Source organism: Carcharhinus amblyrhynchos, chromosome 33 (genome assembly GCF_965287045.1).
Source record: "Carcharhinus amblyrhynchos chromosome 33, sCarAmb.v2.hapA, whole genome shotgun sequence".
NCBI classification, from domain to species: Eukaryota; Metazoa; Chordata; class Chondrichthyes; order Carcharhiniformes; family Carcharhinidae; genus Carcharhinus; species Carcharhinus amblyrhynchos.
The window spans coordinates 7,170,283-7,427,948 of NC_137356.1; the positions used below are offsets into that span (position 1 = coordinate 7,170,283).

Below are 257,666 nucleotides of genomic sequence, written 5' to 3' on the forward strand. Positions count from 1 at the left end.
CTGGTCCTATCCCCATAGCCCCATGTATTTACCCTAGCTAGTCCTCCTGACACTAAGGGACAATTTATTATGGCCAGTCCACCTAACCTGCACAGCTTAGGACACTATGGGGCAATTTACCATGACCAATCCCCTTAACCCAACATCTTAGGATACTAAGGGGCAATTTAGAATGGCCAATCCCTCTAATCTAACATTTTAGGACATGAAGGGGTAATTTAGTACAGCCAATCCACATAACCTGTACATCTACGGAGACTAAAGGTCAATTTAGCATGGCCAATCCATCTATCCTGCACAAAGGCCTGTTTCCCGTGCTGTGTTGTTCTTTGTTCTAAGTACAAAAGTTATGGGCCAGGATTTTACCAGCCCGCCACTGGAATCGAGGTGGGCGACAGGCGGAACATGGAACAGTCCATTGACATTGGGCAGGATTTTACAATTTCAGAATGAGCGAGGCCGTAAAATCCTGCCTATGTTCTAGGCTGACTCCATAAAACATCTTGAAATTCCTGACCTGGATTATAACATGCTGACAAGATTCCCGTTTTTTTGGATCTCACGGGATTTTGGGCCCTCATTGCCATTTAAACTGATAGCTAATGCGGCCATTTCACCCCTTACCTTAGTTTGCTAATGGTGTGGTGATGCTGGCGTTGGACTGGGGTGGGCACAGTAAGGAGTCTCACAACACCAGGTTAAAGTCTAACAGGTTTATTTGGAATCACGAGCTTTCAGAGCACTGTTCTTTCATCAGGTGAGTTCGAGGTAGGTTCACAAAAATAGCATATAGAGACAAGGACTCAATTGCAAGATAATGGTTGGAATGTGAATCTTTTCAGGTACAGACAGTGCGCGTGGCGAGAGGGATAATCACAGGTTAAAGAGGAGTGAATTGTCTCAAGCCAGGATAGTTAGTAGAGTTTTGCAAGCCCAAGCCAAATGATGGGGGTTACATGTAGTGTGACACGAACCCAAGATCTGGTTGGAATGCATTCCAACTATTATCTTGCAATTGTGTCTCTGTCTATATATGCCGTGTTTGTGAACTTACCTCTCCACTCACCTGATGAAGGAGCAGCGCTCCAAAAGCTCGTGATTCCAAATAAATCCATTGGGGTTAAACCTTCTTAGTTTGCTAAGATCAAACCTTAAATTATAGGCAAAAAGCCAACAAATGTCGGGAAATGCCTGCTGTTCCTGGATTTTCGCCAGACTACTGGATTTAAATTAACTCTTAATTAAATAAATGAATATTTGCTCATCTTGAAGGGCAAACAGCAGTGCAAATTTCCCAACTGTTAAATATTTATAGGTCGGATTGAACTGATGAAATGATTTTGCAGGATTTGTTGCAGTGAAGCATCTTTCTATTACTTGCTCTGTTGGGCTTCATTCCTGTAGCTGTCCAATGTAATCCACTGTAAGTATGAGGGAATGTTTCTGTGCTCCATTTAAATGCACACTGTTTTCGATACCATCGAATGTTTTACCTCAGACGGATTTCGTTCCTAGGGCTGGGACAGGTCCAGTGGGCCACACGGCCTACTTCATTGCAGCTTTAATGTAAGCCTACTTGTGACGCTTTCTCAGAAAAGATTTACTAGGATGCTACCGGGACAGATTGATGCACCGGAGTGTGGCAACTAGGGGATTTTCACAGTTAATGCACATTCTCCCTGTGTCCCACAATCCAAAGATGTGCAAGTTTGGTGGCTTGGCCATGATAAATTGTCCTTTAGTGTCAGAGTAATTAGCAGTAGTATAGGGATAGGGCCTTGGTGGGATTGCTGTCGGTGCAGGCTCGATGGGCCGATTGGCCTCCTTTTGCACTATAGGGATTCTATTTAGAGATGCAAGGACTGATTAGGAACAGTCAGCATGGCTTTGTGGGCGGAAAATCATGTCTCACAAATTTGATTGAGTTTTTTGAAGGAATAACCAAGAATGTCGATGAGTAGTGTAGTTGATGTTGTCTACATGGACTTTAGCAAGGCCTTTGACAAGGTACCACATGGCAGGTTGTTGCATAAGGTTAAATCTCACGGGATCCAGGGTGAGGTAGCTAAATGGATACAAAATTGGTAGATTGAACCAGGGCAGGACTTACTCAGTTAATGGTAGGGCGTTGTGGACAGTTATAGAACAGAGATTTCAGATAAATCAGAGTACAGGTTCATATCTCCTTGAAAGTGGAGTCACAGGTGGACAGAGTGGTGAAGAAGGCATTCGGCATGCTTGGTTTCATTGGTCAGAACACTGAATACAGAAATTGGAACAGCTGGTTGAAGTTTTACAAGACATTGGTAAGGCCACACTTGAAATACTGTGTACAGTGCTGATCACCCTATTATAGAAGGGATATTATTAAATAGAAAGAGTGCAGGAAAGATTTATTAGGATGCTGCCGGGACTTGATGGTTTATGTTATAAGGAGAGGTTTGCGAGATTGGCACTTTTTTCCTTGGAGCATAGGAGGTTTAGGGGTGATCTTAGAGGTCTATAAAATAATCATAGAATCACAGAATCCTACAGTGCAGAAGGAGGCCATTTCGTCCATCAAATCTGCACCAACCACAATTCCACCCAGGCCCTATTCCCCAGTCCTGCATATTTACCCTGCTAATCCAGCATCACCAATATCAATTTAGCCTGGCCAACCAACCTAACCAGCACGTCTTTGCACTGCGGGAGGAAACCGGAGCACCCGGAGAAACCCATGCAGACATGGGGAGAATGTGCAAACTCCACACAGACTGTGGTCCAAGGCTGCAATTGAATGTGGGTTCCTGGTATTGTGAGGCAGCAGTGCTAACCACTGTGTCATCATGCCGCCCCTATAAAGGGCATAGATCAATTAGATAGTCAACATCTTTTACCAGAGCTAGAGGCTTCTAAAACTAGAGGGCATAGGTAAGGTGAGGGAGATACAGAAGGGTCCAGAGGGACAATTTTTTCATACAGAGGGTGGTGTGTGTCTGGAACGAGCTGCCAGAGGCAGTAGTAGAGGCGGGTACAATTTTGTCTTTTAAAAAGCATTTAGACAGTTACATGGGTATAGAGGAATATGGGCCAAACGCGGGCAGTTGGGATTAGCTTCGGGGTTAAAAAAAACGCGGCATGGCCAAGTTGGGCCTGTTTCCGTGCTGTAAACCTCTACAGCTCTAAGTAGGAATGGGGCAACAAATGCTGGCCCCGCCAGTGAAGCCCACATCCCATGAATGAATAAAACACTTTGGGATCGCCTGATGTTATGAAAAGTTCAACAGAAACTGAACTTTTTTTGATTTTCTTTTATATAAACGCACATTAAAAACTGAAATTTAGCCTTTGAGACATATTTGGATGTGCATCTTAACTTATTCGAGCAGAAAAATTTGCTGTTGGAGTATTCAATTTTATTGAAGGTTTTTTAATTTTTATTAACTATTTTTGTTAACTCCTGATAGTTAAATGCTCTTTGGGATGAACTTTGACACCCCCCCCTCCCCCAGCTCCCCCTCCCCCCGGATCAAATCATTGATCATTTCGCACCTCGCCTAATCATGAATAGAAACGTAGAAAACTAGAAGCAGGAATAGGCCATTCGGCCCTTTGAGTGAAAAATGGTGGTGCGGGCTTGTTGGGCCGAAGGGCCTGTTTCCTGTACTGTGTTGTTCTTTGTTCTTCGCGTCTGCTCTGTCATTTATTTTGATCTTGGGTGATCATCGAATTCAATATCCTAATCTCTCCACCACCCCCCCCCACTGCCCCGGCCACCCCATATCCCTCAATCCCTTTATCCCCAAAAGTTATATCTAATTTCTTCTTGAAATCAGACATTTTGGTCTGAATTACATTCTGTGGGCATGAATGCCACTCATTCGCCACCCTCTGGGTGAAGAAATTTCTCCTCACCTCAGCTCTAAAAGCGTAGCCTCAAACTACAACCTCTAGTTCTGGACTCCCCCAACCATCGGGAACATTCTTTCTGAATCTACCCTGTTAGAATTTTATAAGCTTCTATGAAATCCTCTCTTCCTCTGCTAAACTCCAGTAATATAACCCTAACCGACTTAGTCTCTCCTCATATGACAGGCCTGCCATCCCAGGAATCAGCCTGGTAAACCTTCACCGTACTTCCTTGATAGCAAGGACACCCTTCCTTAGATATGGAGACCAAAACTGCACACAATACTCCAGGTGTCACCTCACCAACGCCCTGTACAATTGCAGTAAAATTCTAGTCAGGCAGCATGGTGGCAAAGTTTAAAGTTTATTTAATAGTGTCACAAGTAGGCTTACATTAACACTACAATGAAGCTACTGTGAAAATCCCCTAGTCGCCACACCCCGGTGCCTGTTCGGATACACTGAGGGAGGATTTAGCATGGCCAATGCACTCTAACCAGCACGTCTTTCAGACTTGTGGGAGGAAACCAGAGCATCCAGAGGAAAGCCACGCAGACACTGGGAGAGCATGCAGATTTCACACAGTGACCCAAGCAGAGAATTGAACCTGGATCCCTAGTGCTGTGAGGCAGCAGTGCTAACCACTGTGCCATGAATTTAGTGCTGCTGCCTCACAGCTCCAGGGGTCCGAGTTCGATTCCCAGCTTGGGGCACTGTCTGTGTGGAGTTTGTATGTTCTCCCCATCTCTGCGTGGGTTTTCTCCGGGTGCTCTGGTTTCCTCCCACAGTCCAAAGATGGTTAGGTGGATTGGCCATGCTAAATTGACCCTTAATATCAGAGGGATTAGATAGGGTAAATATGAGGGATTATGGGAATAGGGCCTGGGTGGCATTGTGCTAGCTGCAGACTCGATGGGCAGACTGGTCTCCTTCTGTACTGTAGGATTCTATGATAGTTACATCACTGACAGCAAAAATATGGGAGAAAAATGCAACACAGATGGCTTGCTATAATTGAAACAAATGACCTTCTGTATGAGCTTCAGTCAAGAAGGGATCTTTTATTTCATTTTCAGTCTCTGTCTGTATCATAATGCTGGTTTGTTTGTCTAGATCCCCATGGAAAAGTGCTATACTCCTTCCTGTTTCTTTGTAAGGTTGAAGAGGAGTGACCAGAACAAACTCAGGGCAATTTTTAAAATTGGTTTTAATTTTTTTTTCCACACAATCAGTGAAAGACAGAAGCAGTGAGAAAATAAAGTTAAGGCAATAAGATGAAATGTATAAATATTACACACAGCTGCCCTGCAAAATCCACTGTTAAACAGTGCGTAGGTACCTGGCCTCCAGGCCTTGACGAGTTCAATTTACTTTAAACGTTACTCTGTGAAGACGACTCAGTATATATACAGATCAGTTCTAACACACACTGGACATTTATAAAATAGCTGTTCCATTATTCAGCATCACTGCAGACACGCAACTGTGCGCCTGTATAACTCAGTAGTATTTTGGAGATATATTTCACTCTGTCCACTAATCATAGTGATGGAATAGTAGTATAAAGTGATGTCTATTTTTTAAAAAAAAGAATAATTTTGCTAAACAATCAAAGACATCTCAAGGTTTTCTGTCATCCAAAGTGGCACTTCCAACACCCTATGTGTCACTGCGTTGCTAATATGTACAAGAATTGTAGAGGATGTTCCCTTGTTGGGTGGAAGTCTAGATTCTATTGGTAATTTTCCTCAGATACTTCCTTTCCTCTCGATCTGGAGGATTTGTCAAAAGATCCTAAAGCTGTATCAATTTCTTATTCACTGATAAACCGTTTATTGACTAACTGTTGACTTTGCAGGAATCAGTGGCCTCCAGAATAACCCGCCTACGTCAATCAAATTTCAATAGGGTGAAAGGAGCACAGCGTCCTTTGGATTGTTGCTTATTTACATCTTGGTGGAAAGCTTGGGCACGTTTTCATTGCATATGGTATCTGCCTCAGTGCAAATACTTAAAGTGTCCTTGTTCAATACACCCTTGGCACGGTTTCATTGATGTCTTGGAGTCACTTGGGCCTGAAGCAGTGACTGTCAGCGTAAAAGTTGACTACGGGAGGGGTCAAAGCCATCCTGTCCTCTCTCAACAGTCACACGGGCAGGGAATGATTGGATAGTAATCACGACTGAGCGCACTGGACAATGTGTGCCACCTCTAGTCATCAGACCATAAGACATAGAAGCAGAATTAGGCCACTCGGCCCATCAAATCTGATCCGCCATTCAATCATGGCTGATATTTTTCTCATCCCCATTCTCCTGCCTTTTCCCCATAACCTCTGTTCCCCTTATTAATCAAGGACCTATCCTATCTCTGTCTTAAAAGACACTCAATGAGCTGACCTCCACAACCTTCTGCGACAAAGAGTTCCACAGATCCAAAGAGGCGCATGGTCCGATTGTATTATCCTCCAGGCTACCTTCACCACAGAGATCAAGCAGCACGATGGCACAGGGGTTAGCACTGCTGCCTCACAGTGCCAGGGGACTCAGGTTTGAATCCTGGCTTGGGTCACTGTCTATGCGGAGTCTGCACGCTCTCCCCGTGTCTGCGTGGGTTTCCTCCAGGTGATCTGGTTTCCTTCCACATTCTGAAAGCTGTGCTGGTGAGGGTGCAATTGACCTAAACAGGTGCCGGAATGTGGCGACTAGGGGAATTTCACAGTAACTTCATTGTAGTGTTAATGTAAGCCTTACTTGTGGTTAATAAATAAACTTTAAAGTAACAGTATAAACTGCTGTTTGAATTGGAGACAATTTCCTTTGCATGACTGTGCACTATGCTAATATTTTAAAACATTTAGTTTTAAGTTTAAGATAAAAATGTTTAGCGCTAACAGAAAGGATCAATACTGTCACTTGGATATCCACATAAAACATGAACTGAAGTGTCAATGTTCAATTTTGCACCATTCTCCAACCAGAAACAGTGACAATGGAAGGGAATCACATTCACTCTTTGCAATAACAGAATAATAGCCAATTGTAACAGTGAAAGATCTTCATTTAGTAAAAAGAATGATACACATGTAACATAGGATACTTTACAAGCATTCATTATACAGAATCGTACAGTGCAGAAAAGGCCATTCAGCCCATCGAGTCTGCACTGACAATAACGACCAGTAAAGTTGCCCTTGTCCCATGTCCTTGAATCCTATGACCACCAGGTTAAAGTCCAACAGGTTTATTTGGAGTCACGAGCTTTCAGAGCGCTTCATCAGGTGAGTCCAGACTTAACGCTCACCTGATGAAGGAGCAGTGCTCCGAAAGCTCGTGATTCCAAATAAATCCGTTGGATTTTAACGTTGCGTTGTGAGACTTCTTACTGTGCCCACCCCAAACCAACGCTGGCATCTCCACACCTCGAATCTTATGATATTTCAAATTATGATACAGCCAAATACTTTTTAAAGGTTGTAAGGTCACCAGCCTCCACTACCTTCCCAGGCAGAGCATTCCAGATTTTCACCACCGTCTGAGCAAACTTTTTATTTTCTCAAATCCTCTTTTAATCTCCTTCCCCTCTCCCTTAATCGATGCCCCCTTCTGATTGACCCCCTCAACCAAGAGGAGTAGATGCTCTCTGCTCACCCGTTCTTACACACCTCAATTATGTCTCCTCTCGGTCTTCTCTGCTCTTAAGAAAACAATCCAAGCCTAACCAGGTTCTCCCTGTAGCTCAAATACTTAACCCCAGGAAACATCCTGGTGAATCTCCTCTATGGCCCCTCTGGAATCCCTGCACAGAATTCCTGCAGTGCAGAAGGAAGCCATTCAGCCCACCGACCATGATCCAACATATTCCTGTAAACCCACACATTTACACTGCTAATCCCCCGACACGAGCGTCAATTTAGCACAGCCAGCTACACAGACACGGGGAGAACGTGCAGACTTTACACAGGCAGTGACCTGAGCTGGGAATCGAATCTACGTCCCTGGTGCTGTGAGGCAGCAGTGCTAACCACTGTGTGCCGCTGTGCTGCCCCTCGATCTTCCAGAGAGCACAAACTGAGAAAGACGATCAGTCAAGCTACTCACAAATCTGCTGACTACACGGGAGGTGTCGATTAATCTCAGCATCATTTCACAGCTATATTGGAAGGACATTCTACAGAGGAATATTAAGTTTAGGAAGCAACGTGATGTAATGTAATAGATGATTCAACTTTGCCATTTTGGAAAGCTTATGTTGAATTTTAGATTGGTTTACAGCGATTATTTAAACTTGCAAACCACTTAAATTTCAGGGTCCAGTGGCATTTCAATCCTCTTAATCATCAGGACATGATGGGCTACAGGACCAAGCTGGGTAGATGGGGTTAAGTTATAGAACAGCTAGTATATAATAGAATGGGGAGGAACAGACTCGAAGGGCTGAATGGTTTACTCCTGATTCTCTGTCTCTAAGGGATTAAAAAGGGAAAGTAAATGTCAAAAATCTAAAATAGGATGAAAATATACAGCAAGCCAAACACCGTCTGCAGATAAGGTGGTAATGGAATGGTATTTGATACAGTGCAATTTTATCCGATCAGAAAAAAGCCGCAATCCATCACTGTATCCAAATTACTTGAAAAATTTAATCTCCGTCACTTTACCTCATTTGCTGTGTGTTTTTTTTATTCATTCATGGGACACAGGCATCGCTGGCTAGGTTAGTATTTATTGCCCATCCCTAGTTGCCCTTGAGAAGGTGCTGGTTAGCCACCATCTTGAATTGCTGCGGTTTACAACTGAGTGTCTCACTTAGCCAGTTCAGAGGGCATTTGAGAGTCAACCACATTGCTGTGGCTCTGGAATCACATGTAGGCCAGACCGGGTAAGGGTGGCAGATTTCTTCCCTAAAAGACGTTAATGAACCAGATGGGGGTTTTCCGACAGTGGTTTCATGATCAGCGGTAGATTCTTACTTCCTGATATTTTTTATTAAATTCAAATTCCACCACCTGCCGTGGCAGGATTCGAACCCGGGTCCCCAGGACATTAGCTGAGTTTCAGGACTAATTGTCTTGCAATAATACCACTTGGCCATCACCTTTCCTATGTGTAGGAGTGTGAAGAGGTAGTTCATGAAAAGGGGAAAAGGTGGGAGAATGAAGTTGAGAAACATTAGCCATGATTGAATGGCGGAGCAGACTCGATGGGCTGAACAGCCCAATTCTGCTGCCATATCTTATGACCTTAATCAGCCACAAGCCTGACATTTGATAGTTAAAACCTCCTAATTTAACTTTATGATGGCATCATTAATGAGTAACAAGGTGGGCACTGGACTTAACTGTTCACAGAGATCTACATGGTACCTGAGAGGCTGGTAAGAAGCAACAAGGGCACCGGGAGCCTCTATCATTTGGCCACATGATTTCATTTGTAACATAGCTCCCCGTCATGTCAATGGTGCACCTTTGAAATCCATCTCTGTCTACACTTCCCACTATCTCGGCAAAGCAGCCAGCATAATCAAGGATCCCACGCACCCCGGACATTCTCTCTTCCACCTTTTTCCATCGGGAAAAGGATACAAAAGTCTGAGGTCACGTACCCACCGACTCAAGAACAGCTTCTTCCCTGCTGCTGTCAGACTTTTGAATGGACCTACCTTGCACTAAGTTGATCTTTCTCTACACCCTCGCTATGACTGTAACACTACATTCTACACTCTCCTTTCCTTCTCAATGAACGGTATGTTTTGACTGTATACGCGCAAGAAACAATACTTTTCACTGTATGTTAATACATGGAACAATAATAAATCAAATCATCTTTGGAGAGAAAATGCTGGAAAATCTCAGCAGGTCTGGCAGCATCTGTAAGGAGAGAAAAGAGCTGATGTTTTGAGTCAAAGCTTTGTCTCAAAGCATGTTTCAAAGCTTTGACAAAGGATCATCTGGACTCGAAAAAGCTTTGTCAAAGGGTCGTATGGACTCAAAACGTCTCTTTTCTCTCCTTCCAGATGCTGCCAGAACTGCTGAGATTTTCCAACATTTCCTCTTTTGGTTTCAATTCTGCAGTAATTTGCTTTTATATTTTAAATCGTCTTTGGAAATGGGTCCTTTCAAGAAAGGGTCACAGCGAGAAATAAAGCAGTGATTCTACCCTCTCCCTTGTGGCTAATTGAACACACTCCAGTAACAGAGACAGAGACTCTTTGTAAGTTGTCGGGTCATGGAATCTTCTCCTGGCAAACTCAAGCTCCCTCTAGTGCAGGAAGTAAGAAATATTTAATTATTCTAACAGACTATCATTGTGTAAGGCCAGCTCAGCTGCATATGGTTGCATGCAGTGCCCCTGGTCACCGCAACCCCTAGAGCTCCAGAATTAATTTATAGTAGACCCTCAGTTATTTGAGTTCAACACTGCAGACCCCATTAGGCATAGCAGCAGAATTGGGCCATCGAGCCTGCTCTGCATTCAATCATGGCTGATATTTTTCTCATCCCCATTCTCTCGCCTTTTCCCCATGTTTCGAGCAAGGTTACCACAGGAAGAAAGAGAGTTTTGTCTGTGTGGAGTCTGCACATTCTCCCCGTGTCTGTGTGGGCTCCCTCTGGGTGCTCCGGTTTCCTCCCACAGTCCATTTGGATTGGCCATGCTAAATTGCTCCTTAGTGTCCAAAGATGTGTGGGTTCGATGGACTGGCCCCTTAGTGGGTGGCATGGGTACACTGAGGGAGAATTTAGCATGGCCAACCAGCACGTCTTTTAGACTGTAGGAGGAAATCAGAGCGCCCAGAGGAAACCCACACAGACATGGGGAGAACGTGCAGACTCCGCACAGACAGTGACCCAAACCAGGAATCGAACCCGGGTCCCTGGTGCTGTGAGGGAGCAGTGCTAACTGCTGTGCACCATGCTGCCCATATGTCAGACTATGGAATAAAATAGGAGAATCATTAAATATCTACAGTGCAGAAGGAGGCTATTTGGCCCATCAAGCCTGCACTGACATTCAACCCACCCAGTCCCTATCCCCGCAAGCCTGTATATTTACCCCACTAATCTCCCTGACACTAAGGGGCAATTTAGCATGGCCAATCAACCTGACCTACACATCTTTTGGAATGCTGGAGGAAACTGGATCACCCAGAGGAAACCCATGCAGACACGGGGAGAATGTGCAGACTCCGCACAGACAGTGACCCAAACCGGGAATCGAACCCGGGTCCCGAGTGCTGTGACGCAGCAGTGCTAACCACTGTGCCCACCCATAAAGCACCGTGCCGACGATAATGCAGATTTCCAAACTCTCAACTCATGCAATAAAAGATTCCTCAGTGAGATTTGATGGATTGTGAACTCTCATTCGCGATACCAACACGTCTGCTTTAATGTGAATGTTACGATCCAGTGGTTGTCCATTCCTGTCCACTTAAACAAGTCTTGATCAAAATGCATTGGTTCCCACTTCTGCCCCTCACCCCCCTCCCGACGTGACCCGCTCACTCAGTCTCCTCTCTAGATTATGCTGCCGTTGCTATACCTATCACAATTGAGTCGAATTGCTTTCTACTTCACAGACTAAGGGACAATTTAGCATGGCCAATCCACCAAACTTACACATCTTTGGACACTAAGGGGCAATTTAGCATGGCCAATCCACCAAACCTACACATCTTTGGACACTAAGGGGCAATTCAGCATGGTCAATCCACCTAACCTAACATCTTTGGACAGTAACAGGCAATTTGGCATGGCCAATCCTCCTAATCTGCATATCTTGGAACACTAACGGGCAATTTAGCACAGTCAATCCACTTAACCTGCACATCTTTGGACATTAAGGGGCAAATTAGCATGGCCAAACCACTTAACCTACACATCTTTGGACTGTGGGAGGAAACCGGAGCAGCTGGAGGAAACCCACGCAAACACAGGGAGAACATGCAAACTCCACACAAACAAAGCCTGAGGTCGGGAATCAAACCCGGGTGGGTCCCTGGCTCTGCGAGGCAGCAGCACTAACCACTGTGCCAACCCCCTCTGTGTGAAGAATGATTAAGAACCAAAAGATAATCCGGACTGTCTCAGCTTTGATATACTGCGCGATGTACTGAATGGGGACTGCACTGAAATCAAAGGCAGCATGAAGTGGATGGCATTGCTAATTCACAGGAGGAGAATGTTTAGTGGTGTATTTCATTTTTTAAAATAACGACCAAACCTGACTATTTAATATTCAGCACAGAATGAGGGGACAGGTAGGACTAACTCAATGGTGAATGATTATTGTCAAAAATATTTTGCCATTTTGAGTTAATAATAACTTCCCTCTCATCCATTCTTCAGAATGCAGAGACCCTGGACACAACACTTAAGTATATATTAAACAATAATTTACTATTTCCATTTCTTTACATAAAAAAAAGTGCCTCTGACAAACCTACAGGATCACAGTTAAACAGTGCAGATACGTTGCACTAACACATCCAAAAATGTCGTTACAGAGAAGACATTTAGTTTTTAATCCATCTTTTAAGACAACACACAAGTGGGAGGTGGGGGGGGGGAGGGGAGGGAACAGGGGAGGGGTAGGAGAAAAATAATGTCACACCAGGAGCTTCACATAAGAATGTCCAGCTTTGCATAGAATACAAAATATAGGTGAGCCTTTTAGGCAAAGTGGAGGCTGGACTGAAAGCACAGAAAGCGACGGCTCAGTGTTGCTGTGTATGACGGTACTGGGTCACGTGGCTTGAAGAGGGGGAGATTCCCAGTGACAGATTGGGTGAACCTATTTAATGGCAACTGTTAATGCCTTTTTCATACTTAACTTACAAATCTTTGCCCCCACCCCCACCTCTCAATTTTTAGTAACATGTCAAGAAACTGGTAAAGTCAGGGTGTGGTACAAGAGCAAGGTTACTTATTTATTTATTAGTCGCAAGTAAGGCTTACATTAACACTGCAATGAAGTTACTGTGAAATTCCCCTAGTTGCCATACTCCGGCACCTGTTCAGGTACATTGAGGCAGAATTTAGCACAGCCAATGCATCTAAAGTTAATTTATTATTGTCGCAAATAGATTTACATTAACACTGCAATGAAGTTACTGTGAAAATCCCCTAGTTGCCACACTCCGGCGCCTGTTCGGGTACACTGAGGGAGAATTTAGCATTGCCAATGCATTTAAAGTTTATTTATTATTGTCACAAATAGATATACATTAACACTGCGATGAAGATACTGTGATATTCCCCTAGTTATCACAGAATGGCGTCTGTTTGGGTCAACACACCCTAATCAGCACGTCTTTCAGAATGTGGGAGGAAACCGGAGCATCCGGAGGAAACCCACGCAGACATGGGGAGAACGTGCAAACACCACACAGACAGTGACCCAAACCGGGAATTGAACCCGGGTCCCTGGCACTGTGAGGCAGCAGTGCTAATTACTGTGCCGCCCGCCCGCTTGTTGTTTCCGGTTCAAGTTAAGTCATTCACGAGACACTGGGAGTGTTCCGTGCAAATGCAAATTGGTGGCCAACCGGATTACGAATGAATGCAACATGTGTCCTTCCCCACCTGTGGGTAAAGTGGTCCGGCAGGTGGGAAGGCAGCACGCGGTTAAACTCCATGCCCACCCACCTCCATTCCAGGCCCTGGAGGGGGCTGAGAATCAATCCCTTCATCTCTTGTGTTCCACCAAGCGAGTGACAGGAGGCAAGGCACTTCCGCAAAGAGGGAGTTGGCGAATCAGATCGTGGGGCGGGGGAAGGGGGCAGAATTTTACCGACCTGTCCCCCACGGGAATTGTGGTGAGCAAGGGGCAGACCATGGAAATGTCCAATGACCTACGGGTGGGATCTTACAGTTTCAGGATGAGTTAGGCTGTAAAATGGGGTGTCAAACTCAGGCACTGTCTCATCCAAGCTAGTAACCAATTCTCATAGAATCAAAGAATCCTTACAGTGCAGAAGGAGGCCACTCAGCCCATCAAATCTGCACCGACCACAATCCTACCCAAGCCCTATCCCCGCAACTCTATGCATTTACCCTAGCTAGTGACCCTTAACACTAAGGGACGATATAGCATGGCCAATCCACCTAATTTTATAATGGATCAGCAAAGTGGGCCTCGTGCGCAGCATAACAGTGATCTGGAGTTGCATGCAACGTGGAGAGAAAGAGAGAGGGCCAGGAGAGAGGGATGGGAAAGATATTTTAAGAGAGGAAATATTCCCCTCAAAATAAAAATGGAAGCACATGGCACAGGTCAACACTCTGGGAGAAAAAGGTAAACGTTTCCCCAAGATTTACTGCGATATGTATACATCTTGTAATATTTTCCAGCACCAAAGCTGATTGAGAATTCTGTACATTGCTTCTCAGCAGAGCGTGTGTCCAGTGCCGATTGTGTGAATCGGACCGGGTGAAATCGTGGGCTACATGGGGCCAGTCTTTTGAAGTCACACAACGCAGGAGGGCTGGGACTTTCACCCCCTAATTACCAGGGTTCGCAACATCTCATTGAGCCTCTTCCAGTTTGTCAGTTGTAGACAATCAGAAGCCTACTCACCCTCAGCTTTGCGTCGTTCTCCTGATAGATTTCTGGGATGTACCGATACCCAGGCCTGCAACTGATGGAATCCTATCATTCCATCTGATTTATCTTACAAACGGCACCGTCATGTTGGACCTCGGCCGGTCACTAAACTAACTAGAACCTTACAGTGCAGAAGGTGGCCATTCGGCCCATTGTGTTGGCTCTCTGAAAGAAGTCCAATTAGTCCCAGTCCTCTCCTCCTCCACAGGTTTCTCCCCTTCTGTTGTGTTAAGTTATAAAAAAAATTGTAACAGTTAGTCGCACTCATCGAAAGGCACAGTAGAATTCGCCTGCAACAATTCAACTTCTTGCATTGTCAGTGCAACACAGGTCCAAATTAACATCTCAATTAGGTCCTCGGCCACTCTGTCATTACCGCTCCTCGCTGGAGTTTATATACACGGTTAAAGTAAGGTTGTGGGAATACATTGTAAAGAGCAATTCGTCTGGGATGCAACTAAGAAGGCGCTGCGAAAGACTACAGGTTGGTACTCTGCCCCGGGTTTTCTGTGCCCCCCCAAACCCCCCCAGTCCACCAGCTTCAAGTAGTCTGTTTGAATGGATTACTGACACACTTCAAAGTGACTTTATCAAAGGTAAATCTCACCGCAGACAACGAGGGTCCACACGTTAACGAATGGCGCCACCCAAAAGAAAGCCCAGTGCACCAACCAACCAACCAAACAGAGTGGTGACAATTAAATGCCTGAAGAGCCCAACTGCAGCTGACCCCCCTCCAGCTTTCCTCCGCTGTCAAGAGCAGATTCTGGGCAAATAATGAGAAGTTTCATTCTGAAAGCCAATCTGAGAAATCCACTCTGAGAAGCTGCGGGGGGAGGTGGTGGGGAGGTCGGCCTGAGGAATTTCCTTCTTACGGTGCAGCAACCTCGTGGGGGATCGGAAGATCTGGGGGTGGCTACGAACATCCGTGCGTGATTTCACAAGGAAGCACTGTACAAACGGTTTTCTCAAAGAGACACCTGTTTGCGACACGCTTGTCGATGTCTGAAGCCAATGACCGTCTGGACAAATGCCTCCACCTTAAACAGTCAACAAGTCAGGCAACGGGAACAGCCTCAGAACCAGGCTGAGGGAATGCCCTAACACAGCGATAGTGTGTCAACACAAATGTCCCAGGTTGGGAATGGCGGGCAAGAACGGCACATTAACTTTCCTACGCTACAGCCAGTAACAGATGCATGGGTCCCCGTACGAACATGTGCGGTGCTGACTCTGAATTAATTCAGAATACCTTCTAAAGATTGCGAGGTGTTGAGAAGGGCTAATGCTAATCTGCAGCCAACTTACATAACTTCAATAATTTACTAACCTTTTCGTTTTACAAAGAGCACTTCAGAATATTTAACTATCCGACATGACCACATGTAGAAGCGGTTTAAGCGTGTAATGCACTTAGCCATTATATTCTATACACAAACATGCACTCACATGATGCCAAAACACTATCTTTCACATTCTTTTGAAATATTTAAACCTCTGTAATTTTTTTTTGTCGTTTGCAACGTATCAAGCACCTTGGCAATCAGATTCTGAGATTTTTTTTAAAGTTTATTTTTCTCAGTTGCATGTTTTGTCACCAACAGTCTGATTTTTTGTTTTTGAAATGGTTCCTCACTGCTTCGCTGTTTAATCGACAGGTCTCTTTGCACCTAGCCCTCTCGCTAAAGCGTCTGACGGTTTATCTCTTTCTTTTCCAGTAGAGCCACACTGGCTATGTCTTGTGAAGTTGGTTTACTGACCGGTGCCAGCGGGGTTGTGGACTTGCCTTGTTGCTCAGCCTTTGCGTTGTCGCCCGCCTTCCGTCTCTCCACCGTCGCGGGCCCCACGGGGATGGACATTTTCACCGGTCCCAGAACGCTCTTTGCCACGGTGGCTAGGTGGTTGACAAAACCCGGCTTGTCTGTGCACGGCTGCGCTGCTGACGGAGATCCATGCCCAGACCCGCACGGTGCAGCAGGGGGCGCTTTCTTTACTTTGACCTCCAGCATCCCTTTGCCCTCTGGAGACGTCTCGCAAGCTCCTTTGTAACAGTTAACCGGGGCACTTTTGTCCACCACGTCGGGTAGTTTGGCTGGATGCAGGGGGCAATCCTGGGGCAAAGCCTCGTGAATGCTGCCGTCCTCCGTCTCACCCTTGCGTGACTCTTCTCTAGTCTCGCACACCATGCTCTTCCTGTTGTCTTTCCCATCGCTGCTTCCTGCGAGCTTTGGTGGCTCCAACTTGGCAGGAATTTCTGCCGATTTCCCCTTCTCCTTAGGACCAGGCTGGGAGTCAGCTCCGGGAGATGCAAACTTTGGCTCTGACCTCTGACCTCTGACAGTGCCTTTGTCTGGCGTTAGAATGCAGGCGCCATCTTGGCTCTGGGAGCTAGATCCCAGTGGTTCAGTTTGCACCCCTTGGTGTCTCCTGCTCACAGGGTCAATGACGGACCGTGTCTTTTTAGGATCCACACGTTTCTCCGGTGGTTCTGAAACGCAGTTTATTTGGACTGACTGAGTGACGTGGACATTAAGGCTAGTGGCTACGGGTCCTGGGGACATTTTGAAAGCAGAAGGCGTTGGCAAAGTATCGGGTCTTGAGATTTGTGATAATCCAGAAGACTTGTCCGTGTGTGTTGTCGAGACGGAGGAAGAAGGTACGCCAGTCTGTCCTTTTGTGGTATTTGCATCCTTATCCAAGCTTTGATCCAAAGGCTTCGATTTTTTGGCTACTAATGTTTCAGAGGATGGCTCAGAAATCTGAGACTTTGATGCAACAATCTTCCCATTCGACTCCTTCAATGTTGAAGAAAGAGGAACACTTTTCCCTTGGTCTTCCACCATCTTTTTGGTAACATCATTAGTCCCACCAGGGCTATGGTGAGAGGTAACCGTGGAACCGGTTCTTGCTGTTTCTTCTTGATCTGCGTCGATCCCTTCCATGGGCTTTTCCTCATGGTCGCTGATTTTGACCTCCAGTTCCTGGACTGGGTCAAGGATTTCTCCCCTTTCTTGCCGGATTGTGGAGAATATATCTCTATCGATTAGCGGAGATTCCTGCCTGCCCAGCTTCCTCACAGCTATCTGACGGAAAGTCCCCAACTCGCTGCCATCAGCCTTTGACCCCAGGACCTCCCCCTCCGACTCCAACAGGCTCTGAAGGCTGGTGTCGCTGTGAAGACCCTCTTTCCGGAAGTCGGAATGCGACGCCTCCAGGCTGTGCTTGCGGATCGCCAGCTTCTTCTCGGAAGAGAGCGGGATGGACAATTTCTCAGCCGACTGCACCCTCTTGAGTAAAGGAGACCTGGGCGGCTCCGCGCTCTTGGGCCGTGGTCTCACCACGGGGGGCGACGAGTGCAGCTTGATGTGGAAGGTCTGGGTGGTGTTGGAGCTGCCCACGGTGTGGGCGGGCAGAGGGAAGGAGGGATGCTGGGGGGAAGGGTGAGTTGGCGACGGAGTGTGAGCCAGAGGGGAGAGCGGGATGTTCCCTGCTGACTTGCACCGCGCTGATCTGTACTGGCGCTGGAGCTTCGGGGACAGGCCGTGAAGGCTGCTGGGTCGGATGTGGTGTGGGGTGGCCGGGGAATTTGGTACACTTGAGCCTGGAGAGCTACTTTGAGACGAATTACCCCCTCCTCCTGTGGGGAAAAAGAAAAATATACTTAAAATACGGACATATATATTCCAAATCAATTTGTTCTCACCACAGTTCATGGGTTTATAAGCTTTCTCCTTACATAAGCGAATGAGGGAGAAAGCAATCGAAGGAAATGTTGGTAGGATGAGATAAGACCAGAAGATATAGAAGCAGAATTAGGCCATTCGGCCCTTCAAGTCTGCTCTGCCATTCGATCATGGCTGATAGGTTTCTCAACCACATTCTCCTGCTTTTCCCCCATAACCCTTGATCCCTTCACCAATGATAGAATCCTTACAGTGCAGAAGGAGGCTATTCGGCCCATTGAGTCTGCACCAACAACAATCCCACCCCAGGTTCTATCCCCGTCACCCCACATATTTCCCCGCCAATCCTCTAAGCTATGTGTCCCAGGACAATCAGGGGCTATTTAGCATCGCCAATGCACATCTTTCCGACTGTGGGAGGAAACTGGAGTACCCGGAGGAAGCCTAGACAGACATGGGGAGAATGTGCAAACTCTGCACAGATGGGAACCCAAGCTGGGATTCGAACCCAGGTTCTTGGAGCTGTGAGGCAGCAGTGCTACCCTCTGTGTCACCCCAATCAAGAACTATCTATCGCTATCTTAAATCATAGAATCCCTACAGTACAGAAAGAGGCCATTTGGCCCATCGAGTATGCACCGACAACAATTCTCTCTGGCCCTATCCCGTAACCCCATGTATTTAACCTCCTAATCCCTCTGACACTAAGGAGCAATTTAGCACGGCCAATAAACCTAACCAGCACGTCTTTCGGACTGTGGGAGGAAACCGGAGCACCCGGAGGAAACCCACGCAGGCACGGGGTCAATGTGCAAACTCCACACAGACAGTGACCCAAACTGGGAATCAAACCGGGGAATGGACTGGAAAGGCAGCAGATCTGTGGCCTCTACAGCCCTGCTCCAGACATCATGAGGAAATCAGTTAGTGCCCTCTTTGGCAGGTAGACAAAGCAGCAATGGAGTTTGAAATCATTTTTATAGAATCATACAATCCCTACAGTGCAGAAGGAGGCCATTTGGCCCATTGGGTGTGCACCGAACACAATCCCACCCAGGCCCATCCCTGCTTAGTTACCCTGCTAATCCCCCTAAACCTATCACACCCCAGGACACTAAGGGGCAATTTAGCATGGCCAATCCATCTAACCTGCACATCCTTGGACTGTGGGAGGAAACCGAAGGTAACCCATGCAGACACGGGAGAACATGCGGACTCCGCAGGGACAGTGACCCAAGGCCAGAATTGAACCCGGGTCTGGCGCTGTGAGACAGCAGTCCTACCCACTGTGCCACCGGCCCACCTCTTATTGATTTCTTTTCATCTTAAATAAAAAATGTTAAATGATGCATCACCCCGTGGTATAGAATCAGCCACATTGAGTAGAGATACCTAGATAGCCCGAGTCTGGTGTTGGTCTGTAGCTCTGAGTGGGAGAGCGAGCGGAGAGACTGTGTGTCGGTGAGCCAGGCAAACTGTCGCTGGATGAGAGTGAGCGATTTAAGGATGAGAGACTGCGGCTCGTGTGCAGCAGGTTTGACTGTTTGGTTATCTTTCGGAACAAGGAGCTTCGTTTCTTACCACTGAAGGATTGGGGGGAATTGGGGGGGGTGGAGAGAACACAAAAGGAAAGAGCTTGAATCATCCAGAGTTAGTCAGTGAAGCATAAACCCACAAATACTCTTCCCATCACAGTTCAGAGCACTCAACAGCAGCAAGAGCAAAGGAGGATTTCACAGAATCCCTACAGTGTAGAAGGAGGCCATTTGGCCCATCGAGCCTGCACTGACCGCAATCCCAGCCAGGCCCCATTCCCATAACACCTCATATTTACCCTGCTAATCCCCCTGACACTAAGGGGCAATTTAGCATGGCCAATCCACTAACCCTCACATCTTTGGGATTTGGGAGGAAACTGGAGCACCCGGAGGAAACCCACGCAGACACGGGGAGAACGTGCAAACTCCACACAGACAGTGACCTGAGGCCGGGAATCGAACCCGGGTCCCTGGTGCTGTGAGCCAGCAGTGCTAACCAAGTAAAGCAAAGCAAAGTAAAGTTTATTTATTAGCTTACAATGAAGTTAAAAGACTCACCATTTAAATTTATTTATTAGTGGCACAAGTAGGCTTACATTAACACTGCATTGAGGTTAGTGAAAATCCCCTAGTCACCACACTCCGGCGCCTGTTCGGGTAACACTGAGGGAGAATTCAGCACGGCCAATGCACCCTAACCAGCACATTTTTTGGACTTGGGAGGAAACCCACGTAGACATGGGGAGAATGTGCAGTCTCCACACAGACAGTGACCCAAGCTGAGAATTGAACCCCTGTCCCCGTTGCTATGAGGTAGCAGTGTTAACCACTGTGCCACCGTGCCACCCATATGTAATAAAAATCACTCTGTATCAGGTTAATTCATGATTTGAGATATTTCTGATGTGATGTAGTGCTAATGGAAGCTTTAGCATTGATCGAATTTCAGCTTTTGATCTAGGCAGCAGTAATGTGATAACACTCCGGTAACACCACAGGGAATCAGCACGCGTCCTCTCGGAAGAGCGAAACAATGGATTTTAAAAGCTCCCAAAATAAAAACTGTTTTGTCAGTTCCTTTCCAGCCTGACAAAATCGGAATTGTTTAATTTATTTACTGTGTTAGGATATTTAAGAATACCCCAATGTGTGTGTGTGATGGACAGGAATAGTACATTCCAGTGCCCATCCTCCCCCTCACCTCTCCTGTCCTTCCTTCCCCGTGCTTTTCTTATTCCTCCGTGCCATTTTGGCCTTGTAACTGGATCTCCTGGCTGGCCCGATCTTGATGGAAGTGTTCTCGAATGGTGTCGTGGTTACAGTCACTTTGTTTCCGCTCTGTAGGGAAGAACAGGACAAGTTCAGGGCAAAGACCGAGTTCGGTACTAAATCTCTCTGTCAACTCTTCAAAAGTGCTGACGGCAGCTGTGAGGAGCGAACAGAGCCAACGTTTCGATGACCTATCATCAGAGCTCTGACGAAGGGTCATCCAGACTTGAAACGTTGACTCCATTCTCTCTCCACAGATGGTGTCAGACCTGCTGAGAAGTTCCAGCATTTTCTGTTCTTGCTTCACATTCCAGCATGCGCACTATTTTGCTTTTATCTTCAAACGTACTGTTAGATTAAGACAAAACCTTAAGAAGCTGAAATCCTACCCCCGCCTATTTCTGAAGTTGCTCCGTAGCCGTGAATCAATCCTGCTCCCTGACCCATGCCGGAATAACCGGCCTGTGTCAGGCTCTCTGTGTATAATTTTCACGTGGCAGTGATTGGGAATATCACCATGCAGGAATTGGACCGTGAGAGCCTTCACCCTATCAGTTTGTGGCATGCCTCTGAAGCCATGTTTACCACTGAAAGAGACTGGAATTGACTCAGGGCCACAGGCAGGTTGGTGTAGCAGTACTTGGCTGAACCAGTGGCACAGTGAGTTAGCACTGCTGTCTCATTGCACCGGGTTCAATTCCTGCTTGGGCCACATTCTGTGCGGAGTTTGCACATTTTCCTGGTGTAGGTTTCCTCCGGGTGCTCCAGTTTCCTCCCACAGTCCAAAGATGTGCAGGTTAGGGTGCATTGGCCGTGCTAAATTCTCCCTCGGTGTACCCAAACAGGTGCCAGTGTGTGGCAATAGGGGATTTTCACAGTAACTTCATTGCAGTATCAATGTAAGCCTACTTGTGACTAATAAATTAACTTTAACGTTTTAAAGTTCATCTTCTTTCCGTCTTGAAGGAATACAGTTCAGATGCTTGGAGAGCAGAATAATTACTCATTTCAACCTTGCCAGTGGTTATGTCAAATAGAGTCAATGGACTTTTGTTTACTTAATTTCCATGGGGATTTCAGAGTACAGTGACTGACAGGGTCACGTGATGTTGTGGTTTATGTGCAATCCTGGATTTGTGGCAAAGACAGAAACACGCTTTTGCAGAAAGGAGTTGGAGATTGGCTGTACTGGTTGAAGTTAGAAGAGTCTTGCAGGCTTCTATAAGCTTTCCAAGACTGTCTATACTCATTGCAGCAAGTATATTTCTTATTGCTAACTATATTTAAAATGGGTTTTAAATCTTTAAGAAGAATGTTGCTTATTTGGAACTGAAATGGTGATGTTAGAAATTACAAGGGTTTCTGTAAAGATTGTTCAACTGTTAAACTGCTTCATTTTCTTTGAGTTATACCTTAATTTGGGCAGCACAGTAGCACAGTGGTTAGCACTGCTGCTTCACAGCTCCAAGGACCTGGGCTCAATTCCCAGCTCAGGTCACTGTCTATCTGGAGTTTGCACAGTCTCCTCATGTCCGCATGGGTTTCCTCCGGGTACTCCGGTTTCCTCCCACAATCCAAAGATGTGCAGGTTAGGGTGATTGGCCATGGCTGAGCGAGGCTGGAAAATCCCCTCCATTGTCTCAGAATAAGAGGTAAACTGTTTTGGAACAAAATGAGGGGGATTGCTTCACTCAGGGGGTGCTGGATCTTTGAACTTGTTAACCCCTGGGGGCCGTGAAGGCTCCATCACTGACGGCATTCTGACAGAGATAGGAATGTTTCTGATTACTAAAGATATCAAGGGATATGGGAATATTGCTTGGAACTGGTACTGAGGTAGAAGATCAGCTTATGAGCTCTGGATGAATGATCTATCAGAAGGATGTAGAGGCTTTGGAGGGAGTACAGAAAGGATGTTGCCTGGTACGGAGGGTATTAGTTATGAGGAGAGATTGAATAAACTAGGATTGTTTTCCCTGGAAAGATGGAGGCTGAGGGTCAACCTGATAGAAGTTTATAAAATTATGAGGAGTATGGATAGAGTGAACAGTTGGAAGTTTTTTTTGGGTCAGAAATGACAATTACAAGGAGGCACAAGTTCAAGATAAGAGGGGGGAAGGTTCAGTAGAGATGTATGAGGCAAGTTTTTTATGATGTGGAGATGCTGGAGTTGACTGGGGTAAACACAGTAAGAAGTCTTACAACACCAGGTTAAAGTTTAGGTTTAAGTGGCTTTTGCAACCAAATAAACCTATTGGACTTCAACTTGGTGTTATAAGAGTTCTTACTGCAAGTTTTTTCACACGGAGGGTGGTGGGGGCCTGGAATGCACTGCCAAAGGAGTTGATTGAGGCAGACAGGTTAGCGACATTTAAGACTTGTCTGGATAGACACATGAACAGACGGGGAAGAGAGAGATACAGGCGGTTGGTCTAGATAGGACAATGTGAGGCTTAGAGGGCCAAAGGGCCTGTTCCTGTGCTGTTCTTTGAACAGCTAAGCCGGCTTGAGGCGCCGAATGGCCTCCTCCTGCTCCTATTTCTCATGGGCCTATTTCAAAAGTTTAACAGATTACAATCACAAACAAATTGTAGGACTGAGGAAATAATGTCTTGTCCTGGAGCTGCCTATACAGCACGGTTAGCTTTGACATTAGCTTACCAAGATATTAAGCATTGTGCATTCAAAAGGAAAGCTACCTTCAGTATGAGCTCCACAACTTCTGTATGGACCAGTCCATGGACAGGCTCCCCATTAACATGAGTTATAAGGTCACCAGCACAAAGACCAGCCTCGTGGGAAGGTCCTCCGTCTTCTACATGCTGCAATGTGGAAAAGAGATAGTTAAAATTTTATGCCAGTCCCTGACAGTCCACAGCTTCAAGTGTTTTGTTTTTGGAGTTTTGTATTTTGAAGGTACTTAGCGAACGTTCACACAGACATAAAAACAGAAAATGTTGGAAAATCTCAGCATGTTTGACAGCATCTGTGAGGAGAGAATAGAGCCAAAGTTTCGAGTCTGGATGACCTTTCATCAGCGCTGAGAGCAAAGAGAATCAGATTTATACTATGAGGGTAGGGAGGGTGGAATGGGACTGAGGGAATGTCAATGAGGATACAGAAGGCCTAGAAAGTGCGAAAAGCATCCATTAAGTGACCAGGATGCGTGAATGGCAGAACAGAGGTGCAGATTGTTAAAGGACTGCCTGAGGAATGTGGCAGTGGCCCTGAAAGTGTTGTGGGGGGTGGGGGGAGGGAAGGGAGGAGACAAGATGGAGAGCGGGAACGGAGAAGTGGAAAAATAGAGATGAGAAAGAAGGAGGATAAAACGGATTAATGAGATGAAACAGAATGAAATAAAATTCATGTTATGGGGTGAAGGTGGAAGGGAGAGTTCACACTCTGAAGTTGTTGAACTCGATGTTCAGTCCGGAAGGCTGTGAAGTGCCCAATTGGAAGATGAGTGAGGTGCCGTTCCTCCAGTTTGCGTTAGGGTTCATTAGAACATTGCAGAAGTCCAAGGACGGACATGTGGACGGGAGAGCCGGGTGGTGTGTGGAATTGGGAAGCGACAGAAAGGTTTGGGTCCTGCTTGCTGACGGACCAAAGGTGGTTCAGTGAAGCAATAGCCCAATCTGCACCTCCATTCTGAAATTCAGATGATTTAATGGATACTTTTAGCACCATCTCAGCCTTCTGTATCTTCATTTACATTTCCTTTGTCCCATTCTGCCCAAGTATAAATCTCCTCTGATTCTCTTTGCTCCCAGCTCTGATGAAGAGTCACTGAGACTCGAAGCGTTGGCTCTATTCTCTCTTCACAGATGCTGTCAGACCCGCCGAGACGTTCCAGCATTTTCTGTTTTTGTTTCAGTTTCCAGCATCGCAGGATTTTGCTCTTATCTTTGGGCTCACATAGTGGGATTTACAGGAATATATTTAGTTCGTAGAGAACAGAAGGAGGTCACCATGTTTTTGCTGGCTTCTCAGTAAATCTATCCAATTAGTCCCATCATACTGCTCTTCTCCATAGTCCTGCCGTTCCAAAGTCAGAAAGGGAGACAGTATTCTAACTCAGCCCAGGTGTGTAAGTCTGTCATCAACTATTTAATTGCCTCCTGTATTAAGATAGATTGGTGGAGTCTTGTTGACTGTCTGTTAATGTTGTCCATCTGAGTTTGCATGGACTTTGACAAATTAATGTGTCGCACTCATGTGGCACACTTTCATCTCACGGGCTAATTAGAAACCAGAACAACCACATCAGTTGTGCATATTAAAGGGCATCTCTAAATCTTGCTGTAGCAGGGGTGTTCCAGCGCACCAACGGCAAAGCGAGTGGACATTGAGGCAAAATCCACTGTGCAATTTCCACTCTCATCTCTCTCGCTATCCATGGATGCCTCTCATCTGATCCTGGTGTCTCATAACTTAAAATACAGATAGCCTACCCTAAGGGGGAGTTCTTATCTATTAAACCTCTCAATTCTCTGAATTTCACAATGACCTGTGCAGCATCTTGTTCCTTGGTGACAGAGAGAATCCAATTTGTACCTCAATCATGTCCCATTTTTGCACATAAATCTCTTTTGGGTCTTCGATTGGCCTGATTCCTCCTTTTACTGCCCTTTATTATTTATATGCTTAAAAAAGATTTGAATTAATTTTTATGTTAGCTGTCAGCCTCTTTTTCCCTCTCTCTTTCCTTCTCTTATTTGCTTCTTCATTTTCCCTTTGAAACATCTATATTCAGTCTAGTTCAGGGTGGCACGGTAGCACAGTGGGTTAGCACTGCTGCCTCACAGCACCAGGGACCCGGGTTCAATTCTTGGCTTGGGTCACTGTCTGTGCGGAGTTTGCACATTCTCTCCGTGTCTGCGTGGGTTTCCTCCGGGTGCTCCAGTTTCCTCCCACAGTCTGAAAGGTGTGTGTGTTAGGTGCATTGGCCCAAACAGGCTTGGGGCAACTTGGGGAATTTCACAGGAACTTCATTGCAGTGTTAATGTAAGCCTTACTTGTGATGAATAAATACGTTTTTACTTTACTTTTACATTTAGTTCTCAGTTGTATTATCCAGGTAATATTTGTCAAAATCACACTTACTCCTCTCAATCTCTAACTCTTTTTGTAATCCAGGGGGCATTTTTATTTTATTTATTTGTGGGACATGGGCATCACTGGCTGGGCCAGCATTTATTGCCCATCCCTAGTTGCCCCTTGAGAAGGTGGTGGTGAGCTGCCTTCTTGAATCGCTGCAGTCCCCGTGCTGTGGGTTGACCCACAATATCATTAGGGAGGGCATTCCAGGATTTTGACCCAGCGACTGTGAAGGAATAGCCGATATATCTCCAAGTCACACAAGAAACAATATTTTGCATATGTGACCATAATAACTCAAATCAAATCAAAATACATGTTGCCGCAGCAACGCTGACTCCCTGAGTGAGTATTTCAAGCAGAGGCGAAGGTTGGTTCCCCTTATCCGCTGGTCCGCACTTACCCAGACCATGTGGTGGACGCTGTATACATCACTGTCTCCCATGTAGACCCTGATGGCGCGGAGTGTGAAGCCGTACTTCTTCCCCGAGCGGTGGATGGTGATGGGGGATCTCAGGCTCGTGACTGCAGGAGAGAAGTCCCGGCTGGGCGAGGAATCCCGCGAGGACGGATTGGAGGACAACGACCGCGGCGACATGGGGCTGGCGAGAGGTGAACTGCTGTGTTGATCTACTGGATATAGAAAGGAGATTCACACTGGGATTGGCTGAGAGGCCTGGGCTAATACTGACCGGATCACTGAAGTTAAAGTTAAGCTGTGGACCGTACGGCAGGCTGGGTTGCAACAATAACAACGGGTGGGATTTTCCACCCGCGCTCTCGCCCCAGAACCGGAAAATCCCGTCTGTGATCAATGCACCTTGGCATGGTCCCTCCCTCCACTACGATTCCTGTGGCAGGTGGGACAGGAAAACTCACCCCAACAACTTGCATTTAAATGGTACCTTTAACTCATTTTGGGAGATGAGGTGACATGGTGGCACCGTGGTTAGCACTGCTGCCTCACAGTGCCAGGGACTTGGTTCGATTCCCAGCTTGGGTCACTGTCTGTGTAGAGTTTGCACATTCTCCCCATGTCTGTGTGGGTTTCCTCCGGGTGCTCCGGTTTCCTCCCATAGTCTGAAAGACATGCTGGTTAGGGTGCATTGGCCACGCTAAATTCTCCCTCAGTGTACCCAAACAGGCGCTGGAGTGTGGCAACTAGGGGATTTTCACAGTAACTTCATTGCACAGTTAATGGAAGCCTACTTGTGACTGATAAACTTTATTGACTGACTTAATTGAACTTATTTAGATCGAACCAGGGCAGAACTTACTTAATTAATGGTAGGGTGTTGGGGAGAGTTACAGAATAAAGAGATCTAGGGGTACAGGTTCAGAGCTCCTTGAAAGTGGAGTCACAGGTGGACAGAGTGGTGAAGAAGGCATTCGGCCTGCTTGGTTTCATTGGTCAGAACATTGAGTTGGGACATCTTGTTGAAGTTGTACAAGACATTGGTAAGGCCACACCTGGAATACTGTTTACAATTCTGGTCACCCGATTATAGAAAGGATATTATTAAACTAGCAAGTGTGCAGAAAAAATTTACTTGAATGCTACCGGGACTTGATGGTTTGAGTGATAAGGAGAAGTTGGACAGACTGGGACTCTTTTCCTTGGACCAGAGGAGATTTAGGGGTGATCTTATAGAGGTCTATAAAATAATGAGAGGCATAGATCAGATGGATAGTCAACATCTTTTCCCAAAGGTAGGGGCGTCTAAAACTAGAAGACGTAAGTTTAAGGTGAGAGGGGAGAGATTCAGAAGGGTCCAGAGGGGCAATTTTTTCACATGGAGGGTGGTGAGTGTCTGGAACAAGCTACCAGAGGCAGTAGTAGAGACGGATACAATTTTGTCCTTTAAAAATCATTTAGACAGTTACATGGATAGGATTAGTATAGAGGGATATGGGCCAAATGCGGGCAGTTGGGACTAACTTAGTGGTTAAAAAGAAAGGGCGGCATGGACAAGTTGGGCCGAAGGGCCTGTTTCCATGCTGTAAACCTCTACAACTCAGTGAAACGTCACAGGGTAAATGTGAAAGATGAAAGCTAGGAAATGGTCTGAGAGCCAGTCCACTGGCTGCCTGACTTTGGCCATCATCGAGATTTCTGTCAGGTTGGATGGTGCATGTTGAGACTGCGTTAGAACGTAACTGGTGACAGCTCTGTATTGGATGTAATGTGACCAATGGTAACAAGCTGTAAGGGTCAGCTGACTCAGTAAACCATGGAACCAATTACATGAATGATGTGATGGTCAGCTGACTCACTATAAATAAGAACCTGTTGGGAATTGTGGGAGCTTGGATTGGGGTGAGGCCCCAAGTCTGGAGTAACGAAGTTTCTTTATTAAACCCTTTCTTTGATTTATCAGTTGGAGTTAAGTTTTTTGTTATATGTTTACTGTCTGCATTTGATGGGTTCCTTCTGAGGAAACAAACTGTGGGTATAATCAAAATTAAACTAATCCGACCTCCGCTCATATGGGAGATGGAGCAGTCATTCGATAGCAAGCTGGAGGATCAACCCAGACAGACATTCACTAACCCAGAGGCAGGAATATTAATCTCTGCAGTGCCTAGATTAACTGAATCATAGTGAACAATTTAACTCCACACGGTTATCAGGACACACAGGGACTGAATTTTACATCATGTTGCAGCTATATCAAACCTTGGTTAGGCCACATTTGGCGCACTGTGTGCAGTTATGGTCACCACACTAACAGAAGGACATGGAAGCTTTGGAGAGAGTGCAAAGAAGGTTCACCAGGATGTTGGCTGGTCTCGAGGATGTTGGCTATGAGGAAAGGTTGAATAAACTAGGATTGTTTTCACTGAAAGGAGGGAGGCTGAGGGGAGACCTGAGAGAGGTCTACAAAATTATGAGGGGCACAGACAGGGTGGATAGTCAGAGGCTTTTCCCCAGGGTTTGGAAGTGTCAATTACAAGGGGGGCACAGGTTCAAGGTGAGAGGGGGAAAGTTTAAGGGAGATGTGTGGGGGAAGTTTTTCACGCAGAGAGTGGTGGGTGCCTGGAACGCGCTGCCAGAGGAGGTGATGGAAGCAGACATATTAGCAACATTTGAGAGGCATCTGGATGGGTCCATGAATAGGGAGGGATAGAGGGGTACAGACTGAGTAAGGGCAGAAGGTTTTTTCTAGTTTAATTAATACATTATGATCAGCGCAGGTTTGGCAGTCTGAAGGGCCTGTTCCAGCTGTATTTTTCTTTGCTGTTTGATATTATTCTATTAGTTCCTTGAGAAGAATCACAGAAGGAAATTTTAAATGAAGAATTAGGCACTTATTGGTTCCATTGACAGTCTGCAGTCCAACCATTTAAAGAGCATCAAATCTGAAACAGGTAAACATCCTGAGTGCTTTCTGGAGATCATACCATTTGGAGAGACACTTAACCTTTTTCTTCATGGTCCACGGGCATCAGATTTGCTGCCCATCCCTAAATGCTACAATGATGTGGAGATGCCGGCGCTGGATCGGGGTGGGCACAGTAAGAAGTCTCACAACACCAGGTTAAAGCCCAACAGGTTTATTTGGAATCACGAGCTTTTGGAGCGCTGCTTCTTCACCAGGTGAATGGAGTGGTAGGTTCACAAACGCAGCATATCTAGACAAATTGTGATTCTCCCTCTCTCCAAACACACTCTCTGTACTGTAAAGATTTGATTGCCTGAAAAGACCATTATCTTGCAATTGTGTCTCTGTCTATATATGCCTTGTTTGTGAACCCAACTCTCCACTCACCTGATGAAGGAGCAGCATTCCGAAAGCTCGTGATTCTAAATAAACCTGGTGGGCTTTAACCTGGTGTTGTAAATGCTACGACTTAGTGGCTTGCTTGGCCATTTCTGAGGGCTCTTAAGAGTCAATCACCTCAATATGGGCACACTAAGAAGTCTCACAACACCAGGTTAAAGTCCAACAGGTTTATTAACCTGTTAACCTGGTGTTGTGAGACTTCTAACTGTGCCCACCCCAGAACAACGCAGGTATCTCCACTTCACTGCAATGTAGGCCAGACCAGGTAAGGAAGGCAGATTTCCCTCTCGGTGAAAAGCAGATGAATGAACCAGGTGCAGTTTTACAACAATCGCCGACACTTTCATGGTCACCATTCCAGAATTAAATTCAAATTCCACCCGCTGCCGTGGTGGGGATTCGAATGCGTGTCCCCCGTGAAGCAGCCTGGGCCTCTGGATGACATTACCCCGACACTGCTGTCCACCCCCCCCCCCCCACTCCGTACCTGCGGGGATCATGACTGACAGGGCGGTGGCTGACGCTGATTTAATGACCTTGTTGACAGGCCGGGAGGCGCGCTTCTCGGCCGAGTCCCCGGATAGCTGCTGGTGCCGCGCACGGCGAACCGCCAGGTCACTTGTCGCCTTGGTCGAAGAAGAGTCCGTTTCCTTGGAAACCGGGCATAGGGACTCGCTTAACTTCACTGGCCTACCCACTGAAAGAAAATTGAAACCATTTAGCAGGAAGGCACGCGAAGGATCTTTTTAAGATTCTAACGTTTCCCTTCCTCTCTGGAGGCTTTATATAACTTCACTGATACGGAGCAGCACCCACTGATAACACTGGGCAGCACGATGGCACAGTGGTTAGCACTGGGTGGATGGTGGCACAGTGATAACGTCACAGAACTGCTAACTCTGCGGGTTATTCTTTGGGATATGGGTTCAAATCCTATTTACAAGTTGGACCGAAAGGCCTGTTTCTATGCTGCAAACCTCTACGATACAGCAGCCTCACTCCCACAGGGACCCGGGTTCGATTCCCAGCTTGGGTCACTGTCTGCATGGAGTCTACATGTTCTCCTCATGTCTGTGCGGGTTTCCTCCAGATGCTCCGGTTTCCTCCCACAAGCAAAAGACATGCTGGTTAGGTGCACTGGCCACGTTAAATTCTCCCCGTGTCTGCGTGGGTTTCCTCCGGGTGCTCCGATCTCCACCCACAGTCTGAAAGGCCTGCTGGTCAGGTTCACTGGCTGTGCTAAATTCTCCCTCAGTGTACACGAACATACGCTGGAGTGTGGTAACTAGGGGATTTTCACAGCAACTTCATTGCGCTGTTAATGTGAGCCTATTTGTAACACTAATAAATAAACTTTAAATTTTTTATTAGAATATGGGAATGTTTAAGGGCAGCATGGTGGCATAGTTGTTAGCACTACTGCCTCACAGGGCCAGGGACCCAGATTCGATTCCCAGCTCAGGTCATTGTCTGTGTGGAGTTTGCACGTTCTCCCTGTCTCTGCTTGTGTTTCCTCTAGATGCTCTGGTTTTCTTCTACAGTCCACAAGACGTGCTGGTCAGGTGCTTTGGCCCATGCTAAATTGTCCCTTAGTGTGGCAACTAAGGAATTTTCATTGTAACTTCATTGCAGTGTTAATGTAAGCCTACTTGTGACTAATAAATAAGCTTTCAACTTTTTACTAGTAGACAGGAATGTTAAGGGCATCATGGGGGCACAGTGGTTAGCACTGGTGCCTCACAGTGCCAGGCACCTGGTTCAATTCCGGCCTCAAGTGGCTGTGTGGAGTTTACATGTTCTCCCTGTGTCTGTGTGGGTTTCCTCTGGGTGCTCCAGTTTTCTCCCACACTCCAAAAATGGGTGGGTTAGGTTGGTTGGCTATGCTAAATTGTCCCATAGTGTCAGGGGGATTAGCAGGTTAAATGCAGGGGGTTACAGGAATGGGGCCTGATTGGGATTGTGGTTGGTGCAGGCTCGATGGGCCGAATGGCCTCCTCTTGCAAACAGTATGTTTTGTGCAAGAGGGCATCCAACTGACCCTAATCTCCTTGCAAAACACTGAATAAGTTAAAAAGTATAATTTTGTATTGCTAAGCAACAAGGATGCCATTTTTATTTAGGAATTTATTTTGTTGAACGGACAAATGGTAAATCATTATTTAAGGTGTCAGATCATAATTTGATTTGAGAATTAATCATGAATAGATCAACAAGGTAAACATTCTATGATTAAAAGCAACTTTTCCTTAAGGACTACTCCAAATTATTCAAGGATCTGAGCTTATCCAGTAAAAAGGACAAATTATAGGGTTATTTTCTCTGGGAAAGTGAAGGTGGATCTGAAATAGGCTTTTAAAATTATCAAAGGGATTTAATAAGATTGATGTAGAGAATTGAGAGGGAGTTAAAAACCAGAGGTATTAAAATTAAGACAGTCACCAATAAATCCAATCAGGAATTCAGGGATAAATGTATTTACCCAGAGAGTTGTGGGAATGTGGGATTTGCTGAGGTGAATAGTATGTATACAAAGGTCTGAGGTCACGTACCAACCAACTCAAGAACAGCTTCTTCCCTGCTGCCATCAGACTTTTGAATGGACCTACCTCACACTAAGCTGATCTTTCTTTACACCCTAGCTATGACTGCAACACTACATTCTGCACCCTCTCCTTTCCTTCTCTATGAACAGTATGTTTTGTCTGTATAGCACGCAAGAAACAATACTTTACACTGTATCCTGAAGGGAATTAATCATAATATCCAACATAGGGAACTTAGCAGCTAAAATTTTAATATAAAGTTTTGAAAATAAGTACAAAAACTAATAAAGCCATTAGAAGACATTAATATTCATCGCTAAATTTGCCAGTGAAGCCCAAGGCTTTCTTGTATCAGAGAACTGTCTGAAAAACATGAAAACTCAGTCACAGTGCAACTTGAACATGGTATGGTACGAAACCATCCATTGTTTAAAAGGGCAGATTATACACATTTCTATCCAAGAACAAGAAGTTTAGCCTGGGATTTTTGCCAGGTGTATAGGCCCGCATCCAACTGGCCCTAATCTCCTTGCAAAACACTGAATAAGTTAAAAAGTATAATTTTGTATTGCTAAGCAACAAGGATGCCATTTTTATTTAGGAATTTATTTTGTTGAACGGACAAATGGTAAATTATTATTTAAGGTGTCAGATCATAATTTGATTTGAGAATTAATCATGAATAGATCAACAAGGTAAACATTAAATAAGATCATGTTCAGTTAATTGCTGGGCTGTAGCGATGATAACCAAATTCTGATAGAATCCTGGCAATGCAGAAAGGGGCCATTCGAGTTTGCACTGACCACAATCCCACCCATGCCCTATCCTGTAACCCCACATATTTACCCTGTGAATCCTGCTGACATTAGGGGCAATTTAGGATGGCCAATCACCCTAACCCACACATTTTTTGGACAGTGGGAGGAAACCTACGCAGACACGGGGAGAACGTGCAAACTCCACACAGATAAGCTGGCAATCGAACCCGGGTTCCTGGCGCTGTGAGGTAGAAGCGCTAACCACTGTGCCACCCTAATTGTATAATTATCCACGTTCCTGACACAAAGGTGGAGATCTATGGAGGAAACTCAAGGTGCTGTCACATCACCAGATTCCCCCTTCAGCCGAAGTATTGTACTTGTCTAATTGATGTCTTATTTTCTTTGTATTGTTTGCATGTTTTATAACAAAACTAGTTTCGGAAATAAATATTATTACGCTTTAAATCTGCGTTTCATTTACCTTTGCGAGAAATATTTAACAGATTTATTTTTTAGTATTTAAAATGATCGGGCCACCGAGAACAGAATTCCCCACTACAATCCCAATACACGTGACAATGATAAATCAAACCAAATAAAAAAAGATACATTTAAGAGGAAGCTGCATGGGGCAGCAATGTAGCACAGTGGTTAGTATTGCTGCCTCACAGTACCAGAGACCCAGGTTCGATTCCCAGCTTGGGTCACAGTGCGGAGTCTGAACGTTCTCCCTGTGTCTGCGTGTGTTTCCTCCGGGTGCTCCGGTTTCATCCCACAGTCGGAAAGAGTGCTGGTTAGGTGCTAAGTTCTCCCTCAGTGTACCCAAAAAGGCGCCAGAGTGTGGCGATTAGGGGATTTTTCACAGTAACTTCATTGCAGTGTTAATGTAAGTCTTACTTGCGACTCATAAATAAAGTTTAAACTTTAAAAAGCTATATGAACACAAATGGGAGAAAGGAGTAGAAGGATATGCTTAGAGATAGAGGAGTGGGAGGGGGCTTATGTAGAGCATTAACTCCAACATGGACAGGTTGTACTGAATGATTTCTGCTGGCCATTCTATGTAATTCTACCGTTTTTTTAAAATCAAACAGAAAATATTACTAGACTAGCACAGACTATTACACTGACCATCAATAGCATCCCATACCTGGGAATGTTGGACTGTTGCCGGCATTTACCGCGCTGACGGCACTCTGCCCTTCCGTATCTTTCTGCCGTGAATCCGACTGGCTGGCCTGATCCTGGACCGGCGTCACCGTCTGCACTTCCTGGTGCTTGTGCGTGACCTCCGTGTCGTCCTCCAGGGGCGTGGCAAACTTGTGGGTGTCCATCAGCGCAGAGAACCGGCGGCGGACGGTGAGAGGTGGGCTCGAGTCACTCTCGCCATAAGAGGACTCGGACGCAGAGAGGCGCTTCCTGGAAAGAGCGAAGATCGGAGAAGGATTTGAGTATCGGGATAGGGGTGTTTTGCTGCAATTTTATAGGGCGTTGGTGAGGCCACGCCTGGAGTGTTGTGTGCAGTTTTGGTGTCCTTATCTGAGGAAGGATGTCCTTGCTTATAGAGGGAGTACAATGAAGGTTTACCAGGCTGATTCCTGGGATGGCAGGTCTGTCACATGAGGAGAGACTAAGCAGGTTGGGATTATATTCAGAGAGTGAGAGGGGATCTGATAGAAACTTATACAATTCTAACAGGGTTAGACAGGGTAGATTCAGAAAGAATGTTCCCGATGGTGGGTGAGTCCAGAACTAGGGATCATAGTTTGAGGATAAGGGGTAAACCTTTTAGGACTGAGGTGAGGAGAAATTTCTTCACCCAGAGGGTGGTGCACGTGTGGAATTCACTCCCACAGAAAGTAGTTGAGGCCAAAATGTTGTCTGATTTTAAGAAGGAATTAGATATAGCCCTTGGGGCTAAAGGGATTGAGGGATATGGGGGGGGGGGGGGTGGAGAGGGGGATCGGGAAATTGAATTCGATGATCAGCCATGATCAAAATGAATGGCGGAGCAGGTTCGAAGGGCTGAATGGCCTCCTCCTGCTTCTAGTTTCTATGTAAGAGGGAGGAGGCATCAGAGCAACCTCAAACCTCATCACCTCCAAAGCTGTGTGACAGTCACTCTCCCCTCCTCTCACACGGTTATCCCAAACAATATCCTAACTGATCCACATTGAAACAAAACCACATGCTGTGGTGCCGCCTCATAGTGCCAGGGACCTGGGTTCGATTCCCGGCTTGGGTCACTGTCTGAATGTCTGGCAGCCTCTCAGGGCATCAAAGACTGAGACATTGGGACAGTTTGGTCAAGTTCTTGATTATAGGAATGGCGTTTAAAAGCAGCATTTTAAAGGAGGGGAAGGAGGAGGGGGTGAATAGAGAGGAAATCCCAGCAGTTAGGGAACAGGCCGCTGAAGACACAGCAGCCAGGGGTGTGCTTTGGAATTGGGTAATGCAGAAAAGAGTTGGAGAGGCTTTGAAATTTCGAGGGGCTGCAGGACAGGAGGACGCTACAGAGGGCAAAAGAGAAAACGCCGGAAAATCTCAGCAGGTCTGGCGGCATCTGTAAGGGGAGAAAAGAGCTGACATTTTGAGTCCAGATGACCCTTTGTCAAAGCGAAAAGGCTGAGAAAGTGGGACCTTTTCTTCAAATTTTATTTAGTTTTAAACTGTCCCCTACCTTTTATTTCTTTATTGTCTTTCATTATTTTTCTTCTCCCCTACTCTTTCCCTCTATTTTATCCCCCCTTTTCTTACCTTTTCTCCCCCTTTGCTTCCTCTTTCCACCCTTTTTACAATTTTACCTCTCTCCCCCCCACATCTTCCTCTGTCACAGTTTACCCTCTGATTCCAGCCTCTCTGCTGTTTGGCCATTCACACTCTTTATTCTCTCTCTGGGCTGCCATTAGCAGCATTTCCTCTTGTTTATGTGGCTGTGATTCATCTTTCATTCCCTCACCCTGCAGTATAAATATCTCCCATTTTTAGCTTTGACAAAGGGTCGCCTGGACTTGAAATGTCAGCTCTTTTCTCTGCTTCCAGATGCTGCCAGACCTGCTGAGATTTTCCAGCGTTTTCTCTTCTGGTTTCAGAGTCCAGCATCTGCAGTAATTTGCTTTTATCCAGAGATGGTGAGGGATTGTGATGTGGAGATGCCGGCGTTGGACTGGGGTGGGCACAGTAAGAAGTCTCACAACACCAGGTTAAAGTCCGACAGGTTTATTTGGATTCACGACCTGATGAAGGGGCAGTGCTCCAAAAGCTCGTGTTGCTAAATAAACCTGTTGGACTTTAACCTGGTGTTGTGAGACTTCTTATAGTGAGGAATTAGACTATAAAGAGAGTAATTTTTAAGAAGGATTAGAGAAGGAGCATGTGTGTGTTGACTAGACTGGCATACTTGAAGCTTAGATATAAGAGGAGAGGAAACTACATCGCAGCAGTATAGCTGCCCTACATACATCTCTGGAGAGCTCGTTCTCCAACTCTTGTCTCGGGTTCCAGTAGCACTCAGGCCCTCCACCTTGTCATTCTTCTCCTCCTTATGTTTGTTTAGATTCCGACGGGTGACCACTGGAGCTTTCTGTTCCTCGTGCTGAGTGAGACGCTCCATACTGCTGTAAACCTGCACACATTGCAACCCAGCGTTAGTATAACCACCACTCACTTAACCCTGGCCACACGTGCAGCTTGGTGAGATACGGGAGGCCTATTCAACCGCATCAGAGAATCCCTACAGTGCAGGAGGAGGCCATTCGGCCCATCGAGTCTGCACTCACCCAGGCCCTATCCCCATGCTAGTCCCCCTGACAAGGGGCAATTTAGCATGGCCAATCCACCTAACCCACACACCTTTGGAGTGTGGGAGGAAACCCACCCAGACGCGGGGAGAACGTGCAGACTCCACACACTTCTGTTCATATAAAGTATTCAAAAAATAAAATAATCAGCTTTCTTTTTAAAAAAAGTACTATACGAAAAGTGAGGTCTTATCTGTGGAGAAGCAGCTGCTTAACTTGTGCCTCTGATAAAGTTACAATCAGTGGGGTCACAGACAGTGACCCAAATCGGGAATCGAACCCGGATCCCTGGCGCTGTATGATGCTGTGCCGCTGTGTCACCCCTTACTGTACTGTGCCCCAGCACCTTCAGGCGAGGAAATTAGAGGGGAGAAAGGAATGTCTAAACCCAATGGAATCGACAGTTAGAAGTTTCCAGGCTCCTCACGCCAGCGGGATCTTCCAGTCCCACCGATATGAACAGTGATTTCAATGGCTCACTGGCCCACCAGTGGGGGAACAGGAAGAGGGGCTGGAAAATTCCAGCCAACATCTCTGGGCACAGTGGTTAGCACTGCTGCCTCATAGCACCAGGGACCTGGGTTCAATTCCCAGCCTTGGGTCACTGTCTGTGTGCAGTCTGCACATTCTCCCCATGTCTGCATGGGTTTCCTCCCAGGGTCCAAGCATGTGTGGGTTAGGTGGATTGGCCATGCTAAATTGCCCCTTAGTGTCAGGGGGATTAGCTAGGATAAATGTGTGGGGTTATGGGGATAGGGCCTAGGTGGGGTTGTTGTTGATGCAGGCACAATGGGCTGAATGGCCTCCTTCTGCACTGTAGGGATTCTCTGATTCCCATAAGAGTTTATTTTGGAAATGTATTCCGGAGTCTCGGCACCTGAAAGCATGAAGATTCAAGCTGGAGATTTGCAAGATGCCAGATTGGAGAAGTGCAGTTACATCGGAGGGTTGTGGGGCTGGTGGAGGTTACAGAGAGAGGGGACGGATGAGGCTACGGAGGGATTTAGAAGCAAGGATGCGAATTTGAAATTCGAGGCACTGGTGGGCCTGGACCCAATGTTGGTCTGTGAGCTCGGGAGTACTGGGCGAACAGGACTTGGTAAATATGATGTTGTTTCAGAGGAACTCAAAGATAATGAATGGCTGCCAGTGCACAATCATAGAATGATAGAGATTCACAGCATGGAAACAGGCCCTTCAGCCCAACCTATCCATGCTGCTCTTTTTTTAAACCACGAAGCTAGTCCTAATTGCCTGCGTTTCGCCCATATCCCTCTATACCCAACTTACCCATGTAACTGTCTAAATGCTTTTTAAAAAACAAAATTGCACCTGCATGTGGCACCTTGTTCCAGACACTCACCACCCTCTGTGTGAAAAAAATTGCCCCTCTGGACACTTTTGTATCTCTCCCCTCTCACCTTACACCTATGCCCTTTAGTTTTAGACTCCCCTACCTTTGGGAAAAGATATTGACTATCTAGCTGATCTGTGCCCCTCATTATTTTATAGACCTCTATAAGGTCACCCCTCAGCCTCCTACACTCCAGAGAAAAATGTCCCAACCTCCTTATAACTCAAACCATTAAGTCCCAGTAGCATCCAAATGAATCTTTTCTGCACTCTTCCTAGTTTAATAATATCCTTTCTATAATAGGGTGACCGGATTTTACCTACATGCTAGCATGGAGGTGCTGGGAGCGTGGAGTGGAATATTGTTCCTGTATTCTTGCGTGTTACGGGCATGAGGATCAGATGGCTGGGGGGGCGGAGGGGCTTCCTCCTTTATTCTGTGCTGTAGTAATACTGGAAACCTGTGGGTGTCACTACACACCCTTGAAACCCCCATAGAGAGAAACAGTGGAAGAAAGAACGGAATCAGTACAGAAAATGCTGGAAAATCTCAGCGAGTCTGACAGCATCCGTGAAGAGAGGATCACCTCTGACAACGGGTCATCCAGAACCTCTATTCTCCCTCCACAGCCGCTGCCAAAACTGTTGAGATTTCCCACCATTTTCCTGTTTGTGTTTCAGATTCCAGCATCCACGGTTTTCCGCCTTTATTACATGAGGGAGAATGGATGGTAGGTGACGTACAGGGGATGGAACGATGGCTAATGCACTCAGCCTGTTGAGACTTCTCTTTCTGACGTAGCAGGTACAACATGCCATCGATCTACCTGAGCTTTGTTAAAAGGAAAGTTGAGGTGGGAACCTCTTGTTCAAAATATTCTTCAAATCTATACGTTTGGATTAAAGCATTGAAAAGACACATCTTACAGCACTAACAATGGCCAGAATTTTACCGAACCACCATGGGAACCGGAGCAGGCGAGGGGTGGACAATGGGATGGTCTGTTGACCTCAGACAGGATATTACAGTTTTAGAGTGAGTGAAGTCATAAAATCCCACCCATTACCTCACATTTTTAGCCATTTTGTGTCTCTGGAGGAGTCCCAGGCACCTCTTGGACAGGAGAAGCGCTCTACACATTGTCCTGTCTGAGGTTTGATTCTGTCTGTGTCGCGCACAAGAAACAATACTTCTTATTGTATACCCTTAAATTATGTCAAATCAAATCAAAGGTTGATTTCAAGAAGGCATATGGCATGCTTACCTTCATCAGTCAGGGCATTGAGTATAAAAATTGGCAGGCCACGCTGCAGCTGTACAGAGCCTTAGTTAGGCCTCATTTAGAATATGGTCGCCACACTACCAGGAGGATGTGGGTGCTTTGGAGAGGGTACAGCAGACGTTTACCGGGATGTTGCCTGATATGGAGGATATTAGCTGTGAGGAGAGGTTGGATAAACTCGGTTTGTTCTCACTGGAACGGCGGAGGTTGAGGGGTGACCTGATAGAAGTTTACAAGATTATGAGGGGCACGGACAGAGTGGATAGTCAGAAGCTCATTCCTAGTCAAGTACTAGACGATATAGGTTTGAGGTGCATGAGGGAAAGTTTAGAGGAGATGTGCAAGGTAAGTTTTTTTACACAGAGAGTGGTGACTGTAACACACTGCCCGGGGAGGGGGTGGGTGCAGGTACGATAGCGGCATTTAAGAGGCAACTAGACAAATACATGAATAGGATGGGAATGGAAGGATATGGACTCCGTAAGTGCATACGGTTTTAGTTTAGGCAAGCATCATAATCAGCGCAAGCTTGGAGGGCTGAAGGGCCTGCGCTGGGCTGTTCTTTGTTTGTTCTTTGTTGAACTTTCATTAGAATCAATAAGTGGGCAGTTTTGGGAGCCAATTTAAACCTGCCGACCAGACCCATTGCTGCAGGCCTGTGTAATTGCTGTGGGCCTGTGTAATTGCTGCAGGCCTGTGTAATTGCTGCAGGCCTGTGTAATTGCTGCAGGCCTGTGTAATTGCCGCAGGCCTGTGTAATTGCTGCAGGCCTGTGTAATTGCCGCAGGCCTGTGTAATTGCCGCGGGCCTGTGTAATTGCTGTGGGCCTGTGTAATTGCCACGGGCCTGTGTAATTGCCGCGGGCCTGTGTAATTGCCGCGGGCCTGTGTAATTGCCACGGGCTTGTGTAATTGCCGCGGGCCTGTGTAATTGCCGCGGGCCTGTGTAATTGCTCTGCTGGCCATTCTTCACTAAGCATGCAGACAACGTCACGCACCCACTGGCCACAACAACAGTGGGGCCTAAGGGAAGGGCAGGCGCACTCACACCCATAGAAGTACCTTAATAAATCGAGGTGAGCAGGAGGAAAACTGTCGAATTTCCACCGGCTCATCTTCATTCGTGTCATCCTCGTCGTAGGAATTGACGTGGTGATAGCGATCAGAGCGGGCTGCGGAGAGAGAGAGGGAGAGAGGGAACGGCATTATTTCAGATCCACAGTGAGGGAGTGAAATCCCTCTTGTCACTCAAACCCTTGCCCAACACTCTTCCTGACTGGATTTTTCCTGGACTATTATCGACCCACCCATACCCAAATTGCACCTCCCCTGTTGAGCACCCGCATCCCCCGCCTCCTCTTCCCATTGCTGCTACCCAGACAGATGCAAGGGAGCTGGTTCAGAATTGGTACAGACCGTCCCCCCAAACCCCTTCTTCCCCACTTCTCCTGTGCTCTCCAGCTCCCCAAGCCGGGAGGCGATGGCCTAGTGATGACCTAGTGCTATTATCACTAGACTATAGATCCAGAAACTCAGCTAATGCTGTAGAGACCCCGCCATGGCAGATGGTGGAATTTGAATTCCATAAAAAAAATCTGGAGTTAAGAAAATCTACGGATGGGTGGCACGGTGGCACAACGGTTAGCACTGCTGCCTCACAGCGCCAGGGACCCGGGTTCGATTTCCAGCTTGGGTCACTGTGCGGAGCCTGCACGTTCTCCCTGGGTCTGCATGGGTTTCCTCTGGGTGCTCCGGTTTCCTCCCACAGTCCAAAGATGTGTGGGTTAGGTGGATTGGCCAGTCTATATTGGCCGTTAGTGTCAGGGGGACTAGCATGGGTAAACGCATGGGGTTATGGTCTTAAGGCTTAACTGAAATTGTGTGATTGCAGACCCGATGGTTGTGGGATTGCAGACTTGATGGGCCGAATGGCCTTCTTCTGTACTGTAGGATTCTGCTGATAACTACGAAGCCATTGTCAGGAAAACCCACTTGGTTCACTAATGTCTTTTAGGGAAAGAAATCTGCCGTCCTTTACTGGTCTGGCTTATGTATGACTCCAGAGCCACAGCAGTGTTGATGTTGATTCTCAACTGCCCTCTGAAATGATCTACCAAGCCATTCAGTTTCAAGGGCAACAAGGGACGGGCAATAAATGCTGGCCAGTCAGCGACATCCATTTCGAACGAATTAATAAATAAAAAGGTCAAGGTCAGATGCTTGATGGAATTGTCAATCATTGGACACATACTTTTCTGTTCTGCTGGCCACTATTGAGTCTCAGAACTTTAAACCTCGAACAATTAAGTTTTTAATAAAGGAATCATAAATCCCACCCCTTCCCCAACCCCACTCCCCCAGCTGAAGACCTTGCTCAGCAGAAAAAACACTTGCTATCAAAATAACTGGTGTCTTCTTCCGACTCCAGGTGGGGAATGAATTCCGCCTTCTGACGCAGCAAACTGGTCCAGTCCAGGTCTTTGAAGAAACCGTGTTGCTTAACTTCATAGGTGCCTCCTACCGAGAGAGAAGAATGAGCATTAGCATAACACGGGATTTGAAATGTTCCGGGGGGTTTAGATATGAGCGAACAATCAAGAGTTCTGGAGGAGTTCCGTTGAGTTTCCCCACTGGGCTTTCACAGGTATGTTAGCAGCGCTGGAGTGGGCCAAATATAATGGGTGTGAGGGGTCAGAAAAATCAGCGAGAATAGGAAGTTAATCAAGCATGACAATGGCTACCATTCTAGAATCACGAATGGTGCCTTGAATGTGAGACATCCACAGAGCCAAGATGTTTTGAAGGAGCAGCAGCAGAAAGCAGTCCTACAGAACCTGGCCACCCCTTTCAACTCTAGATAAATCCAAACATAGAATCATAGGATCCCTACAGTGCAGAAGGAGACCATTCAGCCCATCGAGTCAGCACTGACTCTCTGACAGAGTGTCTTGCCCAGGCCTTCTCCCCTACCCTAACCATGTTACACCACAAATTTAGCATGACCAATCCACCTAACTTACACACCTTGGGACACTAAGGGACAATTCAGCATGGCCAATCCACCTAACCTACACATCTTGGGACACCAAGGGACAATCTAGCATAGCCAATCCATTTAATCTACACATCTTGGGACACTAAGGGACAATTTAGCATGGCCAATTCATCAAACCTACACTTCATTGGACACTAAAGAGCAACTTAGCATGGCCAATCAACCTAACCTACACAATCTGGGACACTAAGGGGCAACTTAGCATGGCCAATTCATCTAATCTACACAAGCTGGGACACTAAGAGACAATTTAGGACGGCCAATCTATCTAACCTGAAGATTTTGGGACACTAAGGAGCAACTTAGCATGGCCAATCTATCTAACCTGCAGATTTTGAGATGCTCAGGGACAATTTAGCATAGCCAATTCATCTAATCTGCATATCTTTGGACGCTAAGGGACAATTTAACATGGCCAATCTACCTAACCTAGCATGGCTGGTCGGAAGAAACTGGAGCACCCAGAGGAAACCCACGCAGACATGGGGAGAACATGCAGACTTCACACAGACAGTGACCTGAGGCTGGGATTGACCCTGGATCTCTGTCGCTGTGAGGCAGCAGCACTAGCCACTGTGCCACCCCCTATATAACAGAGAATATGCAGGGTCAACCAGAATAAATACTGAATGCATCCTGAATAGGCTGAAGCAAAGATTCAGCTGACCTGCACACATGAAGTGAGGATATTAGGGCCACTTTTATGAAATGGCACTCTCTGCTCAGTCAGATAATGAGCTCCATAACTTATAGTACTTTCTATATATCATAGAATTCCTACTGTGTAGGAGGTGGCCATTTGGCCCATTGAGTCTACTCTGACCACAATCCCAACCAGACCCTATCCCCATAACTCCATGTATTTACCCTAACTAGTCCCCCTGACACCAAAGAGTAATTTGGCATGGCCAATCGACCTAAAACGTATATCTTTGGACTCTAAGGGACAATTTAGCATGGTCAATCCACCTAACCTACACATCTTGGGACACAAAGGGGCAATTTACCATGGCCAATCCACCGAACCTACACATCTTTAGACTGTGGGAGGAAACTGGAGCACCCGGAGGAAACCCACGCAGCCATGGGCGGGGGGAGAACATGCAAACTCCGCACAGACAGTCACCTGAGGCTGGAATTGAACCCAGGTCCCTGGTGCTGTCTAAAGATGTGTAGGTTAGGTGGATTGGCCATGCTAAATTGCCCCTTAGTGTCTAAAGGTCTGCTGGTTAGGTGGATTGACCATGCTAAATTGCCCCTTAGTGTCCAAAGATATACGTCTGGATTGTGTGTGTGTGTGTGGAAGCAATCTCGTATCCAGCCTCCAGCTTCAAACCCGAGATGGAACTTTCACCGGCTTATTGAGGTCACAAACATAAATGGTTTTTCAATTCTGTCTGTCGATGGGAGGTCAGTAACAACTTCTAAAGCAGAGCGCTAACCTCCTCCCCTGGAGTGTCGCATTTCTAACAGCGTTAACCATGAGGCAGCTTTTAGCTCATTGAGATAATAGCCAGTGCTGGATAAATATGGCATTGAAACGCTGGAGTCAGGTCTCTGCTTCTATCTCAATTTCCATTAACATAAAAATTGCCAATCTGAACTTCTCTGTGCCTGAGTCTCTTTAATAACATCTCAGCAATTCAGACTGAACTGTGCACACTTAGCCCAATCTATATGGCCACAAAAGTGATTAGATTTCAAATTGTGCTGAGTTTGTCCGTGAAACTTGGCAGTGGATGTTGCTGAGTTAAAGTGCTGAACACTACACAGAGGGCAATTATCAGGGTGCACAATGCTTGCACCGGAAATGACAGTGAATGGATACTGCCTGAAACAGGACTGGGCAGAAGGGTTTGACTCATTGGGTGGGATTTTTTACGGCCTCGTTCGTCCTGAAATCGGAAAATCCCGCTTGAGAGTCAACGGACCTCCCCATGGTCCGCCCCTTGCCCACTCTGATCCCCATGGCGGGTGAGACGGTAAGATTCCAGCCATTAGTACACAACCATGGTGAATGAGAAAGGTTCTGGACAATGTGATTGTGTGGAGTGAGAGTGAAATGGGACACACGGCAGAATTTTACAGCCCCGTCATTGGGGGGAGTAGGCCTAGAAAAGATCCTTTCAAATGTCCATTGACTCTGGGCTGCACAGTGCTGTCTCGCAGTGCCAGGGACCCAGGTTCGATTCCAGCCTCAGGTTACCTTCTGGGTGCAGTTTGCACATTCTGCGCGGGTTTCCACTCACACTCCGAAGATGCGTGGGTTAGGTGGATTGGCCATGCTAAATTGCTCCTCAGTGTGAGGGGGATTAGTTAGGGTAAATGCATGGAGTTAGGGTGGTACAATCCCACCCAACGTGTTTGGCACAGAAAACCAATCCAAGCAGATCGGGTGGCAAGGCATGGTGGCACAGTAGTAGCAGTAGCAGACATGGATTTGATTCCCGGCTGGGGTCACTCTCTGTGTGGAGTCTGCACATTCTCCCAGTGTCAGCATGGGTTTCCTCTGGGTGCTCCAGTTTCCTGTCACACTTCAAAGATGTGTGGGTTAGGTTGTTTGGCCGTGCTAAATTGCCCCTTAGTGTCCTGGGATGTGTAGGTTAGAGGGATTAGCGGGGTAAATGTGTAGCATTGTGGGGATAGGGCCTGGGGGGGATTATGTTTGATGCAGAGTTGATGGGCCAAATAGCCTCCTTCTGCACTGTAGGGATTCTATGATTCTATGATCCACAGGACCAGGAATCAGACAAAAGCCAGCAAGCAGTCTCATTGATCTTAGGAAGTGAGGGAGCTTTATTTTTGCTTCTATTTTTGTAGGGCCTGAACTGGAAATGTTTGAGTCCCTGGAACAGGAATGTATTTCATTCCCTGGTAAAAACAACCTCTTCCTTGTTGAACACATCAAAAAAAAATGTTTTTTAAAAAGTTAAATAAAGAACATTGTAGGACAGATGTTTTGCTAACATATCAACAGTCAATTGAAGGGTAATTTGACAGACCTTCACATTTATGTCTTGACAACAGGCCCAGCTATAGGTTAAAAGGGTTTTCACATTACGTTTAAAAATATGCCTCAAATTGTCAGTTTTGTCAGTGTGAGGTCAGGGTACCTGTGTACGAGAGGTGAATCAACAGTGTATCACATCATTTCTTTAAGAAATGTTAACTGTACAAATATTTCAACATTGGTGAGGCCACAGCTTTGCATAGAACTTTGGTCAGGGCACAGCTGGAGTACTGTGTGCTGTGTACTGTGTGCTGTTCTGGTCACCATACTATAGGAAGGATGTTACTGCCGCTGGAGGGGGTGCGGAGGAGATTCACCAGGATGCTGCCTGGGATGGAACATTTAAATTATGAAGAGAGGTTGGATAGGCTTGGGTTGTTTTCTCTAGAGCAGAGAAGAATGGGGGGGGGCGACCTGATTGAGGTGTACAAGATTATGAGGGACATGGACAGAGTGGATAAGGAGCAGCTGTTCCCCTTAGTTGAAGGGGCAGTCACGAAGGGAGATAGGTTTAATGTGAGGGGCAGGAGGTTTAGGGAGGTTTTGAGGAAAGTACTTTTTTACCCAGAGGGCGGTGAGGGTCTTGAATGCACTGCCTGGGAGGGTGGTGGAGGCCTCACATCCTTTAAAAAATACCTGGATGAGTACTTGGCACATCAGAACTTTCAGGGCTATGGCCAAGTGCTGACAGATGGGATTAAGTGGGAGTTCAGGTTGTTCTAATGTGTTCATAGAGTCCCTGCAGTACAGATGGAGGCCATTCAGCCCACTGAGTCTGTACCGACCACAATCCCATCCAGCCCCTATTCCCATAACCCTCATTTACCCTGCTAATCCTCCTGACACTAGGGTCAATTTAGCAGGGCCAATCAACCTAACACACTTTGAATTGTGGGAGGAAACTGGAGCACCTGGAGGGAAACCCACACTGACACGGGGAGAATGTGCAGACTCCACATAGACAGTGACCCGAGGTCGGAATAGAACCTGGGTCCCCGGCGCTGTGAGGCAGCAGTGCTAACCACTGTGCTGCCTTGTGTGGATTCTTTGGGCCGAAGGGCCTCTTCTGCACAGTATGATTCTACGAAACATCAGGGTAAAACATTAAACATTAGCTGCACTCCAAAAGTGGTTTGAAAGGTCCTGAGGTTACAAAGGGCGTTGTATAAATACAAGTACTTTTCTGATAAGGTAACACGGAAAGCAATTTGGAATGGCCACATTAAGCAAGTGTGAGAGAATAGCTAATCATTTCCAAATTGGATTCCAGGTGAAGGCTAGGACAGACCCGATGAATAATAAGAGTAAGGTAAGGATGAGCCCAGTCTGGGTGTGATCGCTTACCTGTACCCAGCCTGTCCAATGGGTTTGGCTGCAGCAGGCTGGAAATGAGGTGTTGAGCATCTGCTGGGAGAGCCTCATCACCCTCTGGCCACATGATATCATCTGGAAGCAAAAAGACAATCAGAGACTGGAAGCACATGGGGTTTGCCACCACTGGCCCTTCATACTTTATGTTAAAACTATTGCGCCAAATCCCAGTTACAGCCTCTCATTTGAATAAAATGTTGGCATTCTATTGCCCACTCAGCATTTGTCCTTTCCCGCAACTTTAGTTAATAACACAGCTGTAGGGCAGCACGGTAGCACAGTGGTTAGCACTGCTGCCTCACAGTGCCAGGGACCCGGGTTCGATTCCCGGTTTCGGTCGCCGTCTATGTGGAATTTACACATTCTCCCTGTGTCTGCGTGGGTTTCCTCCGGTTTCCTCCCACCGTCCAAAGGCTTGCTGGTTAGGGTGCATTGGCCGTGCTAAATTCTCCCTCAGTGTACCCGAACCAGCAACGTAGTGTAGCGACTAGGGTATTTTCACAGTAACTTAATCGCAGTGTGAATGTAAGCCTACTTGTGACACTGATAAATAAACTTTAACCATAGAGGTATCCTGCCTTTCACTGTATCATGAACTTTTCCTTTTCAAAAGGGAAAACAAAGAGAAGCACAATACAGGAACAGGCCCTTCGGCCCTCCAAGACACGATGCCCCAACTAAACCAAAACAAAACTTTCTGCCCTTACTTGGTCTGTATCCCTCTATTCCCTCCCTATTCATGTGTCCATCCAGATGCCTTTTAAATGTTGCTAATGTGCCTGCTTCCACCACCTCCTCTGGCAGCGCGTTCCAGGCACCCACCACTCTGTGTGTAAAAAACTTGCCCTGCACATCCCCCTTAAACTTTCCCCCTCTCACCCTGAACTTATGCCTCCTTGTAACTGGGGAAAGCTTCTGACTATCCACCCTGTCTGTGCCTCTCACCATTTTGTAGACCTCTATCAGGTCTCCCCTCAACCTCCGCTTTTCCAGTGAAAACAATCCTAGTTTATTCAACCCCTCCTCATAGCCAACACCCTCAAGACCAGGCAACATCCTGGTGAACCTTCTTTGCACTCTCCCCAAAGCTTCCACGTCCTCCTGGAAGTGTGGTGACCAGAACCACACGCAATACTCCAAATGCAGCCTAACCATGGTTTTATACAGCTGCAACATGATTTGCCACCTCCTGTACTCAATGCCCTAGCTGATGAAGGCAAGCATCCCATATGCTTTCTGAATTACATTGGCCTTTCATTCTTACCTCCCTTCCTGCACCCTTTCACTGCATCCTGTATCCTGTTAGATCTGGAAATTTTTCCAGTTCTGGCAGAAGGTCACAGATCTGAAACATTAACTCTGTTCCTCTCTCCACAGACACTGCCAGACCTGCCAAATATTCCCAGCAGTTTCACTTTAATTTCAGATTTTAAGCAGTTACTTTCTTTCAGAATAAGAGATGTCCTCTTTTCCAGCATGGTGTTCAGTGTGTCCGGTAACAAGTTTTCAGTCCTACTAATCAGATGTAAGGATCAGGATTCAAATGATCTTCACAAGCTTTGATTTGAGAGTTAACCGCTGAAAAGTCCGAATTGTTTTTTGAAATCTGGAGCATTACCCTTTCGAATAAAGTTTAAATTTTATCTATCCGTGTCACAAGTAGACTTACATTCACACTGCAGTCAAGTTACTGTGAAAATCCCCTAGTCAGCGCACCCTGGCTCCCTGTTCGGATACACTGGCACGGCCAATGTACCCTAACCAGGCTGTGGGAGGAAACTGGAGCACTCAGAGGAAACCCATGCAGACATGGGGAGAATGTGCAGGTGGAGTGACCCAAGCCGGGAATCGAACCCAAGTCCCGCGCCGTGATGGAGCAGTGCTAACCACCGTGCCACCCACAAATGGACAATATCATGAGAGGGAAGCGTGATGGCCGAGTGGTATTATTGCTAGACTGTTAACCTAGAAACTCAGCTAATGTTCTGGGCACTTGGGTTCGAATCCCACCAGCGCCAGGGACCCTAGTTGAATCAAACCCGGGTCCCTGGCAGTGTGAGGCAGCAGTGCTAACCACTGTGCCACCGTGTCATCCTAGGTTTCATGACCACAGTTTGAACATCCCTATCCCTACAGTATACAATCACTGAGTGGGGTCACCCCACCCGACTGGATTCCAAACCTACCGCTGATGACTTGGCCAAACAATTCCTCAGGGGTGTCGCCAAAGAAGGGAACGCAGCCCACCAAGAATTCGTAGAGTATGATGCCCATTGCCCACCAGTCGACTGGCTTCCCGTATCCCTGTCGCACGATTACCTCGGGCGCGATGTACTCAGGAGTTCCACAAACCTGCAACAAATAGTCAGCGTCAGGGCATCTTGAAGCCAGCTGTTCATTCATCATCACCCACCTCATCCCAGGTACCACTGGCAGCTGTGCATTCAGCCACAAATCCTAGAATCCCTACAGTACAGAAAGAGGCCATTCAGCCTGCATTGACTGCAATCCCACCCAAGCCCTATCACAGTGGCACAGTGGTTAGCACTGCTGCCTCACAGCGCCAGGGACCCAGGTTCAATTCCCAGCTTGGGTTACTGTGTGTGGAGGTTGCATGTTCTCCCTGTGTCAGCTTGGGTTTCCTCCGGGTGCTCCAGTTTCCTCCCACAGTCCAAAGATGTGTGGGTTAGGTTGATTGGCCATGCTAAATTGACCCTAGTGTCAGTGGGATTAGCAGGGTAAATGTGTGAGGTTACAGGAATAGGGTCTGGGTGGGATTATAATCAGTATAGACTTGATGGGCCGAATGTACTGTAGGGATTCTATGATTCTATCCTGTAACCCATGTCCACCCCTGCTAATCCTGCTGACTGTAAGGGGTAAATTTAGCATAGCCAATCCACCTAATCTGCACATCTTTGGACTGTGGGAGGAAACCGGAGCACCCGGAGGAAACCCACGCAGACACGGGTAGAACGTATGGCAAGTAGGCAGCACGGTGACACAATGGTTAGCACTGCTGCCTCACAGTGCCAGAGATCCAGGTTCAACTCCAGCCTCGGTCACTGGTTGATTGGCCATGCTAAATTGACTGTTGTGTCGGAGGATGGGGGGTAAATGCACGGGGTTGTGGGAATAGGGGCTGGGTGAGATTGTGGTCGGTACAGACTCAATGGGTCAAATGGCCTCCTTCTGTACTGAAGGGATTCTATGATCTACAGGCTGATTCTGGGGAATGGCGGGAGAGATTGACAAGGTTAGGGTTGTTTTCGCTGGAGTTCAGACAAATGAAGGGGATCTCATGGATGCAGGGAGAATGTTCCCGATGGTGGAGGAGTCCAGAACCAAAGGTCACAGTCTGACGATTTAGGATGGAGGTGAGGAGACATTTCTTCACCCAAACAGTGGTGAGCCTGTGGAATTCATTACCACAGGAAGTAGTTGATGCTAAAATATTGAATATATTCAAGAGGCGTCTGGATACAGCACTTGGGGATCAAAGGTTATGGGGAGAAAGCAGGATGAGATTATTGAGTTGGATGATCAGCCATGATCGTGATGAATGGTGGAGCAGGCTCGAAGGGCCAAATGGCCTCCTCCTGCCCCTATCTTCTATGTTTCTCATGTGCAAACTCTACACAGACAGTCATCCAAGGCCAGAATTGAACCTGGGTCCACAGCGCTGTGAGGCAGCAGAGCTAACCACTGTGCCACCAAGATTCCATTCTCTGAAACACCTCTAAAACCTAGCTGCCTTTCCACACCATTCTCTTTCATTAAAATCCTTCTTACTCAGTTGGCCAAGCTTTCGGTTGTGCTTGCCTTCTTTGGCATGTTTCTCATGTGCTTGTGAAGCTCCCCCTGCGTCGCAGGTCTGCGTCAAAAACAACTCGTAATTCCTTTCAAAACACGAACAACACATCTGAAGGTTTTAGCGGGATGTCAACTCAAAAGGTTTATTTAATTCCTGGATTTGCCCAAGATGCATTAATTCCCAGTACTTCCCAGCTTAATTATCTGGGAGCAGATGGAGTTCAGTATGAGGTCATCCACTATGGAGTTAACACAGAAAGATCAGAGTATTTTCTAAACGGTGACACGCGGAGGAGTAGAGAGATTTACAGGCCCATGTTCCATGGACAGAAATAGCAAGAAAAAGAATGCATTTATATTGTATTTCGCATGACCACTGAATGTCTCAAGCCTTTTACAGACAATTAAATACTTTTGTAAAGTTAAGAAAGCAGTGTCAGTCAATTTGCACACCGTAAACTGCCACAAGCAGCAATGTAATAATTTTGTTGTGATGTTGATCAGAGAAATAAATATTGTCCAGGACAATATCTTCCCTGCTCCTCTCTGAGATAGTGCTGTGGGATTACAGGTAGCAGGTATCTGAAAGGGAATGTGGTGATTGTCCACCCCAGCTAACTGTAGATGGAATTTGTTTGTTCTTGTTTCCCTCAAGAAAAAACAGGGAAATGATTGAACACATCTCAAATCTTTCCTCTTTTCTAACCACAGTGTTTATGAACAGGCTTGTTCTGAATGACAGTTCCAGGCTATTTCATAGCAGGCAGCAGCTTTCACTTGCAGTATTCCTCAGAGACCGTTCCCCTCCGCTCCTCCACTATACCCAATACCTCACCTATCACTCATGGCACCTTCCCATGCAATCGCAGATGGTGTAACACCTGTCCCTTTGCCTCTTCTATGCTCACCATCCAAGATCCAAAACACTCATTCCAGGTTAAGCAGCGTTTCACTTGTGCCTCTTTCAATTTGATCTATTGCATTCGCGGCTTCCAGTGTGGTCTCCTCTATATCAGAGAGACCAAGCGTAGACTGGGCGATCGCTTTGCTGAGCACCTTCGGTCTGTGCGCAGTCAGGACCCTGACCTTCCGGCTGCTTGCCATTTTAACACATGATCCTGCTCCCGTGCCCACATGTCTGTCCTTGTCCTGCTGCAATGTTCCAGTGAAGCTCAACGCAAACTGGAGGAACAGCATCTCATCTTCCGGCACATTACAGCCTTCCAGTCTCAACATCGAATTCAACAACTTCAGGTGATTTGCTCGACCCCACCTCCACTGCTTTGATTTCAATTTATTTTATTTTATTTTTTACTGTTCTCTACCTTTTATTTCTTTATTGTATTTCTTCATTTCTCTTCCCACTCTTTTCCCCTACTTTTTGCCCCTTCCTCCACCTTTTCTCTCCCTTTGCTTCTCCTTTTCTAAATCTTACCTCTGTCTCCTTTTCTAAATCTTACCTCTGAGTATAAATATCTCCCACTTTCCACCTTTCCACTTTGACAAAGGGTCATCTGGACTTGAAACGTCAGCTCTTTTTATCCCCTTACAGACGCCGCCAGACCTGCCGAGATTTTCCAGCATTTTCTCTTTTGGTAGCACCTTTCGCTTCCTCTTTTCTAACCTCAGTGTTTACTAACAGGTTTATTCTTTGATCTGAAGACTTTGGCTGGCTATTTCTTCTTCAACGAGTGGTAGCTTTCAGCCTTGATAGAGACTGGCACCATCACCCCTGGCAGAGACACCCTGGCAATGCCAGGTTGTCACTGTCAGGGTGTCAGGGGGCGGTGCAAGTATGGCACTGCCAAGTGGCGTGGGGGGTGGGATCTGAAGGGAGAGTTGAAAGGGGAGTCTGAGGAGGATATGGCCTGAGGAGCCTCTCAAAGAACAAAGAACAAAGAAAATAACAGCACAGGAAGCCCTCCAAGCCTTCACTGACCATGCTGCCCGACTGAACTAAAACCCCCTACCCTTCCGGGGACCATATCCCTCTATTTCCATTCTATTTATATACTTGTCAAGACACCCCTTAAAACTCACTACTGTATCCACTTCCACTACCTTCCCCGGCAACGAGTTCCAGTCACCCACTGCATTCTGTGTAAAAAATCTGCCTCAGACATCTTCTTTAAACCTTGCCCCTCACAAGTTAAACCTGTGCCCCTTAGTAATTGACTGTTCTACCCTGGGAAAAAGCTTCTGACTATCCACTCTGTCCATGCCTCTCATAATCTTGTAGACTTCTATCAGATCGCCCCTCAACCTCTGTCGTTCCAGTGAGAACAAACCCAGTTTCCCCAATCTCTCCTCATAGCTAATGCCCTCCGTACCAGGCAACATCCTGGTAAATCTTTTCTGTACCCTCTCCAAAGCCTCCACATCCTTCTGGTAGTGTGGTGACCAGAATTGAACACTATATTCCAAGTGCGGCCTCACTAAGGTTCTATAAAGCTGCAACATGACTTGCCAATTTTTAAACTCAATACCCCGGCCGATGAAGGCAAGCATGCCGTAAGCCTTCTTGACTACCTTCTCCACCTGCAGTGCCACTTTCAGTGACTCTCCTTTGGCGGAGGAAGGGGGTGAGGCCTCTGACTGGAGTGGGGGGAGGGGGTGAGATCAGGTCACCTCATTCTTGTGGATGGTGGCCTTTTTTTTAAGTATTGGAGAGAGGATGCCCCTCTTGAGTGGTTGAGTATGCTACTGTTGTCAGCAGAGGGGTGTCATGTCTGTTGTTGGGGAGGGGATGGCTGTCGGTGAGTGCTTGATGGGGGCAGGTTCTACTTTTAATTTCTTTGCACTGGGATGATCATCTGAAACCTAATTTTCTGGCAGGCAAGCATTAGGTCATGGGACATGCCCATTCTTTTTCAGCTATCTGCTATCTGTCTACATTAATGGGGATGAAGTAGAAATGGTCGAGACCTTCAGGTTTTTAGATGTTCAGATCACCAACAACTTGTCCTGGTTCCCACCACTACCACCTCCCACCACTATCCCCCCCGCCGCCACCCCACCCCATGCCGACACTATAGTTAAGAAAGCCCACCAATGCCTCTACTTTCTCAGAAGACTAAGGAAATTTGGCATGTCAACTCCGACTCTCACCATCTTTTATAGATGTACCATTCTGGTTGTATCACAGCTTGGTATGGACTCCTGCTCTGCCCAAGACCGCAAGGAACTACAAAAGGTCGTGAATGTAGCCCAATCCATCACACAAACCAGCCTCCCATCCACTGACTCTGTCTACGCTTCCCACTGCCTCGGAAAAGCAGCCAGCATCATTAAGAACCTCACACACTCCAGATATTCTCTCTTCCACCTTCTCCCATAGGGAAAAAGATACAAAAGTCTGAAGTTACGTACCAACTGACTCAAGAACAGCTCCTGCCCTGCTGCCATCAAACTTTTGAATGGACCTACCTCGCACTAAGTTGATCTTTCCCTATACCCTAGCTATGACTGTAACACTATACTCTGCATTCTCTTCTTTCCTTCTGTATGAACGGTATGCTTTGTCTATATAGCACGCAAGAAACAATACTTTTCACTGTATACTAATACATGTGACGATAATAAATCAAATCAAATCCTTTTCCTTCTCCCCGACCTACTCTCTGAATGGTATGTTTTGTCTGTATAGCGCGCAGGAAACAATACTTTTCACTGTATATTAATACATATGACAACAATAAATCGAATCAAATCAAATCAGTAAAAACTGGTGGACAAGTACAAAAAGTAAATTAAAAAGTGAATGGGGCAAACAGCTTGCTGTTTGTGAACTTAATGCCTAGTGATCAGTCTGTTCTTCACTGAGAAGGAATATGTGAAAGATCTGTACAAAATGTAGATCATCTTTTGGCAAAACTGTAGCCTAATTAATTATCTAATTGTAGCATGATGCTGTTTTCCATTGCCTCATGTTCCAATTTTAGCATTGAGTTAATAAATAAACCAGTCATCATTGTGCAGAGATTGTTTTGCAATACAGCCAGCAGAATCAGAAAATTAGAAGCATCATTGGGAAATTTCAGTCAGGGCCGAAAGCCCCATAGTATTTAGTTTGCATTTTATAAGTGTCAAAAGCTGGCTTACATTGACACTGCAGTGAAGTTACTGTGAAAATCCCCTAGTCGCCATAATCCGGCACCTGTTTGGTTACACTGAGGGAGAATTTAGCATGGCCGATGGGGAAGCGTAGTGGTATTATCTAGTGGCCTAGTGGTATTATCGCTGGACTATTAATCCAGAAACTCAGCTAATGTTCTGGGGACCCGAGTTCGAATCCCACCATGGCAGATGGTGGAATTTGAATTCAATAAAGAAAATCTGGAATTAAGAATCTACTGATGACTATGAAACCATTGTCGGAAAAACCCATCTGGTTCACTAATGTCCTTTAGGGAAGGAAATCTGCCATCCTTACCCGGTCTGGCCTACATGTGACTCCAGAGCCACAGCGATGTGGTTGACTCTTAAAATGCCGTTAGGGATGGGCAATAAATAATGGCCCAGCCAATGATGCCCACATCCCATTAATGAACTGAAGAAAATAAGAACCAGCACGTCTTTTGGATTGTGGGAGGAAACCCACGGAGAGAATGTGCAAACTCCATACAGACCCAAGCTGGAATCAAACCTGGATCCCTGGTGCTATAGGGCAGCAGTGCTAACCACTGCGCCACCGTGCTGCCCTGCATGGAAGACAATACCAAGATCGAAAGAAGAGAACTAGGACACGAGATGTGTTCTAATGTGGGAAATGTAGCACACTGTTTGTTCACAGCAGGTCAACACAACAGCAGTGAGACAAACATTCATCTGTTTCCGGCATTGTTTGAGGAATTAATGTTGGCCAGGACATCGCAGAGAATTCCAGTTAAAAATAGAGAACCTCTACGTCTGCCAGAGGGGCCAACAGCACCTCATGCAAAGACGGCACTTCCAACGGTGTGGCACTTCCAACAGTGCGGCACTCTCTCAGTCCTACACTGGGGCACTATCCTAGATTCTGTGCCAAAGTCTTTGGGCCATGAACCAACAACCCTCGGATTTGGAGGTGTTAGTGCTACCCGCTGAGCCACAGCTGTCACTGAAGTAGAACAGAATTACAGCAACTCACAGTGTAGCAAGGTATGATTTCAACATAGTGAGGATGCAGCTGACTAATTATACAATACAAACAAGTCTAAATCTTGCACACAATGTGTAAGTTGGAGAAATACGCCAATGACTAGAGGATGCTGGGATCCGTAAGATGAACAGAAAATGCTGGAAATGCTCAGAAGGGTCATCCAGACTCAAAACGTTGGCTCCGTTCTCTCTCCACAGATGCTGCCAGATCAGCTGAGATATTTTCAGCACTTTTGTTTTTGTTGTAATGTACGTTGGAGGAAAAGAACAACACTGAGCTGCCAAGCCAAAGTTTGGGGTGGCACGGTGGCACAGTGGTTAGCACCGCCGCCTCACAACACCAGAGACCCGGGTTCAATTCCAACCTTGGGTTTGCACGTTCTTCCCATGTCTGCGTGGATTTCCTCCGGATGCTCATTTTCCTCCCACACTCCAAAGATGTGTGAGTTAGATGAATTGACCATGCTAAATTGCCCCTTAGTGTCAGGAGGATCAGGAGGGTAAATATGTGGGGTTACAGGGATAGGATGTTGTTGGGATTGTGATCAGTGCAGACTCAATGGGCCAAATGGCCTTTTTCTGCACTGTAGATTCTATTAAAAAAGTGTTATTGAATTCATCTTCCAGGAATGCGTCCGAATTATTTTCACTGAACGTAGAAATCTGTCCCAATCAATGCTTTCAAAGTGTCAGTGGAGATAGTAATCCTAATAATTGCTTTCAAGAGTAGCTCACACAGAGTCACCTCCCAATTTTTGGAGGACATGAATTGGTCAGTAGTTAAAATATAATTAAGATTTGAAAAGAGGGAGGTGAAAAAGTGAAAGTCTTGATCATGAATTTATCACTCCTCAAGCACAGGCAACACTGCAGCACAGTGGTTAGTGCTGCTGCCTCACAACACCAGGGACCTGGGTTCAATTCCCGGCTTGGGTCACTGTCTGTGTGGAGTCTGTACATTCTCCCCATGCCTGTGCGGGTTTCCTCCAGGTGCTCCGGTTTCCTCCCACAGCTTGAAAGACGTGCTGGTTAGGGTGCATTGGCCGTGCTAAATTCTCCCTCAGTGTTACCTGAACAGGCACCGGAGTGTAGGGAGTAGGGGATTTTCACAGTAACTTCATTGCAGTGTTAATGTAAGCCTTCTTGTGACTAATAAATAAATAAACTTTACTGGCCAAAATGGACAGCTGGATCTCTTCAAGTCTGAAGGACAGATCTTGTGAGAAAATTAAAGTAAGGCTTACATTAACACTGCAATGAAGTTACTGTGAAATTCTCCCAGTCACCACAGTCCAGTGCCTGTTCAGGCGAAAACCGGAGCACCCAGGGGAAACCCATGTAGACATAGGGAGAACGTGCAAACTCCAGATAGACAGTGACCCAAGCTGGGAATTGAACCCATGCCGCCTTTAGACAGGGATGGGAGGGAACACTGAGCGGTATAAAGTAATGTTTACTTATTAGCCACAAGTAGGCTTACATTACACTGCAATGAAGTTATTGTGAAAATCCCCCGGTCCCTACACTCCAGCGCCTGTTCGGGTACACTGAGGGAGAATTTAGCATGGTCAATGCACCTAACCAGCACGTCTTTCGGACAGCAGGAGGAAGCTGGAGCACCTAGAGAAAACCCATGCAGACACGGGGAGAATGTGCAAACTCCACACAGACAGAGACCCAAGCCAATCCATTACAGCAGAGCTTTAATGAAAGAAAGAACTTTCATTTATATAGCACCCCTCTCAGCTTCAGCACCTTACAGCCAATGAAGAACTTCTTAAAGTGTAGTGACTGTTGTATTGTAGAAAACAGCAGCCAATTTCCTCTCAGTAACTTTGAACAAACAGCAATGTGATAATGACCTCAGATAATCTGGTTTTATGATGTTGGCCAAGGAATATTATGGGCCAAAAAATCATGCCAATACGTTCACCCATGACAGCAGAGGGACCTTGGGTTTAAAGGCTTATTTGAAGATAACAGCTGTTGTGGACTCTCAGTCCCTCACTGCAAATGTCAGCCCAGACTTTGCACTCCATTCATTGGAGTGCACCACTATCTTTTCACCTCTAGGATTTGGCTTGAATCTGATCCGGGTTCACTGATGGCTTCGGGATTCTTCTGCACATGGTTTTGCACAGTCACATCCCTATTTCCACCATGGAGCCTACCAAAGTTTGTGACAAATTCACACCAGGCTGTAGAATCCCACAGTGCAGAAGGAGGCCATTCGGCCCATTGAGTCTGCACTGACCACATTCCCAACCAGGCCCGATCCCCACAATCCCATGCATTTACCATAGCTAGTCACCCTGACATTAAAGGGTCAATCTAGCACAGCCAATCTACCTAACCCACACATCTTTGGCGTGTGGGAGGAAACCAGAGCACCCGGAGGAAACCCACGCAGACACAGGGAGAACGTGCAGTCCCCACACAAACAGTGACCCAAGCCGGGAATCAAAGCCAGGGGCACTGTGAGGCAGCAGTGCTAACCACTGTGCCACCATATCACCTATATGATGCTGCCCTATGACTCCTAGAGAGTTCATAGGGATAAGATGTTGGAAGATTTTGTACAGATGCTCCCTTCTCAAGTTCCAATCTGAAATAGTTAGTAATCACACAAATTTTTTTAAAAAATCACAAACTACAAGCTGGTCCTCAGTCACATGGGGAAAGCTATAGGTTTTGATTCAAGTAAGTCCAGATAAGAGTCAAGCACCATCTAACTGAACATCTGCAGTTCATGTCTGCCATTAGAACAAGGAACAATGGAAAGGGAGGTTGGGATACCATTGGTCAGAAATATAGCTATAATTTCTTGACGGTAGAACATGCACAAGCTTTTGTTGGACATTATACCCCTATGTATGCATGATGTAACCTTGACTATGATTGGATGGAGATAACTCCTATACGCCTATTGATATATGCTAAGTACTTGTAATCGAAGATGAGATTTTAATTGCCTATGTATTTCCAGAATTTTTTCACTCTGAATGTCTGAATGATTTCATTTGGAGTCCTATAGCTATTGTAAGTCATCTTGAACCACTCTGTTATTTTGTCTGGCCACTTGAAGGGAATGACAATTTTAAATACAGAAAAAACCATTGTAACAGCCCCAGAACACAATCAGTGAAAGAGCTTGTTGGTGCTGACTAGTCAGCAATGTTGTGCCTGAGCTGAGATTAAGATCATGAGAGCAGAAGTAGTCCATTCAGCCCATCAGGTCTACTCTGCCATCCAATGAAAGCGTGGCTGATCTGACATTATAATCCTCGGTAAGAAGTCTCACAACACCAAATTAAAGTCCAACAGGTTTATTTGGAATCACGAGCTTTCGGAGCACTGCTCCTTCATCAGGTGAGCGGAGAGATAGATTTCACAAACGCGGCATATATAGACAGAGACCGTTACAAGGTAATGGCGAGTCTTTTCAGATAATCAAGGTAATCCATACTCAAGAGGATGGCTTCAACTGGTATCTTGGGTTCATGTCACACGACATGTAACCCTCAACATTTCGCCTGGGTTTGAAAAATCTGACTCACTGTCCTGGTTTGAGACAATTCACACCGCTTTAACCTGTGATTATCCCTCTCTCCACTCGCATTGTCTATATCTGTAAAGACTTGATTACCTGTAAAGACTCGCATTCCAACCATTATTGTGCATTGTGTCTCTGTCTATGTATGCCTTGTTTGTGAACTAACCTCCACTCACTTGAAAAAGGAGCAGTACTCCGAAAGCTCGTAATTCCAAATAAACCTGTTAGGATTTTAACCTGTTGTTGTGAAACTTCTTACCCCCACTCCAATGCCGGCATCTCCACATTATTATCATCCTCGACTCCACTTTTCCATATGTACTCTTAGCAGGAAATATATTTCATTCTGTAACACTGCAATCTCTCACCTTCACTCAGGCAAAGCAATAAAAACTAGCATTGAATATACTGACCTGCTTGTCCAGGAACTCCCGGGCGTCCTTCTCAATGTGACCCTCATACAGGTTTGTGGTGAGACTCATAAGACCAATCTTAGAGAGGCCAAAGTCAGTTAGCTTAATGTGACCCATCGATGTTATCAAGAGACTACAAAGGAAGAACAGACAAAGTTAGTGAGGGAGAGCCCTCGCTAGCCAGCAGGCAGATGGCTCAGTGTCTCATGTGCTGAGTATCTTGGGAACTCATAGGGGAGATGATGGCCTAGTGGTATTATTGCTAGATTATTAATCTAGAAACTGAGCTAATGTTCTGGGAACCTGGGTTCAAATCCCGCCATGGCAGATGGTGGAATTTGATTTATTATTGTCACATGTGTTAACATACAGTGAAAAGTATTGTTTCTTGCACGCTATACAGATAAAACATACCACTCATAGAGAAGGAAAGGACAGAATGTAGTATTACAGTCATAGCTAAGGTGTAGAGAAAGATCAACTTAATGCAAGGTAGGTCCATTCAAAAGTCTGATGGCAGCAGGGAAGAAGCTGTTCTTGAGTCAGTTGGTGCGTGACCTCAGACTTTTGTATCTTTTTTCCGAAGGAAGAAGGTGGAAGAGAGAATGTCCAGGGTGCATGGGGTCCTTAATTATGCTGGCTGCTTTGCCGAGGCAGCGGGAAGTGTAGACAGAGTCAATGGATGGGAGGCTGGTTTGTGTGATGGACTGGGCTACATTCACGACTTTTTGTAGTTCCTTGTAATCAATTTAAAAAAATCTGGAATTAAGAATCGACTGATGACCATGAAACCATTATCAATTGTCAGAAAAACCCATCTGGTTCACTGATGTCCTTTAGGGAAGGAAATCTGCCATCCTTACCCGGTTTGGCCTACATGTGACTCCAGAGCCACAGGAATGTGGTTGACTCTCAACTACCCTTGGGCAACTCGGGATGGGCAATAAATGCTGACCAGCCAGTGATGCCCATGTCCCACAAAAGAGTAAAAAAAATCTAGATTTTTAGGGAAAATGAACAGGCCCTGAGGCCAACAAGCCTAGTAATTTTGCCTCTTTCCATACCGGCCAACGAAAATGGTCATTTAATACTGAGAGCAAAACCTGAGGTTTTCCAGTCCAGCCACTGCCACAGTCTTCCAGTCCCAATGAATGTCAATGGAGTTCTTGCTAGCCTGCCACATCTCCCTTTGATGGGTCCTACTAGTTTGATGACAATGTTGCGGTTAGTCTTGAGAGCACGGATGGTGTTGCGTTGTGCTTGGGTGATGTTCAGGGCTGTTGTGTGAGTGCAGTTGATGAATCTGATGTTGACGCAGCTCCTGACGCCTTGGGCAAACATGAAGGAGTCCATTCAACTCTTTCCTCTTCGGTTGCTGCTCTGCGGATCTCTCTGTCGGCTGTTCCAGTTCATCAGCTGTCTCATTGTGTTCGCTGTTGGCCTCTTGGGGTTTGTGGAAGAACTCCCGCAGCCTCATTCGCCTGATGAATTCCTCTGTATCTGCTGCGAGACTGATGGGATCTCATTTGGTGGTGGGGCAGAAATTGAGCCCTCGGCTGAGAACTTCAATTTCATCTAGTTGAAATGTGTAGTCCGACAAGTTGACAATGGTCTTCCCTGCAGTGGTACTGTTTTCTACTCTGGTGTCGGGGTAGGCTAGGTTGCTGCTGGTGGTGATGCCAAGTTTCTCAAGTTTCCTGTTGTTGGTGTGCGTGTAGATGGCGTAGTTCCTTTGTCCCACCTGCTTGGCAGATTTTCACAGCTGGTCTGCGTCCTGAGCGCAAGTTGACAATATGGACTCTATCTTGGTTTCCAGGATGCAGCGGTTATTGTAGAGCTGGTGTATGAGGTGGTTGAGGAGCGTGAGGGAGGTGCAAGGTGTTATAGGTTGACCTGACTGGGTTTGGTATTTTGTCCACTTTCTTGCATCTTTGTAGAAATTTGATCTGTTTCAATATGCGCAATCTTCTTGGAGATCCTCTTCATTTGGAACCGGCAGTTTGCGGTGTCAATGGTAGTCATGATGTGGACATCGGGTCCTACTACAGCAGGGCTGGAAAATCCCAAACCTAGTGTCAGTAGATTACTCAGTTTACTGGGCGGCATGGTGGCACAGTGGTTAGCACTGCTGCCTCACAGCACCAGGGACCCAGGTTCGATTCCCGGCTTGGGTCACTGTCTGTGTGGACTTTGCACATTCTGCCCCCTCCCTGTGTCTGTGTGGGTTTCTCCGGGTGCTCTGGTTTCCTCCCACAGTCATAAGATGTGCTGGTCAGGGTGCATTGGCCATGCTAAATTCTCCCTCGGTGAACTTGAACAGGCGACAGAGTGTGGCAACGAGGGGATTTTCACAGTAACTTCATTGCAGTGTTAATGTAAGCCTACTTGTGACACTAATAAACAAAGGACACATGGTTAGGGTAGCCAACCCTTGCTGTAGGCCCAGAGGTTCTATTACATGTCTTATCCAACATCGAGTTACGCTGCCTCCCCCACAATCTCTACAACCTTTATAACTGAGGAATAAGAGACAGAAACACTTGAGAGAAACACATTTTTTTTGAATGCCGTGTTGATTTTCCCCCTGTTGCTCACTGTAGTATCCTGAAGATTACTCATTGATCCCAGAGAGTGAAGATTCTTCATACACATGGAATATTTCCTGCTACATACTGTTCCATCTATCTAAACACTGGCTGGATGACACTCCAAAAGATGTGAGTTAGACAGGGTGGATGCAGGGAGGATGTTCCCGATGGTGGGGAGTCCAGAACCAGGGGTCACAGTCTGAGGATTCGGGGTAGACCATTTAGGGCGGAGCTGAGGAGACATTTCTCCACCCAAAGAGTGGTGAGCCTGTGGAATTCATTACCACAGGAAGTAATTGATGCCAAAACATTGAATGTGTTCACGATGTATAGCACTTGGGGCGAATGGGATCAAAGGTTATGGGGAGAAAGCAGGATGAGGCTATTGAGTTGGACAATGAGCTATGATCGGATGAATGGTGGGGCAGGCTCGAAGGGCCAAATGGCCTCCTCCTGCTCCTATCTTCTATGTTTCTTTAGCTCATGGCGGGGGGGTGGGGAGGGGGTCACTTAAGAGGAAGCTCATTGTTGGGTGAATAACGTTTTAGAAGTTTTTTAAAAAAGTTTAAGTGTCACAATTAGGCTTACATTAAACACTGCAATAAAGTTACTGTGAAAATCCCCTAGTTGCCACACTCTGGTACCTGTTCGGGTACACTGAGGGAGAATTTAGCACGGCCAATGCATCTCATCTGCACATCTTTCAGACTGTGGGAGGAAACCAGAGCATCAGGAGGATACCCACGCAGACTTGGGGAAAATGTGCAAATTCCACACAGATGGTGACCCAATCCGGGAATCAAACCCGGGTCCCTGGCAGTGTGAGGCAGCCGTGCTAACCACTGTGTCACTGTGACTGTTAATGTTTGCACGTTGTCCCCGAGCCTGCGTGGGATTCCTCTGGGTGCTCCAGTTTCTCTGCCACAGTCCAAAGATACGCGGGTTAGGTTGATTGACCATGCTAAATTGCTCCTGAATGTCTTGGGGGTAAATATGTGAGGTTACGAGGATAGGGGCTGGGTGGGATTGTTGGAGGTGCAGGTTCAATGGGCCAAATGGCCTCCTTCTGCACTGGAGGGATTCATTAATTCTATGATTCTGTGATTCGCCTCACTGTAAAATTCACCGTGCAAGGAAGGGTGACTCAAACTTACTTGTCTGGCTTCAGATCCCGATGGACAATGCCGTAATTATGTAGATATTCCAAAGCCAAAACAGTTTCAGCAAAATACATCTGGGCCAAATCCACTGGCAACGCCCCAATGTTCTTCAGTAATGTTGCACAGTCACCTCCTACGAAGAGAGAAACGGTAAGAGGATCAAATTATTGCAAGGACAGGTTACCGAGGGATGATCTGCCCAAGTTCCTTTAAGATGATTAAGGAGCATATACTTAGGAGAGGCAAGCTAGAACACCTGGTAATGACTGGTTAAATTGAGGACGGCAGAGCAAAAGGGAAACAGGAGAAAATATGTCAAAGCACTTAAGAAGCATCAGATTTGATAACAACAATAAGATGTTGGTCATTATCAATGATCATGGAAACTGGATCACCAACACTGCAAAACATGAAGAACGTAAAGTTGATTTATTAATGTTACAAGTAGGCTTACATTAACACTGCAATGAAGTTACTGTGAAAATCCCTTAGTCGCCACACTCCGGCACCTGTTTGGGTACACGGAGGGAGAATTTAGCTTGGCCAATGCACCCTAACCAGACTGTGGGAGGAAACCGGTGCATCCGGAGGAAACCCACGCAGGCAAGGGAGAACGTGCAGATTCCGCACAGACAGTGACCCGAGTCGGGTTCAAACCCAGGAACCTGGCACTGCGAGGCAGCAGTGCTAACCACTGTGCCATCGTGCTGCCCCGAAAGGAAATTGATCCAAAGGTCCTGTTCCTGTGCTGTAATTTTCTTTGTTCTCTTTGTTCAGACAGAAAAATGAAGCTCGGACCATAACCAGATCAGCCATGATCTTACTGAGTGGTGGAGCAGGCTTGAAGCCCCAGATAGCCTATTCTTCCTCCTATGTTCCTGTCTCATGGTATTCTTTTGCAGAAGAGTTATCCCCAGTGTCCTAGCCAATATGTATCCTTCAATCAACATCACTGAAAAATTAATTACCTGGTCATTATTTCCTCTGGTGGAAGGGGGAGGGGTGGGGGAGCCCAGAACAAGAAGACAGAACCTTTAAATTTGAGCAAAGCAGTTCAGGATGCACTTCACACAAAGGCTGATGGAAAATGCTAAGGGATGGCACAATGACATAGTGGTTAGCACTGCTGCCTCACAACTCCAGGGACCTGGGTTCGATTCCTGGCTTGGCTCACTGTCGGTATGGAGTCTGCACGTTCTCCCCCGTGTCTGTGTGGGTTTCCTCCAGGTGCCCTGGTTTCCTCCCACAGTCCAAAGATGTGCAGGTTACGTGCACTGGCCATACTAAATTGCCCGTTAATGTTGCAGGATCTGTAGGTTAGAGGGGTTAGCAAGGTAAATACATGGGGTTACGGGGATAAGGCTCAGGTGGGATTGCTGTTGGTGCAGACTCGATGGGCCAAATGGCCTCCTTCTGCACTGTAAGGATTCTATGATTTCTATGAAAACGTGTTGAGGCTTGCTGGGGGTTGCGGGGGCGGTGGGGGGAGGGGTTCTTTCAAAACTAAGACTGATGGATTCTTGTTACATAAGCAACCTGGAACCAAGGTGGTTAGGTGAGATTCAGATCAGCAGTAATCTAACTGAACAAGTTGGAGGGGCTCTGAAATGCAAACAGGAAATGCTGGAAAATCTCAGCAGGTCTGACAGCATCTGTGGGGAGAGATTCGAGCCAATATTTCGGATCTGGATGATTGTTCATCAGAGTTTCAGAGCTCATCCGGACTGGAAACGTTGGCTCTATTCTCTCTCCGCGGATGCTGTCAGACCTGCTGAGATTTTCCAACATTTCCTGCCTTTGTTTCAGGTTCCAAAATCCACCTGCACTTAAATTGGAGGAGCTGAATGGCCTGTTCTTATATGACACAAAAATTACTTCAGCTTCATCCTGACAGACTGGACGCGAAAGTTTGTGACAGAACTTTGCATTGGAAAAACCCCAGAGGCAGGATACTGAGTGACATCAGTGTTTAATAACTTTGCAGTTTACACTGCCAGTACCTCACACTAATTACATAAACTGCTAGATTACATAAACGAGTTCACAGTTGAATTCTTACTACTTACATAACCCAAAAGATTTATTTCACAAAGTGCCTGGGAGGTGGTGGCGGGGGTGGATGCTGTTTAGTTCATTTCCAGTTTAAGCTGTAGAGCAGAGTGGAGTGTATGAATAAGGTCTGTCACCCTGCTCTCACACTGTATCATGTGGCCATTAGCACCAACATGGAGCAGCATCATTACACCAGGAACAGGAAACATGGGCAGCAAGGTGGCACAGTGGTTAGCACTGCTGCCTCACAGTACCAGGGACCCGGGTTCGATTCCCGGCTTGGGTCACTGTCGCTGTGTACAGTTTGCATGTTCTCCCCGTGTCTGCATGGGTTTCCTCCGGGTGCTCTGATTTCCACCCACAGTCTGAAAGGCGTGCTGGTTAAGGTGCATTGACCGAAAAGGCGCTGGAGTGTGGCGACTACAGAATTTCACAGTAACTTCATTCCAGTGTAAATGTAAGCCTGACTTGTGAGTAATAAATAAACTTTAACTTTAAACAGGAGCCAAGAGTCTTTCGGGAAAACATCCCCAAGATGTTTGGCTGCAGATCTGACCGGACTCCTGTTAGATGGCACCTCCAGGCAGTGCCCACCATCTTCACCCAACTCCATCCCCACAGTTATGTCAAAAGACTGGAGTTGACTGGACACACATTAGACCTCCTTCAGCTTTCATTGGGAAGCCTCTTAAGGAACCGAACCCCTCCCCCCATCCCCGACCCCTTTCCTCATGGAGGGATTGGCAGCCATACCTGTCCCTGAACCCACCTTCCCTAATCCAGCCAACACCAAGAATGTGCAAGTTAGGTGGACTGGCCGTACTAAGTTGTCTCTTAGTGTCCCAGGATGTGTGTGTTAGGAGTATTAGCAGGTTTCAGGGATAGGGCCTGGCTGGGATTGTTGGCAGTGCTGACTCAATGGGCCGAATGGCCTCCTTCTGCACTGTAAGGATTCTACATTGTCCAGAGACCTGCAGGCTGCCAGCTCTGGAGTTTTCAGGACTCTATCAGCCTCCATTTCTGGTCTTGGAATGGCCTGAAAACACCACTCTTAGTGACAGCAAGTCATAAAATCATAGAGATTTACAGCACGGAAACAGGCCCTCTGACCCAACGTGTCCATGTGCCCTTTTTTCAAACTCCTAAGCTAGCTCCAATTGCCCGCATTTGGCCCACATCCCTTATACCAATCTTACCCATGTAGCTGCCTAAATGCTTTTTAAAAGACAAAATTGTACCCACCTCCACTACTACCTCTGGCAGCTTGTTCCAGACACTCACCACCCTCTGTGTGAAAAAATTGCCCCTCTGGACCCTTTTGTATCTCTCCCCTCTCACCTTAAACCTATGCCCTCTAGTTTTAGACTCCCCTACCTTTGGGAAAAAGATGTTGACTATCTAATTGATCTGTGCCCCCCCCCACCATTATTTTACAGACCTCGATCAGATCATCTGTCAGCCTTCTACATTCCAGAGAAAAGTCCCAGTCCATCCAGCTTCCCCTTATAACTCAAACCATCAAGTCCCGGTAGAATCCTAGTAAATCTCTTCTGCATTCTTTCTAGTTTAATAATATCCTTTCTATAATAGGGTGACCAGAACTGTACACAGTATTCCAAGTGTGGCCTTACCAATGTCTTGTACAACTTCAACAAGACGTCCCAACTCCTCTATTCAATGTCCTGACCAATGAAACCAATCATGCTTCACTACTCTGTCCATTTGTGACTCCACTTTCAAGGAGCTATGAACATGTACCCCTAGATCTCTTTGTTCTGTAACTCTCCCCAACACCCCACCATTAACTGAGTAAGTCCCGCCCTGGTTCAATCTACCAAAATGCATCACATTGCATTTATCTAAACTAAATAATATAACTCTCCCCAACACCCTACCTAAGTGATGGACATTAATCATGAAACCAACCAATAAGTATTTATTTGGATTGTGGCAGATATCAGTAGGTAAGGTTGGGATTTTCCAGCCTTGCTGTGGTGGGCTGCCAGCGGAGGATGTCTGTTGACTTTGGCAGAACCAGAAGATCCTCCCAAGGGACAGTCTGGAAAATTAACTCCAATTAATCCTGAAACAGTGGTTACACAATTTATTTCCATTCAGGAATGCAACTGGATCGATGATAAAAGAGAAGACATTTATATGGCCCTGTTCAAAACAAGAAGCTATAAAGAGTCGTGAATGTAGCCCAATACATCACACAAACCAGCCTTCCATCTACTGATTCTGTCTATACTTCCTGTTGCCTTGGCAAAGCAGCCAGCATAATTAAGGACCCCACGCACCCCAGACATTCTCTCTTCCACCTTCTTCCATCAGGAAAAAGATACAAAAGTCTGAGGTCACGTTCCAACCAACTCAAGAATAGCTTCTTCCCTGCTGCCATCAGACTTCTGAAAGGACCTACCTCGCATTAAGTTGATCTTTCTCTACACCCTAGCTATGACTGTAACACTACATTCCGCATTCTCTCCTTTCCTTCTCTATGAACGGTATGCTTTATCTGTATAGTGCACAAGAAACAATACTTTTCACTGTCCATTAATACATGTGACAATAATAAATCAGATCATACAAAAAAAATGAATGTCCCAGGATGCTTTGAAACCAATGATGTGACATCGGAAATTCAACTGTTAATTTGCACACAGCAAGATCCCCGAAAGGGCAATGTGATAATATTTAGATGGTGCGTGTGTTTTTTTTGGTGATGTGGTTTGAAGGATACATTTTGACCAGGGTCATAGGGAAGCCTCCCTTGCTCTTTGAAATATGTCCAATGTGAGATTGTGCTAATGTTTGGATGGAAGTACAAAATGGACATCGCTGTGTGCTTTCACCATCTTCACACTGGGTGGCACAGTGGTTAGCACTGCTGCCTCACAGCACCAGGGATCAGGGTTCAATTCCTGGCTTGGGTCACTGTCCGTGTGGCGTCTGCACATTCTCCCTGTGTCTGCGTGGGTTTCCACCAGGTGCTCCGGTTTTCTCCCACAGTCCAAAGGTGTGCGGGTTAGGTTGATTGGCCATGATAAATTGCCCCTTAATGTCAGGGGGATGAGCGGGGTACTTGTGACACTAATAAATAATCTTTAGGGTAACATGTGTACACTCTGTGGTTGGAATTTTGCCTAGATAAGCCTGGGATTCGATTCTAATTTAACATACAATGTAATTTGTGGTTAGGGCTTGGAAGGCAATCCATATGTGGACACATTGGTTAGAAGATTGAGAGGTGAAAGAGGACATTGAACTCATTCATACGCCCAAAATAAATCTATAGTCTCTTCCACCCCAACAACAGCAACCAAGTGCTTTGCACATTTCTTTTTGTGTAATGTTCTCACTTCCACCCATTCTGGTAAGAAGTATTTAGCCATTTATTACAATCGCAATTGTTTCAAAAGTATTTCAGTCTTTGACCTGTCCGCCTCCCCCTCATGCACCTCGGGGACCCCACACTGAGTTGGAACTCTAATCACTTACCTTCCACATATTCCATTACCATGCAGAGATGTCGCCTGGTCTCAAAGGAGCAAAACATACTGACGACAAATGGGTTCTCAGCAAAGGTGAGGATGTCCCGCTCCACAAAGGCCTGCTGAATCTGGTTTCGGAGAATCAGGTTCTGTTTGTTTATCTTCTTCATGGCAAATCGCTGCCTCGTCTCTCTGTGCCTCACCAAGTAAACAGCCCTGGAACAAGGCAAGGACCCGTTCACGTCAAATAATACTCTCTGCTGGAAGTCAAATTCTTCGAGTTTGCATTGTCATAGATTCCCTACGGTGTGGCCATTCAGCCCATCGACAACAATTTCACCCAGGCCCCCTCCCCATACCCCAAATGATTACCCTGAAATAAAGGGGCAATTTAGCATGGCCAATCCACCTAACCCACACATTTTGAGATGCCAAGGGGCAATTTAGCATGGCCAATCCACCTAACCCACACATCTTGGGATGCTAAGGGGCAATTTAGCATGGCCAATCCACCTAACCTGCACATCTTGGGACGCTAAGGGGCAATTTAGCATGGCCAATCCATCTAACTCACATATCGTTGGACCGTGGGAGGAAACTGGAGCACCCAGAGGAAACCCACGCAGACACAAGGAGAATGTGCAAACTCCACACAGACAGTGACCCAAGCCGGGAATCAAATCTGGGTCTCTGGTGCTGTGAGGCAGCTTTGCTAACCACTGTGCCATCGTGCTGCCCGTTGATGCCAAAACCTTGAATGTATCCAAGAAGTGGCTAGATACAGCACTTGGGGTGAACAGAATCAAAGGCTGTGGGGAGAAAGGAGGATTAGGCTATTGAATTGGACGATCAGGTGATGAACGGTGGAACAGGCTCAAAGGGCCAAATGGCCTACTCCTCAGTAGATTCTTAATTCCAGGTCTTTTTAATTGAATGGCAGGACCAGCCTGGATGGGCTGAATGGCCTCCTCTTGTCCCCTGGTGTCTGCAGTGGCTCTCAGTGCTGCTGATTGTTCATCAGTTCTTATTGGTGTCTATCTGCAGCTTAATCGCTAGACTTGGCACAGAATAATTGGATCCTTGCATCGAGTATTCCCATTCCATTCCAGGATAGATTGGAAGCCATGCTCTCATATTACAAATTCTAACCCTCAACTCATCAAAGGAAAGATTTATTCGCCATCTGTTCCAACTGCACACAATCCAAGTCCCATATGTAAAGGAACAGCACTCGGCTCCACTTCATCCTTCCATCTGTCTGAAAGGAATTCCGACTCCAATACGGCATCGCCAGCCCTCCAGGAGCCTCCAGGATTGCAAATTAACCTGGAATTTGAAAATCTGGGAGATTAAACTATTGTGTACCATCTTCATTCAATCGTTTCATTCATTTAGTTGTCAAAATAGTTGAGAGGGGACGGTGGTTTGGCAGGACAGGTTCGGGCGATGAAATCTCCAGGAACATGGCCAACCAAGGTTGGCAACCATACCCCCATCACCCAATTTCCACAGCCATGTATTGCTTACCCGATTAGAGGATCTATCTCAGGAAGTTAGCTACAATAAAGCATCCGCACCTTACAAATTTATGCGCATTCCCACTTACCCGTATGCCCCGTTGCTTATTAGTTTAATGGTGTCAAAGTCTTCTTCAGATGGTGCCTTTGTGGGTTTACCAGAAGTTCCACGGCCCTGGGACAAGCCAAACATGTCAGTTAGAGTGGAATTTCCAATAACGTTCTGTACTTATATGTGCTTTAGGAATCATAGAATTAGACAGCGCAGGAGAGACCCTTCGGCCCATTGAGTCTGCACTGACACATCAGAAACACCTGAACTCCCACCTAATCCCATCTGCCAGCACTTGGCCCCCAGCCCTGAATGTTACGACGTGCCAAGTGCTCATCCAGGTACTTTTTAAAGGATGTGAGGCATCCCACCTCCATCACCCTCCCAGGCAGCGCATTCCAGACCCTCACCACCCTCTGGGTAAAAAGATTTTCCCTCAAATCCTCCTTTAAACTTCCTATTCCTCACCTTGAACCTGTGTTCCCTCGTGACTGACCCTACAACTAAGGGGAACAGCTGGTCCTTATCCAATGTGTCCGTGTCCCTCATAATCTTGTCCACCTCGATCAGGTCGCCCCCTCAGTCTTCTCTGCTCCAGAGAAAACAACCCAAGCCTATCCAACCTCTCTTCATAATTTAAATGTTCCATCCCAGGCAGCATCCTGGTGAATCTCCTCTGCACCCCCTCCAGTGCAATCACATCCTTCCTACAGCGTGGCGACCAGAACTGCACACAGGGCTCCAGCTGTGGCCTCACCAAAGTTCGATACAACTCTAACATGACTTCCCTGCTTTTGTAATCGATGCCATAATCAAAATATTTGACATCAGGCCAGAGGAGGGTGTTTGAAGGGGAGAGGACTTGCTGAAGCAGATGGTTTAAAGTTTTATTTATTAGTGTCACATTAGGCTTACATTAACACTGTAATAAAGTTACGGTGAAAAATCCCCTAGTCTCCACACTCCTGTTCAGGTACACTGAGGGAGAATTTAGCACGGCCAATGCACCCTAACCAGCATCTTTAGGACTGTGGAAGGAAACCGGAGCACCCGGAGGGAACCCACGCAAACACAGGGAGAACATGCAGACTCCGCACAGACAGTGATCCAAGTCAGGAATCAAACCTAGGTCCCCGGCGCTTTGAGGCAGCAGTGCTAACCACTGTGCCACCAGAAGTGGAGAGGTATCTCTCAACCCCGTTCTCCTGCCTTCTCCGTAATCATAGAATCCAACAGTGCAGAAGGAGGCCATTTGGCCCATCGAGTTTGCACCAACCACAATCCCACCCGGAACCTATCCCCATAACCCCATGTACTTAGCCTAGCTAGTCCCCCTGACACTAAGGGCCAATTTAGCATGATCAATCCACATCTTTGGACAGTGGGAGAAAACCGGAGCATTTGGAGGAAACCCACACAGACGCGGGGAGAATGTGCAGACTCCACACAGACAGTGACCCAAGCCAGGAATGGAACCTGAGTCCCTGGCACTGTGAGGCAGCAGTGCTAACCACTGTGCCACCATGTCACCCAAATCCTTGATCCTCTAATTGATCAAGAACCCTATCTATCTCTGTCTTAAAGACACTTAATGACCTGGCCCCCACAACTCTCGGAGTTCCACAGATGCACCACCCTCTGGCTGAAGAAATTCCTCCTCACTTCAGTTTTAAAGAAGCGACTCTGAGGTTGTGCCCTTGAATTCTCCCCCACTAGTGGAAACATCCTCTCCATGTCCACTCTATCCAGGCCTCTCAGTATTCTGTAAGTTTCAATTAAATGCTCCCCTCATCCTTCTAAATGCCATTGAGTGTAGGCCCAGACTCCTCAGCTGCTCCTGATATGACAAACCCTTCATTCCTGGGATCATTCTTGTGAACCTCCTCTGGACCCTTTCCAAGGCCAGCACATCCTTCCTTAGGTATGGGGCCCAAAACTGCTCACAATATTCCAAGTGGGGTCTGACCAGAGCTTTATACAACATCAGCAGTACATCCCTGCTCTTGTATTCTATGGTGTCCTTGTGTACTACAATGGTAGAGAAAGAGAGAGGCAGGGAAAAGAACACAAAGATAGCAAGGAAGACAGAAGGAACACAATACAGAGAGAGAGAAAGACAAAGCACCTCGCATACCATCAGTTACAACAACATTGCAATCACAAAGGACAATACAGCACAGGAACAGGCCCTTCGGCCCTCCAAGCCTGTGCCCATCACATTTACCTATCCAAACCAACTGTTCATATCTCTCTATTCCCCGTCTGTTCATATGTCTATCAAAATAAGTTTTACATGTGGCTAACGCGTCTGCCTCAACCACTTCACTTGGCAATGCATTCCACCATTCTCTGTGTAAAAAAAACCTCCCTCTGCACATCTCCACTGAACATTTCACCCCTTAGCTTCAACTGTTGCCCCTTTTGTAATAGTCATTTCTGCCCTGGGAAAAAGCTTCCAACTGTTCACCCTATTTATATCCCTCATAATTTTATAATCTTCCATCAGGTTGCCCCCTCAGTTTCTGTCTTTCCAGGAAGAACAAACCCAGTTTATTCAATCTCTCCTCATACCCTCCATACCAGGCAACATCCTGGTAAAACTTTTTTGCAACAAGCGTTCCACAGCCATGTAATTGGAGGGACAAGATCTTCTGAGACTCAAGTTCGCCAAGGGCGCTTGTAAAGTTTTGTTAAGGTTAGCAGGAGGTCAGATGGACCAGACGTACAAAGGCACTGGAGTCTGAGATTTTTTTAGGTAATTAGCCATAGTTCTCAAGGGTCCATAGCCATCTCTCTCCGTTAGGGAGAGAGAGAGAGAGAGAGACAACTGGCTATAAATAATTTGGGAGGCACCACTCTCAAGCGCAGGGGCGAGGCCGCAATGAACTATTGGAATGTAACCCAAACACAAAAGCAGAAATCTTGCAGGCTCCGAAAATCTGAAATAAGAACAGAAAATGATCGAATTACTCAGCAGATCTGGCAGCATCTGTGGAGTTAACGTCTCAGGTTGATGACTTCAGAATTGATGAAAGTCCATCGACCTGTACCGTTAACCCTGCTTCTCTATCCAGCCAGAGCTGCTGAACGTTAACCATCGGCCACATCACACATAGACAATACAGATCTCCGCATCGGAAAGAGAAAACAGGGAGAAAAAAGATCAAAGGCAAACGGAACAAAAGGAAACATGGTTAAAGATTCCAACTTAAGTGACTCACATCTATCAAGTCGACCAGTTCTTGGGTGTTGAGGCTTGGACTGTCGTAGGTGTCCAGATGGGCCATTTCTGCTTGCAAGAATACAGGAATAAGTAATATAGCATTAACAGGCCTTTCCCAGGACAGATTTGAAAGTTTTATTTCCTAACACAGTGTTAGTGCATCTGCAGTGTGCAAAGACTGGCGGCCACATTTGTCTTTACTCGTTGATGAGATGTGGGCATCGCAAGGCCAGTATTTATTGCCCACCCCTGAGGGCAATTAAGAGTCCATCACATTGCTGAGGATCTGGAGTCATGTGTAGGTCAGACCCAGGTAAAGAGATGACAAGAAACTACAAAAGGTCATGAATGTGGCCCAATCCATCATGCAAACCAGCCTCCCATCCATTGACTCTGTCTACACTTCCCGCTGCCTCAGCAAAGCAGCCAGCATAATTAAGGACCCCGCGCACCCCATACATTCTCCCTTCCACCTTCCTCCATCGGGAAAAAGATACAAAAGTCTGAGATCACGGACCAACCGACTGGAGAACAGCTTCTTCCCTGCTGCTGTCAGACTTTTGAATGGACCTACCTCATGTTAAGTTGATCTTTCTCCACACCTTAGCTATGACTGTAACACTACATTCTGCACACTCTCCTTTCCTTCTCTGTGAACAGTAGGCTTTGTCCATACAGCGTGCAAGAAACAATACTTTTCACTGTATACCAATACATATGACAATAAGAAATCAAATCAAATTAAGAGATTTCCTTCCCTACAGGACACTAATTATTAGAATGTAACCAATTATAACATTGGATCTGCTATAGTGTAACCAATGGTGACACGCTGTGAGGGTCAGCTGATCTGGTAGACATTGTAACCAATGACAAGATGATATGGTGATCAGCTGACCCAGTATAAATAAGAAGTAATTGGGAATTGTGGGTAGCTTGTATGGCCCAGAGAGTGGCCTTAAGTGTTGGAGTAATGAAATTTCTTTATTAAGCCTTTTTCTTTGATTTACTTTCTGAAGCAACTTATTTTTATTGCTTGCAACTGAAGAATTCCTCCTGCTGGATGAACATAGTGAACCAGATGGGTTCTTAACCATGATTGATTCATGGTCATCTTTAGACTATTAATTCCAAATTTTTATTGAATTCAAATTCCACCATCTGCCATGGTGGGATTCAAACCCAGGTCAACAGACCATTCTCCCAGGTCTCTGGATTACTAGTCCAGTGATAAGACCACTACGCCACCACTTCCTATATACTGGAATAGAATCTATTAATGAGCAACTGTCTTAATAAACAGTGTATTAATCAGACTGAATACTCACTTCCAATCTCCTCATTGTGTCATTAAACTACGCTATTCTAAGGCACTGTCCCTTTAAGATAATGCTTGGCTCTCTAAAAATTGAGTTGATTTGAGGGGGGGCGGGAAGGGTGGGGCGGCACGGTGCAACAGTGGTTAGCATTGCTGCCTCACAGCGCCAGGGATTCGATTACCACCTCGGGTCAATGCCTATGTGGAGTTTGCACATTCTCCCCCAGTCTGTGTGGGTTTCCTCTGGGTGCTCTGGTCTCCTCCCACCGTCCAAAGATGTGCAGGTCAGGTGAATTAGCCAAGCTCAATTGCCCCTTGTCAGAGGAGCTAGCTCAGGTAAATTGTATGGGGTTACGGAGATAGGGCTTGGATGGGATTGTAGTTGGTGCAGGCTGAATGGCCTCTTTTTGCACTGAAGGATTCAATGATTCTAATCTAAATCCACTGCTGCCTCATAACGCCAGGGACCTGGGTTCAATTCCTGGCTTGGGTCACTGTCTGTACGGAGTCTGTACATTCTCCCTGTGTCTGTGTGGGTTTCTTCCGAGTGCTCCAGTTTCCTCCCACAATCTGCAAGATGTGCTGGTTAGGGTGCATTGGGTAAAACAGAAAAGAAAGTGTCCTTACCTTCCAGTGGGTCGCGGGTGAGTCCCAGTTGGCTGATGATGTATCGCGGGATGTCGATTTTAACCCCATGGCCCTCCTTCGCATGGTCTTCAGCTGCTTCCAGGAGATGGTAAAATTCCTCTGGATTGAATTCCTGTATCAAGTAGGTCGGAAATGAGAAATGTTTTTGAATAGGTTTAATGCAGCTCCTGTGCAGTTGGCGAGTACTTCAAAAATCAATCAGAAAGAACACAAATTTCCTTGGAGCTAGAATTGTACAGTACAGAAGGAGGCCATCCAGTCCATCGAGTCTGCACCACCCACAATCCCACCCAACTCCATCCCCATAACCCTATGCATTTACCCTAGCTAGTCCCCCTGACACTAGCGTCAATTTAGCATGGCCTAACATCTTTGGACTGTGGGAGGAAACCAGAGCACCCAGACGAAACCCACGCAGATACGGGGAGAACGTGCAAACTCCACACAGACATTGACCCAAGCCAGGAATCAAACCTGGGACCCTCGCACTCTCAGTTAGCAGTGCTAACCACTGTGCCACCGCGCCGCCATTGTGCAGCTTATACACAGAAGTGGCCTTTATTGCTGAATCATAAGATTCGGAATTCCAGTCTCACTCCAGGGCTAGAGCACAAAACATGCCCAGTGCCGTTGTGAAGCAGTGCTACACTGTCACTTTGATTGAACTGAGAACCCATCTGTCAGCTCGGGTGGATGTAAAAGATCCCACGGCACTATCTCAAAGGCAAGTAAGAGCATTATCATGGAATCAAATCCCTATAGTGTGGGAGGAAACCATTTGGCCCACTGAGTCTGCACCGACCACAATCCCACCCAATCCCTATCCCCGTAGCCCCATGTATTTACCCTGCTACTTGTGCTGACACTAAGGGGTAATTTAGCATGGCCAATTGACCTAACCCACACATCTTTGGGGATGTGGGAGGAAACCAGAGCACCCGGAGGAAACCCACGCAGACACAGGGAGAATGTGCAGAGTCCGCACAGACAGTGCCCCAGGCCGGGAATTGAACCTAGGTCCCTGGTGCTGTGAGGCAGCAGTGCTAACCACTGTGCCACTGTGCTGCCCTACTCCACTCCCCCTCCACCCGCAGCAAAACCATTGCAGGCCACATGTGCAGGCTGGATCATTTGGAAGGAGATGATTAAGTAATTGCACCTTGGCGGTGGATGGCAGTGAAACTTTGCACACACTGTACCCCAACTGCTGATACTCAGTTGCAACTCGCAGCCCTGGGCATTGATCTAAAGGCCCTCAGAGACAATGGGATTGAGTTGCACGGTTTGTATTTGAGAGTGTGTCCAACACAAATGGCAGAATTCTCCAGCCACGCTGGTCCAAAAGCCGAAAATTCCCACCCGACCATCAAGGAACTACAAAAGGTCGTGAATGTAGCCCAGTCCATCACACAAACCAGCCTCCCATCCACTGACTCTGTCTACACTTCCCGCTGCCTCAGCAAAGCAGCCAGCATAATTAAGGATCCCACACACCCCGGACATTCTCTCTTCCACCTTCCATCAGGAAAAAGATATAAAAGTCTGAGATCACATACCAACCGACTCAAGAACAGCTTCTTCCCTGCTGCCATCAGACTTTTGAATGGACCTACCTTGCATTAAGTTGATCTTTCTCTACACCCTAGCTATATTCACTACATTCTGTACTGTCTCCTTTCCTTCTCTATGAATGGTATGCTTTGTCTGTATAGCACGCAAGAAACAATACTTTTCACTGTATACTAATACATGTGACAATAATAAATCAAATAAAAAAAAACCAAATCAAATGGGGTTTCACATTCTCTGCTACCCAGCAGCTAAAATTCCAGTGGGATGGGAGAATTCCAGTCATAGCCTTGCACAACTCTGTACCAGCACCAACTGCGTGGGATCTCCTCTGGTGGCCAGTGCTTATTAGAATGGGAGAGTGATATAGCACAAAAAGAGGCCATTCAGCCCATTGAGCTAGTGCTGGTTCTTTGAAAGCAAGTTAGTCTGACAACCCCCCCTGCTCTGCCCTTACCCGACAGCTCAGCAAAATTAATTCAGTTTATTTATTAGTGTCACAGGTGGCTTACATTAACACTGCAGTGAAGTTACTGTGAAAATCCCCCTCTGGCTACACTCCGGCGCCTGTTTGGGGACACTGGAGAAGAATTTATCACGGCCAATACAACTAACCAGCACGTCTCTCAGACAAAACCAGAGCACCCTGAGAAAACCCACGATGACACGGGTAGAATGTGTAGACGCCACACAGACAGTGACCCAAGCTGGGGATTGAACGCAGGTCCCTGGCACGGTGAGGCAGCGGTGCTAACCACTGTGCTACCGTGCTGCCCCATCAGGCTGCTAGGGCGGGATTCGAACCTGTGTCCTCTGGATAATTAAGCACCATGTTATTTAAAAGCAGTTCACAGGTTTAATTTAATAAGAAAAGCAGAGAGCTTTCCCGGGCTGAAAGAATCCATCTGTTTCCATGATCTGTGGGTGACCTGGAACTAATTTGTTGAGTTAGAATCTGATATTTTGATTTGATTTATTATTGTCACATGTATTGGGATACAGTGTATTGTTTTCTTGCAGGCTACACAGACAAAGCATACCGTTCATAGAATACATAGGGGAGAAGGAAAGGAGGCTGCAGAATGTAAAGTTACAGTCTTTGATTGTATTAGTATACAATGAAAAGTATTGTTTCTTGTGTGCTATACAGACAAAGTATACCGTTCATAGAGAAGAAAAGGAGGGAGTTCAGAATAATGTTACAGTCATAGGTAAGGTGCAGAGAGAGTTCAGAAGAGTTAAAGTAGAGTTTTAAGAGCATTGAACAAGAGTAAAAGATGGAACTAGAGGGTATGCTGGGCACAGATTGCAAGAAGTCGCTGCGCTCCAGCACCATCTTGTTTCCCATGGACAAGTGACTTTTAAGCTCCCCATCGCCTTTTCCCCTTCCCCTTTATCAATATTGAGTCTCTAAATGTAGCTTGGATCACAGCAATGTTTTTCTTATTCATTCTTGGGACATGGGTGTCACTGCCTGGCCAGCATTTATTCCCTAGTTGCCCGAGGGCAGTTACGAGTCAACCACATTGCTGTGGCTCTGGAGTCACATGTAGGCCAGACTGGGCAAGGACAGCAGATTTCCTTCCCTAAAGGGACATTAGTGAACCAGATGGGTTTTTCTGACAATGGTTTCATGGTCATCAGTAGATTCTTAATCCCAGATTTTTTTAAAAATTGAATTCAAATTCCACCATCTGTGGGATTCGAACCAGGTTCCCAGAACATTTGCTGAGTTTCTGGATTAAACAATAACTCCAACCTGACCGAGTCATTGCATTCATAATTTGCTCAGCCACACATAATCTCACAGCTGGGGCACGAGTGTGGTTACGAGCTCATTGCTGCCAATCCAAGCCTGGGGAATAGTCTCAAACTGAATGAACGAATGGATCGCCCTGCAGAAAAGGACTCATCTGTCTTTTAGATTATTGGCTTTAAGGCACGGTTGACCTAACAGCCTCCTGTCCCTTCCGGCTTCCCCAGCACAGAAAGTTACCTTGATTTCGAGATGGATGCCTAAGTGTGTCGGGGGCTGTTAAAAAGCTTTTATGAGGATGTGATCGGTTAATTCACACTGGTGCGTTGAATATCCAGCACTGTGGCACAGTGGTCAGCACTGCTGCCTCTCAGTGCCAGGGACCTGGGTTCAATTCCTAGTTGGGTCACTGTCTGTGTGGAGTCTGCACGTTCTCCCTGTGTCTGTGTGGGTTTCCTCCGGGTGCTCCGATTTTTCTCCCACAGTCTGAAAGATGTGCTGGTTAGGGTGCATTGGCCGTGTTAAATTCTCCCTCAGTGTACCCGAACAGGCGACGGAGTGTGGAGACTAGAGGATTTTCACAGCAGCTTCATTGCAGTCTTAATGTAAGCTTACTTGTGACACTAATAAATTTTTAAGAAGCATAAAATTCATCTGTTGAGCTAAAGCTAGCCCTAATTCACATTTGTCTTGTTGGTTTCACTCACTGATTGCAGTGGAAATGTTGTTTGGGGAAAACTGTGAAATATTCCACAAAATCATAAAATTCCTACAGTGCAGAAGGAAGCTATTCAACTCATTAAACTGTGCCAACCACAATCCCACCCATAACCCCGCACATTTACCCTATCTGGTCCCCCTGACATTAAGGGTCAATTTAGCATGGCCAATCCACCTAACCTGCACATCTTTGGAGTGTGGGAGGAAACCGGAGCACCCGGAGGAAACCCATGCAGACACGGGGAGAATGTGCAAACTCCCCACAGACAGTGACCCAAGCCGGGAATCAAACCCAGGTCCCCGGTGCTGTGAGGCAGCAGTGCTAACCACTGTGCCACTGCAAAGAATCCTTCTCCGGACGCAGTCAGGAAATTTCTTTCAGATTTGAGGCTTTATCCTGAATTATTCCTGCATCTAAAGTTAAAGTTTATTTATTAGTGTCACAAGTAAGGCTTACATTAACACTGCAATGAAGTTACTGTGAAATTCCCGTGGTTGTCACACTCCAGCACCTGTTTGGGTCAATGCACTTAACCAGCATGTCTTTCAGAATGTGGGAGGATACTGGAGCATCCAGAGAAAACCCACGCAGACACGAGGAGAACGTGCAGACTCCACACAGACTGTGGCCTCAAGCGGGGAATCGAACCCGGGTCCCTGGTGCTGTGAGACAGCAGTGCTAACCACTGTACCCTTGAATCTGAGGGATCTAATCTGAGGGATACTGGCAGTTTACAGTGGAAAATCTTCCAGTCATCATCATATAGGAAATTTTGGGCCTGTATTCACTGCAAGCACAGATGGCAATGTGGGCACAATTTTTTTTACTATCCGTTCACGGGACATGGGCATCGATGGCTGGGCCAGCATTTATTGTCCGTCCCTAATTGCCCTTGAACTGAGTGGCTTGCTAGGCCATTTCATAGGGCATTTAAGAGTCAGCTGGACACAATAACTCATGTAGAAAGGTCTAAACTTGGCCCCTTAGGCATCTGACTTTGGAAGGAGGAATGGAAGCATGGACTATTTTCTAAATTGGAAAATGCTTAGGAAATCAGAAACACAAAGGGACTTGGGAGTCATTGTTCAAGATTCTCTTGAGGTTAACGTGCAGGATCTGTCGGCAGTTAAGAAGGCAAATGCAATGTGTTAGCATTCATATGGAGAGGGCTAGAATACAAGAGCAGGGATGTATTTCTGAGTCTGTATAAAGCTTTGGTCAGACCCCATTTGGAGTATTGTGAGCTGTTTTGAGCCCCATATCTAAGGAAGGATGTGCTGGCCTTGGAAAGGGTGCACAGGAGGTTCACAAGAATGATCCCTAGAATGAAGAGCTTGTCGTATGAGGAACGGTTGAGGACTCTGGGTCTGTATACATTGGAGTTTAGAAGGATCAGGGGGATCTTATTGAAACTTACAAGATACTGCGATGCCTGGATAGAGTGGATGTGGAGAGGATGTTTCCACTAATAGGAAAAGCTAGAACCAAAGGGCACAACTTCAGGCTAAAGGGACAATCCTTTAAAACAGAGATGAGGAGGAATTTCTTCAGCCAGAGAGTGGTGATCCCGTGGAACTCATTGCCATAAGAGGCTGTGGAGTCCAGGTCATTGAGTGTCTTTAAGACAGAGATAGATAGGTTCTTGATTGATAAAGGGATCAGGGGTTATGGGGAAAAGGCAGGAGAATGGGGATGAGAAAAACATCAGCCATAATTGAATGGTGGAGCAGACTCGATGGGCCGAGTGGCCTCTTTCTGCTTCTATATCTTAGGATCTTATCTCCAATTTCCAAGCTTCACTATTCGTGACTGCACCTTCAGATTAGGGAAAAGCTCTCAATAGGCCTCCACAGACCCCTCTGCCACTTTCTCATCTTCAATCACCCTCACTGGTTTGCTGTCAATCCCTACTCAAGTTTGAGACATTGTCTTATATTGAGGGCACTTTATAATTGCAATTGTTAACATAGGTGTTGAATTGAATTAACTGCACAAGGCATTGGGAAAAATTAAGAAAATAGGTCAACACTCACTGTTTAATCACACTGACATAAATTTATGATTGTCAAGTGATCTACATCTTAAGAGCGGCACAGTGGCTCAGTGGTGAGCACTGCTGTCTCACAGCGCCAGGGACCCGGGTTTGATTCCCGGCTTGGATCACTGTCTGCCTGGAGTTTGCACATTCTCCCCATGTCTGCGTGGTTACCTCCGAGTACTCAGGTTTCCTCCCACAGTCCAAAGTTGTGTGGGTTAGTTCTATTGGCCCTGATAAATTGTCTGTTGGTGTCAGGGGGTCTAGCAGGGTAAATATGTGGGGTTACGGGGATAGGGCCTGTGTGGGATCATTGTCGGTGTAAGATGGATGGGCCGAATGGCCTCCTTCTGCACTGTAGGGATCCCACAAGCTTACGTGACTTAGGTATGCTGTGGTTCACGTGATTGTGGGCAAACATCTGTAGAGCTACTCCAGAGTAAAGCTCTACAGTTTCGTTGTTGTCTCTGAAGATTATGGGCAGGATTTTACAGCCTCACTCATCCTGAAACCGTAAAATCCCGTCCGAGGTCAACGGACCTTCCCATTGCCTGCCCCTCGCCTGCTCCGATTCCCGTGGCAGGCGGAGCGGTAAAATTCCATCCCATATCTGAATCACTGGGTGTAATATCATTGGGAATTGGAACATTGGATCTTTTAAGAAGTTCTGTGGACAAAGGGACCTTGGCATGTTTGTCCACAGATTGCTGAAAGCCGAAGGGCATGTTAGTAGGACAGTGAGAAAGGCGTATGGGACACTTGCCTTTATCAATCGAGGCACAGATTACAAAAGCAGGGAAGTCACGTTGGGGTTGTGTCGAACTTTGGTGAGGCCACAACTAAAGTATTGGTCGCCACATTATAGGAAGGATGTGATTGCACTGGAGGGGGTGCAAAGGAGATTCACCAGGATGCTGCCTGGGATGGAGCATTTAAGATATGAAGAGAGGTTGGAGAGGCTTGGGTTGTTTTCATTGGAGTAGAGAAGACTGAGGTGCGACCTGATCGAGGTGTACAAGATTATAAGGGACACAGACAGAGTGGATAGGGAGTGGATAGGGAGCAGCTGTTCCCCTCAATTGAAGGGGCAGTCACGAGGGGACATGGGTTTAAGATGAGGGGGCAGGAGTTTTGGGGGGGATGTGAGGCAGATATTTTTTCACCCAGAGGGCAGTGAGGGTCTGGAATGCGCTGCCTGGGAGGGTGGTGGAGGCCTCACATCCTTTAAAAAGTACCTGGATGAGCACTCGGCACATTGTAACATTCAGAGCTATGGGCCAAGTGCTGGCAGATGAGATTAGGTGGGAGTTCAGGTGTTTCTAATGCATTGGTGCAGACCCGATGGGCCGAAGGGCCTCTTCTGCGCTGTCGATGATTGGTACAAAAAAAAATGGCTTACCAGGCACTCGAGTAAGCGTGCAGGCCTCGCGATGATGATCAGAAGTTTCTTCACCAGCTGTGTCACAAACGCAACCTCTGAACTCTCGGAACGCTCGTGAGCCTAGAAGGAGTAAGAGATACCGCTTGTCATAAAACTGACCAATAACAAAACACTCTGATCTCTGCGACGGTGCAAGTGATCGAACGCAAACAACAAAAGGGCCCCAGTTAGCAACGATTGATGTTATTGGCTGCATGGTGGCACCATGGCCTGGAGGACCACCCCAATCAGTTCACCCAATCACATTCTCACCACTGACCGATGGACAAAAAATATTCCAGGGAGATGAAATAGTAGAATCAATTTAAAGGTCATTCCTTTCTTTATCATTTTCTTTGAGGTTTGTGGGAAGAGATAATAGGAGCCGGATTTTCCAGCTGTGCCTGCCCCAAGACCAGAAAATCTCATCCGAGTGAAGGAGGAAGCCATTCGGTCCATCGAGTCAGTACCGACTACAGTCCCACCCAGGCCCTATCCCCATGACTGCATGTATATACCCTGCTAATCCCCCCGACACTAAGGGATAATTTGGAATCACAGAAAGCGTACACTGCAGAAGGAGGGCATTCGGCCCAACAAGTCTGTACCGACCACAGTCCCACCCAGGCCCTATCCCCATAACCCCATGTATTTACCCTGCTAATCCCCCAAACTAAGGGACAATTTGGAATCACAGAATCCCTACAGTGCAGAAGGAGGGCATTCAGCCCATCAGGTCTGCATTGATCGCAATCCCACCCAGACCCTATTCCCGTAACCCCATGCATTTACCCCATTGATCCCTCTAGCCTACACATCCCAGCACACTATGGGCAACTTAGCATGGCCAACCAACCTAACCCGCACATCTTTGGACCGTGGGAGGAAACTGGAGCACCCGAAGGAAACCCGTGCAGACATGGGGAGAATGTGCAGATTCCACACTGACAGTGACCCAAGCCAGGAATCAAACCTGGATCTCTGGCACTGTGAGGCAGCAGTGCTAACCACTGTGTCACTGTACCACTACAATTCCCATGGCGGCCAGGATGGGAAATCTGAGTATTGGTTTTTGGAAAGGACATTTTAGCGTTGAGGAGTGAAACTCATTGGATGAAGAGGCAGCACAGACATGATGGGATGAATGGCCTTCTTCTACAGAGTACGATTCCATGAACAGGATGAGGCATGAATTAAATGGCAGGCAGCTTGAGGGATGTGTGCTGCAAATATTAACCAGGGATTTGCACAAAGGTTTCTTTTAAGTTTCCGTGACCCCTCCCAATTCTGTTTGCCTGATGTTTCCCTAGGCTCAATGACAGGAATGATCTGTGTTGGAATGTAACCAGTCTCAAATTTGTATTGGATGTAATGTGGCCAATGGGAACAAGATATAAGAGTCAGCTGACCCAGTAAAACATGGAACCAATCACAGAGTGATGTAATAGTCAGCTGACCAATTCATTCACTATAAATAAGGAACTATGTAGCATTGTGGAGAGCTTGGAGTGGCCCAGGGTGAGGCCTCAAGTTTGGAGTAATGAAACTTTTTTATTAAACCCTTTCTTTGATTTATAAGTTGGAGTACGTTTTTTGTTGTTGTTTCATTAGCTGCATTTCGAAGAGTTCCTTCTGAAGAAACAATCTGTAGGGGGCTAGTGACAGGTTGTCCCTCACTATGCAGACAACTGCCTGCTAATGCTTCATTCCAGAATAAGACTGATACATAACTAGCTTAGTGAAAGGAGGAACGGATGTATCCTCCCACAACACTGGTGCTGCATCATCCAGAGTACAGAAAGTTATTAAATACTTTTAACTTAGCCAAACATCAATAAGGAGAATAATCACTACTTAAATCATCAAACCCCTTCCACTTGTGAAGCATGATCCATCCTGCCGAGGACTTTATCATTTACTTTCATGATGGAGAGTTCTGTAGATATATTCCCTGATGCCCAAAGCTTATTAAACAAATGCAAAAATAGTTATCAGTGCCACATTGGAACAGAACTAGGCCATTCAGCCCCTTGGGTTTGCTCATCCATTCAATTAAATAATGGCTAAACTATTCCGTTTATCTCTATTTGATCTCACTCATTTGGGGCGGCACGGTGGCACAGTGATTAGCACTGCTGCCTCACAGCTCCAGGGACCCGAGTTCGATTCCCAACTTGGGTCACTGTCTGTGTGGAGTTTGCACGAATTCTGTGTGTTGGGTGCTCCGGTTTCCTCCCAAAATTGAAAGATGTGCAGGTTATGTGGGTTGGCCATGCTAAATTGGACCCTTAATGTCAGGGGATTAGCAAGGTGGGGCTATGGGGATGGGACCATGGGGGGATTATGGTTGCTGCAGACTCAATGGGCTGAATGGCCTCTTTCTGCATTTCTGACCCCCCCCATTCCACTAGCACAAGTAAAGTAGCTTACTCATTAGTCACAAGTAAGGCTTACATTAACACTGCAATGAAGTTAGTGTGAAATTCCTCTAGTCGCCTATTTGGGTCGATCCACCTAACAAGCACGTCTTTCAGAACGTGGGAGAAAACCGGAGCACCCGGAGGAAACCCACCTGACACGGGGAAGAAGGTGCAGATTCCACACAGACAGTGATCCAAGCCGGGAATCGAACCCGGGTCCCTGGCACCGTGAGGCAGCAGTGCTAACCGCTGTGCCACCGTGCCGCCCAGAACCATTGTGTCACTTTGGCTCAGTTGGTGGCATCCTCAATTCCAATTCCGATTCCGATTCCGCTCCAGAATGGAAGCTGCGAACTAGGATGGCACATGAGTTTGGAAAGTGCGGGATTTTACAGCCTCACTCCTCCCGAAACCGTAAAATCAGTTTCTTTGTCCTTAAGGAGACCAAATCTGTACACAGAGCCTTGGACGTGGTCTCCGCATCGCAAAGCTCACCTACTTTCATAATCCGTATGCCTTGCAACAAAAGCCACATTGCATTCACCTTCCTGATTACTTGCTAACGTGTTGTGATTCACGTCCAAGGACACCCAGATCCAGGTGTTAAAGATCTTGTGGCATTATTCAGGCCATTCGTCTCACTGTTGTTTCTGGACTGTTGCTGTGCGCTAAATAGTTATTGTGTTTCCCACATGACAACAATGACTTCACTTCAAAGTAATTCATTATCCTTTGGGACGTTCCCGAAAGATGTGATGAGGTGATAAATAAACAAACCGTTCTTTGCTCTGTGTGGAATGTGCGATCATCTTAGTCAACACTTTTTACTGATATTTACTGATATTCATATCTTTATCAGCAAATTTTTCAAAGAGTAAATGACCTCAGCTGGATAGATATATCCATAAATTATTTTAAACCTGAAAAATCTCAGCCGGTTTTGGTGGCATCTATAAGGAGAGAAAAGAGCTGACGTTCGGAGTCCATATGACACTTTGTCAAAGCTTTGTGAGCTCTGACAAAGGTTCATCTGGACTCGAAACATCAGCTCTTTTCTCTCCTTACAGACACCACCAGACCTGCTGAGATTTTCCAGCATTTTCTCTCTTGGTTCCAGATTCCAGTAGCCACAGTAATTTGCTTTCATATTTTAAACTTGCGTCCACCCAGTCACAGGTCAGGGCGGCGCGGTGGCACAGTGGTTAGCATTGCTGCCTCACAGCACCAGGGACGTGGGTTCGATTCCCAGCTTGGGTCGCTGTCTGTGTGGAGTTTGCACATTCTCTCCCGTGTCTGCGTGGGTTTCCTCCGGGTGCTCCAGTTTCCTCTCACAATCTGAAGATGTGCGGGTTAGGTGGATTGGCCATGCTAAATTGCCCCTTAGTGTCAGGGGGACGAGGTAGGGTAAATGCATGGGGTTACGGGGATAGGACCTGAGTGGGATTGTGGTTGGTGCAGACACGATGGGCTGAATGGTCTCCTTCTACACTGTAGGATTCTATGAAGACACAGCATGAGGAAAACTGATTTATGTGTGATCCTCTTCCAAGTTTAGGCCTCAATGCCTTTTCAGGTCCTCCCATGAGATTTTCAAGTATTTTCACCTAAATAGATTTATCTATAAATTATTTTAAACATGTGTCCACCCAGTCAAATTTCCTGTTTATATTTGCTTCAGCAATGTCCCCCAATTCAATAAGCTAAATCATATCTTCCCTCAAAAAAATCATTATGCTACAGAGGGAGGCCACTCAGCCCATTGACTCCACGCTGGCTCTCTGCAGAGGAATCCAGTCAATCCCGACCCAAAGGACATTAATGAACCAGGTGGTTTATCCGACAACGAAAGAGAAAGTGCTGGAAAATCTCAGCAGGTTTGGCAGCATCTGTAAGGAGAGAAAAGAGCTGACATTTCGAGTCCAGATGTCCCTTTGTCAAAGTGTCATCTGGACAAAAACATGAGCTCCTTTCTGACGCTGCCAGACCTGCTGAGATTTTCCAACATTTTCTCTTTTGGTTTCAGATTCCAGCATCTGCAGTAATTTGCTTTTATTGTGGGTTTTCCCAACAATGGTTTCATAGTCATCAGTAGATTCTTAATTCCAAATATTTTTTATTGAATTCAAATTCCACCATCTGCCGCGGTGGGATTCGAACCCAGGTCCCCTGAACGTTAGCCGAATCTCGAGATCAACATTCTAGTGATAATACCATTAGGCCAATGCCAGGTGCTCTCAAGATAAAGGAATCCCATATAATTTTGAAGAATTTTTTCTAAACCCTATGTCTATAGCCCTTGCAAGTTTATTTCCCTCAAGTGGCCAGCCACTTCCCTTTCTAAATCATTCATTGTCTCCACTTCTACCTCTCTCGTGGGCAGTGAGGTCCAGGTCCTTGCAACTCACTGTGTATAAAGTAAGTCCTTGTACCACTGGGTGACGGGAGTACCTTTCCTTTCTCTACATCACACAAACCTGTCACCATCTAGTACCCAGTCTCATCCCAGTATCTTTTGCTCCAACCAGAACTACTTGTTCAATCTATTCTTGAAGTGAAAACCCCCTGCCCTTGGAAGCATTCTGGTAAATTTCCTCTGCGTCCCCTCAAAGACCCTCACATCCCTCCTAATATTTGGTGAACAGAACTGCTTCAGGTTTCACTGTAGAAAATAAGAGGCATGATAGTGAAAAGGTAGCCTTTTTTCATTCATTCCTGGGACATGGGCATCGCTGGCTGATGATGTGGGTATGCCGGCGTTGGACTGGCGTAAACACAGTAAAAAGTCTGACAACACCAGGTTTTAGTCCAACCTATTTATTTGATAATATTCTCACAAGCTCTCGAGGGGTTACCCTCTTCGTCAGGTGAATGGAGAGTTCTGGCCTCAGACAGAGCATATAAAGCACAGACAGTTTAGAGATTACTGACTGTTCCCTTCCTGTTGGCGAACACTTCAGTGGTCACGGGCATTCAGCCTCTGACCTTCGGGTAAGCATTCTCCAAGGCGGCCTTCACGACACACGACAGCGCAGAGTCGCTGAGCAGAGACTGATAGCCAAGTTCCGCACACATGAGGACGGTCTCAACAGGGATCTTGGGTTCATGTCGCACTATCTGTAACCCCCGTGACTTGCCTGGGTTTGCAAAACCTCACTTACTGTACTGTCTGGAGACAATACACATCTCTTTAAACTGTGATCAGTGCTCCTACCACTCACATTGTCAGCCACTTCAGGTCTTGAACATCAGGTTAGGTGTAAGGATTCGCATTTTAATCAGTAATCTCTAAACTGTCTGTGCTTTATATGCTCTGTCTGAGGCCAGAACTCTCCATTCACCTGACGAAGAGGGTAACCCCTCGAAAGCTTGTGAGAATATTATCAAATAAATAGGTTGGACTAAAACCTGGTGTTGTCAGACTTTTTCGCTGGCTGGGCCAGCATTTATTGCCCATCCCTCATTGCCTGAGGGCAGTTGAGGGTCAACCACATTGCTGTGGCTCTGGAGTCACATGTAGGCCAGACCGGGTAAGGACGGCAGATTTCCTTTCCTAAAAGATCAGTGAACCAGATGGGTTTTTCTGACAATCGACTATGGTTTTATGGTCAACAGTAGGCTCTTAATTTCAGATTTTTTTTTATTGAATTCATTTTCCACCAGCTGCCATGGTAGGATTTGAATCTGGGTCCACAGCTGAGTTTCTGGATTAACAATCTAGCGATAATGCCACTAGGCCATCACCAGATATTTTCAAGATGAAGGAACAGAGGTACAGTGATCAGCACTGCTGCCTCACAGCGCCAGGACCCGGGTTCAATTACAACCTTGGGTGATTGTCTGGAGTTTGCACATTCTCCCTGTGTCTGCGTGAGTTTCCTCCAGGTACTCCAGTTTCCTCCCACAGTCTAAAGATGTGCTGGTTAGGTGGATTGGTCACGCTAAATTGTCCCTTAGTGGCCAAAGATATGCAGATTATGTGGATTGGCCATGCTAAATTACACCTTACAGTCTAAAGATGTGTAGATTAGCTGGATTGGCTACGCTAAATGCCCCTTAGTGTCCAAAGATCTGTAGGTTGGGTAGATTGGCTATGCTAAATGCCCCTTAGTGTTCATAGACCTGAAGGTTAGGTAGATTGGCCATGCTAAATTGCCCTTTAGTGTCCAAAGATGTGTAGACTAAGTGGATTGGCCATAGTAAATTACCCCTTAGCATCCAAAGATGTGTAGATTAGGTAGATTGGCCAAGGTAAATTGCCCCTTAATGTCCAAAGATGTGCAGTTTGGGTGGACTGGCCATGCTAAATTGCCCCTTAGTGTCCAAAAATGCATAGATTAGGCAGGTTGACAATACTAAATTACCTGTTAGTGTCCAAAGTTGTCTGGGTTAGGTTGATTGGCCATGCTAAATTGTCCCTTCGTATCAGGGGAATTACCAGGGTAAAATACATGGTGTTATGAGTATAGTGCCTGGATGGGGTTTTTATGTGTGCAGGATGGATGGGCTGAATGGCCTCCTTCTGCAATGTGGGGATTCTATGATTCTGTTCTGTGAATCCCAGATCATTTTTAAGAATTTTTCCAAAACTAATTACACAATTAAAGTTGGCAACATAAGCGACAAAAACTGTCCTTTCATGCAGCTGGCAATCTGCATGTTGGAGGGAGACATTTGATCAATAAGATTGCCATGTGATTTGCTGACTCACATCCTGCAGCAACTTCTCCAGATTCTCCTGCAGTTCGTAGAAATACCGTGAAGTGATGAGCCCCTCGTGTGACTTATCCAGGCAGTCCCGGGACATCTCGATGATCTGGTGGTGGATGAAGCTGAGGACCCCGTCCGCCAAGGGGAGTACGTTCTCCGGCGCATTGACTGTGAAGAACTCCTGTAGCCTCTCCTCCATCTGCGCAGTGGCCTGAAGAGGGAATTAAACACAAGAGTTAGTCTCAGTTTAAAGAGGAACCTCATTCTCTCTCAAGTTAAAGGTTTATTGCAGGGTTCACAGCATTCAAATGTGCAAAGAACAAACAAAATTGCAGCACAGGAACAGGCCCTTTGGCCCTCCAAGCCTGCACTGATCATGCTGCCCAACTGAACTAAAATCCACTACCCTTCTAGGGACCATATCCTCCTATTCATGTATTTGTCCCAACGCCCCTTAAAACTCACTATCGTATCTGCTTCCAGTACCTCCCCTGGCAGCGAGTTCCAGGCACCCACCACCCTCCATGTAAAAAACTTGCCCTGTAAATCTCCTTTAAACCTTGCTCCTCGCACCTTAAACCTACTCCCCCTAGTAACTGACTCTTCCATCCTGGGAAAAAGCTTCTGACTATCCATTCTGTCCATGCCCCTCATAATCTTATAGAATATAGGTGTTAGATGTTCAAGCAAGGGGATCAAATTCCCACTGCTTCTGTCTCCCTGGTTAGCTTGTGCACAGTGCCAGGAAATTGGGTTCGATTCCCTGCTCGGGTCACTGTCTGTATGAAATCTGCACATTCTCCCCGTGTCTGCGTGGGTTTCTTCCGGGTGCTCCGGTTTCCTCCCACACTCTAAAGATGTGCTGGTTTGGTGCATTGGCCATGCTGACCCTAGTGTCGGGGGGGCTAGCAGGGTAAATATGTGGGGTTACGGGAATAGCAAGTGGGTGGGATTGTGTTCAGTGCAGAATTGATGGGCTGAATGGCCTCCTTCTGCACTGTAGGGTTTCTATAAGCTTGAGATCTTTAATAACAAGTGACATAAGTTTTTTTTGTCAAATGATTGAAGTTTCTGATCTGAAGATTGTATCAAGTTCTATGGGTCACGTGTACAAGTAAAGGTTTGCAGTCTTTTGCAGAAGGAATTAGAGAATTCACACCTATCATTTCAGATTTGAATACATCAATCAACATGAGCAACCTCGCAGTTTGCCAAGAAAATGGGCATGAGTACATTAGCAAATTCACCTTCTCACAGATACTGCACGGATTCACATGAATAACTACCATCCAAAACTGCAAGGTGAAACTCAAGCGCTTTGCAACTAGAATTGAGTCCAACAATCTGATTACACTGAGTTTCATTAATCATAGAATCTCTGCAGTGCAGAAGGAGACCATTCGGCCCACTGAGTCTGCACCGAACACAATCTACCCAGGCCCTATCCCCATAACCCCTCATAGTTACCCTAGCTAGTCCTCCTGACACTAAGGAGCAATTTAGCATGGCCAATCACCTAAGCCGCACGTCTTTGGACTTGGGAGGAAACCGGAGCACCCGGAGGAAACCCACGCAGATATAGAATCATAGAATCACAGAATCCCTACAGTACAGAAGGAGGCCATTTGGCCCATCGACCCTGCACCGACAACAGTCCCACCCAGGCCCAATCCCAGTAACACCACACATTTACCCTGCTAACCCCCCTGACATTAAGGGTCAATTTAACATGGCCAATCCATCTAACCCGCACATCTTTGGACTGTGGGATGAAAGCAGAGCATCTGGAAGAAACCCACGCAGACATGGGGAGAACATGCAAACTCTGCATAGACAATGACCCAAGCCAGAAATCAAATCTGGGACAGCAGTGCTAACCACTGTGCCACATCGTACTGGGCGCTACTTCAGTGTAAGTGAATTTTCCTTAAATAGCATTTGATGTGAATTCTGCATTCATCTGGCTGAGCATTGGAGGGTTTAATAGTTCAGTGTTGGGGACCTGTTCTGGGCATGAAGCCCGCCAAGATTTGGCATGGCATGGTTTGATTCAGAGTAAAAATTGCTGCCACCCCTCCAATCATGTATCTGAGGTCACATACCAACTGACTCAAGAACAGCTTCTTCCCTGCTGCCATCAGACTTTTGAATGGACCTACCTTGCATTATAGTTGATCTTTCTCTACGCTGTAGCTATGACTGTAACACTACATTCTGCACTCTCTCCTTTCCTTCTCTATGAACAGTATGCTCAGTCTATATAGCATGCAAGAGCAATATCACTGTATCCCAATACATGAGACAATAATAAATCAAATCAAATCAAATCAAATCATTCTCTTATGAGACAACATCTGAGCCTAAGAAAAGTTTTCACACTGAGTCTGGGGTGATTTTATTTAATTTTGAGTTTATTTAAAGATGGTGGGGAATTTTATTCATTATTCATTCATGGCACATGGGCGTTGCTGGCTGGGCCAGCACTTATTGTCCATCCTTATTTGCCTTTGGAGGCAGTTGAGAGTCAACCACATTGCTGTGGCTCTGGAGTCACATGTAGGCCAGACCAGGTAAGGATGGCAGATTTCCTTCCCTGAAGGACATTAGTGAACCAGATGGGTTTTTCTGACAATCGACAAATGGTTTCATGGTCACCAGTAGATTCTTACTTCCAGATTTATTTTCAATAGAATTCAAATTCCACCATCTGCCATGGTGGGATTCGAACCCGGGTCCCCGGAACATTAGCTGAGTTTGTGGATTAAATAGTCTGGTGAGAATACCACGAGTCCATTGACTCCCCTAGATTGAGAGCTCTTCTTTACACAATGGGTAAAATGGACACAAGCACATTGCTTACCTTTGGAAACCTTTCTTTGTAGACATGGTTCATCATCACTATCTCATTGTCATAGCAAGAAGGAGAGCGACCAGGGCTGCAACACATCAAACGCCATAAATTAGTTTATGTCCATCAAGCCCATTAATAGGAGTCACTTTTAACACTGACTTCAATTGGCCCTTCATTCATAACAACTTGGGACTTGCTGACAACCAGCAAGACCTCAATAAAGAACAACTGACTTCCTGATTCAGGGCCGGGATCGGCGGGGGGGGGGAAATAAATCTGAAATTAATTAAAATCACTTCTGGATTATTGCAGCAGCCGCAGGAAATCTTGGTTAGGCCGTATTTGGAGTAATGTGTACAGTTCTGGTCACCCTACTGCCCAGGAGGAAGTTTTGGAAAGAGTGGAAAGAAGGTTCCCAGCCATAGTGCTGAGACATTCATTCACACTGTGGTGATGGGTGGGAGTTGGCTTCATAGAATACCATAGAATCATAGAATCCCTACAGTGCAGAAGGAGGCCATTCAGCCTGCATTGACAATAATCTCACCCAGGCCTGTCTCCATACCTCCCCCCTGCTAGCCCCCCTGACACTAAGGGGCAATTCATCATGGCCAATCAGTCTAATCTGCACATCTTTGGACTGTGGGAGGAAACTGGAGTGCAGAAGGAGGCCATTTGGCTCATCAAGTCTGCACCGACAACAATCTCACCCAGGCCCTATCCCTGTAATGCCATATATTTACCCTGCTAATCCCCCTAAGGGGCAAGTTAGCATGGCCAATCCACCTAACCTGCACATCTTTGGACAACAAGGGGCAATTTAGCATGGCCAATCCACCTAACCTGCACATCTTTGGAGTGTGGGAGGGAGCCAGAGCAGCCGGAGGGAACCCGCGCAAACATGAGGTGAATGTGCAAACACCACTCAGTCACCCAAGGCCAGCATTGAACCCAGGTCCCTGACACTGCGAGGCAACAGTGTGCCACTGTACCACTTGTGTGCAACTGAAAACTGCCTGGAAAATCGATACCATCCATTACCAAGTACATCCTCCAGCAAGCTAGGCTGACAGTGACTGAACACATTACATTAGTTGCCTGAAGCAAATAAACACTGAGTTCAGATACCAGAGTCCTCCATTCACTCTAACCACACAACAGTGAAGATTTTTTTCTTATATTCATTCATGGGACATGTGTGTCACTGGCTGGCCAGCATTTACTGCCCATCCCTAGTTGCCCTTGGAGGGTAGTTGAGAGTCAACCACATTGCTGTGGCTCTGGAATTACATGTAGGCCAGACTGGGTAAGGACAGCAGATTTCCTTCCCTAAAAGGACATTAGTGAACCAGACGGGTTTTTCCGACAATGGTTTCATGGTCATCAGTAGATTCTTAATTCCAGATTTTTTTTATTGAATTTAAATTCCACCATCTGCCGAGGTGGGATTCGAACCTGGGTCCCCAGAACATTAGCTGAGTTTCTGGATTAATAGTCTAGCGATAATACCACTTGGCCATTGTCTCCCTTATTAAACCCTAGCTGTATGTTAAAATACCCTTGTGCCTATGGGACCCAGGTTCATATCTGCCCAGGCTACTGGAATGAAATGGATCAATTTTCCTGTTCCTATATTGGATCTCCTCGTGGCCAGTGAATTCAAGAAAATTGGGATACAGGGGATTGCATCTCGAAAATAAAACCTCTCCAAACGCTCTATCCTTTTTAATGAGTTTGTGGGGAATAAACCAGTTTCCTTCAGCAGTGTGCAGACCTCCCTGCCCTGTGTTCCTCCAATAGTTGCACCTTGGAGATTCAATACAAGTGGGCCTACAAACAGGAAAGTGCAGCTCATCATCTGTCCTTGCTGTCGCCCATCCCTGTTTGCCACTGAGAAGGTGGCGGTGAGCTGCCTTCTTGAATCACCGCAGTCCATGTGGTGTAGGTACACCCACCATGCTGTTAGGGAGGGAGTTCCAGGATTGTAATCCTGCGACAGTGAAGGAACAGCTGACATATTTCCAAGTCAGGATGCTGAGCGGAGGAGAACTTGCCTTTACTGAACCTGGACCTGTACAGTGTGCCAGTCAGGTCGAGCACCTGTGGGGTTTTACTGGTCTATCAGAGCTTGAGTCGCCATCATCGCTGTGACATCTGTCTGCTTCATTTGTTATTTTCCAGAATAAGTATTGATCGTGCAATCTATTTATAGACCAACACCACAACAGCGAGCAGTATAGCTTCCTGGCCATATTGCTGAGATTAACATTCACACTGTGGTGATGGGTGGGAGTTGGCTTCATAGAATCCAACAGAATCACAATCCCCTACGTAGATCCTAAGTTGTGTTGGTCTTCACAAAATTTCTAATGTTTACTGCTCACAGTCCAAAGGTAGTCACTATTAACACTAAATTATCAGTCTTGATCAGAGAGACACCTGTGTCATTAGATCTGGAAATTGTATTATTAGAAAGTTACAATAGGTCTCACAATTTAATGTAGAAAATCTTTCCTCTGCCTTTGATTGTTTTCGCTGGAGTTCAGTCAGATGAGGGGGAGGAATCTAAAATTCTAACAGGATTTATCTATAAAATAATGAGGGGCACAGATCAACTAGACAGTCAATATCTTTTCCCAAAAGTAGGGGAGTCTAAAACTCGATGGCATAGGTTTAAGGTGAGAGGGGAGAGATATAAAAGGGTCCAGAGGGGCAATGTTTTCACACAGAGGGCGGTGATTGTCTGAAACAAGCTGCCAGAGGTAGTAGTAGAAGCGGGTACAATTTTGTCTTTTAAAAATTAGGTAGTTACGTGAGTAAGATAGGTATACAGGGATATGGGCCAAATGTGGGCCCATATTGGAATTAGCTTAGGGGTTTAAAAAAAGGGCGGCATGGACAAGTTGGGCCAAAGGGCCTGTTTCCATGCTGTAAACCTCTAGAACTGGACAGGGTAGATGCAGGGAGGATGTTCCCAATGGTGGGGAGTCCAGATCCAGGGGTCACAGTCTGAGGATTCAGGATAGACCATTTAGGACGGAGATGAGGAGACATTTCTTCACCCAAAGAGTGGTGAGCCTGTGGAATTCATTACCACAGGAAGTAGTTGATGCCAAAACATTGAATGTATTCAAAAGGCGGCTGGATATAGCATCAGGGATCAAAGGTTATGGGGAAAAAGCAGGATTAATTAGGCTATTGAGTTAGATGATCAGCCACGATTGTGATGAATGGTGGAGCAGGCTCGAAGGGCCAAATGGCCTCCTCCTGCTCCTATCTTCTGTGTGTCTATGTTTCTTTAGCTCATGGGAGTCACTGAAAGAGGAAGCTGGGTGAATAATGTGCACGCTGTCCAACACCACCCTCTGGCCTGAGTGCACACAAGGAAAGGCCTTAGTTATAGAATAGCAAATCTTCACATGGCGAAGGTGATATTGGATCAGTTAGACTGACACTCCAGTCTAAGGAAGTGCTGCACTGTCGGAGATGCCGGACAGAACATTCTCGTCACGGGAATCACAGCGGGCAGGGGCAGACCACGCATGTGTTGACCTTGGATGGGGTTTTCGGTCTTTTGAAAAGCTCGTGCGACCAAATAAACCTATTGGACTTTAACCTGGTGTTGTGAGACTTCTTACTGAGCAAGTTTTAAGGGGGTGACATGTCCGATGGCGCCCTCTCTACACTGATGGGCAAAACCACGCCCGGTTCATTCCTAGACATCCCAAAACGGTGGCTGCGAGTACTGACCTGAGACTCCGGGAACGCGGGCGTATCGCTGGCGAGCGTCGGCCCCCGTCATCATCAGTGATGCTCTCGGTGCTGCCAAAGTGTTTGGACAGGAAGTGCAGCTCGTCCACGGTGGGCTGGAAGGGCAACTGGTGAAGTTTCTCCTGGGATGAGCATGACGACTGTCAAAGCCAATGACAAAAACACAGGCGTGAGAGATCAGGCAAAAATCCGCAAAGCGTTCCTTCCTCTCCCAAGGCTCATGCTGATGCCCACTTTCACAAGTCTCATGTGCCAGCTGTTACTACGCTCATCGGGCATGATTTTCCTGTCCCACCTATGATGCACCACCCCACAGTTCCCATAGAAAACATCATAGAGACCGGCGGGACTGGAAGATGCCACCAGTAGCCAATCCTGCCCCTCATCTAACCATCGCGTTTAAGTCTGAAAGTTGACACTTGACCCGGAGGTTTACCGGCACGCTCGCCCCAATTCCGACGCGGCTCAGGAGAACGGCATTCTCCACTGGCCTCAGGCTGGACCATATAAGCATCGGGCAGACGTGCCAGTAAAATTCCGCCCTTGGATTCCTTTGCCTTGACTCCCCCAATCCAGGATAGGAACAGGAGGAGGCTATTCAGCCCCCCAAGCCTGTTCCATCTCTCATAGAATCAGAGAATCCCTGCACTGCGGGAGACCATTTGGCCCATCGAGTCTGTACCGACCACAATCCCACCCAGGCCCTATCCCCATAAACCCATACACTTACCCTAGCTAGTCTCCCTGACACTGAGGGGTAGTTTAGCATGGTCAATCCACCTAACCCGCACATCTGGATCTCAAATCCAATAACATGCCTCAGATCTAAAACCTTTGAACAAAGAACATGCCTGCGTGGGCTTTCTCCGGTTTCCTCCCGCACTCCAAAGATGTGTGGGTTAGGTTGATTGGCCATGCTAAAATTGGACCCTTAGCGTCCTGAGATGTGTAGGTTAGAGGGATTAGTGGGTAAATATGTAGGGATATGGGGGTAGGGCCTGAGTAGGATTGTGGTCAGTGCAGACTCTATGGGCCGAATGGCCTCTTTCTGTACTGTAGGGATTCTATGATTCTATGAAAATTACAACACAGGAACAGGCCCTTCTGCCCTCCAAGCCTGTGTCGCTCATGCTGCCTGACTGAACTAAAACTGCCCAAAAGAACAAAGAAAATTACAAGAAAAAGACAGGAAATGACAGCCTTATCCAACAAAATCTTTTCATTTTAGTCATAAGAACATAAGAAATAGGAGCAGGAGTAGGCCATCTAGCCCTTCGAGCCTGCAATCTCCAATTTCCCCAGGGCTGGAGAAATTCTAGATTTATAATACACTTTGTGTGAAGAAGTGCTCTCTGATTCTCCCTCCTGTATAGCCTGGATCTCTGAACCTTGTAAGACACTTTCCCTCTTGAATCCCCCCCACCGCCCCCCCGCCGTCAGAGTGAATGCGTTCCGCGTATCTACCCTGTCGCAACATCTTCAACATTTTAAACACCTCAATCAAATTGTCCGTCAATCTTCCAAACTCGACAAAAGACAAGCCAGGTTCCTGCAACCTGTCTTATTCGTTTAAAACTCTCAGCCCTGGTTCATTCACAGAATCCCTACAGTGCAGAAGGAGGCCCTTCAGCCCATTGAGTCTGTACTGACCACCATCCCACCCAGGCCCTATTCCCGTAATCCCATATATTTAATCCCCCTGACACTAAGGGGCAATTTAGCACAGCCAATCCACCTAACCTGCATATCTCTGGACTCTGTGAGGGAACTGGAGCATCCAGAGGAAACCCACGCAGATACGGGGAGAATGTGCAGATTCCACACAGACAGTGACCCAAGCCGGGAATCGAAATCTGGGTCCCTGGTGCTGTGAGGCAGCAGTGCTAACCACTGTGCCACCGTGCTGGAGTATCAAGTGATGAGAAACTAGGGATGAAAGGGTTTGGAATAACCAAGAAGATAAATCATTTAAAACAAGTGCAGAGCTTTCAAAATGGCTGGTGGCGTTTATCTCAAGCAGAGAGAGGGGAGAGGGGAAGGGGGAAAAGGGGGGAGGGGCTCTAGGGAGAGGGAGGAGGGCTGTGGGAGGGACGGGGAGGGGAAGACAGGGAGGAGGAGGGGGAGATGGAGGGCAGAAGGGAAGGGGGGGACAGGGAGTGTGGAAGAGTGTAGGGAGAGAGAGGGAGTAGAGGAGAGAGGAAAAGGGGAGGGGGGGAGGAAGGGGAGAGGGAGGGGGGGCAGGGAGTGGAGGAGGGGGAAGGGAGAGATGGGGAGTGGAGGGGAGAGGAAGAGGGGAGGGGGGATGAGTGGGGCTATGGAGGGAGGTGGAGGGAAGGGGAGAGATTGGAAGAGAGGGGGAGGGATGGGGAGAGAGGGGAGCAAGGAGTGGGGATGGGGAGGAGTGCCGGGGGGGAGGTAAAGAGGGGGTAGGTTGGGAGGGAGGGGGGAGAAAGGGAAAGGAAGGAGGAAGAGAGAGAGAAGGGAGAGGAGGGGGAGGGAGGGGGAAGGGGAGAGGGAATGGGGGGAGGGGGAGTGGGGGGAGGGAGGGAGAGAGAGGGGAGGGGGCAAGAGGTGAGGGTGGGGAGGGAAGGGCACCGGAGTATAAAGGGCAGGATGTTTTGCTTAATTGTAAAAGAAACCATAAAGCTATGAGGTGTGTGTTGACCTCTCTGAACAGGCTTTCCCTCACCTGTCCCTAACATTCCCCTTCTGTGGCTCAGAGTCCCACTTCATGTTGATAATACACCTTGGCATGTTATACTCTGTTTAAAGGCGTCATATAAATGCAAACTGCTGCTGTTGTGATTGGATGAAAGCCCCATCGTGTGGGTGCTCGGCCCACATCGAACAACACAACAATGGCAGCGACCATCTCCAGCTCCTAACCAGTGTTCAACGAGCAAACTTGAAAGAGGTAACACTTACAGACACTGTGGAGCTGGGAGTGTTCGTCCCGTACCCCGAGGATGGCAGGGAAGCAAGAGACCATCGACGTCCATCTGCCCTGGAAACACAAATAGGAAACATTCTGAACAACAGTGTGTGTGTGTGGTCCCTTTAAGCCTTAAAGTTGCAACACCCTTTCACCTTTTTGGCAGCTAAACCACATTGATAGCTAGTTGGACACCTCTTGCCAGTCTGGCCTTAGTCTTACAAGTGCAGAAAAGGTTTACCAGGATGTTGGCTATGAGGTGAGATTGGGTAAACTAGGGTTGTTCTCCCTGGAAAGACGGAGGTTAGGAGGCGACCTAATAGTAGTTTATAAGATTATGAAGGGCATAGATAGGGTGAACAGTTGGAAGCTTTTTCCCAGGTCAGAATGACAAACACAAGGGGTCACAAGTTCAAGGTAAGCGGAGGGGGGAAGGTTCAATACGGATATGCGGGGGACATTCTTTACACAGAGGGTGGTGGGGGCCTGGAATGCACTACCAAGCAAGGTGGTTGAAGCATACACACTAGGATCCTTTAAGACTTATCTAGATACCACATGAACAGACTGGGAATAGAGGGATACAAACGGATGGTCTAGTTAGGAACACATGATCGGTGTAGGCTTGGAGGGCCGAAGGCCTGTTCCTGTGCTGTATTGTACTTTGTTTGTTCTTTAATCAATGGACAAAAATGCAGAAGTGATCAGTGCCTCCACCATGAACCAAAGTAGGTCAGAGATCCTGTGTATGCTTGGGCCTATTTGCTTCAGTCTCTGCAAAGAGTTCATTTTGAGATATTTCTGCATTTGCAATTACAATTAAATGCTGGACCGTAGGGATTAACTAATGCTGCTAGGTTGATTACATTTCAAAACTCAAAAGGCTGAAGGTTAGCTGAAAGTTGACTGCATTCCTGAAGGGTACACAATTCAGGCAAACAATGGCAGCTGCGAGAATTGTTATTTTTCTAGACTCAGACAGACGTTGAAAGACATTTCCAATAGCAAGATTTTCAGACTGATGTATGAGGAGAGACTGACTAGGTTAGGATTGTTTTCACCGGAGTTCAGACGAATGGCAGCGGGGCGGGGTGGGATCTCAGAGACTTATAAAATTCGAACAGGGCTAGACAGGGTAGATGCAGGGAGGATGTTCCCCATGGTGGGGGAGTCCAGAAGCAGGGATCACAGTCTGAGGTAGACTATTTAGGATGGAGATGAGGAGACATTTCTTCATCCAAAGAGTGGTGAATCTGTGGAATCCATTACCACAGGAAGTAGTTGATACCAAAACATTGAATGTATTCAAGAGGCGGCTGGATATAGCAATAACGAGATTCGGATAACGAGACGGGAGACCAGCCTCCCATCCATTGACCCTGTCTACACTTCCTGCTGCCTCGGAAAAGCAGCCAGGATAATTAAGGACCCCACGTACCCCGGACATTCTCTCTTCCACCTTCCCGTCGGGAAAAAGATACAAATGTCTGAGGTCACATGCCAACTGACTCAAAAGCAGCTTCTTCCCTGCTGCCATCAGACTTTTGAATGGACCTACCACGTAATAAGTTGACCTTTCTCTACACCCTAGCAATGACAGTAACACTACATTCTGCACCCTCTCCTTTCCTTCTCTATGAACGTTATGCTTTGTCTATATAGTGTGCAAGAAACACACTATACAGCAAGTAATTAAGAAGGCAAATGGAATTTTGTCCTTTATTACTAGAGGGATGGAGTTTAAAAACAGGGAGGTTATGTTGCAGTTGTATAAGGTGCTGGTGAGGCCACACCTGGAGTACTGTGTACAGTTTTGGTCTCCTTACTTGAGAAAGGATATACTGGCACTGGAGGGGGTGCAGAGGAGATTCACTAGGTTGATTCCAGAGTTGAGAGCGTTGGCTTATGAGGAGAGACTGAGTAGACTGGGGCTATACTCATTGGAATTCAGAAGAATGAGGGAAGATCTTATAGAAACATATAAGATTATGAAGGGAATAGATAAGATAGAAGCAGGGAAGTTGTTTCCACTGGTGGGTGAAACTAGGACTAGGGGAAATGGCCTCAAAGTAAGGAGAAGCAGATTTAGGACTGAGTTGAGGAGGAACTTCTTCACCCAAAGGGTTGTGAATCTGTGGAATTCCCTGCCTAGTGAAGCAGTTGAGGCTACCTCATTGAATGTTTTTAAGACAAGAATAGATACATTTTTGAAAGTAAAGGAATTAAGAGGCAATTTAGCATGGCCAATCCATCTAGCCCGCACATCTTTGGACTGTTGGAGGAAACCGAAGCACTCGGAGGAAACCCATGCAGACATGGGGAGAACGTGCAGAGTCCGCACAGAAAGTGACCCAAGCTGGGAATCGAACCCGGGGTTCCTGATGCTGTGAGGCAGCCGTGCTAACCACTTTGCCGCCCCAGTCAGAGTCTCCACATCAGAATGAAAAACTCAAATGATAAAGGGAGATTTAGCAGGTTTGCCATTCATTTTGGGATGTGACCATCCATCAGGATAGAAAATTTGATTTTCCCTTTAAATAAGAGATATTAGACCTTTAACGATGTCTCACTATCCTGTGGCTTTAAATGGCAAAATTTTCACATATTTATTGAGCTTAAGTCAAGCCAATTTATTCTGCTAATTTCACGGTGGACACATAGAGTCACAGCTTCTGTAAATGAGACAATGCTCCCTTCCGCTTCTCTGAAAGGGACTGAGTTTCAGCATTTAAAAGAGCAAAAACACACACACACACACACACACACACACACACACAGTCAGCATTGTGGGGTAGGAATCCCTCCAGTGACTGTCTGCACACACCTCCGGTCAAAGCTTTGCTTGTTTGCCAGTGTGAATTGGGAAAAGCTCTTTGGAAAATGATTTTGTGACTTCCCTCAGGATGGCTGACTCCTCACATTACAGGGTAGAGGCACACAGTGCGGTGGAGGGATTCCTGCCCCCTGTGCGAGTTGGGGTGGGAGGAGGGGGGAACCTATGTCCCCGAATATTGGAAAGAACAGCCAATTGGCAACACAACCCAGTCATTGTAAAGAGGAGCATTGAATCCAACAAAGATCTCATTTGAACCCCTCTCTCCCCATTGTTATGGAATTTATGACTTTACTCCTTCATTGCCCTAAAAGGATGTTGGCGATGGTCCATTGGATGGTCCATGATTGCGCTTGGCAAAGCACTGCTGTGTTTGCCATTGCCTTCCACAGTATGGCTTACCAGGAAACTCTCCCACTCTTACTGCCTGCCATCAGACTTATTGGGGACACAGGCTGATAGATCACAAAAGCAAGGCTGTCGTGTTGGAGTTGTACCGAACTTTGGTGAAGCCACAGCTGGAGCACTGTGCGCAGTTCTGGTCGCCACATTATAGAAAGGATGTGAACACGCTGGACGGGGTGTACAGGAGATTCACCAGGACGCTGCCTGGGATGGAACATTGAAGTTATGAAGGGAGGTTGTTAAGGCTTGGGTTGTTTTCTCTGGAGCAGAGAAGACTGAGGGGGCGACCTGATCGAGGTGTACAAGATTATGAGGGGCATGGACAGAGTGGATAAGGAGCAGCTGTTCCCCTTAGTTAAAGAGGGGACACAAGTTAGAAGTAAGGGGCAGGAGGTTTGGGGGGGGTGGGGGTGGGGAATGTGAGGAAAAACCTTTTTACCCAGAGGGTGGTGAGGGTCTGGAATGCGCTGCCTGGGAGGGTGGTGGAGGTGGGATGCCTGGATGAGCACTTGGCACGTCGTAACATTCAGGGCTATGGGCCAAGTGCTGGCAGATGGGGTTAGGTGGGAGTTCAGGTGTTTCTGATGTGTCAGTGCAGATCTGATGGGCTGAAGGGCCTCTTCTGCACTGTCTGATTCTATGATAATCGACCTTTCTGGCCAAATTATGAATATACTTCCATGACCATTAAGTCCTGAAGTGGGACTTGAACCCAGTGCCACTGGCCCTGGGTAGGGACCCTACCCACTGTGCCACAAGACATCCCAGAATCTGTGACAAGCTTGCATTAAATTTGGGTTGGGTAGAACCTGGGACTCCATGTTGTCTTCTTTGGGGGAAGGCCTGCTAGCTAGAATGAAATGTTGAACAGGCAAGTAAGCGGCAGTGTGTGTATATACTTATTGTCACAAGTAGGCTTACATTAACACTGCAATGAAGTTACTGAGAGAATCCCCTAGTTGCCACACTCCGGCACCTGTTCGGGTACACTGAGGGAGAATTTAGCACGGCCAATGCACCCTAACCAGCACGTCTTTTGGACTGTAGAAGGAAACCAGAGCACCCGGAGGAAACTCATGCAGACACAGGGAGAACACGTAGACTCCACACAGACAGTGACCCAATCCGGGAATCGAACCCGGGTCCCTGGCTCCGTGAGGCAGCAGTGCTAACCACTGTGCCCACTTTTGGATCATAGAGTATCTTCCCCTTCCCTGAAGAGTTCAGCAGCGTTCCGCTGAGACCGTTTGCCACTTCCTGGGCAGCACAGTGCTGCCCTGACAGGGGACTTGGGAACCATGCCGGGGCTGATACTTCCTGTGCAGCGCTGAAGGTGTGCTGCACTGTTGGATGAGGTATTAAACTGAGGCCCTGTCTGCTCTGTGAGGTCAATGATCCCAATGGCACACCTTTGAAGATGTTCACCCTTACTCCCCATCGCTAAAGAGATTATTCAGGCATTTTGTATTGCCGTCCTGGTGTAAACTGTCTGACGTGGTTGGAACAATACATCAGTGGCCAACATTTCAAACATAATTTATTGTCTGGAAGGTGCTTTCTGATATCCTGAAAGACAAATCTTTCCTTATTTGTGCTGGGCTTTGCTTCAAACTGGTTCAGTTGCCAATTTGTTAATCTTCAAAGCAAAATACATTAAAAGTTAACATGCATCACACACACTCCCACACACACACGCACACACACACACACACGCACACACACACACACACTCACGTATACACAAACTCATGTACATGTGTACACACACTCACATATATACTAATTCATGTATATGCACATGCATACACAGACACGCACACATAACGCACACACATGCAAACACACATAAACACATATATGCAAATATACACATACACACACTTTCATACATGTACACGCACACATGCAAGCACACGTACACACACAGACACATACTCAGCCGCACAGGCGCACACAGACAAACACACGCACACTCAGTCAGCCGCACTCACGCAAATCAACACACATGCACACACACACACACTTTCACACGTGCACTTACATGCACACTCATACATAGTCACTCACTCAGGCACACACACACAAACAAACACACACTCACACATATACACACACACACAAACAAGGCACACATGCAAACACGCACACACATAGACATGTGCATACATACACACACATGCACATATACACACACACATATATAAGCACCATACACACATGCACACATACACACGCACATACACAGAAACACATATACAACATGCATGCATATGCACACACACATGCATGCACAAATCCATGTACACATACATAAACGTGCACACATGCACACGCGCGCACGCACACACACACACACACACATACAAGCACACATATTCACAGGCACATATAAACACACACACACTCACACAGACATAAATGCGCACACACACATACAAACAAGAGAAATTAACTGGAGGGAAGGCTGGTCACGTGACATCAACAGAAAGAACCAATTGACCACATGTTCCACGAGGCTGCCACCTTCAGCCAGTTCACAGAGTTGAGCACAGGGTCAGACCTTACACAGCCACAACACAGACTGGAGTTACCTGTCAGTGCGATGACCATGGCTGCAAGGAAAGAAACAGGTTAAAGCAACAACACGTCGAGAAATGAGACCAGAAAATAAAAAAGGCATTGAGTTAAAAACTCCGCCACGCGCCCACCCTGGACACAGAGCAGCTTTCTGAGCTTAATCACCGCATGATGCGCCTGGGGTGCAAACATCAGATAACAAATTATAACAGTGCTCAAAGGCTTTGATATTCTCTCGGAGGTTCTAATCTCAACCTTTGGGGCTGTGGTTTGTGCCTCTGTGTTGTTGCACAGTAACGAGGGAGTGTAAGGGGAGTCAGCCAGATTGCCAGCTATTTAATCACAAAGCAAACCATCGCTCACCGATGTACAGGCGTGGATTTGAATGTGATGTGGTGACGCTCCTTCAGTCGAACAGTCCGCCCCTCAATCTGCAGTCATACATCTACAATCAACGGCTGGCAATGTGCATGAGGGCCAGCCAACTCTCTGAGGTGTAACTGGGGCGGACACGGTGACATAGTGGTTGGCACTGCTGCTTCATAGTGCCAGGGACCCGGGTTCGATTCCCAGCTTGGGTCACTGTCTGTGTGGAATCTGCGCGGGTTTCCTCCGTGGGCTCCGGTTTCCTCCCACAGTCCGAAAGATGTGCTGGTTAGGGGCTAAATTCTCCCTCAGTGTACCCAAACAGGTGGTGGAGTGTGGTGACTAAGGGATTTTAGGATCATGGGATCCCGTGAAGTTTAACTTTATGCAACAACCTACCATGCGGTACCTCGTCAAAGGCCTTGCTAAAGTCCATGTAGACAACATCAACTGCGCTGCCCTCATCTACCTTCTTGGTTACCCCTTCAAAAAACTCAATTAAATTTGTGAGACATGATTTTCCATTCACAAAGCCATGCTGACTGTCCCTAATCAGTCCTTGCAGCTCTAAATGCCTATTGATCCTGTCTCTCAAAATAACTTCCAACAATTTACCCACCACAGATGTGAGGCTCACTGGCTTGTGGTTCTGAGGCTTTTCCCTACAGCCTTTTTTAAACAAAGGCACGATGTTTGCCACTCTCCAATCTTCAGGCACCTCACCCGTGACTATCGATGATTCAAATGTCTCCACTAGGGGACCCGTAATTTCCTCCTTACCCTCCCACAACGTTCTGGGGTACAATTCATCAGGTCCCAGGGATATATCTACCTTGATGCACTTTAAGACTCCCAGCACCTCTTTCTCTGTAATATGTACAGTCCTCAAGACATCATTATTTATTTCCCCAAGTTCCCTAACATCCATGTTTTTCTCAACAGTAAATACTGATGAGAAATATTCATTTATGATCTCACCCATCTCTTGTGGATCCACACATAGATGACCTCTTTGATCCTTAAGAGGCCCTGCTCTCTCGCTTGTTACTCTTTTGCCCTTTATGTATTTGTAGAAGCTCTTTGGATGCCTTATCTGCCAAAACAATTTTGGTTCCCCTTTTTTTGCCCTCCTGATTGCTTCCTTAACTCCACTCCTACGCCCCCTATACTCTTCAAGAGATTTACTTGATCCCAGCTGCCTATGCATGTCATGTGCCTCTTTCTTCTTGACCAGGGCCTCAATATCCCAAGTTATCCAGGGTTCCCGACTTCTGCCAGCCTTGCCCTTCACTCTAAGAGGAACGTGTTTACCCTGAACCCTGGTTAACACGCTTTTGAAAGCCTCCCACTTACCAGATGTCCCTTTGCCTTCCCACATACTCCCCCAGATAAATTTTGAAAATTCCTGCCTAACACTACCAAAACTGGCCTAGCCCCAATTTAGGATTTTAACTTTTGGGACAGAACTATCGCTCTCCATAGCTATCTCAAAACTAATAGAATTATGGTCACTGGTCCCAAAGTGATTCCTCACTAACACTTCTGTCACCTCCCCTTCCTTATTTCCCAAGGGGAGGTCAAGTTTTGCCCCCTTTCTAGTCGGCCATCCACATACGAATGAGAAATTCCTCCTGAATACACTCAACAAATTTCTCTCCATCCAACCTTCTAATACTACGGCCGTCAGCCAATATCTAAAAACAAATGAAATTTGGCATTTGTTCCATTGTTTTGTAATGGGAGCTTGCTGTGCACAATTGATGTCATATTTCCTACATTACAACAGTGAATAATACTCTTCAAAATGTACTCCATTGGCTGAAAAGCACTGTGGAAAACGCAAGTCTTTCTCTCTTGTCATGTATTTGAGTGTTCCATACCAAATATAGCTCAATGATTATAGCTCACAGTTCAACCTCACTTACACTTACTCATCTACACCACCCTCACACTCAGTCATACACGCATACGCGCACGCGCGCACACACACACACACACACGCGCGCACACACACACACGCGCACATCCTCTCATGCAAGCTCTCTCACATACGCACACACTCTCTCTCACGCACACACACTCTCACGCACACACACATACTCTCACAGTCTCTCTCACGCACACACACACACACACACACACACACACACACACACACACACACACACACACACACACACACACACACACACACACACCATGTTAAGGATCAATCTGTTAACTGTCAGGGTTTGGAAAGTTTAATTAGCTTCTTGAGACAACTGTCCTACATTTGAAGTTCCCCAAACACTCACAAATACATTTCAACGTTCTACATTTTATTAATTCTGTCACGTTGGAACGCACAGCTGTCATTTATCCCTCCTGAGTATCACAGTACAGCAGCAAGACCAGTGTGCAGTAGGCATCTTGTATTCACGCGAACCTGCTCAGTACAATGATCGAAAGGAGGGCGTTGACCCAATTTCGTTTCGTTTCCAGTGCATGCTGGGCTCTCTTGCCGAGACAGAAATTAAGGAACATAGTCAGACACAAAAACAATGCCACTGGCTGCTTTGAGCACAACTGCAACCTGGCATCTAATTCTGAGGAAAGAGTGCAAAATAAAATTTGGTGTGGCACTGTGGTTGGCACAGCTGCCTCATAGTGCCAGGGACCTGGGTTCAATTCCAGCCTTATCAGGCTGGTCACTGTCATAGAGGTTTACAGCATGGAAACAGGCCCTTCGGTCCAACTTGTCCATGCTGCCCTTTTTTTTAAACCTGTCTGTTTGCACATTCTCACCACGTCTGCATGGATTTTCTCCGGGTGCTCCAGTTTCCTCCCATAGTCCAAAGGTGTGCGGGTTAGGTGGATTGGCCATGCTAAATTGACCCTAGTGTCACGGGGATTAGCAGGGTAAATCTGTGGTGTTACGGGAATAGGGCCTGGGTGGGATTGTGGTCAGTACAGACTCAATGGACCAAATGGCCTCCTTTTGCACTGTAGGGATTCGATGAAGTTACTGTGAAAATCCCTTAGTTGCCACACTCCGGCACCTGTTCGGGTACACTGAGGGAGAATTTAGCACGGCCAATTCCCCCTAACCAGCACATCTTTCAGAATGTGGGAGGAAACTGGGGCACCTGGAGGAAACCCACGCAGACACGGGGAGAATGTGCAGATTCCACACAGACAGTGGCCCAAGCTGGGAATTGAACCTGGGTCCCCAGCATTATGAGACAGCAGTGCTAATCACTGTGCTATCATGCCATCCATGCAGCAACGTTGTTGTGGGCCTGAAGTCACATGTAGGCCAGACCAGTTGAGGTCGGCAGATTTTCTTCCCTAAAGGGAAGCAGATGGGTTTTTATAGCAATGGTTTCATGATCTTTTATTTTTAATTACAGCTTTTTTCACTGAATACAAATTTCACTATCTGCTGTGGTCAGATTCGAACCTGGGTCCCCAGAGCATTACCCTGGACCTCTGGATTACTAGCCCAGCAAAAGCACCACTAGGCCACTACCTGTTTTGCCATGAATGCCTTTGTTAAAGTTTGAAAGTTTAACGTTTTAAGTTAAAGTTTATTTACTGGTGTCACAAGTCAGCTTACATTAACACTACAATGAAGTTACGATGAAAATCCCCTTCTCGCCACACTCTGTTTGGGTACACTGAGGGAGAATTTAGCACAGCCAATGCACCTAACCAGCACGGCTTTTGGACTGTGGAAGGAAACCAGAGGAGCCGGAGGAAACCCACACAGACATGGGGAGAACATGTAGACTCCACACAGACAGTGACCCAAGCCGGGAATCGAACCCAGGTCCCTGGCGCTGTGAGGTAGCAATGCTAACCACCATGCTGCCAGACTCACCAAGTCCAACGCCGTTTTGGCCCACATTGTACCCTTCAAAACATCTGCCGTCCATATCCTAACTCACGCCAAATTCTGCTCACCAAACCCTCCATTTGCTCATCTACTTCATCTCCCTGTCCACCTACATCCCAACTTTTCAATTCCTCCCTCCCCCACGGCCTCATCTTTCTCCACCTCTGTATCCTCCTCCAACCCTCGCAGTGCTGCTCCAATTCTGGCCCCTGGCTTTTGTCTCTCCATCACCTAAGGTCGGGCTTTCAAATGCCTTTGGAATCCCCTCTCCACCATTTCTTCTTTAAGGCACTCCTTAAGATCTACCCCTTGGTCAAACCTGTTCCTAACATCTCTGCATGTGACTCAGTCAAATTTGGGTTGATAGTGCCCCTCTGACATGTCTCGCGCAACGTTTTGGTCACGGCACGGCACTATATAAACGCAAGTTGTTGTCTCCTGGTCCCCGTCTGAGAGAATCAATTGAACCGCCACTCCCCGTTGCAAAACCCACCCTTACCTTCGTGAGGTCACGAATGAGAAGTGTGCCGGGGCGTTGGGAGAGAAGTTCCGCGGACTGTCCAAGGGGCTGCTGCCTGAACAAAGAAACAATGCAAAGGAACGGGTTAACTGGAGCCTCCTCACATTATCAAAGTTCATATTTTGTTGTTGAAATGGAAAAACCTTGGAATCCAAACAGGGTCCTCAATGTGCACTAAGCTGTCACATCGAGTAATGGGGCAGCACTGTTAATTGGTGCAGACATGAAGGGCTGAATGGCCTCTATAGAATCCCTACATAGAGTCGTGGAGTTATAGGGGTTTACAGCATGGAAACAGGTCCTTCGGCCCAACTTGTCCATGCTGCCCTTTTGTTAAATCTCTAAGCTCATCCCAATTGCCTGCATTTGGCCCAGATCCCGCGATACCCATCTTACCCATGTAATTGTCTAAATGCTTTTTAAAAGGTAAAATTGTACCCGTCTCTACTACTACCTCTGGCAGCTTGTTCCAGACACTCAACACCCTCTGTGTGAAAAAATTGCCCCTCTGGATACTTTTTTATCTCTCCCCTCTCACCTTAAACCTATGCCCTCTTGCTTTAGACTCCCCGACCTTTGGGAAAGCTGATCTATGCCCCTTATTATTTTATAGACCTCGATAACTTTATGCAACAACCTACCATGCAGTAGCTTGTCAAAGGCCTTACTAAAGTCCATGTAGACAACATCAACAGCCCTACAGTGCCAAAGGAGGCCTTTCGGCCCAACAAGCCTGCACTAACAACAATCCCACCCTATCCCCAAAAGCCCACGTATTTACCCTGCTAGTCCCCTTGACACTAAGGGGCAATTTAGCATGGCCAATCCACCTAACCTACACATGATTGGACATTAAGGGGCAATTTAGCATGGCCAATCCAACCAACCTGCACATCTTTGGAGCATGGCAGGAAACCAGAGCATCCGGAGGAAACCCACGCAGACACGGGGAAAACGTGCAGACTCCACACAGTCACCTGAGGCCGTAATCGAACCTGGGTCCCTGGTGCTGTGAGGCAGCAGCGCTAACCCCTGTGCCTCCTTCTGCATCATAACAATTCTGTGAAGCCCAGAACGCTGGACAGGTCTATTTTTGAAGTGTCTGCCTATCTAAATAAACTGGGGGAATTTGAAGGATCATCACTGACTTGGCTAACAGTGCGGTGCACCAAACCACAGTCATCAAGTCATTACGGCACAGGGCAAAGCCATTTGAACCATCAAGTCCATGCTAGCACGGGCTGGGGAGGAGAGGGAGAACCGCCAGTGGGAGAAAAGACTGAGAGAGTCAAAGCTCAGCTTAAAGTCATGAGAAGTCAAGGGCACTGGGGCTCTTCCCAGCACTTTGCACTGAGGTCTGCCTCCCCACAACAAGACTAAACTCTTTGATGTACAAAGGAAAAAGCTCCCAGTGCAAATGAGTAAACTTAAAGTAAAAGAACAGAACCAAATCCAGGTCAACATGCAAGAGCGGGCTCCCGATTAGCAGCAGAGCGTCAGACACATGCTCGCATCAGAAGGGGATAAGTTTAATTAACAGATTACACACTTTCCATTGCAAACACTTTCCCTCATTACGGTGCCTGTGATGGAGGCTATCTTGGCAGCGATGAATCACTCAGCAGCAACTGGCTGCCACGTTTGTAGAGAAGGTTTAAAGCAGAAATTTCTTTTGAAAAACTCTTTAATTGCGGATAATAAGATCCCTCCCCCCGCCCACTTCCCTTCATGTCGTGCACACTCCCAGCAGGCAAATTTTTGGACACCACGGCCGGAATTTTACCTGTCCGCCCACCACAGGAATCGGAGCGGGCAACGGGACTGACAACAGAAAGGTCCGTTGACCTCGGGCGGGATTTTACGGTTTCGGGACGAGTAATATCCCGCACATACCAAACTTATGATAGAATGAGCATTGCTCTATATCTAGAATCATAGAACAATAGAGTCCCTACACTACAGAAGGAGGCCATTTGACCCATCAAATCTGCACTGACAACAATCCCACCCAGGTCCTCTCTCCATAATCCCATCCTAGCTAGTCCCCCTGACACTAAAGAGCAATTTAGCATGGCCAATCCACCTAACCTGCACATCTTTGGACTGTGAGAGGAGCACCCGGAGGAAACCCACATAGAACGGGGAGAACATGCAGACTCCACACAGACAGTGATCCAAGGCCAGAATTGAACCCGTGTCCCCGGTGCTGTGAGGAGCCAGTGCTAACCAATAGCCGTCGTGTTGCCCATTGGATGCGGATGATAACTCATTCCCTTCTGGTCATGCATGTTCCCAGCAGGCAAATCATTGGACAACATGGCAAGAATTTTACCATCCCGCCTGTCACTGGAATTGGACAGGGGTGGAACATGGAAAAATCCACTAATCTTGGGCGGGATTTTACGGTTTTGGAATAAATGAGCCCATAAAGTCCCGTCTCTTGGAATCATAGAATCCCCACACAGTAGAAGGAGCTCATTCGGCCCATCAAGTCTACACCGACCACAATTCCACCCAGGCCCTATCCCATAACTCCATGCATTTACCCTAGCTAGTCCCCCTGACACTAAGGGGCAACTTAGCACGGGGACATGGGGAGAACGTGCAGACTCCACACAGATAGTGACCCAAGCTAGGAATTGAATCCGGGTCCCTGGCGCTGTGAGGCAGCAGTGTTAACCACTGTTAACAGTTCCTGGGTGAGGAAGAGGGGTGGGGGGGGGAATGGGGCAGCATGGGCTTGGGGATGGGGGAATGGTAGGATAAGGGGAACAGTGGAAACAGCTCAAGGTTACGTCTCCTGGTCACAAGATCAGGACCATTTGCTGCCTATTTGGTCCTTGCGAGCCCACAGTGAGGACAAGGTGAGGTTTGTCCGCAAAACTTTAACAGCTGAACATTCTCACAGCCCCAAGTATGGTACAGGTGAGGTAAATTAGCCATGCTAAACTGTCCCTTAGTATCCAAAGATATGTAGGTTAGGTGAATTGGCCATACTAAATTGCTCCTTAGTGTCCAAAGATGTGTATGTTAGAGGGATTAATCGGGTAAATATTTGGGGTCACAGGAGTAGGGCCTGGGTGGGATTGTTATTGGTCCAGGCTCGATGGACTGAATGGCCTACTTCCGCAATTCCAAGATTTTGACCCAGTGACTGCAAAGGAACAGCTGATATATTTCCAAGTCAGGATGGTGAGTGGCTTGGAGGGGAACTTGCAGGTGGGTTTGTTTGTTTCTATGATCCTGTGGTGGGGAGGGTATCGCAGTCACTGCCTTTAAGAACTAAGATGAGAAAGCTGGAGGAAATTACATGAAATACTTTGCAGTTGATTCTTAATCAAATCCGTCTCCCGCTGGGACCGGAATGCAGTAATGCTGGGACCCAGATTTAAGTTGATTGGGGAAACAATGTGACCCAAGGTGAAGGGAATTCTTTCCTGCAGTGTGTTGTGATCTGGACATCGCCAACTGAAAGGGCAGTGGAAGCAGATTCAAGAGGAACTTTCAAAAAGGAATTGGACCAAACGGAGGAGATAGTCATCGACTTCAGGAAGTGTAATGGAGGGCATGTCCCTGTCAACATCAATGGGGACCAAGTGGAAATAGAGCTATAGAGGTTTACAGCGTGGAAACAGGCCCTTTGGCCCAACTTGTCCATACCACCCTTTTATTAAACCCGTAACCTAATCCCAATTGCCCTCGTTTGGCCCATTTCCCTCTATACCCATCTTACCCATGTAACTATCTAAATGCTTTTTAAAAGACAAAATTGTACCTGCCTCTTCTAATACCTCTGGCAGCTTGTTCCAGACACTCACCACCCTCTGTGTGAAAGAATTGCTCCTCTGGACGCTTTTGTATCTCTCCCCTCTCATCTTAAACCTATGTCCTCTAGTTTTAGACTCCCCTACCTTTGGCTATCTAGCTGATCTGTGCCTCTTATTATTTTACAGACCTCTATAAGATCACCCCTAAGCCTCCTATGCTCCAGAGAAAAAAATCCCAGTCTATCCAGCCCCTCCTTATAACGCAAACCATCAAGTCCCAGTAGCATCCTCGTAAACCATTTCTGCACTCTTTATAGTTTAATAATACCCTTTCTATATTAGGATGACCAGAATTGCATACAGTATTCCAAGTGTGGCCTTATCAATGTCTTATACAACTTCAACAAAACGTGCCAACTCCTGTATTCAATGTTCTGACCAATGAAACCAAGCATGCTGAATGTCTTCTTCACCACTCTGTCCACCTGTGACTCCACTTTCAAGGAGCTATGAACATGTACCCCTAGATCTCTTTGTTCTGTAACTCTCCCCAACACCCTACCATTAACTGAGTAAGTCCTGCCCTGGTTCAATCTACCAAAATACATCACCTCGCATTTATCTAAATTAAACTTCATCTGCCATTCATCAGCCCACTGGCCCAATTGATCAAGATCCCGTTGCAATTGGAGATAACTTTCTTCACTGTCCACTCTGCCCCCAATCTTGGTGTCATCTGCAAACTTACTAACCATGCCTTCAGTATTCTCATCCAAATCATTAATATAAATAACAAATAACAGTGGGCCCAGCACGGATCCCTGAGGCACATCACTGGTCACAGGCCTCCAGTTTGAAAAACAACTCTCTACAACCACCCTCTGGCTTCAGTCAAGAAGCCTATTTTGTATCCATTTTGGTGACTCACCCTGGATCCCCTGAAATTTAAACCTGTGCAACAACCTACAATGCGGTACCTTGTCAAAGGCCTTGCTAAAGTCCATGTAGCTAACATCAACTGCACATGCGAGAGCTTCAAGTTTCTAGGTGTCCAGATAACCAACAACCCGTCCTGGTCCCTCCGCGCCAATGCTATAGTTAAGAAAGCTCACCAATGCCTCTACTTCCTCAGGAAATTTGGCATTTCAGCTACCGAGATCAAATCAAATCAGTATTAGAGAGGAGAACATGACAGAGCTATGGAAGGAGCAGGGGACTTGGATTAATTGGTGGCTATTTTCTGCAGCCAGTACGAGCATAGAATCATAGAAAACCACCACAGAAACGCTACAGTGTAGAAAGAGGCTATTTGGCCCATCGAGTCTGCACTGACCACAATCCCACCCAGGCCCTACCCCTATAGCCCTACATATTACCCACTAATCCCTCTAACCTACGCATCTCAGGACCGTAACAGGCAATTTTAGCATGGCCAATCAACCTAACCCGCACATCGCTGGACTGTGGAAGGAAACCGAAGCACCTGGAGAAAACCCACGCAGACACAAGGAGAATGTGCAAACTCCACACAGACAGTGACCCAAGCCAGGAATTGAACCCAGGTCCCTGGAGCTGTGAAGCAGCAGTGCTAACCACTGTGCTACCGTGCCACCCACAGTCGAACGGCCTCCTCCTGCACTGTAAGATTGTATCCAAAACCTAAACCCAAGATCAGGCTGCAACAGAAAGCAATCAGGACCTGCTCCTGCAAACCATTGGCCATTCCACAGGTTCTCTCGGGGCCACCCTCCGGGGGCCTTCGCCACGTGGGGAGGCCAGACGCTGACCAGTTAGATGCCTGTTTGTTTTTAAATAGTGGCAGGTCTGCCAGAGAGAGGCGACACAGGACTCCCAACAGTTCGCCAACTTGTGGGAGGAGGAGAGGTGGGGGGAAAGGAGGTGGGGAGAGGGTGAAAAAGGGGATGGGAAGAGGGGAAGAGTGGGCAAGGTGGTGGGGAGAAAGGGGAAGGGCAGGTGAGGAGAGGGGCAAGGTGGTTGGGGAGAGGAGGATGGGAAGAAGGGTGTGGGGGGTGGGGAGAGGGAGGAAGAGGGGTGAGGAGAAGGGGGGAAGGTGGGTGGGGAGAGAGGAGTGGGGAGAGTGGTCAAGCGGAATGGGAAGGCGGGGCTGAGCAGAGGGGGTTGGGAAGAGGGGGATTGAGAGAGGGGGCAAGCGGGATTGGGAGGGGGCTGAGGAGAGGGGGGTGAGGAGAAGGGGTAAGTGGGATGAGGAGAGGAGTGGGGAAAGGGGGCAAGCAGAATGGGAAGGAGGGTGAGGAGATGGGGTTGGGGAGAGGGAGCAAGCAGGATGGTGGGGTGAGGAGAGTGGGGTGGGGAAAGCAGGAAGGAGGGATGGGGGTGTTGGATAAAAGGGTGTAGATAGGGGAGAGAGAGGGAGAGAAGGGGAGGTGGGGAGAGGGGGAAAAGGGGTGGTGAGGGGAAGGGTGGTGAGGAGGAGGGGAAGGGTAGTGGAGAGAGGGGAGTGGAGAGAGAGGTGTAGGGTAGTGGAGTGACGGGGAGAAGGGGAGGTGGGGGAGAGGGGGTGGGGAGGAGGAGAAGGGGGGATGGGGATGGTCTCCAGTTGCTGAAACAAGGTCTAGCCTGAGACACCCCTCTGATGTTTCTCCTGATTTTGTTCACAGCCGTGTCCAGTAAATGAATCTTCAGTTCCTGTGGCAATCCTGGAGGGTTGGCAACTCCAACATGACCCATTGCCATGGTAACATCCCGTTATAACTTAACAATACTGAAAATAAAAGTGAAAACATGAAGACGGCTGCTTTTCCTCAGGTTCAGATTCCAGGTTGAAATTTTCCACATCACTGTGTCAGCATTCTGTCCCCCCACCTCCCCCCACTCCTCTGAGCCAGCCTCGGGGGTGAGGGGGGGGGTAGCCGCTGTCTTACCGAGGTGACCGGGGAGCGGTGAGTGAGGTCGAGGCAGAGTTGGCGAGGTGCTCGTCAGAATCAGGCTTTTTCTGTTGCTGGTTCGACAACTGCACAAAAGACAAAAACACAGCAACAAGCGTTAGTGCCCGGGTTAGAGTCAGTGACACACACACACACACACACACACACACACGGGATTAACAGGTAAATACGTGGGGTTATGGGGATAAGGCCTGGATGGGATTGTGGTCGGCACGGTGTCAATGGGCTGAATGGCCTCCTTCTGTACTGTAGCGATTCTATGATTTGATTGGCCCTGAGAAGGTGGTGATGAGCTGTCTTCTTGAACAACTGCAGGCGTAGGTACACCCACAGCGCTGCTAGGGAGAGAGTTCAGGATTTTGACACAGCGACAGTGAAGGAATGGCCGATATATTTCCAAGTCGGGATGGGGAGTGGCTTGGAGGGGAATTTCCAGTTTGTGGTGTTCCCACATATATGTTGCCCTCTAGATGACGGTGATTATGGGTTTGGAAGGTGCTACCTTGGTGAATTCCTACAGTGCATCTTGTAGATGGTACACACGTCAGTGTGGGAGGGAGTGAATGTTTATGGATGGGGTGCCAATCAAGCGGGGCTGCTCTGTCCTGGACGGTGTCGAGCTTCTTCAGTGTTGGTGGCACTGCCCCATCCAGGCAAAAGAACAAAGAAAATTACAGCACAGGAACAGGCCCTTCAGCCCTCCAAGCCTGTACCGACCATGCTGCCTGACTGAACTAAAACCACCCTTCCGGGGACCATATCCCTCTAATCCCATCTCATTCATGTACTTGTCAAGACACCCCTTAAAAGTCACTACCGTATCCGCTTCCACTACCTCCCCCCGCAACGAGTTCCAGGCTCCCACCACCCTCTGTGTAAAAAATCTGCCTCATACATCTCCTTTAAATCTTGCCCCTCGCACCTTAAACCTGTGCCCCCTAGTAATTGACTCTTCCACCCTGGGAAAAAGCTTCTGACTATTCACTCTGTCCATGCCTCTCATAATCTTGTAGACTTCTATCAGGTGTCCCCTCAACCTCCGTCATTCCAGCAAGAACAAACCAAGTTTCTCCAATCTCTCCTCATAGCTAATGCCCTCCATTCCAGGCAACATCCTGGTAAATCTTTTCTGTACCCTCTCCAAATCCTCCAGATCCTTCTGGTAGTGTGGTGACCAGAATTGAACACTTTTCCAAGTGCGGCCTAACTAAGGTTCTATAAAGCTGCAGCATGACTTGCCAATTTTTAAACTCAAAGTCCCAGCCGATGAAGGCAGGCATGCCGTATGCCTTCTTGACTACCTTCTCCACCTGCATTGCCACTTCCAGCGACCTGTGTACCTGTACACCCAGATCCCTCTGCCTATCAATACTCCGAAGGGTTCTGCCATTTACTGTATAAGTGGAGAGTATTCCAGGACTAGTCATCTAGTCCTGACTTGTACCTTGTAGATAGTGGACAGGCTCTGGGGAGTCAGAAGGTGAGTTACTCACCGCAGGATTCCTAGTCTCTGACCTGCTCATGTAGCCACCATATTTATATGGCTAGTCCATTACCTGTAAAATACTTTGCGAGATATTATGAACCAAACTAATGCAAGTCTTTCTTTGCACTTGCTGATAAAGCTCACCACCACCTTCTCACAGGTAATTAAGAATGGGTAATAGATTCTGGCCTAGCCAATGGTACCCACCGTAATAAGTCCTCAGAGGGGGAAGTCCTTTCACCAGAGTTCCTTTATTTATGAGGTCTAATAAGGCTCTACAGAGTGCTCCCAGCGGGCAGTCTGCATCCGGAGTACCAGAGGAACTGGCACTCCTGGTTATGTCCAGAGCATGGGGATCCCTGAGGCTGGTGAGTGTCTGGAATGGGCTGCCAGTGATAGTAGCAGAGGTGGGTATAATTTTGTCTTTTGAAAAGCATTTAGACAGTTACATAGGTAAGATGTTTATCGAGGGATATGGGCTAAATGCGGGCAACTGGGACCAGCTTAGGGGTTAAAAAAAGGGGCGGCATGGACGAGTTGGGCCGAAGGGTCTGTTTCCCTGCTGTAAACCTCTATGATTGGACCATCAATTTGGTCCTTAATCAAGGAGTTCATATTCTAATAGGCCCACCCCAATTGCCTGATTAGAATCATTACACCCATGCCACGATTTACAAAACATTCATTCCATTGGAGAAATCCATTGCAAGGAAGATGTGGACGGAATTCTCTGGCCGCTACGCCAGTAGGATTCTCCAGTCCTGCCGGCAGTTCACACCCGCTGGCGAGTTTCCCGCCAGTGTGGGGGGGGGGGGGGTGGTGACATCAATGGGAATTCCCATGGACAGCGACGGGACTGGAGAATCCCAATGCTAGCAAACAACACGGCACCTCCCACCAGCGGGAAACCCGTGGCTGGAAGGCTGGAGAATCTGCTGTCGGATCCGTGGCTGGGCTGCGGCTCCTGGGGGCAGGGTAAGTCTGGGGAGCTGGTGTGAGCGTCGGGTCTCTCTGTCTGCTGCAGGGATGCGCAGCGCGTTACGGTTCGCTGTCACACCGCACTCCCAAAATAGGGACCAAAAGAAAGCCAGTAATTACGAACACTTCTTCGGCCAGAGAACGATGTCATCTTAATCATATATCACTGAACTGTAAGCCTTTCTTCGAACTTCAGAGTGTAATATTCACCCTTAGTGTTCCTCAGTTAATTAGAATCTCAGTGAACAGCTCCAGGCACCTTTGTGAAGAATGAAGACCGCTCAGCAGAACAAACAACCTCCCGCAAACACAGCAAATAATAACCTCCGTCACTCTCTTTCTTCAAGAAGACAAATTAATATCTAGCGGATAATGATTATCACAGCATTGTGTCATGAACACCTTTGAGCTGGAAGGGTTTATTAAAGAGAATTAACTCGGAAAGCAGCTCATTAACTCTCAGCTGCAATCCCCCTGACTGTCAGTCGCAAACCCACCAATCCTTTCCTGCCTCGCGGAGGGAGTCAGGGCTGTGTCTCTGGGCCAATGCTATGTCATTACCTTCAGAAGGCTTTAGTTGGACGAAGCTCTGGTCAGATCCCCACCCCGAGGACTGGGAGCAGTTCTGAGCACCTCATCTGAGGAAGAATCATAGCTTCATAGGATCCTACAGTGCAGAAGGAGGCCTTTCGGCCCATCAAGCCTGCACCGACCACAATCCCACCCAGGCTCTATCCCTATAACCCCATCCACGTCCCCCTGACACTAAGGTTCAACTTAGCACGGCCAATCCGCACACATCTTTGTGACTGTGGGAGGAAATGGCAGAAGCCTTAAGAATATTGATAGGCAGAGGGATCTGGGTGCACAGGTCACTGAAAGTGGCAATGCAGGTAGAGAAGGTAGTCAAGAAGGCTTACGGCATGCTTGCCTCTATCAGCTGGGACACTGAATTTAAAAATTGGCAAGTCATGTTGCAGCTTTATAGAGCCTTAGTTAGGCCACACTTGGAATATAGTGTTCAATTCTGGTCTCCACACTACCAGAAGGATGTGGAGGCTTTGGAGACTGCACAGAAAATATTTACCAGGATGTTGCCTGGTATGGAGGGCATTAGCTATAAGGAGAGATTGGAGAAACATGGTTTGTTCTCACTGGAATGACAGTGGTCTGATAGAAATCCAGAAGATTATGATTGATAGCCAGAAGCTTTTTCCCAGGGTGAAAGAGTCAATTACTAGGTGCACAGGTTTAAGGTTTAAAGGAGATGTACGAGGCAAGATTTTTACATAGAGGGTAGTGTGTGCCTGGAACTCGCTGCCAAGGAAAGTAGTGGAAGTGGATACGATAGTGACTTTTAAAGGGGTGTCTGGACAAATACATGAATAGGATGGGAATAGAGGGATATGGTCCCCGGAAGGGTAGGGGGTTTTAGTTCAGTCGGGCTGCATGGTCGGTGCAGGCTTGGAGGGCTAAAAGGCTCGTTCCTGTGCTGGCTATTTCTTTGTTCTTTGAAACTAGAGCACCCGGAGGAAACCCATGCAAACACGGGGAGAAAACCCCCACACTCAGTGACTCAACCCGGAATCAACCCAAGTCCCTGGCACTGTGAGGCAACTGTGCTAACCATTGTGCCACTGTGCCTCAGAAACTAGAAGCGAGAGTAGGCCATTTATTTTCATTAATTTATGGGACGTGGGCATCGCTCATTGGGTTAGCAGTTACTGCCCATCCCGAATTGCCCTTCACATGAGTGGCTTGCTAGGCCATTTCAGAGCGGTAGCTGAGAGTCAACCACATCTCTGGAGTCACATATACACCAGGTAAGGATGGCAGATTTCCTTCCCCAGAGGATATTAGTGAACCAGATGGGTTTTTCTGACAATGGTTTCATGGTCATCAGTAGATTCTTAATTCCAGATTTTTTTATTGAATTCAAGTTCCACCATCTACCATGGTGGGATTTGAACCCAGAACATTAGATGAGTTTCTGGATGAATACCCTTGCAACAATACTACTAGGGGCCATCGCCCCCATATCCATTCGGACCTTTGAGCCTGCTCCGCCATTCATTTTGATCATGGTTGATCATCAAATTCAATATCCTGATCCCCCTTCCCCCCATATCCCTTGGTCCCTTTATCCACAAGAGCTATATCTAATTTCTTCTTGAAATCACACAATGTTTAGGCCTCAACTACTTTCTGTCGCAGTGAATTCCACACATTCACCATCCTCTGGGTGAAGAAATTTCTCCTCAACTCAGTTCTAAAAGGCTTATCCCTTATCCTCAAACTATGAACCCTACATCTGGACTCCCCCCACCATTAGGAACATTCTTTCTAAATCTACCCTGTCTAACCCTGTTAGAATTTTATAAGTTTCTATGAGATTCCTCCCTCACTCTTCTAAACTCTAGTGAACGTAATCCTAAACGAGTTAATCTCTCCTCATATGGCAGGCAGGATAGGAAAATTTCCCCCTTTATCTCAAAATGGGAGAATTCCTATGTCTTATGGTCTAATGTGCCCATCATAGGAACCAAAGATAAAGCTCTGTAGTTTGCAATGCCACAATTGATCCTGGGTTGCGGTCGACAGGATTACAGGGGAGATCACGATTGGGCAGCACAGTGGCACAGTGGTTAGTACTGCTGCCTCACAGTGCCAGGGACCCGGGTTCCATTCCCGGCTTGAGTCACTGTCTGTGTGGAGTCTGCACATTCTCCCCGTGTCTGCGTGGGTTTCCTCCGGGTGCTCTGGTTTCCTCCCACAGTCCAAAAGACATGCTGGTTAGAGCGCATTGGCCATGCTAAATTCTCCCTCAGTGTACCCGAGCAGAGTGTGATGAGTAGGGGATTTTCACAGTAACTTCACTGCAGTGTTAATGTCAGCCAACTTGTGACTGAAAAATAATAAATAAATAACGACGTAAATAAAATCAGGACGACTCACTGTTCATTGGGCTGGTTGGCAGTGTGTGCCCACCAGCACAGTAATGATTCTATGTTTCTATGAATGTGTATCGCAGGACCACTTTTCTCTGCCCACTTTTACCCCTGTGTAAAGAAGCCATTAATACGAACATATTACCAAGGAAAAAGGAGGAGGTTGTTTGACCCCCTCGAACCTGGTCCACCATTTAATACGATCATGACTGATGTGATAGCAACCTGGAACCTGCATCCCGCCTATCTTCAGTTAATTTATACGCCCCTCTCTCCAGCCATATCGCTTACCAACAATCGATACATCGCTGCCTTAAAAACATTCAAAGATCCTGCTTCTGACTTTTCAGGAGGAGAGTTCCAAAGACTCAGAACCAGCAGAGCAAGAATTAACCTCATCGCCATTTTAAATGGTGACTGTGTATGTAACAGATCATGTAATGAGCTGTGGACAGCACACCATGCAGTACACAACTGTGGGGACTTGGGGACACACACGCATGCATACACACATGCGCACACACACACACTTAAACACACGTGCACACACACATGCACATGTATGTGCACATGTGCGCGCACATGCACACACAGACACACACACACACGCGCGTGCACACACACACACATGCATGCACATACACATGCACGCACACACACACGCACTCCCACCCTTTGGCCTGGTTCTTGACCCTGTGTCATCATCAAATACTCCCTAGTGAAATACAGGAAAACACAGCAGGCTAAACAACAATTCGAACTTACCTACACAAATATAAAATACTAGAGAGGCAGAGAGGTAAATGTCTCATTAACCCGTTTGATCTCATTCCTTCAGAACATCAGCCCCACCACTTTCCCATGACAGTATTTGTTACTTAAATTAGATAAACCTGGTCCTGTACAAGTTGTTCAGTGAAACATTGTGATTTATTTTCTATTTTAAAGGCACTATATAAATGAAAGCTGCTGTTGTACCATGTCATTAATTATATATATAGCCACTTGGTCTATTGTTATCTCCTTGGCAGAGCTAGTTAACCGGTCCCACTCCTTTAAAGTTTAAAGTTTTTTAAAGTTTATTTATTAGTCACAGGAAGGCTGACATTAACACTGCAATGAAATTACTGTGAAAATCTGCAAGTCGCCACACTCCGGCGCCTGCTCGGGTACACTGAGGGAGAATTTAGCACAGCCAATGCACCCTAACCAGCACGTCTTTCGGACTGTGGGAGGAAACTGGAGCATCCGAAGAAAACCCACACAGACATGGAGAGAATGTGCAGACTCCGCATAGATAAGCTGGGAATCGAATACCTGGCACTGTGAGGCAGCCTTTGTGCTTTACCCCTGCATTTTCCAGAGTGTTCACTTAAAGACCCAATTGTTCTTTCAGTTTTGAGGTGGAGATGCTGGTGTTGGACAGGGATGGACAAAATGAGAGGTCACACGGCACCAGGTTATAATCCAACAGGTTTAAATGAAACACAAGCTTTCACTGATCATTCTTCAGGTAAAGAATCATAGAATCCCTACAGTGCAGGAGGAGGCCATTTATCCCATCGAGTCTATACCGACCACAATCCCACCCAGGCCTTATTCCCATAACAGCATACATTTACCCTGCTAATCCCCTGACACTAGGGTTAATTTAGCACTGCCAATCCACCTAACACGCACACCTTTGGTCTGTGGGAGAAAACCAGAGCACCCAGAGGAAACTCACACAGGCACAGGGGAAAACGTGCAGACTCCACACAGACAGTGACCCAGCTGGGAATTGAACCCAGGACCCTGGCACTGTGAGGCAGCAGTGCTAACCACTGTGCCACCGTGCCACCCCACAAGAAGTTTTACCACAGCTCTCTCTTGAGCCAATCGCAGAACATATAAGAACAATTATTCTTGGGGTCACTTCATATTAGGGTGGCACAGTGGTTAGCACTGCTGCCTCACAGCGCCAGGGACCCGGGTTCAATTCCGGCCTCGGGTGACTGTCTGTGAGGAGTTTGCACATTCTCCCAGTGTCTGCATGGGTTTCCTCCGGGTGCTCCGGTTTCCTCCCACAGTCCAAAGATGTTCAGGTTAGGTGGACTGGCTGTGCTAAATTAACCCCGAGTGTCAGGGGGATTAGCAGGGTGGATAAGTGGGGTTATGGGGATAGGGCCTGGGTGAGATTGTGGTCGGTGCAGACTCAATGGGAAAATCACTGTAGGAAATCGATGATTCTATGTTATGATTCAGGTCTTCAGAAATGAAAGAAGATTGAAGGATCTTGTGGAAGATCCCAAGGTGAATTCAGCTGACTGACTGTAAGATCGATCAGGACAATGCTTCAGTCCACAGACTCAAATCAGTGCAAAACATTCCTGTTTATTAAATGACTGGAATGTACCACATATCTCCTCCCACTAACCTTTCAATTCTCTGCTGACTTCCTGACCCAGAACACATTAACCTCATGTACCTCCCTCAGCAAGAGACCTTCTACAAGCATTTATTCCTGAACTTTGGGGACTCCTTTGCCAAGTAACAAACATCTGGCCTTGCCCAATTCTTGCTGTTAGTTCATCTGTGAAGAGTTTTAATTGTATGTACAGGCGATTCACTTCACAACTGTCAACGTTGAAGAAATCACAAAAGATTTTTTCAATTGCGAGGACCCGGCATTATGGGAAAGACAGTGTTAGAGGTGAAGAGGTTAAATCAACACCACCAGGACCCTTAGACTAATAGAATCCTACAGTGAAGAAGGAGGCCATTCGGCCCATCAAGTCTGCACCGACCACACCCTAGCCCTATCACCATAACCTCATGCATTTACCCTAGCTAGTCCCCCTGACACTAAGGGACAATTTAGCATGGCCACTCCTAACCCACACACCTTTGGGACTGTGGGAGGAAATCGGAGCACCTGGAGGAAACCCACACAGAAACGAGGGAGAACGTGCAGACTCTGCACACACAGTGACCCAAGCCGGGAATCGAACCGTGTCCCTGACGCTGTGAGGCAGCAGTGCTAACCATTGTGCCACCATGCTACCCATTATTGGCCGGAATTTTACAACCTCATTTGGGTGAGGTTCATAAAATCCTGCCCGAGGCCAATGGAGAATTCCGTTCTACGAGCCTCGGCCACCCCGATTCCAAGGTGGGCGTGCTGGTAGCCGGAAGTATATAGTCTGCCACGGGATTTCGACTAGGCGAGGCGCGGACAATGGAAAGATCTATTGACTTTGGGCAGGGTTTTATGGTTTCGAGATGAGCAAGGCTGTAAACTCCCACCCATAATCACTGGCCCTTTATTGTCACTCAGCTATAATTCTGGACTAAGAGGATTATTGGAGTTGGATAAGCAGGATTGTAACAAAGATTCATCGGACCATTTTTACTGATTTATTAATGTCACAAGTAAGCTTACATTAACACTGCAATGAAGTTACTGTGAAAATCCCCTAGTTGCCACACTCCGGCGCCTGTTTGGGTACACTGAGGGAGAACTTAGCACTGCCAATGCACCCTAACCAGCACATCTTTCGGACTGTGGGAGGAAACTGGAGCACCCGGAGGAAACCCACACAGACACGGGAAGAACATATAGACTCCACACAAACAATGACCCAAGCCAGGAATTGAATCTGGGTCCTTGGTGCTGTGAGGCAGTGGTGCTAATTAGGTGACTGTCTGTGCGGAATCTGCACTTTGGTGGGTGGCACGGCAGCACTGTAATTAGCACTGCTGCCTCACAGCGCCAGGGACCCAGGTTCGATTCCCGGATTGGGTCACTGTCTGTGTGGGGTCTCATACGTTCTCCCTGTGTCTGCATGGGTTTCCTCCAGGTGCTCCAGTTTCCTCCCACAGTCCAAAGTTGTGCTGGTTAGGGTGCATTAGCCATGCTGAATTGTCCCTTAGTGTTAAGGGGATCAGCAGGGTAAATACTTGTGGTTAAGTGGATAGGTGGGATTGTGAATTGTGTAGACTCGATGGGCTGAATGGGGCGTGGAGTCCTTAATTATGCTGGCTGCTTTCCCGAGACAGCGGGAAGTATAGACGGAGTCAATGGATGTGAAACAGCCCTTCATTGGCCCACACTGTCCACCAACTTTCCAGTTATTCACGCCCTCTTTCACCGGGTAAGGGGGGGGCGGTGTTAGATGGATTGGTCATACTAAATTCATATAATCAGCACAGTACAGAAGGAGGCCAATTGGCCCATCAAGTCTATACGGACTACAATCCCACCCAGGCTCTATAACCCCACATATATACTCTTCTAATCCCCTGACACTAGGGTCAATTTTCCATGGCCAATCAGCCTAACCCACACATCTTTGGATTATGGGAGGAAACCAGAGCACCCGGAGGAAACCCACGCAGACACAGGGAGAATGTGCAAGCTCCACACAGACAGTGACCCAAAGCCAGAATTGAAGCCAGGACCCTGGCGCTGTGAGGCAGCAGCGCTAACCACTGTGCCAACATGCCAGTGGACTGGCCATGGCAAATTGCCGCTTAGTGTCCAAAGATGTGTGGGTTAGGTGCAATGACTTTGCTAAATTGCCTCTTAGTGTCCAAGGATGCATGGGTTAAAGGGATTAGCAGAGTAGATATGTGGGTTTATGGGGATACAACATGGGTGGGATTGTGGTTGGTGCAGATTCAATGGGCTGAATGGCTTCCTTTTGCACTGTGGGATTCTATGATTTCTATGTTAAAGTGATGGCCTACTTGTGTTGAAGGCTCTGAAATGGGGATTTGCAGGTTTAGTGCTGAGAGGTGACAATGCTACCCACTGAATCCAGGGAAGTTGATATAATTTGCAATTATCCTTGTCTTTCCATCTAAACCCAGAGATTGAATCACTGCACTGTGAAGGAAAGCATTAGAAAATGTTCAGGATCCGACAGGATATTAAAGGACATCACACATCAAGGAGCTCCAGGCACAACCTGATTGTCAGTCACCCGTTCATATCTTTCACTCGCCAACGAGTTTTCTCAGATTTAATTCTAACTTCCTTGAAATCAAAGACAAGTGTACGCACTGTGACTTCCTCAGCTCCTGTGCCAACCTGAGCTGCATGGAAATTAGATGCCATTTACTGTCTTCTCAAAGCACCTGTTTGAAACTCAGATCCAGCCTGGAGCGGGCACATCCTCCACATGCTGCATCCTGTTTATTAACCAGGCAACGGCTATCAATCGTCATTTACTGGGTGGCACAGTGGTTAACCCTGCTGCCTCACAGGGCCAGAGACCCGGATTCAATTCTGGCCTCAGGTCACTGTCTGTGTGGAGTCTGCACGTTCTCCCTGTGTCTGCGTGGGTTTCCTCCGGGTGCTCCGGGTTCCTCCCTCAGTCCAGAGACAAAGAACAAAGAAAATTACAGCACAGGAACAGGCCCTTCGGCCCTACAAGCCTGCACCGACCATGCTGCTCAGCTGAACTAAAACCCCCTTTGGGGACCATATCCCTCTGTTCCCATCCTATTCATGTATTCGTCAAGGTGCCCCTTAAAAGTCACTATTGTATCTACTTCCATTACCCTTCCCGGCAACGCATTCCAGGTACTCACCACCCTCTGTGTAAAAAACTTGTCTTGTACATCTATGTTAAAAAAACCTTGCCTCATACATCTGGTGTAGGTTAGGGGGATGGGACATGCTAAATTGCCCCTCAGTGTCCAAAGATATGTAGGTTAGATGAATTGGCCGTTCTAAATTGCCTCTTGTGTTCAAAGATGTGCAGGTTAGGTAGACCGGCCATACTAAATTCCCTCTTAGTGTCACAAAGGTGTGTAGGTTATGTGGATTGGCCATGCTAAATTGCCCCTTAGTGTCCAAAGATGTGCAGGTTAGGTGGATTGGCCATGATAAATTGTCCCTTCGTGTCCCAAGATGTGTGGGTTAGGTTGATTGGCCGTGTTAAATTGCCCTCAGTGTCAGGGGAATTAGCAGGGTAAATATATACGCAACAGGGACAGGGCCTGGTCGGTGCAGACTCGATGGGCCAAATGGCCTCCTTCAACGCTGTGGTGATTCAATGATTCTGACTTGAGATCAGCTTTACAGTGTCTGCGTGTTGCAACAACAAATACTTACATTTATATTGCACCTTTATTGTGGTAAAGCTGTTCATGACAAGAGGAAAGACGTAACATCCCAGAAGCAGCTATGAACCAGGAAATGGAAGGGAGAAACTCGGGAAAAGAACAGTTACCAGAAGAGTGATACTGAGGAAAATGTTGGAGCTGGGGGCTGATGGGCTTCATCTTAGAGTCTTAAAAATGTCCAGTGAGATTGCTGATGCGCTGATTTAAATTTTCTAAAACTCCCTTGATTCAGGGAAGGTCCGATTGGATTGGAAAATAAAAAATATATGGACACACAGACAGGAACCTAGAAACCATTGCTAATTAGAATAATAGATTCAGAGAATCATGCAGTGCGGAAGGAGGCAATTCGGTCCATCGAGTCTGCACTGACCACAATCCCACCCAAGCCTGATCCTGCAACCTCCTGCATTTACCCTAGCTAATTCCCCTGACACAAAGGGGCAATTTATCATGGCCAATCTACCCAACCCACACATCTTTGGACTGTGGGAGGAAACCAGAACACCCGGAGGAAACCCACACAGAAAGGGGGAGAAAGTGCAAACTCCACACAGACAGTGACCCAAGCTTGGAATCGAACCCGGAGTCCCTGGCGCTGTGAGGCAGCAGTGCTAACCACTGTGCCACCGTGTCAGAAAAACCATCTGGTTCACTAATGTCCTTTAGGGAAGGAAATCTACCATCTTCACCCAGTCTGGCTTACATGTGACTCCAGAGCCCAGCAATGTGGTTGACTCTCAACTGCCCTCAGGCAACTAGGGATGGACAATAAATGCTGACCCAGCCAGTGACGGCTATGTCCCACGAATGAATTTAAAAAAAAATCTTGTGGTGAGTGGTTAGTACGAGAGGTACTAGAATTATGCTAAGTATCTCCAAGCTAAGGAGATAAAAGGATCAGTCAGGGTATTCCATATCAATGCAGAATCATAGAATCTTACAGAGCTGACAGAATTTGAATTCAATAAAAAATATCTGGAAGAATCTACTGATGACCATGAAACCATTGCCAGAAAAACCCATCTGGTTCACTAATGTCCTTTAGGGAAGGAAATCTGCCGTCCTTACCCGGTCTGGTCTACATGTGACTCCAGAGCCACAGCAATGTGGTTGACTCTCAACTGCCCTCCAAGGGCAACTAGGGATGGGCAATAAATGCTGGTCCAGTCAGCGGCGCCCATGTCCCACAAATGATTAAAAAAATTAGCCTAACATTTGTCATAGGGAAAATATTAGAAGCTATTATTAAAGAAGTTGTAGCAGGGCACTTGGATAAGCTCAAGGTAATCAGGCAGAGTCAACATGGTTTTGTGAAAGGGAAATCATGCTTAGCCAACTTTTGGAGTTCTTTGAGGAAGTCACATGTGCTCTGGACAAAAGGTATCTGCTTGATGTACTGCACTTAGAAATCCAGAAGGCATTTGACACAGTTCAATTCTAGCATGGGTACAGTTCTGATCATCCTATTATAGCAAGGATATTAATAAACTCGAAGGAGTGCAGAAGAGATTTACTAGGATGCTACTGGGACTTGATGGTTTGAGTTAGAAGGAGAGGCTAGATAGACTGGGACTTTTTTCCCTGGAGCTAAGCAGGCTTAGGGGTGATCTTACAGAGGTCTGTAAAATAATGAGGGGCATGGATAAGATGGATAGTCAATATTTTTTCCCAGAGGTAGGGGAGTCCGAAAATAGACGGCATAGGTTTAAGGTGAGAGGGGAGAGATAAAAAAAATCCAGAGAGGCAATTTTTTCACACAGAGGGTGGTGAGTGTTTGGAACAAGCTGCCAGAGATAGTAGTAGAGGCGGGTACAATTTTGTCTTTTAAAAAGCATTTAGACAGTTACATGGGTAAGATGGGTATAGAGGAACATGGGCCAAATGTGGGCAATTGGGATTAGCTTAGCAATAAAAACTTGGCAGCATGGACAAGTTGGGCTGAAGGGGTTATAAGGAAAAGGCAGGAGAATAGGGATGAGAGAAATATCAGCCATGATTGAATGGCGGAGCAGACTCGATGGGCTGAGTGGCCTAATTTTGCTCCTATGTCTTATGGAAGGGCCTGTTTCCATGCTGCAAACCTCTATGATTCTATGACAAGGTGCTGCATCAAAGGTTATCATGAAAAATAGAAGATCATGTTATGGACGGCACGGTGGCACAGTGGTTAGCACTGCTGCCTCACAGCGCCAGGGACCCAGGTTCGATTCCCAGCTTGGGTCATTACCTGTGTGGAGTTTGTACATTCTCCCAGTGTCTGTGTGGGTTTCCTCCCACAGTCTAAAGATGTGTGGGTTAGGTGGATTGGCCATGCTAAATTGCCCCTAGTGTCAGGGGATTAACAGGGTAAATACGTGGGATAACAGGAATAGGGCCTGGGTGGGATTCTGGTTGGTGCAGACTCGATGGGCCAAATGGCCTCCTCCTAAACTATAGGGATTCTATAGATACTATAGGGGATAACAAATTGAAGCTCCAGTGACCCAGGTTCAATTCCGGCCAGTGACTGTGTGGAGTTTGCATGTTCTCCATTGTATCTGCCTGGGTTTCCTCCGGGTACACCGGTTTCCTCCCACAGCCCAAAGATGGGCTGATCAGTTAGGTCGATTGGTGATGCTAAATTGTCCCTGCATGTCAGGGGGAATGATGTGGAGATGCCAGCGTTGGACTGGAGTAAACACAGTAAGAAGTCTCACAACACCAGGTTAGAGTCCAACAGGTTTATTGGACTCACACTTTCCACTCATCTGACGAAGGAACAGCGTTCTGAAAACTTGTGGGTTTATTAGCAAATAAACTTGTTGGACTTTAACCTGGTGTTGTGAGACTTCTTACTGTGTCAGGGGGATTAGCAGGGTAAGTATGTGGGATTACAGGGGTAGGGGCTGGGTGGGATTGTTGTTGGTGCAGACTTGAAGGGCTGAACGGCTTCCTTCTACAATGTAGGGATTCTACGGCTGACTAACAGGAAATGAGATTGGTATAAATGGGTCTTTTGGCAAGATGTAATGAGTGATGTGCCAGTGCTGGAACCTCAACTGTTCACAAGTTATAAAGATACTTGGAAGAAAGGATTGAAGAGATTGCTGCCAAATTTGCTGAGAGCACAAAGATAGGAAGGTAAATAATGAAGAAGACAAGAGGAGACAACAGAAAGATAGGGATGGGTTACCTCGCTGGGCAAAGTTCTGGAAAATGGAGTATAATGTGCGTAAAAGTGGAATTGTCTGAAAAAATAAGGTTATTATCTAAATGTTGAGAGGTGCAGAGCTCTGAGATGCAGAGGGATCTGAGTGTCCCAGTGCATGGACCACAAAAGGTTAGCATGTAGGTGCAGCAAATAATTAGGAAAGCTAATAGGGTGTTATTAGAACATAAGAACATAAGAAATAGGAGCAGGAGTAGGCCATCTAGCCCTTCGAGCCTGCCCCGCCATTCAATAAGATCATCGCTGATCTGTCGTGGCTCAGTTCCACTTTCCCGCCTTCTCCCCATAACCCTTAATCCCCTCGCTTATCAATAACCTATCAACCCGCGTCTTAAATATATTTAGCGAGGCAGCCTCCACCACTTCAACAGGCAGAGAATTCCAGAGATTCACCACCCTTTGAGTGAAGAAGTTCCTCCTCAACTCCGTTCTAAACCGCCCCCCCTTTATCTTGAGGCTGTGCCCCCTAGTCCTACTGTCCTTTCTGAGCGGGAAGAGCCTCTCCACCTCTATCCTATCCATCCCATTCATCATCTTATATGTCTCAATGAGATCTCCCCTCATTCTTCTAAACTCTAACGAGTACAAACCTAGTTTATTCAGCCTCTCCTCATAGCTCAACCCCCTCAACTCCAGTATCAGCCTAGTAAACCTCCTCTGCACTCCCTCCGAGGCCAAAATATCCTTGCGTAAGTGCGGCGACCAAAACTGCACACAGTACTCCAGCTGCGGCCTCACCAGCGCCCTGTACAGTTGCAGCAAGACCTCCCTACTTTTATATTCAATCCCCCTCGCTATGAAGGCCAGCATCCCATTCGCCTTCCCGACCACCGGCTGCACCTGCAGGCTGGGTTTTTGCGACTCATGCACAAGGACCCCGAGGTCCCTCTGCACTGTTGCATGCTGCAGTTTTTCGCCATGTAAGTAATAGTCCTTCCTACCATTATTCCTACCAAAGTGGACAACTTCACACTTGCTAACATTAAATTCCATTTGCCAGTTCCTGGCCCATTCGCCCAGCCTATCTAGATCCTTCTGCAGACTTTCCACACCCTGCGCACAATTTGCCGTTCCACCAATCTTGGTGTCATCAGCAAATTTCAACACCATACACTCGTATTATTTATTGTGAGAGGAATTGAATACAAAAGTAGGGAGATAATGCTTCAGTTACACAAGGCATTGGTGAAACCACATCTGGAGTACCATGTACAGTAATGGTCATCTTATTTAAGGAAGGATGTAAATTTGCTCAAAGCAGTTCAGAGAAGGTTTACTCGGCTAACATCAGGAATGGGCAGGTTGTCTGATGAGGAAAGGTTGGAGAGGTTAAGTTTGTATCCACCAAAGTTTAGAAGAGTGAGTGGCGACTTGATTGAAAGATATTGACAGGGTGGATGTGGAGAGGATTATAGAATCATAGAATCCGACAGGGCAGAAGGAGGTCATTCGGTCAATGGAGTCTGCACCAACCACAATCCCACTCAGACCCTATCTCCAGAACCCCATGCATTTACCCTAGCTAGTCCCCCTGACACTAAGGGGCAACTTTAGCATGGCCAATCCACCTAACGCGCACATTTCTGGAAAGTGGGAGGAAACCAGAGCACCTGGGGAAACCCACGCAGACACCAGGAGGACGTGCAGACTCCACACAGACAGTGACCCAAAGCTGGGAATCGAACCTGGGTCCCCCGCGCTGTGAGGCAGCAGTGTTTGCCACCATGCCACTATGCCATTCCTTGTCCTACCTGTGGTAACAGGTAAGTCATGGTGCTGTGGGTTGTAGAACTGAATAAAGAGGGCGGGGGGGGAGAGGTGCGGGGGAATGATCCTCGATTTAAGTTAAAGTTTGGTGCTGTGATGGACACAGCATATGGGAGGTACAAATTTCAGAGGCGCCTAGCTGTGTATTGCAGTGCAATGGCTCAGTGAGGCCTTGAGTAAGCCTCAGGCTTCTGTGCCCCATAGATAAGGAGCTGGGGCCTAATGCACCGCAGCAACACAGACAAGACTGCACATCATGAACATTGAGGATAGATTAAAAAAACAAGTGAGGCACAAAGCTTGGGTATCACTGGCATTTATTACCCTCAAGAAGGTGATTGTGCCACCAAGCTTGTATCACCAAGGACTCTGGCAGTGGATGTAAGGATGGCACAGTGATTAGCACTGCTGCCTCACAGCACCAGGGACCCGGGTTTGATTCCTGGTTTGGGTCACTGTCTGTGTGGAGTCTGCACATTCTCCCCGTGTCTATGTGGGTTTCCTCTGGGTGTACCAGTTTCCTCCCATAATCCAAAGATATGCGGGTTAGATGGATTGGCCTTGCTAAATTGGCCCTAGTGTCAGGAGGATTAGCAGAGTAAATATTTGGGTTACAGTGATAGGGCCTGGGTGGGATTGTGTTTGGTGCAGACTCGATGGGCCGAATGGCCTCCTTGTGCCACGTTAGTATTCTATTCTATTCGATGATTTTGACCCAGCAATGATGAAGGTACAGCGATATATTTCCAAGTCAGGATGGTGCGTGACCTGGAAGATGTGAACTAACCTACCAAAGGAGCCTTGGTGATCTGCTGCCTTGCATCCTCTAGACAGAACACTCTGCAGCCAGTGATGGAGTCAATGGATGGTCTACGGAGTATCACTTAATAATGAGGCCTGGATGAGTACAGCTCCAACAATACTCAAGAAGCTCAACACCAACCAGGGGCAGAGCAACTCACTCGATTGCAATCTATCCACCATGCTGTCACAGAGGTTAGCACTGCTGCCTCACAGTACCAGGGAGCCGGGTTCAATTCCAGCCTCGGGTGATTGTCTGTGTGGAGTTTGCACATTCTCCCCGTGTCTGCGTGGGTTTCCTCCAGGTGCTCCGGTTTCCTCCCACAGTCCAAAGATGTGTGGGTTAGTTGGATTGGCCATGATAAATTGCCCCTTAGTGTCCAAAGTTGTGTAGGTTAGGTGGGTTGGCTTCAGTAAATGTGTAGGATTACTGGGATAGGACGGAGAGGAGGGTCTAGGTAAGATGCTCTTTTGGAGAATCAGTGCAGATTCGATGGCCCAAATGGCCTCTTTCTGTACTGTAGGGATTCTATGATTCTATATTACCATGTCTTCATTTTTGCTGGATCGAAATCCTGGAACTCCCTCCCTCTAACAGCATGGTGGGTGTACCTACACCACATGACTGCAGCAGTTCAAGAAGGTGACTCACTATCACCCTGTTCAAGGGCAATTAAGGATGGGCAATGAATTCTGGTCTAGTCAACAATAACCCCATTCATGTGAAAGAATCCATTTTAAAAATCATTAATTTGATTGGTTTCATTGGATCGATCAGACTAAACACAATGCATTGATTATAAGAATCGCACAGCGCTCAGACGCTGGAGAGAATTATCCTGCACATTTTCAAAATCTTCTCCATCCACCTGGAAAGGTGGACTGAACTTAACAGTTTAATATCTCATCCAGAATCCAGCAGTGAGGCACGTCCTCAGGACTGCACTGGAGTGACAACCTAGAATTTGTATTCAAGTTTCTGACTTAGAGATGTGAGTAGAATTCATTGAGCCACAGCTGAACCCGAAGGAAAGGGAAGTGCAGAAACCTAACCTACACATATTCACATCTTTGGATACTCAGGGGCAATTTAGCAGGGCCAATCCACCTAACCTGCACATCTGTAGATTCTAAGAGGCAGTTTAGCATGGTCAATCCACTTAACCTGCACATCTGTGGACACTAAGGGGCAATTTATCATGGCCAATCCACCCAACCTGCACATCTTTCGAATGGTGGGAGGAAATCCACGCAGAAGGACGTACAGACTCCACACAGACAGCTGCCCAAAGCTGGAATCAAACCTGGCATTGTGAGGCAGCGGTGCTAACCACTGTGCCACCATATCACCTTTAAGTAAACATTACTGCACCTAAAGAAGTCTCTGGTCCATCAAAGAATCTTCTTCCCATCTCCAGTATTTTTATGGTTAATATAAAAATTTTCATTGAACACAAGACACATTTTGTAAAAAAAAAGTAGCAACAAATTCCTCCTTTTTGTATTGTTTTGTGACATTGCCTGGAGGTTAAGCTTCAATCCCAGGAGATTCCAGGGTACCTCTGGGAGCTTGGCAGCCATCTTGGACTAAGGATATCAAAGTCATGCTCGGGGGTCACTCTTCAGAAGCTGAGTGTTAACGAAGCACGCAAATCAGCTCATGAATGATTCCAAGACAACTTTCTCAAAAAATCAACAAAGATAAATATAAAAAGAGAGGCCATGAAAAGCATAAAATACCATAGCAACGTGCCATAGCAACCGTGTTCCTCAGATTTTGGTGTATGTCAGTGCATTTTCCATTTAATCTATATTCAGTGCCATTAACACCTGAGGTTAGATCATAAGACTGTAAATCATAAAAGCACAATTAGGCCACTCAGCCCATCGAGTCTGCTCCGCCATTCAATCATGGCTGATATTTTTCTCATCCCCATTCTACTACCTTTTCCCCATAACCCCGGACCCCCTTATTAATCAAGAACTTATCTATCTCTGTCTTAAAGACAATGACCTGGCCTCCACAGTCTTCTGCGGCAAAGAGTTCCACAGATTCACCACTCCCTGGCTGAAGAAATTCCTCCTCATCTCTGTTTTAAAGGATCGTCCCTTTAGCCTGAGGTTATACCCTTGGGTTCTACTTTTTCCTATTAGTGGAAACATCCTCTCCACGTCCACTCTATCCAGGCCTCGCAGTATCCTGTAAGTTTCAACAAGATCCCCCTTCATCCTTCTAAATTCCAAAGTGTACAGACCCAGAGTCCTCAACCGTTCCTCACACGACAAGTTCTTCATTCCAGGGATCATTCTTACGAACCTCCTCTGTACCGAACTCTGAGCACAGCTCTGTAGCTCCCTCTAACTGATAGTCTATGAGGATTTCACTTGACTAGATTTACAGGTGGTGTAACTGGGCAGATACTGTGCCAGTGGGTGCATGTTGTTCACTGCAGTGTTGGTGACCATCCAGCATTGTCCAGGAATTTAATAATGATCTCCAGGGTTACCCTGGAGAAAACTCATTATTTGTGTGGAATTTGCATGTCTTTGTGGGTTTCCCCCCAGTTGCCTCCCACAGTCCCAAGATGTGCAGGTTCGATGGATTGGCCATGCTATGTTGATCTGTAGTGTCCAAAGATGTGCAGGTTCTGTGGATACACTGTGCTAAATTGTCTCAGTGTCTCAAAATGCGCAAGTTAGGAGGATTGGCAATGTAAATTGCCCCTTGGTGTCCCAAGATGCGCAGGTTAGAAGGAATGGCAATGTTAAATTGCCCATTCATGTCCAAAGACGTGCAGGTTAGGCGGATTGGCCACGCCTAATTAGAACACAGAACATTACAGCTCAATACAGGCCCTTCGGCCCTCGATGTTGCACTGACCAGTGGAACCAATCTAATGACCCTCTAACCTAAAGTATTCCAATATTATCCATATGCCTGTCCAATGACCATGTGAATGCCCTTAAAGTTGGCGAGTCCACTACTGCTGCAGGCAGGGCATTCCACGCCCTTACTACCCTCTGAGTAAAGAACTACCTCTGACATTTGTCCTAGACTTATCACCCCTCAATTTAAAGCTATGTCCTCTCGTGTTAGCTGTCACCATTCGAGGAAAAAGGCTCTTACTGTCCACCCTATCTAACCCTCAAATTGTCTCATAGTGCCCAAAGGTATGCAGGTTGGTGGATTGGCCATGCTAAATTGCCCATTATAGGAGGCATGGAGGCATTGATTATTTTCTAAATGGGGAAATGCTTAGGAAATCAGAAACACAAAGGCACTTGGGAGTCATTGTTCAAGATTCTCTTAAGGTTAATGTGCAGGTTCTGTCGGCAGTTAGGAAGGCAAATGCAATGTTAGCATTCATGTCGAGAGGGCTAGAATACAACAGGAAGGATGTGCTTCTGAGGCTGTACAAGGCTCTGGTCCGACCCCATTTGGAGTATTGTGGGCAGCTTTGGGCCCGTATCTAAGGGAGGATGTGCTGGCTTTGGAAAAGGTCCAGTGGAGATTCACAAGGATGATCCATAGAATGAAGAGCTTGTCTTATGAGGAGTGTTGAGAACGCTGGGTCTGTCCTCATTGGAGTTTAGAAGGATGAGGGGGTATCTTTGAAACTTACAGGATACTGCGAGGCCTATTTACAGTGGATGTGGAGAGGATGTTTCCACCAGTAGGAAAAACTAGAACCAGTGGGCACAACCTCAGGCTAAAGGGACGATCCTTTAAAACAGAGATGAGGAGGAATTTCTTGAGCCAGAGAGTGGTGAATCTATGGAACTCATTGCCGCAGAAGGCTGTGGAGGCCAGGTCATTGTGTGTCTTTAAGACAGAGATAGATAGGTTCTTGATTAATAAGGGGATCAGGAGTTATGGGGAAAAGGCAGGAAAACGGGGATGAGAAAAATATCAGCCATGAATGAATGGCGGGGCAGACTCGATGGGACGAGTGGCCTAATTCTGTTCCAATGTTCTATGGTCTTATCAGTCTCCCTAACTGGCATGGGGTGTGGGGGGTGAAGGCACCCTGCCTGGCCCTTGTGCTTCTACACCCTAACCAAGCTGTCCCAGGACTGCTACAACACTGGCACCTCATCAACAGAGTGGAATGTTTCTTACACTACTTGCCCTGTCCACAATAAAGGAAGGAAAATCCAACCCAGAATTACACCCTGATCTATTCTCAATCAACAGCAAACTAATGACATAGAATCCCTACAGTGTAGAAAGAGGCCATTCAGTCCATCGAGTCTGCACCAACAATAATCCCACCCCGGCCCCATAACCCTACATATTTAACTCACTAATTCCTTTAACCTAAGCATCTCAGAACACTAAGGGGCAATTTAGCATGGCCGAGGCACCTAACCTGCACATCTTTGCGCTGTGGGAGGAAACCAGAGCACCAGGAGGAAACTCACACACAGGGGAGAACGTGCAAACTCCACAAAGACAGTGACCCAAGCCGGGAATCATAAATTCATAAGCCCATAAGATATAGGAGCAGAATTAAGCCATTCAACCTATTGAGTCCGCTCCACCATTCGATCCTGGCTGATAGGCTCCTCATCCCCATTTTCCTGCCTTCTCCCCATAACCCTTTAACCCATTACCAATTAAAAATCTGTCTAACTCCACCCTAAATTTACTCACTGTCCCAGCACCCACCGCACTTTGGGGGAGCGAATTCCACAGATTCACAACTCTTTGGAAGAAGTAGTTTCTCTGTTTTAAATTTGCTGCCCCTTATCCTAAGACTGTGACCCCTCGTCCTAGAATGTCCACATCTACTTTATCCACATCTGCTCCACATCTACTTTATCCAGACCTTTTATCATCTTGTAAACCTCAATTTGATCTCCCCTCATTCTTCTAAATTCCAGAGAGTATCGGCCTAAACTGTTCAATCTCTCTTCATCCAACAAACCCCTCATCTCTGGAATCAATCTAATGAACCTCCTCTGAACTGCCTCCAATGTCACTACATCTTTCTTCAAATAAGGGGACCAAAACTGTGCACAATACTCCAGGTGCGGCCTCACCAATGCCTTGTATAATTGCAACAACACTTCCTTCCCTTTATGTTCTATTCCTTTAGCTATAAATGCCAACATTCTATTCACTTCCTTTGTTATCTGCTGTAGCTGCATGCTAGTTTTCTGTGACTCATAAACGAGGACACCCGGATCCCTCTGCAATCCGAAGTTGCTCCCCATTTAGATAACAATCCCCTTCCCATTTTTACGACTCACACTTACCACATTAAAGTCCATCTGCCACATTTTGGCCCACTCTCCTAACCTCATTCATAAGTTTCTTATTTCCTCCCTGGAGTTATCACAGGTTCTAAATAGCAAATAATATTGGCACCAGACAGTGACCATTGCCAACAAGGCAGAATCTAACCATCGCCCTTCGACATTCAATGACTGTACATTGGCTGAACAGTTGGCTGTACACCAGCAACATGCTGGGTCAGAAATTTAACCCAACTAAACTATATAAATGATGTGGCTACTAAAGCCTGTCAGAAACTGCAAATTTTGTGGTGAGTAATTCACCCTCCTGATTCCTCAAACCATCTGCAAGGCACAAGTCAGGAATCAGATCTCCACTTCCAACATTTTTTTTTACTGATTCGTGGGACATGCACCTCACTGGCTGGCCAGCATTTATTGCCCATCCATAGTTGCCAAAATTGAGAGTCACCAACATTGCTGCAGCTCTGAAGTCACATGTAGGCTATGCCATAAGGGATTTCCTTCCCTGAAGGCTGGCACGGTGGGAACCCAGAGACCTGGGTTCAATTCCTGGCTTAGGTCACTATCTGTGCGGAGTCTCACATTCTCCCCGTGTCTGTGTAGGTTTCCTCTGAGTGCTCCAGTTTCCTTCCACAATCTGAAAGACATGCTGATTGGGTGCATTGGCCATGCTAAATTCCCCCTCAGCATGCCCGAACATGGGCCAGAGTGTGGCGACGAGGGGATTTTCACAGTAAATTCATTGCAATGTTAATGTAAGCCTACTTGCGACACTAATAAATAAACTTAATGAACTAGCTGTGTTAATTTGACAATGGCTTCATCAGTAGACCCTTAATTCCAGATTTTTTTGTATTGAATTCAAATTCCACCATCTGCCGTGACAGGATTCGAACCCAGGTCCCCAGAACATTAGCTGAGTCTCTGGATTAATAGTCTGGTGATAATACCACTTAGCCATCACCTCCTACATGAACGCTAAAGATACTCAACACCATCCAAGACAAAGCAGCCATTTGATAGTCATCTCGTCCACTATTTAAAACATATAATTCATCCACCATTAACACACAGAGGCAGCAGTGTGTACCAGCTACAAGATTTACTGCAGTGACTCACCAAGGTTTCTCTGTCAGCACCTCCCAAAACCCACGACAAGGGTATCAGGCGCCTGGGAGCACCACCACTGGGAAGTTTCTCTCCAAACCACTCACCATCCTAACCTGGAACGATTTTGTTGTTCCTTTACTGCCACCGGATTAAATTTTTTTTTTATTCATTTGTGGGACATGGTTAGTCCAGCATTTATTGTCCACCCCCTAGTTGCCCCTTGAGAAGGTGGTGGTGAGGTGCCTTCTTGAATCGCTGCAGTCCGCGTGCTGTGGGTCAACTCACAATGCTGTTAGGGAGGGAATTCCAGGATTTTGACCCAGGGACTGTAAAGGAACGGCCGATGTATTTCCAAGTCAGGACGGTGAGCATCTATAGAGGAACTTGCAGGTTGTGGTGTTCCCATCTAACTGCTGCCCTTGTCCTTCTAGATGGAAGTGGTCGGGGTTCGGAAGGTGCTGTCTAAGGGTCTTTGGTGAATTGCTGCAGTGCATTTTGTCGACAGTTTACACTACTGAGCGTCGATGGTGGAGGGAGTGCATGTTTGTAGATGTGGTGCCAATCAAGCGAGGTTGCTTTGCCCTGGATGGTGTTGAGCTTCTGGAGCGTTGCTGGAGCTGCACCCATCCGGGCAAATTCCCGGAACTCCCTCCCTAACAGCAATGTGGGTGTACCTACACCACATGGACTGCAGTAGTTCAAGAAGGTAGCTCACCACCACCTTCAAGGGCAATTAGGGATGGACAATAAAAATAATGGCCTTGGCAATAACAGCGACATCCTGTGAAGGAGTAAAAAATGTATTTCTTGTGCTGGCTGATGAGTTAGCTTATTCCAGCAGTTGCAATGACCTGGGAAGGACACAGCGGTGCTGAAAGCTCTAGAGGTTTAATGAGTCTTTTGTTCAGTTAGTCCTTCAAGCACTAACCTCATTGCTAACATGTCAGAACTGGTTAAACTGGAGGACATATTAAAAACTGCAACATCAAAGGGGCTCTTTTACAAAATTCCTTAAGTGGCGGGCATCATTGGCAAGGCCATGTAGCCCTTGAGAGGCTGGAAGTGGTGGGACGCCTTCATGAAGATGCCACGTCAGAGGGCAGTCAATAGTCAACCATTCTGGTGCAGGGCTGGAGTCACGTATAGGCCAGAGAAGGAAGGCAAGCTTCCTTCTCAAAAGCATAGGAAACTGGTCGGGTTTCCATGACAACCTGGTGCATGAGAGGCCCAAAGCCAGCCTATCTGTACCCCCTTTTAGGCCCAGATAAGTTTGGCCTGGGAGAGGTTAGGGAATGGAAGAGAGGGAGTGGTTTAGCTATCATTGTCCCATGTAGACCTCATGGTATAGTTGCAGTTGCAGACACATGTCAGGGACCCGGGTTCAATTCCCAGCTTGAGTCATTGTCTGTGCAGTGTCTGCATTTTGTCCCCCTGTCCGTGTGGGTTTCCTCCCGGTGCTCCAGTTTCCTCCCACAGTCAGAAAGATGCACTGGGAAGGGTGCATTGACCCGAATAGGCACCAGAGTGTGGCGACTATTGGATTTTTCACGGTGATTTCATTGCAGTGTTAATGCAAGCCTACTTGTAACACTAATAGATTCTTAAAGAAGTGGCAACTGGACCAAATGGAGAGGTGGTGACATGGTGGTAGTGATGAACTAGTAATCCAGAGAATTTACTGATGACCATAAAACCATTGTTGAAAAAGCCCATCTGGTTCACTAATGCCCTTTAGGGAAGGAAATCTGCCGTCCTTACCCAGTCTGGCTTACATGTGACTCCAGAGGCACAACAATGTGGTTGAACCATAGAAACTTAGAAGAGAGGTGGAGGCCATTCAGCCTTTCGAGCCTGTTCCATCATTCATCACGATCATGGCTGATCGTTCAACCCAATAGCCTAATCCTGTTTTCTCCCCATAACCTTTAATCCCATTCGCCCCAAGTGCTATATCCAGTCGCCTCTTGAATATATTTAATGTTTTGACATCAACTACTTCCTGTGGTCGTGAATTCTACAAACTCACCACTCTTTGGGTGAAGAAACGTCTCCTCATCTCTGTCCTAAATGGTCTACCCTGAATCCTCAGACTGTGAACTCCTGGTTCTGGACTCCCCCACCATCAGGAACATCTACCTTGTCTAGTCCTGCTAGAATTTTATAAGTCTCTTTGAGCTCCCCTGCTTATTTATCTGAACTCCAGCTAAAGCAATCCGAACCTAGTCAATCTCTCCTCACACATCAGGCTCGTCATCCCTGGAATCAGTCTGGTAAACTTTCACTGCATTCCCTCGAGAGCAAAAGCATTCCTCCTCAGAAAAGGAGACCAAAACTGCTCACAAGTTTCTACCCTGCCCTCCAAGGGATGGGCAAAAGATGCCAGCCACCCAGAAATGCCCATCTCCATCAAATGGATTTTTAAAAATAATTGGAGTGTAGGGGAGAACAAGACCGGGATATGCCAGGAAGACAGTGAGTAATCGCTGCCCAAATTGTCTATTTAATTGTCATTGGTGTCCAAGAGTAATGTGCCTCAGGATTGCTAACGTCTCATTTAAAGGGCCAGTACTGGGTAGAGGTGAGGCTGTTTTACTCTGAACCTGCTTGAATCTGTTGTACTTGACCTTGGGAGTTCTGGGATGGTCCAAAGTGGAATCACTCATTTCCTGTGTCCCCCTTCAATCAAGCTCCAACATGGAGTCGCATCACTGTTATTTTGCAAGTTGGTGGGAGTGGGGCTTTTACTTCATCTGGAGCTGGGATGAAGTAAAGATGAAGACAACATCTTCCAAAGCCATGACTTCCATCTAGAGGGACAAGGGCAGCCGATACATGGCGAACACCACCATCTGCAAGTTCCCCTCCAAATCCCTCACCATCCTGACTTGGAAATATATCGCTGTTCCTTCGTAGTCACTGGGTCAAAATCCTCCCCAATGGCATGGTGGTCAACCCACAGAACACGAACTGCAACAATTCAAGATGGCAGCTCACCACCCCCTTCTAAAGGGGCAACTAGGGATGGACAATAAATGCTGGCCCAGCCAGTGACACTCATGTCCCACAAATGAATAAAAAAAAGACATTTCATAAGGATTCTGGATTTCAAGGTTTCATTTCATTTACAAAATGTGTTCTCTTCACCTGCTCCCTGTTCATTGTCGCTGCCCCTCAGAGTGTGGCCACCCACTGTCCCTGACCTTACGGCTAACAAAACTGCATTGAAGTCAGCATGGGCCCTAACAAAAATTGGAAAGTCCTGTGCATTCACTTGTGGCAACTGACATGTCACAGAAGAGGCGGAATGAAGGATTGACTCTGCGTGCCCACCGCCCCGTCCAAACACTCCGACAATTTGAAGCTTGCAACTCCATAAAGGCAAACTCAGGGGTGTGGAAGTGTAGCCATACCATGGACTCCTTAGTGCGACAACCAAACACATTGCTAAAGATGTGCTGGTTAGGTGGATTGGCCATGCTAAATTACCCCTTTGTGTCAGAGGGATTAGTTAGGGTAAATGCATGGGATTATGGGGATAGGGCCTGGGTGGGATTGTGGTTGGTGCAGGCTCAATGGGCCAAATGGCCTCCTCCTGTGGGAGTCTATGATTCTTCCATCGGGAAAAAGATGCAAAGGTCTAACATTACATATCAAGCGATTCAAGAACAGCTTCTTCCCTGCTGCTGTCAGACTTTTGAATGGACCTACCTCGCATTAAGCTGAGCTTTCTCTACACCCTGGCTATGACTGTAACACTACATTCTGCCCTCTCTCCTTTCCTTCTCCCCTATGTACTCTATGAACAGTATGTTTTGTCTGTATAGTGTGCAATAAACAATATTTTTCACTGTATCCCAATACGTGTGATAATAATAAATCAAATCAACATGAAATCAAGTCAAAAATGATTCTGAAGGGTGGAAGCGGAGAGATTGTTTCTGCTCATGGGGGGATTTAAAACACAGCGTCACAGTTTCAGGATAAAGTGGGGGGTGTGGGGCGAGGTGGGCAAACTGAGATGAAGAGATATGACTTCACTCTAAGAGTTCTGGATCTTCGGAATTCTCTCCTCCAGAGGATTGTGGATGCTTCGTCATTGAATATATTTAAGGCTGGGACAGGCAGATTTCTGATCTATCAAAGAATCAAGGGCGCGAGAGGGAAAGTGGAGTTGAAGCCCGAGATCATGGGCGGCACGGTGGCACAGTGATTAGCACTGCTGCCTCACAGCGCCAGGGACCCAGGTTCGATTCCCGGCTCGGGTCACTGTCAGTCTGGAGTCTGCACGTTCTCCCCAAGTCTGCGTGAGTTTCCTCCCACAGTCCAAAAAAGTGCTGGTTAGGTGGATTGGCTATGCCAAATTGCCACTTAGTGTCAGAGGGATTAGCAGGGTAAATGCATGGGGTAATGGGGATAGGCCCTGGATGGGATTGTGGTCAGTGGAGACTCAATGGGCCGAATGGCCTCCTTCTACACTGTAGGAGTCTATGATTAATATTGAATGTTGGAGTGGGCTGAATGGTCTACTCCTGCTCCTTTCAGACAGAGACTGGGTAGGTTCCACTGCAAAAAGCAGCAATTTCCAGTTTCACAGGTAAACTGAGACAGTAGGAAGTGAAGGATTTTGAGGACACAGAAACTGGCGTGACACTCTTCCCCCTCCAACACCTCACCCTCCACTCCCTCCCCCTCTAACACTCACCCTCCCCTCCAGCACTCCCTCCCCCCTCCAGGCACTATACTGGGAGAGGCAGAAACAAACGGTCAGAAAACTGACATTGTCTTGCTGGAGGGGGGGGAAGAGTGTTGGAGGGGGGAAGAGTGTTGGTGGGGGGGGGGGCGGGTGTTGGTGGGGGGTGGAGTGTTGGATGGGGAGTATTGGAGTGGGAGGGATTGTAAGGGGAGATAGAATCAGTAAAACGACTTGTGTCTACATCAAGTCAAACAGGACAGTTTTTTCATATCCAATACTCTCCCACCGTCCTTTGTTCTGTACCTCAGTGGAGATTTTCTCTGGAACGTTGGTGAACCTGTCCCAATGGTTCAGGTGCCTGGTCTATGACATAATTAAATGGTCCTCTCTGCTGATTGTGACTCACTGCCCCAAGGGTCAGCAGGATTGTGGGTCACGTCAAACCAATGGTGACAACTCACAGCCGGGGGTGGGGGGTTGGGTGGGGGGGGGCGTTGATGAGTAAAATCACTGGGGAATGAGGGGCAATATCATATCTACCCGCCTCCTCTGCGATATTGCCAGTGAGGTGTGGCATGGAGGAGGAAAGTGACACATTCACGTGGCAAGGCTGGAGAACTGTAAGTTAGCAATGGTTCCCTCACGCTCAGACATCCTGTGCCCAGTGGAGGGGGTGCCACCTCTTGCGCAAAGGGCCAGTAGGCACTAGTTGAGCCTCCCCTTCTGCATAAAGCCCCACCCAAACTGTAAACTTCTAAGCGACAATAAATGAGATTAAATGTGCCCTATTGTTTGAACCCACGTAGATTAACACCAGCTGATGGGAACAAGGTAGATTGTGAGCTGGTGATGAACAAATACTTGAAATCTAGGGATAGGACAGGAGTGTGGGGCTGAGGCAGAGGGTCAGCTATGATCACATCGAATGGTGGGAAAGTCTCAAGGAGCCAAACAGCCCCCCTATCCTCCTATTTCTTATGTTCTAATGAGATCCTCCCTGCAATGTGTTACTAACATCCCTCTTAATGCGAAACGACCCCAAGTTCGATCAAACCCCCGTTAATAAGTTGAGGAATTTGCAGTGCGTACCACATCTCTTGCTCTGCCTCCATCACTCATCCCCCCGCTATGCATTGGCACCCTGTATGTTCGATCACTTCCATTCTCTGCACCATTTTCTGCAGCTTGTGTTCTGAAGGAGGAATATTGGATTCTGCTTTTCTATAACAATCTCAGATATAATCTGAATGGTTATTTTCTTTCACTTGCCTTCATAGTCATAGAGGTTAACAGCATGGAAACAGGCCCTTCGACCCAACTTGTCCATGTCGCCGTTTTTTTTAAAACCCCTAAACTAATCCCAATTGCCTGCATTTGGCCCATATCCCTCTATACCCATTGTACCCATGTAACTGTCTAAATGCTTTTTAAAAGACAAAATTGTACCCACCTCTACTACTACCTCTGGCAGCTTGGTTCCAGGTACTCACCATTCTCTGAATGAAAAAATTGCCCCTCTGGACACTTCTGTATCTCTCCCCTCTCACCTTCAGCCTATGCCCTCCACTTTTAGACTCCCCTACTTTGGGAAAAGATATTGACTATCTCGCTGATCTGTGCCCCTCATTATTTTATAGATCTCTATAAGATCACCCCTCAGCCTCCTACGTTCCAGAGAAAAAAGTCCCAGTCTATCCAGCTTTTCCTTATAACTCAATCCATCAAGCCCCAGTAACAGCATGGTAAATCTTTTCATTTATTCCCATTGTCCCATTTATTCCTCAACTTTATTCATTCCCATTGTCCTTCTCCCTTCTCCACCATTGATTAATTGGGAAAATGCTGGGAAATGCCTGAGAGTTCAGGACTCTGCATCGAGCAGAGATAGAGGAGAGAAATCTGATTCTTACAGGCCTCACATGGGAAGGAAAAGGGGGAATGATTCCACCAGGAAGGTTATTCACGGCTCAATCTGCCACCCAACAATACAAATTACACAGTTCATTTGTCTCCTGAACTTTTATAAATGTTTTATCTTGCTGCTAGCTAACAGTCAGACACAAGTTCTAAATCACTGACTGGCAAAAACACAAGGGCAAACCTGAAATGATCTGATTGTGATGCTGTAGGCGGGTCTGGAATTTTCCAGGCCTGCCCACCACGAGAATCATAGAGGGCAGGACACAGAGCATGCAAAGGTCCATTGACCTCAGGCAGGATTTTCCAGCTCTCCCGCCCCAAGGTCGGGAAATCCCGCTGTGTGTGTGAGTGAGTGAATGAGTTTGATTGTGACAGTGTGAATTTGTAAGAGCGTGAGTGTGTGTGAGCATGAGTGTGAGTGAGTGAGCATGTGTAGGTATGAGAGAGAGTGAGTGTAAGTGAGTGAGTGTGTAGGCACATGCCTGCTAGTATTTTTGTGTGTGCATCTGTGTGCATAGGCTCGCAAAATCTCTACAGTGCAGATGGAGGCCATTCGGCCCATCAAGTCTGCACCAACCACAATCCCATCCAAGTCCTATCCCCATGCATTTACTATAGCTAGTCCCCCTGACACTAGGGTCAATTTAGCATGGCCAATTAGCCTAACCTGCACATCTTTGAACTGTGGGAGGAAACCGGACCACCTGGAAGAAACCCACGCAGACACAGGGAGAACGTACAGACTCTGCACAGACAGTGACCCAAGCCAGGAATCAAACCCGGGTCCCTGGCACTGTAAAGCAGCGGTGCTAACCACTGTGCCAACGTGCCGTCCAATGCATGTTTATACCCATGTGACTATAATATCCTTACTGTTGGATTGCAGACTTGCAGCAATGTGGCTGACTCTTAACTGCGCCTCTGAAATGGCGGGGCAGGCCGCTCAGCTCAAGGGCAACTGGGGAAAGGCAACAAATGCTGACCTTGCCAGCATTTCCCAGGAAAGAATAAAGAAGGAAAACTGTGCTTGGGTCTTAATTAATAATGTATGTGTAGATATCTACGTGATGTATATGCTATATACATATGTGTGTATGTATATATGCACATACATGTATATGTGTATGTGTGTATGTGTAGATATCTATGTTTGTATATGTTCTATACATACCGTGTATATGTGTGTGGTGTTAGTAAAGCAGCATACAGCAGTAGAGACTAAGCACACAAAGGGGGGGGTCAAAGTGGAACAATAGAATCTATCTCAGCGTTTGCTGAGCTTCTCTCTCCGTCCCGATAATAACAGTCACACCCTCCAGCAATTACAGTCCCAGGCAGCACCGTTCAACTTCACAATGACAATCTCGCAACCCCTCAATGCTTTACAGCACAGAAAGCAGACATCTGGCACCTTTTGCTGAGGTGAACCACTTAGCATGCTTATGGCTGCACGCACGGCTGCTTTCCACAGGCCAGCATCTTTTCACCAAGAATGGGAGGGGGAAATTTAATCCCTCCTTCATCTCGCAATGTCTGTGCAAGAGCCACAGCCCATACCCATCCCAAAAAACCATCGCTGCACACCCTATTTACAAACTGCACCACCACCCTGAGAGTGCACGCACACACACCCATGCACAGACACGCATATACACAGACACTAAGACACACAAAGACACAGATGCACACACACACACATACGTACACACTCACAGCAACACACAAAGACACCAGACACACACACACGCACGCACACACATACACACATAGACACACACCCGCATAGACACACAAAGACACCAGATGCGCACACATACACAAAGACATCAGACACACATACGCAGACACACACACACACACACACACACACACACACACACACACACACACACACACACACACACACACACACACACACAGAGGCAGGCACACAAAGACACATCCACACACACAGATAGGTTTGACCTTCCCACAGACAGCCTTCTTAACCGTACAAGATCATTCCCCCTTTCTTTGTTAAATGGAGGCAGGCTCCCAGTTACCTTTTGGATCGTCGGAACATACTGCTGTCAAGAAAGTACGGCATAGAAAAATTAGACAGTACTGTCCAGAGAGAGTCAGACATGGTCCCGGAGAGCTGACATTGTGATGGTGGCGTTAGTTGGTCTACAGCACCGTCCAGCCACTGAGGAAAAAGCTGTACTAATTCCCTCGATAGGTTTGGCAGATTATTCCACCGGCTGGGAAGGGGAGGATGGTCTGTGTGAATGTGAGTGTGTGTGTGTATATACGTGTGTGTGTTTGTGTGTGTGTGTGTATGAATCTATTGCTACCAGCAGTCTAAGATGAGAAAAGCTACCACCACTTTACTGCCCCCCCAACCCACCCCTCCCCTCATTTTTGCTCTGACAAAAATCTGCACTGGAGCTCATTCATATCACTCAGTCACAAGATTGTTCCCGTCATGTGGGAGTGTTCGGGGGGAGGGAGCTGGGGGGGACACGGTGTTTATTCATTAAAGCAGTCAGCTATTTATCCAGAGTTCAGCTAGAAATCCCAGGACAACTCTCCAGAGACTCAGAGGGAAGGGAAAAATTATAATGAAAAGAAGAAAAGCAAGAAACAAAAATGAAAGGAGAGGGACAAGGGAGAGAAAAAGAAGGATAGAGACAAAGAGGGAGAGAAAGAGAGAAAGGGGCTGAGGTAGAGAGGAAAGAATAGCGGACTGAACAGTGAGAGGGACAGGGAGTGAAACAGACTCAGGTATGGTAAGAGAGAGAGAAAGAGAGACAGAGAGTGTGCGTGAAAGAGAGAGGAAAAGAGAAAGAAAGAGAAAGCACGTGAAAAAGAGAGGAAAAGAAAGAGAAAGAATGTGTGAAAGAGAGGGAAAGAAGAGAGAAAGAAGAGGACTGAGTGAGATTATGAGAGACAGACTCAGATAGGTAACAGGAAAAGAAGCAGAGAGAGCAAAAGAATAAAGAAAGAGAGAGAATGAAAGAAAGAGAGGGACAGCAAAAGAGAGAGAGTGTGAAAGAAAGAGAGGAAAAGAGAGAGAGAAAGAATAGAGAACTAAGCAGTAATATAGACAACAGAGTGAGACAGACTCAGGTATGGTACCAGGAAAAGAGACAGAGATAAAGAGAGTGAAAGAGAGAAAGAAAAAGAGAGAGAAAGAGAAAGAGATAGAGTGAAAGGGAAAGAAAGAAAGGGAGAGAGAAATTGAGAGGCCAGGATTCCCTGTTCTCATTTGCCTTGGGTGGGAAGGTAACAGGAGTAGAATTTATTGAGAGATGTCCAAAGTCATGTTTGACGTCAACATGGAAGTCTGACATGATTGTCTCCTGCCCCAGCCCACCCCAATCGGAGTGGGCCGCGGTCCCCACTGTTCAATGTCAGGAACCCCATTGGAATATATCTGCATCTTATTATCAGGCCCCTCTCCTTCCACACCCCAGTCATAACATCCAGCCACAGCAGCCCAAGGCAAGAATGGCACAAAACATGGCTTGCTTCAAAGGGCACACACCTGGCGAAGGGACCTAAGAAGGAGAGGCCGGGGGGAGCACAACTCTCACAAAGCAGCTCCGCAGACACACACGCGTACACATACACACACACACACACACACACACACACACACACACACACACACACACACACACACACACACACACACACAGATAGGTGGAGGAGAGGGGGGAGTATGGGGTTTATCCTGGAGGACCATCGAGCCCTATCATGCAGAAAGAGACCATTTAACCCATCAAATCTGCATCGACTCTCCAATAGAGAATGCCCACTCCTGCCCTGTCCCAATAACACAGTAAGAAGTCTCACAATACCAGGTTAGAGTCCAACCAGCATATCTATAGTAATCTTACAAGCTTTCGGAAATGGTGTTCCTTCGTCAGGTGCGTGGAAGGTTCCATCACCCTCCTCTGGCAGTACGTTCCAGGTGCCCACCACTCTCTGCGTTAAAAACTTCCTCTCACATGTCCTCTCACCTTGACCCTGTGCCCCCCCTTGTAATTGACACTTCCACACAAGGAAAAAGTCTCTGACTATCCCCCCTGTCCATACCTCTCATCATTTTGTAGACCTCTATCAGGTCTCCCCTCAGCCTGCGTCCTTCCAGTGGAAACAATCCTAGTTTATTCAACTTCTCCTCATAGCCAACACCCTTGAGACCAGGCAACATCCTGGTGAACCTTCTTTGCACTCCCTCCAAAGCTTCCAAGTCCTTCTGGTAGAGCGGTGACGAGAACTGCACGCAATACTCCAAATGTGGCCTAACCAAGGTTTTATATCGCTGCAACATGATTTCCCAACTCTTGTACTCAATGCCCTGGCTGATGAAAGCAAGCATGCCATATGCTTTCTAAATCACCTTGGCCACTTGTGTTGCTATTTTTAGGGAACTGTATGTTAATGTTCATGATGTGGAGATGCTGGTGTTGGACTGGGATGGGCACAGTAAGAAGTCTCACAACACCAGGTTAAAGTCCAATAGGCTTATTTGGAAGCATGAGTGGCTCAGTGACTCACCTGATGAAGGAGCAGTGCTCCGAAAGCTCGTGATTCCAAATAAGCTTGCTGGACTTTAACCTAGTGTTGAGTCTTCTTACTACGTTCATGTTCCTAAGGGTTCTGCCATTTACAGTATAATTCATACTTAAATCTCACCCTCCAAAACGAATCACCTCGCAATTATCCAGGTTAAACTTCATCTGCCACTTCTGTATCCAAGTCTCCAATCTATATCCTCTTCTGTCTTTTGAAAATTCCTGGCACAATCAGTAACTCCCCCAATCTTCATATCATCCACATACTTACTAATCAGACCACCCACACTTTCCTCCAGATCATTTATATATACTAAAATATACAGTAAATGGCAGAACCCTTAACAATATTGATAGGCAGAGGGATCTGGGTGCACAAGTATGCAGGTCACTGAAAGTGGCAACGCAGGTGGAGAAGGTAGTCAAGAAGACATACGGCATGCTTGCCTTCATCGGCCAGGGCATTGAGTTTAAAAATTAGCAAGTCATGTTGCAGCTTTATGGAATCTTAGTTAAGCCACACTTGGAATATGGCATTCAATTCTGGTTGCCATATTATCAAAAAGATGTGGAGGCTTTGGAGAGGGTACAGAAAAGATTTACCAGGATGTTGCCTGGTATGGAGGACATTAACTATGAGGAGAGGTTAGAGAAACATGGTTTGTTCTCATTGGAATGACAGAGGTTAAGAGGCGACCTGATAGAAGTCTACAAGATTATGAGGGGCATGGACGGAGTGGATAGTCAGAAGCTTTTTTCGTGGAAGAGTCAATTACTAGGGGACACAGGTTTAAGGTGCGAGAGGCAAGATTTAAATGAAATGTACGAGGCAAGCTTTTTACACAGAGTGTGGTGGGTGCCTGGAACTCGCTGCCAAGGGAGGAAGTGGAAGCAGCTACACTGGTGACTTTTAAGGGGCGTTTGACAAATACATGAATAGGATGGGAATAGAGAGATACGGTCCCCGGAAGGGTAGGAGGTTTTAATTCAGTCAAGCAGCATGGTCGGTGCAGGCATGAAGGGCCGAAGGGCCTGTTCCTGTGCTGTAATTTTCTTTGCTCTTTATTCTAGAAGAAAGGTGTAGAGAGCTCACATCGTCAATGACTGGAATGAATGATGCTGGTTCTGTACATTGTGGGAGACATTCTCGTTCCTGTCAAGATTGTTGTGAAGTTGAATTTGTAAAGAATGTAAAAGCAATGCTGGCAGGAAAGAAACATTGTGTGGTCCCTTTAAAAACTGGTGTTTGGTTTCAGTGCTTGGAGGTTTGAAATGCAAACTACATACTGATTCCCAGACTGAAACACTTGTATCAAAAAAAAAACGAGCAATAGTCTTGGCAAGACAACCTCTCTGTGCTTGAATTTTACCCAATCAATTTAAAGCAGATGCTCAGTTACCAAGACCCTATAAGATTTGAATTTGATGTTGTTGACAACAACAGACCAATCCTATGCGAGGAAAATTGATAGGTCATTACAGGTATAAGAGAGTACAAGGGGGGGAAAACAGAGGGTTAGCAACTGCTATCTCTCAAGAGGGAGAGAATAGCACTCCACTCTGCCAACTCTATATATCTCTTAAGAGAGCGCACCACCTAAACAGCGAAAGGTACCCAATCAAAATGAACTCACAATTAGAGGCAGGGAAATCAACCGAGAAACTTCAGAAAGTTCCAAAAGACACAAAACCTGGCTGTATATTTTTGAGTGACAAAATTCTATTATTATTATGTTAATGAATGTGCACTGTATTTATAAAAAAAACAGCATTCCAGTCAAATCTTATTTTATTCAACATGTAACTTGTTTAGTTAAAGTTAATAAATTGTTAAGTGTTCATCTTAAAGTGAGTGTCAGGTATTTCATGTTAGTTACCCACTAAATGTTCCTGAAGGACAGTTCAAACCACCTCACACACACTTTTAACAGATTACGAGGCGAGTTATTCCTCTTTGGCAGGTCCAGCATTACTTCTTTAAGGGGGGAGGGGGGGTCACCTTCTGCATTATAACAAGATACAGGCTATGACTGATATAGTGTGAAGGGACACCGCCAATACACTGGGAGGAAACCTTGGATTGAGCACCCTAGGGGCAGCACGGTGGAGCAGTAGTTAGAACTGCTGCCTCACAGCGCCAGAGACTCAGGTTCAATTCCCAGCTTGGGTCCTGTTCCTATTTCTTATGATTTTATTCTTGTTTGAATGTCAATCCTTGCAAGATGGAAACATTTACAGTGGTTAGCACTGCTGCCTCACAGTGCCAGGGACTCGGGTTCGATTCCCGGCTTGGGTCACTGTCTGTGCGGAGACTGCACGTTCTCCCCGTGTCAGTGTAAGTTTCCTCCGGATGCTCTGGTTTCGTCCCATAATCTGAAAGACGTGCTGGTTAGGGTGCATTGGCCGTGCTAAATTCTCCCTCAGTGTACCCGAACAAGCACAAGAGTGCAGCGGCTGGGAGCTTTTCACAGTAACTTCATTGCAGTGTTAATGTAAGCCTACCTGTCATTAATAAATAAACTTCAAACTCTCTTTATCTTGTGCGGAAATCTCATTTTCAGGTCATGGTTACAGGAACACAACTCATCAGAACAAGGAGTCATGGACAGAGTGCATACAGTAAGTACGAATTTATTTATAGAGGGGAACATTGTGTTAAAGTGGTTAATAACCATGCCTTTGCTGTGTAACTATAGTCTCGAACCCTGCCGCTATATCCTGGTGCATCTCCACATCCACAGCAGAGGCGGAGGCTGCTTACGGTCTGCCACACTCTCTTTAGTGACTTTGGTGGGCATCCCCTGGAGAGTCAAGCCCTGCAGAGACCTCAGGCCTGCTTTTGGGGTCCTGCTGTGCGGCAGTGCCATCCTCCTGGGCCTGTGGAGCTGGAGCTGAAGAGGTCACAGGGATTCAGATGGGTGGGACACTCCCAGAGTCGCCTAGGTGGAAGATCCCAGGCTGTGCACCCAATGATCCTTATCCCTATGGGTGGCCAAAGGGCCCTGGCTTCCTCCTTGATACAGAGAGGTAGCTGGAGTGAGCTCGAAAGGCCCCACAATCCTCTGACAATGGCACTGATGGATCCCAGCAAAGCCTGCACCATGGACCACATGTCGAGCGTGAATACAACTAGGCCATCGCGGGGCAGACAATGGCCTAGTGGTATTATCACTAGACTATTAATCCAGAAACTCAGCTAATGTTCTGGGGGTTCGAATCCCACCACGGCCGATGGTGGAACTTAAATTCAATAAGCCATTGTCGATTGTCAGAAAACTCCACCTCGTTCACTAATGTCCTTCAGGGAGGGAAGTCTGCCGTCCTTACCCGGTCTGGCCTACAAGTGACTCCAGTGCCACAGCAATGTGATTGATTCTCAACCACCCTCAGGAAACTAGGGATGGGCAATAAATGCTGGCCCAGCCAGCGACACCCATGTCCCACAAATGAATAAAAATGTTCTGTGCTGTGCAGTGTGTGTCCTGCGTCATGTAGTGTGCATATCCCGCACCGTGCCGTGTGTGTCCTGCTCCCATGCAGGGCAAACACTTTCCTCCAAGGTCTCCCCTGAGGCCGCCACCCTAGCTGTGTTGACTTTGTTGTATTGGCATGTCGGTACAAACACCTCAGACATAAGGCAGACAGACTCCTCCAAGGCTGCTTGCCATCTGAGGAACGTATCCGACATTCCTTCCTCATTTTGTCTTCGGAGCTTCAGCAACAGAGGAATGCCCGAGTCCAGAGGCTCTTCTTCTGACTGGGACCCAACAGATGCCCGGTCTCCGGCAATCCTCCGAGCGCCGCACCCTGTGACTTCCCAGCCTCCTCCCGCTGTGGCTTTCAGAGCATTTGCCTGACAGTGACCCTGAGAACTGATGGAAAACGAGGTGCCAGTGAGGTGTGTGCCTCTGCTCTGTCAGAGGGTGGGGGTTAGCACTGCAACAGGCCTTCCGCTTCAGGCTCTGTGAATCCCTCCTCTGTGCCGCTGTGGGGGCCGGATTCAAGGACTTGGTTAGTGAACCCTGTGCTTTTCAGGTGTGTCTGTGAAAGAAAGGAGTGGTTATTAGTGCATGGCAGGGACTTGAGAAACAGGAGACATGACCCACATTGGTATCTAATGGTTGATGCAGGTTTGGATCCTCAGTTAGTTTATCGCTGCCAACCTCACTGCACAGCAGCGATCAACGCCCTCCCCGGCCAGCTGGGTGGCTCTGTCTTCAAAGCCAGTGAAGACATTCTGGTCTGGAATCCCTCCCACCCATTAGGGATCCCTCTCCTCTTGTTGCACACCAACCCTTCCTGCAGCAGAGTGGCACGGCTGCCTCACAGTGCCAGGGACCCGGGTTCCATTCCCCGCCTCGGGTCACTGTCTGTGTGGAGTTTGCACATTCTCCCCATGTCTGTGTGGGCTTCCTCCAGGTGCTCTGGTTTCCTCCCACAGTCTAAAGATGCGCACTGGCCATGCTAAATTGCCCTTTGGTATCGGGAGATGAGTAGGTTAGCGGGATTAGCGGGGTAAATATGTGGGGTTACGGGGATTGTTGTCAGTGCAGGTTCGATGGGCCGAATGGCCTCCTTCTGCACTGCAGAGATTCTGTGAAGACAGATGCAGAGCAGGACGGGGCAGATGATAAGGATGCCAGGCACATGTGAATGGTGAAGGTGATAAGGGCACGACCCATTGGGAGATGAAGGTGTCCGTGGGAGAGTGGACGGTGGTGTCCCCTGAGCTGGCAGGAGTGAGTTTCTGTGGATGTGCGAGTACGTGAGTTGAGAGTGATGAGAAGAGTGACTACCCTTAGCACATCAGGGAAGACCATTCATTTTCTCCTCTGTAGGGAGTTAGCACCAACCCCCGCTCCCCACGCTGGGCTGGTGACCCTGCTGGCTGGTGTTAGTCCTGAGCGCAGGTATATCACTAAGGGCCCTCCACAGGATGCAGCAGTCCCTCCAGGGAGGCACCTGAGAACTTGGGGTGGCATTCCTGTCAGCTGTCACCTCCCATGTGTGGCCGCTGTGCGCTGGAAAGCCTTTAAACGTAGCATCCTGACGATTGCAGTGCTGAGGTGATGGCGGAACGGCCAGCGATACACCCTGGAACCCCCACATGAAACATTTTGGCGCTAAGTGCCACAGTAAATACGGTGTAAAGCCGCCATTGCCATTGGCGCATTTTCAGCAACTCTCCCCACTTGACATTGGATTTTGAGGACAATGGAGAAAATCCTTCCAGAAATCGGGAAAGAGACACAACCATACACTCTCTCTCACAGACACAGACACAGACACAGACACAGACACAGACACAGAGAGAGTCAAAGGAGTTCGGGGATTCAGAGCTGTCGTGTTTTCCCTCCAGCCGCTGCAGCGGGAAACACACCACCTTCTTCTCCCCGCCTGGGGACTTACGCTGGGGAAACTTCTGACCACGTGGTTGAGATTCTCCAGTCCCACTGCAGTGAATGGAACGCCAAATTCTCCGGTCTTGCCGGCAGCTGTGCTTTGAGGAATAAATATTGGCCAGGGCTGGCTATAACTGAGTCGCTCTCCAAATAGTGCCAGGAGATCTTTAAAGTCCATCTAAGGGCCTCTGTGTTTAACGTCCCATCTGAAAAACCGCACCTCCAACAATGCAGCACTCCCTCACCACTGCACTCAACTATCAGCTGGGGTTATGCCCCCGAGTGTCTGAGGTGGGATTGGCACCCACAACCTTCCAACACAGAGGTGAGAATCCCACCCCAAGTCTCAACATGGGAGAATTTCAGACAGACTCAACCAAAAGAGTGAGTGAAAGAGAGGAAGAGAGAGAGAGAGATTGGGAAGAAAATAGAGCTGAGGCAAGAGGAGTCCATTCACCCCTTCATGTCCAAGTCAGCGTTGGAGAGAAAGCCAGAGAATCTGAGAGAGGGAGGGAGAAGCTCGGAGAGGCAGACAAAGCGACAGTGAGACAGAAGCAGATGCTGAAAGATAGAGGCAGACAGACGCTGAGACAGAAAGAGAAATTAGCAGCAGAGACAGACAGTGATAAAGACAGATGGAACTGGCTCAGGGAGAGACACAGAGTAATTATGAGAGCACCAAGAAGGGCAGATTACTAAAAAGAGAGAGAGAGAGCAGTCTGAGAGGAACCAAGAGGGAAAACAGAGAGAAACAGGGAAACAGCACAAGTGTGAAAGATAAAATGCATAAGGTTTCTTATTAAAAGGTTCATATTAAAAAGGTTTCTGTGCAGAAGCATCCATCCAGCCCTCAACCACACACAGTTACCGCTCTCCTTTTTTACATGAAGAATGTAATCTTGCAGAACTGAGGGGAGGATTTTACCTTCCTGCCTGCCAAGGGAATCGGAGTGAGTGGGCGGGTGGGTGAGGGAGGGGCCGCGGGGGTCAGACCTGGTCTGACAAGCTCGGGTGGGGTTTTCTAGTTCTTTTATGGCGAAGGTGCTGGATAATCCCGCCCTATACTTCCCACTTTACCTGCTTTCTGGATCTGCTAACACTTAACCTGCTGCTACCTTGCGGCTGTGTCCTTGCTCCGACTGCTCAGTGCACCGAGCCATACAGTCCCCAACAACAACCTGCGCTTACGTAGCACCTTCAACATCCCACACAAAGATCCCACAATCGTTCGCTGCAGCAACTATCAAGCAGAAGTTGACACTGAGCCAAGCAAGGAGCTATCGGGGCAGACGGCACACAGCCTGGTCAAAGGGGTGGGTTTTAAGGAACACTCTAAATGGGCAGCATGGTGGCATAGTGGGTAGCACTGCTGCCACACAGCCCCTGGTCTCTGGGTTCAATTCCCAGCTTGAGTAGAGTTTGCACGTTCTCCCAAAGAATGTTCAACCGATAGTGGGCAAATAGAGGGCCCAACCTCAGGCTAAAGGGACAATCCTTTAAAATGGAGATGAGGAGGAATTTCTTCAGCCAGAGAGTCATTAATTTGTGGATCTCTTTGCCACAGAAGACTGTGGAGACCAGGTCATTGAGTGTCTTTAAGACAGAGATAGATAGGTTCTTGATTAATGAGAGGATCAGGGGTTATGGGGAGAAGGCAGGAGAATAGGGATGAGAAAAATATCAGCCATGATTGAATGGCAGAGCAGGCCTGATGGGTCGAGTGGCCTAATTCTGCTCCTCTGTCATAGTTTTATAGGCCAAAGTCAGAACTCGAGAATTTAAGAATAGTCTCCGACCTCGCCCCCAGCTGGGATTCCCTACCCTCGCCCCCAGCTGGGATTCCCTACCCTCGCCCCCAGCTGGGATTCTCCGACTTTGGCTGGCTGCAATGGGCAACATCTTCTCGATGCTGGGTCTCTCAGTCAAGCACCAATTGCCTCTGAAAGGAATTCCCCTTCCCCTCCCCATGCCCCTCTTCTTGCCCCCCCTTGCCTCTCTCACTGACCCCCCATCCCTCCCCATGCTCTTCCCCTGTCCCGTCCTCCGTCACTCCTGCCCCTCCCCCTGCCCCTTGCCGTCCCAGTCTGGAGGCAGCTGCCAAGCACGGTAGGTTTACTGGATAGCCTTCCTGGAGACCATGCAAAACGGGGAGATTCCCTCAGTTACCATCAAATCCCACTGAATCAAATAATAAGCCCAATTAGCCAGCAGGCTGATTCCTCGAGTTTGCTCACCTTGCTGCTGGCTAAACGGGGAATGGTTTATCTCTTGTTTTATTCATTTGTGAGACATGGGCGTTGCTGGCTGGCCAATATTTGTTGACCATCCCTAATTGCCCTTGAAACTGTATGGCTTGCTAGGCCATTTCAGAGGACAGTCAAGAGTCAACCACATTGGTGTGGTTGACCTAACCTGCACAATTTTTCTGGGTGTATCACAGCTTGGTATAGACTCCTGCTCTGCCCAAGACCCCAAGAAACTACAAAAGGATCGTGAATGTAGTCCAATCCATCACGCAAACCAGTCTCCCATTCATTGACTCCGTCTACACTTCCTGCTGCCTCGGCAAAGCATCCAGCATAATTAAGGACCCCATGCACCCCGGACATTCTCTCTTCCACCTTCTTCTCTCGGGAAAAAGATACAAAAGTCTGAGGTCACTTACGAACCTACTCAAAAACAGCTTCTTCCCTGTTGCTGTCAGACTTTTGAATGGACCTACCTTGCATTAAGTTGATCTTTCTCTACACTCTAGCTATAACCGTAACACTACTTTCCGCACTCTCTCCTTTCCTTCTCTATGAATGGTACGCTTTGCCTGAACAGCGCACAAGAAACAATACTTTTCACTGTATCCCAATACATATGACAATAATAAATCAAATCAAATCAAATCTTTGGATGTGGGGCAGTTCCAATGGGGACAGGAATGGACCGTTACGATGCGCAGCCCAGTTTGTGGATTAAATCCTAGCCTGAGCTTCTCTCTCCCTCTGTCTCTTTCAATCACCCTCTTTATTCCCTTTCTGATAGAAGCTGTTCCAGTTCCTGGAAAAATCTGTAGGGCACAGCTTTATCAAAGGCTAAATGTTTAATTTATGGAGCATAGGCCCCTCGTCAGAGTAACATTCTACGCACGATACCAACAGCTTTACACCTTGATGCAAAACTGACTACATGGCTCGGATTACTGGAGTCTACTTCAGCATCAGGCAAGGCCTAGAAGCTCAGAGAGAAGCCTAGATCGCCGCTCACCCACACACTCAGTCCTCCAGCACTGTCAAAAATGGGAATTCCCCCCCCCCCCAAAAATCCAGAATTATCAATCTCTCGTAATGCCTTGGGGGGGGGGATTCGAACTCCATTCCAGAGACGTGCGATTAAAAGGCAGGCTGACAGTACACAAGTAGTGCCGCATTGTCAGCGGTGCTGTCTTTTGCATGAGACATTCAGCTGTGAATTCCCCTCAGGGTATTTAAAAGATTGTGCTGCACTTTTTTAGAGGACAGAGCAATTGTCTCTGGCTTCCTAGCCAATAATTATCCCTTACTTAACATCTAAAGCAGTGGATTTGGCAATTATCGCACTGCTGCTCTGAGAGTTTGCTCTGTGCAAATTGATTGCATTCTTTTTTATTCATTCATGAGACCCTGATGTCGCTGGCTGGCCAGCATTTATTGCCCATCCCTAATTGTCCAAGGGCAGTCGAAAGTGAACCACCTTGTTGTGGCTCTGGAGTCACATGTGAGCCAGACCGGGTAAGGACAGCAGATTTCCTTCCCTAAAGGACATTCATGAACCAGATGGGTTTGTCTGACAATCGACAATGGTTTCATGGTCATCAGTAGGTTCCTAATTCCAGATTTTTTAAAAATGTAATTCAAATTCCATCATCTGACGCGGTGGGATTCGAACCTGGGTCCCCAGAATATTAGCTGAGTTTCTGGATTAGTAATCTAGTGATAATACTACTAGTCCATCGCCTCCCTACATGAGTAGGCAAATCAGGAATTTTGTAACTATTCAGCAGCATGGTGGCACAGTGGTTGGCACTGAAGGCCCACAGCGCCAGGGACCCAGGTTCAATTCCGGACTCAAGTCACTGTCTGTGTGGAATTTGCGCATTCTCCCCATGTCTGCATGGGTTTCTTCCGGGTGCTCCAGTTTCCTCCTATAGTCCAAAGATGTGCAGGTTAGGTGGATTGGCCATGCTAAATAGACCCTTAGTGTCAGGGGGACTAGCAGAGTAAAAAAAATCAGGGGTTGTAGGGATAGGGTCTGGGTGGGATCATAGTTGGTGCAGACTCGATGGGCTGAATGGCCTATTTCTGCACTGTAGGGTGTCTATGATTCTTTCAACCTGCCATATTTTAATCCAACACGGGACGGCAGCATGGTAACTGCTGTATAAAGGTGACAGGATTGTATCTCTGGCCTGCCCCAGCCCAGCCCTCCGGGTCTCAGGATAATGCAGCAGTAATGACATCAGAAAGGATAATCCGCCTGTGTGTGTGTGTGGAAACATGCACCAAGGGCACAAGAGCACAGTGACTGTACTGGCAGCTGCTGCCAGGATAAGGGCTGGCCAGGCAACTTCCCCTGTTAAATTCAATCAGTGGCAACAGGAACAAACACCGGTCCCCAAGCTGTCACTTAATTCCGCAATTCAGATGATGGCCTTTGATGCACTGACGATACAGTTTCTCATATCACGTGAACCACTCCATCACATGACAATAACCAGAGCAGCTACTGCTAAATCTGTTAACCCCCTGAGCTTGGACTCTGTGGCCGGAATTTTACCTGCCCGGATTCCGGGGGACGGGAGAGGCTCGGAGAACGGAATTCTCTGTTGGCCTCGGGTGGACATGCCAGTAAAATTCCGCTCAGTAAATCAGTCCTCAATAAGTCGGGCAGCATGGCTGGTGCAGTCTTGGGGGAATCCACTCGCTCCATCGGATCCCCAGCGGTCCACTCACTCCATCGGATCCCCAGGGATTTGTTCCTGTGCTGTAATTTTCTTTGTTCTTTGCATCCACCTTTGCAAACAGAAATCACCCAAAGGCTGCCATTGGATTGTGCTGGTAACTAACTCCAGACAAACCCTTATCTAAAAGTTTTAAAGTTTATTTATTGGTGTCACAAGTAGGTTTACATTAACACTGCAATTAAGTTACTGTGAAAGTCCTCTAGTTGCCACACTCCAGCGCCTGTTCAGGTACACCGAGGGAGAATTTAGCACACCCAATGCACCCTAACCCGCACATCTTTCGGACTGTGGGAGGAAACCGGAGCACCCGGAGGAAACCCACGCAGACGTGAGGAGAACGTGCAGACTCTGCACAGACAGTGACCCAAGCCGGGAATCAAACCTAGGTCCGGAACGCTTAGCCTGCATCTAAATACAGATCATACATACACTCAACAGCTGGGATTTTTCCATCCCTCCCGCAGGAGCGAGCATGGGGCTGGACCATGGGAAGGTCTGTTGATCTCGGTAGGGATTTTCCAGATTTTATGATGAGCTAGGCCACAAACTCCGGCCCTGCACATTCAAACATCTAAACCGCTCATTTAGATCCCAGGATGTAACTCACACCCAGATATTCACGATATCCACAACTCACAGCTCCAGGGATCCGGGTTCGATTCTCAGCTTGGGTCACTGTGTGGAGTTTGCATGTTCTCCCCGTGTCTGCGTGGGTTTCCTCCGGGTGCTCCAGTTTACTCCCACAGTCTGAAAGACACACTGGTTAGATGCACTGTGGCACAGTGGTTAGCACTGCTGCCTCACAGCGCCAGGGACCTGGGTTCGATTCCATCGTTGGGTCACTGTCTGTGCGGAGTCTGCACTTTCTCCCCGTGTCTGCGTGTGTTTCCTCCCACAGCCCAAAGATGCGCAGGTTAAGTTAATTAGCCATATTAAATTGACCCTAATGTTATGGGATTGGCAGGGTAAATATGTGGGGATATGGGAATAGGGCCTGGGTAGGATTGTGGTCAGCACCAAATGGCTTTCTTCTGCACTGTAAGGATTCGACAGAATACCCGACAGAGTGTGGCAACTGGGGCTTTTCACAGTAACTTCATTGCAGTGTTAATGTAAGCCTACTTACGACACTAACAAATAAACTTAAAACTTAATATTATAGATGGATAATCCACAATTAGGTTCCAGCCTGTATCTAACTTCCAGGAATCAATATTACGTAGAATTCACAGCACAGAAACCAGACATTTGGCTGGACTGATAGACAGATAGGTTTCTATAAATAGATAGATTTCTAGACTCTAAAGGTGTCAGGGGTATGGAGTGCTGAGATAGAGGATCAGCTGTGATCGTGTTGACTGGGAATCGGCTCAAAGGGCCTACTCCTGCTCCCATTTTCTGCATTTCACTATTCCACAAAGGGAGGGAATTGTAGTGGGCAGGTGGTGAACCACGCAAAGGTCCATTGACCTCAGTTTTTTTTGGGGTGAGTGCAACTAGAAAATCCCACCAAATGTCGGAATCCTTCAGCCCAGACCTCCTCCAATCCCCACCCATGATGGCTGCCATTGGCTGCTGTCGCATCATTCTGTCTCACTGAGATCCACGCTGATTTACATCCCTCACTCACGCAGAGGTTCACAGAACCGAAACAGGCCCTTCGGCCCAACCTGCCCATGCCACACAGTTTTCGCCACTCAGCTAGTCCCAATTGCCCACCTTTGGCCCATATCCCTCTATACCCATCTTCCCCAGGGAAGTGTCTAAATGCTTTTTCTCATAGGATCCCTACAGTGCAGAAGGAGGCCATTCGGCCCATCGAGCCTGCACTGACCACAATCCCACCCAGAGACAGAAAATGCTGGAAAATCTCAGCAGGTCTGGCAGCAACTGTAAGGAGAGATCACCCTTTGTCAGCTTTGATAATGTTGTAACTCAGAACATGCTGTGAACTACATTAATTTGGTATGAAAATGCAGAGAATTTCAAGCAAACACCTCTTGCAGCTCGCTGTCTGCAGTGACAAATAATGGATCTGCATTTTAATAACTTGCTTTGAGCTTATTTAACCCCGCTAATACCCCTGACACTAAGGAGCAATTTAGCATGGCCAAGCCACCTAACCCACACATCTTTGGACTATGGGAAGAAACCGGAGCACCCGGAGGAAACCCACGCACACATGGGGAGGACGCGTAAAATCCACATAGATAGGGACCCGAGGCCGGAATTGAACCTGGGACCTCGGCGCTGTGAGGCAGCAGTGCTAACCACTCTGCCACCATGCCACCTCTACCACAGGCAGCTAGTTCCAGTCACTCACCACCCTCTATGAAAAAATTTCATCTGTGGACTCTTTTGTGTATCTCCCCTCTCACCTTAAACTTATGCCCGCTAGTTTTAGACTCCCCTACCTTTAGGAAAAGATATTGATTATCTAGCTGACCTATGCCCCTCATTATTTTATAGACCTCTATAAAATCACTCTTAAGCCTCCTACACTCTAAGGAAAAGTGTCCCAGTCTATCCAGCCCCTCCTTATAATCAAAACATCAAGTCCCAGTAGCTTCCTAAATCTTTTCTTCACTCATGTGGAGAGCCAATGGCGGGAGATCTTCTTCTGCAGGACCAGAAGATCCTGCCAGTGAGAAGGACTGACCAATTGCGAGCAATATAGAGAAATTAGCATTGAGGTAGAAGATCAGCCATGATCTCTATGAACGGCAGAGCAGGCTCAATGGAATGAATGGCCTGTTCCTGCTCCCACATTCCCATCTCCCACAAGTAGGCTCACATTAACACTGCAATGAAGTTACTGTGAAAATTCCCTAGTCACCACACTCCAGCACCCGTTTGGGTACACAGAGGGAGAACTTAGCACAGCCAATGCACCCTAACCAGCACGTCTTTTACACTGTGGGAGGAAACCAGAGCATCTGGAGGAAACCCACGCAGGTACGTGGAAAACGTGCAGACTCCACACAGACAGTGACCCAAGCCAGGAATTGAACCCAGATCCCTTGCACTGTGAGGCAGCCATGCTAACCACTTGCCAGGTGGATGAGACTTTGAAATGCCATAACATTCAGGGCTATGGACCAAGTGCTGGAAAGTGGGATTACTGTAGATTTAATGCAGATTTGTCGATGCAGACTTGATGGGCCACAGGGCCCCTTCTGTACTGTATGACTCTACAATACTATGATGACTCTATCTGGTTGTACTACTGAAACGTTAGTGGAAGCAGTTGTAGTCATAACTTCACCCATCATCCCTGTTCTTGTCACCTATCTCGACTTCTGACCCAGGAACTTCCCAATTTAAAAAATCTCACAGTTTTCATAAGTTCATGAGATACAGGAGCAGAATTGGGCCATTTGGCCCATCAAGTCCACTCCACCATTCATTCATGGCTGATATGCTCCTCATCCCCATTTTCCGGCCTTCTCCCCATAACCCTTCCACCCATTACCGATTAAAAATCTGTCTAACTCCTCCTTAAATTTACTCACTGTCCCAGCACCCATCACACTTTGGGGTTGCAAATTCCACAGATTCATAACCCTTTGGGAGAAGTAGTTTCTCTGTTTTAAATTTGCTGCCCCTTATCCTAAGACTATGACCTCTCGTTCTAAAATGTCCCACAAGAGGAAGTATCTGCTCTACATCTACTTTATCCACACCTTTTATCATCTTGAATACCTCAATTTGATATCCCCTCATTCTTCTAAATTCCAGAGGATGCAAGTTGTTCAATTTCTCTTCATACGACAAACTCCTCATCGCTGGAAATTTCAAACCCATCCACAGCTTCAGCACCCACACTCCTCCCTAGTCCTGTAATTGTTATAACACAGAGGTCGATCCTCTTTTGAGAGGCCACGTTGAATCCCCCAAAGAGGAATACCTGGCTTCGTAATCCGTTAAAAGTGTTTGCGAAGGTGTGTGGACTGTTCTTCAGTAACGTTTAGAGGTTCATTAACAGAAATACCAAACACTCGCTTTAAGTGAACAGTTAACAAGTTATTTACTTAACCAACCAGAACTTTAACTAAACAAGTAACATATCGATTAAAGAAATATACATCCGGAATGCTGTTCAAATAAATACAAGATTCATTCATTGCCCAAAAAAAACAGGAATTTAGTCACTCTCAAAATATATACCCAGGTGCTTTAGTTTTGGAAAACCTCTAGAGCACTTCAGTTGATTCTACTATCTATCGTTAAATAGATGGAGAGTTCTCTTGAAAGATATTCTAAGCTAGCAGGGAGCCACTCTTCCCCTCTCTAGGTGTTTAGAGCTCTTCAGTTGAACTCACTGAACCGCAGGCATGCAGTTGAGTTTTTCTTCATATCCCTGATGATCTAATCAACTTTCCTATACCAGGATTGGTCTGATGTTGTCAGCAACGGCCGGATTCAAATTTGATAGGTTCCTGAAAGCTCCTTTAAACTGATAGGCTGTCAAAGTTCAAAAGCCTGTAAAGCCTGTTACCAAGGCAACCCTGATGTTTGGTCCATGCTACAAATGTTGCAATCTGCATACCCTGTGTGTCTGGATTTTAAACATCCAGTGAACACCAAACCAACATTTAAAGGGATCGCACTTCACAAACTCAACTCTACAATAGTAACATCCTTCAGCATACAACCCTCCAAGATAGAATCATAGAATCCCTATAATACAGGAGGAAGTCGTTTGGCCCATCAAGCCTGTACTGACCACAATCCCACCCAGGCCCTATTCCCCACCCCCACACACATTTACCCTGCTAATCCCCTTGACAGTAGGGGCAATTTAGCATGGCCAGTCAACCTACCCCACACATCTTTGGACCGTGGGAGAAAATTGGAGAATTCAGAGGAAGATCTCAGCGTTCTTGCAATTTGATGATCTAATCTATCCCACACTCCCTTTGCTCCAGCATTGGCAATCATTGACCCATGTTAAAATTCTCTACCTTTCCCTCCTCTGTAAAATGCTCCTTTATTTATATATTTTTACTCCCAGGTTCCTTTGATGCTTTATGCTATTTCAATTCTTATTTTTTTTAAGTAATATGCAACCTTTATTTTTGTTGCCCAAAAATACTTCTCTAACCTGAAACTCAATGTCCATTAAAATAACCATTTTTTAGACACCCATCGTCATATCTCACATGGTTTGGTGTCAATTATTTGTTATTTATATTAATAATTTGGATAAGAGGAGGCATAATTAGTAAGTTTGCAGGTAACACCAAAATTGGTGACATAGTGGACAGTGTGGAAGGTTATCTAGGATTCAATGGGATCTTGATCAATTAGGCCAGCAGGCTGACGAATGGCAGATGGAGTTTAATTTATATTAACACGAGGTGATGGATTTTGGTAGATCAAACCAGGGCAACCTTACTCAGTTAATGGTAGGGCGTTGGGGACAATTACAGAACAAAGAGATCTAGGGGCACAGATTCACAGCTCCTTGAAAGTGGAGTCACAGGTGGACAGAGTGGTGAAGAAGGCATTCAGCATGCTTGGTTTCATTGGTCAGAACGTTGAATACAGGAGTTGGGACATTTTGTTGAAGTTGTACAAGACATTGGTAAGGCCACACTTGGAATACTGTGTACCGTTCTGGTCACCCTATTATAGAAAGAATATTATTTAACTAGAAAAAGTGCAGAAAAGATTTATTAGGATGCTACTGGGACTTGAGGGTTTGAATTATAAGGAGAGGCTGGAAAGGCTGGGCCTTTCTTCTCTGGACCATAGGAGGCTGAGGGGTGATCTTACAGGGATCTATAAAATAATGAGGGGCATAAATCAGTTAGATAGTCAATATCTTTTTCCAAAGGTAGGGGAGTCTAAAACTAGAGGGTACAGGTTTAAGGTGAGAGGGGAGAGATACCAAAAGGGTCCAGAGGGGCAATTTGTTCCCACAGAGGATGGTGAGTGTCTGGAACAAGCTGCCAGAGGTAGTAGTGGAGTTGAGTATAATATTATCTTTTAAAAATTGTTTAGTCAGTTACATGGGAAGATGGCTATAGAGGGATATGGGCCAAACACGGGCAATTGGGAGTAACTTAGTGGTTAAAAAAAAAGGATGACATGGATAAGTTGGGCCAAAGGACCTGTTTCCATGCTGTAAACCTCTATGATATGACAATTATTTGTCTGATCACCTATAAAACACATTACGATGTGACTTGATTGGACCATAAGATATAGGAGCAGAATTAGGCCATTCAGCCCATCAAGTCTGCTCCACTATTCAATCATGGGTGATATATTTCTCAACCCCATTCTCCCGCCTTTTCCCTGTAACCTTTGATCCCCCCACCAATCAAGAACCTATATATCTCTGTCTTAAAGACACTCAATGACCTGACCTCCACAACCTTCTGCAGCAAAGAGTTCCACAGATTCAGCACTCTCTGGCTGAAGAAATTCCTCCTTGTCTCATGAACATTGCACTTGCCTTTCTAACTCCCAACTCAACCTGCGAGTTAAGAGAATTCTGAACTAGGACTCCCAAGTCCCTTTGCGCTTCCAATTTCTGAATTCTTTCCCCATTTAGTAAATAGTCTCCACCTCTCTTTTTCCCATCAAGGTGCATAACTGTCAGGAAAAAGATACAAAAGTCTGAGGTCACGCACCAATCAACTCAAGAACAGTTTGTTCCCTGCTGCTGTCAGACTTTTGAAAGGACCTACCTTGCATTAAGTTGATCTTTCTCTACACTCTGGATATGATTGTAACACTACAATCTGCACTCTCTCCTTTCCTTCTCTATGAGTGGTATGCTTTGTGTAAGGAGCAGGAAACAATACTTTTCACTGTATACATGTGACAATAATAAATCAAATCAACTTTACACTTTCCCACATGGTATTCCACCTGCCCAAGTCTTTCTGCAGCCTCCTTCCCTCCTCAAATTGCCATACAGATGTGTCAGCTTTTTTCCAGCTGTGCCGTTTGTCTTATCTGGAAGATTAATAAACTCTTTACTCACCTGCTCCCTTTCCTGGCCAATGGCAGGTCCTTCTGTAAGAAAGGGAAAAAAAAAGAATATGTTAAGACTCTCCAAGTATCACTGATTTTGGAACAATGATTCCTGACCTCCAAGTCGGGAACGCATTCAGAACACATTAATGATCAGTAAGGATAAGGTCACCATAGTCTCAGATGATCATAGGCTGCTGTCCCCTTTGAGGGGGTTGAGAAGGCAGGGCTTTCTTAAATATCCTTAGCCAGTACGGGAATTGAACCCACGTTGTTGGCATCACTCTGCATCACAAACCAGCCGTCCAGCCAACTGAGCTACCGCCAATTCTTCATCTAGGGGATTTTCATAGTAACTTCATTGCATGTAAGCCTGTTTGTGACATTAATAAATAAACTTTATTAAACCTTTTAAGCACATTCCCTCAGTGCTTTGCAGCCAATGAAGTGCTCTCTGAAGTGTTGGGACAGAGATCATAGGGGTGGCATGGTGGCACAGTGGTTAGCACTGCTGCCTCACAGCGCCAGGGACCAGGTTTCGATTCCCGGCCTTGGGTCACTGTTTGTGTGGAGTTTGCACATTCTCCCCATGTCTGCATGGGTTTCCCTCGGATGCTCCGGTTTCCTTTCTCAGTCCAAAGATGTGCAAGTTAGGTGGATTGGCCGTGCTATATTGCCCCTTAATAAGAGGGGGACTAGCTGCAGTAATGGGGATAGGGCCTGGGTGGGATTGTCATCGGTGCAGACTCGATAGGCCAAATGGCCTCCTTCTGCACTAGGGAATCTGTGATCCTATGAGGAGGAAGGAAGAATTGAAGGCACTGTACCACTAAATTACCAAATCCTTTTCTACACGCTTGTAGAAATGCTTGTCAGATTTGACGATGAACACACCTGCCCAAAAAAAATGTCTGAAGAGCAAATTAACTCTGACCAAACAACTTGTAGGGAATGCAGAGTGATGTTAGAGTTATTCCGGTTCACGTTTTCCAACTGATGCATCCGTTCCGTCACATTTTGCGCACTCCGTCCCGTGCTTTGTGACAGATGCGATCGGCTGGGTGGCCGTCACAGGAAATGTTCAAAGAGGGTGTGAACAAGGAGTGCACGCTAAGGAAGGTGTAAAGAACAGCATGCACAACGCAGTGGAGCTGCTTCCAGACACAAGTGTGGCTTACGTCAGCTCCCCAGTATAGCGAACAGAATATTGACTTATTTATATCCACCGGCGTGGAATTTACTTCACTTTTCACCCTCTTGGCATTTTACCCACAGCCCCGAGGGAGTGCAGCACGGTTGGAGGTGCTGGCCTATCACAACAAGACCCTTGCAGGATGCAAAAGGCACCGTTCAGAGAATTGTTATTCCCAGTGACTTGCACTAATATTTATCCCTCAACCAAGTTCACGAAAACAGAGGGTGGGATTTTCCGGCCACGCTCACCCAAGATCGGAAAATTCTGCTCTGATTCCCAAGGCGGGCGGGATGGTAAAATTCAGGCCATTGTCAGTTAATTATTCCATTGATGTTTGCGGGAGCTTGCTGTGCACAAATTGGCTGCCACATCACATGGTGGCACACTGGTTAGCACTGCTGCCTCAGCGCCAGGGATCCAGGTTCAGTTCCCAGCTCGGGTCTGCACATTTTCCCCGTGTCTGCGTGGGTTTCCTCTGGGTGCTCCAGTTTCCTCCCACAGTCTGAAAGATGTGCTGGTTAGGGTGCATTGGCCATGCTAAATTCTCCCTCAGTGTACCCGAACAGATGCAGGAGTGTGGCAACTAGGGGATTTTTACAGTAACTTCATTGCAGTGTTAATGTAAGCCTACTTGTGACACGAATAAATAAACTTTAATCTTGAGGTTAGGTCATACTAAATTCACCTTCACTTACCCAAACAGGCACTGGAGTGTTTACATTTCTGAAATAATTAATTGGCTATAAAGCACTTTGAAACGTTCTGAAATTCCCAAAGGTGCTATATAAATGCACAAAAGCAGCCAAATCAGGCGGAATGGCGGCACAGTGATTAGCACCACTGTCTCACAGCACCAGGGACCCGAGTTCGATTCCCAGCTTGGGTCACTGCCTGCGTGAAGTCTGCACATTCTCACTGTGTCTGCATGGGTTTCCTCCGGGTGCTCCAGTTTCCTCCCACAGTCCAAAAGACGTGCTGGTTAGGGTGCATTGGCCGTGCTAAATTCTCCCTCAGTGTACCCAAACAGACGCAGGAGTGTGGCGACTAGGGGATTTTCACAGTAACTTCATTGCAGTGTTAAATGTAAGCCTACTTGTGACACTAATAAACTTTACACTACTGAAATAATTAATAGGCTATAAAGTGCTTTGAGATGCCCTGAGATTCCTAAAGGCGCTATATAAATGCACAAATGCAGCTATATCCTTCATAGAGGCAGAGTTGTCAGCAATGTGCTTGACAGGTTCACCAGCGAGGGAGATTGAAGCGATGATGAGTACAGTGAGGAAACAGGAACAGAAGGTGCTGGCAAACCAGCAGGAGGTCAATCAACAATTGAGAATGGACAAAGTCCAACAGGTTTATTTGGAATCATGAGCCTTCAGAGCACTGCTCCTTCATCAGATGAGTCAGTTGATAAAGGAGCAGTGCTCCTTCATCTTATGGGTAAGATGGTCTTTGAGAGTCTGTGCAGACTTGATGAGCCAAATGATCTGCTCCCGCACTGTAGGGATTCTATGACTTAGGGGACAAGAGCGTCGCTGGCTAGGCCCAGCATTCATTGCCCATCCCTGGTTGTCCTCGAGAAGGTGACAGTGAGCTGCCTTCTTGAACCACTGCAGTCTGTGTGTGGTGTAGGTACACCCACAGTGCTGTTAGAAAGGGAGTTCCAGAACTTTGACACGGCAACAGTGCAGGATGAGAGGATCACTGGCAGGGCCAGCATTTATTGCCCATCCCTAGTTGCCCCTTGAGAAGGTGGTGTGACTCCCTGTGCAATGAAGTGACTTGCAAGGCCATTTCAGAGGGCAGTTAAGAATCAACAATAGACTGTAGTTCTGGAATCAAACATAGGCCTGACTGAAATGTTAGGGTATTAGTGAAGCAGATTGATTGTAACAACAACCTGCTTATTATTACTGAGAGCAACATTTTATTATTTAATTGAATTTAAATTCTTCCTAGTTGCTATGGTGGGATTTGAACCCAGATTTCTAGGGTCCAGGCCTCAAACATTATCATGATTCTACCATTCCTCTATCCATTATCCCCCTAGCCTAACCTGCCACACCAGTGCCACATCTTCAGAATAGAACAACATTCTCTCTGCCTGGCTATAAATAGTAACTCAGACCATGAGTGCACCTCATACAGAATAGAGCATCTCCTTCCTGTCTCTCTCTCTCTCAACATAAGGAGATTCCCTAAAGTGTGCCTCTGTTATTTACCATCCTGAATATTATCACACACGACTGGAGAAATTAGATCACGCAATTTATTGAATTTTATATCCAGGACGTGTGGGCATGGAATGAAAGAGCAGGTTTTTAAAAATATATTAATTCTACAAACACATTCTTTGCTCAGAAACATCTCTCGAGATTTCACAGCATTTCGTACACCTATGCTGATGTACTGGACAGTCCCAGATTGTTAAACATGGTCACCTTCTTATGGGCGAGTGCTTTTATTGCTGGATTATTACTCCAGAAACTCAGTTAATCTTCATAGAATCATAGAATGCCTATAGTGCAGAAGGAGGCCATTCAGCCCATCAAGTCTGCATCAACCACCATCCCACCTAGGCTCTATCCATCAGAAAAAAGATGCAAAAGTCTGAGGTCACGTACCAACCGACTCAAGAACAGCTTCTTCCCTGCTGCCATCAGACTTTTGAATGGACTTGCCTCGCATGAAGTTGATCTTTCTCTACACCCTAGCTATGACTGTAACATTACATTCTGCACTCTTTCCTTCTCTATGAGCAGTATGCTTTGTCTGTATAGCGTGCAAGGAACAATACTGTCACTGTATGCTAATACACGTGACAATAATAAATCAAATCAAATAAAACATTGATGGTGAGGCTACAGAAAGACCCAAGGGAAAAAGGAATAAAAGGAAATTCTGATGGCTTAAGGTGAGAGGGGATCCAGAGGGGCAATTTTTTCCACACAGAGGGTGGTGAGTATCTGGAACAAGCTACCAGAGGTACAGGCGGGTACAATTTTGTCTTTTAAAAAGCATTTGGACAGTTACAAGGGTAAGATGGGTACAGAGGGATATGGGCCAAATGCGGGCCATTGGGATTAGCTTAATGGTTAAAAACAAAGGGGCAGCATGTACAAGTTGGGCCGAAGGGTCTATTTCCATGCTGTAGACCTCTATGACTCTGCGATGGGTTGAGATGTTGTAGGTATTATAGTCAGTGAAATTGAATGACCTGTTTCTATGCTGCTGATGCAATATGATGTATTTCAGTCTCAGATTCAGCTTCTCTCAGCCTGAGACTCAATCCGGTTTCCGAGGATAGGTTCCCAGCGCTGTCCTTCATTCACAGAATCGTCTGACAATTGAACAAGGTCACTTGTTTCAACTTACAGCTCAACACCCTTCGCTACCTGCCATCTAATTAATTTTATTGATAATCATCCAAGGCTGACTCAACGGAGGATCAATAATCACAGCCGGCCCCCATTCCCCCACTTCCATTTCCTGAAGGACTAAAGGTTAAAAAAAAGATTACCGCGGACACTGGAATCTGAAACAGAAAGTGTCGGAAAATCTCAGCAGGTCCGACAGTGTCCATGGAGAGGGATACAGAGACGGCTGCTGGGATTGGGTGACCTTGCTCAGGCGAAGACTCATAAAATCCCATCCAAGGCCAAAGAGAATCCCGTTCTGCGAGCCTCGCCCACCCCCATTCCAGAGCCTGCGTGCCAGTAAAATTCCGGCAGGCTTTGCGATGACTCTTTGTTAGAGCAAGTCACGGGATAGTAAGCCTGCTCAGCACCTGATGACGAAGGGTCATCCAGACTCGAAACGTTAGCTCACATCTCCCTCCACAGATGCTGCCAAACCTGAGATTTTCCAGCGTTTTTTGTTATTGTTGATCTAAAGATAAGTGTGGGAACTCGTTCAATTCCACTAAGCACCACCAGGGGCTTATCATAGAATCACAGAATTCCCCACAGTGCAGAAAGAGGCCACTCGGCCCATCGAGTCTGCACCAATCACAAATCCCACCCAGGCCCTACTTCCATATCCCCACTTATGTACACTACTAACCCCCTGACACTGAGGGGAAACTTAGCACAGCCAATCCATCTAACTGGCATGTGTTTCGGGCTGTGGGAGGAAACCAGAGCACCCGGAAGAAACCCACGCAGACTTGGGGAGAATGTGCAGACTCCACACAGACAGTGACCCAAGCCGGGAATCGAACCCGTGTCCCTGGCACTGTGAGGCAGCAGTGCTAACCACTGTGCCACCCCCACGTTATCTCCATTAAAATCTACCAGCCATTCTTTGCCTGATCATAGCAAGCAAGCCACTCCAATACTTATACATAGCTCTTTGATGGAATGTTCCACGGTTGACGTCACTTTATACTGAGCTCCACTTACTTTTCATAGAAGTGCATGTCTTTTTATTATTTATTAGTGTCACAAGTAGGCTTACATTAACACTGCAATGAAGTTACTGTGAAAATCCTCTAATCGCCACACTCCTCCACCTGTCCGTGTACACTGAGGGAGAATTTAGCACAGCCGATGCACCCTAACCAGCACATCTTTTGGACTGTGGAAGGAAACCAGAGCACCTGGAGGAAACTCACACAGACACAGGGAGAACATGCAGACTCCACACAGACAGTGACCCGAGCCGGGAATCGAACCCGGGTCCCCGGCACTGTGAGGCAGCAGTGCTAACCACTGCCACCATGCCACCCAGCTTGGGTTATATCGCTGAGACACAAGCAAAATACTGCAGACGCTGGAATCGGAAACAAAAGCATTAAATGCTGGAGATACTGAATAGGTCTGACAGCATTTGTGGAGAGAGAATAGAGCTAACGTTTTGAGTCTGGGTGACACTTCATCAGAGCAGCTCCAGGCTCAAAACGTTTGCTCCATTCTTTCTCCACAGATGCTGTTAGACCTGCTGAGATTTTCCAGCATTTTCTGTTTTTGTGTGGTGTCTTCAGAGTCCCTTCACCAAATTCCTTTATGTACCTCTGTTAGAGTTTGTAACTAGACTGCTACCAGTCAGCAGTCTACCTTCAGGAGCACCAGAAGAACTGACACTCCCTGTTAAATACGAGGAAAAGATTCCCTGATTGGCCCATCAATTAGATCCTTAACCAGGGAGTTTATACTCCGATAGGCCAACCTCAATGGCCTGATTGAAGTCATTAGCTGTGGGTTATAATCGCTGCTTTGTGCTAAGTTAGGTGACTCTATCACTTCAATTATGGGCAGGACATCATCATTAGTATCAAAGGCCCCTGGCAATTTCCACACGTGGACACTGGGTTAATGCCACCACCGCTAATACCTACCCTCATTCATGAAGAATGCCAAGATATGGCGATGGGGGCATCTCATGCCCATGAGAAGGCGTGTGTTTCCTTTTTTAGGGAGCAAATGGGGAAGGAATTGAGGGCCGTTTTGGTTTTTCTTACCATCGCTTCTCATCCTTGGACCTGCTGCTACTCGGGGGGGGGGGGGGGGGGGGGGGCGGGAGAGGGGAGGGGGAGGAGGAGGAGGAGGAGGAGGAGGGAGGGCAGGGCGTGGATTTTCCCGACCCACCTGCCACGGGAATGGTAGTGAGCAGGGGACAGACCATGCAAAGGGCCGCTAACTCAGGTAGGGTTTTCCGGTTTTGGGGCAAAAATCCCACCCTCTGTCTTTTCAGATGGGCATTAAACATCCCATGACACTACTTCAATGAAGAACAGGACCAGGGACCCAGGTTCGATTCCCAGCTTGGGTCACTGTCTGTGGGGAGTCTGCACTTTCTCCGTGTCTGCGCGAGTTCCCTCCGAATTCTCCAGTTTCCTCCCACAGTCCGAAAAATGTGCTGGGTGCATTGGCTGTGCTAAATTCTCCCTCAGTGTACCGGAACAGGAATGTGGCCAGTAGGGGACTTTCACAGTAACTTCATTGCAGTGTTAATGTAAGCTTTACACGTGACTAATAAATAAACTTTGTTTTCCCAATGGAAGAAGGTAGAAGAGAGTACGGTCTTACAGAACTTGTTGGGGTTAATCATAATCATATCATAGAATCCCTACAGTGTAGAATGAGGCCATTCGGCCCATCGAGCATGCATCAATCCCACCCAGCAGGAGGTTACCCTGCTAATTCCCGGCCACGAAGGGTCAATTCAGCATGGCCAATCCACCTAACCTGCACATCTTTTGGGAGGAAACCGGAACACCCGGAGGAAACCCACACAGACATGGGGCAGAATGTGCAGACTCCACACAGACAGTGACACGAGGCCGGAATCGAACCCGGGTCCCTGGCACTGTGAGGCAGCAGTGCTAACCACTGTGTCACCATGCGCCCCACAGGTTAAAAAAATTCTAGCCTTGGTGCCACAGTTGAACACTAATTCAGGAAAGAAAACGCATCAGAGTGGAGAATTTTATGAGATGGATGTGAAATGGGCCAGCAGCAATGAAAGGGATAAAAGGGATCGCTGTGTCAATCTGCCTAGCCTCCAGCTTTCCTGTAACATGGGATCTCATCTTAAACTCCAGCCCGCCAACTGTATTCTAGCAATTGAGTTACATCTGCTCAATAATCGGCCTAATGCATCGTTACTAAGCAGCAGTACATTAAAGATAGCCTTGTGATGTATTGATCTGACCTCCAGCCGACCTCCATCTGTAACCCAGGTTCCGCTCTGACAAACCATTCCTCAGTTAGGCACCAGGAATTTACCTCCGAGTCGAACCTTTCCCAACCTCCGAACGCCCCGCAGCATTTTTGCGGCCCGAGGCAGCATTTTGCAAAGTGCAGTTCCTGTTGAAATTTAGCAACAGCAGCAGGCAACTGGCGCACAGCAAGATCCCACAAACAGCAACGGGATAACGACCAGGTCATCTGTTCTCGGGCAGCACAGTGGTTCCAGGTTCAATTCCCGGCTTGGGTCACTGTCTGTGCGGAGTATGCACGTTCTCCCAGTGTCTGTGTAGGTTTCCTCTGGGTGCTCCAGTTTCCTCCCACAGTTCCAAAGACGTGCTGGTTAGGGTGCATTGGCCATGCTAAATTCTCCCTCAGTGTTACCCGAGCAGGCGCCAAAGTGTGGCAACCAGGGGATTTTCACGCTAACTTCACTGCAGTGTTAATGTAAGCCTTACTTGTGACACCAATAAATAAACATTAGAAACCTTAGAAAACTGATGAAGTGAGTTGAGGGACAAATACTGGGAGATGGCTCCACTGATTCCTTTATAAGGGTGTCATAAGATCTTGTTACATGGAATCTTAGAATCCCTACACTGCAGAAGTAGGCCATTCAGCCCATCTTGTCTACACCAACAACCATCCCATCCAGGCCCTATTCCTGTAACCCCATATATTTACCCTGCTAATCCCCCTGACACTAAGGGACAATTTAGCATGGCCAATCCACCTAACCCACACATTTTTCACACTCTGGGAAGAAACCAGAGCACCTGGAGGAAACCCACACAGACACAGGGAGAATGTGCAAACTCCACACAGCCAGTGACCCAAGTCGGGAATCGAACCCGGGTCCCTGGCATTGCGAGACAGCAGTGCTAACCACTGTGCCGCCATGCCGCCCCGGTGCCACTTGACAGGATAGATGGGCCCTATTAGCATCCCAGCCAGAAGATGTTGCCTAGTAGGTAGTACTAGTTCCACCTCAATACTATGCTGGAGGCATCAACCTCAATTTAGTGACACAGTTGCTGGTGGGATTTGAACCCACTACTTTCTGGCTCAGAGTGCTACTCACTGAGCCACACCAATCTACAGAGTGCCAAACCAACATGGCAAATGGTTTTCACCACTCAAAAAAGCCAACCTTTCCATAGAGAACACAACATCCCATCCTGCAACCAAATCACAGTCACTCAAAGCCTCTTATCTGGTGCCACCCAAAAACCTTGATAGCGAGGTGATGGGCCACAGAAGGCTTCACAGGCTGAGCCCTGTCCTATCATAAAGTGAAGTTGACTTTTATTTCCAGCAAATTCTCTGTTTTCAAGTCTATTTATTAGTGTCACAAGTTGGCTCACATTAGCGCTGCAATGAAGTTATTGTGAAAATCCCCTAGGATTAAAGGGGAGGTGATGGCCTAATGGTAATATCGGGGTGACACGGTGGTACAGTGATTAGCACTGCTGTCTCACAGTGCCAGGGATCCAGGTTCAATTCCCAGCTTGGGTCGCTGTTTGTGCAGAGTTCTCCCCGTGTCTGCATGGGTTTCCAACGGGTTCTTTGGTTTCCTTCCCAGTCTGAAAGACATGCTGGTTAGGGTGCATTGGCCATGCTAAATTCTCCCTCAGTGTACCCAAACAGGCACTGGAGTGTGGCAACTAGACGATTTTCACAGTAACTTCATTGCAGTGTTAATGTAAGCCCACTTGTGACACTAATAAATAAACTAAACTAAGCTAGACCATTAATCCAGAAACTCAGCTAATGCTCTGGGGACCCAGGTTCAAATCCTGCCACACCAGATGATGGAATTTGAATTCAATAAAAAAAATCTGAAATTAAGGATCTACTGATGACCGTGATGTCGATTGTGACAAAAACCCATCTAGTTCACTAATGTCCCTTTAGGAAAGGAAATCTGCCGTCCTTACCCGGTCTGGCCTACATGTGACTCCAGAGCCATAGTAATGTGGTTGACTCTCAACTGCCCTCTGAGGGCAACTAGGGATGGGCAATAAATGCTGGCCAGCCAGCGATGCCCATGTGTCATGAATGAGTTTTAAAAAATCCAACCCAGCGACAGTGAAGGAATATACTTCCAAGTTATTCCAACACTGCAATGAAGTTACTGTGAAAATCCTCTAGTCCCCACACTCTTGTTCAGGTACACTGAGGGAGAATTTAGCATGACCAATGCACCCTAACCCGCACGTCTTTTAACTGTGGGAGGAAACTGGAGCACCCGGAGGAAACCCACGCAGACACGGGGAGAACGTGCAGACTCCACACGGACAGTGACCCGAGCCGGGAATCGAACCCAGGTCCCTGGCGGTGAGGCAGCGGTGCTAACCACCGTGCCACCGGTGGGGTGCCGATTGGATGGTGAAACACGTCGGGTGCCGGCCTCTCACTAACTGGGTCATCGGGGTGGCACAGGAGCTGGTGGTGAAAGATTTCCCTCAGCTTCCCACAGTAAACAATCTGTAAAGTGGCCTGTCAGTTTGAACCAATCAGGAGCAATGTTCCCAAAAGTCAGAAGACACTCCCAAATATGGAGCCTGTTGTTGCCTTAGCAACTCTCTCAGGAGAGTTTCAGCACTGGGTTCTAATGCTTCAGAACATCTTTCTTTTTTGCTTAAAATTATTAGGTGCATAATTTATATCTCCCTGCATTTATCTATTCCCCTTTGTCGAATCAGAGAATGATTGCGTGCAGAAGGAGGCTTTTCAGTCCACTGTCAACAGCCTAACCAGCTAGCCCCATTAGTTGGACTCCAGCTATTTCTGAGTAATTATCCAATTCCCTACTGAAAGTTATTACTGAACCTACTTCCACTGCCCGTTCAGGCAGCACATTCCAGATCATGACACCTCGCCGTGTAATAAGATGCTTTTCTCATGTTGTCTCTGGCTGTTTTCTCTGTCACCTCAAATCACTATGCTCCAGTCATTAACCCTTCCACCACTCCGGAAGCAGTTAAATATTTTATACACAGATAAAACCTACACGGTGGCACAGTGGTTAGCACTGCTGCCTCACAGCACCAGGGACACGGGTTTGATTCCGCCCTCGGGTGACTGTCTGTGTGGAGTTTGCACATTCTCCCCGTGTCTGCATGGGTTTCCTCCTGGTGCTCCAGTTTCCTCCCACAGTTCAAAGATCATAGAATCCCTACAGTACAGGAGGAGGACATTCGGCCCATTGAGACCACAATCCCACCCCAAGCCTTAGTCCCACATCTCTCATTTACCCTAGCTAATCCCCCGACGCTAGGATCAATTTAACATGGCCAATCAACCTAACCTGCACATCTTTGGACCGCAGGTTAGGTTGATTGGCTGTTCTAAATTGCGCCTTTGTGTCAGAGGAATTAGCAAAAGATCTTTTGTGGGATTGTGGTTGGTACAGACTCGATGGGCCGAATGCCCCCCTTCCGCACTGTAGGGATTCTAAATACTTGGATCAAAATGTGATGAAGTGTTATTAATTTTAAAATGCCACTCAAGACAGTGTGTGTGAACCACAATAATCACTGTGAGAGAGTGAGAGAGTGAGAGAGTGAGAGAGTGAGAGAGTGAGAGAGTGAGAGAGTGAGAGAGTGAGAGAGTGAGAGAGTGAGAGAGTGAGAGAGTGAGAGAGTGAGAGAGTGAGAGAGTGAGAGAGTGAGAATGAGTGTGAGGCTATGGGAGTGGCTGTTACTGTCAGTGGGAGTGAGCATGCGGCTGTGGTTGGGTGTGGGTATCTCTGGATCTTAGTTTGAGTGAATGCCAGTGTGAATCAGTGTGTGAGGATCTGATTATGAGTGAGTGTGGGTGACTGAGGGTCTGAGTGTGAGCGAGCAAGTGTGGGTGTGAATGTGAGTGTGGCTGTAAGTGTGAGCGTGAGTATGGATAGAGTCAGAGAGTCATAAAGATTTATGAGTCTGGGTCTGAGCATGGGCCTGAGCATGAGGAGAGTGGTTGTAAGTATGGGTGTGAGTACGAGCGAGTCTGAGTGTAGGTCAGAGTACGAGCGAGTCTGAGTGTAGGTCAGAGTACGAGCGAGTCTGAGTGTAGGTCAGAGTACGAGCGAGTCTGAGTGTAGGTCAGAGTACGAGCGAGTCTGAGTGTAGGTCAGAGTACGAGCGAGTCTGAGTGTAGGTCAGAGTACGAGCGAGTCTGAGTGTAGGTCAGAGTACGAGCGAGTCTGAGTGTAGGTCAGAGTACGAGCGAGTCTGAGTGTAGGTCAGAGTACGAGCGAGTGTAACTGTCAGTCTGAGTACGAGCGAGTGTAACTGTCAGTCTGAGTACGAGCGAGTGTAACTGTCAGTCTGAGTACGAGCGAGTGTAACTGTCAGTCTGAGTACGAGCGAGTGTAACTGTCAGTCTGAGTACGAGCGAGTGTAACTGTCAGTCTGAGTACGAGCGAGTGTGGGTATGAGTATGAGTCTGAGTATGAGCGAGTGTGGGTGTGAACGTGGGTCTGAACGAGTGTGGGTCTGAGTATGAGCGAGCATGGGTCATCGAATGTAGGTCGGAGTGTGAGCATGAGTATGGGTGAGTGAGGGCATTAGTATGGGTTTGAGTATGAGCAAATGTAGGTGTGAGTATGGGTGAGCGAGTGTGGGTCGGAGTATGAACGGGTGTGGGTATAAATGTGGATGTGACTGAGTGTGGGTGTGAGTATGGGCAAGTGTGAGTATGAGTGCAGGTCTGAGTATGACAGAGTGTGAGTGAGCGAGTATGAGCGAGAGCGAGCGCGAACTTTATGGTTATGGATGTTTATCGGATTTCCCTCTCAATGGGGGAAATGTGTCCAATGGGATGAATTGCCCTGCACAGTGTTAGCAGCGTGAATTCTGGTAATGCTTATTGGCCCACAGTTTCACAAGTTCGATAACTGAAATAAAAATCATTCATTACCAATTGTGCACAGCAAGAATTCAACCCAAAAGTTTGTTCTGTCGACTGGAAAGAGTTGACCAATCTCCATCTGATTCCTAACACAATAAATAACTTGCATTCTCATTGGATCTTTTGTGGTGTCCAGAATTTCCAAAGTGCTTTACAGTCAGTGAAGTACTTTGGAAATGCTGTCACTCATAATGAATGAAACGTAACAACCAATTTCTGCACAGCAAGATCCAACAAGGAACAGTGTGGCAATGACCAGGTAATCCATTCTTCCTGTGATGTTGATTGAGGATAAATATTGGAAGATCTCCCTTGCTTTTCTTCCTTTCTTGGGGTCTTTTATGTCCAGCCAAAAGACAGCTCCTCTGACAGTGCAGCACTCCCTTCGTACTGTACGGAGACCTTCAGTCTAAATTACGTGATCAATTTGTGGAGATGATGTTGGAACAGAGAAGCTTCAACAGCTGTCAAATGGCTGACAGGACAACTACTGACTAACCGCAAACTCACGTCAAGTAGACAATCTCACATTCAGAAAAGGCACAGGATGTTCAGGAGAAGAATGTCACAGGGGAACTGCTTTCCTGTCTTGGAGATTCCATTCTATTGGAATGTCAACTGTGGCTCAGTTGGCTTCACTCTTACATCTCAATCAGAAAGTAATGGGTTCAAACCCTATTCCCTGCACTCGAGAACAGAACATCTAGGCTGATACTCCAGTCCAGTACTGGGGATGCTGAAGTGTCAGAGGTGCTGGTATTCAGATGAGACATTAAACTAAGGCCTCAGCTGCTCTCCCTGCTCCTGGCTAATATTTATTGGGGCAGCATAGTGGTGAGCACTCCTGCCTCGCAGCGCCAGGGACCCGGGTTTGATTCCAGCCTTAAGTGACTGCTTCTGTAGAGTTTGCACATTCTCCCTGTGTCTGCCTGGGTTTCCTCCGGGTGCTCCAGTTTCCTCCTACAGTCCAAAGATGTGTTGATTAGGTAAATTGGCCATGCTAAATTGCCCGTTAGTATCCAAAGATGCGCAGGTTAAGTGGATTGGCTATGCTAAATTGTCCCTTTGTAAGTGCAGATTTGTAGGGGGATTGGTGGGATAAATATATGTGGTTATAGGGACAGGGCCTGGGTAAGATGCTGTTAAGAGCTGGTGCAGACTCAGTGGGCTGAATGGCCGCCTTCTGCAATGTAGGAATTCCATGTATCCCACAACCAACATCACTACAGGTAGCATCTAGTCATTACCACACTGCAGTTTATGGGAGGTTGCTGTGCATAAATTGGCTGCTGCATTTCATACAGTAATATAGTGGCTTCTAAAAGCGCTTGAAATTGAGAAAGAGGCTATGTTAACACAAGTCTTTCTAACCAGGCTGTAGTTGACCTAAGAATCCTTTTTTTTGACAGTGTAAACATGCAATGGTAAACTAACTAATTGCCCAATGCTGATATCTCTTAGCTACAGGGACTAAAAATTCATCATGCATCGGATTTAAATTCTGATCTTGAAATGGTGAAGGAGAGGAATTCTGTTCCAATCATCCTAACAAACCCAGATCCTGCATTAATTGGCGAGACGGTAACTCGTCTGGGAGGTGGTTTGAGTTCATGTTAGCACTGCTGCCTCACAGCACCAGGAACCCGGGTTCAATTCCTGGCTTGGATCGCGGTCTGTGTGGAGTTTGCACATTCTCCCCGCGTCTGCATGGGTTTCTTCCCAGAGTCCAAAGATGAGAGGGTTAGGTGGATTGGTCATGCTAAATTGCCCCTTATATCAGGTGGATTAGTATGGTAAATGCATGGGGTTATGGGCATAGGGTCTAGATGGGACCGTGGTTGATGCACACCCAATGGGCCGAATGGCCTCCATCCGCACTGTCGGGATTCTATGCTTTTTTTTAAGTTTTTTATTTATTAGTCACAAGTAAGGCTTTCATAACACTGCAATGAAGTTACTGTGAAATTCCCCTAGTTGCCACAATCCAGCACTTCTCCACGTCAATGCATCTAACCAGCACAACTTTCAGATTGTGGAAGCCGGAGAATCCGGAGGAAACCCATGCAGACACGGGGAGAACGTGCAAACTCCACACAGACAGTGACCCAAGCCGGGAACTGAACCCGGGTCCCTGGCACTGTGAAGCAGCAGTGCTAACCACTGTGCCACCCATAGGTTTAGGAGCTGGGGCTTTAGGGTATAGGGAATGTACTCGTACCTCATTGACTGAAAGATGGGAGTTTTATCAATTGAGCCAAGCTAAAGTTTATTAGTGTCACAAGTAGGCTTACATTAACACCGCAATGAAGTTGCTGTAAAAATCTCCCAGTTGCCACACTCCAGTGCCTGTTCGGGTACATTGAGGGAGAATTTAGCATGGCCAATGCATCTAACCAGCATGTGTTTCGGACTGGTAGGAAACCAGAGCACCCGGAGGAAACCCACACAGACACGGGGAGAACGTGCAAACTCCACACAGACAGTGACCTGAGGCCGGAATCAAACCTGGGTCCCTGGCGCTGTGAAGCAGCAGTACTAACCACTGTGCCACCCCTGGAATTTTGTTGCCCCTTTCTTGCTGGAATTAGACACCCGAGCCAGAAAACTGCTCTTTTCCTCAAAGCGCTCGGCCAGCAGAAAGCTTCAAGAAGAAAATCTGCCTGTTCATTCGAAGAGCCAGGGCAGGCACGCTGGGCTGAATAGCCATGTCCTGCCCTGTAGCAGTTCTGGGCAACTGGGAGAATCTAATGGGGGGCGGGTGGGTGGGGGCGAAACACTGATCAGAACAGCACGGCTTCCAACAATGGAAAAAGGAAAAAGAGGAGAGGCGGAATGCAGAAAATGGCAATAGAGTACAAGCCAGATTGAGCCCTGGGCTTAGTGTATGATCCTGTGTCTCACATTGTCATAGTCAATATGTCCCTCACCCTATTTAACCCACCATCATTACAGCAGCGTTACCTCCCAGTCTAACAATAATTGCTTTTCGGATGAATCAATCGTCGCTATTTTTGCTCTTCGCTCGCTGAAGAGGGGTTGAAATGACAGTTGAGGTTTCCCTTCTATCAGCAGACCCATTTACCAGGGTTGATCACCGTCCCAGACAAGAGGGGCAGGTGGAGACGGTTGGGAGGGAGTATTGGGGTTGGTGCTGGGGAACAGTAGTTGCCAGAGAGAATGGCAACTCTCAAACTGCTTCAGGCCACGTGGAGAATAATGGGTTAATGGTTAGGCTCATGAGACAGTGGTGTGTATCATGATGTCAGTGTGACCTTAGCAGTCATGTCCAGGAGACTGAGAAAAGATGGAATGGTCTGTACCTGAGAGAGACAGAGAGATGCACTTACCTACCATAGTGCAAATAAAGGAGAGACCTATCGATTAGAACTGAGTCACTCACCATATCTACAGAACAGCACAGTGGTTAGTACTGCTGCCTCTCAGTGTCAGGGATCCAGGTTTGATTCACAGCTTGGGTCATTGTCAGTGCAGACTTTGCACTTTCTCCCCGTGTCTGCGTGGGTTTCCTATGTGTGCTCCGGTTTCCTCCCACAGTCCGAAAGACATGCTGGTTAGGGTGCATTGACCGCGCTAAATTCTCCCTCAATATAACAGAGTGTGACAACTAGGAGATTTTCACAGTAACTTCACTGCAGTGTTAATGTAAGCCTATTTGTTTTACTAATACTTAAACTCAAACTCAAACATCCACTCCAAAAGGTTATGAATATAGCCCAATCCATCATATCCATCCCATCCCATCCATTGACTCTGTCTACACTTCCCACTGCCTTGGCAAAGCAGCCAGCATAATTAAGGGCCCCATGCATCCCGGACATTCTCTCTTCCACCTTCTTCCTTCGAGAAAAAGATACAAAAGTCTGAGGTCATGAACCAACCAACTCAAGAACAGCTTCTTTCCTGCTGACATCAGACTTTTGAATGGACCTGGCTTGTATTAAGTTGATCTTTCTCTATGCCCTAGCTATGATTGTAACACTACATTCTGAACTCTGTCATTTCCTTCTCTATGAATGGTATGTTTTGTCTGTATAGTGTGTAAGAAACAATATTTTTCACAGTGTACTCAACGACCCTCTGAACAAGGGTAACTAGGGTTGGGCAACAAATGCCGGCCAGCCCCACGTCCCATGAATGAACAAAAATGAATGGGGGGGGGAAGTTTGAAGGGCCAAATAGCCTCCTCCAGCTTCTAGTTTCTATGTTAACCTGGGAATTCAATAGTATTACGGAAAGGATATTATTAAACTAGAAAGAGTGCAGAAGAGATTTACTAGGATGCTACCGGGACTTGGTTTGAGTTATGGGGAGAGGCTGGATAGACTGGGGCATTTTTCTCTGGAGCGTAGGAGGCTGAGGGGTGATCTTATAGAGATCTATAAAATAATGAGGGGAATAGATCAGCGAGATAGTCAACATCTTTTCCCAAAGGTAGGGAAGTCTAAAACTAGATTTAAGGTGAGTAGGGAGAGATTCAAAAGGGCCCAGAGGGACAATTTTTCACAGGTGAGTATCTGGAACTAGCTGCCAGAGGTAGGAGTAGAGGCAGATACAATTCTGTCTTTTAAAAAGCGTTTACACAGTTACATAGGTAAGATGGGTGCAGAGGGAGATGGGCCAAATACGGGCAATTGGGACTAGCTTAGGGGTTTCTAAAAAAAAAGGGCAGCAGGGACAAGTTGGGCCAAAGGGCCTGTTTCAATGCTGTAAACCTCTATGACTCTCAGCTACGGAAGGCAGCAATAAGAGGCCATTTAGTGTGATTAAGGAATCATGGTACATGCAGAATGTATCTTGGCTGGGACATGTTGATTAGTTCAGACTGTGACACCTTAGAGGGCGGCAGTGTTAACCCAAGTCAGAGCTGTTATTATTCTGCTGTCTTCTGCATGAAATAAATACAGGTTCATTAAAACCAACTGCAGGATTGTGGCGTACAGTGGGTGAGAGTGTAACACCTCACTCGTGTTCAGTACAGCGTGTACCTCGGACATCTCACAGCAAGCCCTAATACTCAGTGCACTGTGTCTCTGCACATCTATCTCAACGTGGGTTCAAAGTGCGGTGTAGCATGCAGTAATGAGAAAAGGCTGCTTTTTCTTTCCCCTGAATGAAAGCCGGGATGGATGGAAATGTGAAATAAATAAAAATTAAAAACACGGATTTCATTGACTGAAAGGTGAGGTCAGCTGTCATTACAACCCAGATACCGTATCAGGGGATTCCAACTGACAGTAATGGCTCAATGCTTCTGAATTCAGCATAAAATCTAGACTGACACTCCCGGCGCAGTACCAAGGGAATGCAACACTGTTAGTGATGCCACCTTTCAGATATGAGGTTGAACTGCCTGTCGTATACAGCATCTTCCTTCTCAATTCCTTTTTCCCCACATTCCCCTGTTTGCAAGTCTCTAAACTCCCATTTCCTTCCTTACAATAAACATGGAAACATTCTGGTAGAAGTTGTAATCCTGGTGATTGAAGATTATTCTTCAATCAATCTGGAGCACTCGCTTTTTAAAGCTAATCTGTCTATCCAAACCCAAGCCCTAACCCTGGTCTCAACTGATGGTCATCCTTTTGGAACTGACTCGAGCTCTTTGCATGTAAGGTGCAAAATGTTCTTCAAGCTTTCTGCTCCATTTTTCCTGAAGATGTCAACTTAGTCATGGGAAACCAACTGAAGTCAGGGTATACAGAGTGACAAGATTAGGTACCAATCTTCAAGGTGGGATATGTCCATATATCTAACCACTTAGTGACAGTAATTTGCCACCCTGTGATCAGGATAAGGGGCCAATAAAATATACCATAGTTTTAAGAGATCCTTTGACTCGCAGGCAAGTCCAGTAGGACAGGATCCAGCCTTGGTTCAATTGTGGTTAAATAGCCTATCGACCCTTGCACGTTGATACAAGAGGATGAGTACGTCCGTAAGTTAGCAGAGAGTTGCTGGGACAAGTGAAACTAGGTCCCTGGAAACCACCTTCAAGGAAAACAGGGAAAAAAGATTCCTCTTCTTCATAAGGAAAGCAGAAAGAACAGGTACGCACATTGCACCTGATTCAACTCAAGAAAATAAATGACAGCCATTTGCTGGTTCATTCCTCAGGACAATGCCTTGGCCAATCCGAGTCAATGCCTGGTTTAAATTTCAAACAATGCTTAGCAGTTAACTGTCAGTCACCATCAACTACTACATTCTGAACGGCAACACCTATACCAGAGTCCACTTGACAATCAATCAGTATTCTCTTCTCATACGGTATAAAGTTGTTCTTTCTCCTGACATTTGGTATTCTTGTGATTGTCCTGATGAGTGCAAGATGAAAAGCTGTGACAAAATATCTCCTCTCAGTAACACTCATTGGATAAGCATCAAGAACCATCCCCTGACCTACACAGGACTGTACCTCAAGACCCCTACGCACTTTCAAGACAATTATATTGCACATTGTGAACATGGTATAACAAGGGTTGTCAACAGTTTTGGATACATTCCTGGAGATTTCTTCCTGGGAGGTGATGGCCTAGTGGTATTATCACTGTATGATAATCCAGAAGCTCAGTTTATGTTCTGGGGACCCAGATTCGAATCCCACCACGGCAGATGGTCTAATTAGAATTCAATAAAACAAAACCTGGAATTAAGAATCAACTGATGATCATGAAGCCATTGTTGATTGTCAGTAAAATGCATCTGGCTTTCTAGTGTCCCCTTTAGGGAAGGAAGTCTGCCATCCATACATGATCTGGCCTAGATGCGGCTCCAGAGCCACTGCAACATGGTTGACTCTCAACTGCACTCAGGCAACGAGGGACGGGCAATAAATGTTGGCCAACCAGCGACGCCCCATGTCCCATGAATGAATTAAAAAATGACCTGCTCCCTCCAAAGTGCCCAACCCCCAACCCTCCCTCTATTGGTTGCCAGGCATGTCCATTATCATTAAGCACCGTCTTCTCCTGGTCTATTGGACAGTGAGCAGACCCTTTACCCAATGGAAAGACGGATGACTGGCAGTCAAAGTGAATTTTCTTTCCCCTCTCCGACATTCTTATGATTTACATTGACAAATGACACCACGCTGAGAGCAACAGGGCTGCTTTTAGAGTACATTAGTGGTACTTAGTGAAAAGCTTGGCTTCCTAAACAAGACTCGCTTGCTGCTGCGTGCTTCTCTTTCACAGTCTTGGGCAGAAACTGGCGCTACACTAGTCTGTCCTCAAGCTAATGACTTTATTCTTGACACCTGCAACTGCACAGAAATATATCCCACCTACGTCACAGCAGTGGTGCCTTCAGTCACTCCCTTCCGCTTTTAAAAAGCATTTAGTTACATGGGTAAGTTGGACATAGAGGGATACGGGCCAAGTGAGGGCAATTGGGGCTGGTTTAAGGGTTAAAATAAAAAGAAGCGGCATTGAAAAGTTGGGCCAAAGGGCCTGTTTCCATGCTGTAAACCTCTATGACTGTGACACGATAACCAAAATTGGGGTTCTCACTTACACATTAGAAAATTGGCCACCCAGCCCCCAGCCCCCTCCCCCACTCATCACTCACACCCAGCCCTCCCCACCCAGCCCCCACTTCCCCCAAACCCCACACCCTCCAGCCCTCAGTGGCCCCCTCCCTACCCCACCCCACCCCACCAATGAAATTGCTGCCACCTTGTGGTAGCCTTTGTTTTGTTTTAATTCATAGGATGTGCGCATAACTTATAAGGCCAGCATGCATTAAAGTTTATTTATTCATTAGTCACAAGTAGGCTTACATTGACACTGCAATGAAGTTACTGTGAAAGTCCTCTAGTCACCACACTCTGGCACCTGTTCGAGTACACTGAGGGAGAATTCAGCACAGCCAATGCACCCTAACCAGCACATCTTTTGAACTTGCGGGAGGAAACCAGAGCACCCGAAGGCAATCCATGCAGACACGGGGGAAACATGCAGACTCCGCACAGACAGTGACACAAGCTGGGAATCGAACCCAGGTCCCTGATGCTGTGAGGCAATAGTGCTAACCAGTGTGCCACCATGCTGCCCTTGTTACCGATCTCTAGGCTATTACAACAGGAGTCACGGGTTAGTTGGTGCCATCACAGGATGCGTTCCCAACATCAGATGCAAGACAAACTAACCCTTTGCCTCGGAAGACAGGAATGTACTAGCATTGGGATTTGAGTTACACATATACCAGAAAATGCACATTTATCAATACACATAAACATTTCTGCCTATACATAGGCACACATGCATGCATATACCTTCCTTACGCACGTATAAGTACATACAACTCATGATGAATACATGAACATCAGGCAGAATTCAACAGACTTTAATTTTAAACTGGCATTTCAATGCAGTACAGAGGGAGTGCTGCATTGTAGGAGATGCCATCTTTTCGCTTGTGGCTCAGATGGATGTAAAAGGCTGCATGGCACTCTTGCCAAGAAGAGCAGAGGAGTTCTCCCAAGCACCCTGGCTAACACTTATCCCATCACAAATAAACATCACAAATAAACAGATACGTAGTCATTACCACATTGCTGTTTGTGGGAGCTTGCTGTGCACAGGCTACCTACATTACAACAATAATTTCATCTCAACTTCACTGGCTATGAAGTACAGTGGATTGTCCTGAGGTTGTGAAAGGCAGCACATAAATGCATTGCTGCATCACAATCCCAGGGACCCGGGTTCAATTCCGGTTTGCACATTCCCCCCGTGCCAGTGTGGGTTTCCTCCGGGTGCTCCAGTTTCCTCCCACAGTCCAAAGATGTATAGGTTAGATTGATTGGACATGCTAAGTTGACCCTAGTGTCAGGGATTAGCAAGGTAAATATGTGGGTTTACGGGACTAGGGCCTGGGTGGGATTGTGGTCAGTGCATACTCAATGGGCCAAATAGCCTCCTTCTGCACTGTAGGGATTCTATGACTTTCTTTCCATGGCAAGATTGTTCAGGAAAAAGATACAGAAGTCAGGGGTCACGCACCAACTCAAGAATAGCTTCTTCCCTGCTGCCATCAGACTTTTGAATGGACCTACCATATTAAGCTGATCCTTCGCTACATCCTAGCTAGACAGTATTTGATTTGTTTTATTATTGTCACATGTACTGGGATACAGTGAAAAGTATTGTTTCTTGCGCACTATACAGACAAAACATACCATTCATAGAGAAGGAAAGGAGAGAGTGTAGAATGTAGTGACATAGTCACAGCTGGGATGTAGAGGAAGATCAACTTAGTGCAACGCAAGTCCATTCAAAAGTCTGATGGCAGCAGGGAAGAAGCTGTTCTCAGTAACACTACATTCTGCACCTTTTCCTTTCCTTCTTCCCAATGTACTCTATGAATGGTATGTTTTGTGTGTACAGCATGCAAGAAACAATACTTTTCACAATATCCAAATATACATGATATTAAACCAAATCAAAGTCAAATATTCTTAAATAGGTGACAAAAATCTGACAATATGGGCCTTTTAATTCATCATTTTGTTAACTGCAGCCTCCACTTACTGTTAATGATCAATTGTAACATCTATTGCTTAGGGGTCTGTCGATACTGTCACACAAAAGGAGCTTTCATTCCGGTCTGTGTTCAGGGCAATGGTTATGATAGTAGAAAATTGACCTTGGCACCCTTGGGGCTGGTTAGAGAGATTGCTACCAAATTCCAATGCCCAATCCCTATCCTGCTTCTCAAAAGCGCACCTCTGCGGGCATCAGGTGCTGAGTGGAGATGCCCCCACGTGCAACCAATTCAGCCTGCCAACACAAAGCATTCAAAGGAGGGAAAACCTCTTAGGTGAAGCAGAGCGCCTCCAGTGAGGATGGTAACATAGTGAGTCAATACACAGGAAGAGACAGCCAGACACCTCTCTGCACAAAGCACAGCCTTCTCGCTGTCCCCAGCCTTTGGTTTGGATGGTTTGCAAAGACAAGGATCCCAGGCAGCACCTTCTGTTGACTGCAGAGCAGAACCTGTTAAAAGGCCAGTGTTGCCTTAGCGCTGCACTGCCAAGACAGTTTGCCATCTCTTTGCATGAGATGGAGGGAAGCCCACTGAGGTACAGTTTCTCTGATCCCCATCTGGTCTTACCCTCGATAAACAAAAACTAAAATAACATAAAAAAAACAAAGATTGGCACCATAATCCTACTCCTAAACACGGGGTTAATGCATTGGAATCCTTTCAGAATTCAATCCCCCACTCATTTCCCCCACTCCTTAAGGTAATTGTCCATAGGCACAAATGTTCAAAACTACACGGGATTTGGATTGAGTAGAATGGGAGGGATAGTTTCCACTTGCGGGAGAGTTGATACCCAAGTTTATTTATTAGTGTCACAGGTAGGCTTACATTAACACTGCAATGAAGCCACACTCCGGCGCCTGTTTGGGTACACCGAGGGAGAATTTAGCACGGCCAATGCACCCTAACCAGCACATCTTTCAGACCGTGGGAGGAAACCAGAGCACCCGGAGGAAACCCATGCAAACAACTTGCAGGCTCCACACAGACAGTGACCCAAGCTGGGAATCAAACTCGGGTCCCTGGCACTCTGAGGCAGCAGTACTAACCACTGTGCCACCGTGGGGCCCATGAGAGGTCACCGATTTAAGGCAATTGGTAAAAAGATGAGGCCGGGGAGGGGTGAGATTTAGTTTCAATGCAGCAAGTCATTACGATCCAAAATGCACTGTCTGAGAGGCTGAACCTTCAAAAGTCCCAACAAAAACATTGGCCGGAAATTTACCATCCTGCCCACCATGGGAATCGGAGTGGGTGGGAGGGAGGGGAAACCATGGAAAGATCTGTCGACTTTGGGCGGGATTCCACAGCTTCGGGACAAGCGTGGGTGTAAAATCCTGCCCAATATTAACACGATTCCTCTCCCCACAGTTGCTGCCAGACCTGCTGAGTAGAATCTATTTTTATCCACTTCCAAAAAAGATTTCGCTATAAACTACAAAAAAAATTTGGGGAAGGATGGATTTGCAGGGATATGGATAACAGAGCAGTGGGACTAATTGGGTAGCTTCTTCGGGGGGGGGGGGGGGCTAGTATTGACGGGATGGGCCAAATGGCCGCCTTCTCTGCTACCTGACTCTCAGCCAACATTTCCACGCAAGAGTTTAAAGCTCTTCTGCATCACACATTGTAACAGTGGCTGGGATGCTGGTGATAGCGTAGCCCCTTGCACTAATTTCCTTTCTAAATAAACAAGAAATAAATTTGAGAAGTTCCCCCCTTCTCTTTTTTTTAAAAAACAAAAAACAGAGCTACTCACCTGAACTCTTCTTCGTCTCACAATATCAGAATCATCCATCGCGTCGCTTTTTTCATCTCAATATTTCCAGCACTCTTAATCCGCCGACTGGAGGTGGGGGGAGGGAGGGAGGGAGGGAGGGGTAGAATGTGTCCGGTGCCCACCAAGCAAAAACTTTTATAAAGGACACCCTACACGCACACACAGCCAAAACACACAAGACAAGGTGGGGTACAAACAAAATACAAGAACAACCTCCAGTCAAAAGACAGGGCGAGGAACCAGAAGCAGAGAATCAGCTGTCCCTGGATGGATAAGTGTCCACACGCAACGCCAGGTCAGTATCCCAATGCCACAGCGCTCCAGCCTGACTTGGCACTGGGACATGGTCAAATGTTAAGCCTCTCAATCCAGGGTTGCATCCCCCCCGCCTCTTGCCCTCGGCTCCAGACAGCTTGTCTTCCAGGGTCTGGCTGGGTTGGAGAATCAAACACTCGGGTGGCTCGAACTAGGGAAGGGAGCCGTTGCAGACACGGTACTGTCGCTGTTCCATTTCGACTGGAAAGCCCGTGTGTCTGTAGCAGCACACACACACACACACACAAAACTATATCTTACTGCAAGAATCAGCCTGCTTTTCCAATCGACCGTCCCCTAACACTCCAAAACATGACTCAGGGATTTGAAAAAAGGCTAAGATCTCCATATACACACACACACACACACACATACAGCAGAGAGGCACTAGCAAAAAAAACAACCTATCAGCTGGCCTTTGTAGGGGAGCCAATGGGAGAGAAGATGAGTCCACCTTGACATATGCTTCATGCATTGGTCACCCTGTATTTTCCCCCCACCCGGCTTTAAAATTCAATTTCATTCAGCAAAAAAAAGATTAACCATTTAAACATTGCAGAGAGAGAGCGAGAGACAAGGTGGGGGGGGGGGGCACTTAACGTGGGCTGTATACCTGCACAGTGAAATGTGTCCCTGCATAGGGAGGGAGAGGAGCACTTCACAGACAGTGCTGAAGGAAGCCATTCGGCCCCTCCTGTCTATGCAGGCCCCTTTGAGAAGAGACAGCCTCTCTCTCTCTCTTTTGCCCTCACAAAAAAAACGTTGCCCCTTCAAGTGACATATCCCTTTTTGAAAAGAAAAATCAAGGCGGACACTGGAATCTTAACATTCTAATTTCTTATAATTTTGTTAGTCACAAGTAAGGCTTACATTAACACTGCAATTAAGTTATTGTGAAATTCCCCTCGTCGCCACACTCCGGCGATTGGGTTCAGGTTAATGCACCCTAACCAGCATGTCTTTCAGACTGTGGGAGGAAACTGGAGCACCTGGAGGGAACCCATGCAGACACGGGGAGAATGTGCTAACTCCACACAGACAGTGACCCAAGCTGGGAATCGAACCATGTCCCTGACGCTGTGAGGCAGCAGTGATAATCACTGTGCCACAAAAGCAGAAAGTGCTAGAAAATCTCAGCAGGGTGGACAGCATCTGTGGAGAGAGAACGTTGGCTCTATTTTCTCCCCACAGATGCTGTCAGACCTGCTAAGATTTTTCCAGTATTTCCTGTTTTTTTTAAAGTGTCGGAAAGATGAGAGGGAGTGGGGTTAAAGAGATTATTTTTCACCCTGAGGGTAGTAAATGTAGAACTCAGATTTAGATAAAAAGCACTTAGATTGCTCTAGTCTGCAGGGCACTGTCCAAGGATTGGAAAGTGGGATTAGGCTGCATATCTACAGAATGGTTTCCTCCCCGTCCCCCCCGACTCTGCTTTCGCTGATGGAGCGATGCCGGTGTTGGAAGGGGTGGGCACAGGAAGTCTCACAGCACCAGGTTAAAGTCCAACAGGTTTATTTGGAATCACAAGCTTTCAGAGCACTGCTCCTTCATCAGGTGAGTGTCCTGTTAGACTCATCTGATGAAGGAGCTGTGCTCCAAAAGCTCGCGATTCCAAATAAACCTGTTGGACTTTAGCCTGGTAAGGCCATAAGATCATAAGACAAAGGAGCAGAATTAGGCCATTCGGCCCATTGAGTCTGTTCCACCATTCAATCATGGCTGATATTTTTCTCATCCCCATTTTCATGTCTTTTTCCCACAACCCCTGATCCCCTTATTAATCAAGAACTTTTCTATCTACCTGGTGTTGTGAGACTTTTTACTGTGCTTTTGCCATGTGTGTGGGGGGGGGGGGGGGGGGCTATTTTAAAAGTTTCTGCTTGGTGGGCACTGGACACATTTCACCCCCTTATCCCACCCCACTTTCAATCTGCAGATTAAAAGTGTTGGAAACCTTGAGATGAAAAGAGAGACTCTGACCTGGGGGAGGGGGTCAGGGGGGTCACGATGGATGATTCTGATATTATGAGATGAAGGACGGTTCATATCTTTATTTATCTCACTGGTGCAGCACGATGGCACAGTGTTTACAACTGCTGTCTCACAGTGCCATAGACCCAGCTTCAATTCCAGCCTTGGGTCAGTCTGGATGGAGTTTGCATGTTCTCCTCGTGTCTGCATGGGTTTCCTCCGGGGGCTCTGGTCTCCTCCCACATTCCAAAGGTGTGCGGGTTAGGTTGATGGGCCATGCTAAATTCCCCCTAGTGTTAGGGGATTAGCAAGGTAAATACGTGGGGTTACGAAATAGGGTCTGGTTGGGATTGTGGTCGGTGTAGACATGATGGACCGAATGGTTTCCTTCTGCACTGTAAGGATTCTATGATCTTTATTTCTGCTGGCACACATATGATGGGTTGAATGGCCTCCTGTTGCATCTAGAATTTTTATGTTACTGTCAAACCTATTTCCACCATCTCTGCAGGAAGTGGATTCCAAATCCTAATGCAACACATGGCATTAAAGAGTATGTATACACATAAAATTATAAGTGCAGTCAGAGAGACGCCAACGCTCCCCAAAGGGCTTAATTGATCCAGATTGCGACGTGAAGCCACTCAATGAAAAAATGGTGCAAAGTTCACATATGTGCAGTGTTACAATTAGCATCAGGACTCCTGTCTTGAGAAGGATTGCAAGTACAGGCTAAAACCTTAGAGTCATAGAATCCCTACGTTGCAGGAGGAGACCATTCGGCCCATTGAGCCTGCATCCACAACAATCCCATCCTATCCCTGTTACTCCACATGTTTACCCTGCTAACTCTCGGACACTAAGGGGCAATTTTAGTATGGCCAATCAACCTAACCTGCACATCTTTTGGACTGTAAGAGGAAACCGGAGCACGCGGAGGAAAGCCATGCAGACACAGGGAGAATGTGCAGACTTCACACAGACAGTGCTCCAAGGTTGGAATCAAACCCAGGTCCCTGGCACTGTGAGGCAGTAGCACTAACCACTATGCCACCTAGAGATAAGGCGTACAGCGTAGGGGTGAACCATGGGCAGCCGAATTCAGAGGCTCAATGACATACCCAACATGATGATGGATCCTTAGGAATCCACCTGAATTTTCCAGATTCTGGTTATCATCTACCTGTGTGATCTTGCTGTGCAGTTACTGGCTGCTACATTAGTTGGTCAATGTTATAACAGTGACTATGCTTCTAAAATACTTTTATTGGTGATAAAATGCACACTCTGAGTCTGTGAAAACTTTATAAGTTTATTTACTTATTAGTCACAAGTAGGCTTACATTAACACTGCAGTGAGGTTACTGTGAAAATCCCCTAGTCATCACACTCCAGTGCCTGTTGGGGTACACTAAGGGAGAATTTAGCACAGCCAATGCACCCTAACCGGCACATCTTTCAGACTGTGGGTGAAAACTGGAACACCTGGAGGAAACTCACACAGATACGGGAAGAATGTGCAGACTCCACACAGAGACAGTTACCCGAGCCAGGAATCGAAGCTGGGTCTCGAGCACCATGAGGCTGCAGTGCTAACTACTATGCCACCGATATTTTGAACAATTCTCAATTATTTCCCCATTCGGTGAAACCAGAAATATCGATCATTGCTTAGACTACAGTTCCCGTAACCCCTCATATTTACCCTGACACTAGGGTTAATCTAGCAATCAACATAACAGCAGAACTCTGGGCTCTGGGAGAAGACAGGAGCACCCGGAGGAAACCTACGCAGTCACAGGGAGAACGTGCAAACTCCACACAGACAGAGGCCAGATTTGAACTCAGGTCCTTGGCGCTGAGAGGCAGCAGTGCTAACCACTGTGCCACCATGCCGCGGTACCATATCAACCCATGTTTGTTCTTATAGTAAGAGCAAAAATACTGCAGATGCTGGAATCTGAAACAAAAACAGAAAATGCTGGAAAATCTCAGCAGGTCTGGCAGTATCTGTGGAAAGAGAGAATAGAGCCAATGTTTCGAGTTTGGATGACCCTTCGTCAGAACTCTGACATAGGGTCATCCAGACTCAAAAGGTTGGCTCTGATTCTCTCTCTACAGATGGTGTCAGACCTGCTGAGATTTTACAGCGTTCTCTGTTTTTGTTCGTTGTGAGGTTAGCTACTTACTGATTGCTGAACAGGGCAAGCTGGCTAGCTTTGCAATGGTTATTGGTATAGCGTCAGATTGGTTCATTCAAAATCCACATGGTTGTGTAAAGGTCTACTCTACAGAGAATGAGCCATCAATTACGGAATGGACTAAAGGTTAGAAAATCAGTTTCTTTTGCAGTAAACCTTGGAAGAGATAATGAATTGAAAGCTTAAGAGGACAATACGGGAAAATGGGAAGCATAACAAACAGTTCTTGTCACTCATCCCTGCCCACTAGCTGACAACACCTCAATCCCTTTAAGTGCAAAACTGTTGTGACTCCATCAGAAAGCTGCAGTTTGGGGACTTAGAACATAGAGCATTACAGCGCAGTACAGGCCCTTCAGCCCTCAATGCCTCACCAACCTGTGAAAGCAATCTAAAGCCCATCTAACCTACACTATTCCAATATCATCCATTTGTTTATCCAATGACCATTTAAATGCCCTTAATGTTGCCAAGTTCACTACTGTTGCACAATTTGGACAAACCTTCTCTAGTCTAGCCCTAAAGGATTCATAGGACCCGATTTTACCATTGCACGCACCCAAAAACAGGCACAAAAACTTGGCAAAGTCAGCCATGAGGCTATTAATGTGATCCACGCCTGGCTTCCACGTAGATGCTCACTTTACCAAGGCCCGAAAACGGCCGCGATGTGAATCGCATGAACTTGCACGCAATTAAAATGAATTAATGGGCTGCACACCCCAACTTTACCAGCATTTCCCCCTTTACCATCGCATTCGCCCGTCCAGATTTGGCACGAAACAGACATGCTCAGCAAAGAGCGGCACAGTAGCACAGTAGTTAGCACTGCTGCTTCACAGCGCCAGTGACCTGGGTTCGATTTCAGGCTTGGGTCACTGTCTGTGTGGAGTTTGCACATTCACCTCGTGTCTGCGTGGGTTTCCTCCAGGTGCTCTGGTTTCCTCCCACAGTCCAAAGATGTGAGGGTTAGGTTGATTGGAGTTGATTAGAGTCCTGAGATGCATAGGTTAGAGGGATTATTGGGTAAAGTATGTAGGGATATGGGTATCGGCCCTGGGTGGGATGGTGGTTGGTGCAGACTCAATGGGCCGAATGGCCTTCTTCTGTACTGTAAGGTTTCTATGATTTCTAAAGCTCTGTTTTGGGCGCTCCAGCTGCTGAAGAGGCGAGTTCAGAGATTCCGCAGCTCTCTGACTCAGATCGGTGGTGGTGATGGGCGGGGCAGGGGGTGCCAGAGTGGGAGTGGGCGGGGAGGCCAGATCATTCTCTGGTGAGGGAGGAGGGAGATCTGGTGGGGGTAGAGGGGGGTCAGGGAGGAGGGCCAGATGTATCTCTGGTGGGGGGGGGGAAAGGCGGGGAGGGCGGGGGGATCCGCTGCCACTCTGCGGGCGATCGTTGAGGGGGAAGGGGGGGGCAGAGGGTCGCAATCGGTCTGGGTGGTGGAGAGGGGGTGAGGAGATAAGAGGGACAGTTATGTTGTGGGGCTGGGGCAATGTCTGTGAGGGCCATCGTTCCCGGGATGCTTTATCTGCTTGTTGCTCCTGGGATGTGGCAGGGGAGCGTTTTTCAATTGTTCTTTTCACCGCACACGCGCAGTTGAAGGCTCCGACACTTTACACAGCGTTTCGGGTGCAATGAGCCCCGCCCGCAGCACAATTCAGAGCGGTGAATGAGGGTGCCTGAGAACTGGGGGTCCAAGTCGGATCTGAATTGCGCCCAGATTCAGCCCTTAGAATGAAAATGGTAAAATCGGGCCCACAGAGTCACAGAATCCCCTACAGTGCAGAAGGAGGCCATTCGGCCCATCACACCTGCACCAACCACAATCCCACCCACGTCTCCATAAATCCCACACATTTACCCTGCTAGTCCCCCTGACATTAAGGAAGAATTTTCCAAGGTCAATCCACCTAACCTGCACATCTTTGGCATGTGGGAGGAAACCGGAGCACCCGGAGGAAACCCACGCAGACACGGGGGAGAATGTGCAGATTCTGCACAGACAGCGACCCAAGGCCAGGATTGAACCTGGCGCTGTGAGACAACAGTGCTAACTACTGTTCCACCAGTGCCTTTGGAATCTTCCACTTAGCCTGAATCCAGAAGGCAGTTCATGCCAAACCCACACAGGCTGCTTCCTTGGCAATTTCTGTTCACCCATCACACCGAAGCACATTGACCTCATTGGTTCCAGGTTAGCAATGCGTTGCTTTTAAAATTCTTCATCCCCATTTTCAAATCCCTTCATGCTCCTTGCTCCTCCCAATCTCTGTAACCCCCTCGAGCCACCATGGGGCAACACAGTGGCACAGTGGTTAGCACTGCTGCCTCCCAGTGCCAGGGACCCGGGTTCAATCCCCAGCTTGGGTCACTGTCTGTGCAGAGTCTACACATTCTCCCTGTGTCTGTATGGGTTTCCCCCAGGTGCTCCGGTTTCCTCCCACAATCCAAAGATGTGCAGGTTAAGTGGATTGACGTGCTAAATTGACCCTAGTGTCAGGGGGATTATCAGGGTATGAGGGAATAGGGCCTGGGTGGGATTGTTGTTGGTACAGACTCGATGGGCCGAATAGCCTCCCTCTGCACCGCAGAGGCTCAATGATTCACAGTAACCTCATTGCAGTGTTAATGTTAATAACTCACCTAATGAAGGGGCCGTGCTCCAAATGCTCATGATTCTAAATAAACCTGTTGGACTTTAACCTGGTGTTGTGAGACTTTGTGTCAGGCCTACCTGTGATACTAATGAATAAATATCTAGGGGTACATGTTCATAGCTCCTTGAAAGTGGAGTCATAGGTGGACAGACTGATGAAGAAGTCATTCAGCATGCTTGGTTTCATTGGTCAAAACATTGAATACAGGAGTTAGGACATCTTGTTGAAGTTGTACAAGACATTGATAAGGCCACACTTGGAATACTATGTACAGTGTTCTGGTCACCCTTTTATAGAAAGGATATTATTAAATGAGAAAGAGTGCTGAAAAGATTTACTAGGATGCTACCGGGACTTAATGGATTGAGTTATAAGGAGAGGCTGGATAAGCTGGGACTGTTTTCTCTAGAGCGTAAGAGGCTGAGGGGTGATCTTATAGAGATCTATAAAATAATGAGGGGCACAGATCAGCTAGATAGTCAATATCTTTTCCCAAGGTAAGGGAGTCTAAAACTAGAGAGCATAGGTTTGAGGTGAGAGGGGAGAGATACAAAAGTGTCCAGAGGGGCAATTTTTTCATACAGAGGGTGGTGAGTGTCTGGAACAAGCTGCCAGAGGTAGTAGTAGAGGCAGGTACAATTTTGTCTTTTAAAAAGCATTTAGACAGTTACATGGGTAAAATGGGTATAGAGGGATGTGGGCCTAATGCGGGCAATTGGGATTCTCTTAGGGGTTAAAAAAAAGGGCGGCATGGACAAGTTGGGCCGAAGGGTTGTTTCCATGCTGTAAATGTCTGTGACACTATCTGGATTCCTTCAATACTGGGCTCTTGCATAAACCCAAGTTTCATCGCTCCACCATTGGTGGCCCTGTCCCAAGCTCAGGAATTCCCTTCCTACATCTCTCCATCTGTTTCTCCTCATTCAAGACATTGCATAAAACCCAACACTTCGACCAGGCTTCTGGTCACTTGCCCGCGTACCTCTTACGTGGGATCAGTCACAAATTTTGTTTGATAACGGCTCTTCATTAAGCTTTACATAGCTTAAAAGGTGCTACGTAAGTGAAAGTTGTTGTTGAGGGGGTGGTTCCTTCGTAGGTGATGCCTGTTCACACTATAATATCACCCCATCTGTCGGATCCAGTAGCAACCGACTCCAAACGTTGCAAAAGGCACAAATGACTGAATCCGTGAAAGAACATAGGGATTAACTTTAATATCTCTCTTTTTTAAAAAAAAATTGCTTGTTCACGTATTTTTAGTTAATCGGCAAACAGCAATGACTTAACTGAGAGAACTAACTGGGAGGAGTTATCAGGAACAGCAATTCGATGGACTTAATTTAGCAACATTAACCCAGGATGTTACAGTGACTGACAGTGCTGTATCATCTCCCTGGCACTTCTGGGCCCAGTAATTTCACCCTAGTTGGTCGCCCTGATGACAAATTGAAGCTTCCCAGGAATTTTGTAACATTAGTAAGAATCAACACTTAATACTTTTACAGAAATACGGAAACAAATATTCCTCTTTTAAGTGGCTGCAAACATTTCAATTATTTAGATTAATATTTTGTACATCTGGCAATATCATACCTTAAAACAGTGTGTCAGTGCATGCCAGACATCACAGCCCAGATGTTCTGCTCCAGATGTTACGTTCCAGTCCTCGCAAATTGGTAGCGACACAATGTGATTTTGAAAAATGGGAGGAAAAACGTGACTTCATTTCTGGGGATTCTGCAAGAGAATTTGATAAGTGTTCCAAGCTTTGTGACGTTTCTTGGCTGTAAGCAGCTAGTGAAGTGACGCAAGATTGTGTTTACTGAGACCATAAGACCATAAGAAGCAGGCCATTTGGCCCATTGAGTCTACACCACCATTCATCATAGAATCATAGCATCCCTACAGTACAGAAGGAGGCCATTCATCCCATCGAGCCTTCACTGACAACAATCCCACCTAGGCCCTATCCCCGTAACCCCACATATTTACCCAGCTAATCCCTCTAACCTACTCATCCTGAGACATTAAGGGCCAAATTTAGCATGGCTAATGCACATCTTTGGACTGCAGGTGGAAACAGGAGCACCCAGAGTAAACCCACGCAGACACAGGGAGAACGTACAAAGCCCATATAGACAGTGACCCAAGGCTGGAATAGAACCCAGGTCCCTGGCACTGTGAGGCAGCAGTGCTAACCACAGTGCCACCATGCCACCCTAAATATATAAGTTGCGACAGGAGTGTTTAGCAGAACCCTCAGTTCCTGCACTTGCATAGTGGCTTCAACCACTGCGCCACCATGACGCCCTCTGGTCCTACAGTCTCCCACATGGAGGAAATAATCTCTCAGCATCTACCCTGTCAAAGCCCCAAGAGAATCCAAAATGTCTCAATAAGGTTAACAATGGTTAGGTCAACTTGCCTTAAATGGTTGGGAGAGCGGTTTCACAGGAAGATCCCCCTCACGGGTTGTGACATTTCTGACCTCGTACACTTCTAATGTTGTATTTTGTTACGGACGTGAGACAATCTTTCTTTTTACAGGAATGTTGAAATGGGCCGAGGGTGTTAGTCATTTCCAACTGATTGATAACATGCCCCCTGTCCCAGGGCAGGAACTGAGAATCTGCAAATTGTATTCAGTTAAATCCTTCTGCAGCAATTAGCTTCTAATTGAGCTAAGGGCTATTTACTTATACAGAATTCCTACAGCAAGTGCCGTAGCTTGGATTGTACATAGCGCCTCACTATACAAGAGATAATCATCGTCAACTGACAAGCCATCAAGTAAGACACGCATTATAAAGATTGGAAATATGTGTACGTATCTCTCGGTCTATGTTTGACTCTGACATAGTCCACTTTAGTCAGGACATTGCAGAGTTAAATATTGTAAGTAGTCTCACAACAGGTTTATCTGGTAGCACTAGCTTTCAGAGCACTGCTCCTTCATCAGGTGAGGGTGTTCCGAAAGTTCGTGCTACCAAATAAACCTGTTGGACTTTAACCTGCTATTGTGAGACTTCTTACTGTGTCCACTCCAGTCCAAAGCTCCACATTATATATTCTTAGAAGTATATAGAATCATACAGTACAGAAGGAGGCCATTCGGCCCCTCGAGGCCCTATCCGTAGAACCCCATACATTTACTCTAGCTAGCCCCCTGACACTAAGGGGCAATTTATCATGGCCAAGCCACCTAACCAGCACATCTTTGGGAGGAAACCAGAGCGCTCAGAGGAAACTCACGCAGACACAAGGAGAATGTGCAAACTTCACACAGACAGTGACCCAAGCTGGGAAACAAACCCAGGTCCCTGGCGCTGTGAGGGAGCAGTGCTAACTGTTGTGCCACCATGTCTAGGCTAACTTTAGGCTTACATTAACAGTGCAATGAAGTTACTGTGAAAATCCCCTAGTCGCCACACTCTGGCACCTGTTCGGGTATACTGAGGGAGAATTTAACATGGCCAATCCACCTAATCAGCAGGTCTTCCGGACTATGGGAGGAAACGGAACATCCGGAGGAAACACATGCAGACACGGCAAAAATGTGCAAACTCCATACAGACAATAATTCAAGCCAGGAATCAAACCCGGCTCCCTGGTGCTGTGAGGCAGCAATGCTAACCACGTGTCACTGTGTCTAGGCTAACTTCACAATATACTTTGGAGTACCTGAACTGGTCCCTAACACACTAAGAAGTCTCATAACACCAGGTTAAAGTCCAACAAGTTTATTTGATAGTAAACCCACAAGCTTTCGGAACGCTGTTCCTTCGTCAGGTGAGTGGAAGCCATGCAGACATGGGGAGAATGTATAGACTCTACACATACAGTGACCCAAGCCGGGAATCAAACCTGTGTCCCTGGCGCTGTGAGGCAGCAGTGCCAACCACTGTGCCATCATGTCTTGAAGCGCTTTGGGACATCCTGAGGTTATGAAAGTGCTATCTAAATACAAAATCTCCCTCTTCAAAAGACAAGAATGGGGCTGCACAGTGGTCATGATGTGGATGTGCTGGCGTTGGACTGGGGTAAACACAGTAAAAAGTCTGACAACACCAAGTTTAAGTCCAACTTGTGAGTTTACTATCAAATAAATTGGTTGGACTTAAACCTGGTGTGGTCAGACTTTTTACTGTGCAGCACAGTGGCACAGCGATTAGCACTGCTGCCTCACAGCGCCAGGGACCCGGGTTTGATTTCCAGCCTCAGGTCACAAAAACCCAGTTGCAAAAACCCAGCTTGCAGGTGCAGCAGGTGGTCAGGAAGGCGAATGGGATGCTGGCCTTCATAGCGAGGGGGATTGAATATAAAAGTAGGGAGGTCTTGCTGCAGCTGTATAGGGCATTGGTGAGGCCGCAGCTGGAGTACTGTGTGCAGTTTTGGGCACCGCACCTGCGCAAGGATATTTTGGCCTTGGAGGGAGTGCAGAGGAGGTTTACTAGGCTGATACCAGAGTTGAGGGGGTTGAGCTATGAGGAGAGGCTGAATAAACTGGGCTTGTACTCGTTAGAGTTTAGAAGAATGAGGGGAGATCTCATTGAGACTTATAAGATGATGAATGGGATGGATAGGATAGAGGTGGAGAGACTCTTCCCGCTCAAAAAAGACAGTAGGACTAGGGGGCACAGCCTCAAGATAAAAGGGGGGCGATTTAGAACGGAGTTGAGGAGGAACTTCTTCACTCAAAGGGTGGTGAATCTCTGGAATTCTCTGCCCGTTGAAGTGGTGGAGGCTGCCTCGCTAAATATTTTTAAGACGCGGGTTGATGGGTTTTTGATAAGAGAGGGGATTAAGGGTTATGGGGAGAAAGCGGGAAAGTGGAACTGAGCAGCGACAGATCAGCCATGATCTTATTGAATGGCGGGGCAGGCTCGAAGGGCTAGATGGCCTACTCCTGCTCCTATTTCTTATGTTCTTATGTCACTGTCTGTGTGGAGTTTGCACATTCTCCCTGTGTCTGTGTGGGTTTCCTCTGGGTGCTCCGGTTTCCTCCCACAGTCCAAAAGACGTGCTGGTTAGGGTGCACTGGCCGTGCTAAATTCTCCCTCAGTGTTACCCGAACAGGTGTGGCGATGAGGGGATTTTCACAGTTGACTTCATTGCGGTGTTAATGTAAGCCTTACTTGCGACGAATAAATAAGAAAGCTTTCAGGGGAAGAGGGGAAAAGGTAGCAAATGGAGGATCGGTGGCGATTCGAGTTTAAAAACTTAGCCGTCTGTGAAGAGGCTGCAGCCGATGTGATTCACTTCAGACTCTGGGCCCAGCTCATTCCCGTGACTCACAGCTAACTGAACTGAAAAATCAATAAGTCTCTATCACTTCCCAGAAAGTGGCTCAATGCCAGGGAAAGAGGGCCAACACTAATGAAGAATTTCATTACGAGCCCACTCAAGCCATGTCTTGCCATTGCTCATACACAGAGATGGACTTCTGCATGCATTTCTTTTTACGTCTAGACTGCATCTAGATAGAAAAGATTAATTTCACAATTGCACTTCAGGCATCAATCCCAGGATTACTTTATTTAATTTCACAGGATGAGGGTTTCGCTGGCAAGGACAGCATTTTGCTGCCCGCCTCCTATTGCCCCTTGAGGAACTACAGAATCCCTGCAGTGCAGAAGGAGGCCACTTGGTCCTTCGAGCCCATGCCAACAACAACCCAGGCCCTATCCCCGCAACCCCACACTTCTACCCCGCTAATCCCTCCAACCTACACATCCCAGGACTCTGAACCACAATTTAGCATGGCCAATTCACCTAACCCGCACATCTTTGGACTGTGAGACGAAACTGGAGCACCCGGAGGAAACCCACGCAGACACGGGGAGAACATACAAACTCTACACAGACAGTGACCCAACACTGGAATTGAACCCAGGCCTCCAGAGCTTGGAGGCAGCAGTGCTAACCACTGGGCTACCGTGCCACCCATAGCTAGCAGTGAGCTGCCTTCTTGAACCACTGCAGTCCATCTGGTGTAGATGCACCCACAGTGCTGTTAGGGAAGGGAGTTCCAGGATTTTGACCCAGCGACAATGAAGGAGCGGCCAATACATTTCCAAATCAGAATGGTGAATGACTTGGAACTGAAATTCCAGGTGGATGCATGCCCTGGTTCCTCTAGTTGGTAGGAGTTGCGGGTTTGGAAGGTGCCGTGAAGTAAGCCTTGGTGGCACGTTGCAGTGCATCTTGTCGATAGTGTTACTACATTGGTGACTTTGTGGAGTGAATGTTTGTGGGTGGGGTGCCAATCAGGCAGGCTGCTTTGCCTTAGATGGTGTCAGGCTTGTAAGGTGTTCATACTAATGTCAAAACCAAAAATAGTTTTAATGTTTATTTCATTAGTGTCACAAGTTGACTTACATTAACACTGCAATGAAGTTGCTGTGAGAATCCCCTAGTCGCCACACTCTGGCACCTGTTCAGGTACACTGAGGGAGAATTTAGCACGGTCAATGCACCTAACCAGCATGTCTTTCAGACTGTGGGAGGAAACCAGAGCACCTGGAGGAAACCCGCTCAGACACGGGGAGAATGTGCAAACTCCACACAGACAGTGACCCAAGCCAGGAATCGAACCCAGGTCCTTGATGCTATGAGGCAGCAGTGCTAACCATTGTGCCACCATATCTAGGCTAACTTCATAATATTTCTGGTCTGGTCCCCAATAACAGCACTTCAAATAGCAATGGGATAAATAACCATGTCATCCAACCCAATAACGCTGGTTAAGATGTAACTATTGGTCTGGAAACCAGAGAGAACTCATTTACTATTCTCCAAAATAGTGGACATTGTTACTGTCCACTGAGGGGGCCTCACCTCATCCATTGGACAACACCTCTGACACTGCAACATTGACTCAATGGGCTGGCTGCCGAGATTCTCTGCTCGAAGTTCCGGAGTTGGGATTTGGATCTACAATTTAAGGACTCAGAGACAAGAGTGCTACCCACAGAGCCACAGCTGACAAGTGAACCTCGAGAACTATTGGAATCAAGCCTGTTTGTGGTTGCACCTGCCATCTCTTACACTGGCACTTTTTTAACTGGCATCGCAGGGCAGAAACCAGGAGGGGGGAATCCTGCCTGACTGCTTATTGCCCTCTGGGGCCTGGGCAGCAGCAGTCAATCTGAGTGGACGTGCTGTTGGCAGAGCTGAGATCAGTCAGCTCAGAGTGGGCCATGGTTTGGAACAGAGATCTCCCTGGGCTTTACAACAACACACGCAATTGGAAGATATATAGAATGATACAGCACAGAACTAAGTCTCATAATGCCTGGGTCCCCCTTTGGTAGAGTTTCCCTCACTAATATCACTGCTCCATTCTTGTTAATTATATTGGTAATTAAACTGTGTTTAATTTTGTATCGGGCGCTAAGCATTGACTCTGGAGGCGATGGCCTAATGGTATTATCACAAGATTATTAATCCGGCTAATGATCTGGGGACCTGGGTTCGAATCCCATCACAGCAGCTGGTGGAATTTGAATTCAATGAAAAAGATCTGGAATCAGGAATCAACTGCTGACCCATTGTCAATTGGCGGAAAAACCCACCTGGTGTGCTATTTTCTTGAGGGAAGGAAATCTGCCGTCCTTATCTGGTCTGGCCTACTTGTGACTCCAGAGCCACAGCAATGTGGTTGATTCTTAACTGCCTTCTGAGGGTGCCTAGGGATGAGCAATAAGTGCGGGCAAGCCAGCGATGCCCATGTCCCACAAATGAATTTTAAAAATTCAATCATGCTCCGCACAGTGGCACAGCGGTTAGCACGGCAGGCTCACAGCGTCAGAGACCCAGGTTCGATTCCCAGGGTTGGGTCACCGTCTGCGTGGAGTCTGCATGTTCTCCTCTGTCTGCGTGGGTTTCCTCCAGGTGCCCCAGTTTCCTCCTACAGTCCGAAAGCCTTGCTGGTTAGGGTGCACTGGCAGTGCTAAATTCAGTGTACCCAAACAGGGACCAGACTGTGGCGACTAGGGGATTTTCTCAGTAACTTCATTGCAGTGTTAATGTAAGCCTACTTGTGACACTAATAAATAAACATTAAACAATATCACTGTATCTGGATGATTGTCAACATTTCTATGGTCACAGTTCTGTGAATCACTTAAATTTAAGTTTATTTTTTAGTGTCACAAGTAGGCTTACATTAACACTGCAATGAAGTTACTGTGATAAATCCCCCAGTTGCCACACTTCGGCACCTGTTCGGATACACTGAGGGAGAATTTAGTGTGGCCAATGCACCCTAACCAGCACGTCTTTTGGACTGTGGGAGGAAACCAGAGCACCTGGACAAAACCCACACAGACACAGGGGAGAATGTGCAGAGTCCACACAGAAAATGACCTGAGGCCAGAATTGAACCAGGTTCTCTGGCGCTGTGAGGCAGCAGTGCTAACCACTGTATCACCGTGCCCTCCCCCCCCCCCCAAAGGTGACAGACAAACATGGTCAAAGAAGAAGGATTGAAGGAGCAGCTTAAAGATGGAGAGGTGGGCAGGCTTAAGGAGAAAATTCCAGAGAGTTCAATGGCTCTAGGCACCACCGAAAAAAGTCTGACAACACCAGATTTCAGTCCAACCAATTTATTTGATAGTAAACTCACTAGCTTTAGTCCAACGCCGGCATACCCACATCTAGGCACCACCACCAGCGTTGGGTGAAATCAAATTGCAAGGGGCAAGTTAGACAAACGCATGCATCTCAGAGGGTTGTGGGGCTGGAAGAGTTACAGAGAGCTGGAGAGAGGCCATGGAGGGATTTTAGCACAAGGATCAGATTTGTAAATCTGAAGTCAATGTAGGTCGGTGAGCGGGAGTGATGGATAAATGGATGTGGTGAAAGTTAAGCTTTGGGCTGCGGTGGTTCTGAATGAAGGCAGAACACTGCAGATGCTGGAATGTGAAACAGAAAATGCTGGAAAATCCCAGTGGGAATAGAACGTTTCAAGTCTGGATGACCCTTTGTCAAAGCTAAGAGCAAAGAAATTCAGACGAGATTTTTACTATGGTGGTGGGTAGGGAGGGGATACACTGCAATCGTACAAAAGAAATGTAAATGATGATGAAGAATGATAATGACATTTGCTTTGTCCCCCCTCATAATATAAATTACTAATTAATTAATTAATCAAATAATTACATTACTAATTAATAAAGATACCCTCATAATATAAATCTCGTCTGATTTTCTTTGCCTTAGCTCTGATGAAGGGTCATCTAGACTGGAAATATTGTCTCTATTCTCTCCCCACAGATGCTGCCAGACCAGCTGAGATTTTCTAGCGTTTTTTAGTTTTGAGTTCTGAATGAGATCATTTTAACCATGTGATGCTTACACACCCAGCTGGCAACCTGGTCCCTTATTGAAGATGAATGAATAGAGGAAGGAGAGTAGACCATATTCTACCAGTCAGTTAGATCATGTCTGACCTGTGACCTTACTCCAAACGCTCGCTTTGGACAATTTCTTGCCTTCATTTTCTTCCTCCACCTACTTCTGGATCCATCCATTGGCATACAAAGAACAAAGAAAATTACAGCACGGGAACAGGCCCTTCGGCCCCCCAGGCCTGCACTGACCATGCTGCCCGACTGAACTAAAACCCCCTACCCTTCCAGGGACTATATCCCTCTATTCCCATCCTTTTCATGTACTTGTCAAGACACCCACTTAAAAAATCACTGTCATATCTACCTCCCCAACAGTGAGTTCCAGGCACTCACCACCCTCTGTGTAAAAAAACTTGTCTTGTACATCTCCTTTAAACATTGCCCCTCACACCTTAAACCTATGCCCCCTCCTCGTAACTGACTCTTCCACCCTGGGAAAAAGCTTCTGACTATCCACTCTGCCAATGCCCCTCATAATCTTGTAGACTTCTATCAGGTCGCCCCTCAACCTCTGTCGTTCCAGTGAGAACAAATCAAGTTTCTTCAATCTCTCCTCATAGCTAATGCCCTCCATACCAAGCAACACCCTGGTAAATCTTTTCTGTACCCTCTCCAAAGCCTCCACATCCTTCTGGTAGTGTGGCGACCAGAATTGAACACTATATTCCAAGGGCGGCCGAACCAAGGTTCTATAAAGCTGCAACATGACTTGCTAATTTTTAGACTCAATGCCCCAGCCGATGAAGGCAAGCATGCCGTATGCCTCCTTGACTACCTTCTCCACCTGCAATGCCACTTTCAGTGACCTGTGTACCTGTACACCCAGATCCCTCTGCCCATCAATACTCTTAAGATTCTGCTATTTACTGTGTATTTCCTATTTGTATTAGACCTTCCAAAATGTATAGTTTGCCAGGGCGGGAGATAGATTTAGCACTTCATAAGCAAGGAAAGAGAGAATGGCTCAGCCCAAGTCAGAATGATGGACTGGAAAAGAATGATGGAAGAATGGCTGATATATTTCCTGAATCAGGATGGTGTGTGTGCACAGACTGTTGCCAGGGAGAGGGATGGAGCTGGTAGCTAGGGAACAGAGTTTGAAGCGGGGACAGAAAACAATGGCTTCAGTCCTCCCAATATTTCACTGGATAAAAATTCTGCTTTGTCCAGTATTGGCTGTCTGATAAACCATCTGAACACTTAGCAAAAGTGAAGGAGCCAAGAGAGATGATGTTGGGGTAGAACTGGGCATTGCCAGCTCTCGAATAATGTTGTTGAAGACAACCATCTCTTTGTATACATAAACTTCAATGGAGCCTTTGACAAGGTACCTCATGGTAAACTGGTATGAAAGATGAATTCACACGGGATCAAAGGAGAGCTGGCAAGATGGATACAGTCATGATGTGGATACAGAACTGGCTTGGCCATAGATCCTTAGAAGGCAAACGTGAGACACAGTAGACAGAGCACCCTTCTTCGTCCAGTACTTCCCCAGAGCAGAAACGCTACGACATCTTCTCCAGAGCCTTCAGCATTTCATCGATGAAGACGAACATCTGCCAAGGCCATCCCCACACCTCCACTTCTTATCTTCAAACAACCGCGCAATCTCAAACAGACCATTGTCCACAGCAAACAACCCAGTCTTCAGGAGAAAGTGACCATGATACCACAGAACTCTGCCACAGCAACCTCTGCAAGACATGCCTGATCATCGACACAGATGCCATCATCTCACATGAGAACACCATCCACCAGGTACACAATACATACTCTTGTGACTTGATCAACGTTGTCTGATACGCTGCAGGAAAGGATGTCCTGAGGCATGGTACATTGGCAAGATCATGCAGAATCTATGACAACAGATGAATGAACACCACTCAACAATCACTAGGCAGGAGTGTTCCCTTCCTGTTGGGGAACACTTCAGCAGTCAGGGGCATTCAGCCTCTGATTTTTAGGAAGTGTTCTCCAAGGTGGCCTTTACAACACGCGACAACGCAGAATCACTGAGCAGAAACTGATAGCCAAGTTCTGCACACATGAGGAAGGCCTTAACCGGGATCTTGGGTTCATGTCACACTATTTGTAACCCCCACAAATTGTCTGGGCTTGCAAAATCTCACTAACTATCCTGGCTGGAGACAATTCACATCTCTTTAACCTGTGCTTAACCTTCTCTCCACTCACATTGTCTGTACCTTTAAGACTTGATTACCTGGTGTTGTGTGACATCTGACTTAGCCTAGAATCAGAGGATAGCAGTAGAGGGATGCTTTTCTGAATGGAAGGCTGTGACTAGTGGTGTTCCATAGGGATCAGTTCTGGAACATTTGTTGTTCATTGTATATATAAGTGATTTGGAGAAAAAAGGACACAAAAATGGGAGTTGCGGATAATGAAGAGGAATGTCAGAGGATACAGCAAGATACAGACCGATTGGAGACTTGGGTGGAGAAGTGGCACATGGAATTTAATCCGGACAAGTGCAAGATAATGCACTTTGGAAGGTCCAATTCCTGTAGGAATTATACAGTCAATGGGAGAACCCTTAACAGTATTGACAGGCAGAGAGATCTGGGCGTACTGTCCACCGGTCACTGAAAGTGGCAACGCAGGTAGAAAAGATAGTTAAGAAGGCATATGGCATGCTTGCCTTCATTGGTTAGGGCATTGAGTATAAAAACAGGCAGATTATGCTGCGGCTGTACAGCTGTACAGAACCTTATTTAGAATATTGTGCACAATTCTGGTTGCCACACCATCAGAAGGGTGTGAATACTTTGGAGAAGGTGCAGAAGAGGTTTATCAGGATGTTGCCTGGTCTGAAAGGTATTAGCTACAAGGAGAGGTTGGATAAACTCTCACTGGAACAACAGAGGTTGAGAGGTGACCCAATAAAGGGCTACAAGATTTTGAGTGGCATAAGGTAGATAAAGTCAAGTACTAGGGTACATAGGTTTAAGGTGCGTGGGGAAAGGTTTAGAGGAGATGTGCCAGGCAAGGTTTTACACAGAGAGTGATGAATGCCTGGAATGTGCTGCCCGGGGAGATGGTGGGAGCAGATACAATAGTGGCATTCAACAGGCAACTAGATGAATACATGAATAGGATGGGAATGGAAGGGTTACAGACTCCATGAATGTATACAGTTTTAGTTTAGGCAGGCATCATGATCGGTGCAGGCTTGGAGGGCCGAAGGGCCTGTTCCTGTGCTGGACTATTCTTTGGTCTTTGGTATTTAATGTGCCTTGTCTTATTGTACATGGCACAGTGGCACAGTGGTTGGCACTGCTGCCTCACAGTGTCAGAGACCCAGATTCAACTCTAGCCTCAGGTGACTCTCTGTGCAGAGCCTGCAAGTTCTCCCCATGTCTGCGTGGGTTTTCTCCAGGTATTTCCTCTCACAGTCCAAAGATGTGCATGTTACATGGATTGGCCATGCTAAATTGTTCCTTGGTGTCCAAAGATGTGCAGGTTAGGTGGTTTGGCCATGCTAAATTGCCCCTTAGTGTCCAAAGATGTGCAGGTTAGGTGAATTGGCCGTGCTAAATTGTCCCTTAGTGTCCAAAGATGTGTGGGTTAGATGGATTGGCCGTGCTAAATTGCCCATTAATGTCCAAAGATGTAGAGATTAGGGGGATTAGCCATAATAAATTGTTCCTTAGTGTCCAAAGATGTGCAGGTTAGGTGGATTAGCCATGCTAAATTGGCCCTAAATGTCCAAAGATGTGGAGATCAGGGGGATTAGTTATGCTAAATTACTCCTTAGTGTCCAGGGGATTACCAGGTAAATACAAGAGGTTATGGGGCTAGGACCTGGGAGAGATTGTTGCCAGTGCAGACTTGATGGGCTGAATCACCTCTTTCTTCACTGTAGGGATTCTACGAGTATTGCTTTTGCTTTTCAGGCATTGGCCTATCCTGGGGCAATAGCTTCGATGTTGAATTAATTGTTAGTTTTGGAAATTTTCTCTTTCAATCCTCTGATGGTGAATTAAAGCTTGGAGATCCAAGTAACAAAGCAGCCTCCTCTACGCAGTCTGAAGCTCAATGGAACTTGTGACGCAAAATTAGACTCAAACCCAACAACGCTTAACTCATCATCTACAGTGAGTACTGGGGATGACAGATAAATGTAATTGGATATTCGATCTAACCTTTCCTGCTCTGCTTGGGAACAAGCACGGAGCTGGCCATTAGTAATTAATATGAGGACTGGTAAGCATTCAAAAGCCTTTCTTAATTACCTTTGTGGGGGGGAAGAAAGAGAGAGATTTCCCAGGAGATTAAATACATGAGGGGCAGACTCAGGCAAGGGAAGATTGAGCACAGAAAATGGACAGAGTAGTAAGTTTTTTAAGTTTAATTTTATTTATTAGTGCCACAAGTAAGGCTTACATTAACACTGCAATGACATTATTGTGAAAATCCCCTAGTCGTCACACTCCGGCACCTGTTCAGATACACTGAGGGAGAATTTAGCATGGCTAGTGCATCTAAGCTAAAGTTTAAAGTTTATTTATTAGTTATACAAGTAAACTTACATTAACACTGCAGTGAAGTTACTGTGAAAATCCCCATGTTGCCACACTCCGGCGCCTGTTCGGGTGCACTGAGGGAGAATTTAGCATGGCCAATGAACTTAACCAGCAAGTCTTTTGGACTGTGGGAGGAAACTGGAGCACCCTGGGGACACCCACACAGTCCCAAGATGTGCAGGTTAGGTGCATTGGCAATGCTAAATTGCCCCTTAGTGTTAGGGAGACTAGCAGGTAAGTATGTTATGGGAATGGGACCTGAGTGGGATGGTTGTTGGTGCACCTTGAAGGGCCAAATGGCCTCCTTCTACCCTGTAGATTCTATGATAACCATAATAACTGTTTGGTCACTTAGCACATGAACTGTTTGTGGGATCTTGCTTTGTCGAAATTGGCCTCTCTTTTTCCTACATTTGTGAAAGGTACCTCTATTGGCGCTACATAAATGAACATCTTTCTTTGCTCTTTAGGTCACAAGATTGGCTGTATTATGGGTCACATGGTCTAACTCTACAAGCTGAAGACATATTTGTGTGACACAAAGATCAAAGAACAAAGAACAGTATAGCACAGGAACAGACCGTTCGGCCCAACAAGCCTGTGCCGACACATGATGCCTTTCTAAACTAATGGGCGGGATTTTACGGCCTTGCTCGACAAGACTGGAAATTCCTGTCCAAGGACAATGGACATTTCCATTGTCCACCTCTCGCCCACTCCAATTCCGTGGCAGGCGAGGCGGTAGAGTTCCGGCGCTTATTCCTCCACGCAGTCCATGTTCCTCTATTCCTGGCCTATTCAGGTATCTATCAAGGCATCTCTTAAACATTGCTATTGTGTCTGCTTCTCCCACCTCCTCTGGCAGTGCGTTCCAGGCACTTACCACTCACTTGCCTCTCACATCTCCTTTAAACTTTCACCCTTTTACCCTAAACCTACATCTCTCAGTAATTGACATTTCTACCCTGGGAAAAAGACTCCATTCTATCTGTGCCTCTCACCATTTTGTAAATTTCCATCAGGTCGCCCCTCAGCCTCTGATGTTCAAATGAAAACAAACCAAGTTTGTCCAATCTCTCCTCGTAGCTAATACCCTCCAAACCAGGCAACATGCTGGTAAACCTTTTCTGTACCCTCTTCAAAGCCTCCACATCCTTCTGATAGTGGGGTAACCAGAACTGTATGCAATACTCCAAATGTGGCTGAACTAAAGTTCTACACAGCTGCAACATGACTTGCCAATTTTTATACTCTATACCCCAACCGACGAAGGCCAGCATGCCACCTTGTCCACTTGTGCTGCCACTTTCAGAGAACCGTGGACCTGTACACCCAGATCCCTCTGTATAGTAATGCTTCTAAAGGTTCTGCCATTTACTGTATACTTCCCTCCTGCATTAGATCTTCCAAAATGCAACACCTTGCATTTGCCCACAAGTGCAAGGCAGTGTAATCTCTTACAAGAGCAAAATTAATTATTTCCCTTTAACATTCATTGCTTTACCATTGTTGAATTTCCCAGTATCAACACCCTGGACATTAGCACTGACCAGAAACTGAAGTGGACTAAATATCGTGGCTACAAGAGCGGGTAAGAAACTAGGACTCCTGAGGTGAGTAATTCACCCCCTGATCCCCTGAGGCCTGTCCACCTTCTACAAGGCACAAGTCAGGAGTGTGATGGAACACTCCCCACTTGACTCGATGAGTGCAGCTCCAACAACACTTAAGAAACTCAACGCCATCCAGAACAAAGTACTCCACTTGACTGACACCCTATTCATCAGGTTAAACATTCAATTTCTGGCACACAGTCACAGCAGTACGTGCTATCTACAAGATGCACTGCGGTATATCACCGAGGCTCTTTAGACAGCACCTTCCTGTGTACAGTTGTAGTCTCCTTACTTGAGAAAGAATGTACAGGCACTGCAGGGAGTGCAGAGGAGATTTACCAGGTTGATTCTGGAGTTGAAGGGTTGGCTTATGAGGAGAGACTGAATAGATTGGGTTTATACTCATTGGAATTCAGAAGAATAAGGAGAGATCTGATAGAAGTTGTGAAGGGATTAGATAAGATAGAAGCAGGGAGGTTGTTTCCACTGGGGGGTGAAACTAGAACTAGGGGTCATGACCTCAAAATAAGGGGGAGCAAATTTAGGACTTAGTTGAGGAGGAACTTCCAAAGGGCTGTGAATCTGTGTAATTCCCTGCCCAGCGAAGCACTTGAGGCCACCTCATTGAATGTTTTTAAGGCAAGAATAGATAAATTTTTAGACAATTAAGGGTTATAAGAACATAAGAAATAGGAGCAGGAGTAGGCCATCCAGCCCTTCGAGCCTGCCCCGCCATTCAATAAGATCATGGCTGATCTGTTGTAGCTCAGTTCCACTTTCCCGCCCTCTCCCCATAACCCTTAATCCCCTCTCTTATCAAGAACCCATCAACCCGCTTCTTAAAAATATTTAGCGAGGCAGCCTCCACCACTTCAACGGGCAGAGAATTCCAGAGATTCACCACCCTTTGAGTGAAGAAGTTCCTCCTCAACTCCGTTCTAAACCGCCTCCCCTTTATCTTGAGGCTGTGCCCCCTAGTCCTACTGTCTTTTTTGAGCGGGAAGAGTCTCTCCACCTCTATCCTATCCATCCCATTCATCATCTTATACGTCTCAATGAGATCTCCCCTCATTCTTCTAAACTCTAACGAGTACAAGCCTAGTTTATTCAGCCTCTCCTCATAGCTCAATCCCCTCAACTCCGGTATCAGCCTAGTAAACCTCCTCTGCACTCCCTCCAGGGCCAAAATATCCTTGCGCAGGTGCGGCGCCCAAAACTGCACACAGTACTCCAGCTGCGGCCTCACCAATGCCCTATACAGCTGCAGCAAGACCTCCCTACTTTTATATTCAATCCCCCTCGCTATGAAGGCCAGCATCCCATTCGCCTTCCTGACCACCTGCTGCACCTGCAAGCTGGGTTTTTGCGACTCATGCACAAGGACCCCGAGGTCCCTCTGCACCGTCGCCTGCTGCAGTTTTTCGCCACGTAAGTAATAGTCCTTCCTACATATGGGTAAGTGGAGCTGAGTCCATGAAGAGATCAGCTATGATCTTATTGAATGGGGAGCAGGCTCGAGGGGCCAGACGACCTACTCCTGCTCCTAGTTCTTATGTGCCAAATCTGCAACCTCTACCACCTAAAAGGACAAGGGCAGCATAATCAGGGAAACACCACTCCCTACAGGTTCCCCTCCAAGCCAACACCATCCTGATTTGGAAATATATTGGAACTCTCTCCTTAACAGCACTGTGGGTGTATCTACACCACATGGACTGCAGCAATTTCACAAGGGGCAATAAAAGATGGGCATTGAAAGCAGGCCCGGCCAGCGATGTTACATCCACATAAGATAGGTGGCATAGTGACACAATGCTTAGCACTGCTGCCTCTCAACACCAGGGACCTGGGTTTGATTCCTGGCCCAAGGTGTGGAGTTTGCACATTCTCCTGTATCTGCGTGGGTTTCCTCCAGGTGCTCTGGTTTCCTCCCACAGTCCAAAAGATATACAGGTTAGGTTGATTGGCCATGCTAAATTGACCCTTAGTGTTGGGAGACTGGATAGGGAAAATACATGGGACTATGGGGATAGGGACGGGGTGTGTGTAATAACTCCATGGAGACGAAAGTCCCATTACCAAGTTACTTTATTTACACCATACGTTTGTACACAGCCAGCTCTCCAGTTGCTCCCTGCTGAATGCAGGCTGGGAGTCTGACACACCTGCTTTAAATAGGGAGCATGAGGCTCTCTGATTCAACCATCAATTAGGACTCATCGGATATCTCTTTTCATATCAACCAAATCAACTAACTCAAATTAACTTGCGGACAAATTAACGGGGGCAGTTCCCCAAAAGAAGGAGGAACAGCCCAAACAAAAAACAAACCACAAAGGAAACTTAAAATATCAAATCAAAAGGTGATTATGGGGATCGATAATACACCCCAGCCCCTGCGGTGCCCAACGGGCACAGAAGGCGTCAACTGCGCCCGTGGACACCACATGCTCCCTCTCCAGGAACACCTGGCCTTGAATGTAGTCGCAGTAGAGGGGCAGGCAGTCGGGATGGATGGTCTCTCTCAATTGCCTGCTGCCTGACCTATTAATGGTGCATCTCACCAGGCCTAGGAGCAGGTTCACATGGAGATCGCCATCCTGACCCACCCCTCTCCGCAACAAGAGCCCGTAGATCAGGAGCGAGGGACTGAAGTGCAAACAAAACATTAATAAAAGATGTTTCAGAAAACCAAAAAGGATGTGCAATCTAAAACACAGAACATAGACATGGTCCACGGACTCCACAAGACCACAGAAGGGGCAAGCTTGGGAGCCCATGATCCGGGAAAACCTACAGTTATACGACACCGCTGCGTGCAACATCCTCCACCCCGGTCCCCAAGGTTATTCGGGGAGATCCCCCTGTAGAGGGAGCTCCACTGGGGACCTCCGCCGCCCGGCGGCGACAAGACTTGCCAAGGTGTATCTGGAGGACAGGCGAGGACGCGGAAGTGGAAGGTGTGCAGCATCAGCCCGTACAGGAAACGCCTCCGCACGGTGGAAAAGGGCATGGAGGACATTTCCGTGAGGTGGCACATGCTGTGGGGCATCTGACCCGGGAGGAGGGGGTGTTCTAGGCTTGGGGCCAATGTGAAATTCCATCCGTAGGATTCACCAGGTAGTTCATATTCTTGCAAGCCAACCTCATTAGCCTAGCTGAAGTCATTATAGTGTGGTTGGTGCAGATTTGATGGGCTGAATGGCCTCCTTCTGCACTGTAGGGATTCTATTTTATAATTGAAAAAATATATCTGTTGTATTGTGGTTGGTACCTGGAAGGATGTCCCAGAAAAGGTATTAAAAATACTCCCTAAAATATGAGAGAAAGGAACAATATTATATTCATGTTGCCTCATGCTTGCCTCTGCATTCATCTTGTTCCTCCTTCCTCTACACACTAACAGCCATTAGATGTGTGTGAATAATTAACTGCAAATTGCCCCAGACCAGCAGATTTTATATTAGCATCAATAATTTATTCTGTTTTCCTTGCTCAGAACGGCTGAAGTATTCTTAGAATGACATGATCACAAGCACCAGGATGTTATTGCCCCAGTTGTAAAGATGGTTAGAATACCAACTTCCCTAAGGAGAAGAATTAGATCAATTTGAAGATTCTCACTCCACATCAACACTGAGAGGTTTTAAACTTTTAAACTGTACTTATTAGTGTCACAAGTAGGCTTACATTAACACTGCAATGAAGTTACTGTGAAAATCCCCAAGTCGCCACACTCTGGTGCCTATTCAGGACTAGAGGGCACAGCCTCAAGATAAGGGGGGGGGCAGTTTAGATCAGAGTTGAGGAGGAACTTCTTCACTCAAAGGGTGGTGAATCTCTGGAATTCTCTGCCCGTTGAAGTGGTGGAGGCTGCCTCACTAAATATATTTAAGACACGGGTAGATAGGTTTTTGGTAGGCAAGGGGATTAAGGGTTATGGGGAGAAAGCGGGAAAGTGGAACTGATCCACTTCAGATCAGCCATGATCTTATTGAAAGGCAGGGCAGGCTCAAAGGGCTAGATGGCCTACTCCTGCTCCTATTTCTTATGTTCTTATTCGGGTACAGGGAGGGAGAATTTAGCATCTAACCAGCACGCATTTCAGACTGTGGGAGGAAACCGGAGCACCCTGAGGGAACACACTCAGACACGGGGAGAATGTGCAGACTCCACGCAGACAGTGACCCAAGCCAGGAATTGAACCCGGGTCCCTGGTGCTGTGAGGCAGCAGTGCTAACCACTACGCCACCGTCCCGTACCATGTTGAGAGGTACTGGTACACGCACGCACTGGTTTTGGTAAACATTGTTACTGGAAGTAACATTGATGAGATGCCATTAACACAGGAAATTTCAGTGTGGAGAATCATAGAATCCCTACAGTACAGAAGGAGGCCATTCGGTTCATCAACTCTGCACTGACCACAATCCCACCTAGACCCAGTCCCTATAATCCCACATATTTACCCTAGTTAGTCCCCCGAGGGGCAATTTATCATGGACAATCCACCTAACCAGCCCATCTTTGGAATCTGGGAGCAAACCGGAGCATCCGGAGGAAACCCAAGCAGACACAGGGAGAATGTGCAAACTCCACACAGACAGTGACCCAAGCCAGGAATCAAACCCGGGTTCCTGGCACTGTGAGGCAGCAATGCTAACCACTGTACCACAGTGCTGCTCACTGAGTGACTGTTGATCGTGTAGCCATGATGTAAGTGTTGCTCATGCAGTGACCATTTATAGCAGGCAGTTAAAGGTTCCTTTATCAGTTTCACATGCATGCATCCAATGTCCACAGTGGCCAAGTTTGGTCGCCAGGAATGACTCTCCAACATAGGAGGGAGAGGTTTCAGTTACAATCAGAACATTACATATTGTGGAGTTATAATGGAACATGCAACACAAGTCATCACAGTCTCTGTACCACATAGAGGGAGGAAGGATTATCTCTACTTGTATGGTCTTACATTGGAGGCAGAGGCAGTTGAATGAGGATGGCACTGTGGTAAGCACTGCTGCCTTACAGCGAAAGGGTCCCAGGTTCGATTCCTGGTTCAGGTCACTGTCTCTGGGTTTCCACTGGGTGCTCCAGTTTCTTCCCATGGTCCAAAGATGTGCGGGTTAGGTGGATTGGCCATGCTAAATTGTCCTTTAGTGTCAGAGGGACTAGCTAAGGTAAATGTTTAAGTTTATTTATTAGTCACAAGTAAGGCTTACATTAACACTGCAATGAAGTTACTGCGAAATTCCCCTCATCTGATGCCTGTTTCAGACTGTGAGAGGAAACCAGAGCTCCCGGAGGAAACCCATGCAGACATGGGGAGAACATGCAGACTCCACATAGACAGGGCCCCAAGCTGGGAATCAAACTCAGATCCCTGATGCCATGAGGCAGCCGTACTAACCGCCGTGGCACCCCGACCGTGCTACTGCGTCGCCCACATGGATTGGTTATGGGGATAGGGCCTCGGTGGGATTGTGGTCGGTGCTGACTCGATGAGCTGTAGGGATACAATGTGACTGAAAATCTAGATTATCTTTGCAGGTTATGAGTAAGCTGCTTCACACTAGCAGTGAAGTTGGAGGATTGTCGCGAATGTATTGATTCCCTGAACAGTCCTGTTGCTGCTGTTTAATAACTGGTGATGCTTACACACAGGGAGAGGCTCTCCCTGGAATCCCTGCCACACAATTACTCCAATTACTGACGCAAGTGAGATCCTGAGCTCCTGCCGGTATGAGCCTTTGTTGAAACATTTAAACACAATCAGTGACTCAGTTGGGAAATGCACTCCGTACTGTGGTCTACAGTAGGGGGGCCTCAGCCGCAGCCTCTGCTTCAGGGGCTAATTAAATCAGCCTCACATAAACATCGGCACTAATCTCCGAACTCCCATACTGGGGAGAGCCAAAGGGTCCCATTCCTGATCACTCCCCAATGAACCTTGCTTGTGTGTGTGTGTGTGTGTGTGTGTGTGTGTGTGTGTGTGTGTGTGTGTGTGTGTGTGTGTGTGTGTGTGTGTGTGTGTGTGTGTGCACTTGCCCCTCTGGGTCTGCTTAAGATTGTATTTGTATGTGTGTGTGTATATGAATTATATATATATATATATCTGCCTGCGTCAATGCATGTGTGTACTTCTGCCTGTGTTTGTGTTCTGTGTTTTTGCATAAGACTGCTTTTGCACCAGTGTCAAAAACAGAAAATGCTGGAAAATCTTTGCAGGTCTGACAGCATAAAATAGAGCCAATGTTGAGAGTCTGGATGCATCTGTATAGTTTGTCTATGTGTATGTGTCTATAGAAACGTATGTAGTTATGTCTGTCTGTCTATGCCTGTGTCTGTCTGTGTGTACATGGTGGCAGGGCTATCTACGTGTTTCTCAGTGTGTATGCATCTGTGTCTGTGTCTGAGTGTCTCTGTACCTGTGTCTGTATGTATATGTTTTTGTGTCTGTACGTCTATCTCTATGGGCCGAATTCTCCAGCCTTGCTGGTGACTGGGATTCTCCAGTCCCACCGCAGTGACTGGGGATTTCGCTGAGCGGCAAATTCTCCCTTCTCACTGGCAGTGGCGGTGGAACGTGAAAAGCCAAAGAATTCCAGCCAATGTATCTGTGTCTGTGTGCATGTCTCATATCTGTCCCTGTATCTGTGTGTGTCACTCTGTGTGTCTCTGTCTGTGTGCATATCTCTGTATCTATCTCTGTGGCTGTGTCCATGTCGCTATGTCCGTCTGTGTGTCTCTATCTGTGTGCATGTCTTTATCTGTCTCTGTGTGTGTCACTGTGTCTGTGTACTGGTCTGTATCTGTCTCTGTATCTGTTCGTCTCGCTATGTCTGTGTGACTCTATCTGTGTGCATGTCTCCATATCTGTCTCTGAATCAATGTATGTCTCTGTATCCGTGTGTCTCTATCAATGTGCATGTCTATATCTGTCTCTGTGTCTGTGTCCATGTCACTGTGTCTGTGTGTCTCTATCTGTGTGCATGTTTCTGTATCTGTCTCTGTCTCTTTGTCTGTGTCTTGTCCATGTCACTGTGTCTGTCTCTGTGTTTGTTTGTGCGAACATTGGAAGAAAAACAGAATCAGTTTTGGTTGTGAGATTCTTTCACAGTCAAATATCGTGTCTGATCTCACTACCTGGTGAATCACATAAAGACTGATGTCAGTGTGGAATTAGGGAATGTTGGTCTGTGCTACCATTAAGGCAGCAAGTGAGGAAGGGAGAGAGTGTGGGAAAGTTAGGAACACTATCACAGAAGAGCTTGATATCTAGAAGTACCTGTCTGATGATTCCTGATTGAAATCCCCCAGAGTCAAGGGTCTGTTTGTTTCCCGTAAAGGGCAAAGCTTTGACAAAGTGTCACCTAGATTTGAAACATCAGCTCTTTTCTTTCCTTACAGTTGCTGCCAGACCTGCTGAGATTTTCCAGCATTTTCTCTTTTGCTTTCCAGCCTCCCATCCATTGACTCTGCCTCAGAGCAAAGCAGCCCACGCACCCCCCAGGCATTCTCTCTTCCACCTTTTGCCATTGGGAAAAGGATACAGAAGTCTGAGGTCGTGTACCAACCGACTCAAGAACAGCTTCTTCCCTGCTGCTGTCATTGAATGGACCTACTTTATATTAAGCTGACCTTTCTCTATCCCCTAGCTGTGACTGTAACACTACACCCTGCACGCTCTCCTTTCCTTCTCTATGAATGGTATGCTTTGTCTGTATAGCGCGCAAGAAAACAATACTTTTCGCTGTATGCTAAGACATGTGACTATAACAAACCAAATCAAATTCAGCATCCACAGAAACTTGCTTTTATCCAGTAAAATCATCAGATTCCCCACCCAAGGGGGTGACCCTTTTGCCCCGCCCCAGGTACAAGTAGAAGACCAAGTAAAAGTGGTTAGTTCCACCGTGGCTTCAGAAAGGATTGAAAGTGAATGAATACTGAATCCTCACTCTCACTCAGCTGTGTCTCACTCATCGCAAATTTGTAGAAGGGCGCCACCACATGGTCATAGTATTCAACTCCGCAGATGGACCCATTTTGTTTCAAGTGGATGTGGGGGTCGCTGGCAAGGTCAACATTTATTGCTTATCCTCAAAAGCCCTTGAGAAGATGGTGATGAGCTAGCTATCTTCTATGAACACAGCTGAGCGGTTTCAGAGGCAAGCAAATGCTGTGGGGCTTAGAGTTACATATAGGCCAAGCTGGGCAGGGACAACAGATTTTCTTACTCAGAGGGCAGATGGATTTTTAATGACAACCGCATAGTTTCATGGTCAACATTACTGATACCAGTTTTTAATTTTATTTACTTCATTCAATTGAATTTCCCTGGTTGCCGTGGTTGGATTTAAACAAAGAACAGTACATTGCAGGAACAGGCCATTTGACCTTCCAAACCTGTGCCAATCATGAAACCCTAACTAAACTTAAAAAAAACTTCTGCCTTTTCTTGGTCCGTATTCCTCTATTCCTTCCCTATTCATATACCCCTGGGATGGCATGGTGGCACATGATTAGCACTGCTGCCTCACAGCATCAGGGACCCAGGTTCGATTCCCAGTTTAGTTCACTGTCTGTGTGGAGTCTGCATGTTCTCCCTGTGTCTGCATGGGTTTCCTCCGGATGCTTCAGTTTCCTCCCACAGTCCAAAGATGTGCAGGTTAGGTGCATTGACCAAGCTAAGTTTTCCCTCAGGGTACCTGAACAAGCACCAGAGTGTGGCAACTAGGGGATTTTCACAGTAACTTCGTGACAATTTTAATGTGAGACTACTTGTGACTAATAAATAAACTTTAACTTTAACTTTAACCCATCCAGATGCCTCTTAAATGTTGCTAATGTGCCTGCTTCCACCACGTCCTCTGGCAGCGCGTTCCAGGTACCCACCATTCTCTGCAGGAAAACCCTCCGCCGCACATCTCCCTTAAACTTCTCCCATCACCTTTCTAAAAAAAAGTAGTGTTGTTTGGAGATGGCATGATGTGAAGATGCCAGCATTGGCGTAGGCACATTAAGAAGTCTCACAACACCATGTTCAAGTCCAACAGGTTTATTTGGTAGCACGAGCTTTCAAAACATTGCCCCTTCATCAGGTGAGTGAAAAGTTCAGTTCACAAACAGGGCAAAAATAGACACAAACTCAATTGCAAGATAATGGTTGGAATACAAGTCTTAACAGGTAATCAAGTCTTTACAGATGCAGGCAATGTAGATGGAGAGAGGTTTAAGTATAGGTTAAAGAGGTGCGAATTGTCTCCAACCAGGATAAAATCTCACTCACCTGATGAAGAAGCAGTGCTCCAAAAACTTGTGCTACCAAATAAACCTGTTGGTCTTTAACCTGGTATTGTGAGACTGGTTACTTTGGAGGTGTGAGTAGAGCTAACCATGGTTGGTGGTTGTCAGTCTGCGTTCGGAGCTGGCCATGGTGCTGAAGGAAGCATCTCTTTGGGAAGTGGACAGGGACTGCACTAAGAGCTGGCCATGGTGCTGAATGAAGTATCTGCTCGGGAAGAGGGCAGGACTGCACTAGGAGCTGGCCATGGTGCTGAAGGAAGTGCCTGCTCGGGAAGTAGATAGGGACTGCGCTAGGAGCTGGTCATGGTGCTGAAATACAGTCCCGTTCTTGGGAGGTGTTGAACTACCAGCCAAGGATTTTGATATAATTTGATTTGATTTATTATTGTCACATGTATTAATATACAGTGAAAAGTATTGTTTCTTGTGCACTATATAGACAGAGCATACCGTTCATAGAGAAGGAAAAGGAGAGGGCGCAGGATGTGGTGTTACAGTCATAGCTAGGATGGAGAGAAAGATCAACTTAAAAGTTTATTAAGGTCTACTTATTAGTGTCACAAGTTGGCTTACATTAACACTGCAATGAAATCACTGTGACAATTCCCAAGTCACCACACTCTGGCATCTGTTCACGTACACTGAATTTAATATGGCCACCTAACACAACACCTAACCAGCACTTCTTTCAGACTGTGGGAGGAAACCAGAACACCCAGAGGAAATACAAGGTATGTTCTTTCAAAAGTCTGATGGCACCAGGGAAGATGCTGTTTTTGAGTCGGTTAGTACGAGATCTCAAGCATTTATATCTTTTTCCTGTCAGAAGAGGGTGGAAGAAAGAATGTCCAGGATACGTAGGGTCCTTAATTATGCTGGTTGCTTTTCTGAGGTGGTGAGAAGTGTAGACAGAGTCAATGGTTGGGAGGCTGGTTTGTGTGATTTCATGATGTTTCAATTCAGTAATATCAAATGGTGGGAATGTGTGGTTCTTTTGTTAAATAAGCTTATTGACCCATAGGGAGCAAAACTAAGAGAATTGATTTTAGGTGCAGATTAACTGTGCTCTAACCGATTGGCATGTCAGTTTTATGTTGGATGTAGCTTGTGTGACGTCTTTGAGAATCATAGAATCCTACAGTGCAGAAAGAGGCTATTCAACCCATCGAATCTGCACTGACAACAATCCCACCCTGGCCCTACCCCCATAATCCCACATATTTACCTTGTTATTCTCCATGACAGTAAAGGACAAATGAGCATGGCCAATCAACCTAACTCATACATCTTTGGCGTGTGGGAGGAAACCGGAGCACCTGGAGGAAACCCAAGCAGACATGGGGAGAATGTGCAGCCTCCACATGGACAGTCACCCGAGGGTGGAATTGAACCTGGGTCCCTGAGGTTGTGAGGCAGCAGTACTAAACACTGTGCCATTGTGACTTCCCTCTTCGTAATTTAATCCTTGGTGGTCCATGTAGCATTCCAATAAATTTAAACTGCATTCCCACAAATGTCTATATATCCTTCTTGTTGTGCCTCTGGATGTTCCTACACCCACAAGGACTGCAAGACTTTAAGCAGGCAGCTCACCAACATCTTCTCAAGGTCATCTAGAGAAAGGCAATAAACATTGGCCTTTCCAGCAATCTGCACATCTTGTGAATTTTTTTTTAAATGTCAAGTGAATAATTGAGGTCCTAAAACCGATACTTGCAGAACACCACTTGTCACATGTTGCCAGATAGATTGCACGCCATATTCTATGAGCAGAGTTCTATGCTCCCCTTGGAAGCTTCTGAGGTGGGGCACAGCGAGGGGGAAGTGAAATTGAATGGGCAGGATTCCCTCTGGGATCCTTGCCATCCAGATCTACTTGTGATTTTCATTAGTGTGGGCAGGGCATCAGACGAGAATCATAGAATAGAAGCACTGAATCCCTACAGCGCAGAATGGGGCCATTCAATCCACTGAGTCTACACCGACCACAATCCCACATAAGCCCTATCCCCAGTCCCATATATTTATGTTGCAAACTCCCCTGACACTAAGGGGCAATTTAGGGGAGCCCACCCTTGCCCCAAGTAAATGTCCAAAGATGTGCAGGTTAGATTGACTGGCCATGCTAAATTGCCCCTTAGTGTCATTAGAGACTAGCAGGGTGAATACCATAAGACTACACAATCATAAGACATAAGAGCAGAATTAGGCCACTCGGCTCATCAGGTCTACTCCACCGTTCAATCATGGCTGATATTTTTCTCATCCCCGTTCTCCTGCCTTTTCCCCATAACCCCTGATCCCCTTGTTAATCGAGAACCTATCTATCTCTGTCTTAAAGACACTCAATGGCCTGGCCTCCACAGTCTCCTGCGGCAAATACATGGGGTTATGGGGATAGGACCTAGATTGTTGTCAGTGCAGACTCAATGGAACAAATGGCCTCCTTCTGTACTGTAGAGATTTTATGAGTACCCTAAATGGCCACTTAAGAATCTTATCCCACCCAGCCTCAATGTTCAGGCTGCAAAGTGGATGATAGAAAGTGCAGGGGGTGGGGTTAATTGCCCTAATTTTGATCCTGGATGGGACAGGGGGGAGGGAGAGGGCTTCCATCAAAAGCCTCCTTCGGACTAGGGTGTCCTTCCCTTCAGGCACAGACCTCTGGACCTCCCTCCCCCAGTCAAAGTCAGAGGCATATGTTGAACTCAATCATGTTAAGTTTGTTATTGGTTAAATATTTATGATATGTCATGTTGTCAACTAGACTTATAATTCATTCCCGAATCAAATATGCCACGCACCCTTGTTCATTCTGGGACATATGATTGCAGATAGCTATTTTAAACACACTCAAGAAATTCATCCCCTTTCTGACACCTGCCAATCTGTTTGTCCCAAATCATATAAAAATTTAAATTCCATGAAAACAACAATCCATTACTGTATGCTTGGCCAATCTCTGCCTTATACATTCTATCATTTCATATTTTTAACTCTACGCTCCCCAGACATTCTCTCTTCCACATTCTTCCATCAGGAATAAGATACAAAAGTCAGAGGTCACGTACCAACTGACTCAAGAACAACTTCTTCCCTGCTGCCATCAGGCTCACAATGAAGGAGCAGTTCTCCAAAAATTTGTGATTCCAATTAAACCTGTTGGACTTTAACCTGGTGTTGTGAGACTTCGTACTGTGCCCACCCCAGTCCAAAGCCGGCATTTCCACTTCATCACACTTTTGAATAGACCCACCACAAATTAAGTTGATCTTTCTCTACACCCTAGCTATGAGTGTAACACTATATTGTCATAGAATCCTCATAGAATCCCTACAGTGCAGAAGGAGGCCATTCAGCCCATCAAATCTGCACTGACCAGAATCCCACCCTGGCCCTATCGCCATATCCCCACATATTTACCCTGCTAATCCCCTGACACAAGGATGAATTTAACATGGCCAATCAGCCTGACCCACACATTTTTGGAATGTGAGAAGAAACAAGAGCACCTGGGAGAAATCCACGCAGACACAGGGAGAATGTGCAGATTCTGTACAGTGACCTGAGGCAGAAGTGAACGCAGGTCCCTGGCACTATGAGGCAGCAGTGCTAACCACTGTGCCACCTCTCCTTTCCTTCTCTATGAATAGTATGCTTTGTCTGAATAGTGCACAAGAAACAATAGTTTTCACTGTATCCCAATACATGTGACAAAAATAAATCAAATCAAATCAAGTCCCATCTTTTACCACAACATCCTTGGCAGTCTTAAATCCTTTTCTGTTTCTTATTTCTAAAGTTCCCAATACTTTCTTACCCATCATTACAATTCCATTTGATTGAGTGGGATCTGAAAGCTGTGAGTTCAAGCCTCTCTCCAGGGGCCTGTGCACATAAATCGAGTGCAAAACAGAGGGATGTATTCTTACAGAGGGTCTCATGTTTTGGATAGAGTCATAGAATCATAGACATTTACAGCATGAAAACAGGCCCTTCGGCCCAACTTGTCCATGCCACCTTTTTTATCACTAAGTTATTCTCAATTGCCGGTGTTTGGCCCATATCCCTCTATACCCATGTAACTGCCTAAATGCTTTTTAAAGGACAAAATTGTACCCACCTCTACTAATATCTCTGACAGCTTGTTCCAGACACTCACCACTCTTGCCCCTGTGGACTCTTTTGCATCTCTTCCCTCTCACCTTAAAGCTATGCTCTCTAGTTTTAGACTCCCCTGCCTTTGGGAAAATATATTGACTATCTAACTGATCTGTGCCCCTCACTGTTTTATAGACGCCTATAAGATCACCCCTAAGCCTCCTACGCTCCAGGGAAAAAAAGTTCAGCCTCTCTTTATAACTCAAACCACCTAGTCCCAGTAGCATCCTAGTAAATTTTTTCTGCACTTTTTCTGGTTTAATAATATCCTTTCTATAATAGGGTGACCAGAACTGTACACAGTATTCCAAGTGTGGCCTTACCAATGTCTTGTAGAACTTCAACAAGACGTCCCAACTTCTGTATTCAATGCTCTGACAAATATGCTTGAGACATTAAACTGAAGCCCTCTCTTCCCTCTCAGATGGACCTGAAAAATCCCACAACACTAGTTCAAAGAACACCAGGTGTGTTTGTCCCAATGTTGGGGGGTTTCCAGAACCGGGGGTGGGGGGGGTTTCACAGTCTGAGGATACAGATTAGGCTGTATAGGGCTGAGACGAGGAGAGAGGCGGGTAGAATTAGGGACCTTGAGGTGAAGGATCCTCTTGGAGAGAGTGATCATTGTATGGTGGAGTTTCTGTTGCAGATGGAGGAGGAGAAAGTGGGTTCCCGGACACGTGTCCTTTGTTTGAATAGAGGGGAGTATGGTAGGATGAGAGAAGAATTGGCGAATGTGGACTGGGGGAGCGCGTTGGAAGGTAGGTCTGCTGAGGAGCAGTGGAGGATCTTTAAGGAGATCTTTCTTGGTGCTCAGCAGAAATTTATTCCGATGGTTAAAAAGGACAGTAGGAAGAGAGGTAATAAGCCGTGGATAACGAAGGAGGTGAAGGAAAGTGTTAAATTAAAAGCGGAGGAATTTAGAGTAGCTAAGAGCAGTGGGCGAGAAGAGGATTGGGAAAGGTTTAAATGTCAACAAAGATTGACAAAAAAGTTGATAAAGGAGGGTAGAAGAAGCTATGAAGCTGGGCTAGCACTTAATATAAAAAAGGATAGCAAGAGTTTTTATAAATATATAAAAAGGAAGAGGCTGGCTAGGGTGAACGTTGGTCCCTTAGCGGATGAGAAAGGGGACCTAGTGGTAGGGGATGGGGATATGGCTAAGGTCTTGAATAACTTTTTTGTTTCTGTCTTCACGGAGGAGGACGTGAATAATTTGCCGGGTGTTAGCGATGGAAAGGTGGTAGGACTGGAGGGTCTTAATGACATTACTGTTACTAGAGAGGTGGTGCGCGACAGACTGGAGGGGCTGATTGTGGACAAGTCCCCAGGACCGGATGGAATGCATCCGAGGGTTCTGAAAGAAATGGCGGAGGTGATAGTGGATGCCTTGGTGGTTATTTTCCAGACGTCGCTGGATTCCGGGGAAGTGCCGGAGGATTGGAAAACGGCTAATGTTACGCCGTTGTTTAAGAAGGGTGCCAGGCAAAAGGCGGGGAATTACAGGCCGGTTAGTTTAACGTCTGTGGTAGGTAAAATGTTAGAATCCGTCATTAAGGAGGAAATTGCGAGGCATCTTGAAGGGAATTGCTTGATAGGGCAGACGCAACACGGTTTCATTAAAGGGAAGTCGTGTCTGACAAATTTACTGGAGTTCTATGAGGATGTGTCTAGGGCGGTGGATAGAGGAGAGCCGGTGGATGTGGTCTTTCTGGATTTTCAGAAGGCGTTTGATAAGGTACCTCACAAGAGGTTACTGCAGAAGGTCAGAGGACATGGAGTTGGGGGTAGGGTGTTAGCGTGGATAGAGGATTGGTTGTCAAATAGGAGGCAGAGAGTGGGGGTCAATGGGTGCTATTCGGATTGGCGGTTGGTGACTAGTGGGGTGCCCCAGGGGTCGGTGCTGGGGCCTCAGCTATTTACCATTTATATAGATGATCTGGAGGAGGGAACCGAGTGTAGGGTGTCGAAATTTGCTGATGACACCAAGCTTGGGGGAAAGGCAAATTGTGCGGAGGGTGTGGAGAGTCTGCAGAAGGATCTAGATAGGCTGGGTGAATGGGCCAGGAAATGGCAAATGGAATTTAATGTTGGCAAGTGTGAGGTGGTCCACTTTGGTAGGAAGAATGGTAGGAAGGACTATTACTTACGTGGCGAAAAACTGCAGCAGGCGACGGTGCAGAGGGACCTCGGGGTCCTTGTGCATGAGTCGCAAAAACCCAGCCTGCAGGTGCAGCAGGTGGTCAGGAAGGCGAATGGGATGCTGGCCTTCATAGCGAGGGGGATTGAATATAAAAGTAGGGAGGTCTTGCTGCAGCTGTATAGGGCATTGGTGAGGCCGCAGCTGGAGTACTGTGTGCAGTTTTGGGCGCCGCACCTGCGCAAGGATATTTTGGCCTTGGAGGGAGTGCAGAGGAGGTTTACTAGGCTGATACCGGAGTTGAGGGGGTTGAGCTATGAGGAGAGGCTGAATAAACTAGGCTTGTACTCGTTAGAGTTTAGAAGAATGAGGGGAGATCTCATTGAGACGTATAAGATGATGAATGGGATGGATAGGATAGAGGTGGAAAGACTCTTCCCGCTCAAAAAAGACAGTAGGACTAGGGGGCACAGCCTCAAGATAAAGGGGGGGCAGTTCAGAACGGAGTTGAGGAGGAACTTCTTCACTCAAAGGGTGGTGAATCTCTGGAATTCTCTGCCCGTTGAAGTGGTGGAGGCTGCCTCGCTAAATATTTTTAAGAAGCGGGTTGATGGGTTTTTGATAAGAGAGGGGATTAAGGGTTATGGGGAGAGGGCGGGAAAGTGGAACTGAGCCACGACAGATCAGCCATGATCTTATTGAATGGCGGGGCAGGCTCGAAGGGCCAGATGGCCTACTCCTGCTCCTATTTCTTATGTTCTTATGTTCTTAAATCTCTTCACCCAGAGAGTAATCAGACTGGGGAATTCGCTATCATAGAAAGTAGTTGAGAACACAACATTGTGGGTGGGATTTTATAGTCTTGCTCGCCCTAAAACTGTAGAACCCCATCCATGGTCACAGAACTTTCCACGGTCCGCCAATCGCCCACTCCAATTCTCATGGTGGGTGGGACAATAAAATTCCAACCTGTAAGTGTATGGTCTTTTATTAGTGTCACAAGTAGGCTTACATTAACACTGCAATGAAGTTACTTAGAGAATCCCCTAGTTGCCACACTCAGACGCCTGTTTGGGTACACTGAGGGAGAATTTAGCACGGCCAATGCACCTAACCAGTACATCTGTTGGACTGTGGGAGGAAACCGGAGCACCTGGAGGAAACCCATGTAGACACGGGGAGAATATGCAGACTCCGCACAGACAGTGACCCAAGCTGGGAATTGAACCCGGATCCCTGGCACTGTGAGGCAGCAGTGCTAACCACTGTGCCACCTCAAGTATGTTTTCAAGAAGCAATTAGAAATAGCTCTTGGGGTGAAGGAGATTAAAGGATATGGGGGGAAGGCGGGAACAGGCTATTGAGTTGGATGATCAGCCATGATGATGATAAATGGCACAGCAGGCTTGAGAACGGCTGAATAGCCTCCTTCTAATCCTACTTTCTATGTTTCTATATATTTCTGTGTTTTTATGTCCTGGCCAATTTATATCCCCCTATATATAAAAATATAGATTGTTTGATCATTCTTACCATGCAGTATGCAGGAGTTTGATTTGCAAATTAGCCGCCTCAGTCTCTACATTATGACAGTGGCAACACTTCAAAAAGTACTTATAGTTTGTACAGCAATTTGAGGCGTCTTGAGGCCATAAAAAAAATTATACATCTCTCTTTTTAATTAATAAAAGAGCTGGGATTTCCTCTTATTCTTTTCTGGCCCTCTTTGTGTCCCTGAGTCTCTGCACCTTGGGTTCCAGCCCTTGAGAAGAGGGCAAGGAAATGGGCCTCTGCCAGAGAGGTTGTGAAATTGATACCGAGAACTGGGTAAAGCTCCGTCTAATACTTCCTCTTTCATCCTGCGCATCACTGGATCAACTGACCTAACTTGCGAAGAATGTGGGACGAGAAGCATTGGCTAAGAGATGTGTTGTAATCGGAGAAAGGTCACTGGGATAGATTCAATGTCCTGCGGTTTGCTGGGATGTATTTGACAATCTGTCTGGAAGAATATAACAAAAATCCAACCTTGGACAGAAATGGCAGAGAGGAGATGGGTATAAGGGTGCTGAGGGATCCTATGTGTGCTTAGCTCTGTTTGTTTTATTTGTGCAAAGGCTTCATTTTAAGATATGTCTGCCTATGTAATTATCTTTAAATGCTATACTGTAGGGGTTAGCTAGATTGACCACATTTTAAGACTCAGCAGGCATGCTGGGTCAGCTCGGGAAAATTGGCTGCATTTTTTTGAAGGTACAATGCAAGCAAAAACAGGCTTTCTCATAAACTGAGCAACGCTTTTCATAAACAACATCTGCAAGTCGTTTATGAAACTTGGAGACATCATGTGCTGAGCAATTTCAACAACACAGATAAAGTTCATTTACTAGTCACAAGTAAGGCTTACATTAACATTGCAAGGAAATGACTGTGAAATTCTCCAAGTCACCACATTCTGGCGCTTGTTCAAGTCAATGCACCCTAACCAGTTCAAACTGTGGGAGGAAACAGAGCACCTGAAGGAAACCCACACAGTCAATGTGCAAACTCCACACAGGCGGTGACCCAAGCCAGGAATCAGACCTGGGTCCCTGGCACTGTGAGGCAGCAGTGCTAACCACTGTGCCACCGTGCTGCCCTTATTGTAGTCATAGTTTTATGTGGTTAGTTCAGTCCAGCTGTCCACTCTGTTTTGAGTGCTGCTTTAATCAGTACAAGACTGGCAAAAGTCAGTGTTTCTCTCTCTCACTCTCTTTCTCTCTCCAGTTTTTTCTTTTCACTCTCTGCAATGTGTTAATTTTAAGACTTGTTCAATAAAAAAAATTCCACTTTGTATCAGTGCCGTCTCCGTCCATTCAGAGGAATGAATGAACCCTATAGGTGGGGAGGGAGTAGAGTTAAGAGGGGGGTGGGGTGTGTCATTGCATAAGGGTAAGATGGAGTGGGCTCAAATAGGGGAAACCCTGGGTAGAAAGCTATGGAAGGATGTGGGGATAATGTTCTAAATTTCCGAGGACTGCCTAATCGCTGGTCAGCCCAGTAATGGGTGCTGATTGGCTAGCATGCAGCTAAGGCAATCCAGTCACATGATGCAGCATGTTTCAAATAAAAACCGGGCCAATGGCTCTTGTATGCACCCAGCAAACTGCCCACCGGTGACTGGGGTGAACTAAGCATGGGGGCAATATTGTGGCACAGTGGTCAGCACTGCTGCCTTACAGCATCAGGGACCCAGGTTCAATTCCAGCCTCGGGTCACCGTCTGTGTGGAGTTTGCATGTTCTCCCCATGTCTGCATGGGTTTCCTCAGTGTACTCTGGTTTCCTCCCATACTCCAAAGATGTGCAGGTTAGGTGGATTAGCCATGATAAATTGCCCCTTAGTGTCCAAAGATGTATAGGTTAGGAGGATTAGCTGCTGGGTGGGGTTACAGGGATGGAGCCTTGGCAAGATACTCTGGCAGGGGGTTGTGCAGACTTGATGGGCCAAATCATTTCCATCTGCACTGTAGTACCAAAGTTTGGCAACTAGGGGAATTTCACAGTAACCACATTGCAGTGTTAATGTAAGCCTACTTGTGACTAATAAATATACTTTAAGAAAGTTCGTATTGTGCAAAGCATCTGGGAGGTCTATTGATAATCCCCCATGGCCATTGCAGCCATCATAACAGGTTTGATAGACCAAATGTCCTCTTTCTTTTCTCTGCGATCCTATCAGCTTCACAGATGTGATTATTTTGGACAATAGTGACAGAGAGTCCTGTGTGTGGGCTGCACGAAAGATCAAGATGTCCATCATTAGGTGTGAATGTATGTGTGTGTATGAGTGTGTGTGTGTATGTGTGAGTGTGTGTGAGTGAGTGTGACTCTGTGTGTGAGTGTGCTTTGTGTGAGTGAGTGTGTGAATGTGTGTGTGTGAGTGACTGTGAGTGTGAATGTGTGTGCGTGTGTTTGTGTGTGTGTGAGTATGTGTGTGTGTGTGTGTGTGAGTGTGCATTGTGTGTGTGTGTGGCTGACTGTGAGTGTGTGTGTGTGTGTGTGTGTGTGTGTGTGTGTGTGTGTGTGTGTGTGTGTGTGTGTGTGTGTGTGTGTATGTTTAGCCGGTCAATTTTCTTTTCCTATCCTCTAATTTTTATTGCTACCAATCAACAATCATATTCACTGAACATATTAAGGGAATGTGTCAGTATCTCAAACCTCCTCGCTCTCCTTGTCTCCCAGGGTTGCTAGCATTGAATTCCTGTAAACATCGGCTCAGCTGTGGTGCGCTGGCTTTCTCACTGCTGCACTGTCTCTGCATTAACCACAAACAGCACAGTAGATGTCAGCAATGTTCCATCAGCTGAGAGCTCAGCCAAAACCACCGCTCTAGTCGACATCTCAATTAAACTGGCTTTCCTATCTCAAAGCTCTCCACTGCTCACACTCACCCCGCCTCCAAAGGAGTGTTGACAGAACTTCCATTAGCTCTGGTGTTCCCAAAACCATTTAAACAAATCAAGCAAATTTTTGAATTTCTAAGTTATTTATTTTAAAGTTTATTTATTAGTCACAAATATGGCTTACATAACACTGCAATGAAGTTACTGTGAAAATCCCCTAGTCGCCACACTCCAGCGCCCGTTTGGGTACACTGGGGGAGAATTTAGCATGGCCAACGCACCCTAACCAGCACGTCTTTCGGACTGCAGGAGGAAACCGGAGCACCCGGAGGAAACCCACACAGACCCCGGGGAGAACATGCAGACTCTGCACAAGCAATGACCAAAGCCAGGAATCGAACCCAGGTCCCTGGTGCTGTGAGGCAGCAGTGCTAACCACTGTGCCACCATGCCGCAGGTTTATTGGTTATGGGATAAAGGTTGGGCAGAATTTCTCTGCTCTTTGGTGCGTGGTGCTGTGGAATTTTTATTAATAGCTTCCACACAGACAGTGAAACATTACACCCCTTCAGTTTCAGCCTGGATTTTTGCAATTACACACACTCACACAACGCACACACACACACACACACACACACACACACACACACACACACACACACACACACACACACAAACTTCTAATTCTGAGGTTTCGAGTCATACCCCACTGAGCCATAGTTGGCATCTACTATCAGCGCCCTTGAATTAGCTGAGTTGATTTAGTATTGTCACATGTATTGCGATGCAAAGAAAAGTATTCTTTCTTGCACACTATACAGACAAAGCATACTATTCATAGAGTACATAGGGGAGAAGGAAAGGAGAGGGTGCAGAATATAATCATAGAATCCTTACAGTGCAGAAGGAGGCCAATCGGCCCATTGAGTCTGTACCACAAAGCCACCCAGGCCTATCCCCACAATCCCACACATTTACGCTGCTTAGCCCCCTGATACTGGGATCATTTAGAATGGACAATCAACCTAACCCGCACATCTTTGGACTGTTGGAGGAAACCGGAACAGCCGGAGGAAACTCATGCAGACACAGGGAGAATATGCAAACTCCACACAGACATTGACCCGAGGCCGGAATCAAACTTGTGCCCCTGGCGCTATGAAGCAGCAGTGCTAACCACTGTGCTGCCGTGCCACCCTAGGCACAATGGCACAGTGGTGTTGCCAAGCATTGTTTCTTGCTATACAGGCAAAGCATACTGCAAACAAGAGGGTGCAGAATGTAGTGTTACAGTCATAGCTAGGTGTAGAGAAAGATCAACTTAATGTGAGGTAGGTCCATTCAAAAATCTGACAGCAGCAGGGAAGAAGCTGTTCTTGAGTCGGTTGGTATGTGACCTCAGACTTTTGTGTCTTCTTCCCAATGGAAGAAGGTGGAAGAGAGAATGTCCGGGGTGATTACGCAAGCTGCTTTTTCCGAGGAAATGTAGATGGAGTCAATGGGTGAGGGTGATTTGCGTGATGGACTGGGCTACGCTCCTTATACATATTGAGATATCCATATTCACCAGCTGCATTCCCTTGCTTTCTCTTGTGGGCCGCACACAGAGAGACTGTGATCAGTAGTGGATCCACTGGCAACCTGCCACAAACAGGGGCAGCACAGACAGTGGAGACAGCAGGGTCTGACCAAGGCCACTGGCCAACCTTCAGTGATCGCCAACTAATCTAAAATGTCTCAGCACCCAGTCCGCTGACGAACGTCTTTCCCTCTTTAATCTGAAAACAAACTGAGGCTGACTTTTGATAGAGGCAAAATACTGCGGATGCTGGAATGTGAAACAGAAACAGAAAATGCTGGAAAGTCTCACCAGGTCTGACAGCACCTGTGGAGAGAGAATAGAGCCAACATTTCGGGTCTGGGATTCTACCTCTACAGATGCTGTGAGACCTGCTGAGATTTTCCAACATCTGCTGTTTTTGTTTCAGCTTCCAGCATCTGCAGTATTTTGCTTTCATTTTTTTGGAAGGCTTTTCCCAGGAGCCAATTGGCAAATGGACTGCCAGGCTGAAGAGGAAGAACCTACTTGTAATCCTCAGGCTGTTGTCGGAGCGGAAGGAAGGAAGGAAGGATCAACTCTGATGAAGGGTCATCCAGGCTGAAAATGTTGGTTCTATTCTCTGTCCACAGTTGCTGCCAGATCTGGGTTCGATTCCTGGCTTGGGTCACTGTCTGTGTGGAGTTTGCACATTCTCCTCGTGTCTGCTTGGGTTTCCTCCGGGTGCTCCGGTTTCCTCTCACAGACATGCTGGTTAGGTGCATTGACATGAACAGGCACCAGACTGTGGCGACTCAGGGAATCTCATAGTATCTTCATTGCGGTGTTAATGTAAGCCTTACTTGTGACACTGCTAAATAAATTTTAAACTTCACTTCACCCACTCAGATTTTGCAGCATTTTCTGTTTTTGTCTGAGGGTGAATTTCATTGACAATTGCAGGATCATTTCTGCTGGAATTTCACTTGAAAATGCACTTTCTGATCAGCCCCAGCACGAGGGTGACTTTTTTCCTTATTCATTTGCGGGACATGGGCATCGCTGGCTGGGCCAGCATTTATTGCCCATTCCTAGTTGTCCTTGGAGGACTTTGAGAGTCAACCACATTGCTGTGGTTCTGGAGTCACATGTAAGCCAGACCAGGTAAGGATGGCAGATTTCCCTCCCTAAAGGCTATTAGTGAACCAGATGGGTTTTTCCGTCAATCGACAATGGTTTCATGGTCACAGTAGATTCTTAATTCCTGTTTTTTTTATTGAATTAAAATTCCATCAACTGCTGTGGTGGGATTTGAACCCAGGTCCCCAGAACATTAGCTTAGCTTCTGGATCAATAGTCTAGTGATACACTGGCACAGTGGTTAGCACTTCTGCCTCACTGCGCAAAGGACCCAAATTCAATTCCTGGCTTGGGTCACTGTCTATGTGGAGATTACACATTCTCCCCATGTCTGCGTGGGTTTCCTCCAGGTGCTCTGGTTTCCTCCCACAGCCCAATGACGTGTGGGTTAGGGTGGATTGGCCATGCTAAATTGCCCCTCAGTGTCAGGGAGATGAGCTAGGGTAAATGCATGGGGTGATCAGGATAGGGCCTGAGTGGAATTGCAGTCGTCACAAACTCGATGGGCCGAACAGCCTCCTTCTACACTGCAGGGATTCTATGATAATACCACTAGGGCATCACTTCACCTTGTTGGCCTGTGCTTCCTTTATCTGAGTGCATCTCCACCGAGCTGATTACAAATGTTGCCATCATTCCATTAACTGCTTCTTTCGAACTTCGGTTTCAGTTTGCAGTCAAAGATTCTGGGAGTGGTTGCCCTTTCCTCACTCTCCGTTACATCTCCATGACACATTGGCTGATAAGCGCACTGCAAAGTACGTGAAGTACAATGTGTGCTGTGCTCTCCAACTGTCACAGTGTTGTATTAAAAAGTTACAGAAGTCACAGGCCACCGACAACTAAGTTGTCTCATTTATTGCTCCCAATTGTACCATGCCATTAACAATATTACTTGATTTGATTTATTCTTCTCACTGTTATAAGTGAAAAGTATAGTTTCTTGCACACTGTACAGAAAAAGCACTCCGTTCATAGAGAAGGAAAGGTGAAAGTGCAGAATGTAGTGTTATAGTCATAGCTAGAGTGTAGAGAAAGGTCAACTTAATGCGGGGTAGATCCATTCAAAAGCAGCAGGAAAGAGGCTGTTCTTCAGTTGGTTGGTACGTGGCCTCAAAGTTTTGTATCTTTTTCCCAATGGGAAGAAGGTGGAAGAGAGAATGTCCAGGGTGCATGGAGTCCTTGATTATGTTGGCTGCTTTGCCAACGCAGTGGAAAGTGTAGACAGAGTCAATGGATGGGAGGTTGGTTTGTGTGATGGATTGGGCTACATTCATGGCTTTTTGTAGTTCCTTGTGGTCTTGGGCAGAGCAGGAGCCATACCAAGCTGTGATACAACCAGAAAGAATGTTTTCTATGGTGCATCTGTAAAAGCTGGTGAGAGTCCTTAAAGTTAAAACTTCTATTTATTTATCAGTCACAAGTAAGACTTACATTAACACTGCAATGGAGTTACTATGAAAGTTCCCTAGTCGCCACACTCCGGCACCTGTTCAGATCAATGCACCTGACCATCATGTCTTTCAGAATGTGGGAGGAAACCAGAGCACCCAGAGGAAACCCAGAGACGGGAATAACGCACAAACTCCAACAGATGGTGATCCAAGCTGGGAAGCGAACCCAGGTCCCTGGTGCTGTGAGGCAACGGTGCTAACCACTGTGCCACCCACGTCCACCTAGTGGCCCTGCCAAATTTCCTTAGCCTCCTGAGAAAGTCGGCGGGCTTTCTTAACTATAGTGTCAGCATGGAGGGACAAGGACAGATTGTTGGTGATCTGGACTCCTAGAAATTGAAGCTCTCGACCATTTCCACTTCACCTCCATTGATGTAGACAGGGGCATGTCCTTCGTGAGCACTTCCAGCCTTTGCCTACTCTTTGCAATGAACCAGACCAAGTTCATTAGACAGTAATAGCATAAACACCAATTAAGCATTCATGGCAAATTCATCTGAAGTTAATTAAGCTTCTCTCCTCACATTGTTGATATTAACTAAGTACAAGTTTAAAATGGAATCTGAGACTTGGTGCAATGTTTAGTCATTTTACCAAACCAGCTACACAATTAAGGAACCCTCTGGGAAGGCAGTGGCGCAGTGGCATTGTCACTGCACTTGTAGTCCAGAAGTGCCAGAGAAAGATGTGAAGGCCTGGGTTCAAATCCCGCCAAGGTCGATGGTGAAACTTGAATTCAGTAAAAGTCTAGAATTAAAAGTTTACTGGTGACCATGAAACCATTGTTGATTGTTGCAAAAAACCCACTTGGTTCACTAATGTCCAGTAGGGAAGGAAATCTGCCGTCCTTACCTGGTCTAGCCTAATGTGACTACAGAAGCGCCAAGGTGGCATAGTGGTTAGCACTGCTGCCTCATAGTTCCAGGGACCCGGGTTCGATTCCTGGCTTGGGTCACTGTCTGTGTGGAGTTTGCACATTCTCCCCATCTCTGTGTGGGTTTCCTCTGGGTGCTCGTTAGGGTGCTTTGGCCATGCTGAATTGCCCCTTAGTGTCAGGGGGACTAGTTAGGGTAAGTGCTAGGGATTACGGGGAAGGGGCCTGGATGGGATTGTGATCAGTGCAGACTCGATGGACTGAATAGCCTCCTTCTTTATTCATTCCTGGGACATGGGCGTCACTGGCTGGCCAGCATTTATTGATATGGAGATGCCGGCGTTGGACTGGGGTAAACACAGTAAGAAGTCTTACAACACCAGGTTAAAGTCCAACAGGTTTATTTGGTAGCAAACGCCACTAGCTTCCAGAGCACTTGCTGCTCCTTCATCAGGTGAGTGGGAGATCTTTTCACCATTCCCACTGACCTGACGAAGGAGCAGCGAGCGCTCCGAAAGCTAGTGGCATTTACTACCAAATAAACCTGTTGGACATTAACACGGTGTTGTAAGACTCCTTACGGCATTTATTGCCCATCCCTCATTACCTGAGAGCAGTTGAAGATTCAACCACATTGCTGTGGCTCTGGAGTCACATGTAGGTCAGACCAGATAAGGATGGCAGATTTCCTTCCCAAGGACATTAGTGAAGCGGGTGGGCTTTTCTGACAATGGTTTCATTGACATCAGTAGATTTTTAATTCCAGATATTTTTTATTGAATTCAAATTCCACCATCTGCCGTGGCGGGATTTGAACCCAGATACCCATTTGAGATTCTGGAGTAATAGCCTAGCGATAATACCACAAGACCACCGCTTCCCCTTCTACACTGTAGGATTCTATGATTCTGTTACTTATATAGCACCTCACATGACCTTCAAAATGTTTCACATTTTGAAGGTCATATGAGGTGCTATATAAATGCAAGTTCTCCAGATGTTTCCATGCAGAAAGAGGCCAGATTTTCAGACAGATTGACCTTTGTATGACCGTGGAGCAGTGTACGTGTGAAAATCCTTACCATGCCATTGGCTGAAGTGCCGGCAATAATTTCTAATGCGATTGTAGAGAGATCAACTCCCAGCAGATTACAGCAGGCACGCAAGGCGACCATAGCTACACAGGTCTTAAGCTGTCCGCGTCACGTTGTAATCCTCTGGTCCAACAGCTAAGTACACTGACCACAAACAAGGCTCAAATGTGTCTTGCTTAGGGATTTATCCAAAGCAGGGTAGGTCGACAGACAGAGAGAGAGACACACACATATCTGTGCACCTTCGCTTCATTCACACAAGCCAAGGTGGTGTTTAATATTGTTCCTGTCCTGCTCGGGTGACAGATGGAACTAAGAGGGAAATATCAGCTTGTGTGATTTACTTCCTTAGAGGGATTATGCAGGCCTCCAAGTCAATAAGCGTCAGCCCTTTCTCAGTGGTCTAGCACTCTCACCTCTAAGTTCAGAAGGTTGTAAGATCAAGTCCCACCCCAGAGGCTCGAGAGTATAACCAACAGTGGGCGTCATGGCGACACAGTGGTTAGCACTGCTGCCTCACAGTGCCAGGGTCCCAGATTCGATTCCCGGCTTGGGTCACTGTCTTTTACACAGAGGGCGGTGGGTGCCTGGAGCTCACTGCAGGGGGAGGTAATGGAAGCAAATACAACAATCAGTTTTAAGGGGCGTCTGGACAAATATGTGAATAGGATGGGAATAGAGGGATATGGTTTCCGGAAGGGTAGGAGGTTTTAGTTCAGTTGGGCAGCATGGTCAGTGCAGGCTTGGAGGGCCGAAGGGCCTGCTCCTGTGCTATAATTTTCTTTGTTCTTTGTTCTGTGTGGAGTTTGCACATTCTCCCCGTGTCTGTGTGGGTTTCCTCTGGGTGCTCTGGTTTCCTCCACAGTCCCAAGATGTGCGGATTAGGTGGATTGGCCATGCTAAATTGACCCTTAGCATCAGGGTAAAAATGTGGGGTTACGGTATGAGGTCCTGGGTGGGATTGTGGTCAGTACAGACTCGATGGGTCAAATGGCCTCCTTCTGTACTATAGGGATTCTGTAATAACCAAGGCTGAGAGAGTGCTGCACTGTCAAAGGAGCTGGCCGGAATTCTACCGCCCCACCTGCCACAGGATATTGGAGCGGGCAAAGGACGGACAATGGGAAGGTCTGTCGAGCTCAGGTGGGATTTTCTCGGGAAGAGTGAAGTCATAAGATTCCGGCTGCTCTCTTTCAGATGAGGGGTGGGATTATCCAGCCGCGCTCGCCTCAAAACTGGAAAATCCCACCCAATGTCTGCGAACCTTTGCATGGTCTGCTCTCCCTGTAACCCCGCACCCCCAACACCCCCCCCTCCCCCCCCAACACCCCCATGCCTGATACCATTCTCGTGACGAGCGGAACAGTAAATTCCTCATGAGATGTTAAACAGTGGTTCCACCTTTTCTCTCAGGTGGCTGTAAAAGATCCCGTAGCCCTGTTTCAAAGAAGTGTCCTCCAGTGCAGCACTCCCTCAGCCTTGGTTATTACAGAATCCCTACAGTACAGAAGGAGGCCATTTGACCCATCGAGTCTGTACTGACCACAATCCCACCCAGGCCCTCTTACCATAACCCCACATTTTTACCCTGACGCTAAGGGTCAATTTAGCATGGCCAATCCACCTAACCTACACATCATTGGAGTAGGAAGGAAACCAGAGCACCCGGAGGAAACCCACACAGACACGTGGAGAATGTGCAGACTCCACACAGACGGTGACCCAAACCAGGAATCAAACCTGGGTCCCTGGCGCTGTGAGGCAGCACTGCTAACCACTGCTACCCTGCCACCCTGCTTTGTGTTTTCCGTCCTTGGGATTTGGGCATTGCTGGCAGGATTAACATTTGATGCCCAATCCTAGTTGCCCTGAGAAGGTGGTGGTGCCCTTCTTCCGGAACAGTTGGTAACTAGTTGACATAGCTGTAGTTGGGGTGGGACTGGAGTCGTGTATAGGCCAGACTGGGTAAGGACAGCCTGTTCCCTTCCTGGGAAGAGATCAGTGAAGCTGTTGTGTCTTAACAAGTGATAAGCTGACAGCTTCACGGTCACTTTTACTGACACCAGCATCTCTTTTCTAAACTGAACTGGCAAACTACTCAAAACTGCACACAATACTCTAGGTGTGGCCTCATCAAGGCCCTGTATAGTTGCAACAACACATCCCTGCTCCCATACTCGAAACCTCCCGCAACGAAGGCCAACATACCCCAGACATTCTCTCTTCCACCTTCTTCCCTGCTGCTATCAGACTTCTTAATGAACCTACCTCACATTAAGTTGATCTTTCTCTACACCCTAGCTATGACTTGAACACTACATTCTGCACTCTCTCATTTCCTTCTCTATGAACAGCATGCTTTGTTTGTATAGCGCTCAAGAAACAATACTTTTCGCTGTATGTTAATACATGTGACAATAATAAATCAAATCAAAAATCAAATCAAATTTGCCTTCTTTAGGGCCTGCTGCACCTGCATACTTACCTTCAGCGACTGGTGCACAAGAATACCCAGGTCCCGCTGCACACTCCCCTCTCCCAATTTACACCATTCAGGTAATCTGTCTTCTTGTTCTTGCTTCCAAAGTGAATAACCTCACATTTATCCAAATTATAGACACCAAGGGGATACTGTACTGCCCGATCTCAAACAACCTGAGTCAGATGAGATAGGATCGAAAAAAAATTAGAGGTAAAGAACTAGGAGCAAAGAGGCCAATTCAACTCTGATTCAGGATGTTTTAGCGATGTTGTTATAGGGATGAATGTTGGCCAGGATACCTGGGAGAAATCTCTAGCTCCTCTTGAACGAGAAAGCTTTGACATGTACCTGAGGATAGCCTCCGCCTCTGATTAACCTCTGATCAGCAGTGCAACACACCAGCAGGACCAGGATGAAGCATCAGCCTAGAGATTGTGCCCAAGTCTCTGGAGTGAGGCTTAGAACGTGCAACTTCCTGTCTCAGAGGTGAGAGTGCGACTCAACTGAGCCGCTAGTAGACACTGCAAGGATAGCCCAGCGACAGCAAGCACATCACTAATCAAACAGTCAAACACACAAGGGACCAAATTAAAAGGAGCATAGTGTGGTCCTAGGAATCAGAAAGCAGTGTAAAGTAAAAGTGAAGTATAGTTATTGGTTACAAGTAGGCTTACATTTACACTGCAATGAAGCTACTGTGAAAATCCCCTAGTTGCCACACTCCGGTGCCTGTTCGGGTACACTGGGGTAGAATTTAGCATGTCAATTCACCTAACATTGACTTACATCAAATTACATTGCATCCCTACAGTACAGAAGGAGGCCATTCAGCCCACCAAGTACATAGCAACCACTATCCACCCAGACCCCATTCCCATAACCCCATGCATTTACCCTACTAATCCCCCTGACACTAAGGGTCAATTTAGCATAGTCAATCAACCCACACATTTTTGGACTGTGGGAGGAAACCAGAGCATCCGGGGGAAACCCACGCAGACACGGGGAGAACGTGCAGTCTCCGTACTGACAGTGACCTGAGCTGGGAATTGAACCCCGGTCCTCGGCACTGTGAGGCAGCAGTGCTATGTGCCACTGTGTTACCCCCCCCCCCCCTCCCCCCGTCCAGTGTGTGAACTACTCGAATCATTAGCATGTGAGAAGCCAGTGCTTGTTGTGTGGGGGGATAACCTGGTAGACACAAACTGTTACTGCTTATCAAAGGGACTGACTGGTCAGGAATTCTCTGTTACTGACCTTTCACTGAATGGAAAGTTTGATGGAATGCAAAGTGCTAGATACAAATTACTTATGTCATTAACTTAGCAGATTACAGATGTAGCAGAAGGCTTTTTTTAAAAAAACGGGACGTGGCCGCATGTCACTGGGGTTGCGGCCGTGATCAGGAACGTAATCTGGGAAGTGAAGGTATCCAGTGCACCACGATCTTACGGTGGCGCTGTCCCACTGCTGCCTCTGCTTTGCACAGTAGGGAGTCTCACAACACTAACTTGAAGTCCAACAGGTTCATCTGGAATCACGAGCTTTCGGAGCACTGCTCCTTCATCAGATGAGTGGAGAGATAGGTTCACAAAAACGGCATATATAGACAGAGACACAATTGCAACCGTTATCTTGCGATTGTGTCTTTGTCTGTACATGCTGTGTTTGTGAACTCACCTCTTCACTCACCAGATGAAGGAGCAGCGCTCTGAAATCTCATGATTCCAAATAAACCTGTTGGACTTTAACCTGGTGTTGTGAGACTTCTTACTGTGCCCACCCCAGTCCAACACTGGCATCTCCACAATATCTGCTTTGTAGGTAGTCCAAGAGGTGATCAAAGAGAAATGAACAGTGCCAGAACCTATGGGTGCTGTTAAGGAGTGTTCTTCCTGACTGCACCAAGCTGATCTGTAACCCTCTTCCATCACAGAAAGCCAGGGCTTCTATTGTCTGGGCCTGTCTGGAATTCAATCCTTACCCCTCTGGCCCCTCATTAAACCTTGTTTCTTTCTCTGAACTCCTTAGCACCAAGTATTTTTCTTCTCTGAGCTAATATCCATTCATGTCGCTCAGTCTCACATCCGAGGTGATAACATCCTTGTGAGCAGCTGGGAATATTTCATTACACCAAAGGCACGATGCAAAAGCAAGTGTTTAAAATAGCTATTGTGGACTCCAGTTCTGATAGGATTAGATCTGAACAACAGTGCATCATTACTTATATGAAACAGGAAACATAGGCATGAGTCCTGCGTATGGACACGCATGATCAACAGTGCCTTAAGTGAATGAGATACACACAACTGGACCCTGACTGTGATTTTATGCCGGTTAGCCAATTAACTGGGAAGGCGATGGTCCAGTGGTATTATCACTAGACTATTAATCCAAAAACTCAGCTAATGTTCTGGAGACCTGGGTTCGAATCCCGCCATAGCAGATGGTGAAATTTGAATTCAATTAAAAAAATCTGGAATTAAGAATCTACTGATGACAATGAAACCATTGTCAGAAAAACCCCTGTCAGATGGGTATAGAGGGATATGGACCAAATGCGGGCAATTGGGACTAGCTTAGTAGTAAAATCTGGGCGGCATGGACAAGTTGGGCTGAAGGGCCTGTTTTCATGCTGTGAACTTCAATGATTCTATGACTATAACACAAGCACCTTCAGGAGGGAGGGAGAAGGGCAGATATCATTAAAACACGTGAATTAATGCACAGATTCGAGAGTATGACACAACGTGTTTGGGATATCAGTTATCCTGAACTGACATGAGCTAAGGGGCTGCTCTCTGTGGAGAGGTTATTTTTGCAACCGTTATTGTCGTTACCGGAGACATTTTTCTTCACAGCAGCACATTCTGCTAGAGGCAACACACACGATCAGAGCATTATCCTGACCTTGGATCACTGCACGACTTATATTAAGGTAGTGATTGGCTTCATTGATCAATCTCATGTTGCATCAGATTGAGAATGTTTAATCTGAAGCTCTCAGCCACAGGGAGAGACTTTCAGCTGTAAGCTTTGACTCAGATATCTGCAATTTTTGGGGTGAATATTCCCATGGCCAGAATGTTGCGATGATCAAGCGAGACCGTGCCTGACTGAGAAATGGGTGTATGTCCCAATGTCGACGCACTTACACATGGTGTGACTGTCAGCAGACGCGGGCAGAAGTTGAAGCATCCGTATCGACATTTAAGCGGGCGATTTAGCCCGTGAGGGAGGCCATTAACAGGATTAGTAAGAAGTCTCACACACCAGGTTAAAATCCAACAGGTTTATTTAGTAGCACAAGCTTTCGGAGCACTGCCCCTTTGTCAGGTGACTGGAGAGGTACAGCGGTGTCTTTGCCTATATGTGCCGTGTTTGTGAACCTACTTCTCCGCACACCTGACGAAGGAACAGCGCTCCGAAATTTCGTGCTACCAAATAAACCTGTTGGAATTTAACCTGGCGTTGTGAGACTTCTTATTGTGCTCACTTTACTTACTCCTTTCCTTTTTAAATACCTGTAGAAACCCTTTTTTACATTTCCAGCTATCTTCCTCTCATACTCTAATTATGATGTGGGGTTGCTGGTGTTAGACTGGCATAGGCACAGTAAGTAGTCCCACAGCGCCAGGTTAAAGTCCAACAGATGTATTTAGTAGCACTCACTTGATGAAGGAACGGCGCACCAAAAGCTTGTGCTACCAAATAAACCTGTTGGACTGTTACCTGGTGTTGTGAGACTTCTTATTGTGCTGACCCCCGTCCAACGCCGGCATCTCCGCATCATGATTAACAAGTTTAGACAGAGTAGGCTCAGAAAGAATGTTGCCAATGGTGAAGGCGTCCAGAACTGGGGTGGGGGGGTAGTGGTGCGGTACATAGTTTGAGGATAAGGACTGAGGTAAGGAGAAATTTCTTCACCCAGAGGGTGCTGAATGTGTGGAATTCACTGCCACAGAGAGGGTATGAATGGCCAAACAGCAGAGAAGCTACAAGCTGTAACAGATAAAGATGTTGGGGGAGGGACATTTGAAGGCCAATGTTCTTTGATGCCTGCTGTCAGCTGCTTTGCAGCACAGACACAGTGTGCAGCTTTCCTCTGAGCTTGTTTCATTTCTCCAGCACTGCGCCTCCTCGAGGCAACTCCAAAGCATTAGAATCATAGAACCCGTGCAGAAATAGACCATTTGGTTCATCAAGCCTGCATCAACAACGATCCCACCCAGGCTCTATCCCCGTAAACCTATCTATTTATTCTACTAATCCCCCCAACACTAAGGGATAATTTAGCATGGCCAATCACCTAACGGGACAAAACCGGAGCACCCGGAGGAAACCCACGCAGACACAGGAAGAACGTGCAAACTCCACACCTGAGGCTGGAATTGAACTCAGGTTCCTGGCGCTATGAGGCAGCAATGCCACTGTGTCGTCCTATTAACTGTGGAGATAGAGCAAGTGGATGAAAGTAGTTAGTATGGATACAAGGTTAGTGTGGATGGATATTGTGATGAATTTAACAAGGTCCACAAGGTAGATCTGTTCAAACATGAGCTTCCTGATCAAGACGATTAATGCTGTCCAACATGGGAGCCCTGTGGAGGCATATAATGTGGAGGTCTGGGTTACTGGCACTCAGGATTAAACTCTGTACTGGGGTGTTCCTGTCTGAGTATTATAGAATCATAAAATCCTACAGTGCAGAAGGACGCCATTCAGCCCACCAGGTCTACACCAACCATAATCCCATCCAGACTCTATCCGCATAACCTCATGCATTTGCCTTAGTTAGTTCCCCTGACACTAAGAGGCAATCTAGCATGGCCAATCCACCTAACCTGCGCATCTTTTGGACTATGGGAGGAAACCAGAGAACCCAGAGGACACATGCAGACTCTGCACAGACAGTGACCCAAGCCGGGAATCAAACCCAGGTCTCTGGCGCTGTGAGGCAGCAGTGCTAACCACTGTGCCACCGTGCCACCCAACTATTACTAACTATTATAAATAAATCTGGATTTAGTGAAGGGACACCGGCCTTCACGGGAGTTACTTTAGAAACAATAACTGTGGGGATAGGACAGGGCACAGAGGTTTATTTAGGACTGATACAGCGATAGTGGAGGAGTTTGTATTGGATTGAACAGTGGGTTAAATGCCCTCTTTCTGTGCTGCAGCCCAGTGTGGTTCGGTGATAACATTCTGCCTGGGAGATGATTCTTGTCAAGTGAAATCACAAAATACGCGAAGGCAATATAATAAAAATCCACTCTCACTTGAGTTGAGCTGCCAGCTCTGCTCTGTCATCATATTCTCCATCTTGCCCCGTAGCTTTTGTGATGCTTCACATTAGGGAAGGGAGCGAGAAATGAGGGAAAGGTTTGTATTTATGGAGCATCTCATCACATCCTTGGAAGAAAAACACACCAAAGGGCTTTGCATGTAATGAGTTACTCTAAAGGGACAGGGGACTGTGAGCACTCAGGCAAGAGCTGCAACCATTTTGTACACAGAAAGGTCCCAGAAGGATATTCCTCCTGTTCCTATTTAAAGTTTATGTATTTATTAGTATCACATTAACACTGCAATGAAGTTACTGTGAAAATCCCCAAGTCCCCACACTCCACACTGAGAGAGCATTTAGCACAGCCAATGCACCCTAACCAGCGGGCCTTCCAGACTATGGGAGGAAACCAGAGCATCCATAGGAAACCCATGCAGACATGGGGAGAACATGCGGACTCCGCACAGACAGTGACCCAAGCCAGGAATCAAACCCAGTCCCTGGTGCTGTGATGCAGCAGTGCTAACCACTGTGCCACCTGCTCCTGTTCTCTATGTTTCTATATCAGGCTATTGAGTTGGACGATCAGCCATGATTTAACGAATGGCAGAGCTGGCTCAAAGGGCCGAATGGCCTCCTCTTGTTCCTATTTTCTATATTTCTATGTTTCCTTTGTGAAAAAAGGAACTCACGCAGACACGGGAAGAATGTGCAGACTCCACACAGACAGTGACCGAAAGCCAGGAATTGAACCTGGGTCCCCGGCACTGTGAGGCAGCAGTGCTAACCCCTGTGCCACCCATAGGTTTAGGAGCTGGGACATAGGGAATGTACTTGCATCTCACTGACTCAAAGATGGGAGTTTTATCAACTGAGCCAAGCTAAAATTTATTTATTAGTGTAAAAAATAGGCTTACATTAACACTGCAATGAAGTTACTGTGAAAATCCCCTATTTGCCGCACTCCAGTGCCTGTTCGGGTGCACTGAGGGAGAATTTAGCACGGCCAATGCACCCTAACCAGCACGTCTTTTAGACTGCGGGAAGAAACCGGAGCACCGGGAAGAAATCCACGCAGACATGCAGAGAATATGCAAACTCCACACAACAGTGGCCAAGCCGGGAATCGAACTCTGGCTCCTGGCGCGGTGAGGCTGCAGTGCTAAAACTGTGCAACCGTGACGCCCACACCAGAGGGTGGCTCTCACACAATCCTAGCTTAGTTTAAGAAGCCCAGGACATCACTTCCTGCTCCCTTAACAGAGTACAGTGCACAACGGGGTGGAGGAAAGAGAACATCTTTGACAAAATAGTCTTTCTAAATAAATAAAGTTCCTTCAGTTATGCAGAGAGGCCAGCAGAGTTGTAACACACAGCCCGAAAAGATGGCGGAAGCAATTTCATCATCCCTTTCAAAATGGAATCTGATGTATGTTTATTTTGAAAAACATAACTTTGCAACTATACAAGGCATTGGTGAGGCCGCACCTGGAGTATTGTGAACAGTTTTGGTCCCCGTATTTGAGGAAAGATGTAGTGGCATTGCAGGCAGTTCAGAGAAGGTTCACTAGATTGATTCCAGAGATAAGGGGTTTGTCGTATGAAGAGAGATTGAACAGTTTAGGCCGATACTCTCTGGAATTTAGAAGAATGAGGGGAGATCAAATTGAGGTTTACAAGATGATAAAAGGTCTGGATAAAGTAGACGTGGAGTGGATGCTTCCTCTTGTGGGACATTCAAGGACGAGAGGTCACAGTCTTAGGATAAGGGGCAGCAAATTTAAAACAGAGAAACTACTTTTCCCAAAGGGGTGTGAATCTGTGGAATTCGTTACCCCCGGGTGTGGTGGATGCTGGGACAGTGAGTAAGTTTAAGGAGGAGTTAGACAGATTTTTAATTGGTAATGGGTTGAAGTGTTATGGGGGGAAGGCAGGAAAATGGGGATGGGGAGCTTATCAGCCAGGAGCGATGGATCAAATGGCCTGATTCTCCTCCTATATCTTATGAACTGATGAACTTATGAACTTTGTAGGCTATGGGAAAAGAAAGTGGCACTATTTGGATAGCTTTTTCACAGGGCTAACACAGGCTTGATGGGCTGATTGGCCTAATTCTGCCTCCCTATCTTATGAACTTATGAACTTTGCAGGTTATGGGTAAAGAGATGGAAAGTGGCACTATTTGGATAGCTTTTTCAGAGGGCTGGCACAGGCACGATGGGCTGAATGGCCTCTTTCCTGCAATGCACAGTTTTAAAATTATTGGCGAGGTTCATCTATACAAAAGAAGTCGCTGATAAATTCATCAAGATTTCCATGCGATGAGCCAAGCAGAAACATCCTGTTGGCATCAAGTAACCTCGGTTATTTCATACAAACACACACACAGATAAGAAAGTGTCTGGATAACAAGGAGTTCTGCAAAACTTAGTCAAACATGTTTTGTCTTTGAGTTGTTATGGCTTCTGCAAGTGGGAAGAAAGCCAGAATTCTACTCAAAGTCTGACAGCAACAGGTCAACGCCAGACATCGGGAAAAGAAATGACTGACCCCCCACATCTGTGTCACTCATTGAGATTTCTATTGATTTCCCATTTCTGGTGTTGTCTTTGTGAAACACACTAGTAACACAATGGACAACACATCCCATTGCATGGAACGCATTCAACAGTCACATTTCCCGTTGAAGGTCATTACATAAAGACTCACGCAGTGTAACATCACATGCTTGGCAATGTGCGTCGGAGACTCTTGTTTCACAGAGTCAATTCAGCCTATCTTTCTGCTTCTGCATTCAAGGGCACTGCCTCTGCCCAGCTTGTAAAGAATCCAGCCTGCCTTGGCCGGCACGGTGGCACTGTGGTCAGCACTGATGCCTCACAGCGCCGGGGCTCGGGTTCAATTCCAGACCTCGGATCACTGTCTGCATAGAATCTGCACATTCTCCCTATCTCTGCGTGGGTTTCCTCCAGGTGCTCCAAAGATGTGCAGATCGGCCGTGCTAAATTGTCTCCGAGTGTTAGCAGGGTAAATATGTGGGGTTACGGGACTAGGGCCTGGGTGGGATTGCGCTGAATGGGCTCCTTCTGCACTGTATGGGTTCTATCTTCTAGCTCAGGTAGCAAGAAGCTGGATTGTTCTCTGTCTACCGAGGCTAGGATTCACTACATTGAGGATCTCTTGATCTTGTGAGGGGAGATGTTGAGTACAATCTCAGAAAGAGACAGTAAAGAACTGCTGGCCCCAATAATCCTGACCACCCTCCTAAAATTATTGCACCTTAATCAGGTTGCGAGCTCACCCAATTTACCTCTTTCACTAACAAACCGATTCAGGAATAAACAGGTTTACATGGAGAATGTGGAACTGGCTTCCCACAAGGATGTGGAGATGCTCGCATTGGCCTGGGATGGGCACAGTAAGAAGTCTTACAACACCAGGTTAAAATCCAACAGGTTTATTTGGAATCACAAGCTTTCGGAACACTGCTCCTTCCTCAGGTGAGTCAAGACTTAAAACTTACCTGATGAAGGAGCAGCACTCCGAAAGTTTGTGATTCCAAATAAACCTGTTGGACTTTAACTTGGTGTTGTGAAACTTCTTACTGTATTCACAATGAATTTAAAGTTTATTTATTAGTCGCAAATAGGCTTACATTTACACTGCAGTAAAGTTACTGTGAAAATCTCCTAGCTGCCACACTCCGGCACCTGTTCAGGTAAACGGAGGGAGAACTTAGCATGGTTTTTCAGACTGTGGGAGGAAACCGGAGCACCCGGAGGAAACCTACACAGACACGGAGAGAACATGCAGTGTCCACACAGACAGTGACCTAAGCCAGGAATCAAGCCCAGGTCCCTGGCACTGTGAGGCAGCAGTGCTAACCACTGTGCCACCATGCAGCCATTGCACTTTAACAAAGTTGAGAGTTAACCCAACTTCCCTCTTTCACTATTAAAGAACAAAGAATAGTATAGCACAGGAACAGGCCCTTCGGCCCTTCAAGCCTGCGCTGATCACATTGTCCTATCTAAACCAACTGCCTGTATTCCTCTACTCCCCAAACATTCATGTGCCTATCAGATAAGTCTTAAATGTCACTAATGTGTCTGCCTCAACCACTCCACTTGGCAGCACATTCCAGACCTCCTTCACCCCCTGTGTAAAAACACTTTCCCCGCACATCTCCACTGAACCTTTCCTCCCTTATCTTGAACTTGTGCCCCCCTTGTAATTGTCATTTCCGCCCTGGGAAAGAGCTTCCAACTGTTCACCCTATCTATGCCCCTCATAATTGTATAAACTTCCATCAGGTCACTCCTAATAAATCCAATAGGGAATACAGAATAAACATCTTCACACAGAGAATGTGGAGCTGGCTACCCACATGAAGCAAACACTATAGATGCATTTAAGGGGATGCTAGATCAACACTTAAGGGATGAAGGAATTTAAGTATTTACAGAATGGGTTTGATTAAGAAGAGATGGAAGCAGGGTTTTTTGTGACGCCCATACAGCAGAATAGGCCAGATGGGCCAACTGATCTGTTTCTATGCCTGCAGACTCTGTACGCTAGAACAATCTGACCACACTAAAAATGTGATTGTTTACATAGGGTGGCATAGTTGTTAGCGCTGCTACCTCACAGCGCCAGGAACCCAGGTTCAATTCTGACCTTGGATGACTATCTGTGTGGAGTTTGCACCTTCTCCCCATGTCTGTGTGGGTTTCCTCCTGCACTCCAAAGGTGTGCGCGTTAGGTTGATTGGCCATATTAAATTGCCCTTTAGTCTCAGGGGAATTAACAGGATAAATATGTGGGGTTATGGAGTGGGGCCTGGGTGGGACTATTGTTGGTGCAGACTCGATGGGCCAAAAACCCTTCTTTTGCACTATAAGGATTCTATGGTTCTCTCTATCATTGTAAGTAGCACATCAAATTATTCCCATTCTCCCTGAAACAATATTCCTATGAACAGAAAATAGTGAAAGCAAGTAAATGGGTATTTGATATTCAGCAAACTACGTTGGACTTTTGCTTCTAAAGTGATGGCCGCAGGGAAAGTGTTTGCTTAAAATTCTCCATCAGACTAGTAGAGTGAAAGTCAAATCAACGCAGTCACTCAAGAACTCACTGTCCTGTAGGAAGCTGCCCACAGAGGGAAACTTACCAATAATGCAGATTTAAGAGAGTTAAGCTGGTGTCGTCATCCACTGGCCTTGATTCCGAGTGGTCTTGCTTCCAATTATCCTTTGGTTGGCTGGACCCTGGGTTAGACAAGAGGAACTTCTGTAAATAAGGCATGGAACGTGCATGAATTTGACATCGATTTGTCCCATTCCAGCCACTTGAGCACAAAATACACTCCAGTGCAGGCAAGCTGCACTGTCCAATGCACTTTCTCACAGATGAGATATTAAATCAAGTTCCCATTTCTTTGCTCAGATGGGTGGTTAGAGATTCCATCGCACTATATGGATGCTGGGTGTTTCCTCTTGCGGGAGAGACATGTAAACGTAAGAACTGTGAACAGGAGTAGGCACTCAGCCCCTTGAGTCTGCACTGCCATTCAATAAGATTATAGTTGATCTGATCATAACCTCAACTCCACATTTGGGGACGCGATGGCCTAGTGGTGTTATTGCCAGTCTATTAATCCAGAAACTCAGTTAATGTTCTAGGGACCTAGATTTGCATCCTGTCACAGCAGATGGTGGAATTTGAATTCAATAAAAAAAAATCTGGAATTAAGAACCTACTGATGACCATGAAACCACTGTTGGAAAAACCCATCTGGTTCACTAATGTTCTTTAGGGAAGGAAATTTGCCGTCCTTACCAGGTCTGGCCTACACGTGACTCCAGAGCCACAGCAATGTGGTTGACCCTCAACCGCCCTCCAAGGGCAACTAGGGATGAGCAATAAATGCTGGCCAGCCAGTGAAACCCATGTCCCATGAATGAATAATTTTTAAAAAATTCCCACCTGCCCTCTAGAATTAGAGGACACAACTTAAAAATAAGAAGCTTGTGTATGCTGGTGTTTATTCTCCACACTGGCTGTTTCTCACCCTTTTTCATCTGATCCCATCAACGCAACTTTCCATATCTTTCTCCGCTGTGAATTTATCTTCCTTCAAATAGATCTGTGCTAGTGGGAGGTGCTGACATAGTAGTATTGTCAGTAACCCAGAGATCCAGGGTAATACTCTGAGGACTCGGGTTCGAATCCCACTGCGGTAAATGGTGGAATTTGAAATGAAAAAAAAAGTTTTAATTAATTAATCAATTGTCAGATCTTGTCCTTTAGGAAAGGAGATCTGCCATCTGCGCCCAGTCTGGCCTACATGTGACTCCAGAGCTACAGCAATGTGGTTGACTCTTAAATGCCGTCTTAACGAGGGCAATTTGGGATGGACAATAAATGCTGATCTACTCAGCAACATCTGTGAAGGAATAAACAAATTCATCTCCACTACTTGTTGAGATATCAAGTTGCACGTTCTGTAATTATATATTGTAGTTTGGGCTTGTACTTGCTGGAGTTTAGAGGAATGAGAGGGGATCTGATCAAGGGATATAAAATTTTAAAAGGGACCGATAAAGTAAATGGAGGCCAAATGTTTCCCCCTGTAGGACAATCTAGAACAAGAGGTCACAGGTATAGGTTGAGAGGCGGTAGATTTAAGACTGAGATGAGGAGGAAGTACTTCTCGCAGAGGGAGGTGAATTTGTGGAACTCGCTGGCCCACAGCGTGGTGGAGTCTGAATCATTGAATGGTTTCAAGAAGGAGATGGATACATTTCTAATAATGAACAGGTTAAGGGGATATGGGAAACAGGTGGGGAGGTGCTTTTGAGACCAGGGAGAGATCAGCCATGATCTGATTGAATGGCAAAGCAGGCTCAAAGGGGTTAATTGCCTACTTCTGCTCCTAACTCCTATGTTCCCATTTAAAAATCAATTACGAAAGTTGACCTTCCTTCCTTTGTGAAAGAGAAGGTTCTAGATTACCTAGCTGAAGTTTTGAAGGTTATCAAGCCAAACCTGAAACAGATACAGAGTTTACTATGGCAGAGGGTTAAGAGGCTACATAATACACTGCCAGGGACTGAAGCAGAAATGATGTGAGCATTTAGCAAGAGGCTGGATAAGCAGTTGATGGAGAGCTGACTAACAGAGTAGGAGAGCAGAGCAGACATAGAAAGACAGCACAAAAACAGCCATTCAGCCTGACCAGCACTGC

General features: G+C 46.7%; 1 protein-coding gene across 5 annotated transcripts; it reads right to left on the minus strand.

Annotated features, from left to right (window-relative positions):
• Nucleotides 1–15,339: 15,339 nt before the first annotated feature.
• LOC145361081 (microtubule-associated serine/threonine-protein kinase 1-like) lies at nt 15,340–193,877 on the minus strand. Of its 5 annotated transcripts, XM_080216663.1 has the most exons (28): nt 193,807–193,877; nt 169,705–169,736; nt 117,443–117,531; nt 110,752–110,827; nt 106,027–106,047; nt 100,191–100,269; nt 97,245–97,405; nt 93,504–93,579; nt 90,645–90,854; nt 83,496–83,597; nt 75,995–76,127; nt 74,048–74,115; nt 70,864–70,949; nt 69,265–69,473; nt 63,706–63,844; nt 59,964–60,096; nt 49,232–49,397; nt 47,019–47,120; nt 42,004–42,126; nt 40,672–40,781; nt 36,636–36,799; nt 34,325–34,593; nt 30,355–30,564; nt 26,486–26,715; nt 23,685–23,807; nt 20,918–21,054; nt 19,571–19,761; nt 15,340–18,132 (listed from the first exon to the last, which is right to left on the minus strand). In XM_080216663.1, exons 1-28 carry the CDS (start codon nt 193,843–193,845, stop codon nt 16,178–16,180), a joined length of 5,433 nt encoding a protein of 1,810 aa, XP_080072789.1. In that variant the 5' UTR covers nt 193,846–193,877; the 3' UTR covers nt 15,340–16,177. The 5 variants fall into 5 exon arrangements, with proteins under 5 accessions (XP_080072789.1, XP_080072788.1, XP_080072787.1 ...); XM_080216662.1 differs by lacking the exons at nt 169,705–169,736; nt 193,807–193,877 and adding an exon at nt 149,796–149,913 and having other exon boundaries at nt 26,486–26,712; XM_080216661.1 differs by lacking the exons at nt 169,705–169,736; nt 193,807–193,877 and adding an exon at nt 149,796–149,913.
• Between the last annotated feature and the right edge of the window lie 63,789 nt (nt 193,878–257,666).

What these genes read in the sequence shown, in the direction of transcription:
- LOC145361081 (XM_080216661.1), bottom strand. Translation starts at nt 149,878, where the DNA reads ATGTCTGACTCTCTCTGGACAGTACTGTCTAATTTTTCTATGCCGTAC. An exon ending in AGACACCAGTTATTTTGATA is followed by an intron (nt 40,782 to 42,003) that starts GCAAGTGTTTTT and finishes CTCTCTCCGCAG; the next exon opens with CCCGCTCTGATCGCTATCAC. An exon ending in CAACAGTCCAACATTCCCAG is followed by an intron (nt 30,565 to 34,324) that starts GTATGGGATGCT and finishes ATTTTCTTTCAG; the next exon opens with TGGGTAGGCCAGTGAAGTTA.